Genomic DNA, 285,294 nt, shown 5'->3' on the forward strand with positions numbered 1-285,294 from the left:
CTCTGAATACACAACTTTGAATCATGCTATTCCAAGCCTCGGACGTTGGAGAAGAATAAACGGAGCTAAAACACTTCATCAACAATCCTTCTTGGAATACAACAGCTAGCTAACTTAGCAATGTATCGTTTTGTATCATCTATCTACAAACATTACCAGCCAGTTGAATCATTGTATGAGGCCTGCTAGCTGTTATATTGGCATAGTGGCTGTCATTTCCATAAACAAACCAAACGATGAATAACGAAATAACTATGAGAGTCGCTGCGCACCAACCCAGGCCGTGGCAGATGCTTAAACCTTGAAAGTTTAAATATAGACAGCGGGGAGGGGGCCGCGTCGAGACTCCTTGGAAAGGCATGGATTCGGCCAACGTGTCGTGTTATTACTGCATGAGACGTTTTTTCTTCGTTGACACCGAACAATTCCCTTGTGCACAGCGGCCCTGGGGCGATCCAAATTTAGGTAGCTAACGTGCTAGCTACCTGGTGGAGAGCCCGAAAAAACAATATACTCGAGCGACGGGCGAATGCTTGAACACTGTTAGCCAACTAGCTAGTCCGCTAGCTAGCAAGACAGGCGCACTCGCCCATTGCAAAAGGATCATGTTATGATCAACATCGCTAGATAACAAACAAGCAAAGACTGCAACAATGTGTAATTAATGGGAAGCTATGATAATCAGTAGATATCTATATACAAACAATAGAATATTACGTAACGTACACAGCTAGCCAGCTAGCTAACATCACGCCAAAACCAACTGGATTCTCTAACATGTGTGCTGATTGCTTTCATGGATTAATTCAGATCCACGAAAGCAATACCTAACCAGGCAATTGGGCAAAACAATTGATTTCAAAAGCAAAGTAGATGCTGTCTATTCCAAATTGAATAATAAATGGAAGTAGCCTACCTTGCTAGTTAAAATGGCCATAGCTAGCTCGCTAGCTAAAATAAACACGTCTGCAAGTAGTGCTTGCTAGCTAGCTCGTGAAGTTTCATGTTGTCCTGCTAGTTAGCTATCGATAGCTACCAGGCAAGGCACACACAGCTAGCTATGTATGCTAACATTATCTTGGCAGGTCATTTCAAAATAATACTAGCTAGCAAGCCACCATCCACAAATGCATCATCAGCTTACTCGCTGGCTCGAAAACACCACAACATTTCAATAAGCTAACGTTAGCTACTTACGTTTTCAGGGGTGAAACGAATGCACCGCCAAGCTCCACTCCAGACTGGCGGGTAGCTAATTTTCTCAATATAGACAGCTAATTTGGCGTTGTTTTGTGTTTGTTTTCACTGTGCTCGATAAAAGGCAGCCAGAATTGAATTTCACACGACCGATACCCTTTTTAGCAGTTCTCTGCTCTGGTTATGGGAATTTTTATACATGTTTGACACCCAAGCGGCTGGCCTCTCGCATCGAATGACTACTAACAGTAAGATGCTTGAGGATGAAGACAAAACAAAAAACAAACATAAACATAAAGTTGAATTTAGCTACCCAGCTAGCCAGCTAGTTGTTAAGAGCAGATGACGTTCTTTCCTCCATTGAAGGGCTACAGTTCTCCCTCAGCTCAATGTCCAGATCAAGAGGAGGGATCGCTCTTTCTATTCTTACCAGCCATTGGTCACACACTTCTAAACAGAAAATCGATGATTGGACGTTACAACTGACAGTTAAAACACTTTTCGGGGCATCCTCCGCGTAAAGGCAATTGGACAGAAATATTATGGCGCTCCTGTGATTGGTCGACGTAGTGTCAAATAACTGTCAGATGCTTGGAAGCGACGGTGTCGGTTTGGTCTCATGTGACGTATGCAGTACGGCTGTGTTCTGCCAAACCATTGGTGTAGATGTGCGAGAATATCCGAGAACGTTCTCATCACTTTCTGCCCCAAAAGCCGATCTTGGGTCAGGTTACCCTTCCCAAAAAATAAGATAAATCTATAAAACTATTAAACTGTCCCACAGTCGGCTTGCAGAACGTTTCTCCAACATGCAAAAATAACCGGTCTTTTTTAATCGGCAATGCTCTCCGTCAAAACTGTAGTCGACCTCACCAAATCAACCAAACTTCGTACGGTACTGATTGCAAGGAAGAGCAGTTTGTAAAGTGTGGCGGTTATGAAACAGGCGCCATTGTGGCTCATGTCAGTAAGAACAACCCTTAGAATTAGAGGACATCATGAGCTGACAGTCAAGATGTCGAACATCGGTATCTAATTTTATATCAAAAGTCTTTCCGGTTAGATGGATACAGATGAAGGGCGTTAGCTGGCGAGTGAAGAGTCATTCAAATTGCTGCACATAATGCAGGCGTCGTGACGGTGCTGACAACTCCACATTTCGCCTGGGAAGTGGTGTGAATCTCAGCAGCTGGCGATCCACAACGAGTTCCCCGGATGAAGATTTCTGTGAAATCACCGTCATCCAATCAAACGCGAGCCATTACATCATCGTCTGAAACAAAACAAGTTTATTCGGGACTGTCAGATTAAAATGTACTACCAGCTGCACAGAGAGAGAGAGGAACGCCGACACTGAAGGAAAACATTGTAGCTGACCCCCCTTCTCTAAAGAAATATTTGTTTTTGTATGTTCTTATGTCAAGAAATAAATCCCAGGGATAATCAGCTCCCTAAAATATTTATTTTCCATCAAAATCAGAGCAACAGTTAAATATAACAATAACATAATACAACAGTCCCATAATTTAATATATTTCGGTAAATTTCGAAATGATTTATTCTTTCATTCTTCAGCATTGCGAAACATAGCCTCAGCTCAGATGTATTAAAATGCATTGCTGATAGGGAAAATAAAATTTCACAAATCCAGTTCATATGGAATGGATGTGCATAGCAAAAGTGAAAAGGGTTGCACCAACTGCAGACAGTCAATAAGGTTCCTCTATCATGTGGCATGAAAACAGTTACCAAAGAACCTGCAAAACCGGGCACACTCTCAAGGATCTGTTTTTTGGCCACTCAGCGGTGGCCTGTCCTTGACTGAAATTGCACTTGTACTTCACCCCTCACCTGACCAGCCTGTCATTACTGTGTTACATTTTGCTCTGGATATGAACTCAGGGCTCTGTCTGTATGAGTCACGTGTGGTTTGGACTGGGTGGATCCAATAAAACAAAGTGAGTCTATTCTTCTGTACCATTGATCTGATTCTTTTGACATAGTGGGCAGAATGATAACTCCTTAAGTTGAATGGCAACCTGTGAATCCAGAATGAAATGATTAATTTACAGTTGATTAGATGATGTATTGCAGACATCTAGACAATGGCATGCAAAGTTCCATGAAGTGTAATCTGTATAGGAAGGACTCTTCTTTTAGCACTTTAGAATAAGCATACATTTTGAAAAAGCAAAATGGCACCATGTGTCTTGGAAAAATAATTGCACGGATCTTGCTTATTTTGAAGGATATTGCCCTTGTGTACTAGAACCACAGAGTCCTCAGACCTGAGGCAGGATTCTTCAGGAACTGAATGGGCTGGTTCCATCGGCCAGTGTTTAGTGACTGCTTCTGAACAGCCATCGCTATGGAGACCGCAGAGCAAGTGCCTTTCATTGCCATGGAAACCATAGAGTATGGTCTGGGCACCAGCATCTTTATATTTCACAAACCCTTAACTTTCCTCTGGCCTCATCTCAGCTTTATAACTCTGAGCTGGGTCTTCCTCCCTGGGGTACTTTCAGAATAGACAACCATGCATTTGATTATATTAAGAGGGGACACTGAAAGCTGTGACTTTCGATCACAGTGAACATTCACGAAATATTGCTAGCCTATAAAAAATTGGCAGTTTGTGATTGAGACCAATAAGAAAAATTCTGGTATTAAAAAAAGGATATAATATCATATATTGCGGACAATATATGATATTGTGGCCACCACTTGAAAGTTTTCGCTGCTTAAAATCTCCTTGCGGGGCATCGCAGATGTATCCCTGAGCTGAATACCTCAGCTCAGGCTCCCCATTAAGCCAAAAAGACGGTGGCACAGACCGCCGATCGTTGAGTGGCACACGCTAACGACACACGGACACACGCGTGGCACAGGGCTGTAAACACGACGGGCCTCAATGGTGACGACAGCCAGCCCGCGTCGCGCAGGGGAGTGAGGGGGAGAGATAGCAAATCCAATTAGCGATAAAGAGGACGGGACGGAAAGTATGTGCTGTCACCCGGGAGAGATAAAGCTAAACCCCTCCAGCCCAAGAGGCTCAAGATGGGCTCGGTGCGGCCGAGGAAGGGGGGGGGGCGTCGATCTGCACCCCTCCCCCGCGGCCCTGCCCACCCCGCCGTGCTTAATGACATACGTGTACCCGCTCAGGACAGGGGAATTGTCCGGCGGCAGCCTCACCGCTCCCCTTACGAAGGAGAGTCGGATATGGCAAGAGGGGAGACTGCATTGAGAGAGAGAGGGAGAGAGAGGGAGAGGGGCCCGTGAGTTCACCCTCATTGTCTCTGAAGTACCCCTTCACTCAGGCGCACTGCGCTACAAGCAGAAACTTGACATCTGACGCGCCCTGCCCTCCAACAAACAAGAGACGGCAGATTCCTGATTGCATCCAGGGCTGCTGGGGGTGGGATGTGGGGGGGGTGGGGTGGTGGGGGAGTGCTTTAGAGGAAGGAGGTGAAGGAGCGGGTCTGGTGGATGGTAACTGAAGCCGTGCCAGTTCAGTGGAGGGACTGTCAATCACTCCGCCTCAGCGTTTTCTCAGCATGCGCATGGACTGCGTTGCAGAAACCCCTCCCTCTATCTCTGCCCCGCCCCCTCCTCAGCCACTGACAAGCTCACATTCAGATCACCGATCATAGATTAACATTGCTGAGGTTGTTCCAAACAGAGGCAGTTACTGTGAAATGAGTGTAGAGGATGTAGAGGTAAGGTCAGGCCATTTTGATGAATGGGGGGACCGAGGAGGATGGGAGTGGGAGACCTCCCACTTTTCCAGTCCAGGCAATCAGTAGTCCCCCGGACAGTCAGAAGTCATGGGAGACTCTCAGAAGGGTACTCACGGAAGGATGATGGGGAGAAATCACTTTGCCTGGAAAAGTTGGTACAAACAAACACGTAATATCATAATATATGTGCTGTATCTACACCATATGCATACACTTGTGTGGACTGTACAGGTATGTGTGCGTGCTTTTGTGTATCTGTGCCTTGTACTCATACAGATGTACTCGATTTTTATGTTTTACCCAGACTGAAACAAGAGAAACAGAGTTTTGAACAGAAGATGGAGACCGGTATTTTGGAGAATCGTGTTAGTCGTCACATATTTCCCCAAAATATGGGAGAATGAAAAGTAAAAAAAAATCTCAGCTCCACACAGTAACAGACAGCTTCACAAGCAACCAGCATCACCACATTCTGGCTGAGCAACACTGAGTCACCACTGCACACATCAATGAAACCTCCAAATAATCAGATTTCAAGAGTTTGTTTTATTTATAACTGCTGTATGATTAAATGGTAAGGGGAATAAAGGAATCCAAGAACTGCTAATGAATGCTTTCTGTATTTGAGCAAATCCTTTTTGGAATATCAGCATGTTATAATTGGTATTGTTCTTAATGCATAATTCTTAAGCGGCTGGTAAACCACACTGCTTTGCCAGCTGGTTTTACAATTTAAAACATAACTCATTTTAATGAAACAATTTTAACTCCAGTTGGATAGAATTGAAGTTACAGAGTAATGATGACACTAATGATGACATATGGTGCCTACAAAAATCATTCCCCCCATTCTGCGGTGAGAGAAATCCCTCCAGCAGCGTGAGTGGACGGGCCAAGCGAGAGAAGGAAGCCACTGTTTTCACCCTGTCCTTCCGCTGTACCGCTGGATGGATCGCCGCTGTCCCCCTGACAAACCGCTCCTTTGACTGGGGGGGGGGGGGGGGGAGACAGGATGGGACAGAGGGATCTTCCTGCTGGCCATTTTCTCCCTGGTGCTGTTGCAGATGTGCGGTGTCACGCGGACTGCCAGCGTTTTGCCCCAATAAACACGAGGACAAGAATAGCCCTTCATTTTAACGGAAGACATTTGAAAGCGCATTATAGAGATAAGACCCACACCACAGCCTTGTCCGACACTTCAGAGCTAAGGTTAATATTCAAAATGGGAATAAGACGCATTGAATCTCTTTAGTGATCAAGCAAATTAGCTGCGTGGACCAAGGAGTGCTGATCAATCCCAGGAAAGGGTGAAATTCAAGGTCATAAGGAGCTATGAGCTAAAATAAAAAATACAGGCAACACTAACACAACAACAAAGGAAAATATTTGATAAAAAAAAATCCACTTGCAATTGGTGTGCAATTCATTTGCAGGCAAACTTCGCAATGTCAACAGACGTTGTTATAACAGCACTGGTGCAAAGGATTGTAGCATTTGGTTGACTAATGTTAGTGTTTGTAATACTGAAGTATGCGGTATGTTCCTGTCATGATTGTCAGATGCCAGGATGACTGCGTGACAGTGATGTGCATGATGAAACCTGGTCCAAAGCTCATTCCGACACAAGGTTACACTAAACCCCAGGGATTCACCAGCTGCAAGCCGATCACTTCCTTGTAATCCCTACTTCTGGACTGAAGCTGTTTTATGTTCAGAGAGACACATGAACGCTTACAGACCATTGACCGTGGTCTTACTGCAGACAGACAAAGAGCTCTGAGTGCTCTCTAATGGAAATGGGCATGGCATAATTTTTCAGCTTTCAGTGTGTGGCGGTCTGATGGCCATGTGTTCCTCCTCCCTTGGACAGTTAGAGCCCTGCCATAGACTACTGCCTTTTGAGAGAACATCCCCAAGGCCGTGTAACTTCATTAAAATCATTTGTAAACATATGATATAATGGATAATAGAATGCACTTTTTCCCTGCTGCTCAATTATTTGTTGTGAATGAATTTATTTGTATGTGTATATTGACATGTACTATACACTTTACATCAGTCTATGAAAATTGTATGGAGCGAGTACCCCGCCCCCCCCCCCCCAAGGCTCATAATGATGCTCCTGTCAGTCCAGATCACTCCCTGAACGAGACAAGCACAAAGTGCCCCATGCCTGTACCTTGCTGGCGCCCCCTGGTGGATGGAAGGTTAAGTGAGATCTCTGATTGTACGCAGGGGCTGGTGTTGGATTACCGGGAGAGAAGGACGGATGCCAGCATTTCCACCAGCTGCTCCTCCAGAAGATACTGGGGGGGGGGGGGGGGGGGCATCCCATTCAGTTTATATCCCTCATGTTTTTTTCCTGAATCAGCCATCATTTGATAGTGTGCATGATCTCTCCTTCATCCATATGAATTGAAGCGCTTTTATTTGTTGAACAAGGTATTTGTAGAGATTATGGAACTGTGCTTGTAACCACGGGGCTGCAAGTTAAGTTTGCAGATGGAACATTGCTTGCTCATAACCTTGATCAAGTTAGCTGACCCATAGATAATTTGTCTTGTATTTTCATAATGAGATTCTCCAAAGTATTATGCTCAATCGCCTTTCAGGGGTCTGAAGTTTCTGGAAAATGGCAGATCACAGTCTTAAAGAAATAGTTTGCACTGAGATTTAACTCAACAACTGAGTACTGAGATTTAGCTCAGTAGTTAGCTGTCACAGTGCTGATATATTACCTCACTTTTGTGGCAAACTCCATAGTATTAATATGATTTATCTCTTTGCTTGCTATTGGACCCTCTCTCCGACAGATTCCCTCTTCTGCTAATCCCCTAACTAGATTTACACCTAGCATTCAGCTGAGTGATGGTGATTTCAGCATATGGTTCTCTACCTCCTCAGTCTGTATCAAACACAATGAGCAAAAAGGCAGTGATAATGCATTGCATGATACAAAACATTGCCCCACGAACTGTACAAAGGATCAAATGCAAATGGTTTTTTTGGAGAGCGACCATATGCTCATTGGCAGCTGGACACTACCATCTAGTGGTCATCAGCAGTACTCCTTGTCCTGCCAAGTTCCTCTTTTCTGGTTCTTGCCACTTGGAGATGACGTGGTGCTGTTTCTTAGGTCAGCCATGAGCCAAACACATGAATTATAAAGATATCTCATGTTAAGAATAGTCTCTTATAGCTGCTGGCCTACAAATGTAGAGGATGGAATGAAAGCTATTTTCGTCGAAGCTTACGATTTGCTGTGTCCCCCACAGCCAGCACACTGACGCTCCTGTACCCTCTTGAAATTTCCTTACTGAGATGTTTCTATTCAGAGCCCAGGGCTTCCTCTTACCTGAGAGCCATGCCGCACTGCTGGAAACAAACTGGTCAATAGTTCTACACCATTCCCAGGAGAAGGACTGTGTTTTTCCCTTGTTCCCACAGTGGGATGAGAGACTTGTAGCATGACAAATGACTGTCAGCACAGGCGAGTGTACCCAATCAGTGCAAGCACCTTGCTCTGTGTTCCTTAGCTGTCGTGGTATGTTGAGTATAACATGGCCAACTAGCGATTCAGGATGAAAATAAGAGACCCCCCCGCCAACCTACCCCTGAAGAAAAAAAAAGCAATATTTAGTTTACCTTTTTTTTATCTAACTGATTAATCTGCAGGTATATTTAATTCCTGCATTCTAAGTATGTTTTCCTGAGATGAATGCTTCTCTTGATGATAATAAACACAGCGGCAATGGAGGGCTGAGTGGGGCACGATCCCTCTGTGACACAAGGCGCCCGGGTCATGGTGACACGGTTTCCGTGGAGAGGGGTGCAGGACGCGGGGGTGGGGCTTTAAGTTCGAGGCGGGTAATGTCAAGGTGACCCAGGAAACTCCCCCTCTTCTGGAGTTAGACCTCCTCTCCTCCGGGACTCTCCAGCAAGAGTTCAGCTGGAAGAAATCTTTTAACAAAGCAAGGCCCCCTTCTCCCTAAGCACAAGCGAGGCCACCTCTCTCTCCGACGTGACATTTGGTGCCTATTGATTTACGCCGGAGAACAAGGCAGATTTGTTTATCTGTACAGAGAGGCAGAGGAGCTCGGGGGGCCCTCCGGTCTCACTGGAGGAAAGAGAACAGAGGAACGATGAGCCGTACGGATCCGGGAGCAGTGGGGTGGCAAAGCGGCGTTGGGGTTGTTCCGGAACAGCTTCCCAGAGGAAGGACCTCTCTGTGTTTTTGGCCGTGCCCACCCCCCCTCCACTGAGTGGGAGTACCACAGTCTCTCCTGCCGGGGGGGGGGAGCTGGATCTCAAGGCTTTGCAGGTTGGATGGGCAAAGAGGAGACCTTGGGTCGTCTTATGGTGGAGGTTGCTGATTCGGTTATGAGAAAAACCGTCCTGTGAAAGGGTCTGATGTCATTCGATGTGATTTTTTTACTGAGCACTGTCAGTATTTGTGTCAGTTTATGAGTGGCAGGAGGCTTGAAAGAGAGGGATCTGTTTGGGGTCCGCAGAGACACCATGTGGACCAGACAGAGAACAAATCTCTTTGCAAATGAATTTGAGATTCAGATCTTTCATTACATTACATTACAGTCATTTAGCAGACGCTTTTATCCATAGCGACTTACACAGGTTACACTTATTACATGTTACCCACTTATACAGTTGGATGTATACTGAGGAAATTCTGGGTTAAGCCCAAGGGCACAGCAGCAGGAATAGATCCAACAACCTTTTGGTTAGGAGCCCTGTTCCTTTCCACTAAGTATTTGAGCATGAAGTGCATTTTGAGTGCCGAAACCTCACCAATTGTGAGACTTGTTTCTCAGAGCTCCTCCAGTCCAAGACTAAGGGCCTGCTACGGAGTGATGGATTCTGGGAAAGCCTCACTGGTGAGTGTGCTCGCAGAGAGGTGGCGAGGGGGGGGGAGAGCTCAGTAACAAGGCTGGTCTTTAATTAAAGATACAGACAGCAGCCACTCCAGCAGTCTGACCCACATAGAGCTGCAGTCTCCATATCAGGCCTCTTCCTTCTGCTGCCGGAGCTTCAGTGCAGGATCAGAGGCAGGAGCACACTCTCTGATCCCGCTCCACGCTGTCACTGATAGGCAGATCCATTATTGATGGCATCATTTAAATATGCAAAGGGACAAAACAGGCAGGGCCACCGAGGCGACACAGCGGTCACCGCTTTTCGGTGAGACAGACGCATGTCGCCCATCATTTTGCCTCCATCCCCGGAGCACCCTATCAGATTTTTTCTCACTGTATGAAGTACTGAAAGCCACTGAGATACACTCTGCTCAGACAGCTCAAGCAGCAACTGTCCCACAGCCTCCATCTCCCAACTCTCCTACAGTATTTCTTGCTTCTCTGTTATTCACCTCCCCGAGATTGACTTTTAATTATCAGCCATGTCCAAAGAGTGGAACTCTGGGCCTGGCTCTACCTCTTCTCTTTCTGTGATTCTCTCTCATGCACACACACTTACACTCACACACACACACACACACACACACACACACACACACACACCACACCTGTGAGCATACGTGCATACACACATGTATGTACGCACGCACGCACACACACACACACACACACAGGAGAAAGTCTTGGCTGTGTGTCCCTCTCAGGCAGTTAGAGATCATTATTCCTGTTGACACCATGCAGCTGTTTCTGGCACTTTTTTTCCTCTTTTCTTCCTGGGAGCGACTCCAGTTTAACATGTTTTTCAGCTCAGACTTGTGCATGTGTATGAGTGTGTAAGCATGAGTTTGAGTGTGTGTGTATGTGCATGTGTATGTGTGTGTATGGGTGTGTGTGTGTGGGTGTGTGTATTTGTCTGTGTGTGTGTGTGTTTGCCGGTGCATGGCTGCTGCACAGGGCCATGGCGATGTGATCTAACAGCAGCTGACAGGCACGTTTCAGGGCACTCTCTGGGGTCCTGGCCCTTGTGCAAGGCTGCAGCACTCTGTGCTGCATTACGGCAGAACTCTTCCCCATCCCGCTGAGCTGCCAATTAGCACACACACCACTAAATCAGGCCCGGCCACCGTAATCTGGACGGACTCTTTAATATTCATCCAGAGACATGTTCGCGAGCCGGGACTGCAGTCTGATCTGTTTGGCCTTTTACATATAACATGAGGCTTTACAAAGTGTCTGCTGCTTTTTTATTTATTCATCTCTAGGTCCTCCTCGCGCCGCTGCTAACCCGAAACGACAGCTGGGCGTCCGACGGGGCCGTCTCGTTCCCCTCAGACACATACCTCCCGCCCCCCCTGAAATGGGGGATCTGGATGTATAAACAGGTCAAGGGGGGAGACCGTGGTCTCCAGACTTGGCCGGCGGAGTCAGGGAGCCCGGAAGAGGGGGAGAGGTCGGGGGTTCGATGGGACGGGGGGGAGTCAGAGGGATCGTCGGAGGGTTCGTGGGGCACGGGTTGGTGACTCGTCCGTGACCCGTCGTCCCCAGACCTCCATCTCCCACGCATGGTAAGGAGGGAGGAGAGGGAGGAGGGACGTAAGTTATCTTCAGGCGAATGCACAGCCTTGCATTAGAAAGCCCAGTACGCTCAGGCAAACTGCAGACACGTGCCATTGTGGAATCAATACATGTAAATTATATGAATGATGAATTATTTCTGGTCTCCTGCGTGTGACTGAATGAGGGGGGGATTTTTCCTGTTGAGAAGGCTGGGGGAGATTTACCCCCCCCTAAAGCAGAGAGGAAGACTTGGAACACCGCTGTGTCTGTTTGGGTGGGGGTGCGGATGTATCTGTGTCAGTCTGGATGGGGGTGTGGATGTCCCTCTGCCTTTGGGATGGGGGGGATTGTTGGCCTGGAGCAGGTGGGGAAGGCGAGCTGATTCTGAGGGTGGTCTCAGTTTTGGGATTCTGCTGACACTCAGCATATGATCCTGAGAGAGCGTGACGGCTCCCCTCTCACCCCCGCCGAGCCCTGAGTGGCAGCTGTCCGTCGGAGTCCTCGCTCAACCCGCTGGCCACGGGGCATGCTGACAGAGAGACGGGCTCTGGGGGCGGAGGGGAGCAGACGGACCGAGGGACAGACGGGCAAACTCACTCGGGGTGGGAGAGCGGAGAGATACAGAACCGGACAGGGGGACGCCCAGGGGAAGACAGACAGACAGCTGTCAGTGATCACTGCCAGGCCCCTCTGCTGTGATAGGTCTGCCTTCGCGCTTGGAACCGAAACGCAAAAACCCCCCAAGAAAGAAAGCAGAACACATGAAATCTCCCAAGACAGATGATTGTGAGAGGACCTCCAGCAGACACGAGACACCCGGAGATCATGGCAGTGCAACTGTGACGTCCTATTAGCCCTGTATCACCGGAGGCCACTCATACTGACATACACAGAACCCAAGGAGTTTCAGCCATCGCCCAAACCGTGGGCAGCAGGAGGACACGGGCAGGATGGGAACACATTGTAAGCGAGGCAGGAGGACGTAAACAACCTGAATTAGTAAGCGACGTGTGGGCATAAATACGAAGAGACAGGAAGGAACGAAGAGGATGAAAGGAAAGGGAAGTGAGGGCGGGGAGAAGAGGAGACACAGGGTGAGAATTCCAGGAGGGGTACTGGTTGAACACTGAATTGCGAGACAAGCTGGGTTTTGTGTTTCGGACCCTTCGGACAAGGCTTTTTTCTTTTTTTCATTTTGGAAAAAAGAAGAAGTACCCCCGTCAACACATTCCCCTCGCTCTGTCACACGCCACCCCCCCCCCCCCCCCCCCCCCCCAGAGGGAGGGAGGGGCGCGTCCGAGGAGCTGTTTGGGAGTGCGCTGGAATGCAGCCGCAGCGCGCAACGGTAATCTCCCTTCCCTCTCCGCGGGAATCGCGGGACTCTAACTGATAAGTGCCGTGAGCCGGCGCAGGGGCCGGCTCTGTCAGGGGCGTCTCCACCGGAGCGCGACGGCGCGGCACATCTTCTCAGAGTGCCGCGCGGTAATGCGAGGCGACACGGCTGACATTACACACTGCCGCGCTCGCGGAGAGGGGCTCTCAGCCCCAGCACCACAAGCTCCGGCGGAGAGAGAGAGAGCTGGGCGAGGAAATTTTACAGCTCAGAGAGAACCCACAGAGGGAGGATCGATTGGCCTCTTATCCCAGGGGTCACAGCAGTTTGGGGGTGAGGGGTGGGGGGTGTGAGTGGGGAGGAGAGTGCCTGCAAGGGCTAGTAAAGGAAGCATTTTTGGCTTCTGCAAGAGCACATTCTTTTTTAATTTTCATTTTCGTTTTTTTAATACGAGGTTGCATATATCCTTCTTCATCGATACCCAGCACTGTGAGGTAGCTGTGGCGTGTCAGTGAGAATGAGTGAGTCTGCCGACTGCTTGTCAAATTATTGAAGGATCGGTCTGTAGGTCGGCCCGGCTGTAGGAGACATCCACCTTCAACCTACCTGTCCTCCTGGATTGTCTGTGACAGAGCAGCATGATCACTACCAAATCAGTTATATGATCTCATACGCCCTCTGCTTCTCACTGCTGTGATTGTGATGTCATCAGACAGGGTCAGGGCTGACTTGGATGATGTAGGGGTCAAGCAAGGGTCACTGGAACTGAAGGTGAACAGAGAGAAGGAAACTGAAATAAAAGAGGCTTCCACACCTTCATTATGCAATTAGTTCTTCATGCTGTGCCACACTGACAATGAAAAAGTTATTATACCATCACATCTTCTCCTAGACTCTGACCTCATGAAGCACAGGTGTTTGGCCACATCTATCAACCCCCTCTGGATCCTGCGGTGTGCAGAAAGTGCTGGCACAACAGGCAGGTGTCAGAAAGGCCTGAAGCACAAACAGGTCAGGTCAGCTTGCCGTTTAGTTAGCCTGACTTAGCATGCTTGGAATTCTGGGGGAGAAAATCCCGAAAGAGAGGGGGGGAACTGAAATAAAACACGAAGGGACAGTTTCCTAAATGTCACTTAGCCGAGGGCCCAGAGCGTTAGAGGTGCAAAGGGTGTCGGCCAATTGCCCAGGAGCTCCGGGCGACTGCTTCCGAACGTGTGCGGCGGGGAAGAGTGGTGACGGCGGCTCCACCTCCTGAAGGTCACCACATCTTCTCAAGACATGTGTCCCCTGAAAAACGCTTCAGACTTGTCATTGCAGCCAGCTCACATACAAACAATCTGTAGCAATGATAAATCCTTGTAAAGATGTGAAAACAGGACAGCTGGTGTGTTTTTGGGGTTTAGAGAGCGACCTCCCCTTTAAAATCACCCTCTCCCTTTGCCAACCTCATGTTTTAGATGGTACCTGGCATGGATGCTAAAATTTACATTACATTCACATTAATTCATTTGGCAGACGCTTTTATCCAAAGCAACTTACAAATCCAGAGGAAATTTTAAATGTGACATGCCAATATTTTACAAATCAGCCTTTGAAGGGCCATTGACTTGACTTCTCCTTGCCACATCTGCCTGAACAGCCCTTGTAGTGTTAATTTGCCGATATGTATGTACTTTTTACAAAAAGCAATTCAAGGTCCAAATCCCAGTTACATATAGACATGTCTACATCTGCTAGTCACTGATCATTGTTCAGAGAGCATCCCTTGGTACCTGTTGGGCTGGGGAAGGCTGGGGAAAAGACTCAACAGCTGGTTTAAAGGAAAAATGCACAGGTTTTAATCACCTAGCTCTCTTACCAAGCACATGGCCAGCAGACTTAAGACAGTGCTGTTCCTTTAAGGCAGAAGAGTTTTTATCTAGCAACGATACTACAGCACTTTTGTGGAACCCAGGGCAGCAACATAGCACTGCTATTGTAGCCTCCCTACCTCCAGCTCCCAAGCAAATGGCCTCAGTTTGTCTTTCAGCTGTCCAGGATGTGTCTGTAGTACAGAAACTGAAGCCAAACCGTTTGAAATGACTGCATCAGAAGCCACCCCCTGCGCATTGGCACCCCAGAACCGGAGTGAGTTGAGGTCTAAAAGCACAGGCATTTGGCAGCCTCGCACAAGGGCCTGTCGAGAAGTTTCTTTCTGTAAATCAAACTCAGTGACTCGGAAGCATGCGCGCACTTGGAAGAAAAAAATCAAATACGGGGTACGCAGTGAGATCTCGGACAGGCGCTCCCTGTAGAGGGCCTCGTCGTCATGGAGACAGCGGAGTTTTTCGGGGAAGTAGCCGGGCAGCGGCGGACAGGCACAGAGAGGCACAGAAGAGGGGTTTTTGTCAGGGAATTGTGAGTTACGGCGGGTGGGGGGTCGGTTCCAAGCCCACCTCAGCCACACTTTTTAGGAGGGGAGGACGACGTAAACGAGGCCTCAGCCAGACCAATAACAGCAGCGATGGGGGGGTGCAACACTAACCGGACTCATTGCCGTCTTCATCACGCTTTCTGGGCTCTCACGCTCTCTGATGGATGCCAACGCGGCGACGATGCTGCTACCAGAGATAAAATAAACCGTGCCTAGGAAACTATACCGTGTTTGACATCCCTGTAAATAATATTTCCTTCAGCGGAGGGTGTAGAAAAAAAAAACAGACAAGAATGGTGAGGTGTCATGTTGTGGGAGCCCTCAGCTTTGCTCGTGTAAATCGCAGTACTGAGGAAGGGGCCTGTGGCTTCGTATGACACGTCTCCAGAGAGGCGCTTCGAAGCTCCTGGGGATTTTCTCAAGAATAAAAGCCCACAGCGTGTGTGTGTTGGAATGCTCACACCCCCCGGACTTACACGTCTCCCGCCCTTTCCTCCTCTTCCTCCTAAACGCTTATTAGTAATCAACACCATTGACGCATTATGGTGATATGGGGCGGGAAAAGCCAGCGGTATGCATGTATGTGTGTGTGTGTGTGTGTGTGTATCAGAGTGCTCTATAGTCATGACAGTCTCATCCTGATCAGACTTACAGCATGCTTGGGACAGAGAGAGCGGACCGCTGCCCAAGGGGCACCAGTCCAGCCTTGTCCCTACCCCACCACCCCCACCCACCTACCCTCACAGCACTGTGCCTCTCTCCCCCGCTCCCTCTGCAAGCGGTTCAGTCCTAGACTCTGAGCAGGGGGGCTGATGGTTCATGCCAGCTGTTATGTGACACAAATTAAGCATGGCATACTACAGAGGGCAGGGGGCATGGCACATGGGAGGGTGGGGAGGGGGGTCTGGTGGGTGCATGTTGTATAGGAGCAGAGGGGTAACTGTCACCCAGGGGCACTCGGTCCGGGGGGACAAGGCAGAGGACATGGGGAGGGGGCAGGACAGGGGAATGAAGACCGTCAAGTATTGCACTACATTAGCCTGACTGAACCGAGAAACAGAATTAAATGCTGCTGCCGTTTAGAGGGTGTATTTAATCATGAGCGTCAGTTTGTTTTGAAAAGTGGTGGGGACAACGACGGGTTCGACATGTTCACACCTTTTTAAAGTGGTGGGGACGAAATGGGCCACGACAAATGTCCCCAGCGTCCCCAGCGTAAATGACGCCTATGTATTTAATACAATGATGGGTTACTTTCTCATGCCTGGCTTTTAATTATATCACAAGTCTGCAACTTTTCTTTTCCCCGTAGATTTCTGCTAATTCCGGCAGTAAACACCGTAATGATCTAATGGAAAGTCACCTCATAAATTTTGAAACATAGAGAAAGCTTCAAAAGCCTGGCTTTATTGCTGAGTGCCAGAATCAGCAGACTGCCTATGCAGAGTCCCAGACCAGCATGTATAATGCAGTGTTCCCACCTAGCACTGAGACTACACAGAGAAACACACACACACACAGAAACACATATGCAAACACATTCACTCAGAAACACACACACACAGAAACATACATACATACACATGCAGAGACACACATGCACATATATACACATGCACACACACAGGTACACTCTTCAATTAAAACAGCAAAGTCAGTTTTTACTGAAACTATACAATTCATTTTGCACAGATGCTAGTGCCCTCAAGCTCTGATTGTGGTACTTGGTATGTGAACATGTAGTGGATTTCAAGTTAAAATTTGATTCTTTTATGTGCTGTGTTCTCAGAAATGCCCTTTGCGTTTTAAAAATGGACATTAATGCTTGTAAATAAAACACATTTCAATCCAGCTGTGTTTTTCCACTGTTTCTTCTCCGCCGTTTTATTCCCAGCGATGGCTTTGCCGCTATGTGACACTCTTCTTTCTCTTCGCCCTCAGGCAGTCTAGTGGGGGGAAATCAACACGTTGTCACTGTCCATAAGGCTGACTCCGCCCCCCCCATCCCCACCCCACTCAGAAATTCTCTGGGGCAACAGCTCCTTCCTGTCGGCTTGCTCCCCATCACTGCACCCCTCCACGCACCTGCTGAGCTGGGAGCCATCGTGATGTTTCACACCTCCACACCAGCTCCCCAAAAACCGTCTGGACGTCTCCCTTAACTCCTCCGTCAGGGCCTTAGCGGGACCCAAGGGCTGTCACGACAGCTTTTCCATAACCTTTACCAACTGCTGTTGTAGTTGCGTGCGTATATGGAGGGTACATACATATGCATATGTACATGATAAGTGTGTAGCGGTGTTTGTTGGGTGTGTGTGTGTGTTTGCATGTGTCTGCAAACTTGTGTGTCTGACTGATGTATGTATGTCTCTGGCAAGCATATGTCTTGTGTGTGTAGGCTGTGTGTACTGTATGTGTAATTGTTGGTGTTTGTGGGGGTGTGTGGGATGGTGTGTGTGTATGTGTTTGTGTTTGTGTAAGGGAGCATGTATATGTCTTTGTCTCTGTGTGTGTCTGGGTGTGTGTGATGGAATGTGTCTGTGTGTGCGGGGCTGTGTGTATGTGTTTGTCTGTGTGTGTGTTGGGTGTGTGTGTCTGTATGTGTGAGGGCATGTATATATGTTTGTCTCTGTGTGTGGGGGTGTGTGTGTGTGTATGCGTCCAGCTTTGCCTTGCACTTTCACGCCATCACAGGAAGGCTCAGAACCATGGTGGGGCAGCATGAAAATGGGCGCGGGTCTTTCGTCATCAGAGGCTGAGAGCAGAGGTCAGAGGTCACATCGTCTTACCCAGGCCTCCCAGGTCACTGTTCCACCTCTGAGTGGTGCTGAGGTGGCCTGGATGGGTTAGCTTTTTCCCTTCCCCATCTCCCTCACCCTCCCTCCCACCCACTGAGCTGCGAGGGGGTGAACACGGAGCTGCGAGGACTGACACCAGCTCCTCTGAGGCGTGCTCGGTCCCAGTGACAACACGCCTGAGTGGAATCTGGTGTCAGGTTCCCTCTCAGAGCTCCGGACGACAACACCCCTCCAAGCCGCTCTTTAAAAGTGCCAGGATATTAACACGCTTGTCTCCACAGCCCCCTTCTCTCTCTCTCTCCTTCTCTCTCTCTCTCTCTCTCACACACTCACACTCCCCCTTCTCACTGTTTTCTCAATTCCTCGTGGTGTGAAGAAGCGCCTCTGAACACGATCAGCAGTGTGACACGCTGTAACCCGTCCGATGGGCCGGGATCAGAGAGTGTGCTGTTAATTTTCCGTGTGCCGCATACTGCATGGACAAACAGCAGGGGGGAAAGTACATCTGAGACACTAACGCATTTGGAGACTTCCAGTCTAATCTGGTTTATGAACACAACAAATTACACCCATGAACAGGCGTCATGTCTGCAATATTTACTCATTTCATAAATGCTCTCACTCAGAGCAACTTGTGAGACCATCATGGTAAGGCACACTTTACTAAGGATGAATGCGCCAGTACAAAATGCATTTGGGCATATCTGTTTCGAGAGGTAGTTAACAACCGTGTCGTTGAATTCTGTGCATTCAGTGGTTTACGTCTGATGGCGGAGTATACATGGCACACAATTGAAGGTTATGCCCCTAGTGGCCGAGGAGGGAACAGCAGCCTGGCTGGAACCCCAGGCAGAGGCAGCGTGGCTGAAAATCGCTGGAACGGGAACCCGCATGTGGGACAGGGGGACATGAGGCACCCAGGGGACACTGGGACACTGCCACGCGCAAGGAGAGTGGAGGTATCTCCCTCTTTCCTACATCCCAGACAGCAGTGTGGATAGTGTGTGTGGTAAATACACCTTCCAAAACTTTCATTCATTCATTAAATTCAATGCACACTGCAGTAGCAAAACAAAATTAGGTACAAAAAAGTACCAGGGACAAAGGGACTAAACATCATGCAGAAAAACTAAATGTAACATGTAGGCATGCGACAGTAAGCAACAATAAGGGTTCACACAGAGCGTAACAGCTATCCCACACCATACTAGCTTGCGGATGGAGCCTAGTGGAGCTCTGAAAGCACAGCAGCGTTGCATTGAACTACTGTAACTATCGTGCCTAGCAATGGTCTGTAAGAGCAGCATTATGTGGATAAGACTGTTCAGGGCTCCCACTGATCTACCTACATTTTCAGTGTGATAGCACCAAAAGCAATTTGACTTGCATGTAAACACCACCCCTGCAGAAAAAAATGCTAATATCGTCTCAGTAACTGCCCTGCACCAATAGGAGCGCTTTGCTGAGGAGGCTGCGATTGGTCTAAATGACTCGCATTGTTAATGATTTAAGTGGCTCAGAAAGATGTGGATGGGCTAATAGTCAGCCTGGCATTGTCCCATGCGCCCGCGATGACAAAAGATCAAACGACACACATCACAAAGTGCAGAGGCAGTGACCCTCGCGCTCGGCACGGCTTTCTCAGCGTCACCGCCTCATTGTCCCTTTAGCCTTGGCTGGCTAGATGACAGCCCGCCTCGCCACCACGCGCGTGGAGCGGAGGCGAACCGCAGGGAAAACGCAAGGAACCGAGTGACCCGTGTGCATTCACGGCGACACGTTCAGAGGTTCAGTTCGTATGGCGGTTTTATGTGACCGCGATAAAAAGCGGCTCGTTGCTTTGCCTCTAATGGCGCGACTGCAACCCTCCAATCTCACAAGGACAGCGCATTCACGGGGCTTATTGTCGGCACCCTCTACGGAGGAGGGCGTAATTGTGTTTTTGCGCTCTGTGGCCTCCCGCTGTAGGTGCGGTGAGCCTGAGACGAAGGGGAGATGCTGTGGCCTCCCGCTGTAGGTGCGGTGAGCTCGAGACGAAGGGGAGATGCTGTGGCCTCCCGCTGTACGTGCGGTGAGCTCGAGATGAAGGGGAGATGCTGTGGCCTCCCGCTGTACGTGCGGTGAGCCCGAGACGAAGGGGAGATGCTGGTAAGCCTTGTTCGGTTTCTTCTCTTGCTCTCCTGCGCTTGTGTGGGAGCCCCGAGATCTTCTCGATTGTGACATGGCGCCGGGCGCCGGCCGGAGCAAAGGGCGTCGGTCAGAGGTGCGGTAATGTGTCGGGGTGAGGGATGGGGATGGGGGTGGGGGTGTCTTCAGGGGCCTGTGTTTATGCTAGACTGACTCCCGCAGTGTGATTGCTGTGAGCGGAGCAAGGCGGCGGTGATCAGGCAGGCGAAACCTAATGCCCAGGTGATTATGGGGAGGCCAGGGGCGTCATTAGAGCACCCCCCAACCCTGCCCCCCTCAGGACCCACGCTCCCTCACACGGTCGTGGAGAGGCCTCGGGAGTCACGAGAGGAAAAAATCGCGGGCAGCATTCTCAGACGCGTAAATCCGCGTGATGGGGGCCAGGGCCGCTGCGGCAAGGAGCGGAAGTGTGTACAAATATATCTCCGCCACCGCCACGCTTGACCAGGCCGGCGGTCGCCACGTCTCCGCAGGATCCTGATGATGCGAGACAGGGCATCTCACCCTCAGAGCCGGGGTGCTGTGCGCACGGAGGCACTGAAGCATGGCCCGGCCCAATAATAATCACCACTGTATAATGATGGCGGTAATAATATATGTTTGTCTCCAGATGTCACAATGTTTCCAGATCAGTGCGGTGCGCTCATCTTCATCTCAGCTCAACAGGAAAGAGCTCTGAGATTCGCTCCAGATCATCCGAGAGCCAGAACCTCTGATAGGACGCTGAGCGGGAAAGAGAGAAAGAAAAAAAAAAACAAAAAGGAGGCAGAAATTAGAGACAGAGAGAGAGAGAGAGAGAGAGGGAAAGAGACAGATACAGAGAGACAGAGAGAAAATGAGGGGGAGAGAGAGACAGAGAGAGAAAGCGAGAGAAAGTGAGGGGGAGAGAGGATAAACTAGTTTGGCTGGGCTCCGCTCCAGCTCCAGAAGGAAATGGCTCTGAGCATGCCCACATGTGAGCCTGCTCCAGGGTTTGAGCAGGCGGGGGTGGGCGCACCGGCTTCGGGCGGGACGAGGGCCTGTGAGATATATCACGCCTTAGGCACGCCCTGAAGTCTCTTCGCACAGGCACAGCACAGAGTTCCGCGTGGCCTGCTCCGTGTTTCACTCCTTGTCTGGCTGTACGGTGGTGTTTGGCTGTGTGCTGGCTGTCAGTCCACGCACATGATGAAGCACATGTCACGCGCTGCGTGACAGCCAGAATGTCTTGTAGCTCACGGGAGGGGGTTTGAGGAATACAGTCCTGTTCGCGCTAAGCTGTTCTGCCTGATTGACACCTCCTGATGCAGAGAGATGCAACCGAGTCCCAGGGGAAACGCTCCCCCTCTCCCTGTCTCTCTGTCTCTCTCGACAGTCCCAGCCTCTCCTTCACTTCTCGCTTTCTCCCTCTCTCCTCACACATCAGCGACCCCTCTGCCCCGCTGCTGGCGAGGGGACACCCGAGGGTACCCCTTCGCCCCTTGGGAGGGAGGGGAGGAGACCAATTCAGTCACATGACTGGGCTGAAATCGTGAATCTGACCCAGGGGTCAATATGATGAACAGGGGGGAGCTTATTCTAGTGCCTGCCAGTTGCCACAAGCAGGTAGTCCTGCAGACGGGGTGGAAAGTAACAACCTTTGGAGACAACAAATAACTGCAGGACTTCCAAGGCCCTCACCTGGAGAGGAGTTCTGCCAAAGCATACTTTAGGTCACTTAGGGGCTAGCACGGCATATACCTGTGTTTTAGCAAACTTCACGCTGCTGTAGACAGCTCCAGCCTCCATTGTGGGGTTGCTTATATGAATCGACGAGGCAAGCAGGGCAAAATTTTCAATTAGGAAAGGGGGGGCGGAAAAAGAAATAACGGGAAAAAAAATCTTTAAGTAAAGAAGTGAAAATAATAACTAAATAATAAATAACAGCGATGAATTATAGATCACTTACACAAATGCATTCATGCAGTGGAAAAATAGAACAGGCTCCTCCAAGTTCATTCAGCAAAAAGAGAAATAAGAAAGTGAAGTGTTCTCTCAGTGGCATACCTTGCACTTTCTCTTTCATAATTCAGGAGCTGGGAGATATTTCTTCCCCCCCCCCCTCCCCACATCCCCCTTTTAGATCACAGGACCATTGAAAAAGCCTGAGTCCCTCCCATCGGTGTGCTGACTGCAGTCTACCAGCCGGCCTGGCGAATGGTGTCACCCCCCCTTCCGCCCCCCCCTCGCACACGCGCAGTCATGGAGCTCGGGGGTGGGAGGCGATGAATTCTTTAGTAGGCGGGTGCAACAATGGTAAACACGGGGCGGGTACCTCCTGCAGCAGGAGGTTCCAGGGAGCTACCGGATCCACAAGCACCCAGGCAAGCCGTTCACTGGGGTATAAGCCCTGACACCCAATTTTAGGTTACTCAACTGGTATCCTCCTAACTATCTCTGTTACCTCCTGCTGTTTGGGGGGTGTGTGTGTGTGGGGGGGGGGGTGCAGGCAAAAACACATCTTCTAGGAATTGGGCAAAAAAAAAAGATTCCAGACGAAAGATGTTCCCTGCAGTCAGAGAGCAGCTTCATTTTTAATGACCAATTAAGAGGAATATTTGCTTGACTAAATTATAAAACAGGGAGGGCGTATAAATTTTATGACGTTGTCTGAACACGTTTTGGCCTCGAACACTGATAGGACAGGACAAAGCATGCCCTACCGCTGAGCAAAATGTTCAGCGAGGGATTAGGGGGCGTTGGGAGCGAGCGCGGCGGACGCTGGGGGAAAGGAACGTGCCGGCCGGGGGGGGGGGGGTCGGGGGTGCCGTTTGGCCTCGGTGGCAGCTCAGGCTGCTGTTAGTGTTGCTATCCCGAAGCCTTTCGGGGGCAATAACAGGGGCACAAACACATTCAGGTGGCGCGCGCCTCCTGGCACAAGCGCTCCAGCCATTAGGGCTGGCGATACATTCATCATTCAGGAGAATACAGTACAAGCACTTTTCCCCCCCTCTCAAAATTTGTCCCGGCTTCACTCAGCTTGAGGTCAGGCATGCCGAGGAAATGTTTTGGCGTGTATTACTAAGCCCAGATGCAGTGTTTGCGTGTGTGTGTGTGTGTGTGGGGGAGGGGGTCAGACCCTGCCTGGCAGCCCCCTGCCCTGTGTGTTGGATGGCATTTGTGCCGCCTGCGTGAACTGTTGCCCGCCCTGCCCTGACTTGACATGCCCCCCCTTTCTCATGCCCCTCCATGGGGTGGTTTACTGACAAGAAGTGATTGGCGAGGGGGGGTGGGGCGCTGGGTGGGTGGGGGTTGATGTGCCTGGCAGGCAGGGTCTGCTCAGTGTCACCTGTCAGTTGGGTATCCCTACAAGGCGGAAGCGAGGCACGGCGCAGGAAGGGGTGCTGGGCAGCTGTCATCTAGGAGAGGGACGATGGCATGGTACGCGTCACCTCTGCTGGACCTCCGCGTCCCTGATGCTCCACACGACACCAAACAAGCCACCAGGCATCCGTCCGGACTGACAACATCCCACCTGGCCGACCTTTTCCAAACTTGACACCCGGCGGGAGCCAATCGGCTGCCCCCTGCACCCCACAGTAAACAAATCTGTTTCCCCTAAAAGTGTACTGAGCGAGACAGTGAGTGTCCACAGAATTAAAACCATGACCAATTTAAGTGATTACCGAAAATTAGTATAGTATTTACTCATTTCTTGCATGACTCTCAAATAAACTTGATTTCGGAAAAAAACTCACCCATGAATGCCAATACTACGACAGCCATAAATACACCATATTTATACCGAAATCTCGAATTATATTCAACATAAACGCTAACTAAACACTGTAATTCTGCGCCATTTTTTTTGCTAACATCGTACTGTCATATTATGTCGCATATTCGAGAGATAATCACAGATCTCAGGGTCAGCCGTAAAAATTTACTCGTTTCTCACGGCCTTTGACGTTTTCTGGAGTTATAGCACCACCCCCTGGATTTCTGTGGAAGTGCCGTGCTTCCCTCATTCTGGGATATCATTCTCCGCTGCGACAACACGTTAGCTAACGTCATACTGCATTTACGGTTTGTTTTGCTGCGTAAGTAAATACAAGTCTGGCTATCTACTTTCAATGTTTTGAAGACAATCCGAAATGTGTTGGCCTTTGAATTTTTCATTAAGATAAAGACGTTTATCTTTTGTGTTTCTTTCTGTTTTTTTTTTTTTAAAGAATGTTTAATAATTTCTTTCCTCCCTTTACTCGCCACCACAAGCGCACGCCGTGCAGTGGCTGTGACAGTGCAGTGAGCGACGGAAGCGACCAGGTTAAACTTGAAATTGAGGACTGAGCAACTTCAGACCGCAGCATTACCAAGGGGAGCTCCCAGAATTGAGCCTAATACCCAGAGAACGAAAGGCTAAATTGTATATTTTTATTAACCCCTAAAATATTTTTTTAAGTTAAATAATAAGTTATATAACGTAAAATTGATCAAAAGCCTGATATTCAGAAATATTCCAACACGTCCTAAATTGCACTACCCTACCGAAGTGTATGTTCTCTCCCAGAGTGCCCCGTCCTGTCACGTGGTAAGGATGTCCTTCTCGCCACACTGTTCAGGTTAAACATGGCTGCGCTCTTGAGATCGGCCCGGCTACTGAAGATTTCCCCCGCTTCTCTGCTCCAGATCACCGGAGCGAACATACATGGGTCGGCAGTTGCTCGTCTGTGCGGAGGAGCGATTGGTGGCAGAGTTGCCGGAATCCGTGCGACACAAGTAACACATTCCTTCGGCGTGAACAGGTAGCTAACTGGCCGGCGTGATAAGCAGTACCTAGCTACCATGCTGGATTGCACATCAATGGTTGTCATTGGGTAACAGTTTCAGGCTCTGGATTTGACCTTAGCTGTCATGCACAGCTTATTCGCACAAAGGAGCTAACTTGGCTAAATATTGTTCGATCCATATGTTTCAAACTAAAACGCAGCATATTTACGAAGCCAGCTTGCTAGCTAGCTATCCGAAAACATGGCCTTCTTGCATAAGCAACCATTTCAAGCTTGTGTAATCTCACGTATATCATCGTACAAAATGTACGGACGGAGTAGTTAGCAAGTTGTATCAATCTAACTGGCAAACTAAATTGAATTCATTGTTAGTATACCTTTAATCGAGGTATTAGCTCCACTATATAGCCCATAAATACAAGGTTTGCTAGCATGCTAGCTGGATAGTGTGCGGTATGCCCCTCCGCAGTTCAGACACTGAATATCAGTGTACATCATGGTTCCATCATTAGAAGATTGTTGCCGCATTTCTGAAACGCACTTGAAGTTTGGGTGGTAGAAATGGGGTTAGACACGTATGGGCTGCAAAGGTCATGGAAGGTCGCAGTCTTAGGCACCCAACCTACGGGGAATGTTTCACATCTTATCACTGATGCATTCATCTCCCTTAGCTTCATAGCCTTGCTCATGAAACATTTTGCCGTTGTAAGTGTGAAACGTTTTCTGTAACAATAGTTAATTTTTGACCTTGACAGAGCTAAGGTCCAAAAGTCCCTGTATGGGTTGTGCGTCCCATATCTGCCTCACATGTTACACGCTGTCTGTATGAAGAGGATTTCAGGTGGAAGTGGAGAATACATAACGCTGACATGAACGTGTCTTTGGTTTTATTCCTCACCTGTGTCACCCTCTCTTCCCTCCTCTTCCATCAGAGTTTCATGGCCCTACGCAGGGGTGCGTCACTTTGCGGTGGCCCCAAAGCAGCAGGGGGTGTCCAAGGATGAGGGCAGCTCGGCTGTGCGGGCCCGGCAGGCCCAGCAGTTTGACTGGGCACTCGGAAAGTTGGACAGCTCTGTTCGCCGGACGGGACGAATCACCAAGACCCTGCTGCTGCGTATCTTCCACGATATCTGTCGCTCAGGTACACACACACTGCAGTCATGTAGTCACAGATACTCTACTGTAACAGGTATAGATGCACTGCTGTCACACAGGTGCTCCCATGCTGCTTTCACTATAACACACAAACACACATTTTACTAACGCAGAGATAGACACGCTGCTATCACAGACACACACAGCTGTTGCACAGGTATACATACACTCTGCTGTCCCACTGACACAAACTGTAACACATACTGTACCTAACACATTCACACGCGTTGTGTGTGTTTCTTTTACAGACACCAGACTTCCTGCTATATTTGACACATGTAGACATGCACAAATTGCTCAGAGGCACCATACACAGTAAATTTTTCGTTTCATATTTCCAGATGTTTTCAGTCCTGTATGCCTGTGAACATGTGTACCCTTTGTCTCCCTGTATTTTACTCAGTAATATCGATAACGTTGTGTGTTTCTCTTTGTAGTGTACCTCAATGCTACCTGTGATCCTCTTTTTATTACACTTGCTCACAGCAGTACCCATGATCCTCTCCTCCTCTCTCTTCAGGGTACCCCAGTGGGAACCAGGCTCTGTTGCTTCTGCGTAGCTGTGGGTCCCTTCTCCCAGAGATGCCCCTATCAGAGCGCAACGAGCTGGCACACCGCATCTGGGACAAGCTGCAGGAGCTGGGTACGAGCCGGGGGCACAAAGAGAGAGGGGGGAAGCGGGGAAAGGGGCAAAATGACCAGTGATACAGAGAGGAGCTATTTCATTCGGAGTAACTGTTGGGGCGCAAGGAAGTGGGGTGGGGCCAGTGTGAGAGGTGTTTGGATAGGGGAGAGGGGTTCTTGGGATAAAGATGGCAGTTGAGAGCAGTGAGTGAGTGAGTAATATCAATAAGATGACTTAGTTATAGCTTTTCATCAGTGGTGGGATAGTGCTGGCAAATTAAAAACACAGTCCATATAATTTGTGTAAGTGGACAAAAACAGGTTATTAGAATGTAGTATTCGCTTAAAAATATATTCTATGAAGATGCTTTGACCTGGAGCTCTGTTGTGTACATTCTTCCCTTTCCTGTTCGGTTGTGTGCCTGGTGTGTTTGTTGCCAGTATGTGTGCAACTCATATCTGTGTGGTTCCATTCTGTTCTCAGGGGCGTCCTATGATGCAAGTCACTACAACGCCCTGCTCAAGGTTTACCTGCAGAACGAGTTTAAATTCTCCCCCACTGAATTCCTGGCCAAGATGGAGGCTGCCAACGTACAGCCTAACCGAGTGAGTGCAAATCACGCGCGCTCAATTAAAGATGCCATTGTAGCTTGTGCGAGTCAGGTGTTTCGACTAAGTGTGATGTTAATGGTGGGGTCTTACCATTTCTGTCACATCTAGAACTTTGATGATTCAGAATTGAGGGGATGTTGGGTTACCGTCTTAGAGCTTTTCCATTGGCTGCTTCTTGTGGAAGCTCCTATATTTTTGCGTGAGGGATGTGTGATGACCTTTGTCCTCTCTGACTAGGTGACCTATCAGAGACTGATTGCGGCCTACTGCCAGGAGGGGGACATCGAAGGGGCAAGGTGAGAATCTACAGGGCAGTGGGCTGGATAGCAGTGGATAGCATTCGACACTGGAACAGAGTATTTACAGTTTGAATTCAGCAATGGATAGAACACATGTAGATATTTATCTATATTGTACTTGCGATTGCAAAATATCTGTATGTCAGTACCAGGTCCGTATTATGTTTTCAGTGACCTAATATCCTGTCTCTCTGCAGCAAGATCCTGGGCTTCATGAAGAGCAAAGACCTGCCAATCACTGAGGCTGTCTTCAATTCCCTGGTCACAGGCCACGCCCGTGCAGGGTGAGTGATGACTTTGTGGGAGATGATTGAGAATGGCTGGGAATACGATTTGAAATACTAACGAGTACCCCTTGAGCGTCATTGCTTCATAGACATATTCTATTTAAGCTCTGATTATGCTGAAAGACAGCACTACAGGCAGGATTGCATCAGTCTTTATGGTTTTAAATTATCTTAACGTTCTGTTTTGACAAACACGGTTATGACCTTTGGTTGGTCTGTGTCAGAATTCATTGCCTAAATTGTAGCTGGTGCTTGTCGTTTGCATGATAAGCGTGTTTATTGTGTGAGTGGATGGATGTGCCATATGCATATATGCCAATTGGTTGTTCTGATGGTTGTCTGATGTGTTTTTAGCATGACTGTGCTGATGTGTGAACATGGGTGACCATGTTGATGTGTGACTCCACTTTTTGGTGACGATACTAGTGGGGGATGGTACTTGTTGATGACCGTACTGATGGGAGACAGTACTTGTTGATGACCATACTGATGGTAGACCGTACTCGGTGGTGACTGCGCTGATGGTAGACCATACTCGGTGGTGACTGCGCTGATGGTAGACCGTACTCGTTGGCGAACGCACTGATGGTAGACCGTACTCGTTGGTGACAGCGCTGATGGTAGAACCTACTCGTTGGCGGCCGCACTGATGGTAGACCGTACTCGTTGGCGACCGCACTGATGGTAGACCATACTCGTTGGCGACCGCACTGATGCGCCTCTGTGCTCAGGGACATGGAGAGTGCAGAGAACATCCTGCCGGTGATGAGAGGAGCTGGCATCGAGCCGGGGCCCGACACCTACCTGGCACTGCTCACCGCCTACGCCGAGAAAGGAGACATGGAAAAAATAAGACAGGTGAGCCCGCGGGGACAGCACACTGAACACGCTGCGAGGTGTTTACAGTGATGTGTTGACTCCAGCACACCCTTACCTCCGCCCTCCACCCCACAGATCCTGGAGGCACTGGACAAGGGTGACGCCACCCTGATGGACAGGGACTTCATGCAGTTGGTCTTCAGCCTGGCCAGGGCGGGGCACCACCAACACGTCCCCGAGGTTGTGGAGCGCCTGAGGCACGACCGCGGATTCATACCAGGTACGCTCAGAGAGACGGGAGCCTCCGGGGCCTGGGAGTATGCGTGTGGGGGGGGGGGAGGGGGGTTTCGGAGCCCAGCCAGGATGGTTGATGGGAAGGGAGCATGTGGGGTGTTGATTACCCTCGCTTCAACAAGAGTATTTACATGCTTCTGGTGTGTCAGGTTTTGTTGACATCTTCTTTACTGAGTAGTAGTCAGGTGGAGGAAACCACATTTCCTTTAAAATCAGCCTTTTTGATTTTAAGCTGGGCTCTCTTGTCCCGTTATCTCACTCTTCCCCCCCCCCCCCCCTTTTCTCACTTTCACCATCTGTCCCCTCTCTCCAACTCTCACTTCTCCTGTCCTCGTACTCTTTCATTCCTCCCCTCTGTCACTCGCCGTCTCTTCCTCCTCCTGCTCTTTCACCCGCCCTCTCCCCTCCGTCCTTTTCCCGCCCTTTCTCTCTCCCTCTCCTTACAGATGCCATGAACCTGTGCCTGAGTCTGATCACGCAGGGTCAGGAGGACACGGCCTTCGCCGTGCTCAAGACCTTCCCCACCCTCCAGGCGGAGGCCCAGAACGGAGACTCCCCCGAGCTGGGCAACTTCTTCCTGCGCCACTGCGTCAATATGGACAAGGTAGGGCTCAGAGGAGCCCCAGGCCTTAGGCATGCATAGAGATATAATAAGATGTAAAGAATAACTAACATATCAAAACAGACCGGGGCGGCAGTGTAGCATAGTGGTTAAGGAACAGGATTCATAACCAAAAGGTTGCCAGTTCGATTCCCTGCTGGGGCACTGCTGCTGTACCCTTGGGCACGGCACACTAAATGCCAGTAATGTAATATAATTGTAACGTAACGTAGTGTAATAAAATTTCATGCCTGGGTAGCACACCTCTGCTGTAACCTTTGATTGTACAGGTTTAAAAATAAAAGCTTGTTCAGATAACAACATTGCAGCCAAGTATGTATGTTTTTTTCCTCTGTTTTGTTTTCCAGTCAGTGGAGAAGTTGCAGACCTACTGCAAAGAGCTCCAAGACTCTGGCTTGCACTCGTCAGCCCTGCAGTTCACACTCTACTGCACCCTAGAGGCCAAGAAGACAGGTGCAGCCCCTGACATCCAGCGCAGTGCCTGAATGACTGGGGGTTATTGGGCAGTGTTGGCCCGAAAACAGGGCAGCCCTGATTATAAGACGACCCCCATCTCAAAAGAGAAAATTAAAAATGGCAGAATGTAATTTATCAAAGAAAAAAAATACAGCTTAAGCATTAAATTGCGGGGACATAAACATTTTTTTAAACACCATAAATCTTGTGTGCCACCAACCGTATTCACATGTGGTCAACACTAAACTACAATGGACCATGAATATTAATGTAAAGATCAAATCTTTTTCTAATTGCATAGGCTGGCCATGTGACACCAATCAGATGTTTGTTATACGTGAAGAGAAAAGCAATACTCAAATGATCAAATAATTATGCAGTTCAAGTGTTGCTAGAACATAATCCAGATGTAATGTGATGTAAGACTACATTTTCAGTCTCTCTGTTTGCTAAATGGAGGGGTGTGTTGTCTTAGTAAACTGTGAGCTCAAGTGCAGTTAATGTGTCATGTCGTTGGCATCGCCCCCCTGCAGGCATGGCGGTGCATCTGATGAAGGTGATGAAGGAGCAAGGCCTTCCCATAAGGCCACACTACTTCTGGCCCCTCCTCACCCAGCACCAACGGGACAAGAACACGCAAGGTGGGTCACGGTGTCACAGCCGTTTCCATGGATCCTAGAGTCGGGGTGTCCCAGCGGTCATGATGACCTACAGCAGGGGAGTCGATATGCTAAATGACCGAAACTGAGGATGTGGTCGTAAGGTTTTGCTGTCTACTAGGGATTGTTTTATTGAAGTGGCTTGGCGGAGTGGGCCTGGGTGCCCTGTAAAGCCAGGCTGGTTCCATCTTGGTTGGGTGCACCTCAGTGCTGGGCAGTGGGGTCAGATTTAGCTCAGCTCAGTGTGAATGCGTGGATGGGGCTCCTTCACTCCAGACTCGGACACGAGCCTCGCGTAAGGACACTCGCTGTCCTCCGGCTGTCCAGCCGCGTGAAGCAGCGATCCGCGGTCATCGCGGTCGCCGTCAGGCGGCTGTCTCGTCCTTCCCGTGACGTCTCCGAGGCGGCCGGCTCTCGGCCGGCCCGCGAGAGTGACGGGGATCAGAGGGGATCGGATGGACCTGTCATGTCACGTCCGATTGGTCTCCGCGGATGCAAATCTCGCGGCTGACTGGACGATTCAGTCAAGCGGAGAAGGGGGGGGGGGCTTAATTCCCCGCGGACGGGTTGGTGGTGATGGGATACGGTCTGGAGAAACCCCCTCCCCTGACAGAAAGCTATGTCCGCTGTATGTCTGAGGTCTCGGCTTGCACGTAACCCAGGACTCTGTGATGGAGCCCTGAGGGAGAGAGCGAGAAACAGAGAGGGGGTGGGGGGCGGTGGCTGCGTGCTGGAGGGGAGGTCTCGTCCGAGCAGGGCCGCGACCGGGCTCGGCCCCTCTCTCATGAAGCGGCTTTTAAGGGATCTGTCCTTGTGAAATATTGATGGAGGACGGAGGCCTACAGCGGGAGGTTTTTCACGCACAGGGCAGATTGGGGGGGGTTAAGAGTCATGATGAGAGGGTGTGTGAGCATGCAGAACCAGCGCTCTATCCCTCCCACGGGACCTCCGGATTGGATCTCATCACGAAACGGAGGCATGTTCCCAAAGTAACGGGCACTTTAGAAACATGAGACACTGCAGTGTGTGTTCCAGAGGAGCAAAAACAACCCCCCCACGCCGTTATTGTTACACGGTTCATAATGTTTCGAGTACTTTTTAGGCAGTTAGAGTTAGGACAGCCCAAACGTCTGTATATGTGTTTGGGTGCGGGGTGTGTGTGTCGGGGAGGGTGGTGTCAGAACGAGACTGTAGGTTCCTCCCTGGTTCCTCAGATAGTCCTCACGCAGACAGCTTCAGTCTTTGGAGTTCTCCCTCTGTACGTGTGCATGCACGTTGAAGGAGGTGGGCTGGGGTTGTTTCAGTTGCCACAGTCACCGGGGGGAGCTTGTGACCTGTGACCCGCCCCAAGGCAGGTGACTGGTGTCGACCCTGTAGGAAATGGGGGGCTGGCGCCCAAGGGGATGGGGGGGGTGCTGTGGGAGGTGGTGGGGGGTGGAGCCCTCAGGCGAAAAGGCGATCGGTCATCATGCTACACTGACCAGCCTGTCTTGCGTCTGCGTCTGCGTCTCCTGCCCGTGTCCCTGAAGACAGGAGCAGACTGAGACACTGCCAGAAAGCAGGGCTCAGTTCAGGGTTGGACACAGCATTGGAGGTGATCGGATTAGCATCCTAATGAGAGATGAGTTTTTTTCCTATATTTTGGTCTGAAAATTAAACAAGACAAAAACAAAGCAGACCAAATGCAAAAGAAAAGTATGTTTAGGTCGATGGTTATGTGCGATGGATATAGGCTTCAGAGTGAAAGCCCTTTGAATTCCATATTAGTGTAGGTTTTCTGGTATATTTCTGTCTGATTTGCTACTTTTCATTTTTTTAAATATAAATATTTTTATTTGTCAGGGAAATATTGATATTTAAAAATAGGAGTATGAGATATTTGATTTAAATCTGTAGTTTCAGAATAAATGGGCTAAAGTTAATGTATAACAGCTGAGCATCGTGAGGTGTGCTACTACCATCTTCGTTTTTCACACGTGTTAGTGTGCATGCGCTAGCCTGCGTTTTGGTGTCGGGAGGAAATGATCGTTTCAGCAAGTTAAGCGTGCCTCAGCGCCGGTCTCGTGTGGAGAGGACGCGTATCCATATAACCCTCGTCTTGTAAAACATTCATCACAAAACGCGGCACCTCCGCGGTGCGCTTCCAGGCTGGAGTTTGGGGGTGGGCGCAGGCGGGCGCTTTGCGGTCCGAGCGCCGAGCATTTTCACCGAGCGGGTAAAGCCGGGGCTGCTGGGTTAAATCCGTTAGCCCGGCTCGCCTCCCGCGCTGCCCCGACTCGCCGGTCACTTAACGGAAGCACAAAACTTCTCTCGCTCCTACATTTGTTCTCTCCCCCACCGCCCCCCGTCTTCGGATATAACCTCTCATGAAAAATGCACGCCGTTTCTTTCTGTAGGTCGGGGCCACGCCGGCTGCTGGAGGTTGCTCCGGTTGGGCTGGGCTAGTAATGGCATTGCGGGGCAGAGCGGTGAAGGTGATGTGACGAATGAGGAGTGACTTGATTTCATGTAAATGCGAGCGCTCTGAGGGAATTCACTTTAGATTACTCGCACCGTTGTACACTGCATGAAATATTAAGTGCCATGTCATTTTTCCACAGGTGGCACTGCTGGGCAGACAGGGGGGGGGGTTTTAAGGAAACTTTGCATCTTGATGAGGTGTGGATTTGGGGGGGGGGTGGGGGTGGGGGGAGGCGGTGGCCCAGACGAGTTGAGGAAGCATATGCTGCTTGCTCGCTGGAGCCGCGAGCGGCGAGGGTTGTCATCTCGGTGTGCGGCGCTTCTCCTTATCGGTTGTGACACGGAACGAGCGCGGTTCGTGGGGCCCTTCTCCGCGGAGAGGCTTTTACACCGGGGCGCGGAGGATTCGAGCGAGACCCCCACCAGGTTGGAAGGAAGACCTGTGTGCCCCCCCCACACACACACACACACGCACATACTTCCCCCTCTACCCGTCGTCCTCGTCACGGTGATTAAATAAATAAACCAGCGATTCTCCGCGGTGATTTATATCTGACATTACAGCCACCTGTACTGTTGAGCGAGAGAGGGATCGAGAAGAGACAGGAAATCACTCCAAGGACATCGGAGTACGCGTGCGTCTCTCTCTCTCCCTCTCCTCTCTCCTCTGTCCTCTCCTTTCTCACTGCCTCCCCTCTTTCCCTCTTCTCTCCCAGAGGACTGCCTCCAGGTGTCTGCGCCTGGTCAGTCAGGCGCGGAGGTGAGGAACGGGAGGGTCCAGCTTTCTTTCTCTAAACTCGGAGCTGCAAAGAACTCCGAGGCAGAGCCGTGACATGGGCGCAGAATTTTGACCAAACAGCCAAATCTTGTTCAGCATCAGTAACCGTTAACTGGAAACAACACCGTTAAAAGTCAGACTGCCGTTGTCTGTCTGTGGTTGAACTCCTCCAGGAGTAAAGTGTGTTTCAATAAGTGTTTGAATAATGTGAGAGATCTATAACAAGTATTTATCTTTTGTGTAGCATTTATTAAGTATTTTATGATCATTTTCTGTCGGAGTTGAAAAAATCTCAGAAGATCTTTCAAATTTTCAGCAATATCCAAAGCACAGGTCTGTAAATATCTATAGTTGTTTACTATTTGTGCAATCTGCTTTGTGTTTACGATAAATGGAAGTTTTATTTATCTACACTTATCCTTTCTTTATCTGTGTTATTTTGAAAAGGGCCTAAAATCTTAATGATACTATCAGGTGAAACGGCATTGGGATAAGACGGACAAACATTTATGAGAACCATAAATAAACAACCGTGAACACCAAAATGCTAAAAACGTACCTATTCACCCAGCCTTCCCCAGTAACGAGACCCCTGCGAACACGTGGGCCGTACAGGAGTGCTGACTCTGGAAGACCAGGCCTTACACGTGACTGCGTCTGTGTGCCGGCATATACATTTACCAGATCCATTCATACCTTCTATATCCGTCTCCATCCCCGTCTAGGTGGGCTGAGATGGATCATGGATTATTTAACAAGGAAAACAGGTGCGCTTCTTTCACAAAAAAAAAAAAACAGAAAGGGAACATGGGGCTCCATTGAGGAGAAAGCCCCTGATAGCCGGTTTACTTTTTCTTGAAAGCAGAGGTTTATTGAGGTGTAAGAGGGGATGAATGGATAAGGGCAGCCATTGAAAGAGAGAGGGAGAGTGTTGGGGGGGGGGGGGTGCGGGAGCTTCAGGTGCATCTAAGCACGCTTCACCTGCCTAATGCTCTCGCCCACCACCTGATGGCCCGCCATCCACCTCCCGCTCCTCGGAACACCGGTTTTAACAGCAGATAAAAGCAAAGTTATCTTTTATTTAGGGTTACAGGAATATTGAAGGAGGTGAGAGGGTGAGGGGGGGTCGCCAGGTGAGTCTTTCAGAGGGTCCCTGAAGTACAGCGATAGAGGCTGTTGTGTTGTCGGATCAGGCTCGCGGTATGGAGTTAATACTGCCTACACGCGTGCGGGGAGACGGCCCTCGCGCTGAAAACGTGCCCCGGGCCCTCTGGCACCCGGCGAGCAGTCCCTGTTCCATATGCATGCAGCCTCCTCCGTGCCCAGCCCGGGGCCTGGCTCCCAGGGCCCGGGAGGAGAGCAGGGTGCAGAGCTGGGCCGGAGGCGTGGGCAGCGGGGGGGGGGGATGCTAATGACTCGTCTCGCCGGAGCCCGTCACGCGTCACACTGCGTGAGCGAGCGCCTGGCACTGCCATGCAAACACCCCCCCTCGGGGTCCAGCGACATTCAGACTGTGTGAATATGTCTGATTATCATGTAGCCGTCTTCTCCCGTTCCGAATGCGAACATATGGCTGTGTGTTTTGAGTTTGAGGCCTTGCTTGTCTACAGAGAAAGGGAAGGGTTACAGGGCTTCCCTCATAATAAAGACTAGGATGCAAGAGTTTTAGGAGTGGGACTGAGAGAGGGTGATGCAGAAATAAAGAGATTGGAGGCAGAAATAAAAAGTAAATAAAGGGATGGAAGGTGAGGTAAGTCAGGGATAGAGAGAAGGGAGGTGAGGTAATGTAAAGTGTGGGACAGAGAGGAGTATGGAGGAGACTCAGGTGAGCGCACTGAAGGGGTCCCTGTGTGAGAGCCATTTTGGACTGACCGATCCCCCTCCCCCATGTTTCTCCGCAGCCACAGTGGAGGTCCTGAAAGGCATGCAGGATTTGGAAGTACTGCCCGACGTGGAGACATATTCCAGTTACGTCCTGCCCACCTTCGACAGCCTGGAGACCGCCCGCGCGGCCCTTAAGGTACTGTCAGACTTGTGGAAGGGTCTCTGTCTGCGTGTGCCTTGTGCGCATGCACGTGTGTACATTGTGTGTGTATGTAAATGTTGTCTCTCCCTCTCCACAGGAAGCGGGCTTCTCTGTGGACACGGAGGGCTTTTCTGCGTCCGAGGTCCGGGCGGAGGCTGTGAACCTGCCGAAGCTGCTCGTTCTCTGTGAGTCCTAACACGCGGGACAGAAAGCCATTCTCCATCCCCTTCCTTTTTAGCAGCACAGTACAGCTCGAGGACAGGCTTCTGTCAGGCCAGGTTTTCTGTTCTGGCCACAGTAGGTGATCGCCCGTCTGTGAGGGCTTGTTGGCTTCTTTCCCCGTCGTTGGGGTTGAAGGTCCTTGTGGTATATCATGTAGGTATATATAGAGGCACAATTAAGCTGAAAAATGAGGAGCCTCCGTCATAGCTCCAAAATCATTTGTGCGATTCACAGAGAAACAACAGCACCATCACCCACTGACAGTCAGAACATCAGCATTAGCATCATTAACAATCAGTTCTGCTCATGGTGGCGCACCAGAGAACACACAGACGCTCTCACCACACACGGAATATCGGGGAGAGCAACTTCACGGGGCCGCCCCCAGAGCGCAGATGCATGCTGGGAAGGGGCGCTCATCAGCAGCTGCTTAATGTTTCGCCCGTGGGCTAATTGCCCCCCATCAGTGCTGCGACGGTCTCGCGCGCTCCTCTCTCTCTCTCTCTCTCTCTCTCTCCCTGCGCCCCGTTCACCCGTCCGACCTTTTAAGTGATTAGCGCGTGTGAATACGTGAGGATGGAGCGAGCGTGGCGATTTAGCAGGAGGAGGTAAATGGGTAAAGGTGCTGCTAAATTATGGATGCCTCCATCCCCCTCCCCCCATCGTGTTCGAGCAGCGCTTGCCCAAGCTGCCGCTGAAACGTTCGGCTATCGCACGTGCCCACGTCAGGCCGCGCCAAACGCGGACAGTCTGGCGTGGTTGGAGAGCGGGGAGCAGAGGCGAAGTCACCGATAAATGGACGTGTGCTCATTGGCTCCCGGACACGAGCAGGGGTCTGGCACTGTGAGATGAGCTGGCTGTGGGGGCCCGCGAGCAAAACGCATCAAATATTCTCCAGCCTCAAACAAAAACACCCCACCCTTTCCAGAATCGGAACGGCTTTTGCGAGCCCGTAGCTCCCGCCACGTTCTGCACCCCGGTGTAACTGTAGGCCCGTGTGGCCTCAGCCGCTGACGCGGGGTCTTTGTGTTTCTCACCCCCAGTGTCGTCTCCGTCCTGCCCTGCCGTTGACTTGAGCTTGTTCCGAGGGAGCCTGACCCTGGGCTTCAAAAAGTAAGCTCCTCCTGAATTCTCACCCTTCTCATCTGTGTTCTCATAAGGACAGTGAATATAGAGTCTGCCCTGCCTGTATAGAGCTGTTTGTGTATCTGTGTTCTTGTTACGATGTTATTTTATCGGGCTGCAAAGGTCTTAAAGAGGTGGTTGTTGGTAAGTGTGCATTTTGATTAATTTGTTAACAAAATATTCCTAATATTTGAATAATTGAAACCTCTTTTGCAGGCACTGTACGAAACTCCAGTGATATGTAAATAATGACTCACTCCCACTTTCAGGCAGGGAAACTAATAATATTAATTAATTATCTGTTATTTTATGCCATGCTCTTAGGCTCTTCATGAATATTGATGAGAAAAAGTAAACCTGGATTTATCTTTTTTTTTTTTTTAATTGAGCAAGCACTGAAACTCAACTAATTAACCAGTTGAATGGAGCGACCCAATAAGCGCTCTCGGGGTTGAATATTTGATTATTAGTAAATTTAGCCGCCGCCTTGGTGCTGGTCAATTGAGGAGATGTTTGTATATGTATGCTTAGCTGGAGTTTGCATGGTGTAGGTCTGTCTGTCTACACACACAGTGTCATTGTCTGCATGTCTGTCTGCTTGTGTGTGTGGGGCTGCTTGTGTTGCTGGCTATGTGCTGGATGCAGGCTGCTGAGATGTGCAGGCCTGGCAGCGAGAGGGTGGACGTGCCGAGCGTGTCGTGGGTGCCGATGCTTTTCAGAGCTGTGCTCCGACTCATGCATATGCACGGTGCCGTCCCGGAGCGGTCGCCTCCGAGCGGAGCGCTACAAATGCAAATGTGGCAAGCCCCCACCCTGCCTGCTGGCCTGTGGCCTTCCCCCCGGGCTCCGGTGGGCGACGAACTCACTCTCCGACCCCGGCCGCGGGGAAGAGCCGGCTCCAGGCTCACACCCTGGCGCTGTGGCGTGTTGATAATTTTGCGTCAGTTGTCTGTCCCACAAGCCCCTGGGGCCGCGGCGGTGCACGAGCACACTCCAAAAAGCAGAGTGGGAGGTTTCAGTCTTTGGAGAAGGTTGCGTGTGTGTGTGGTAAGCCTGGACTAGCTGATTTTTTTTTTCATTATGTTTACTGCAGCACAGTTTGAGGCATAAAGCTGAGTTCTAGCCACTGTTTTGATTGTGTCGGTGTGGGTGCGGGCGGTAAGCGTACCAGCGGCCCCTGTTTACACCCCTGCCCCCCCCCCCCCCGCCCCCCGCCCTTCTCATGTGATGTAACCTGATCTGTGAGGAAGAGGAAGGCGATGACAGAGGACGACGATGATGATGGTGCGTGTAAGTGGTGTGATTTAAATTACAGTCCCCGATAGCTTTAATGAAGTGGCTCTTGACCCGGCGGGCCGGTCGATCCTCTCCTAATCAGAACCGGGCGCGGCCGGCCTTAAACATGCGCAGAGAGCTGTTGACTCGGGAGCCGCGGCTGTCAGGGCGGTAATTGGGGTTGTCACTCGGGCGGGCTGCGGTGTCAGCGTCATGTCGCCTCGCTCAATGACCCGTTCCTGTCAAGCACAAGGTCAGAAGATAATTTAATCATTAAATTGAGCCCCCCCCCCATTCCCACCCCCCTACCCTCCAACAAGCTGACAAGGGTAAAAAATAAAACGTCGTAATGATAATTTGGCAGTTGACAAGTTTGTGTGTGTGTGTGTGTGTGTGTGTATGTGTATATGTGTGTGTGTGTGAGTGTGTGTGTGTGTGAGACAGAGAGACGGAGTGTAAATGTATGTTTGAAGTCTTTTCTTTGTTCAGTTGTCCGTCTTTCTGTGTTTGTGTTATGTGTTACAAAGCTCAGGTGTAGCCGGGTATAGACCCCTTGTTATAATGTGTACCCGGAGTGTGGCTGCTCTTTCACGGATGTGGGTGGAAGTTAGGCAGCTGCTCAGTCCTCCATCTTTGCAGTTTGTCTGGGATACCGACAAATACGTTTGCATTGATGTTCAGTTATGCAAGTTAACTTCTTTAGTGAGCAGAACTATGTACTATTTAGCAATTATAAGTATGTTATGTGGTAGTTTGTCAAATAAATCAAAAAAGAGCATGAAGCTATTTTTTTTTTTTTATTTTACATTTTAAGGAAAAAGAGCACTGCAGTTCTATTGAGTGTGGGCTTAATAAGGAATCAGATTTCAAAATTTCATTACTGTGTTAGGTTTTTTCTGAAGACATTCAGTCTTTTTACTCTACAGTGGAAATTAGCATACTTGAATTCATTTGAGGTTGAATTCTCCTACTGAGTTTTCAGTGTTTGTTCGAAATGTATCAGTCTGTCTTGTCCTTGTGTGAAATTGTCTCAAGGTGGCTGCTGCTTACCCTGCCCCCCCCGCCCGCCCTATTTTGTACATGCACTGGTCGAGAGAGACCCGTGCTGTCTCTCTGACTGGGCTTAGCTCGACCAGCTGCTCATTTCTTATTCTCTGCTGCCCCCTGCAGGTCGAGTGACGTGGAATGCATGACCAAGGTAAGTGTGACTGGTAGCAGCTGGAATCTGGGAATTAGCGGTGTTGATGAGCCGGCTGTGGGACGGCGGGGGTTGAAGGTCTCACAACTTTGTCCTTTGTGTCACGTTAGCCTGTCCCCTCTAATCATGGATCCTCTGCGAATTTCCCAGTCATTTAGTTTAGCCTACACACACACACACACACACACACACACACACACACACACACACACCGACACACTGTAGTTGTAGTTTGTAGCGTTGATACAGGAGAGAGTGATGAGCTGCTTGCAGCCTTGTGTCCCTTGCTGTGGGGATCCGCTGTTGCAGGGGGGCTTGAAGCGGACGCTGCAGTGTGAAGGAGCCAGAGCCAGAGCCAGAGACCGAAGCATAGCGCTCAGACCGAAACGCCCGCAGGGGTTTAATCTCATGTTCAAGAGTAATCATTCACATACAGTACTGCCTTCTCCGTTTTCATCAGTAGAATAGAACACTTTTCCGCGGCAGTGTCAGAGGGCTTTAAAAAGGAGCACAGGCGTTTTTCTGTAGAATGAGTGGGGTGCGGGAGCTGTGTATGGGCTGTACTTTTTTGCGTGTGTGTGCGCGCTGTGGGCGTGTACGTGTGCGTGTGTGTGTGTGTGCGCTGTGCGCGTGTGCATGTGTGCGCGTGTGTGTGCGTGCATGTGCGTGCGTGTGTGTCTGTGTGTGTGTGTGTGTGTGTGTGTGGTAGTGTGTGTGTGTGTGTGTGTGTGGTAGTGTGTGTGTGTGGTAGTGTGTGTGTGTGTGTGTGATAGTGTGTGTGTGTGTGTGTGATAGTGTGTGTGTGTGTGTGTGGTAGTGTGTGTGTGTGGTAGTGTGTGTGTGTGGTAGTGTGTGTGTGTGTGTGTGTGTGCGTGTGCGTGTGTGTCTGTGTGTGGTAGTGTGTGTGTGTGTGGTAGTGTGTGTGCGTGTGTGTGTGCGTGCGTGCGTGCGTGTGTGTATGTGGTAGTGTGTGTGTGTGGTAGTGTGTGTGTGTGTGTGCGTGCACTGTGCACGCGTGCGTGTGTGTCTGTGTGTGGTAGTGTGTGTGTGGTAGTGTGTGTGTGGTAGTGTGTGTGTGTGTGTGGTAGTGTGTGTGTGTGTGTGTATGTGCGTGTGTATGTGTGTGGTAGTGTGTGTGTGTGTGTGTGTGTGTGTGCGTGCACTGTGCACGCGTGCGTGTGTGTCTGTGTGTGGTAGTGTGTGTGTGTGGTAGTGTGTGTGTGTGTGCGTGTGTATGTGTGTGCGTGTGCGTGTGCGTGTGCGTGTGTGGTAGTGTGTGTGTGTGGTAGTGTGTGTGTGTGTGTGTGTGTGTGCGTGTGCGTGTGTTCTGGCTCTCTCCCTGTTACAGTGTGTCCTTCTCATCGCAGATTACTGAACTGCTGTACCAGGACCCGCGGTTCAGCCAGACGTCGGGAGGCCCAGCCGGTACGTTGCGCTCGGCTCTGCATCAGCAGAGATCAGCGTTGCTGCAGGTTGCCTGTTGGTTCTGCTTTTGCAGGGACCACTACCGCACATTCACCTCGTGCCTCTCCCTTTCCTTAATCACCGCTCCCAAAATGTGACAGCATGTCACTGTGAGAGATGTTTGTGCTCATGTGTGTATGGGTTTGGGTTTTGGGTATTGTGCTCTTGTCTCTGCTGTATTTGCATCACAGCTGGTTATTTCATATCCACATCAAATATCAAATTTCATAGCAATCCAGTCAATTCAGGGAGTGGACAGAAATTCAGACCAATTTCGAAAAATCTTAATATGAGTGAGTTTCAGACGGAATAGAGGTGGAATTAACCCAAGCTGTTTGCAGGCTGCTACCTGTGTGTTCTCTTCTCCGGTCTCAGTGACTGGCACGGTCTCTGCTGACAGGGTCGCTTTGCGTTATTAGCCCGGCATCCCCGATCCCGCCTGACCGATGCCGTGTCCTGACTGGATGTCAGGGGCAGGCAGAGGGGACACCGCTGTCCCCCCTGCCGAGGGAAAGTGACACTCGTTGGCTCATCCGAGCGGGGCCTGCGTTTATGCTGAATAAACAGGGTGTCTCTCCCAGCGTCGGGGCGATGTCAGAGGGAAGGGCCCCGCGCCCCCCCTCTCCCCGCCACCCTGTCCCGCAGCCCGCGTGGAGCTGGTGTTGTGGCGGGTGGGAAGAGATGGAGACGGTCTCCGTGTCACATCCTGTTTCCCCCGCGTGGCGGGCGCGCCTGTGCCGGGCTGTCAGGGCGGCCCGGGACGGATTACTGTGCGCTTCACTCAGTGCGGAGCGAGCCGCGTCCCGTCAGCGTCACACACACACACACGCCCCGCTGCACCGGCCTGACATCCCAGCACACGATCCCACTTATCTGGCCTTAGCTTGATCTGACACTGAGACCCGTGTGTGTGTGTGTGTGTGTGTGTGTGTGTGTGTGTGTGTGTGTCTGTTTGATTGCACACATGCATTGGAGTGTAGTAGTATGCGGGTATATAAGCATACCTAAGTCTGTGGTGTTATTTTGTGTTGTGTGTGTGTGTGTCTGTAAGTGAATTGAGTTTGGGATGTATGGTGTATGGATTGTAATAGTACCTCTTAGCAAACAGTGTTGCTTGAATAACTTGTGATCATGTCTGCATCAGAGTGAATGGGTATGTTAATGTGTTGGACTGGTGTGTAAGTACATCTGTCAAATATACCAATAAGTAAGTAAATGTAAATGGTGTTGTTGACTATGGACCTCCTGTCCCCCCCCCCCCCCCACCTTCAGAGGCTGTGTCCTACTTCCTGTATAACTTGATTGACAGCATGACTGAGGAGGAGTTGCTGGCCCAGGAGGAGAAGCTCAGGCAATACTTCCACCAGCTTAAGAACACGGTACAGATGCACACACACGCGCACACACATACACACACACACACACACACACACAAATACAGACCAACTTGCACAGTGCATATCACGATGCAGATCAACTTCAGTATAGGTAAAAAAAAACAGTTTATAACATAATTGAAACTGTCTCGTTGTATAACCCAGAGCTACAATCAACATACTGTAATGCCCAAGTGGCACAGCGAAGAGGGTGGCATGAACTGAGCCAAATATAGGAGAGCTGTAATCACAATCACGCAGCACAGTGGTAATCAGGTACCCGGAGCCTCAGGGAGGTCGGTGCTGGCCAGGGTGAGCGTCTGGCTTCAAGGAGCCGAGAAGCTGTCTGAAGAGGAGGGCTGGCAGTCTGTGGGAATATAGCCAGTGCCTCTGCTGTTATGACTGACATTAGAGAGCTCATTTCACCACAGGGGGACAAGAAATGGTTCGTACTTCGACCCGGATGTGTGTCCACAGACACACGTACACGCACTCTCATACCCCCCCTGCTCATTAGCATGGTAAATACTAACATGTACCTTCTCAAACATTCCTCTGCTAGCTTCATGGCATCAGTATCAGGTGTTGGTCAAGCCCGATGACTGGCTGTCTGATGACTGACTGTCTGGCCTGTTTTCACTTGTCCAGTTTAAGGGTTATACGGGGAAATTCAGACTGGTTTTCATCTGGTGTTAAGTTTCCGGTTGCAACATAATGTTCATTTGCTCTGTATTTTCTTGTCAGAACGTCAGAATCCCGGTCAACATCTACAGAGGAATCCGGAACCTGCTGGAGTCCTGCCATGTGCCGGAGCTCATCAAGGTGAGGCCCACCTGGGCTGGGAGAGAGCACGGGGGCTGTGAGCCCTCAGAGGCTGGAGAGGGCCTGCGTCCCCTTCGTGTCCTGTCAGCTGCATGTCTGCTGTAGCAGTGTAGGTGGTGTGTGGGGGTTTGTGCCTTAGCAGTGCTAGGTACATGCTGTAGGGGTTTGGGGTACACGCCGTGGAGGTGTGGGGTACATGCTTTAGCAGTGTTCGGTTATGTACTGTAGCAGTGAGGGCTATGTGCAGCTGGGGTGTGGGGTACGTGCTTTAGAGGCGTGGGGTAGGTGTGGGTCACGTGCTGTAGCGGTTTGGGCTACACGCTGTAGAGGTGTGGGGTACGTGCTTAAGCAGTGTTTGGTTATGTACTGTAGCAGTGTGAGCTATGTGCAGCTGGGGTGTGGGGTACGTGCTTTAGAGGCGTGGGGTAGGTGTGGGTCACGTGCTGTAGCGGTTTGGGCTACACGCTGTAGAGGTGTGGGGTATATGCTGCGTGCATGTAGCGTTGCGGACACGTATGTGTTTGCGTCTGACGCTAGTTTCTTCCTCCCTACAGGATGTGGTCATCCTGGTTGACGGCAAAGAAGCGATCGACACCTTGGACATCCCAAGAGTGAGTGTGTCGGGCCTGGGCTTTTCCAGATGCATTGCAGAGATAGCTGTGTCTGTGTGTGTGTGTGTGTGTGTGTGTGTGTGTGTGTGTGTGTGTGTGTGTGTGTGTGTGTGTGTCTGTGTGTGTGTGTGTGTCTGTGTGTGTGTCTGTGTGTGTGTGTGTGTGTGTCTGTGTGTGTGTGTGTGTGTGTGTGTGTGTCTGTGTCTGTGTGTCTGTGTGTGTGTGTGTGTGTGTGTGTGTGTGTGTGTGTGTCTGTGTGTGTGTGTAACAGCTCTATTTCTCTCTCAGGGAAAAGAGGGGAGGGGTGTAGGCCTTGAGAAGAGGCTGGAGGAGCTGAAGGCAGAGAACAAGCCCCTGGGAGCCACCCTGAAGCAGCTGATCCTGTCTCTGTGCGCTGAGGAGGTGCGCCCCCCCCCCCCCGTTGTTTCTCTTCCAATCCTGAGCTCAGGTCTCCGGTGGCCACTTCCTGTCTGTGTCCGAGGCGTGCGCCGCTAACCGTGTTCCGGTTTCCCCTCAGAAACTGGACCGGGCCCTGGAGCTGAAGGCTCAGCACGAGGAGGACATGGCCGTCGGGGGCTACGCCGCGCTCATCAACCTCTGCTGTCGCCACGACAACGTGGAGGAGGCGCTGAACCTGAAGAGAGAAGTGTGAGTAGGACAGCTGTCGCGCACGCACACACACAAACACGGCACCGCCGCGCTGCGATCGCCGTTCCGGCAGCGCGTTAAAGTTTAATGGCGGCGGAGAGGATCGATGGGATGCAGGGAGACGTTAATGCAGAGGCCCGCCCCGCCCCGCCCGGCCTGGCCCCATCCGCGCTCCTGCCGTCATTACCGCCATCCTGCGCCGCGTGACGCGTCGCCCTCACCTTCAGGTCCGATCTCGGTCCCCTTCACTCACCCTGCGCAGAGAGGGGAGGGGGAGGGGTCCGGGAGAAGGGCGATCTCTGAGTTTAGGGACGAGCCGCTCTTTGTTCCCCGGGGCGGCTCGCTGGTTAGCACAGAGATCAGATCCATACAGGCCGCCCGCGATTTACTGCGGTCCACGTTAATTACATGTCGAAAAGTCCCAAGCGTTGCTGAGGATGCAGAATCGCTAGTCATAAGGACAGAGAAGTTCTGGCAACGAGAGAGAAGCTGGTGACTGAGAATGAGGGCAAGAAAAAGCTGGTGAAAAGCAGCAAAGTAAAGAAGAGGTTTTTTTTTTTTTTTTTAGTTGTTTTCATGCACCGGACCCTGTGAAGTGAAGCCAAAGATGATTGATTCATTTGATCCTTAGTGCGTGTGCTGCCTGGCCCGTAAATGAAATGCGCTCGTTTGTCGGTGCCACCTCATAGCAGGCACTGTATGAATAAACTGGCCTGGCTGTCCTCGGGGTGCACAGATGGTTGCGTTTCCACATCCACATCCTGTCCCCAAACAGTTACAAAGTGCCCATCACAATGCTGAGTGTATATACGAAACTTCACGTATCTGATACTATATTTGAGTGTATTTCTACACTATTAATATCATATAATAATTGATTTATTGCCGTGTTTATTTAAAAGAAATTCCATGTTCAGCCAGTGTTGTGGAATGAGTCCCTGGGAGAGTAGAATTCTGTAGATAAAGATCTGTGTGACAGCAAGGAATACATTGTGTTTGTCTGTGTTTTTCCATACTTAGTTCAGAGCCAAGCCAATAGGTTTAGTAAACTCCTCTATCCTTGCACACAAGGAACTCGGGAAGTTCAGAAGAACAGGCCCTGACCACACCTCTGTCTTCCCTTCCAGGCAACGGAAGGACTCTTCCGTGGCCCTGGACGCCGGCAAGTACCTGGCGCTGGTCAAGGTTCTCTCCAAACACGGAAAGGTGGACGGTGAGTGGGCGGGGCTTCCCATCCGGGGGCGGGGCTGACACCATGTGACACCGGCAGGTGGAGTGAGGCACGGTGGTGCCAGTCCTTCCTCAGACTGCACACCAGGCCACAGGTTTCCTGGGACTGTGGAAGCTGGAGGGAATGGGCTCTGCCTCTTGCATCACGGGAGACTGCCCTCGCTCCCGTCTGATAGCTGGCAGCTGTCGGAAGCTGTCAGCGTCTGCAGCATTGAGCCTGAAGTGGTCTGCAGGGCTGGGTCAAAGGTCAGGGGGCACAGAGCACGGGCTTGTTTTCTGGATCACAGCCACAGAACCACTGATGTTTTTATGATGTGGATTGGCTAACATACTGCCCTCAGTGAATCCAGGTGCACATTACAAATACACTTTCAAGAATTTGATATTTACGATGGATTAAATTATTGGATTCAAGTGTAATTTGCATAGCTTGTCCATTTCACACATCCATTTTTCAGCTATTTCCTGAAACTATACATGTGACATTCCTTATTCCGTGATGCTATTCCACACTTTGGATGTGATTCTGTAAGTTATGAGTCCAGTTCCATAAGCATGACACCATAGTTAACATTCAGTGGCACAGCGGACTACGGTGTACCAGAGCAGCTTCTGCTCTGAGACGTTTTGAAAACGAGGAGCGCTCCTAATTTGTTCTCAGAATGTGTGTATTATTACGGCCGCATTTCTGACAGTGCATCACTGCGTGTCAGTGGGACTTTGAATGGGATTTTCAGGGAGCCAGTGTAAAGTGGAGGTTATCTGAATTCCCCAGCGGGTTTCAGAAAGCACGCAAGCCGCAATTACAAAGGAGGGGAAAAAAAAAAACGTGTTTCTCCTGGCTTGTGCACACAGAGTGACAGTAAAAACACGCATTTGTCGTTCTCTCTCTCTCTTGTATTTTTCTTTCACTCTTTCTCTGTTTTCTCTTCCTCTCTCCTTCTCTCTCTTTCTTTCTCTCTCCCCCCTTGTGTCTCTCTCTCTCGCCCTCTGTCTTTCCCTCCGTTTTCTCTCTCTCTCTCTCTCTCTCTGTCGGACACGGATGTCTCCCTGGCGCGGCGGGCGTAAATTACAGGACTCTCGCCACTTTAACAGAATTACGGAAATCGGTCCTGATACTAATGGTATATCATGTCCGCCGAAAGTGCTTGAAACGTTCGGCGCACAAATTTGCATGTGAATTCAAGCAGAGGCGCTGGTTCCTGGCGCAGCGGCCATTAGCCTGACTGACTGGGCAGGCTTGTCATCCGCATTAGCACAGCTCGCTGCCCCGGCGTCGCCGAGCGGCAGGCCAGCCAGCCCGGCTTGAAGATCATGACTTGTGGCACGGCTGCTCACGGGCTCCAAGCTAATGGCTTTGTTGTTTCTTTCTCTCTGTCCCCCCCCCCCCCCCCCCCCACTTCTTCTACCACCACCACCCCCCCGCTTCCACCGGCTCCCTCCCCTCTTTCTTACTTATTTATCCTTTGAAGAAGTGCACGGGTCAGACTTTGAGAGCCTTCGAACGTGACCGGGTTTTGGCAGGAAGGTGACTGGTATTAGAAACGGTGGCAGTGGTCTGGTATACCTCCTTTTTTTTGGCCATGTTGGTTTGGGCTCGTGCCGCGCTGAGAGGGCTGCTATTCCCTCGCACGGGCCTTGGCGGCGAGGCGATCCGAGAGAAGCGGAAATGCACAGCCACTTGGATATCCATTTATTTGGACTCGGAGATGCCATTGGCAGTGTAGTAGAGGGTGATCTTTCCAAAAGGGAGTTGTTTGTTATTTAGAGTTACCGCTTTATGTGTGTTTTCCTGTGCTGCAGTGATGCGTAAACAGCGTGGTGTTTCGGATCAGGGGAAAGGAGCCCGGGGGGGGATGGCCGCTCACCTGCGTGGAGCCAGCAGTGAGCTCCGCCCATTTTCCACCTCCCAGCTCAGGGCCTGCAGCTGATTGGCCAGTTTGTTATGCCTTGTGGCGGAAGGTTGAAAGTAGGCGCAGAAGTGGCTTTGGCCCTCTTATCCCCCGCTGAGACAGGCTCAAAGCACCCTGCGAATCTCCCGCACCTGACAGTCTTCGCAGAGGGACCCCAGCACATGGGTGTGGCCGGAGCGTGGGTCACCGCTCCTGTGGCGCGTACCCGAGTCCTCTGCCCCCCTCGCAGGAGGGCCGCATCCGAAGGTCGCGACGATTCACGCCTCCGGAGGAGAGGAGAAGGAAACAAGAGTGCCGTTTAGATCCGTGACTCGCGACAATTATGACACCCTGTTGAGAGAGTTAAACTGCACGAAACGGCACAACACAGTACAAAAGCAAGCTCTTGAAAAACGCAGCGTGACCCAGATGGTGTACACCAACTACCCTCCCAACACAAACCCCCCCCATCCCCACACACACACACACACACACACACACGCACACACACCCCCATCCTTCTGTTTTTGGCCCATTAAATCTGACAGTCGAGCGTTTGTATCTCATTTGCATGACAACAGAGAGAGGGCGAGAGAGACCGGGAGCGGACAGGAACAGAGAGAGAGGGCGAGAGAGAGGGGGAATGCGCAGGAGAGGAGAGAGGTGCGTTGCGTGGATGGCGAGGCCTGCGTGGGGTGCGCCACCGTCGCCGCGCCGGGCCTCTCGACGGCGACGTGCTCGATCCTCTCTTCAGAGCCGAACGCCTCCCGAGTGGAGTGGAGCGAGGGGGAGACCCCCAAGCGCGGCTGAATGAGCACTTCTCCCTGACTGCAGCAAACAAGCAAACAGCCGAGCAGGGGTCCCCCCCCCAAACCCCCCCGCGCCCCCCCCGGGCTGCTTAACCCCTCCCCCGCCCTCCACAAAGGCAAACACACATATGCACTCCCTCAAATACCCATACACACGTACACACACTAATACACACACGCACCAACAACTTCACATATGTACAGACATCGCCAATCACAAAACACACCCTTCAAACACAGACAGAAACACACACACACACCACTCATCCCCCTGGGCCCTGCACACAGATAAACGCGCACACACACATGCCAACAACCTCACATTCACACGCACCAACAGCCACACAGATACACACACACACACACACACACACACACCCCCACCACCAACCACACAAACATGTGGGCACACACTCAAACACACTCTGGAATACTAGGCCAGCACGGTTAGGTTTTACGCGTGGGGGAGTGTGTGTACGCTGAGAGGGGGGGAGTAGATGTGGGTGGAGAGAGGCCGCTCTCTCTTCGACCGGGCTGAAATAATTAGTATCGGCGGTACAAACAGGCCCTATCAGTATCAGGCCATTAGTGTGCCTCTAAACACAGTGTAAACACATCTTAATTATCTGGCCCAGTGACAGAGCAGCTGCTCTGGGGGGTGGGGGGGGGGGGTGGGCGGGAGTGGTTGGGGGTGTGTGTGTGGGGGGGGGGGGGGGGGGGGGGTGGCGCTCGGTGCGTGGAGCAGCTGGGAGCCGGAGTCGCAGCCCTGGCTGATAAAAGCCTCCATTACGGTAGCCGTGGCTCCCCAAGACCAGGGGCCCGGGGCTAGCAGGCCTCGCCGGGCGCTCGCCGCACACCTATAATTTGCAGTCGCACTCGCAAAAGAAATGATAAAAACCGTGCTATTGTGGGAGCGCGGTAATTGTAGTCTCGTTTAGAAATGCAAGTAGTAATTAGCTGAAAATTGGCATTATACTGCGGAATTTGCATTCCTGCTGGGTGTAAAATGCTGTTTTAATAGCGGTTTGTTTTCCCCACATGAAATTATCTAAGGGCCCTCTCGTCACCTCCCCCTCGCTCGCGTTCTCTCTCTCTCTCTCTCTCTCTCTCATCCGGCTCCCTCCCTCTCTTTCTCTCTTTCTCTCGCTCTCGTCGGGGGAGATCTCTGGCTCGCCGCGCCGCACATGGGCGCTCCTCTCTCTCCTCTAGAGGGGCTCAGGTGCCCGGGTATCATCGGGATGCGGAGCGCTCCCTTCTCGTTTCGCTGTTCTCAGATCAGTACAGCGATAGCTCTAATCAGGGAGGTGTGAAGAGTTCGGGGCTCACTGTTCTGCCCCAATGAATGTGTCTGTCAGTCCCCGCAGAGGTGGTTAATATCTTGAGAAATGTGAGCACTGATCGATCAATAAAGCACACAGAGGGTAGCCTTACTTCTCTGAACGTGTCGCCTGTCTGTGTGGACAGACTGAACTAAAGCGGAGGATGTCCTGAAGTAGCAGTGGCTTCCTGTGAGCACTTACTAGAGATCAGTAAAGCATGCAGGGTAGTCTTACTCCCCTGAATGTGTGTGTGTGTGTGTGTGTGTGTGTGTGTGTGTGTGTGTGTGTGTGTGTGTGTGCGCGCTTGCAGAGGCGGTGGACATCCTGAAGGAGATGAAGCAGAAGGACGTGGCGGTGCGGGACGCCACCGTGGCGCTGATCTTCCACGTGCTGAACATGGCGGGTCTGCGGGGGGACGCCGCCACCGTCAGGCGGCTGCAGGAGACCATCTTCTCCCTGGGCCTGGCCAAGCCCACCGCCAACCTCTGCTCCCCTCTCATCACGGCGTACCTGGAGAGGTGAGTGCCACGCCCACCCCCCCAGCCCTCCCCAAAGCCTGCCTGTCCGCCCATCCCGGGCCGCTGGAAGGCATGAGCTCAGAGGATGACTCAGAACCTCTGCTCCTCTTCCCCTTTGTGGTTCTGTTATGTTTGAGGGTCTGTGTTTCATTTGAGTGAGCCTGTGAACTTCCTCTTACTCCAGAAATGGAGAGGAGAGGCGGACTGGCGGAGAGGAAGGAAATGGTTCTGGTCAGGAGTCTGACCGGCTGAGCAGACGGGCTGGGTTTATTTCAGGTTCCTGGGCCAGTCTGGGCGGGGCTTTGTGCTGCGGTGGGGTGGGATGTCAGACAGGTGTTGGGATCGCCTCACACGACCCCTGACACCCCGCCTCCCCAACGCAGCCCACCCCCCCCCCCCTTAATTACTGCCAGTCATTTTCCCCCCGCTAATTTAGAGATGGCTATCGTTGCCTGCTTGCGAAAGCACAGTATGCAAATCGGACAAAAAAAAACACCGCCTCTCAAAGCCGGACCCTCACCCCCCCCCCAGTTCCCCATTTCAGGTCTATTTGTGAGAGCGGCTTTTAAGTAGATCATCTCATTTGCATGTTAATTATGCGCGGAGCGCTAATTGCCGGATTCGCCTGCGTCCGCGCGGTGCGTTATTAGAGACAGGAGTGCCTGGCCCTATCCCCCAGCATGCACCACTCCGGGAGAGAGGCCCCGGCGCACACCTCCGCACGTGGCTGCCCCGCCGCGCGTGCGCTCACCCCGGCGGCCCCCCGGGGGCAGCTGCGCGGCTGTTTGTTTTCCGGCGGCCGCGTCTCGCAAACAGCGCCGCGGTTCACGCTTTAATTGCTGGCTTTTCAGAGATAAGGTTTGCAATTTTCCCCCAGGTCCGCCACGCCCCGTAAATAAAGCCCCCCCCCCCCCGGTCCCCCCTCCTCCCGCGACGGCTCGGGGAAGTAAACAGGTTTCCTCCCGCCGCTCCGCTCGCGTCTCGGGCAGAGGGCACCCTCGGCGCCGATAAGACACCCCGCTTTATCGAGAGAGACGCGAGGACGGCGAAGACGGTGCTCTCCGTGAGGCCGGTTTGCAGCACTTTGTTTTGTAACGGTGCTGTATTTGTGGGGCGCTTGGGTTTCATAAGGAGCAGGAGCGGGAGGGAGCAGCTAAGGGAAGCGTCTCTGTCAGGGGCCCGGAGTCTCGGTCCCAAATCAAGGTTGTTAATAATGGTGAAAGTACCCCTCTCTCTCCCCCGTGTATCTGTTTCTTTCTGTCTCCCACCAGTCTGTTTTTGTTTTTCCTCTTTCCCTCTCCCACTTCTTTGTCTCTCTCATTCTCTCTCTCTCTCTCTCGCTGTCTCACTTGTATATCTCTCACTCTCTCTTTCCACTTCTCTCTCTGTCTCTCAGACTCGTTCTCTGTTTCTCTGCGTGTTTCTTCCTCCGTTCACCTCCCCCTTCCCTTCACCACGTGTCCTGCCTGTCTATGTCTGTGCAAGTCTTTCAGTATCTCTTTCACTCTGCCTCTCTTTCTCTTTCTCCCTCCATCTCTGTCCGCCTTCCCTTCACCACCTGTCTCCCCTCCCTGTCTCTCTCTCTCTCTCTCTCTCCCTCCCTCTCTCTCTTCCTCTCCTTCCCTGTCTCTCCCTCTCTCTCTCTCCCCCTCTCCCTCTCGGCGGCACCATTCACGTCAATCCAGCGAATCTCGGGGAGGACAAAGCGAGTGTCACTCGGTCGGTAGCGTCTCATCAGAGTGTCAGGCGTAATGACTTAATGAACACTTCTTACCCAGATTTACCCTGACAGCCAGTCAGGCGCAGTGTTGTGAGAGCCGACGGGCGGATAAGCCAGGGACTGGATCCGTGTCCGCCATTATCCCTCCCCTGCTCTAATGAGCCTAACAAAAGGAGGGGGCAGGAACTTTTCTTTTGTGAGCGCCGGGCGGAGGGGGGGGGGGTTGAGTAGATGGCGTTCCGTGACACGTACGCAGATGCGGGCTTCGTTTGAAAAGGGAGAGGCGACTGTCAGACCGTTGGCATCTGGGACGGAGAGCGCGGTTCTGCCAATGCCTCTCAGAGAGACTGAAAGCGGCTCTTTCTGGAAGCGTTGTGGCGTTTCTGTTTGGGGAGTGAAGCGCTGTGTAAAAAGTTTGCATGCGGGGAGAACGAGAGAAGGCCCGGGGTCGAGACCGGGTGTGCTGTACAGCTGCTGTAGCTGCCACCCTGTGCATGAGGCAATATAATACCCTCCTTGACGCACACACACACATACAGACACACATACACACACACACACACACACCTAGAAACACTATGTTGTTGTGGAACACCGGAACACGGTACAGTACATGAACTAAGAGTGTGTGTGTGTGTGTGTGAGAAGTAGTGATGACAGGGGTTCTGCTCCTCTCCCCTACCCTCTACACACACACACACACACACACACACACACACTTTTCATCGTGCCGCAACCCTGTCAGGGGGGACAGCGGCGAGGATGATAACATCTGTGGAAATTTCTGCGAACAAAAGCGAAGGCTGGAGAGAGCTGAGAGTGAGGACAGGAAATGCGCTTTCTTGTCTAATCCTTCAGGTTCCTCCTCACAGCGCGCTCGGCACCCGTCTTTTTTTTTTTTTTTTACTTAATTGGCTGGAAAGTACTTGACATGCAAAGTTAGTGACATTAACAGGGAGCGTGTTTGAGTAAATGTGAATGTGCAAGTGACAGCTAAATTGTACCTAGGGAAATTATGAAGCCTTCAACATGGTTAATTCTTTTTTTTTTTTTTTTTTTTTTTGGAGGGGGGGGGGGTGGGGATCAGTTGTAATTGCAATGCTGGTTGCCTCATCTGGACTGATGGAAATTCTAAAGAAAGGGAGTGGGAGTGGGAGTTGGGGGGGGGGGGTGTAGGGGAGGGTGTAGCATGTTCCCCATCATGGTCTTTTGTGATGGTCCAAGGCGATTGGCTCAGTGTCCACGACTTTGTGGCCACTGCTTGTGTTCAGCACCTAGAAGGTATAAACTCTGTACTCCCTATTAACACCATGTCTGTCCAGTGGGTGGTCTAACGTTCCTACCACAGTTCTGGGGATCGAGGGAGTTCTGGTTACGTTCCCTGGGAACTTTTTTTTGTTTTCATGTTTAGAATAATATATATTTGGGTCTGTTGCCTTGCCCCCCCTTTTGCTGCTCTCTCTCCACCTCTCTGCCCCCCCCCCCCCCCCCCCCCCCCGCACTCAGTTCTCGGTCTTGAGAGAGCTGCTCAATCACGCAGCTCGCGGGTGAATTGCCTCTTGACTTCGGTTTGATGAATAATGTTGTTGCTCTTCATTTCAATTAAAACCGATTGCAGGAGAGCGGAGTTTACGTTACGAGCTCAATCACTCCTCTTTGTTTGGATCCTCCAGCCCCCCTCAAAGTCAGCACCAAGGTCCCGCTCCCCTCAGCCAGGTCTCCCCCCCCCCCCCGCCATATAATCTCCCACTCCGAAACCTCTGCGGAAATAATACCCTCGCTCGACTCGCCGCCACTTCTCCCTAACCCGCTCGCCCCCCGACCGCGACCTATCTGATCTGACCTCTGCGTGATTGGCATCGCAATTATCCAATCAGCGGATTGACGCTGCCCCAGTCACAATAGAGCGGAATCGGAGTGGTGCTTTTCTCCCCCAGTTTCTCTCTTTATTTCTCCATCAGCGTTCTGTCAGAAATATTGTGAGCTCTTTGTTGGGGTATAGCGCGAAAGGAGGGGTGAGTTTTTTTTTTTTTTTTTTGGGTTGAAATTTTGTTGCCATATTTAGCGAAATTGCACAGTTGGGGATCGGGGTTGGGGGGGTGGTGATGGGGGGTTTATACAACACTCAAAGGGATTGAAGATCTTGAGAGCAAGCCTGGCTGAGACAGGAGCACGTATCCTCATTCTGTTGTTGTTTCTGTCAAATAATTGAAACGTTCTCTTCTTCCATTTGTTACCTCACACTGAAAGTAAATCCATCCATGTCAAACAGCCTTTTCACGGGGAGAGTTTGGCTTCTCGTTAATAATACATGTCGGTAATCCTGTCTGAAACTTCGGCTTTTTACAGCTCTGGCAGTTTGCTCCTTCTTGAGAGGGCCTGAATGTCTCTCGCTCTGTCTGTGGGGTCTGTCCGCAGCGGTGACCTGACGGGGGCGCTGGACGCAGTGCTGGAGTGTCACAAGCAGTACAACCAGATGCCCCGCATTCACGACGTGCTGTGCGGCCTGGTGGAGAAGGGGGAGACCGAGCTGCTGCAGAAAGGTACGAGACTGACCCAAACCGAAACCGACCCGCGGCGGTCACGGCCCCGAATCTTACCCAGCGCACCACGCACCCCCGACTCGGTGTCCTCACAGAGAACACACCCATTAGTGAGGGTGCACCTGCCACTGAGAGCACACCTGTCACAGCACCAGAACACACCCGTTGGCACAGACACACACCAGTTGGGTAGAGGATTTTTGTGTGTGAGCGGTATTTTTGGACATCCGACTGGAATGAGTGAGCAGCGGTGTGAGGGGAGTCAGAGGAACCCCACGCTGTGGAGAATCTGCTCGGCTGCGTGTGTGCGGGTGGCGCTGAGAGACCCTGCTTTTAATTGAGACGGCAGAGGGGTTAAGTTCTTTTGTGCGGTGACTGAGTGCGTGTTGAGTGCCTTGGGAGGGGTGTCGGAGGGTTGGGGGGACGGGCTTCGGGAGGGGTTGGTGGATCCTACTTCCTGAGCACCACTCTGCCCCTCTGCCCACCTACGGCCCCTCTCGCCTGAAGAGAAGGCCCCCCGCCCCCTGTTTGGGTCGAGTCCCCTCTCAGACGTACACTCCCCAACAGCAGCCAAGTATAGCACATGCACTGTAGGTCTCACACAAGCAGGGGGGTCAGATAGACATATGCACACCAGTGTCTTTCCAGCTGCATACATTTGCGTTATGCTTGTCTCACTGGCCTGTTTGATTTGTAATAAGTACAGAACCAGATAGAAACAGAATAGAATGGAAATTGTTGTAACGACATACACACACACACACACACACACGGGAGGTGATGACACACCCTCGCTCGGCCTCTCTGTGTCTCATCCAGCCAGGTGTGAAACGCGCACTTTCTCTGAGCGGTCTCTCTCCCTGCGGGAGTTCCTCCTCTGGTGATATCGCCTTCATAATCACCATCATCATCTGTCGCGCGTAAAGACAAGGGCGGTGATCGTGTGATGTTGACTGTGCACGTAGGCAAGTGCACGCGCTGTCTCTCATACGCATGCGCGTGCACACATACGTGCATGTTCAAACTGGGTGTTCAATAAAAAAAAAAAAAAAAATGCAGCGGACTTTAGCCAACTTTAGAATGTGAGGAGAGATAGCGGTCGAGCCACTCGTGCATATCTGGGAGGGGGGCGGAGGCTCTGCGGCGTTTCGGTCGGCTGGAGCCTCCGCGCCGGGTCCAGCCAGGCCAACCCGCCGTCACCTCCTCACTGCCTGACGGTCAGAGATTGGATTCAGCCGCGGTGCGGAGCATTTCAATTAAGAACGGTTTTTAGAGAGAAAAAAAAAAGTTTCTGCCTGTCAGCTTAGCTATTGAAAAGGAAGAACACAAAAAGCGGGGGGGGGGGGACCTGTTTAAAAGAGCAGTGACAAAGTGTGTGCGCCTGTGTGTGTGTGTGTGTGTGCCTGTATGTGGCGTGTTTTGTTTTGCGGCTGACGTCTCTCTCCCTCTCTCCCTCTCTCTCTCCCTCTCTCTCCGGCAGCGATGGACTACGTGAGCCAGGAGCGGGGCGAGATGACAATGTTGTACGACCTCTTCTTCGCCTTCATGCAGACGGGGAAGCACAGGGAGGCCCGCAAAATCATCGAGGTGGGACCGGGCCCATTGTGTCTGAAGCACACAGCTATTTAAAACCCTTAATTAGATTGCTGTAATAATTTCCACTTTTAAATTAGATTTAGGCTAAATCTGAACTAATGCAATTCACGGCGCACAATGGGCGAAGCGGGAGGGAGCCGAGCTGGGAATGTGTATGTGTGTGTGCGGAGGGGCGGGGGGCATTGTTGGGGAGCGTTTGGGGGGGGGTAGCTTTGGACTTGGCCAGCAGTTTTGAAAAGGCCCGTCTTTATTCTGAACATTTATAATTAATAGTTGGAGCCTGGCTTCTCTCCTTATTGAATGGCTTTTCTTCGCAGAGCTCCGGGGTTAAGCTGCTGTTCGGAGGAAAGTATGTTTGTATTTGCATATTAACATGGCAGGTTGGGTTTCCTCAGGGAGGGAGGAGGTGGCAAGTTCCGGGGGGGGGGGGGGGGGGGGGGTTGTGCGCTAAAGAGAAAAGGCCTCTGCGTTCCTCTGCACGGAGCCGCTGTGAACACGGCCTTCAAAAGAGGAATGCCAGCGTGGGAGCGTTTCTGGCAGGTTTTTCGGCTCAGGTTGTTACTGGGTTTTTGACACCTGAATTTGGAGGGACCTTTAAGATCATAGCGTCTCAATCTCGTCTGTTGTTAAAACTGATTAACCAGTTGCTGTAGGTGACACATCACAGTAGCTCATCTGAATATGTTCATGCTGATTGGCTCTTACGAATTTCATTGATTGAGTCAGGTAGGCGATTGAGGTAGGCGGGGCCGAGGCTGTAGGGTGTAGTGCGCAGTGATTGGTTGAGGATACAGGCTGAGGTGGTGATGGGGGGTCAGATGGTTCAGGATTTCCCTTTTCTTTCACACTAGAGACCTTTCATGCACACACTCACAGGTTCCCTCCAAAGAATTTTCAGTTAGAAGTTGCCTTTTCAAAAAAGGGTGTGACTACAGTCATGTTTTCCTGGGGTAGAAGGCTAGTGTCACCATTACTGAGAAGGAGGGGAAATTTTCGGGAGACGACGCCCCTCCCACCAAAGGGCTTTTTCTGTCTCTGGGTCGGCAGTTGTGCCTCTTCTCTCTGATATACGGGGTGCTGAGGCCCTTTGGCTCCAGGATTCCCCGTTCAGCTAGAGTGGACCCATTTAACTGGGAGCAGACAGCCTACTGCACCCACACATTTCTTGGACTTTTCTGGGCTACCTCTCAGACACCTCCAGCACATGCATAGCAGCAAATACTTGAGGAGCTACCCTGCTGTTTCCTGCTGAAAGAAAAGGCCAAAGCATCCAGACATTTAATTATCCAGCAGTCTGAATTACTGAGCTCAGTTCACTGTTCTGGATACTCCATATTTGTATGTTTATGTGAGTTTGTGTTACTGTGTGTCTCTGTGTTCTGTGGTTTGCGGTACACGCGTGCTTTAGCGTGTGCGTGCGCAGAGGGTTTAGCCGTCCGCAGACACGCTGGATGTTTAGGATTACATCAGTTGCCATCTCCAGATTACTCTCCTCTTATTATCCTTATTAAAGTATGATTATTGTTGTTGTTATTGTTATTACCGGGGGCGCTGCGTAATCTCAGCCTCGTTATTAAAAAACTCATCAGATGACCGGCTCTTGCTCGGGAGGATAAGACGATGTTCGTGAGTCGGGATGTGGAACGGGAGCCAGCCGGCGGCCGGCGTGGGACAGGCGATTTTTGGCCCTTTTAATATGCCCGGGATGAGAATAATTCCGTCTGCGGGGGCTCAGAGGCGCCCGGTTACAAGATAAGCTATCATGGCCGTCTCAGGACACATCTAAAACGCAGCGAAATCTCTCATTTCGGCGGGTGGGATTTGGGACGGGACAATGAAACCCTCTTAAAAAAACATGATGTGTTTGTGTATTAATGTTGCGTATTAACAATCAGGTGCTCTATCCATCATAAATATATATTCATATACATGTATAACACCATATGTATCTTGCTTTGGATTAAGCTGTTGATCAAATTCTGTAGATATGTAGTAAGGTATGCAGCTGTGCTGAGTTTTGTCATTAGAGCTTTCCAGCGGAAGTGCTTATACCACCGGTTATACCACATACGCACATGCTGTGCCACACAGACTGTGTTCTGTGTGGATCAGATTCTCAGCCTCACCTCCTGTGAAGTCCTCTCATTGTTTGCCGTCTAAAGCCCGACAAACTGGGCGGTTTTACCGCATCGAGCGAGTGCCGTTTTAGAACTTTGAAATATTTTTAGCGGGCGTCTCGGTCAGGTGCTCTCACAGAACGTGGCGTGTCAAAACCAGCTCTCGTATCTGAGGGCCGCGCTGGCCTCTCGGTTTCAGCGCACTTCGCTCCATCCAGGGGCTAATTAAAACAGATGATATCTCTCGGGTTGCGCGGGCCAAAAAAATGTATTAAAGGAAACTTTCCTCTTCACAGTCATCGTTTTCTGTGGAGAGGTTAGCAATTGGCTCTAGTGTTTAATTGCGGGTTGGAAGACTTTTTTTTTTTTTGTGTGTGAAAGAGTATGCGTTTGTGTTTCTGTGTGTGTGAGATTCTGTCTGTCAATATGTATGCTTGTTGGTGCTACTAGTTTTGTGTGTCTGTGTATGTGTGTGCCTGTACATATATCTGTGTGTGTGTGTGTGTGTGTGTGTGTGTGTGTGTGTGTGTGTTGGTGTGCGTGTGTGTGTGTTGGTGTGTCCGTGTGTGTGTGTGTGTGTGTGTATGTGTGAGAGTGTGTGTGTGTGTGTGTGTGTGTGTACGCAGCATGCATGAGGGATGAGGTTGTTATGGTGCCCGTGTCCAGCCTCTTCATGCTGAAGATGTAAGCCCTGATCCAACAGGCCAGAGATTGTCTTAACAACCTGACCTAGATGTCCTTTTGAGGATTGGAATCTGCCGTAAGTGAAAATGAGAGCGCGGGGTGGGGAGGGGGGGAAAGGGGGGCGGCTTTGGGCCCCCGTCCTACCGCGGCACAATCAGGCGCCTCATCACCATGGATTTACGCCCGGGAAGATTTGTCCGAAGGGCTTACACGGGTGGGGGTGGGGGGGTGGTGCCATGGGAGATTGGGAAAGTGGTTAAAAAAAAACATGTACCACTTGCACTTGATCTTTTTTCAAAGCAGATTAGATACGATGGAGACCAGAACAAATTTTAATTTGTCCGTTATAGGGTTATATAAGACGATAATGCTGCGGCTGTCTTTTTATGATAGTCTTACGGGAATTGCACATCGCCGTGGTTCGGCAGAGGCTCAGGAATCAATCTGAAGGGTATGGATCATAAGAATCCTTGGCAATTGACAGATTAAAGCAGTGAGAATTTAAGAGCCATCTTACTGCGTGCTGATTGACTGAGACCTGGATGAAATCTTCAGATCAGGGCCTGATACCACCCCCCCACTTTAACTGGCATCTCGGCGCTGGAGAAAAGTGCAGTGAAATCCTGCTTATGTTAGCTCTGCATGTGTGTTGAAGCTCACTGGGTTGGCTGTCTGGTGCATTGACAGAAGGGGTGGTGTTTGACATTGATTTATAAATGTTGATGTGCAGTCTGTCAATGTTAACTCCCATCACCTTTCCCCATTACATTACGTTCGTTTAGCAGACACTCTTATCCAGAGCGACCTCCAGCACAAGAAAGCAGAAGTGTATCCGACCAACATAAGTGAGCAAGTGTCAGGAAAGGCTAACAACACTCCCAGGCGAGTGAGTGTAAGTGCAACACCATAGAAGCGCTACCACTACCGCTAGCGCTAAGTTAACTTGTGCTGTTGTGAAACTAGCCCTAGCCATCTCCCTCTTAACTCTCTGTTGTGGCGGCCTTGTGGGAAAAGGGTGTCTGTGCTGGGACCGGGAGGTTGTTTGGTTCATGGCCAAAGCCAGTAGGTCTGTGTACGCACATCTGACCCTCTGCTTAACCTGTAACCAGTGCCCGTTCAGAGCAGTTTCAGTGCTGGCTTTGCAGCGAAAAGCCTTGGCACAAAGTGTCTCTCACAGGAGTGAATGTACCTCCAAATGCAGGATGTCTGTGTTTTCTGATGGTTCAACACTTGCTGATTAATTACTGATTACTGACGGAGTCTTGCGCTCTTTTGTGGACAGACCCCTGGCCTGAGGGCCCGGCCCGGGCGCCTGCAGTGGTTTGCAGAGAAGTGCATCTCCAACAACCAGGCAAGCGCCTCATATGCGGGCATGCACAAACACATGCAACCACGCTGTCTCAGAGATATAAATACAAACGCAAACGCTGTCTCACACACAGTGTCACACACATACACACACGCATACCGTCGCACGCACACGCACACTGTCTTCAAGGTATACACACACTCACTGTCACGAAGGTGTACACACAAAGGTGTAAACACAAACACTGTCTCAGAAGTACACATACATCGTCTCAGCTGTACATGCAAGTACACAAGCCATACATAGTGAGCCTCACACTCATCTCATACACGCTCACACACATGCACACACATGTGCATGTAGGCAGTTGCCTTGATTCAGTCTACCCTCTGTGGCTTCAGATGGAGGCTCTGGAGGGCATGGTGGAGATGACGGCGAAGCTCTTTGAGTGTGACAGAGATGAGATGTACCACTACATACTCCGGCTCTGCAGTAAGTCCCTCCCAGCCCTCAGCTTAAACCTGCATTTCCAGCGTGGCCTTGACCTCCAGGCCTCACCCTGGCCCCTTCACCCCGCACCTAAACCCCAGCCTCGACCCTGCACACAGGCAAGGTCTCTCACCCCACGACCTTTCACCCCATCTGTGCTAATCAGACCAATCAGCACGGGGCACACTCCCACAGAGTCAGCACTAACATAACAAGGGCGTTGGTGGGGCCACAGTGTCAGAGAATAAGGTCAACAAGCAAAGGTTGGCCGTCTGATTAAGTCTCTGATTGGGATCTATTTTCAAGACATTTGCCTTTTTTTAATTTGGTTAAAACATCTTAAAAAAACAGCTGTTGCTGCTTCTCTGAAAGAGTTTAATTCAGGGAGGTCGCTAGCTGATCAGATGATTGCTCTCTCCCTGTGTGAGGCTGGAGTTAACCTCCCCCCCCCCACCCCACCCCCACCCTCTCTCCACACTCGCCCAGCTGTGTGAGGCATAGTCCCTGCTGTGCGGTAATACCGCGCTGGATCCTTCCCCTGCCTGATGGCAGGAGCTAAGCGGGGCGGGAGCTTGAGTAGAACATGGATGGAAGACCTCCTGGAACAGCCCAGGGTGTGTGTGCGCGCGCATCGGTAGCGGACAGCAGTTTTCGTCCCTCTTCCCCATGCAGTGATGGGGACACTGTTGTGCAGGAGGTGCCATCTCTCAGATGAGACTTTAAACTGAGATCCTGACTCCCAGCAGTTATGAAGGATCCCACACAGCTATTCACAAAGAGGAGGAGGTTTCCCCTCGTCCGGGCTGTGTCCCCAATCTGGCCGTCTCATTCTGGCCTTCCCATCATCCCTCAGTCTGATTAAAGGAATAAACCCCGCCCTTAGCTCTGCTGTGTTTTGGTGGTACGTGTGTAGTGTGTAGTTTCTTATTACATACAGTTCCAGTCAAAAGTTTGGGCACGCCTGATTAAGATAATGGGAAACATGCATTCAAAGACATTTAGATCTAAAGACTTATGCTTGAATGCTTGAAATTTGTTTTTTAGACGTGAAGTCGATGTAAATGTATCAATTATTTTCCCCAAAAAAAAATGTTTTTGTTTAGTTTGAAAAATCTAAAATGACGTTTTTGGTTACTGCATAAGTCCATTTGTGTTATTTCATAGTTTTTATGTCTTTGTTATTCTAAAATGTGTAAAATGGACAGGTTTTTCTTTATTTTTACTATGAGTAGGTGTGTCCAATGTTTGATTTGTACTGGATGTGTGTGTCGATGTATCCTTGGTGTCAGAGTGGTGACATTTTTATTGTCATTCTCAGAGGACACCAATGATTGGCGCAAGGCTGATGCTACCTGGACCAAGATGCAGGAGGAGAACGTGATCCCCCGAGAGAGGACCTTGCTCCTGCTGGCTGACATCTTCAAGAGCAACGGCCAGGAGGTGCCCTTCGAGGTGCCCGAGGTAAAACCCGCACAGGGCCCCCACACGGAGAGCACACGCTTTACCTCCGTCTGACAGTACCTTTAGTACTGTGTGTGTGTGTGTGTGTGTGTGTGTGTGTGTGTGTGTGTGTGTGAGTGTGAGTTTGTCTGAGATGCATTCCTGTGTTATGCAGCAAAAGCAAAAGGACCCCCAGCAAGCTGGCACCCACACACATCATAATTGTTACTATCGCTGCTGTTGCCATGGCAGCTTCCGTGTTCCCGCCACGGGTGTCGTTGGTGCCAGCAGGTTTGGTGCCAGCCAGTGCGACTGACTATCAGCTGGATCTGAGTCCGGGTCTGCAAATCCCTGTTTTTTTTACCGTGAAGCCGGAATATGGGATTTTGGGATAACTGCAGGAAAATCCAGATGTTTAGCTTGAATTACAGACAGTCCGAAAGCCTGACTAATTTAGAACTGCTAAATGCCACCATATGTGTGTAGTCTTTGCCTGTCAGCATTCGAATCAAGCCTTCTGGAGCACGTAGAGAAATGATAGCATGAAGTACCCACAATGCCCTGCGCTCCAGCTCTCTGATTTCCAGAATTGGAACGCTCTCCCTGGATTTGTTTGTCCATTTGTTTTGTTTGTAATGCCTATGTGAAGGCTAAAGCTAAAGTGAAGGCTTTTGCTCCAGGCAGTGACATTTGTGACCTTGAGTCACCCTAAGTCCCTGACAGGCGTCACAGCTTCACCCCCCTCTTCTTGTTACCATCCCGACGCCTTGCCGAATTTACCCCCAGCCAGCGCAGCTTAACCCCTCCCCCGGTGCCACCGCGGGTGACTGAACAATGGGCCTCTGCCTCACTGCGCAAGAGCGTGATCCAGCCCGGGGAGGCCGTGTGTGTGTGTGTGTGTGTGTGTGTGTGTGTGTGTGATTATTAAGCTGACCTGCGTGCTGTGCGTGTTACCTGCATGCAGGTGTGGTACGAGGGTTCCACCGAAGCGCCGCAGCAAGATTCGAAAAGCAAGAGCACGTTTAGCGCCCCCAGCCCTGCCCCCACCCCCCTGTCACCCAGCGACTACCAGCTGCGCCTTTTCACCCTGTGCAAGAGGGGCAAGGTACAAGGTGAGTAGCACCGACGCCCCCTGTTGGACAGCTCACCCCCATTCACTGAGCAGAATAGCACTGACACTTCCTGCCCAGATGCACTGAGGGATACCCAGCCCTGAGTCTGTGTTTATCAGTGCTGCATAGGTGTCACCCATCTCTATCTCCTGCTGCGATGTAGCCTGACCTTACAAACTCTACACCCAACTTCATTCAAGTCTAATGTGATTCAACTAGTCCCCTAAAGCTGGAGTAACAGATACTGTATACAATCCATTATTGGACCAAATCCCTCTACTTGAGAGTCCATCTCTGCTGTTACTGGACTGCTTTGCATTTAGTCGAGTGCAGTGTTATCTGGCTGGCTGAGGGTGATTTCAGCAGAATATGCCAATATTGATGCTATCATAACTCTTGAATGTGTTTTTTTTGTTGTTGTTGGCCAAAAGTGAATGAAACATTACTGTGTATCTCTCACGCCCACATTTCCTGGACACTGAAGTGGCAGTTCAGCCTAAAATTAATGTAGTTAAAAATGATAGTGATCCACTAGCGATAGTTAGCACTTGGTTTAGGAAAGGGTAGGCTCGTGTGGCTATGAGGAGACAGCTGATTGACTGAGTGATTGCACAGAAGGGAAAGCCACATGTCCACGGTGAGATTATGCAAAGGATGCCGTTGAGTGTAATACGTTTGCGACCGTATTTATTATTTTTAAACACATGGGGTCCCCTGTGGGATCTGAAGGCATACTAGTATGTGTGAGAGGATTAGCTGAATTCTGTCATTTCTGCTGCCCCCCTCCCCCTTTCCCCAGAGGCCTTGAAATTGTTGAAGGAGGTGGATCAAAAGGGCATGGTTTTGGGGCCTGCCCCCTACGACAGCCTGATCAGAAGCCTTCTCGCCAAGGGCAGCATCGAGGATGCCATGGCCGTCAGAGACATGTGAGTCTCCTGCTGTCTGTCCGTCTGACCGACCTGCTCTCTCGCTCTCCTCTCGCCCTTCCTCGATCTCTCTCGCTCTCTCCGTTTTCCTCTCTCTCCCTTTCTGTCGCTCTTGCTCTCTGGGTTTTTCTTGCCGTCTCCCCTCTATCTCTCTGCCTGCTGCTCTCTTTTCTCTCACTTTTTCATCACCTCTCATTCGGCCCTGTTTTTCTCCGGGCTCCACCCAGACTTTCCGCTCCAAGATTGAGCCATCTTCAAAGACAAACTCAACACTTCTTTTCCAAGCGAATTAAATTACGGCTAAAAAAAAAAAAAAAAAAATTGCGTTCCCTATAATCATCGTGACAAGGTAGACAATTCCGCTCGCGCAGAAGCGGGGTGTCAGGAGCCTGTCACGCGCGGATCCTTCTCGGAGACGCGTTTGGCTCGAGGGACAGCACGTCTCTGAAAAAGCCGAAGCTCGTTACGAGTGCGGAGGAAGGAGTCACCTCCCCATTGTAACACGGGTTCTCTCAGGCGCTCCGGGAACCTGTTGGTAGCAAGCGGCTTGTACAGCTTTGGAAACGTGAGTCAGGACGTTTAAGTCTGTTTTCTGAGAAGCGCTTGGCCGTACATGAAAATAATAATCTTCCGCTGATTAGTAATGTATAGTTTTTTTTTCTCGCTGCGCATTAGTGTCAGTGGAAAGCGGTGGCTCATCTGTAAACCACCGTAAAAGCAAGAGTGGATTTAGCGACCACCGGACTGCTGTAGCATATAATGCAGCCGTGATTATCTCTCCGCATGGAAGTCACCGCGGCCACCGTAATCACATGTACACCCCCCTTCCACTCCCCATCCTCTCTGAACTCTCAGCACCCGTACTCTCTTTGTTTCGAAAGGTGGTGCTGTTTGTTTCCCCCCTTCAGATATCACAGATTGCATCAATTGCACAGTTTATCCCAGCATCCTCTATGTGGGCTGTTTTGGAAACCTAAGGGATGAGATAGGGTCATGGTGGGGGGGGTGGGGGGTGAGTGAGGAGGGGTTGTTTTAATCAGGCAGGGGGATGACTAAGATGTGAGTGCAGTAATAATTCCCCTAGTGTGTGTATTACACAGTCTCATATCCAAACTGGTGACTTAGAGAGGCTTTTGGCAGATGGGCACTGGAAGCATCATAACTGAGCAATGGGGTGCTTACAGAGAGATTAAGCGGATTGGGGAGGGCAGGCGGGTGGAGGGGTTCGAAGTGGGGGGGGGGTTGGAGGAATTCAGTGGTCCCGCTAAAGCTTTTTGTCGGACTGCCGGACCCCGAGAGGCTGCCTTGGCAGGGGCGGGCGGCGGGATTTTCTTGGGATTGATAAGAATAATTCTGACCCCCCGGTTTCCGCGGCAATCTGTCGAGCGGCGGCTGGACGGTCGCCGCGGAGATAAGGATAAGGAGCGGCCGCCGATGCTCAATTGGGCAGCCGGATTAATCTGCTGGGAGACCGCATTAGAAGAGACGGAGACGGGGGGGGGGAGAAAAGTTTGATTGAGGTTTAGCGCCTTAGAAATTAAAAAAAAAAAAGAAGTCGTCTGTTGGGGTTTTTTTTTTTTCCCCTCTTGTTGAAAGGACAGGGAAGTGGGAGAGGAAAGTGTGGGTCTTGGGGGTCATTCTGCACTCCGATGTCTGCGCTGGCTCAATCCTCCATCTTCTGTGTGCACTCCAGCACCTGGAGTGGCTCAGAGTCTGCTTTCTCCCTCCAGCTTTCATTCAGCTCTGCTCCTTCCCCCGTCGCCTGGTTCAGCAAGGCTTTCTCTGTCGCTTTGTGTGTGTCCCAGCGTGGGTGTGCGTTATGCGTGTGGGTGTGTGTTGAGTGGGTGTATGTGGTAGTGCTCACCGTACCCCCGGCCAACACCCCCCCCCCCACTACCACCCCTACATCTCTGCTCTCAAAGAAATGATAAACTGCTGGATATTTGTATTTGTGGAAAAGATTGACCGTCCAGAGCCCGTTTGTTTCCACGGCACATACTGCCTCTGTAATATGGGAAGGAAAAGACTGTGACCTAAAAAAGATGGTGGCAGGTGATTTCCCTCCTCTTTCCCTCTACCCACTTCACAAACCATATCTCAATCCCCATAGCTGATCACCAGAGTGATTCATGAAGAATTCATTTTAAAAAAGAAGGCAATTAACAGTGTCCTGAGTGTTCTACACTAGCACAAGACTGCAGCTCCTTCTCTCTCTACCCCTCTCTCTGTCTCACTCCTTCTACATTCAGTTACCCCCATCCCCACAATGTTATGATCTGATTTTACCTGATGGTTTAACTCTTCATTTTGGGCACTGAACCCCCACTTTTCCTCTTCTCTCCTCTCCTCTCCTCTCCTCTCCTCTCTGCAGTGCAACAACCCGGATTGGCAGTTTCCAGCTGAGTGAAGTAGCCAACAGCCTCCTGGTCATCTCGCAGGTGAAGTGTGGAAAGGTGAAAGGTAGGTTAGCTCTGTACTGCTCCGCCCACTCCCTTCCACCTCGGGGGCTACACGTTCTGAGCAAAATGAAGTGGGTGGGGGGGGGGGGGGGAAAGTAGAGATTAATCTCTGAGACTGGCTGTTTGATTTCACTCTCACTGCTGCATATACACCATTGTACAAGCAGACAGTCTGTACGTTTTCAGCTCTCCTTGCCGTGAGCCCCACCCCTTTGCAAGACAGATCTAATGATCAGCCCTCAGTCTGCGTTTTCTTGTCTGTCCAAATGACGGATGGCTTGTTTTTTTCCCCCTGTTCCAATCTTTGAAAATTTGCTAAATGCCGGACAATTGGCAGTAAACAGAAACCCTGATAAAGGATGGCCTTTCACGAGCGGAGGAGCCGGTGGATGAAATGAACTCAAGTGCGTCTTGAAAGGCTGTAATTTTCCGTGCGGCTCTTTGGGGGGGAGGGGGAGAGACAAAGTTATCGGTGTTGAGCAGAGCTTCCGCCCGCGCTTGCTGAGAGCCTGCTCTATCTGTGTGTCCACCCTCTGTGTGATGTGTATGGAGAGCTCTTTCTCTCTGTGCGTGACCTTCCATGACGACGGGTAGTGTGTGGTTATAGAGAGCACTGAAGGTGGTGTAAGTAGCCTTTCTCTCTCTCTCTCTCTCTCTCTCTCTCTCTCTCTCTCTCTCTCTCACCCCCTCTCTCCCTGCAGAGGCCCAGGCCACCCTGACGTCCATGCTGCAGGCCGACCAGGTGCCCTCCCAGCTGGCGGTGACCCGGCTGGTGCAGGGCCTGGGCACCCGGGGTGAGGCACGGGCCGTGCAGGAGGTGGAGAGCACCATCAAGGCCATGGCGTCCTCCCTCAACCTGTCGCGCATGCTGTTCATCAACAACACGGCGCTGGCGCACATCAAGAGGTGAGCCAGGGGCAGCGTCCCCCCTCTGCCCTGACCATGGCTCCACACTGCTGCTGCACACTGCCACTCTGACCACTGCTCCTCACTGCCGCTCTGACCACTGCTCCTCACTGCCGCTGCACACTGCCACTCTGACCACTGCTCCTCACTGCCGCTGCACACTGCCGCTCTGACCACTGCTCCTCACTGCCGCTCTGACCACTGCTCCTCACTGCTGCTGCACACTGCCACTCTGACCACTGCTCCTCACTGCCGCTCTGACCACTGCTCCTCACTGCCGCTCTGACCACTGCTCCTCACTGCCGCTCTGACCACTGCTGCACACTGCTGCTCTGACCACTGCTCCTCACTGCTGCTCTGACTACTGCTCCTCACTGCTGCCTTGAGCACTGCTCCACGCTGCCGCTCTGAGCACTGCTCCACACTGCTGCCCTGATCACTGCTCCACACTGCTCCCCTAACTACTGCTCCACACTGCTGCCCTGACCACTGCTGCCCTGACTACTTCTCCACACTGCTCCCCTAACTACTGCTCCACACTGCTGCCCTGACCACTGCTGCTCCACACTGCTGCTCCACACTGCTGCCCTGACCACTGCTGCTTCACACTGCTGCTCTGACCTGTGCCCCATACTGAATCCCTCTGAAGGAGACAGCGGTGCGTTAGTGTCCTGAACACTGTGTTCCAGTGTGACTGCACAGGACAGGAAGGCGGGCGTCAGAATGGCTGTAAAACCAGAAGAGCGAGCTGACACCGCACACAGCTCCTGCTCCCACAAACGAGTCTCCATCCGGGCGACACGTCCCCCCCCACCCCCCCCAGCCCTGCATGAATATTTAAGGCAGCGATCCGCGGTGATTGCTGTGACTGCGGCGGTCTGAATTATTTAGCGGGGCGGCCTCTAATGCGCCAGCCCCCGCCCCGGCCCGCGCCGCCTGGCCTCTTTAGCAGTCAGCTCGGCTCAGGCGCGCCGCTCCGCCCGTGTCACCGCGGCTTAGACCCCCGTCCCCGGGTCCCCGCCTCGCGCTGCCAGGCCGCATGAGCGCGGCCGAGCGGCGAGGCTGCCGCCCGGGCCGCGAGACGCGCCTCCCGCGCTTCCGCTGTCCGCTCGGCTCGGCCGTCCCTTGGCAACCCCCGCCGCCGAACGACACCTCGCACATTAGCGCTGCTCGTAATATTAATGCACCCCATGAAACTTTCATGCGCCTTTTTTTTTGTTCTCGCCGCGTCTTTCCCTCCCCGAAAGGTCGCACGCTTTTATTTTTGCACGTCCACTCGGCTAAGCAAACTTGAAGCCCCTGCAGTTAAACTTCGCACACATTAGCCACCCGTTCACCCAGCTCCCGCTCACAGGAGCAGCTGAGGTTAAGTGACCTTGCCGAAGGGTGAAACAGCTGTGTCTCACCCCGGGCCTTAACCCCTGACCCCCTGGTTCCACTGCATAACGCTCTGACCAGCGCTCTCACCCCCCTCTCTCCCTGTGCTCCTCAGAGGGGACATTGAGGCTGCGGTGGAGGGGCTGGAGGCCTTCTACACCCCGGGCAGCGAGGCCCAGGGAGCCGACGCTCCGGTCGCCAGCATGTCCTACGTCTTCCGCAGGGTGATGGAGGAGAACAACGAGGACGCACTGGACAAACGTAAGAGAGAGAGCGCTCCGTCTGCCAGCACCCATCTACCACCAGATTGATAAAAGCACATCGTCGTACACAGGGACAGCTGAGAGGGACGCGCACACACGCACACACACACACACGGCTGGCCATGCATATCCTGAGGAGGGATCTTTACAAACAGCAGTTGTTATGGTACTGTGAAAGTCATTTTATAGTGCCTTCATGTCTGTGGAGGCTTTGCATCAGCGGATGTTGTGTGCCCTTGAAGGGGGAAGGAGGGGTGCATGGTGTCGTTTGCTGGGTTTGGGAAACGTTCGGAGGGGAGGGAGCCATTGACGTGGCAGACATGTCTGTTCCCGCAGTGAGTGGAATGGCTGAGAGGCTGGCCAATCACTTCGCCGTCTACAGACCCGCCTCTGACCTCTTCCTGCAGTACCTGGAATCTGGCCGGGCAGAGGACGCCAAATTCCTGCTGCAGGTAACACCCCCCCCCTCCAGAGCACAGGTGCAGGTAACCTCACCTGCACCTGTAAGCATCACCTGCACTTTTCACAAATCAACACATCCATTCTAATGCTGTCATCAATTCTGTATATTTTTGTTAAACCAAGCTTCACATATCCTGTATACTGTATACTACAAGATTGTATACTATATATATCACTCTCTTGTAGATCTCTGAAAGTTGATCCAGTATAATTCTTCAATAAGTAATCACAATCAATAAGTAAGAAATATGCATAATATTTATGTACTTCATGACATGCTTGCAGTAGTGGTGTAGTATCGGGGAGTTATCAACGGAAAGTGCTTCCGTTAAGCGTTAGCTGTGCAGCCTAGCGTAGCCTGTCCATAGTGGTTTCCTGTTCTGCAAGATGGATAACACACACCCCCGATTTGCCAACAAATCCCACAAGTTTTGAGAGTTCATTTTTTTGAGACCTTTTAAGCAAACGGCAGAACTTTTAATGTTATTATTTTGCGTGAAGAATTGAAGAGAGTGGGGAAAAAGCTTTGCGACGCTCTTATCGGAAGGGTTTGATTGAGTAATTGAGGGCTGAGTCGGAGCGGAGTGGCGAGGAGGGGCCTCCCCCAGGAGCCCATGCTCTGAGGGTCCGGGGGCTGTTACCGGGTTTTTCCAGAGCTTTTAAGCGGATGCGCGGGGACCGCCAGGCGCGGCCCGGCAGCCGCTCGGGATCGCAGGAGCGGCGGGGGGGGGGAGTGGGGATTCTGGGAAAACGGCGGCACGGAGAGGGTCCCGGGCGCGGCCGTGTTATTGTAATTGGCTGATTTGTACAAAAGCCATTCCACTAGCTGAGCGCCCATGTTCAGCGTAATTCGAGGTCCTGTTAAAAGCCCTCCGACATGTCCGCTTAGCTTGCGACGCTGTTGAAAGGGGGGGGAAGAGAAGAGCGGGCGGCGTTCACGAATGGGTTGTAAAGCGACCTCATTGCAGCGGAACCTGGAATGAGTCCGAGAACACTGGGGGCCGGTGTGTCTCTCTCTCTCTCTCTCTCTCTCTCTCTCTCCGTCTTTTTTTCCAGATTCCACTCTGAAATGCATTCACTTTGTCCAATTTTCAGTTTCTGAACAAAGACTTAAGCGTTCAGTGATTCACCTCGCCATTGTTGTCTGAAAACATAATTGGGTCTCGAAAACGATTCGAAGTCCTCACGTGTTTGAACACGCGGAACAAGGGGAAGTTTTTCTTCAGCCGTAGCCCAAAGCTTATACAGGTTGTGTATGCTAGCTTCTGGCCGAGATCTCGTCTCGCACAGGCCAACGTCCCACTCCTCTGCACCCTCGCCAGCACGCTTCTCCCAGCTGTCACGGGCTCCAGCCCGTCTCCATGGTGACAGTGAAGTTGGAGTCACGGTCCTGATGATAACGATGTCACTCTTTTTTTTTTTTTTTTCCCGGTGGAGTGGTGGTTTTCCTCCAGCGTCGATTCCACCTGACTTTCTCTTCACTTGCTGGGCCTACGTAACGCACACCAGATAGAGGGGGGAGAGCGGAGGCAAACTGAGGAGACTGTCTCCAGCTCAAAGAGCTTTCAGAAGGAGCTCCGAGATTGGAATCGCTCTTTTGTGTGACTAAGTGTAGATAATTGTGCTTCAAAGAGAACAGGCACTGTGCGTTTTAATTTTTATAAAGAAATGAGCAGTTATCCGGCTGACACCTTATTAGCTATGTAATTAACCTTCAGCTGCGGTGCACACTTTGGAGTGTGTGGAGGTGTGATGAAGGAACACGGCGGTTCACATACACATAGTTACAGAGTTACAGTGTGTACCTGCATGGTCTTACACACACACACGATTACAGTGCATACTTGCATGCTCTCGGACACGGACACACACACACACACACACACGCGGTTACAGTGCATACCTGCATTCTCTCTCTCTCTCTCTCTCTCACTCTCTCACACACACACACACACACACACAAACTACATTAAGTGCCATCCCTCAGAATCCGGATGGAATGATCTCTTTCAGCATGTATCCTCTTTATGTTGTTGTTGAAGCCAATTAGCTTCTATACACACCTGCACAGCGAGCCTGACCATCGCTTTCCTCCTTGTCCCTCCTCTCTTGCCGTAGCGCTGTGCTGCCATTTCAGAACAGAAGGATGTCCTGTTGTCTTATGTCACCAGGGCTGCACAGAAACCTGGACAGGTAAGGCTGCACCCATGGATCAGTATCCCGCCAGGATGGAACAGTAGAGTGTTGCAGTAGCTGTAGAGCTGAATGTATGACCAGAGGATGACGGGTTGGAGTCGTATTTGGTGCAGTGGTTTACTGGTGATTAAGGTGCCAAACATTGAACCGTATGAACCGAATGATAAGTTCTATAAATACGCTCTGTAAATCACTCTGGATAATGTCTGCCTAGCATGTCAGTAATACGATACTGTAGTGTTTCATGGCCCTTCAGATTCTTGGAAACGGTCTATTTTCGTGATGTTTTCCGCTCGCAGCCATGGAAACGTGACAGGGGCTTCCATGTGACCAAGGCGCGTGGGTTCTGATCTGGTTTTTGTCTCTCTTCGTTGAAGGTGCACAAGATCAAAACCATGATGGAGCTCATCCCCGACTTCACCGAAAAGGAGGTCATGTACCCCTACCTGATCAAGAGCTACAGTAAGTGTGGAACCCGAGCCTCCATCTCAAACCCTCGTGGGGCCGGTCGTGTGCCTCCACCAGCCTCACAGGAATCAGAGGACTCCTGTGAAATAGAGCGCAGTTAGGATTCACACGGGTGTATAATCATGCACACTGGTGGAGATCCAGCCTGATGTATTAGGCCTAGTGTATTGCATAGATTGAGTCCTGTTTGTTTGGTTATAGCTCCATAGCGATAGCAGCGTGCTGGTACATTAGCAGGTATACCCGCTGACTGGCGCATACCTACGTGCAGTAACTGGGTGCCTGTTTGTGTAGCGGAGGCTGCGCCTCTCGCTGGGTCACTCCCGGGCTGTTATTAAGAAGCGATTAAAAATGCAGCGCTGATGGGAGCACCCCGGAATGTTCCGGCAAAGCGGCACAGCGTGTCCGCTAATGAGCGCCCGCGCGGCCTGCCGTGTGAGCCTCGACACGTTAAAGTACTTAAAGTCCTTCTGTTCCGCTTCCCTCGCCGGGGCCATAATTATTTTATGGGCCGGCCCCTCCTCCCAGCTCCCCCCCCCCCTCCCCCCAGTGGTCAGAGCTTAATTCGGGGGCCCCGATGTAGAAAGCAGCATGATTTGACATCATGTTCTTTTCCTCTTCTCTTCCTGTCATGCTCCCTAATAGACCCCCCCTGCACACACACGCACACACACACACAAACACACACAGAAACACCCACACATACACCCACACACACATGCTGTCCCCCACGCTGTGGATAACCGAAGTGCCGTGACTTCCTGCCCCCCCCCAGGCCAGGATAACGACCTGCCCTCAGCGAAGGCCCTGTACCAGAAGATGCAGGAGGAGGGGGTCGCAGCGGACGAGCTGTGTCTGAAGAGGCTGGCCACGCTGTACAGGAACGGCGGAGAGGCCGTCCCGTTCGAGGAGCCCCCCGTGAGTATGCCCCCAACACCACCCCAAAACAGCATGCACCCCTCTCTGTCTGTCTGATGTCCCTTTTTTCTCACCATCAATAGCCCTTCCCTATGCCCATGCTCTCCCTTTTGCTGGTCCCCTTTTACACCCTTTTCTCTCACAATGATCCCCTGCATGATTGGTCTGCGCTGCTTGCCCCAGCCCCTTCCCTCTCTCACTGATCAGCTACACCTCTGTTATATAGTCACCTACTGTCTATAAACAGAATAATTGACCTCCCCCCCTTTTCAAAATCAGTTACATGCCCTCTCCTACAGATTCATCTACACCCTTATGCTGCGAGATATTGAATAACGCATCACATCTGCCTGATGTGGAAGGTTCATGTCCAGCGCCCCTCCCACCTCCGTCTCCTGCTGGAACACACTGTCCCCTCCTAAAAATCACAGCCTGCAGGCTCTGTTCGGTGCAGTCGGCGTCTGAATGCAGCAGGAGCACATTGAATGAGCCTCCTGTATGTACTAAATGATAGAAGTTAATAAGTTATGGTGAACTGCAGGGAGCCGTGAAGTCGTCGCTGGCTCGGAGCGCCAGTGTCTGTGGCGTGAAGCAGCTGGATGAACCAGCGCAGCCCCCTGACATTACGCCGGTGCCCTGCCCTCACTCGCCCCGTCTCGCCCCCGGCCCCTCTCTCTAATGAGTGCCACACAGAGACGCAGCGGGCACCGGTTTTGTAGTATTCGTTTTGACCCTGCTGGGGGATCGAACCTTTATCCTCCTTGGGTGCGGGCAGACACTCTGTGTCCCTGTAGGCCGCCCTGCTTCCTGGAATAGACCGGTCGCTCTACAAAGAGCCGTTCCCAGCGCTCCAGGGCACGGCTTAACATACTTAGACCACGGAGCCATCCGGAATTAAAAGGGAAGGCAAATGCCAAGCTGCGCTGCTTCTGACACTGGGAAGGAACCCAGTTTATTAAAGAGGAAATGAAGGCCCGGGGTTCCCCTCAGTGGCCACTACAGGAGAAACGAGTTTGCTCTCGTGCAGCGGAGAGAAGAGGGGAAGCAGCTTAAGTTTAATGAGGGTGTGGGGGAGCTGCATTTTGATGAGCAGAGGGCAAGGAGAGAGGGATGACAGGGTGTGTACGTGCGTGTGAGGTGAAAGGTCGGGTCATTGTAGATGAGCGGGCCCTGCCCACTTCTATGCTTCTTCACCTCTGGTTGGCTCACTCAACAGAGAGATTTCCTGCGGTAACTCGATGTGAATCAATGCTGAGGGCACATTGGAGTTGGCTTTAAGATGCGCGCCTCAACCTCCGCTACAGCGAGCGCACGGCACACACGTGGAGTCTCGCGCCGGCCCTAACACGCACTGGCATCCTTTATACCGCTCCCATAATCCCTGCCACACTGCGAGTGTCCGAGCGTGGGGCGCCGAGTAATGTGACCCAACAGTCTGCCTGCTCAGAGAACCACACGCCTGTGGAGCCGGCCTGGAAATGCACGCACGCGCACACACACACACACACACACACACACACACACACACACACACACGGTCTCAACCACACTTTTTCACACGCTCACAAACAAAAACATGTTTTCGCATACACAGATACACACGCATACTCGCGAAATTCCTTTCACTCTGTTCATCGGTTTGAGATGATACTCTGCCCGTGTCACCACTGTGTATACCCTCTCCGACGCACCCCCCCCCCCACCACCCCCATCCATTTCCTGTACGTGTCCCCTCAGAGCACGGCCCCTGTCCCACCACCAGCTCCCCTGAGGGGGTGAGGGGCAGAATGACTTGCCCCCCCCCCCCCAAACATTGGCTGAAAAAAGCCTCTGAGAGCCAGCCTGCATAATTCAGCACCTGCCGGAAAGGTAGCGGCGCGTTTCATAACCGGAGGGGGGAGGCGGGGCGGGGAGAGGTGAAGGAGGGGGGCGGCTGTGGTTGGGGCTGGCAGCGAAGAACCCTGAGGCCTGCTCTCCAAATCACCTCTAAAGTTTCCACAAAGCAATCTCAGGTAGCAGCCCCCACTGGGCGCGCGCTAATGCTGGAGCGGAGAGGCCCTCCTGAGTGGCCAGATAAGGCGAGATTGCGGCGGCGCCGGTGTCCGGCCCTCTCCCCAGCCTCCGCCGCCACTGTTTATCAACTTTAATTACACGCTTAATAGGGGAATATACGATGTTAAGGCGGCGCTAATCCTCCGAATGCACTCACCTTCAAAAGCGTGCTTTTGAGACAAAAGCCTGTTTAATTAGCCAGGCCTGACCGGCAAAAAAAAAAAAAAAACAAAACAAAAAACTAAAGCACGTTATTTGTGCATTAATGGGGTTTGGGAGATGAAATGGTGAGCTGTGATTGGCTGTTAAAACTGAAGAAAGGTGTGTGGGTTAGCCACTCACAAGGGAAGAGGGGTGCAAGTGTACTTAGTGTACTTGCTACCCTGACAATTACCCCCCCCCCCCCCCCCCCCCCCGCAAAAAAAAACAGCCTCTGTAGGACACTCAACCTCAGCAGCTGTTATTATGTTCTGCATTTGGCAAAGGTGACTAAGTCTGGAATACAACATAGTCCTTAATGTGACAGAAAGTGGCAACGCGCTGTATTGTTGTAAGTTCCGATTTTCATGCCCCAGTCCTGTAACTGTTGTTACCCCCCTGTGCTTCTTTTAGGAGTCCTTCAAGTTTTACGCAGACAAGCTGAGAGAGAAGACCAAAGCGCAAAGCTTGGTTGAAGACGATTAAAGAAAGGCTGTCTCCTGTGTTTTTTTTGTTTTCTCTTTTTTTATATGAGTTATATGATCAGAATCTGTCAAATACTGTGATGTCACCCAGTGTTGAACCCCATGAGCCCTGCATACTGATGTACAGAAAGTATTTATGCTTGTCAATAAAATCTGGGAAATAAAACGATGTGACTGTCTGTCCTTTTCCCTGGTCACAGACACAGTTGGTTGACCTAATTAAGCAGTGTGGTGTATCTTAAAAGTTGCCTCTTCGATTCCCCACAGCGTCACTGGTGTTGTAGGCTTAGGTAATGTATATAACCCAGAATTGCCTCAGTAGTACCTGTAGAAATGGATAACGTAAAAATTGTAACCTGTGTAAGCCGCTCTGGAAATGAGCCTCTTCATCTAACTAAATGTAAATGTATCTGTTTGATATGGGCTCATGCCCAATTGATCACGCTTTGATACATGCTCACACTTCATCTGTCTGGGTATGAGGGTGTGTCAAACACAATCTTAACATGTCTGAAATGCCTCCAGTCTGGCTGTTCTTGATATGCCCTCACAGCTAATCTGCTCATATTTGACTACATCACAGTCGAAGTGACTGTGGACTGCAGACACTATGCAGGGTGCTGCTCTGAGTGTCATGTTATCCATCCCGCTGTTTATAGAAGAAGGCCTTGTCCCCGGGGCTCCAGCGATATACACACACACAAACACACACACACACACACACGCGCATACAAAGATGTGGCTCTGCAGCATCAGTAACGCCCTATCTCAGCCTCTCTCCGGCATCCCCTGTCAGTCAAATGACAGCCATGGCAATGGCTCCTTCTGTTTGGTAAATGTTATAATCCTCTATCTGGGGAGTGATGTAATTACAGACAAAGGTGGCTGTGCACGCGTTTGATGAGTTGGAGGAGCTGTGCCGGGTTATATCTTTATTGCTTAGGTGGGGGGGGGGGGGGTCAATGAAACATTCCGGTAAACGTTGGGTTCGGACGAGTTTTTATTGCATTTTTTCCACCATTTAATCCTGCTCAGACATTGCAATACACTAGGTATACACAGGGTACAATGCAATTTTTTTTCTCTTAAACAAATTTTCTACAACAAATTTATCAAGCTTTTGCACCAGTGCAAAACTTGCGTAATACAATGACACAAGAAAACCGCCAGTTAGACTATAATTTATTAAACCTCCCAGAAGCTTTTTCGCCAGAGCTTCTATTGGCACATATATTGTTAAGCTTTATAATCTTACATATACAAAAAAAGATTAAGTAAAAAAAAAAAAAAAACGGATTGAACATGAAGCAAGCAAATGCCAACGATGGATATCTGCCAGACAAATGCTCAAATCATTGGCCAAACAAAAAAAAAAAAGGAAAACCTCATTTGAGAGAGTGGTGAGATAGAGTGTGGTGCTTTGCTGCCATCCAGCGGCAGGAAAAAGTAGTGCAATACAGCGGAGCGAAGGGGGGAAACGGCAAGGTGCCGAATGAAGTTTTTCACCAGTCCTGGCTGGACTTCTGCTTGATGAAACGCAGCGACAGGTAGTACAGCAGCATGAATGCCACGCAGACGGCGATCAATACCAGGTAGCAGGAGTAGAGCGGGTACTGATTCATGTCCATGGCCTCTACCACCTGTTCAGAACAGACAAAGCTTACGTATTTAAACAGCACAAGCAGGGGGGAAAAAATCGAATCGACGACAAGCGAACCGGAACATCTGTCCCATTTGTCCGTTGCTTTCTAAGGGCTGGCTTTTTTTTTGCTGAAGAGTGGATTGAATTGAAATGAATGGGGCTATGGGGGCATTGAGCGACTCACCGTAATCCCGTCGACATTGATGGTGATGTTTCCGATGGCGACCTGGTACTTGAGCCCCCGGAACTGCACCTGCAGCAAGCCGTCGAAGCCCCAGCGCATGAAGGACGCGTAGGAGAACCAGGAGGCCACTGGGAGAGAGCCACACCACACAGTACCCTCAACACGCATGGTTCAGGCAAGGAAAACTCCTCAACAGACTGTATATAGACCTCATAGACTACAGAGTAGCAAGTGGCAGAAGACAGAATATAAGGCTTTCAACTTGGGGGAAAGGAGCAGGACTTGTAACTGAAAGGTTGCTGGTCTGATTCCCCACAGGGGCACCGCTGCTGTACCCTCGGGCAAGGTACTTAACCCACAACTGCCTCAGCAACTATCCAGCTGTATAAATGGATAACATTGTAAAAACCTGTAATTGATGTAAGCCGCTCTGGATAAGAGCGTCTGCCAGTAATGTAATGTAACCACAGATGAATTAACAGCAGTTGAGAAGGTCTCTTCAAATTTTGGGTGCCGCAATGTCAAAATTGTGTGGTAGCGTTGGACAAGATTGTTGAAGATGGACAAAAAGGGCCTGGAACAGTGCCCACTTGGGGTCAGTTTCCCTGACAGGCAGGACGGGGGTGGGGACCAGGCTCACCCAGCCACATGTTGTCCAGGCTGATGACAAAGCCACCTGTGAGGTAGAAGACGGTGAAGAGGGCGTTGCCCATGAAGGCCGAGGTCTGCAGGGTGGGCAGGGCAGCAGCCACAAAGAGCGCCATGGAGCGGCTGCAGTACACCATCAGCCAGATCAGCAGGAAGTTGAGCAGGAAGCGGTCGGGCGCCCCGTTCAGACCCGCCAGCCAGTAGATGGGCAGGCCGTAGACCAGCGTGAAGGCACAGTGCTCGGGCAGCTCGCCCAGGATCTGGGCGAGGCGCACACGGGAGTCACATGACACTCATGCACACAGTGTGGTCTGACAGTTCAGTCAGTTCTGAAAATATTCTAACACTCAGTGCTCTGTGCTTTTTCACATTGCATCCCACCTCTGTACAAACATGGAGCTATACTGACCCCTGGTGGTCACAATGAAAACTGTTGACTTCTCTGAGGAAAAGCACAGCCGGACTATGGAAATGCAAAATTGCTTTGACAGTTTCTGTAATTTGGCAGTTACCTTGGCAAAGAAGTATGATGTGACTGAGTACATTCCATCCTCTAGTTCGTGATACAGCATGGCTCTTTCAGAGTGGCCTGTGGAAGTCAAATTCAACACACTTAGATCCAAAGCTTAGCAGAATCTTAAGATCTAAATGCTGCACCTACATCACCTAGACACCTGACCTGTGCACAGGTCTTATGTGATAATGACATAAGTAATGCTCATCACTAACGCTCTGATCACCACAGCAGTGTGTCACCTGTTGCAATGGCTGAGTCTTCATGGATCCCAGAACGGGAGGAGCTACAGTGAGCTGTGAAACCCTTTGATTGGTCTGAATACGGACGTCACTGATAACGCACAATAGCACCTCCAATGGTGGGGTGAAGCCTCATGAAGCCTCACTCTCAACTACAGAGCTGGCTCTCGCTCAATAGCTGAAAGTCTGACATTGTTGAAGCGCTGGCGGCAGTTGTGATTGGCGGCTCGGCCTGTCACTCACACTTGGCGATGACGTCCAGCACCACAGCAAAGGGTGTCAGCGCCCCGATCATGTAGAGCAGCGCCACGGTGTCCTGGATGGAGAGGCGCTCCTCGCCCGCCCCGTAGTAGAGGAAGCCGATCAGCAGCGACATCAGCAGAGCCTCGAACCCGTGCACCAGCAGCGTGACCAAGTCCCGGAAGTCATTGTACATCTGCCGCCTGGGACGAGATAGAGGAGCTAGGGCACAGGAGGGCAAGGTGTGTGTACTTGTGTTGGGTAGTTACATAGAGCAAGAGAGTATGGAGAAACTGTATGGGGAAGAGCTGGTGTTACATCAAGAAGGGAAGGCATTTTGCAGCACACTCTGGCAAGGGCTGGCCTACCTGAGCAGGATGGAAAACTGGTGCAGTCGGCCTGGAAGGCGGTCCTTGTGATTGGACACGTTGATCACCTCCTCCTGAGGGTTTGAGGGAGTGCTGTCCGGGAAACACAGAAAGGCAAGGAGCTTGAGTCAGCACCCAGGACAGCTGAGGTCATTCAGGGGTCATGCGCAAGCGCCCCAGTGTGGCTAGGCTGTGGATTGGTTAACATATTCTGGGATGGGCCAGACCCAGTGTGGGACTGGGTGTGATGGAGTGGGTACCTGAAACTCTCAGGGGTGATGCTGGACTCCTCTGGCTTCCACATGAAGTCCTCAGTGTCCTTCACGTTCTCCAGGAATTGTTCCGCCAGCACCTTCGCCCGCGCCAGGCACTCTGCCTCACACTCGGGAGAGCGGCGGTCGATACTGATCAGGTCCACTGTGGGGGAGGGGCACGGTCAGGGACATTCACAATTACATGACATTTCATTACAGTCATTTAGCAGAAGCTCTTATCCAGAGCGACTTCCAACACAATAGAACGTAAGTGTATCCATTCAAGTTAAATGAGCAACAGTGTCAGACCAGGCTAACAATACTCCCAGAGCAGTGAGTGTGAGCATAACACTATTCAAGCCCTACAACAAGTTGTGCAACCTGACTAGGACGATGGGCAATTCTAACAAGCACCAAAGGACCTGAAAAATTGAACTAGCCATAGGGATCCATCTCCACCCAGGGGCAGGAAGCCCCGCCCTCAACTCACCATAGAAGTCGGAGGGGTTGCAGTAGCGGGGGCAGGGGTGTCCCAGGGCGGTGAAGTAGGGCACCATGTCCCGAGCTGGGCCGCAGTACACCGCCGACCCGGAGGACAGCAGGACCACCAGGTCGAACAGTTGGAAGATGTCTGAGCGGGGTTGGTGGACCGACAGCAGAACCAGGCGGTTCCCCCGTGCCAGGCGAGACAGCGTTATCACCAGGTTATGCGCCGTGAAGCTGTCCAGACCTGAGGTGGGCTCGTCCAGGATCAGGATACCTGCACCCAGGTAACGGCACACAGGCAACGTGGAGCACAGGTAGGACAGCACATAGCACACAGGTAACATTCAAATCAGCACAGCTGTGCACAGAAGACATGGCACATAGGCGACGTATCACCCATGCAACATGACTCATAGGGAATTTATTAACTGTGGACCTTACACACAGGCAACACAGCACATTTAACATGGCAGTCAGGTGACAAAAATACTGTACATACGCTGATATTTATGCAACACAGCACACAGGTAAGATGTCATATCGGTTAGCACCTCTATGTACAGATAACGGATAAACACAGATAAGCATTTTACCCTAGATAACAGCTACACACAGGTAACCCAGTGCATTACTGTACACGCACCCTGGTAACCTAGGACCCATGTACTAGTTGTGTACAAAGTGCTCATTACGAGGACTCCACTGGGACTCACCAGGGTTCCAGAGCAGCTGCACAGCGATGCTGACCCTCCTCCTCTCACCCCCGGACACGCCCCGCACGTATTCGTTCCCCACTCGCGTGTGGGCACACTGCCGCAGCCGCAGTTCTGCGATAACGTCTTCCACCTGCGCAGACAGAGCAGGTGAAGTCACATGTCTGCGCAAATGGCACTCAGCACATCTGCATAACTGGACCTCTTCTTTGATGGCATTCTGTGCTCTGTGTTTGCCTATGATGACATAATAGCTGCTCAGGTCATATGACCTTGGCCTGCTGGCCTATTCCAGGGCAGCGGGCAAGGCCTACCCTCTGGTCTCGCTGGGCCTGGGAGAAGTGCGTGGGTAGCCGCAGTTTGGCCACGAAGGCCAGTGTCTCCTTCACGGTGAGGTGGGGCAGCAGGCGGTCATCCTGCCGCACGTGGGCAATGCTCTTCCGCACCAGCTGGGGCGTGCTGGGTCGCCCGTTTATGAGGACCTGACCCGACTTCACAGAGCCGCCCTCGTCCCGGCACGTGATGATGTCCAGCAGGGACGTCTTCCCACAGCCTTAGGAAACATGGACAGATGAACTCATCTTTAACAAACCCCTGCTCAGACACAATGTGAGATCCCTGTGAGATCCAGGCTGGCCTGCCCCCTGCTGGCGGGAAGGGGGGCTGGACTGCTCACCTGAGCTGCCTATAACAGCCAGCATCTGGCCACTGCGTACACGCAGGTTCAAGTTCTGGATGGCCATCTGCTTAACGCCATGCATCTCCCAGGGCAGCTTAAACTCCGACAGCTTCTCATACCAGGGGATCTGTGCTGCAGTGTCCACCTGTCCCATACGCACACACACAAATCTCAGTATCAGTAATGATGCAGATGCACATTCAAAATACCAATAATGAAGCACATAGCTGGTGGTACTCCTACGCTTAATTATTATATTTTTTATTGTGATATTAATGAGATATTAGCCTGGAAAAAGTGAGGTGATTAATTCAGCTTGTGTGAAGCTGAACACACCTGCAACCCGCTAATGTGAACCATAAGCCAGCCAGGACCACCTAATTGTGAAGCAAAGCCCAGCCAAACCCCCCTAATTTGAAGCAGAACCTAGCCCAAGCCCTCAAATATCCAGCAGAACCCAGACAGAACCCCTGAATGTGAAGTAGCACCCGGCTACAACCCTCACAGATGCTGCTTGAAAGGCTGTGGCCTTCCTGGGTCCTGACTAGAGCTGCTGGTGGTTATATGTAATACAAAGCAGGGTCAATGAGGCAATGAGGCAGGTTCTTTCACCTGGTAGTGCAGGTCTCTGATCAGCAGCTCATTGCGACCCCCGCTGTAGGTGAAGTACAGACTGCTGTCTTCGTCTGCTGTGGAAAACAGCTGATCCCTCCGTTTCTAGAGAGCAGAGGAATTAGAATTAGAATTGGAACGCGCTGCATCTGCCCGGCACAGTGTTACACATGCACAGGAGACAGTACTCACAGGGGATACGTCATACATACTACAGATTCCTGTGAATGGGAAATCCACAAACACCGTACTGTATAGTGACAATACTGAAGGACTGTACTGCAAGACAACGTACTGTGAACATCACATAGCGGTGTTGTGAAAGAGGCTTTAATCATGACTGCCTAGTAAAAAAAGATTGATATTTATGAATGAGTCAGCGCTGTATGACTGAAAGACAGATTTGTAAAAACGCAGTGCTTCCTATGTGTATATATGTAGCTATGCATGTTTGTATTTGAGGACGATAGTGTATCCTCAAAAACTTTACATACAGTCCATCACCTGTGACCTCCGGCCTGGTACCAGTGACAGCAAATTGTTTTATATCTCAATCAACGGCAATTATGTACCCATAAACATGTGGAGCAAGTACCAAGGGTGACGTCTTAATAATTGTACTCTTGGCCTTGCTGTGATGGCGCTGCCGAATCTGGGATGCCAGGAAAATCTTCTCTGCACCTTTCTCCAGGATCAGGGAAGAATTTCATGGAAGGGTTTCTGATTGTTCTGTTTCCTCTGGAGATGTACCCTGTCCACCGCCCTGTGACAATACCACTGTAAAAACCTACTACAAAAAATGCTATTTTTTTCTTGATTGATTGGATGATAGCTTGAGCTACACCTGAACAATTCCATGCTCGTAGATCTAAACTAAATGGCCAAGTTTGCTGGATGTCTGGAAAGAGGGGTATTTTGCTCCAGCCTTGATAACATCCATTCAGATTGTCCAAAGCTGCAAATTGCAGTGTAACAGTTTTTCATTACATAAGAGAAAAGTTGCTGGATAAGATGCTTCCACACAGAGGGCTATTATCGGTTAGAGCGGAAACAGTTAGCACTGCGCAGTACAGACCCACCACTACTGATCTTCTCGTGCCACTTAATAATAACACTGTGGACACTTTATGGACCTGGGCTTGGATCTCTCTAATAAAAAATGATCTCTTTTAGTCCAAATCAAAATCAATTTGTCCTTGAGAGAGAAGCCAAAAGATAAGGGCTGCCACCAATGCTGATCTCCAGTTAGTCCAGAGTTCAGATCACAGCATGGAAGTCTGCAATTATGTAATGTCAAAAAACGTTTAACTGTCTCAGCAAGATGCATAGAGCCCCTTGCTTGGTATTGTTCAGATTATAGATAGTAGACACTATGACGACTGGCCCAGGTTGAGTCAAAATAACGGACACGGCAGAATACTTGCTAACATACTAACTTGCCTTGCTAGCTACATTTAAAGGAATGAGAGAAGTGCAGGGAAGATGACCTTATCCCTGTATGCTTATTGCTTTTTTCCTGTGTTTGCTTTAGGTTGCTGTGCTACAGCGAGGATATCGAAGACTCACCACCTTGGGGGTGCCAGAGGGGTCGGGACCCCCTCCCGAATCGAGGCCTTTCTCTTCGGACATCACAGCGGCGGCGGAGTGCAGACGCTCCTGTGTGTGCTCCTCATGCTCCCCGCGGCTCCCAGACCGGACTCCTGCTCCTCTTTCTCCCGTCCCGGGGACGCAGAATAAAGGCCGGCCCCCTGCAAGGGGGGTTTGTCTTTATACAGCCCGAGAGCAAAGTCCCCTTCTGATAAGGGTCCGTAAACGGGCCGCTGTTTATGGTGCCAGCCCCCCTCTCTGTCGCAACGCGCCGCGGAGTGGCCAAGAAGTTGCTGCCGCCGCTGCACAGACCGGACGAGCGGACCCACGCCGTGGCCATGAGCGCATCGTACTCCCTGTCGGGTGGAGGGGGCGAGGCGGAGACCCGGGCGAAGGAGTCCTTCAAGTTCGTGCCAGAGAAGACGGCAGCACACGGCCCGGCTCACCCGGCCGACGCCCGGCCCTCCTGCTGTCTGAGTGTGAGCCAGGTGTCCTACACCGTCAGGTAAGAGCCAGCCGTCTACCAGCCGTCTAGGATTGCCTACCTACCTACCTGACTTCACCAAGAATCCTCTGTTTGCTTACTTACACACCATCCAAAAATGTTAAATTCAACTTAAATTCAAGTGACACTTAACAAGTACACAGCTACACAATTGAAGTCTCCCATCTATAGAAGTTTAAGTAAGAGTCACTCAGGTATCCTACATGTTACATAAGACTCCCTTGGTGTCTTTATTTACAGTACAGACTTTACAGGGTCTACTATATCATCCCTGTATGCCACTATATAAACAGATGATACCTGAACTGTTCTGCACATGTTCTGTAAAAGCTGAATTACTTGTGCCACAGAGCTAGGACAAAACTGAACAGTAATACGGATTGTTAAGAGTCTACTGGTAAGAAACTTGTATTAGGGATGGTTTTCTGTCAGGTAAAGATTTGTAGCTCTCTGTAATGTCTCTACACATATGCATTGTCAGTAAATGTTGCTCAATAAATGCATCATTTAGTAATTTAGTAAATGTAAATGATTCTTAGACAGGAATCAACTACTCTCTACTACTACACATTCAGGTAAAACATACAGTTTCAGCCCATATGCCATTAGGTATAGATCTATCTGGTCCCCATCTCTAAGGTAGTACACCTTGGCTCTGGCCACATATACATTTGATCTGTTTTGGAAATGATCTCTAGTAATAGATGACAGATGAAGATCATTAGGATTTAAGGAGGATTTTATGGGATTTGGTCAATGAGCCTGTAGAGCTGCCGTAATTATCATTATTGATGTAAATGCACAGTAACTCTGTGCACAGTAACTCTGTGCACTGATTCTGGTGTGTGTGTGTGTGTTACAGTGAACGTGTGGGACCATGGTGGGATCTCCCCTCCTACAGGAAGAGATGGACACGACAGATCCTCAGAGACGTGTCCTTCCACGTGGACAGTGGCCAGATCATGGGAATTCTGGGAAATTCAGGTGGGCACTACAGCTGAGACCCAGAGAAAGGAGAAATTCTACTTTCCTCTGTTCCAATACCCATTCCACCCAGCACAGTGGCAAGACTTAGTTTTGACTGTGTGTGTGTGTGTGTGTGTGTGTGTGTGTGTGTGTGTGTATGTGTGTGTGTGTGTGTGTGTGTGTGCGTGTGTGTGCGTGTGTGTGTGTGTGTGTGCGTGTGTGTGTGTGTGTGTGCGCGTCTATGTATTGCAGGATCGGGGAAGACCACGCTGCTGGATGCCATCTCTGGCCGCATTGGGAACACAGGCACCCTGCTGGGTGAGGTCTATGTAAACGGAAGGAAACTGAAGCGCGAGGAGTTCCAGGACTGTTTCTCCTATGTGCTTCAGGTACACACACACACACACACATAAATGGCTGTCACTATGTTCCTACTGTTTGCGGCGATGCCTGTGGGGTTTAACTTTACTCACTTTAACCTGTGTGAGACAGAAGAAAGTGAGAGTGGGTGAGAGGTCTAGGCTGCAGGGGTAACCGGCGGCCAAGCTTGCGAAGACGCACCCGGAACCTCAGCACGGAGAGACCGCTGTCGAAGGGGGCCGGATTAGCCAGAGTTACAAATAGGTTCCTCATAATCTTTCCATGGGCTATTCAAGTGTATCCAGCGCTAAATTAAATAATCGAGGATAAACTGCAGTCATTTGAAATAATCTTTTATTTTACTTCAGAAGGCAGATAAAATCCACAGCCCTCACCAGAGCAATAAACTAATCCAGCCATTTAATTTTCTTCATAAGCTTCGGATAAAGCGGTGATATCAAATCTCAGACTCATTAATAACGAGCCGAAGCGGTTCAAAGTGTCTCAGGATTGAGGTGCTGAAGTGGCAGTGTCGGCTGGAGTGAGTGCACAGTTGTGCAGGCATAACAGTTTTACTCACAGCACTCGAAGTGTTCTCTGTAAACACACTCATACACACATGTACGTACACAAACATGAACATGTGAACACACATACGTACATGCTCGCCGGACTAAAATGGCATGAGGGACAAGTCTGAAATTAATCATTAACAATGATGTCATCACACAGACTGTGTTAACCCACAACAAACACATGCGGTAGACGTTTAAAGCCACAATGCAGCCACCATTCATGGCCAAGACTGACTGGCAGACATGCAGAAGAAGGGAACTCAGGCCTCTCTAACCACAATGCACTTTAGCTTTCACTTTCAACACATTTCACATCAGTTTTTTTTTTTTTTTACCTCTCACACAGTATTCATCTCTAACTAGCACCTTGCATGGTTAAATGAAATGTTCACGACAAAGGGCATTGTGGTAACACTGAATAAAGGCCCTTGAGAAAAAGGACATTCTTTCCATTTTTTTGTGAGTTGTTCCAAAGTGCCTATTATAACCAAATTAATGGAACTGTAATCCCGGACTTCCGTCCACATTCTGTCCTCCTGTTGCTCTCTCCTAGAGTGACAACCTTCTGAGCTACCTAACAGTGGAGGAGACTCTAACCTTCACAGCACAGCTGGCCTTGAGACGACTCTCCGCTGAAGCAATCCGCAAGAAGGTACACTCTGCCTAATCGCAGATATTGCATGCACTACCACAGATATTCAGATCGCTACTATAGATGCCCTAAGCACTAACATGGATATTCAGACCACCACAATAGGTACTCTGAGCACTACCACAGATATTCAGACTACTCCCACAGACAATGTGAGCACTACCACAAATATTCAGACCTCTACCATAGATGCTCTACACAAGCATTTACATAGTCAACCCAAAGGCCGCTCTAGGTGTGAGTCTTGAACAATTAAGCAAGGTGAGGTATAGACAGACAAAAATGACTGAGAAGGAGATATAGCGAAAGAAGAAAAGATGACATAAAAAAGAACAATTATAGCTGGTGATTGACAGATGGAAGAGCAGTATTCTCGGGGAAGCAAATGAGAGACAGAGAGGAAGAAAGTGACTTGAAGAGATTGTTGTGGTTGCCCTGTGACATGTGACCTCTGACCTCCTGACCTGAAGGTGGGGGTGGCGATGGCAGAGCTCAGCCTGGGTCATGTGGCCCACAGTGTCATTGGGGGGCGCATCTTCCCAGGGATCTCTGGTGGAGAGAGGAGAAGGGTGTCCATTGCTGCTCAGCTGCTCCAGGACCCCAGTAAGTGAGAGGGTGTTCTTCCACCTGCCTGCGTAAAAACACACACACACCCACACTCACACGCACACACAAATACAGATGAGTTTACACACATATGAAGGTTTGCATCCTCACATGTGAAAAGAACATGTCTTCACCTGGCCACCCACCCAAACACAGTGCACAACACCCAAGATTACCATCAGCAGCCACATTAAAGTCTATTGCCAAACCCTATGACAAACTCAGGGTGCCACAGTAACTCTCCACTCTGCCCTTTGGAGAGGCACAGAGATGACGAGACAGAGGGGAAATGGAACAGTGACGTGGGACAGGGTTATCGTGAGCGCTGGATTAAGCTGGGTCCTGCAGGGGGTCCCTCGTGTGGTTTATCAGAGTGGGGGGAGCCCGGCGGGGTCTCAGGACTCCTCTGGATTAGATGACCAATTTCCTGCCACGTGGACGTCCGCAATTACGAGGCACTCCCATCGGCCAGCCTTTCCAATCAAGCAAGAAATTAATTCATTAGAGAAGCACAATTAATTCCTCTCTTAATTTCCCTCTCCTTAATAAAAAGCAATCTTTTAATTGTTCTAATAGGAGAAATTAAGGGAAGAGAAAACAGACTTATCTCCAGAAGGGCTGATATTGTCCTCGAGAGAGGACTGAGTCAATTGGTAGTTTTCTTCTGAGAAGTTCTTGAACTTCTTTCTACGCCATTTTGTCCTGCTTGGTATGTGTGACCTCATAACGTGATGTCATTTTAATTTCTGTTACTGACCTGTCTTCACAGAGGTCATCCTGCTGGATGAGCCAACCACAGGCCTGGACAGTATGACAGCCAATCAGATTGTGGTGTTGCTGGCCGAGCTGGCCAGGAGAGACCGCATCGTCATAGTGACCATCCACCAACCACGGTCTGAGCTCTTCACAGTGAGTGAACAGGGAAGGCGTGTGATTGGCCAGTTGGCTACCTCGCCTTCCTTCATCCCTGTCACTCATTCATAAGCATTTTGTTGTCTTTTTAAACACGTATTGTCTTTTTGACTCTTTCACTTTTTGGTACATTAACTACAAAAAATTTATTTAAAATTTTATTGTGTATTACTGTATGCAAGCATTACCTGTGGCTTTGGTGTTTGAACTCCACTTGCATTTGCCTCTGTGATATGTGTATGTAAGTCTGCTTCTGTTTCTCAGGAGTGCGAGATTCACCTCTACTTATATTTCTCAGGTGTTCAATAGGATAGCCATCATGAGCCGAGGGGAGCTGGTGTTCTGTGGTCAATCCGGGGAGATGGTGGACTTCTTCAGTGCCCAAGGCTACGAATGTCCAGACTACTGCAATCCCTTTGATATCTATGGTCAGTCTGCCTCTCTAAAATTGAAGTTCAGATAATGCTTTATTCGCCTGACCACAAAACTGCTACAAATATGAAATGTGAAATATACAAAAACTGTAATGATCTCTCTTTCTTCCTCTCCACTTCTTAAACCCAATTCTCCCTTCCCCTCTCTCAGTCTTCCCCTGCTACCCTCTGAATGGCATCTCAACTCACAATCTTGCATTGCCCTCTGGCTTGTGGCTTCAGAAGTCTATTTCCCTCTGGTTAAACAGTTCATAGACAGTGCAAGGAGCAAGGGAAAACGTGTGTGCTCTGTCAGCATGATCTCTCCAACTGACCTGCCCCTCTTGTCTGGCCCGTTTGACTGACAGTGGACCTGACTTCGGTGGACACGAGGTGCAGCGAGAGGGAGGCAGCCACCTACGAGCGGATGCACGACATCGCCTCGGCCTACCGCAACTCCGACATCTACCGCTGCATGATCGACAGGATCCAGCAGAGCTGCCAGCTGCCTGACAAGCCCTGCATCCCCTTCAAGAGCAAGGAGTCGCCCAGCGGCATGACCAAGCTGGGGGTCCTCCTCAGGTAGCGCCTCAGAGCGGTCTTTTCCTGATGCACGCTCCTCTCACCTCTCCCATCTTACGTGTTAATTTTAATGTTATGGCAGAGTCTGCAGTCACTTACAGTAACTTTTTCTTTTGACTGTTTCCATTGATTGTCAGTCACCCACACCTATAACTGCAATTTCACTGCCGGTTACCACAGTGATGCTCCACCCAAGACGAAAACACACAGCCCTCTGCTCATGATAATAAAGTCCTCACAAAGTGTAGTCTGGTTGATCAGCTGTGCACAGGCACTACATTTTCGACCAGCTGAATGAGGCAGGCCTAACTCGAGTGTTAGCTAGCTGGGGTATAGGTGTTAGATCATGATGTGTAGTCGGGGTACATCCAAACTGAACAGAGAGCAGCAGTTATGCCACTAAGTGGTAATATAATTGTTACTCTCCGTATGTGATATCACTGTATGCTTTATGCAGAACAGAAAGATTAGAACAGATTATCAGGCTGAATAATGATGGGATTCACTGGGAGTTCCTCATCAGCATGCATTTCCAAGGCAGGGTTTGAAAGTGACCTTAAATCTTATAATCTAATAATCTTAGCTGGCCCTCTTTAGATACTCACCTCGTTCCTCTGGGTCACTGCAGGAGGACTGTGAGGAACCTGTCCCGTGACCGTATGGGAGTGCTGATGCGCCTCTCCCAGAACCTGATCTACGCGCTCTTTGTGGCCTTCTTCGTGATGAAGCTGGACAACGACGTCACCAAGGGGGCGGTGCAGGACCGCATCGGCATCATCTACCAATCCATGGGGGCGTCGCCCTACACCGGCATGCTGAACGCCGTGGCCTTGTGTGAGTTCGGGGGGGTGGAACCAGAAAGCTGGAGGATCCCTTTGGAGGGGATCTTAAAGTGTGTACAGGTAGTAAGGATGGGGACACAAACTTCTTAGACAGCCTGCATCAGTCTCATGACCAATCTGTAGCTTCCTGTCACAGTCAGACTGAGCACAGGGTAAGAAAAGGAGATTTTTTGTCTTCAGTCCACATTGAGTGTCTAAGATGTATCAAAGGAGTATAAAGTAGCTGTAACAATTTTATTCAAGTTGCAAAAGCATCCATTCTAATGTGTCTATTAAAAGTCTTAATAGCACTAATTGTAGTTAGCCACAACTGCTTCAGATAAGGAGTGATGTTACTACTGTTGTAGGACTAAAACTGGTTGCATGCAACGAGCAGTGGTCAAATTGTGATTTTTCTTTGTTGTAAGTCACAAATAATTCTCCCCTTGTTTTTCTACAGTATGTACTACAGTGACCCTTTCTTTTAATGTGTCTCCAAAACCAAAGGTCACTCATGGCAATTCATTCATGTTGGTTATGACTGTTGCATTGTTTTGCAATACCTGAATCACACAGGGCATGCGATTTCAGGGTTGGTTTGTGGATTTCTTCTCTGCTAGGGTAGACATTTGCAAGGGACATGTCAGAAATTGCACCAAGGTGGATCCAGCAATTGGTGATTTGGTAGCCTCTCACCGGCTCCATCCTTATCTGTCCTTGGGCTTATCACTGATGTACAGATAGGCTGGTAAACCAGGGAAGGCCAGACTTCAGTTGCAAAAGTCATACAAGCTGAACACCCAAACAGGGCCAAGCCCAACCCTGAAGAGACAGTATGCTTATGAACCTTGGCCAGATGCATCATCGATGACTGTTATAAAGTCTGCCTTTGTCATCTCTCAGGAAACATGGCAGAGGTCGGGGTTACTATCAGTCACTGTATTGTAATGCTGCATCTGCAAACAAAAATGAAACCCCTCAGGTTCCCCTATATCCAGGGGTCAAGTTAGCAGGTGGCTTCCGCACAAAGATGGTGAACATTCAGGTGAGGGTGATGGGATTTGTGACCAGAAGGATATCCTGCTGCTGTACTCCGGAGCAGCATACTTAATTGACTCATTTCAGTAAATAGCTAGCTGTTTACATGGATAATAATGTAAAAAAAAAAAGTCAGCCTAGTTATCTTACATCAGTTGATCAATAAAAAATGTACTGTAATGAGTGCAAATCTTAACAAGTTCTTGTTGTACCTTCAGTTCCTGCTCTTAGAGCCATTAGTGACCAGGAGAGTAAGGATGGACTGTACCACAAGTGGCAGATGTTCCTGGCCTACATCCTCCACATCCTGCCCTTCAGCATCATCAGTGTGTTTATCTTCTCCTCCTTTCTCTACTGGTAGGTTTTCCCCTCTGCGAAAGGACGCTTTTTCAAGAAATGCATTTGCAAAGTGCACGAGTTGGTCTCAGTCAACAACCAGTCATCTACCACACAATTACGATGGACCTCAAGGAAAAGGTCAAATTGCGTCTATCAAGTAGAACAAGTGGCCCCTCTGCTTTCTCACAGAGTGACGTGCCCTTCGCATTCTTTGTGTGAGTAATGTGATTAAATGTACACGGTGGAGACTTTCACAAACATGAGTTGACTCTGTGTGTGTGTGTGTGTGTGTGTGTGTGTGTGTGTGTGTGTGTGTGCTTGTCAGGACCGTGGGGATGTACCCAGAGGTGTCACGCTTCCTTTGCTTCTCGGGGGTCATCCTGGTCCCCCATATTGTGGGAGAGCTCCTTACCCTGGTGCTGCTGGGTGTGGTCCAGGACCCCAACATGGTCAACACCGGGGTGGCCCTGCTGAACGTGGCTGGCATCCTGGTGGGCTCGGGCTTTCTCAGGTGGGCTCACCCGTGCCTGCTCAGTTCCCGGGAGTTCCGGGTTCAGCTTTTCCCTCATAGTTCTTCCATCAGTGTGCAAATGCCAGTTCTTGGTCCCTGTCTGTCACCAGTGCTGTGTTCTAGGTAATTGCGTAACACAGATGTTTTCAGTTCTGTGTTCTGACAGAGACCATTAAACAGTTAAACAATTTCCAGTTCTGCACTGGTGTGCTCACTACTGGAGCTCTGTGTTAGGTCATACAGCTTCAAGAATACTTAAGAGGCAGCATATGAGACCAGTTTTTGATTCAACTTTGATAAAGATAGCATTAACGTAAAGGCAAAGTTTGTCTCGAGACTATTGATTCCATTTTCTTCTCTCAGATTTCAATTCTGAGTTAAGAATTTTCCCTCGGCTCGGAATTTCTGAGCTGGTACACAGTGGAGAAAAGTTATTATTTTCTTGGCTGTCACATTTGGGAAGCTTAGACATGAAATGATTTGTACTGAGTTTTAAGTTCTGCTCCCCCTCTGACTCCAGGAGCACCCAGCAGATGCCGGTAGTATTCCAGCTGCTCAGCTACCTGACTTTCCAGAAGTACGGCTGTGAGCTCCTCATCGTCACCGAGTTCTACGGCCTGAACTTCACCTGTGGTGAGTTTTACTCCACTTCCCCTCAAAGTGAGGAGCCAGAGCAGTCGGAAATACCACAAAGATGACTAAAGATTTCCATTGCTGGTTGGATACAGGGGTAAAGCAGATATGTGTTCAAATTTGTATCATTAGAATATTAGGTCAGCATGGACCAGCACATTTTACCCTAAAAATTAACCAGAGGAGATGGAAACTGGGCCAGTAACAAAGCTGCCCTTCTGATGGTTGTGCCAAGGGCTCATATCTCTCATACGCCCCCCTCAGGTGGCTCTGGGAACATCCCAGGATCGTGCATAATAAGCGACGGGTCTGCCATCATCGATCAGGGGTACCCAGGCGCCCTGTCCCGCTACACTCAGGACTTCATAATGCTCTACGCCTTCCTGCCCTCGCTGGTGCTGCTTGGCATCGTCAGTTTCAAAATCCGGGACCACCTCATCCGCCGCTGACCGCTCCCCTCCGACACGGGGTGGGGTCAGGGTCTCACGAGACTCCGCCCAGCAGGATGACTGTCGCCCAGTAACTAGAAGCCTGTAGCGGTTCGTTTTTCAATGAAGTCTGACACTGAGGGGAAATTCAAGCACTAATACCAAGATAGGACTGTGACCACGCACCTTATTCACTGTGAGTCTTCATTCGCTGAAGAGTGACTGGTATTGTCCTCATACAGCAAGGAGAGGAATTTAATTTTCTTGAAACATATTTTTGAAATCAGTCCCATAGCCTTTATGGTTGAGAGGGCAATTAATACCACACTGCCCTTTATTAACATACTGTGCTCTTAGCGTTTATTTTTTCAAATGAAGAATTAAGACATACATCTTTTAATTCATTCAAGCTGTGAAAATTACTACAAGTACATCTTGTATCTTGTATAAAAAGTTCCAACTCTTTTGTAAGCACTTTCAGAGAATAATTTATTTTTAAGACTGGCTTTTCACCACTATAAAATATATGTTCAACACACAAAACATTCTATGTGGGTTATTCTGGAAGGAACAAGGAAATCTCATTATGATCACCATTTGATGAATAATGACTTCCAATAATAGAAAAAAAGAACTGTTACAAGATAAATAAATTGATTTCAGTGAAGTTCTTCAAAAAACACAAATATATAAAAAATTCAAATATACCATGTCTGTACAAGGAATACATGGTAATATTGTTCCCCTGTGAAGCCTGTGATGTCTTCACTGATTCTCCATCTCTTCATCATAGTAATGGGTCTTTGGGTGGAGTTCAAGTACATCCCTGCTTCTCTCAGTCCGGGGGGGGGGGGGGGGGAGGAGCATTAGTTCTTCTGGAACTCCAGGTCCATACCTTTCCAGGACTTTGCTGCATTTCTCTTATACTGTTCCAGTTCCTTGAAAGAGAAGGAAGCAATTTCAGCATTATCACATGTCTTCTTTAATGGCATTGGCTTTTACTGGTAGACTTGGAATGATAAACCTTGGCCTACATTTGACTCCGTCCCCTCTACAAACATGAAACCATATGAGATGGACTGAGAACCTGAACGGCTGCAGCCCCTGATGACTACAGGCACTGCCCTCTTTGTGTAATTTCATCTTTGGTCATCTGATATTCTTACAGGTGCATCTCCACTGCCTGTGACACACTGGCCATCTCAGACATTAGAATTTCTTACTGAAAGTTAAACTCAAAGTGCACTGGAGGCGGGCCATAGTAAAAGCTGCATCTGAAGGCAGCAAAATATGGTTTTATAACCGATCAGAACCTCTGCGTGCATCAAATGAGGGTTGGTACTGCTGACGCTGCTATGCATTAGGTGACTGGTGACACCTCTAACGAGACTGTGACGTCCATCAGACGTGAACTCATTCTGAGCAGAGGACAAGCAAGCAAAGGCAAAAGCAAAGAGCAGGTCCGCTGCAAATAGCTGGATGAGAATGCCATGACTGAAACAGCAGCAGGCCACAGAGACTCTGTGGGCGAAGGGGCCGACTCAAAACCCACTCACGCCACCCGGAGCGGCGTGCGCAGAACCCAGGAAGACCCGATGACCGCAGCAGAAACCCTCCACTTGCCCCAGTCTGTCCCCATTTTGCGAAAGCCCAATGACACGTGTCCGATGGGTGTCAGAGCTAAAGAGGGTCGGGCGGCGGAGGGCCACATCACCACAACAATGCCACGGACAGCGGTTACTACAGTTCACAATCTGCAGTTGTAGACAGACGGGGCCTTATCAGGTTCACAGGAGTGTAAATGCTTATTGCTGCTAATTAGCCACCTGTTACTATCGGACACCACGGGGGTTATTACCGTTCACCGGGGCTGCACAGGGAGGCCGATGATGTGTGGGGCCTGAGTTAGTAACTATAGTTAACAGCGGGCCTCACAAACTCAACCACATCAATTGCAGCTCAGTGTTCTCCCCACATTCATGCTCAGTCTGTTGCATCTGAACTGCATGTAGCTTTTCATTTGAATTTTGCCTTTGTCATAAGGCATACACTGCGGGCAGTTTCTGAAAACAGCCGGAGTAATCTCTTAAACTGAGGCATGTCCTGGATGAAGTCAAGAACCTACAGTTCTCTCTCTCTTAACCTACTTATGACACTGCAGAATAAAACCATCACCGTTGTTTTTCATTTCATAACTGGTCTACTGGAGAGGACAGGACTGAAAATGCGATAATCAGTCATTGATTGATTCAAATAGTCTTTCACATGGAAAACATAATTCAAAAATAAAATAATAACAGCGCAGACTGTTACTTTTTTCCTCCATAAGTAAGGACACGCCTTACTCAATAGTTAAAAATAGTAAGTCCATCGAGACACTGGAATTGACACTACTCCTGTTATATTTTCAAACACATTCTGGAATGCTAAAAAATTATGGAATAAGAACACAAGGGAGACTGTAATGAGCCGTCTGCCACACATGAAACAAAACACCGGAGCATCCATTTCAGTGGATATGGCTTAATCAGACAGAACAGCAGATACGTGCTTCTCACAGACTCTGAGAATAACATGGATAGCCAGCGGAGGGGATTCTCTGTAGTACCTGGTCTTTCTGCGCTCTCATGGAGTCAATCTGGGCCTCGCTGTACTGGGGGTCTTTCGCAGGGTCCTTCAGTTCTTTGGGGTCACTTGTGCTCTGGAGGGTAGTGAGATATCAGGGATCAGCCCCTGCCGAGCACTCACCAAACACTCACAATGCTCGCAACACAACCACGTGCAGGTTTGAGCAAGTAAGTATGTAGTTCTATTCAAATAACACACACCACAGAACTGCATATACGTGTGTATTGTGTGTGTGTGAAAGTATGTCTGTGTGCATGGCTATATTTGTGTATATGTGTGTGGGTTCTTGTATGAGTACATGTATATATTTAAGTTTGTGTGTATATGTCTGCGTGTGTGTATGTGTGTGTCTGTATGTCTGTGCATGTAAAAAGAGCTACCTCAGCAGGGAAGAATCTCTCAAACACTTTCTTCCATAGGTCAAGGGGGGTTCTGGCATGTAGAGTTGATATGTCTGTTGCCGGAGGGGTGCCTACAAGGGAGGGAGTGTTACGAATTTTAAATGTAATGTAACTTATTTCATTTCTGAGTGGAAAGTTTCGTTAAATCTTACAAAAAAGCCTCTCAGCAATTCTGCAAAAAACACAGAGCAACTCACCTATCTGACTGAGGGAGTCCATTCCAGCTGGAATAATCAGGGGCTTACTGTGGTCCGTGGCCATGATCCTCCTGACAAACGATAAGAGAATGAGGAGTGTTACATGCAGTGTTACTAGGGGTAGCTTGCGGTTATTGGCTTTGCTGAGTTTACAATACATTTGGTCTGTTTGCAGTTGTATAACTTTACTCTACACCTAGGAGTAACAGAGCAGTGATAGGAGGTATACAGAAGGCTGGGTTCATCACAACAAATCCAGAAAGCCTCAAGTGGAGGCAGAATAAAAGAGCTGCAGAGTCCTCTCACCCTTTCTCTGTCCCAAAGGCCAGGTGAGTAAGGAAGCCCCTCGTCTTTGACATCAGGGTCTCGGACTTACTGCTGGTGAACTGCAGGCACAGACAGACACAGACAAAACAACAGAAGAATAAAGTACAGTGTTGCTTCTTTTTCTATTGGAGTCATGCTTCAGCACAGCACCAGAATGGAGGATTCCCAGAACGCTCATACTACGCTGCACTGAGCTCTGCCATGGCTGGTGCAATGATACGTGAAGTGGGGATGTGGGGATGGATCTGCTTTTACTCTGTCAGCTTCCATTCTCTACTCTGACCTTAACAATTACAAAAAGACTGTAGGACACAACTCAGGTCAGTCTGGCTTTACCCATTTCAGTAACACTTCAGAAGTAAAACCAACAGACTGTTGAATTAAAATCTTTTGTGAACTACAGGATGAGAAACATTTTGTACAGATATACAGATTTGTACAGATACATTTGGCAATATCTTACAGACCTTTACATATAACCACAAAGAATGGTGATGCTTCTTTTGAAAGGTGGGGGTTGAGGGCCACAAGATCCACACGTAAAGTCCATTCCTTGAAATACAGTATTTTAAGATGCACCCTACACGTGTCTTTGTGAAAGCTGAAGTCCTCTGACATGGTAGGGTTATTTTAAATTTATTATAAATTCAAATACAATTGCAAATCACCTGTAGATCAGACAGAAGTTTAGTGCTGAAAACGGAAATTACGCTTTAGAGTTCTTCAGCTTACCACGAGACCCGCTCCGTGATAATGGGCAAGGAATCGCAGGGTCTTGCAGATCACCTTCCTTTTCTCCGAATCCAAGTCCTTCACAAAACAGAAGGGCCACATCACTAAGTGGACATATAATAACCACAGCACCGACAACAGCCTCGTTTTTCTGGTGGAAGTCTGGGAAAGTCAATGGCTTGGCTATAACCATTCTGTGAAAACCCATAATTTGATACGCAGTCTTCATAAGATGTAGTAAACATACACTAAATGTACTGTATGTGTAAAGTTACAGTAGAGTACAGTGCTTTACCTGAAAGATGTCATACTTGCTGCCAATGAGGAGCAGTGGAACGGGGAAGGGGTTAATCAGCTCTCGGTCCTGTCGGAGATATGGGACAGGGCACTCAACACTGAGAAAATCCACAGGGGAATGTGTGCAGTATCTTTAAATCTACAGCAAAATGGCTCCTCTCCTGTAACAGACGCTGACTCTTGGTCAGGGAGAGCTAACTCCGTTATGTGGACTGGGGGTGAGATGACCCCAGGCTCACCGGGTGGTCCTTGTGTAGGGTTCGCAGCTCTCTCTTTGGGGTGGCGTGTTTGCTGGGCCTAGACTCCCCCGATCCCTGTGGCTCGGAAAAGGCCCGCTCTACCTGGGCCCGCGCAGACTGCAACAGCCGCTCGGTGGTCACCCACAGCGCGTTGGGTTTGGACAGGTCCAACACCAGAACCAGCGACAGGGTCCTGTGGAGCCACACCAGAACCTCAGCACCGTCTCCAGTCAGAGAACGCCCCCAATCTCCAAAACAAGTGTGCAGCTCAGCATTTTGAAACGTACATTTGCTGTCGGTGTAACCAGGGATAAGGCAATTAGATAGGCAAAAGAACAACAAACAAGGTAATTGTGGACTGCTGTTACAGAGGAGCACAGGTCACACTGACCTCACATTCAGCGGGGTGATGGGAATCTGAATGAGATCGGACAGGGACGTCCCGCCTCCTAACTCCCAAAAGTGCGCAATGTCTTTGGGCTGCGGAGACAGGAGACATCAAAGTGCCACCAGGTGAACTTCTCCGTTCACTTCAACTACACCACCCCAATAACAGCAATACAAATACACATGATTGCATCGGGGACAGAGCTTTCTTACCGTGTTGTGTCCACGTGCTCTTCTTCCAAACGTGTACTCTAGTGCTAGAGTTGGTTTAGGTGGTTCATCCCTACCAAAAAAAAAACAAAAAAAAAAACACACCAGTAGTTCATTAATCTGCCCTTTTATTCTGTGATACATTTTAAGGTTTATTACCGTTGTTGCACGTTTTTACACTCACCTGTCTAGACATCTGAGCAAAATCGTCGTCTTCCCCTGAGAAAATAAACACAAACACAAATGTTTAGTTTCATGACCACGACAGGGTGCGTTGTAAATGCAACACACTGTTCTTACAACAGGTCATGAGAAACAGTTGTTCGTCAAAATAGCCAGCAGAGGACAGCAATGTAGTACCCATTTGTGTTCTCGTTCATTTTTCTCTGCCGAACTCTCACATAGCGATGTCAATATTATGCCAGGCTAACTTGTTATCATTCATACTTGAATGGTTCAATGTGTTATGCTTCCAGCATTACAAAACAAAGCATAGGGTTGTTTCTGGTCCTTCCGCGACCGGAAAGCCGTGGCTTTGAGTACATTATCTGATTATATCAAAATTCTACTCCCACGAATTCCACGGTCACGAGTCTCATCCGTGTAAATGAAAGATCGCTCAATAATCACTAACGTCACTAACTCATTCGACTGCCTTGACATGATGCTATCCGGGCGCTTACCCCCGCTTTGCTCCCTACGAAGAACACGGTTCTTTCGCCAACTGCCGGAGGATTGCCCGCTGCATCGCCTTCTTCTTCGTCAGCCCCATTCTCCCGATGGCGCACCTCCGACGCGGCCAGCTCCCACAGTGTGTCACTAAAACAAGCGGACAATTTTACACAAAGCAACGATCTAGTCGTTCTTGCACTGCAAACACACAAAACAGATAGCTAGCCTGGCAATGTTCCTTAAACACACAACCAAAGTCGTTTTTTTGCAGCTAACTAGCATGGTTAAACTCTCGCTATGCTACCGAGCAAGAAGCAAGTTACTGCAGCTGACCACCTATCTCAAAAGATAAATGTTTTGCTCATCTTGCTGAAGGAACTAACTCCGTAAATACTCTAAAATGTACTCTTCGCAATTAGAGGTAGCTAACAATGAGTAATGTTAACTTTGTCAAGGGTAAAAACAAGAACCTGGCAGTTAGCTAGACTAGGTAGCTGCTTACGATCAAATAAAACGTTTGGAAGTTCGCAAAACAAACTATCAGGAGCTAACCCCCAACTGCTAAATTGTTACCTTATTTTTGGCATTTCTTTTCATCACTTGTACAGTGTGTCTGATTCCTGCTTCCAAAATATCACCAAGAAGGGATATGAACCACTCTTAACGGAGGCCTCTCTAGTGTTGCTTCAAGATGAACACCACGGTGGCAGCTTCGCATAAGCGTTGCGATGGGCAACGTCGCCCAACGATGACGAAACCGTGGCTGCATGTTTAAAGGTTCTTGCGGGAAACGAGAGGTCTGAGAGCTTCACATGTATGAAATTGCAACCAAAACGTGGATGTAAAAATCACAGAAACTACAGTTCTTACAGTATCAGTGATATATTTTAGAGTTAATGCTAAGTTTTAATTATACATGATTCATAACGTTATTAAATATTCATGAAGTATTCAAGTAGTATTTATTCATTTATTGTACATTCAATACAAAGGGCTATTAGGGCTACTTCTAACTTATCTAAAATAGTAAATGTTTACTATTTTTACTATTATAAAAATTTTAACCGCCACTAATCTGTAGCACCCACCGGAGTGATGGACAGTCATCCATTTTACATTGGAACACTCACCACAAATCACCTGAGGTGGAGAGGGAGGGAAACTATTTAGTCAGTTACATTATGGAATTATTGTATGGCCAGGTTGAAAGACCCAGATTGAGAACTTAGTCAGGGCGGCTGGAACCCCCAGCTCTTTGCAAGAAGTACCATGGGATCTTTAACAACTACAGAGAGTCAGGACCTTGGTTTAAGGACTCACCTGAAAAATGGTGTTTCCAACATAACTGCAGTGGGGTGTTAGTCTCCTGTAGGGTCCAGAAGGAACCTACTGGCCCACTAACACCACTTCCAGCAGTAACTTGGTTTTTTGTCCAGGTACTAACCAAGTCCAACCCCTTTTTGCTTCAGTCATGAGGCAGATGAGAGTTTCAGGGTGGTGTGACTGCATACACAAATGTATACCAAGGGTACATGGTATTGGTGGTCCAGTCAGTTTAGTATACTGTAGCTGCCTGTGTCATTCACAGCAATGCATGCGTGATCTAATATTTGTAAAAAATCTGCTTTATGATAAAAAAAAAACCCAAAAAACTATTGGTTTACAAAAAAATTTGGTTGGATGCTGTCAATACAGTACACTGAAAGAAATATTGTTTAGACTATTTTGAGCAGCAATGCAAAAACAGATGTGTTTCTAAAATGAAGATCTGATTTAAACTTCAGCTTTTAGAGAGATTATTGAAATAAACTAATTGATTACCTGATGCCAAGACATTTGCATGTTAGGACAGAATCATTACGTTGACAAATGATTTGTGGTTGAATACAACTTTGCTTTTAAGAATTATTAGTATTAAATATCAGTAATTGTTTTTTTAAAGGACATGGTAACAGAGAATACATATTTAATAAAGGTCTTCTGTAGCAGATATGGGGACTTATATGCTCTCTGTACAGGTCATGGTAAACTTAATACATTTTAGGCAGGACACACATAGTAGACATGTGCTCAACCAAATTTTTTTTCAGTAAATATCAAGCTATATAAATGGATGATGTGTCACATGCAAGCTGTGCTGGATCAGGGTGTCACAGAAGAAAGTGATCAATGCTGATGAGGTCAGGTGAAGATGATTTTAATGTGAGAAATGTTGACAGCAATTATGTAAAAAGCTGGTTTTTTGCATGCCTCAAAAGGAATGTGTAAGAACAGGAGAGAAACTGCTTAAATATCTAAATCAGAGCATCTACAGGGCATCTCTTCTTCAAGCAGCTTAAGGTGTGCGTGTGTCACATGACCCAACATCTTTCACCTGGCTGTGTTTCAGACACCTCGCTACAAAAGGCTGTTACAGACTATGGCCATGCTTTTGCAGCCTGATCCAGTCATATCCTTTTTCGCCAGTGATCATTGCTCAAATTGTCACTGTATTTCAAGAATGGCATATCTGTTATGGCAACTGCAGGTCAGTTCAGGACAAGCCAACTGCTTGAGTGTTGTATATTGTTAGTGTATTACTGAATGCATCAACTGCACACAAAAGATGTACCTCTGATGTTGCACATGAGATCACACAAAAAACAGCACACACACACACACACTTTTATACATCTTGAATAAATAACAAACATTCTGTGCAGAGACAAAATGAATTCAAAAATGACTACATTCAAAATCTTTGAACAAACATCTGATTTAATCAAAGTTGTGTATTTAAATACTGCATCTTTGTGACAATCAGAGTGACAATTTCTAAATATATATTCTGGCTTATCAAAATAAATATTTAAGCAGGTAATTTTTAAAATATTAATAAAATATCTTCTGAACTGGCATTCATACAGTTTTAAAAATATCCTGACCAAACACAAAAGCAAGAAAGCTTGGACAAGGTTTATAGCACATTAACCTACAGTATAACAAAAGGTCATATTTATGATCAAGGGTTTGAGAACTTATAGACCACATTTGCAGGCTCATAGGAATATCACAGCATATGAAACAAACAGCAGTGAGTCTAAACGGTGAGATATATCCGTGTAAAAGTCACAAAAGTAAAAACCTTAGTATTAAAGATGAAATCGTGGATGGCAGGAAGTCTCAAAGGGAAGTCTCATCCCGTGAGAAGCTAAATATAAAGTTGGAAGGGTGAAAGGAGACAGCTTCCAGTTTGATTGGATTATTTCTCCTGTTTCCGCACAGGTAATAGGTGTGTATTTAGTCTGTTGTTTCCCTTCAAGCTATTCTGAGTACAGGTATAACATTTTTCCCTTCAGGCATTTAGATGTGTGTATCGCACTATGTCAGTCAGTGTCTCATTACTGTGGCCATGCAATGAATAACAACAGTACTTATGGATAAAAAGGTCAAAAGATGTCACTCCTGTCCTTCCCACTGCGAGGATGCATGCAGCTGGCAAAGAACCCCAGCATGTGTCACAGAGTGGGCTGATAAGAGGTGGAGCTAATCTAGCGTACTTCAAAATCTCAAGCTTTGGACTTCACCTCCCATCATGCTCTCTGTGAGATGTTTCGTGTCACTGTCTATCAAATGCTGCCAGGTACTGACTTGCTTGTTTACCATGATACCACTGGCACTCCCCTTCTTTTCAATATTTAAAATTAAAATATATTAAAATAAAATAAAATAAAAATTGGCTAGCAACCTTTGCGCTCCATCAGTTTCAAAAGCATGTGTTACAAGAAGGCCTCCGGCAAACTTTTGTCAAAACAACATTCCAATATTCCTCCTAAGGCATCTGGATCTAAGTACACTGAAGTTGAGGAGAACTACATTACTCTAAAATACTCTGGGCTGTCGAATGCAGTAGCATTGTACCCTGTGACATGCTTGAACCCATGAGGATGATTCAGTGCAATGTCACATGATCTGACCACAAGGGGCAGTACCTTGTCACATGACTGTACCACAGTGCCCTGTCATGTGATTGAGAGAGCTACACCCTCTTGTCTCCTATCTCTGGAGACCGGTGGACGGACTGAGGGAAACGGGGCCGCTGTTGGAGCAGCCACCAGTAGAGGGCGCTCACAGCAGGGTTGGTGCCTTGCTGGGTCTACTGGAGGTGGGCTGCAGTTTGCTCTCTGCCTCCGCGTTCTTGAGATCGACTGGCTGAGCTGACAGGAGGGCGGGCGCAGAGAGGTGGTGGGCGGCGGCCTTCTGCTGGTGGGCGCTGTTGATGTAGCTGGCAATGAGCAGGGTCATCTCCAAAATCTAACGGGAAACACGGAAACTGTCACGCCAAAACACACATACATATGATGCACATCTACTCAAAACACACTTTTCTTAAACATATCACTTTCAGTCATATCAAGCTCTCAATCAGACTACTACTCTCCTCTTTGCTAAACCTGATTTAAACTTTCTGGATTGGTGAATTGCACATCATCTGTATGATGTGCAATGTCACCACAAGATACAGGGAGTATATATATGCAACAATAATCCACTATCCATATTATGTCTCTGTACACAACCACTATCCCTGACACCTGGAGTATGTGGACTAATTGCAAGCATGTTTGGACACTTTTTGAGTATGCAAGTGAACCGCACAGCACACACGGCTATCTTCAGTATGTGACTTGAGATGATGTCAGCAAACACTGTGGTCAGCCAGTATCTGTGCAGAAAAACAGCCTGTAGAAGTGACCTCCCATAACCCCCGTTTCAGCTGAACCCCAGCACCCGCGTCTGCGGTTTGAACATGGTCACCTTGGGCTTGGCCATGGAGAACAGGTGCTTCTCCGTGGGCTTGTCTTTGGCCGCGCTGCTCCCAATGCTCTGCCCGACCACCAGCATGAAGTCGTCACGGCAACCACCGAAGGTCATCAGATTCTTGTGCGGGTGAGACACCAGCAGCCTCTGGATGGGGAAGCAGCAGGTTAACAGGGTGTGGCTCCGTCTGGTGCGATCCTGGTGATATTGTATTGTTAAGTCAGAAATCTCACCATTGAGTTGTACTCCAGCATGCTGATGCCGTTCTCGTGGACCGCCAGCCACACGGGGGCGCCCTGCTGCGGAGAGGGTGTGATCGGCTGCACACACACACACACACACACACACACACACACACACACACACACACACACGTATACACACACAAGGTCAACACAGACATGTCAAGAACCCACAGAGACATGAAGGACATGGTTGTGTGTGTGTGATGCTGTGAGCCCCCACGGTGACAGGACAGACCTACCTTGGCAGCAAACAGCTTGGCCCCAAAGAAAGGCCACTTGCGGGCGACGGTCAGGTAGATGCGGATGCAGTCGGAGGAGCTGCGGCCCCTGAGAGACCCCCAGCAGGCAGAAAGACGCTGTCGTAGCTGCCTGAAGAAGAGGGGACAGTGACAGGGACAGCAAAGGGGGGTGAATAAGGAGAAGGAGGTGAGCAGGCACAGTGATTTAAGGTGAAAGGTGAAAACAGGCCCCAAAAGAGCTGTCTATGAAGATTATGAGTTACATTAATTAAAAGTGTCAACATGTTTGTAAGGCAAAATCAGTTGAATTAGTACAATACAGTAGGTGTTCTGGTTTGTTTGTGTGTGTGTGTGTGTGTGTGCATCTGTAAAAGTGTGCATGTGTGTAGTATGTGTGTGTGTGGGCTGGTGTATGTGCATGGTGTATGTGTATGGTTTACACATGAGGCTTACCTGAGCTGCTCCTCAGTGCAGCCCTGCCGGTACCGCTTGGGGTAGAACCTCTCCAGAACCTGTTTGAGGGTTTGGTTAGACTTGGACTGAGCCGACCCCGGTCCAGCTGGGGTGGAGAATGGGCGTTCAAAGTCTCCAAATTCTACCTGGGGGGGGGGGGGGGGGGGGTGAAAGGATATTGGTTTTTGGAAAAGTCTGGAAGACAAGGCCAGAGGTCCAGAGTGCAGAATTTTGGGGAAGGACATGAAAGATGAAAACAGGATGTGTCTAAATATCTCCAAAACCACTCGTACCTGAGCCAGCAGAGCACACATCTCCAGGGCCAGCTCTTTGTTGATGGGGAAGTGTCCCTCAACGATGCCCTCGTTGGTCTGGTAAGCCAGGAGCAGCCTCTCTCGCTCTGTCTCCCCCCTCACCTGGAGAGAGAAGTACAGCCTGTGCAGGGGCGGGGACAGAAGCCAAGAGAGGGAAAGGGTGGAGTCAGAAGCAAAGGGGTGGGAATAGAAGCCAAAACAGGTAAGAGGTGGAGACAGAGGTCAAAAGAGGGTAATGTCATGAGGTAATTGTGCCATTACCAAGACAGCATTGTTTGAGGTGTGGCCATTTTTCATTTTTCATGTATACTGTCGGTTCTAAAGATGGAGTCTTAATGTGTCCTGTTCTTACAGTTTATAACCTCTTACTTGCTCTTACAGTCCTGTCTGACCCTGCCTGTTCTTATTGAAAAGTCTGAGAAGTATCCCTTTTCTAGCAGTGGTCTAAGGCATACAGGTGCCTGTTTTTATAGCAGTCTGAAGTTTACCTGTTCTTGTAGGTGAACCGGACCGTCCTGGTGCTCTCGGACTTGCCCGTGTGCAGCTCTTTGGAGGCCTGCTCCCATTTTGAGATGATGTCACAGATCTGAGGCATGTGAACAAACAATCACACATTGTCAGCCATTGTCAAGCAGAGCGCTTTTTCTATGAAAACTCAGTCAAAGTAATAATGCTTATGTCTGGAATCTAACAGTGTGTGTGTGTGTGTGTGTATGTTTGTGTGTAAGTGTGCTCCAGTCAGAGGAGGAGGGTTTATGTATCAGTCAGGCTGCAGTGTCTATAAGGACGTATTCACTATATTTGGCAGTGAGTATGCCACTCCACATAGGGCTGTCTGTTTCTGTGAGTTCTGTGTGTGTAGGTCTATGCATTTGTGAGCCTGCCAGGTCACCAGAAAGTTTTTTGTTTCCTAGATTCTGTATCGTCTGTCAGTGTGTCTTACCTTGATGCTCCCTTGCAGACTGTGCTCCAGGTCACGTCCAGAGGGGTCATCGGTGTAGAGACTGAACCCTGACTGGCCCGTCTTCCTCATCCCCGTGTCCTGGTTCAGACGGCCCAGAAACTCCTCCACCGTGGTTGAAGCATCAAAGCCCACCACCTGCGGTGCCCCAAAACACCTGTCACTCCACCTCGGCATGGCACCTAAAGCATCTCTATTACTGCATGGGTGGCAGTGTGGAGCAGGCTGGTGTTGCAGGATGTTTAGCAATGTGGGTGTGTGGAGCAGGCTGGTGTTTGGGGGGAATGGGTGTGTGGAGCCGGATGGTGTGTGGAGGTGTTTGGGGGAGTGGGAGTGTGGAGCAGGCTGGTGTTTTGGGATGTTTAGGTGTGTGGCTGTGTAGAGCTGGTTGATGTTTGGGGGTGTGGGAGTGTGGGGTCAGCTGGTGTTTGGGGGTGCATGGTACCTGGTAGGTGTTGTTGAGGAAGTGCACGGGCACGCTGAAAGGCAGGGAGTGGTGGTAGGGGTTGCGGAGCAGGATGGAGAGGATCTCCATTCGGGACGGACGAGCCTGCCGCTCCCCCCTCTGCTGAGTGCGCTCTACTGAACGCTGGCAGTAGATGGCGTACTTCCCGATCTCTGTCCTGAGAGAGAGAAACAGCGGGGTTATCCGAGATAGGCCAATCACTGTCATGCAGTATTTATACACATAGTATGTGTCTGTATATGTGTGTGTGTATATGTCTGTGTGTGTGTGTGTGATTGTGTGTGTGCATACCCTCACCTTGAGTCTGCATGCTTCTTCAGGTGTACCTGTAGCAGCCAGAGGAAGGGGTGCTGGGGCAGGAAGAGTCCCACACACAAGGCTAGGAACTGCCAGCCCTACAGATACAAACACATGTACAGCTAGTGCTGTATACACATAGCTACTGCATACATACACACAGTACCACATGATGTTCGCACTGCCCCTTGTGGTGACTAGGTGTACCTGCAGGGGTCCAGCTTGGCCCTGAGGCTGCCTCTTCCTTGTCTGTTTCACCAGTTGGCAATAGATCTCGTTCTGTAGCTCCGGGTGAGTCAGGCACACCTGCAAAGCACTCTGGGCCAGAGACACGTGGTAGTCAATCGCCGGAGCATCAATCGCCACATTGATGAAGAGCTGGCATGTCTGGAGGAGAAAGAGAGGGAGAGAGACAGAAAGAGAGAACCTTTAACTTGACTTTTAACCCCTTTTATACAGACAATAAAACAAAACAACTTAACAGACATTTCCATTCATGTATTAAAACAGGAAACAAAGCTAAAAAGAGAGCAACAAAAAAACAACAGAGAGTGGAAGGGAGAGAGAGAGAGGGAGAGAGAGAGAGAGGGGGGTGGGAGAGAGAGGGGGGGGTGGGAGAGAGAGAGAGAGAGGGAGAGAGAGAGAGAGGGGGACAGTCGGGCAGATGCATTACTGTCTGCGGGTTTGTGTTTTTCTGCCTGTGGGTGAGTTTGCCTCACTCCCTAAATGGGTTTGGATTGTGACACTCTGCCTGTCTGTGAGTCTGTGTCACTCCGCCTGTATTTTCACCTTGAAGAGCTTGATGGCCTCTGTCTGCAGGGCCTGGGAGGGCAGGGTGGTGAGGGGCGAGGAGAGGCCCTCTTTGCTGAAGCACAGCATGGGGTGTCTCCAGATCTGGGACCCTGAGAGAGAGAGGGAGAGATATGAGAGATTTTTATAGCCCTGTATCCAGGAAGAGTGTCTCAGATCCAGCTTTTACACCCGGGCTGGGAGACTCACCAGGGTCTCCCTCCACGTGGAGGAGCTTGCCCACCAGCTGCTCGAACTCTGTGCCCACCTGCCCCGCTGTGGTGCCCGCCGCGACTGACAGGTGGTAAAGCCACGCCTCCTGCCGGAGATGGGACAGAAAAGGTAAGGGAAGACACACAGACGTGCTTTGGCACACCTGAGCCCAGACCGCTCCTACCCTCGCTGGTTTCCGCTCTGTCCCCGCCTCCCCCCGGCCTCACCTTCTCGTGCTGAGAGCCAATAAGCAGGTAGGTGGGGCCCTGGTCGCGGGGCTGGACCGCGATGGTGTAGTGAGTGGACAGCAGGCTCCGCCCACTCGACTCGTAGTCCTCGTCCGAATCACATGACCTGTCCACCTCCTCTACGCGTGCTTCCCACAGCCTGATCTGCCCAAGAGGGAACTGGGAAGACACAGACAGACACACGGCCCACATAAATGCAAATAATGCCTATGACAAAAATCAGGAAGTGTATCTCATGGTGTGGTGTATGCTGTATGATAAAAGACTGGAGGTTAAAGAGTGAGGCAGGTGTGAATGTACTTGACAAGGTGGGGGGTGGGTCAGGTACCTTGTCCTCCTGACTGCGGAAGTAGTAGAGTGTTTTTCCAATTAGAGCACACCACACCCGCTTGGAGTAGCCATGTTTCACCTGAAGGAGTCACAGAGTCACAGTTAGTTACAGCCATGTTTTACCTCAGACAGAGGTAGTAACAGCACTGTTTCAATATGAGGGAATCTCAGAGTCCCACCCACGTGCCATCTGAGAGTCACAGAGTCAGAGTAGATCCCTGTTTCAATATCAGAATCAGACAAAACCATGTTTCACCTCAGAGAAGCAGTAACAGCCCTGTTTTCACTATGAGGGTGTCTCAGAATTAGAGCTATGTGTCACCTGAGAGGGTCACAGTCAGAGCCACGTGTGTCCTGAGAGATTCACAGTCAGGCCTATATGTGAACTGAGAGAGTCACAGTCAGAGACACGTGTGACCGGAGAGAGTCACAGTCAGAGCCATGTGTGAGCTGAGTCACAGCCGTGTTTTCTATCTCCTGAATCTACGTGATGACAGCAGAGAGTAGCCGATAAGCAGGTGTGCATAGCGACAGTGAGGCAGGGAGAGCGGACCGAGCGGAACCTTGGTCAGCAGCCCCTTCATGCAGGGCCGAATCTCGGGCTGAGCGAAGAGCGGGCTGGCCGCCTGGACCCGGAGGACGTTCTGCAGAACGCGGATCCACTCCTCCAGGAGGTTGGGGGAGTCCGCCGTCAGGTAGTACACACGCTTCTCTGTCACCAGCTGCAGAGGAAAGCACAGGAGTTACACACACATGCACACACTCCATCACTCACACACACACACACACACACAGAGCCACACCTGGAGTGTCTGCTTTCCGTCGCCACGGGTGATGCTGCTGGAGGCGCTGAGCTCGATCTGACCCTGGGGTCTTCGTATGACATCACTCTGAGGGAAACGGTGCAAAAACTCATCAGCCACACACAGCGAATACTGATTACAGTGTCACTCCCATCAACCGGTCCCTCAGACGTGAGCTACTACAACAAGCACGCTCACAGAAAGTCACTTCTCTCCACAGGACACAATGAAAACGTTGTCAGCCCACAGCTGGCCCAATTTCATCTGTGCCAAACTGATTTCACGGCTACAGAGGAGATGAAAAGCATGGCTAATTTCCCTGAGCAGAGCATGGTAAATCCAAGTTAACTGTGGTAGAGATGACTGTGTGTATGTCTATGTGAATGAGGAGATATTACAATGAACGGCAGTCTGAACACGCACACACACACACACATGCAAACCCAGACCAGCACGAAACTGCTCTGTTATTCAGGGCAGGGAAGGGTCCACATCTGCTCTATTAGTCAGGCCTGTACATGGTCCACATCTGCTCAATTAGTCAGGCCTGTCAGCCTGCTGCCCTGCTCCCTGGCCTCTCCCCTCCTTCATACATTCCTGAGAGACCCGACACTCGTGCAGTTATGCCAAGAGTCATAAAAGCAATAAGTCACAGTGAGTTACTGAGAGTGTACATCACCATGGCAGGCCCTTAACACAGAAACGCGTTCAGCAGACCTGAGCAATCAAACCAAGAGGTCACTTGTCAGCTGAAGCGAGAGAGACAACAGTGGTACACAATGGTAACAACAATGGTAAACGTACGTCAGCTCTGGGGAAGGGAAAGGGGTTGTGCGTGTGTGTCTCTGAGTTTACCATCTGCATCTCTGTTTGCATTTTGCATGGGTTACACACACAGCCATACACAGATTCACGCATACACAGACCCAAGAAACGTGATGTTACAGGACTGACCGGTGACTTGTAGTACAGCAGCTCCCCTGCCTTGAGGACGAACCAGCGTCTCTTCCAGGTCTTCACCCTGCCCCCCATCTTCAGCAGGTACCCCGACTTCTCCAGCGGCTCCTGAGACACATACATTTCCCACTGTGCTGAACACTAAACTGAACAGTCACACTGAATTCACTCTACTCAGAGGTACATCTGAGCAGGATGCCTCTGACTATGCTGTTGTGAGGTATGCTGTCATATACAGTTTTAAGAATGTTTCAGAAAGGGAATGTGAGAGTGTGCGTGTTATATGTGGTGATTCTAGGGTCTTGCTGCCTGTGAGGGTTTCGATTTATGTGCAGAGTTGGTTTGGGAGGTGGACGTGGGTGTAGGCTAGGTCAAGTGGATGGAATCACAGTCTTAGTGTCTCTCATGGAGATGGGCATGCAGGGGTGTGTGTGATGGGTGGTAAAGTGGCTCTGTGGGTGAGGGCGAAATGGATGAACTCATGTTGCTGTCGTTGTTGCTGGTGGAGGAGTAGGTGTGGGTATGTTTGGGTGTGGTAGGGTGGAGGGTGTGTGGGTGTCAGTGGATGGTGGGCGTTTGGGTGTGGTAGGGTGGAGGGTGTGTGGGTGTCAGTGGATGGTGGGCGTTTGGGTGTGGTAGGGTGGAGGGTGTGTGAGTGTAGGTGGATGGTGGGCGTTTGGGAGTGGTAGGGTTGAGGGTGTGTGGGTGTAGGTGGATGGTGGGCGTTTGGGAGTGGTGGGGTGGAGGGTGTGTGGGTGTCAGTGGATGGTGGGCGTCTGGGAGTGGTGGGGTGGAGGGTGTGTGGGTGTAGGTGGGGTGGAGGGGCTCACGTTCTTGCCGTTGTCGCTGGTGGAGGAGCAGGTCTTGGGCAGTTTCTGCTCTGGCTCAGAGCACTCATTGTCAGTGGAATAGGCATCAGGGGGGATGGCATAGTCACTCTCAGAAGTCATAGATGACATGGACACAGCTGGGGCACATCAAGATACATATAGACATACACAGAATCACAGTCAATTACAGTGGTAGTGAAGTGTTTGTCTGTTAAACCAAAAACAGCAGATGTGACAGTGAGTGTGTGTATTTGTGATGATGTGCTTGTATGTGAAGGAAAGTGTGTGTGTGTGTGTGTGTGTATGTGAGTGACAGTATATGTGTGTGTGTGTGTGTGTGTGATGGTGTGTGTGTATGTGAGCGATGGTGTGTGTGTACATGTATGTATGTGAGTGACTGTGTGTGTGTGTGTGTGTGTGGGTGAGTGAGGGTGTATGTGTGTGTGTGTGTGTGTGTGTGTGTGTGCGTGTGTGTGGGTGAGTGAGGGTGTATGTGTGTGTGTGTGTGTGTGTGTGTGTGGGAGTGAGGGTGTATGTGTGCACCTCTCTTGAGTGCACGGGGGCTGCCGGGGCTGCTCCCCTTGCGTGAGTCAGAGCCGGAGGTGCGGGAGCTGCAGAGGGAGCTCTCCTCCTCCTCTGAGCCAGACGACTCGTCTGAGAACGGGCTGCTGCTCAGCTGGGTGGCTTTCTGCAGGAGAACACAACACACTGATCCAGGAACAGGCACACAGTCACTGAATCACTCACACAGTCAGTCAATCATACACACACGCACAAACACACACACTGATCCAGGAACAGACACACAGTCACTGAATCACTCACACAGTCAGTCAATCATACACACACGCACAAACACACACACACTGATCCAGGAACAGGCACACAGTCACTGAATCACTCACACAGTCAGTCAATCATACACACACGCACAAACACACACACACTGATCCAGGAACAGACACACAGTCACTGAATCACTCACACAGTCAGTCAATCATACACACACGCACAAACACACACACTGATCCAGGAACAGGCACACAGTCACTGAATCACTCACACAGTCAGTCAATCATACACACACGCACAAACACACACACTGATCCAGGAACAGACACACAGTCAACGAATCACTCACACAGTCAGTCAATCATACACACACGCACAAACACACACACTGATCCAGGAACAGGCACACAGTCACTGAATCACTCACACAGTCAGTCAATCATACACACACGCACAAACACACACACTGATCCAGGAACAGACACACAGTCAACGAATCACTCACACAATCTTTCACACACACAGACCATCTCTCGTACCCCCTTCAGCGTGGTGTAGACGGGAGTGGTCATACTCCTGTAGATCAGGGAGGTGTAGAGGGCTGAGGCCGGGTATGAGGACTGGGGGGCGGAGTCTGGAACAGGAAGCAAAACACTGTCAGCCAATTGGAGATACCATAGCGCATTTTATGCCATTACGATGGGGTTCCCCATATAAAACAGTATAAAACAATGTGCATCCCATCAGCTTAGCTTCCATTTTCAGAATACCACAGTGTATCTCATTTGTTGTCTGCCTGGCGCTCGGTATCGTGGGGACTGAGGCGAAAGCTCTGCCGGGCTGGCTGTGGACTGCTGTGCTGGGATAGACTTGGCCGTGGTTTTGCTTCCGCGACACACTGGCGCCTTAAACTGGCACTCTCATTATACAGAATCTAAGAAAGGGTGGCAGTGTAGTGTGGTGGTTAAGCAGCAGGGCTTGTAATCGGAAGGTTGGCGGTTTAATTCCCCAGAGGGGTGCAACTGCTATACTCTTGTAATACTCTTGTTTCATGGGAACAACAATAAATATCTTGCCATCAAAGATGCTCTTATCCAGAGCGACTTACATATAGTAGGTTACAATTTTTATCCATCTGTACAGCTGGATATTACTGAGGCAATTGTTGGTTAAGCACCTTCCCCAAGGGTACAACAGCAGTGCCACAGTGGGGCAAACCAGCAACCGGCAACTTTTTGGTTATAAGCCCTGCTCTTTACCACTATGCCACACTGCTCCTCCACATGTAAATATGAGTATGTCAGGTTGTCACATTTTTTGGACTCTCTATTGACAGGTTACCTATGAAAGAATACTGGATGTGGTAATACTGTGATAAGACTCGGACAGAGTGACGGTCTCTGACTGGGGGGTGGGTCCTAAGCATAGGTTCAGAGCTGGCCCTACCTCCTCGCTCCCCCTGGCATACCCAGAGGCTGGGAGCAGATGCACTTACTTTTGCTGGTGAGGTCTGTGCATGAGGTCTCTGAAAGCCTGATGCCAGACTTCGCAACCGCATATATCCGGCTCTCCTGCAGCGACAGCCAAGAGAAGGAGGGAAATTAGACACAAATCAACGCAACACATACGCCCAAATCCTCACAGCCACCCTCACTCACACACACACATACACGCACAAATACTGAAGAATACAGAAAAACACTATAACCTGAATTCAATCAACATTCACCCTTGAGCCTGACTCAAAAATACTGCTGTTTTTAAATACAAACACAGGTTTTTTTTTAACCAAGAAGAAGAGGAAGAAGAAAGAAGAAGAAATATTTTAATTTATTTGAGAGTCTTGTGGTCCAGTCAAACTTTTCACTTTTCATTTCCTGGCTGCTGTTTCCTGTGCCAGATGAAGCCCCTGTGCCCTGCTTCTTTCTCTACACGCCCTAATGCCCTCCCGCCCCCCGCTGTGGTCAACACTCACCCAGGATGGGAACCTGTGCAGGGGGGGCGTGGGCGGCTTGCTGCCGGGGACCTTGCCGGGAGAGTCGGGCGACTCCGGCTCCTCCCCACGGGCAGGCGTGTCGCAGGCCTGGTCCCGGCCCGTCTCCATGTCCTGGTCCTGGTCCAGGTCAGTCTCCTGGGGCCGCAATGGGCGGAGCATGCTGATGGCATTGCGCGTGCGGCCGTGCGGGGACTCGGAGCTCAGCGGCGGCTGGCTCAGGTGCTTCTTGGCCAGCGCCACGCTGATGCTGAAGACGTTGGGCGTGCGCAGCTTGGGCGGGGGCTGCTTGGCTGCGGAGGGCTGGGCGGGGGCTCCGGAGTCCAGCGGGGGCATGGGGTGGGTGGGGGTGAGGGTGGGCGTAAGGACGGGGCTAGGGGTGGTGGCCTCACTGGACGAGGAGGAGGAGTCGAGCCGCTGGGACTGGAAGCGCTTGTTGAGCTCATCCGACGAGCTGTCGCGCTCGGCCCCGCCCTTGACCCGCCCCCCTCCCGCCAGCGGGACCGCCCCCTCAGAGCCCTGGAGGCGGAGCTGGGGCCGGTCGGCGTGCTGCATGTCGTCGTCGAAGAGCGAGCTGCTGTCGTCGGAGGCGGTGAGGTACGTCTCGCTCCCCGCGCGGCTGAACCGCAGTCCCCCCCCGCTGCCGCCCCCCTCTGACGCGGCCGACGACACGCGGCGCGACTCCGCCCCCTCCCTGGCCCTGCCCTCGCCCTCCTCCTCCGAGCTCCCGTCATTCTGCGGCTCTCGTCTTGAGGAGCCCGCCTCGCCCCCACGCCCCGAAACGCACCCCTTCTCTGATCCACCATCTCCAGGGCTGGGCTGTGCTGACCTCTGACCCCTAACTTCCAAGTCATTCCCCCCTGGAGATACTGAGTTCTGCTTGGTGCTCTTGTCTTCAAAACAGAGCAGAGAGAAAGAGATCTATCAGATTGACTCATTCACACCAGTGTGCTTAGTGTATACCTTGTGAGGTGACTGCTTCATCACTGCATACAGCTTTTAAGAGCTGCTGATTCAAAAGATTTTCAAAATAAAAATACACTGACCTTGATTTTAGTAGCTGAATTTGAGTTATTTTAGTAGCAGTTTTACGTCTGCATTATTGAGCCTTGTTTAAATGCACATTAAACAATACAGCAGATCAGCGTTTCCCAAACCTCTCCTGGAGGACCCCTTGTCCTGCATGTTTTAGATCTCTCCCTGCTCCAACACAGCTGATTCAAATGATCAACTTGTTATGAACTCCTGGAGCTGCTTAATAACAAACTGATCATTTGAATCAGCTGTGTTGTAGCAGGAAGAGATCTAAAACATGCAGGACAAGGGGTCCTCCAGGAGAGGTTTGGGAAACGCTGCAATAGATCAACCGAAAACAACCAAAAACGTAACAGGCTAAAATAAATACCCTGTATCGGGATAAAATATAACAGCGGAGCTGGTGGAGCTGGAGCTGATGACTGGCAGGCCCTATAGCCGCGTCTCACCTGCACCCTCTGCCGATTGTCTGCCGTCCTGCTGGCCGGTGATGGTCCTGCGGGCCGGTTCCGGGCCCGTCAGAACCTGGGGGCTCTTGGCGCGGACCTGGAAGCAGCCGAACGTGAGGCTGCTGAGGCGCTGCGCCTCTCCGGGTTTGGGCGGGGCGGCCGCGGCTCGTTTCTGCTCCACCGCTGGGACCCAGAACAGGCGGAGCGGGTTAGCACCACAGGGCTTCGGGCTCAGGCCGCAGCAGAGCGCAGCTCCGGTTATTCCACCCGGCAGCCCTACATTGGCCAGCCCTCCCCTGCCCTCCCCTGCCACCTCCTGGACAGCGCGGGTCATGCGAAGTTGCTCTCCGTGTCCCAGTGTAAGAGGCAGCTGTGTTCAGTGCGGGAGTGTGTGCCATGTCCTTACCCTGCATCTGCTTCTGTAGCTCCAGGATCTGAGTGCTCTGCTGCTGGTTCGTCTCCCTCAGGCTGCTGTTCTCAACCTCCAACTGGGGACACGACACACGCACTGCTGTTAGAATATGGCACACATCACACACACACATACACACACACACACACGCACACACACACGCACACACACACACACACGCACTGCTGTTAGAGTATGACACACACACACACACACACACACACACATACACACACACACACACACACACACACATACACACACACACGCACACACACACACACACACACACGCACACGCACACGCACACGCACACATACACACACACACACACACGCACACGCACACGCACGCGCACGCACACACACGCGCACACCACACACACGCACGTACACGCACACACACGCACACGCACGCACACGCACACGCACACACACACACACACGCACACACACACACACACACACACACACACACACACACACAGACACACATGCAGGCACGCACACACAGGACTATACCTCGTGAAGCTTCAGCATCACCCACTCCTTGATCTTGGCAGCCTTTTCCTCGACTGTCTTGGCCTCCTGAAGTCGTATCTGCTTCTGTGACATGAGATTCACGGCAGCCAATTTGCTCAGGTACAAGTTAATTTAATCGTACGCCTCCAAATCTCAGTCTCTCATCTCTCTAACATTCCTCACCTCCCTCATGCCCACTTCACCTCTGTCAAGCCCCCTCATCTCTCACGTTCTTCTTTTCCATTATCTGGGTAATAATCTAGGTAATATCACTGTAGGCTGTACTGTTAAGTATTAATAGTACAGCCTACGGTAATATTATTTCATACAACTTCAAAAAATCCTTTCATATTCTAATATGAAACATTAATTAGGAGGACAACATGGATGACTGGTGGGTCCCTGAGCCAAGTTAGCCTGGTAACTATTGTCCGATCTATGTTTCAGCCTACCTGGAGCAGAGACTTCTGTCTGCCGCTCCATGCTGCCCCCTGGTGGCAGAGCTGGGACTGCAGCCTACCCGCCCTACCTGCTCCTCCAGCTGCTGCTCCAGCAGAGCGATGATGTCGTCCTTCTCCTGCAGCAGGGTCTGCAGGTCCTGACAGCGGCGGAAGAGGCGTGTCTCAGACTCGCTCGTCTGCACGTCCGCAGCCTTCAGCTTCTCCTCCATCACCTGGACCTGAGAGACATGCACATGCACACGCACTGAACACCTGTACAGTCATTAACCAGGCACCAGCACACATACACACACGCACTGAACACCTGTACAGTCATTAACTAGGCACCAACACACATACACACTGAACACCTGTACAGTCATTAACTAGGCACCAGCACACATACACACTGAACACCTGTACAGTCATTAACTAGGCACCAGCACACATACACACACACACTGAACACCTGTATAGTCATTAACTAGGCACCAGCACACATACACACACACACTGAACACCTGTACAGACACAAATCGGGCCTCTGTATGGACACACACACATGCACACTTCAGCTCATACCTGCTGGTGAGCTTTCTGGGCACGTCGCTCTGCCTCCAGCACCTGTCTCTCCAGCTGCTGCATCTGCAGAAGAATGAGGAAGATGAAGATGGGACTGATGACGAAGGCACAGGCGTCATCACTGTGTCCAGAAACAGGAACGCAACAATAAAAGGAATGATCACTCAGATACTTTCACAAACAAGTCAACCATGATCAAATTCAGACACCAACGGAACATGGCCTCACGAGCTACGCTTCTGAAAATGTCCACTAGAAGGCACTGAATCCGCCAGAGCAAAGATGTAGTATCACACCCTAATTACCATCCTAAACCCTACAGCTTTCTTTGAGTGTTGCTGTGATGTTGTCTGTCCTACGGCCAAACGCAGATCATCGCTGTCCCAGACGGTGACAGCAGCACACTGCGGAGTGGCTTTCCACTGTCCCGCAGTCCCGGCCGAGCAGCTGTGTGTTCTGTGCACCGGGAGAGGGCTGGGAGAGCTGTCAGGCCCGGGCAAAACCACACGGACACAGAGCTTTATTAATCGGGGAGGGCAGGGTTCAAGTCTCTGCGCTGGGCATCTGATTCCGCTGCTCCTCGCACTGCAATTTGTCTTGCACGCGCACGCATGCGCACACACACAGGCGCGCACGCACGCTCACACACACAGGCGCGCACGCACGCTCACACACACTGAGCTCTCCGTGTGGGTGTGAGGAGAGGACTTTATGAGCCGCATTCCTCGCAAATTCCTCAGCTGAGCGCGGCGGAAGCGAGGAGGAAGTGTGGCAGAGCCGCACGCGTCTGACTCGTCTGGGGGGGGGGGGGGGGGGGGGGGGGCGTTTGGAAGCGCCGAGACCAGGAGAACGCAGGGAAGCAGGAGGGAGGGGGGGGGGGCGGCGGAGGGGGGCGTTAAGCCAGGCAGGGGGAGCGGTGTCGAGGAGGCTGGAGGGGACACACACCATGGGAGACTCAGCCACCCCCTGGCAGGTCACGATTCTTTTAACCCACAATTCCCCTCTCTTCATTCTATCCCGCGGATCTGAAACCCCACCATCCCTCACCCTTCGGTCCCCTCTGCCCCGCCGAACCCCAGCGCTTCACCTTCCCATCATCCCACAGCTCCGAATTCCCCCTTACTCACTTCCACACGCGTCCGGCCACTGCCAAAACCTCGCTCTCAATCCCGCCCACGGAGCAGCTGACACATCTGATTGCAACCCTCGTAAAAAATGATTACAAAAACACATCAAATAGGGAACAGCTGGAGCGCATTCTTGCGAAGGCGCAGGGCGGAGGAGGGCGTCTGATAAAGGGCACGCGGGGACGTCAGAGTCAGGAGGAACCAGCCCATCACCTATCTGTCGTCTCTCCTGCCGCCCTCAGCCAACCTTAATTACGCCTGGTGACCACCGGGCGCTTAGCTGAGGTAATTATGCATGGACGGCAGGGAGCAGCAATGCTTGTCATCTTCTCCCTTTTTTAATGAGACAGGGCTGCTGCGTGCTGACTGAGCGGGCACAACACCCGCTGCTTTTCATTGCTTGGTCTCTTTGCATACATTATCTCAGATTGGAACACGATTGTCAACAGACGTATTCGGGACCACAGGATCAAGAGAGACACAGCTGGAGTCAACAGGGAACGCCTTCTCCGCTACCCGTTCCTGATACCCAGTGCCACTGCCCCATAATCCTCAACTCTAACCAAAACCTCCTCCGGTCTCCCACTCCAGCCTCCCATCTACAGGGGCCTCTGTGCTCTACTTCTGTGACCCTCCTCTATCATCTCTGCCTTTCCCCATCAGCCTTACCGCCAGTCGTGTATCCTCGCCTCGTCCATCTGCCCCTTGTTAGCCAATCATGTGTCCCTGCTTTGCCCACCTATTCTAATGTTAACCAATCATGTGTCGCTGCTTCGCCCACCTATTCTTATTTTAACCAATTGTGTGTGTGTCCCCTCGTCCCTTCTCCAGTACTGCTCTAGGACTGTTTCCATTACCCCCCTCCTCCACTCTTTGGGTTGTGCTCCGGACCTCTTCTTCGGATCAGACTCCCCTCTCCATTACTCTCCAGCGTGTTTCCCTTCAGCTCCAGCTATTTCCTTCTCTTCAGAAGCGAAGCCAGGACTGGCCCCACCTGACCCAACCTGCCCCGGCCCACGCAGGTGAGGTCACACTACAGACGAGTGGAGCTATGCTTGATGGGAAACACCTTTTTCGCAAGCTTTGAGAGTAAAGTCTCAGCGACCAATGACAATGAGCTTCGCGACACAGAGGACTAACTTTGACCGATGCGACTGTGTGTTTGTGTCACAGCAGCTGGGTGAAGTGATTAACTAGCATGTGTGTGCATGCCTGAACTCGGGGAAACAAAACATTAGTCCAGCCTACTACAGTAGTCCCAAAGGACCATTACAGCATCAGAACACTCCAGGCTAGTCCCCCTCTCAGACCTCCTCTCGAACTGTGGATTGCGCGGTCACACACACGCATGAAGAGCGGGGATCCGAGGGCCCCCGCAGAAGCGAGGCATGCTGGGAGATTGCCGAACTCGGGCGTGGACGCCTCAACGGGCTGCCACCGCTGGTGAGAGGAACCCGGCTATAAATAGAGGGAGAGACCTCCTCCACCCTGACCGTGGCCGACAGCCTGCCAGCTGGACCGAGAACCTCAATTTTCCATAAAAAGCACACGTGCAAGCTGCCAGTACGTCACTGCTTACATTTACAGATAGGCTGAGACTACGGCCCTTGCTTTGATCTGGTCTTTATCACAGGTCATGCTGACGTTTTCCCAGTGAAAGGAGACTCCATCTCACTCCTCTAACTCCTGCTCAATCTGTGTGGTTAACTATGATCTCCCTTCTGTGATGATCTCCTCACAGTTCATAGAGTCGACGCTGACAGAGGTGACGCAGCTTGCCGACTCCGCCCACTGCTCTCTTGCACGTTGGCAACAGCCAGCGATGCTAGCAGGCTGAGCTGACATTGGTCAGCAGGATAAAAAAGATAAAGCACATTAATGGAAAACTACCACGGAGCCTGAACTAAGTGGGCTAGCCTGGTTCCAGCTCTACAGTGGGGAAGACGTCTCACTGACTGGAAGTTAGCGGAGAGCAGAAAGGCTAGTAAAGTAGTTAAACAGAGCCTGCTCTTTTTTTAAACAAAGCCACTGAGGTGAAGTAACTTTCTATAGGGTGTATACACACACACACAGCTGTGTCTGGTCAGCAGAGATTCCACAGTGTACCAGGGCTTCCGCAAATGAAAAGCCACGGCACTTTCGCAGCACGGATATAGCGACAGGCAGAGAATAGAGTGGTAATTAGAGAGCGCGACTGGTTGGCTGCATCTACACACAAGCGTTCCAGGAGAGACAGGGCCACAGCCTCCAGTCGGAGAGGATGCGGGTTTTGTGTGTGTGTTAGGGTTAGGTTAGGCTTGAAGTTATACATGTATATCAGCATGCGTATGTGTGTGTGTTCGTATCTGTGCACACATGTGCGCATGAGTGCATGTGTGTGTGTTTGTGTGTGTGCATGAGGGTGTGTAAGTATGTTTGCGTGCCCATCCTACAGCTGCATAGTGGGGCTTAATGCTCTTGCTCCTGTTACCACAGTAACCCCGTACAGACATAAGAGCTCAAACCTTGCGTAAGGAAAGGACCGCACTGTTTACACAGAGGTCCACTCTCGGCTGACAGTGAACTGTAATTTATGTAGAACAGAGACTCAGATAACAATTTCATTTTCGGGAGACAGGGGCACTGGTTCACCGTAATGACCACCCCCCCCTCACACCCAGGACAGTAGCTCTGCTGTCTGATGGAGCGCTGCAGCTTTAAAGAGTCTGCCTGTTTCTCTGTGTCAGAGGGAAGGAGTGAGCAGCGAGCGTAATCATGAACAACACGGTCTGAGCGTTCAGTGTCTTGGCCTACCTCTAAACAAGCCCTCCACAACCCCCCCCCCCCCCCAATCCCACCCCCCGCCAACCCTCCCGCAACCCTCCCGCAGCCCTCTCCCGGCGGCCTCTCCCAGCCCCGGCTCGTCCTGGCTCCAGCCAGCTCTCCATTCCAGGCATTCCTGCCCCGCCCTACCGCGCCCCCCCCCCCCCCGCGGCCGGCGCACAAAGCCTCTCTGTAGCCACCGGGGCCTGGGCGCCCTTCAAAGCCCGGCCACATCTCGCGAAAACACCCCAGCTTCCAATTCCCGTGTCTCGCTCGGCCTCCACCCCCCCCCCCCCCCCCCCACGCATTCCCGCAGCACGGACCGCGGCGCAACAGAACGGCCCGCTGTCCGGCACGCTGGTCTCCTACACCGCACTCTCTGCACTGCAGTTACACACACCGCAGGGCGCAGCACAGAACAGCACAGCAGAACAGCTCAGCACACTACACAGGGCACTGCCCTACAGAGCAGGCACTGTGCTTAACTATACACGCACACAGTACAGAGTACACAGTACAGTATGCAAAATCATACATCGTGTGATACAAATTCACATCAGGATAGGTGCTCTTGTTGAGAGGACCAGTGTGAGATGGAGCATTTGACCTGAGATTCTGTGAGCGTTCAGAATGTGGTCTCAAGATCCTCTGCAGCCCGCACCTCAGCTGGAAACGAACAGCTGTCAGCGCCCTGCAGATTTAGAGACAGAGCTGAGATTTACTGGTACGGAGCAGGGCTCGGAACTGAAAGGTTGCTGGTTCAGTCCCCTGCTGGGTCACTGCTGTTGTACCCTTGGGCAAGGTACTTAACCCACAATTACCTCAGTAAATATCCAGCAGTATAAATGCATAAAACTCTAACTGTAGGTCACTCTGAATAAGATCGTCTGCGAAATGACAAGAATGTAGTGAGTGTAATGTGTGTGTGTTATGTGTGCAACTAGGTATTCTTATGCTCATGCAAATCATTTCCCAATTGATGCCTGTCTTAAAACCTTCACACAATTCACAACTAAATCCTCACAGTAGAACCTGTAGACACCATTATGTGTCATTGTACTGCTACAGGTTCTCAGTCTGTGAGGCTCAAAATCACAATAAAAAAGAAAACAAAAAGAGTTCACATACAAGAACTGTAAGCACCTTCTCCAGGGACACTGTGCTCTCTCAAAATGTTGAAGAACACAGAACACTTCACAGAGGTGCTGATGGGGGGTGAAGTCCAGACACACTGATTGTGGAGTTCTTTTAGAATAGACCTGAACTACACCTCCCATCAGCATCTCTGCAGAGTGTTCTGGAGTGCTCTGCTCACGTACTCCTTCCATGTCACCGTCCTGTTGTGCTTCTTTCAGTATGCTAAGACAAGGCAATGCTATGTGTGAGGGAGACTGTGGTCTCTGCTGGCTCTCAGCGGTTTCCTTCAGTTCCTGGACAATAACAGAGCGAGACCAGCCAGGTGAAACCACAGCGGCACAAAAATGCAGTTGTATCCTGCAAAAGCTGGGGAGGTAAACTCCACACTCTATGACTTTATAACAAAATTTCCAATTCGCAGGCTCCCCATCTGCCGGGGAAGGGCAGGTGTAACCAAGCACAGAGAGAGAGTGGGAGATTTTCTCTCCCTCACATTTTCAAACAAACTCATCATTTCATACTCTAATATAATCTGACTTTATTGGCGTGAGTCATCCAGGGCTATAAAAGCTCCTCAAAAACAGGGCCGAGTAATCACCCAAATGCGCGAGGAGCAGGTCAGATGCAACACATAAATGAAAGAAGAAAACGCTGGTTGTACATTAAACCCTCAATATATCTGGTTTCAATTATAAGCAATGTGCCAGCTCCTGCCCTCCCTCCGCCCCTCCCTCCCTTGCTTTCATTCTCTCCTTGTCTGTCTATCCCTCTCTCTATATCTCTTAAATATAAGCGGGCATTAGCTGAGGCAATCTGTGACGATGAAGAAAGAATCCTTGTGTTGACATTATTATGTGAAAGCTTTTCGTGGTGTGGGTTTGCTGTGTCTTCCAGTCAAATTTTTAAAGAATTTTCGACAGAGGTGAAATGAAGAGCCTTGGATGCGTCTTGCGTTCGTCCCTCTCAGATGGGAGCGCCTGGCTCTCCCCCTGCCCTCCTCGCTCTCCTGCCCTGCGGCGGCAGCCCGCCGAAATGTGGAACCAATCAGACAGTGCCAGGCAGGAAGAACGGAGGAACGTTAAGTCAGAGCACATTTCTCCGCTTAGAGGCCGCTGCGCTCTCCGAACGCACAGCCGCGGGGGAGAGCAGGGCCACTGTGTCCTGTCTGCTCCCCCACCCCCCCCCCCCCAACCCCACACACACACACACACACACAGCTCCTCCTACAGGCCGCAGCCCTCCCGCCCTTCCCGTGAGTTTACTTTTAAGTTGCCCGTCGGGGCAGCTTTGCGAGCAAGCCCGCGACCCACGTTACAGATCCTAACAGCACAATACTCTCCCGCTGGGCTCTCCAGGCCGGCAGTGGGGCCAAGCTCAGCGAGATGGAAAGATGGAACAGCCTTGTACCAAGCTGTAAAAATAAATCACACATAAGACTCTTTGTTTTCAAGGAGTGGCTGAATAGATGCATCTGTACCGAGAGTGTATCACTGCCGTAGAGAACGGCATTGTGGGGACTGTGATTCCCTCTGGGGCAGAGACCACGCCCCCGCTGTCTGGGTGGGTTGGAGATGTCCACTGTCCCATGGCAATTGCAGCCCCCCCCCCCCCCCCACCCCAACCCAACCCCGGCCACAAGACAACCCCAAATGCCCTATCCTACTGCCCTGTGCTGGTTATGAGAAAAAGCAAAAGGAGAGAGTGAGAGAGCAAGAGAGAGAGAGAGGCAGGGAGAGAGGGAGAGAGAGAAGGAGAGGGAAAAAAGAATCCTGACCCACTTTCTCCCGCCGCTGCCAAACATGGAGAAAGAGCGGAGAAATGCAGGCCGCTCTCTGGCGGCTCCTCTGCTTGCTCACTTCCTGCGCGGAGCATTCACTGTTTACAAGCCCAAGAATTTACTCCCCTGGGCAGCGCCATGATTACGGGAGTGGGGGGTTATTTTCTCCTCTTTCCTTTCTTCTCCTCTCATACTCCCTCTCTCTCTGTCTTTTCTCCCTCTCTCTCCCTCGTCCCTTTCACCTTCCTTTCCTCCCTCTCTATCTCCCTCTTCCTTTATTTTTCTACCTCATTTAGGTTCAACTTGGTTCCTGGTGACTTCTTTTTGGGTGGTACCTCCTTGTTCACTGTGGACTTCCTAAGGGAAGGTTCCTAAGGGACCCCTTCACCCACTCCCAACCCTGTCTCTGAACTCCTCAGTGTGTGTTTGGACTTACACCCATTCTGAAGAAAAGGGCCTTCCTTCTCACCCATGACACACAGTGCTCACTCTGTTCTGAGCGAACCCAGTGGCACAGACCACTGTTGACAAAACAGTCCAGACTGAAGCAGGAACGCTCTCCGCCGAGTCACATGTAATTCCCTTTTAATATTACAAAAATACAATACTCCCATAACAGTCGGAGGATGGCTTACAGAGGCCCTGTTTTCTTTTTTAGTATACGTGCACCCCTGCACTTCTGCGCTTTCTAAAACAACAAGGCTGACGTACTCGCGAACCTAGGGAAGAAAAACAAAGCCTGTGAGATGGGATATTTGTTTGATGAACTCATATCAGTGGGAGGTCCCGTGCGTAAGGGGTCGGAGGTTGGCGTCCTGCAGTGAGGGGATTTTGGCTGAGGGGATTAACATTCCCTCGCGCGGGAGTGTTCGGAACTGATAGGCGCTAATGAAGTCGCAGCCACCTGGGGAGACTGCCAGAAATCCCTGACCTCTGCCCTCCTGACCTCTGGCCACAGGGTTACTGTGCTACGCTGAAAGAAGGCAACTGAGACAGGGGTCATTGACCCGGGAGAGAGCAGGCGGCGTGCGCCGGGTGGGGGGGGTGGGGCCATCTCACAAGAGGCTCCTTCTCCTCAGTGCCCGTGTCTCCCCTCCCCGCCTCTCTGACCGCCCTCCCTCCACCTCTCTCTTTCTATCATTCCCTCTTTCTTTCTCCCGGTCTGCCACTGAAACACCGTCACGCACCACCCTCTCTACCTTCTTGTGTTGTCGCTCTTCGACAACACATCATTCGGGTTCCATTCTCCCTCTCCAGATCTCTCCTTCCCTAAATCAGTTCCCAGCCCTGGAGAGTGAGTCTGAAGTCCTGTGTTCGCATATAGCCTGGACTCCCACCAGCTCTTCCTCATTCTTGTAACGGCACGTCACGATATAGCATTACACCCCCAGCTGCACAGGACACGAGGCCATAGATGGACTGTCGTCAGCGAATTAGCTCCATCCGATGTAAGCCAGTGCGAGGGAAATCGAGCAAATTCTCATTAACCCTGCTCTGTCTTTAATAGACACTTCAAAGGCCGTTTGACTGACATTAATGCAGATGCCAGTTAATTCAGGTTAAGCCTGAATTCCCTGCAGGGGAAAGAATGAAGATGTCAAAGAGAGGTTGAGGTGAGGTACTCCTGTAAACCATGTCCTTGATTTGATAATGAGAGGAATTAAACCAAGCTTTTCAGATGTCGTGGACAGATCGCTCATGGGCCATGTGATTAAATGACACTTGTGGCCTAAAATCTGTATGAACTAATGGATTTTATTCAGCGTCAGGTGTGTGTGTTAGTGCGGGAGGGGGTTTACCTTCTCAGCCAGCAGCTCCCGGATTTTACTGGCCTGAACCCGGAACTTGAGGAGCTGGGTCTCCAAGGAAATGCACCTCTCCTTCCAGTCCGCCTGTCCAACGCAGTCCTCCCCTTCCGCCATTGCCCCCTACCTGCCCCCTTTAGACAGAGGAAGACAGCGGGAAACACAGTGTGAAGATTCCATGCTGTACTGTAGCCCTGACACAACATTGTCTTGTCATTACAGTCACCGCACACCAGGTGGCGCTCTTCGGAACAGTTTGCCTGAAAGAATGGTGTGTCCCCAGGCTGCGCAATCCCTCTCAAAAGGGCATGAGAGGGCATGGTGTACTAGGATGGGGGTGGGGGGTAATGCCTGCAAAACATGCCAAAGGGGGGCAGAAGCTGTCAGCTTTGAAGCAGTGAGAGATTCTCCGGTAGGACAGTCCGTCTGACAGTTTTACATTCTCAGTGTGTTTTCAGTTTCAGTACGAGGGGAAGACAGGAGGCCCCACCCCCTGGGGCAGAGATGGAGGAGGAGAAACACAGACTCTTTCTTCACTGTCTCCTCAGATCTACGCCAGGGTGGGTGGGGGTGGGGACAAAGCAAGAATCATGGGAAAAAAAAACATGCTGTTGAAGCCCATCACCAATTTTCCGTAAGACTTCCCAGGTACAATGTCAGTCAATACAAATCAACAAAGGATAAAAGTGAGAGACAGAGAAAAAGAGCACAAGGGAGAGAAAGTGGAGAGGGAAAATCTTTTATTGTAAAAACCTCTCATTAAAGCCTTGGCCTCTATACAAAGAGAACACAAACATGTGTTGAGCGTAATGAAATATTTTCCAAAGGCTGCTTTTTACGAGTGTTGGTGTGTGTAAACAAGGATTTCTTAGTAAGAAAGTAACTAAGTAAGTAAATCCACTTATCTTAGTAAGTCTACGTCTAAGCAAATAGTAGTTAAATCTACATAACTGCCATTGTCAGTGAAAGCTGTTGAAGACAGAGTTGGACTGATGTGATGAGGATGACAATAAAAAACCAATGGAATGTTAAAGATTCTGGAAATGAAAGCACTTCAGCACATGCTGTAATCGTATTTGCAAGTGTGCTGTTCAGCATGGTATTGTATGGTATTGTAAGTTGCACACACCATAGCTGAGCAGATATGGTACAGTAGGTTTTGTAACATAAGTAAAAGATAAAAATGTATTCAAGGTATACTTGAAGATTACACTAGTACAAGGAGAAGACAAGGTATGGTAAAGGTTAAGGTTTATATGGGTTGAGTGTGTGCGTGTGTGTGTGTGTGTGTGTGTGTGTGTATGCGTGTGAATGTGAATGTAGTAGAACGTTATGCCACTTAACATTCCACAGTGCAATTTGCATTTTTATATACGCTGTGAATCAGCTTGTTTTGAGAGCTACACCCTTTGTGTAAGCTAGAATATACAGTGACACTTTTGCTTGTTTGGTTGAAAAGCAGTAAAATAAATTTGATCCAAAAAGAGAACAGGAAAGACCCCGGGACACAGCAGTTCTTTGTGTGATCCTAAAACCCAAAGTAACTTTTCTTATCATCATGAGAATCAGTATTAAAATGTCCTTTATGACATTACTTTTGCTAAGCAGACGCCCTTATCCAGAGTGAGTTACACAGCCTACATTTTTACTAGTTGTCCATTTATACAGCTGGACATTTACTGAGGCAATTGGGGTTAAGTGCCTTGCCCAAAGGTACAACAGCAGCGGCCCATCTGGGATTCAAACCAGTTATGGACCCTGTGACTCACTGTTATACCACACTGCTGCCCTATCCTCACCCCCAAAATCCCTAAAGGATCCCAAAAACACCCCTGACCCAACCCCTTCACTCACAAAAACTGTGCTGAGGTGACTGCGTCATTTGTCATCTATCAAAACCCCTGAAAAAAGCTGTAATTCCATCTCTTGCATGGGTGACTTCCACTGGTCCCCAGTCAGTCAGCTCACCTTTAAAAAACTTAGCCCCCTTTTGCACTGGCAAGGGAACCCGGGTCTGCATTGCTCAGACAGATACATTAGCTAATACGGCTCATTTAAATGTACAGACAATCTTTTAAGACATTGCTACTGACATGATGGTAGTTCTGCTCTGTGTATTTCATGGACTGCAGTACATTACTTTTGTAATACTGAAAAAAAAATTGTTTTTAGAAAAATGATCCCAGTCAATTACTTTCATAGGCTCATAATTAATGACCAAATCGGTGGAAGAGTTATATATTCAGTGTTTAGTTTTGAAATAACAAATATGACAAAGCTAGCTAAACCCCTTTAACTAGAGAACACTAACTAAGAAGGCAAAAATAATCAGAGGGCTTGCTTTTTCTTGTGTTTATCTTGTGAGGCACTTTAAAATGAGCCCTTTAGTCTGCACTCTATAAAATGATTGTTCTTATTATTTTGTATGATTGCAAATCAGGCAAACAGACACCTGAGTGCAGGTTGGGTTAAGGGGCCTGTGCTAGGCCCACACCAGACACACACGGTCTCATACAGTTCTGTGGCACACCGCGAGGGCTGCCTCTGACCTTGGTGACGCATGGCACACTTCCTGTTTTCTGCCTTACCTCATCTCCTAAAATCCCCAAGAGCTGACCCTCTTCTCCAAAAAACCTCTCCACTCACATGCCCTCCGTCCCATCCTCCTCTCCCTCCCTCCGGTCTGTCACTCGCTCATTCCACAGTCTGGGGAAGGTGATGCGCCGGGGCGGACATCAAAGGGCAGGCCGACACTCGGCCCCAGGGAGGGAGAGACGAGGGCTGCCTCTTTATCTCTATCTCTCTACTGTTTCCTGTGAGTATAACCAGAACCTCAGAGCTGAACACAAGGATGGGGAGGATGGTGAACTGTCTCACAGCAATGCATTGTAACTGTGTATTTTTTGTGTATGAGCATATGTATATATTCATGTATGTATGTATGTATGTATGTACGTGTGCACAGGTATGTGTGTATGTGTGTACATATAGTATACACACAAACACACACGTTTACGGCATTATAAAAACCACTCATTTAAACTGAGGAGTTGTCTTCACACCGTACTTAGGATAGCATCCTCCCCAATTTTGAGAGAATTATGGCAGCATACGACATGATTTCATCCGTTTCTAAATATATGGTCTTCTCAGTACTGAGTAGTGTTATCAGTCCAAGCCGTTCCAATCGAGCAGATGTTGCCAGCAAGTTGCCATTGGTGTAACTCCAAGAGCCAGGCCATTACTCAACATATCATACTCGGTTACAGAAGCCTTTCATCAGGACGGCGTATGTTCATCCACTTGGCCTGACCTCCTTATTTCCTTTCGTAGCAGGAATTTTGAGGCCTCATCACGTCAGAAACCCAACTTTCCATTAGACCCTCTCCCACACATCACTTTTTGAATCCGGCGAAGGGAAAATGAATCACACAATTCTTATTTAAATAACCGACGGACTAAAATGAAGAACGGAGGTCATATTTGACCAAGCAAGCAAATGTCACTACAACTGAAAGAGTTATGAAAGTAACTGTAACAATCAATTTGTAGAGGTTAGGTTGCACTATTTAATAACAGTTCATTTAACATCTGTTTCACAGAGTGTACTTGGTAATAACCTACGTTCGTGTCACCATAAACAGAGATCAGCGTCAAAGAAAATGGTAGCACTATAATAAAATAAATTACTTCGCCAGTTAATTCTGCAAACAAGGATAACTCCCCTTATTAGAATATTATTGAAACAACCGTTTATACATTTTAATCTGACTGCAAGATTCCATTTTTGCTTGAAATATACGATGATCAAAGACTGAAACCCTATTACCAAAACTATTCGTGTTTTACACTCTCCTCGCCCCTCATGAACAACTAAATCGTCATTTAAAAAGTTTCTAGACATTTAGCTATTCCGCCACTTTTTAAACGGATTAGTCAACAGTTTTTGTATCACGTTGACAAGTCTCATTTTGGTCGAGAAACAGTGTACAACGCAATTTAAGTGGAAAAAGTGTATCCCTCTCATTCTAATAAAATGTAGAACTGAAAGGATTGTACCAAATAGATGTAACGTAAATACAATTCTTACCCGGCGAATGGCAGAGAAAAGACTTAAATTAAATCGGATCCTATTCCATTTCAATGATTTCTTCCATGTTGCTTCGTTATTCCCATCCTATTAACCTCATTGTGGATTCTGTGGAATAAAATCGAGGAATTCCTCACTTTTCCCAAAGTTTCTTATTTCAGCAGTATGCCCCACTTTGGAAATGGGCGGGTAACCAGGGGCGTTTCGACTCAACATCTTGTCCTATCACACAATAGTAGGGCGGCATCATGTAAATTTTGGAAGGAAAATACGCAATTTGACCGACACTCCTTTAGACGTATAAAATGAAAGGCGAAGTTGCGCAGATTTTAATTGTCCAATCGTTGTCTTCTGAAGGAGGGCGTATATGGTCCCCGGAATTGACGTGCTACACGTGTCGCTATGTAGAGGAAAAGAGAAAGAGGCGAGATTGAATGTTGTCGGCTTGGGGCAGTTTTATACGGTTCTGTGTCTCAGACTGTCTGCTACATAATTGAAGTTATATTGCCAAATTAGTAATTGTGGTGAGTGTGCACATGCTTTCCCTCTTCATACAAGCAGTATTATTTATCTCGCTAGCTAGACGGCTAGTTAGCAGGTCCATCTACATGTTTTACGATGGCAGCAAGTTTGTCTAGCTAGCCAGCTAGCTGGTAACCAACAATTTATTTTGTGAGAATATTCATGCATTATAAGTGTTTTCGTGGTTGACGTTAAAGCACATGCCGTACGCCTATGCTAAATTAGGCGCTGATGATGCAGAACAGCGCTAAGAGTAAAGGGTGGTCTTAAGTGTTTGAACATCTGTAGCCGGCTGATTTTTCTAACTTTTTCATCCTGCTGTCATTCTTAACCTTGCCCACTCGCATCCCACGACCCCCAACCGGACAGGAAAACTGGTCATATTTAGTTGTTGCATATATGTGTAGTCATCCCTTACTCATATTGGTTGCGACGTGAACTTGGGTGGCTTTATCGCACAAACACTCGAAAGGTCGCCTGTAGCCATCAGGACCTACTTCGAAACAGTCATGTTTTCTAAACGTGAGTCATTCATTAAAAGCTCTGACGGCTGCAGAGAAATAGGCAGCATTGTGACCGCTGTTTTCCTTCTGCCAGCTGTTGTTACTTAGTTGGAGCCATGGTGGTGAAGAAGAAAGCGGCGAAAGCAGAGGCTGTTGCTCTGGACACCGCGACGCTGGAGAAGCTGATGTGTACGTTAAGACGGCCCTCTCTGACGCACTGGGACCGCGAGCCCCGTTCAGTCTACATGACTGTGCGTGATGCAAACACGATACCCCATTCGAGGGTCCCGTGAGGAAGTTCTTATTCATGGTCTTGCAGTGTGCCCCCACTCAATTGTCAGTATCTCTCTATCTGTATTTGCCCGTTGCAGTTCTGCAGAGTGATTAACTGAGTGTATTTCACCCTGTCTCAGCCTCTCTCTCCGAGGACGGAGACGATTGGTCCCAGCTGCTAGCCAAGAACCTACTAGACTGTCTCCGTCTGACTGACCCAGTCCAGCAGATCCAGAAGGTCAAGAAGGTAGAAGTCTCTTCGCTAACTTCTCAACCCAGGGCACTGTGCTCTCTCCCCACAACAGACAAGAAGGGGTTAGAGGAAGCAGGAGAGGTTAAACTGGCTTAGTGGATCTGTTCAAGAGTTCCACTTATATGTGTAGTGCAAAGGTGAGAGGACTCAGAGATGTTTTTTCTCGCTGTGCTCACCAGCTTGACCTTGTTTCCCTGGTCTGTCTATGAATTTATCAGCTCTGGGAGTGAGACAATTGGTCTAAGCCTGAATGGTCACCTTTTGTTGCGTGCAGTAATTAGCTTATGATGAGTCAGAGACAATAGCAGTCAGGTGTTGAGTATTCTGTGGTATAATTACATTTTGCAGTGTTTGGTGTGGCTGTACTTTGTGTTGATGTGTGGTTTGGCTGTTCAGTGACTGTTGCTGTACCCCTCTTCAGGTGGGGGCGCTGTTTGAGGAGCTCAGGGAGGAGACGTCCCTCCCAGACAATCTGCTCCTCTCTTGCCTTGACACCCTGGCAGTCATGTACACCTCCCTGCAGGCCAAAAACCCTCTACAGAGAGCCATTGGCAGGTGGGCATAATGCTTCTCTGCTCTCTCGTGCTCTCTCTCTCTCTCTCTCTCTCTCTCTCTCTCTCTCTCTCTCTCTCTCTCTCGCACACTTTGTCTCCAGTAGCAGGTGGGCAAAGTGCTCTTCCGCTAGCCGTATCTCTCCTCCAGCACTTAGAATGCACTCTAGCTCTCTTCCTCAGGGCTAGCTCAAGCTTGCCGTCATGGAGAGCAGCTGGCTGATTGGGAGAGGTGAAATGCCAAGGTATTCAGATATTGTTCCCATAGGTTGAAGTGCTTTGTTGAGCCAGGAGAAAGTTTAGGTGGGTCCAGCTCACGCGGACCGCCTCTTTAGAACCGGGCCTCTCTCTGATCTCCCTTGCTCTCCTTTTCCTGCAGTACTCCACCGCTCAGTCTCTCTGAAGTTCAGACGCTTTATTGCCACAACTGTTTCAATGATTACAATATTGCCAAAGCAATCATTCTTACAACCAGATTGTAATGTAATAACTCTCTCTTTCTTTGTCTCATGCAGTGCACTGAGCTCAGTACCAGACTGGCTGCGGGGACAGACTGTTGGCTGTCTTTCAGCACGCCTGTCAGGCTGTCTTTCCACCCTGGATGTGGACCGTTACCCTCACCTCACGGACACCGTCGCCTCCTGCTTGGATGGCTTCCCCTTGGGTATGGTGCTGCATCTGCGGGGGCCCTCCTCCTTATCATTGTGACACATACATATCACACTTAGTCACCTCCCTGTCCCTGAACCTGTACGCAGAATCTCTTAATGACCCAACCTCTGCACCACCTCTGCAGCCCTTTACGTCTTTGTTTCATATGTAAAAACAGCTGGATTAGAAAGGCTTACTGCATGTCTTTCAGGGTTATGATGCCCTCTAGTGGCAGACTTAATCATCTTCACTTGGTCAGAAACCCCAATGGGTAAAACTGTGCAATCATGTATATTTCTGAGTTTTGCTGATAACTGCTGATGTTATATACTAGTTTGCGTGCAGCACTAAATGATCTCTTGGTCTCTTCTCTGTAGGTGAGATGTGTGTACACAGTATACTGACAGAAGGTGAGTGTCCTGTTTGATATCCTGCTTTAGGGGGCTGTGGGTTATCTGCTACACAGGTACCATCAAGTTGCCTGTGCCTAGCATTTGTTTTCCAGCATTGGAGGTGCAAAGCTTTTGTTGAAGGATGTGTTAATCAAGTTTTTATTCTATCAATAACTTTGAACCATAATTTACAGAAAAGAAGGGTTTAATCACCGAAGCCTCCAGTCTTTAACCTTAGATATCGCTCCTAGAAATCTGGTTTCCAACTTGAAACTGTAGTTAAATGTCCTGCCGAAATGGATTCGGGCATTGATCTGATTTGTCTCTGTCTCGTCTCCAGTGCTTCGGTTTCTCTGGAAAGCTTTGTGTGAATACCTCCAACAAAACAGGTAAAATAAAGAACAGTAAGGCTTTTTCTTGTAGGATTGGAAGCAATTTCAGGCCACAGTTCGTCACAGTGTTATGTGCTTTACAGTCACGTGAAACTGTGACATGGTCAAGCGCAGTTGCATCTGTTGGGGCTGGAACATTATAAGCATGTCTGTTAAATTGACCTGTGCGGGGGCCGTGTGTGCATCGCAGCCTGTTTTAGTATCCTGCATATGTAACCGGTGCTGACCCATGTGTTCCCGCAGCGGTCTGGCTGGCCGTCACGTAGCCCAGGCCCAGGTCATGCAGTCCTGCCTGGCTGCGGTCAAAACCTCCATGCTGGTGGTGCAGAGGTCTCAGGAGCTCATCAGCACCACCCTGCTGGTAGAGGAGTCACACTGCCCCCTGCAGGACACGCTGACCGCACTCCTCGACTGCTACACTCGCATCCTCACAGACGGTAAAGCACACACCTGGTCGAGCTCACCCTTTCCCCTCAGTCTGTAGTGTCCGTGAGAGTCCTTAGCCAAACTTGTACCATTCAGAGGCTAACGAGTTTTGGCATTTTGGCAGTTGATTCAGGTGCTTTTCCAATATAACTTTGTTTCCGTTCTTTCACTATCTTTTACAGAGGAATTTGTGCAGACGGTCCAAAGCACAGCAGGAATGGCGGTGGTCCTTCTGACCCGAAGCATGCTGGGAGATGCGGACAGGGTGGCTGAAGTGGTGAGTGACCAGTGCTGTCTGTCCTGGGCTTTTATTACGGAGGGACTGACCCTCTCAGTGGGAGTATCTTGCCGCACTCGTCTCTTGAAACTTTAAAAACTTTTTTTTTTTTTTTTACTGTTTTTTACTGTTATGTTTCCTGGGTGTGTTAGTCTCTGTATTTAATTAGAGAAACAGTTTGGTGAGTAAAGGTAGGGATTGTCTGTGTTCATGTGTACTTTCACTGGTAGGTTGCAGGTCTCTTGCTCGGCTCAGAGGAGGGAGTCGATACTGCCCCCCAGTGGTTGAAGGAGAGGTGTGCAGGGCTGTACTGTAAGACCCGGCCATCAGCTGTCTCTCTCTTCCTGTGTCACGGTGCCCTGGCCATGCTCAACTGGCGAGGAGGGTCACTGGGGCTGGAGGGGGAGAGGCTACTGCTGCTGATTCCCACAACATTGCTCTCCCTGGACTCCAGGTCAGTAAACAGCACACTTATTACACACTTACCAACACCTCTCAGACTGACTACATAATGCCGGACACCCATAACACTGACAAACTGTACAACACCTTCCATACTGACTACACACTGCATGATGCCCCTTGTAGTTTGAATCTAGCACAAATAAATTAAATGCTTTACTCATAAACATAACCAGCAATCACAAATACTTACTGCTTCATAATGCAGAGAATGGAATAGAAATTCCCTTTGCAGAAACTTTACATTTAAAGGGCTTGCTGCTTGCTGATACATACGTTTTGGTGTGTGTGTGTGTGCGCGTGTGTGTGTGTTTATATGTGCATGGCCGCAGTGTGAAGGAGTCCAGCACGGCGATGGTGGTGGCTCGCGTGTTGGCACTGTGGAGCAGTGCTGCCCTGGACAGCCTGCAGGGGGAGTACCGCTCCCCCCGCCTGTGCGAGGCCCTGCTGGGCGGGGCCAAGCTCCCGGCCCGCCTGCTGGAGCACGTCCACGCCCACTGGGAGCACCCCCTGGACGGCGTGCGCCACCAGACCCGCGCCCTCTTCCGGAACCTGCTGCGGCTGCATCAGGCGTGCGCGGGCGCGCCCGACGCGGCCTCCGACCCCTTCGTGGCGGAGCTGACGCGCGCAGTGCTGGCGCTCGAGTGGCACTCCCGCGGGAAGTACGGCTCGCTCGCCTGCCTGGTGGAGCACCTGGGGGCCGACCGCCTGCTCGCCCTGGACGCCCGGCTGCCCGCCCGCCTGCTCGCCCTCATGGGCGACCAGACCCTGGCCCCTTACGCCGGCGACCTACTGGAGAGGCTGTTCGTCAGCCACAAGGCCCAGCTGAGCGAGCGGGAGGGGGAGGGGCCAGGGGCGGGAACGGGCTGGATGGACCAATGGCACCGCACCTGGGTCACGCCCTTGCTGGAGGTACTTTGCCAGGCGCGGCTGGACCAGACCACCTACATCCTGGACTACTTCCTACCCAAGCTGCTGCGCTGCTGCCCGTCCAGTGTGGGTCACATGGTACAGGCCCTGCAGAGCACCCCACTTCGCACCTCAGGTAAACTGACACACAAGCGTTTGTGTAGAGCGTCACTTTCAGTTACGGTTGGTGGTTCTGGGCTTCAGCTCATTCTGACATTTAATTCATTTATCAACTGGAAAATCTTCCATAATGGGCTGTCCTCAACCAACATTTGATGCGAGCTGTTTCCAGTATGTCTGCACTCCTCTATTTTTAGCATGTCTACAGACCACTGTTTAAAATGTATGTCCACACAACTGTTTGTACTGTATTTATACACATTTGTTTTCTGCTTGCATGAAAAACACTGTTTATGGTACGCTTGTAAACTACTGTTGACATTTCTTGTGTAGTGTTAGTCTGTGGAATGTTGACAGACTTGCTTAATGTGTAACATTTTAAGATGTTGGAAAATTGTGAAATACCTAGTTCCTAAAATTATAAAGTATCAAAAATACGAAGGGAGAGCTACCTTAAATTTACAGAAGACATTTATTATAGAAAAGGTTGTGTGGAACTTAGGGAGCGTGTAAGTAGCATGTAATCACTCAAAAGTACAACTACATGTGCAAGATTACAAGGCAGTTAGTTTTCAAAGATTGTACTCCCTGTGTGCAAATATTATGTGTGCTGTCTAAGCTTTCATAATAAAACTTAAAGCCAGCACATGTACCTCTCACCAACTGCCTAGCTGAGCAGATTTTTACCGGCCAGTTTTCAGTTTCCTGTGTTAGGCTGGGCTCTGTGTTGGCGGCACTGCCGCTGTGGCGTCCATTTTGGCTCTGTTGTCCTTCAGTTGCCGCGTTGCTCATATCGTGTGTATGCGGTCTCAGGTTCCCACGGCAGTAGGGGCGCACTGGGGGCCCTGATGACGTGTTTGCGGGCCGCGCGGGCCCATGGGGTGGTGTGCCCCAGAGAGGAGGGGCTCTGGGGAGGGCTGGTGCCCCTCTCTCTGCTCCAACAGGCACTGGTGCACAAACACGACCAGGTGAGAGGCGTTCACGCACGTGAGGCAATTGTATGGTCTATGCAGACTGTCGCCTGGGAGGCAGCAGTGCCTCTGTACTGCAGTGGAACTCTTCTGCTCAATATATGCTTAGTACATGGCCTTGACAAGTGTGTGTGTGTGTGTGTGTGTGTGTGTGTGTGTGTGTGTGTGTGTGTGTGTGTCAGGTGCGCATGGACGCTCTGGGGCTGGTGTGTGAGAGTCACCGCACCACAGAGACTCTCTCCGCAGAGGAAATGGATCTGATCCGTCACTTCCTGCCCTGCAGCCTGAACAGCCAGTCTCCTGGGGTCAGGCAGCAGACTGTCAGCCTGCTTAAGAAGGTCAGTGACACTCAGCGCCCCCTGCTGGAGAACATGAGCAACGTGCTGAAGGTGGAAATGGCTTGGGGAACATATCTCGTTATTCAGTCATAAAAGTGATTGTTCAATGTTCAGTATTCCATTTTGAACTATTCAGTCAATGCAGTAGTGGTCCTCTGATTGGATAACATCACAGTAGAACTCTTCTGATTGGATAATGATAGACATTTCTCTGGTTGGTCCCCGCTACTGTCTGTGTCTGCAGCTCCTGTGCCGGGTGAAAGATAGCACACAGCTCCTACAGAAGCGACTGGGGCAGGATAGAGCTGAGGAGAAAGGAGAGAAGGAAGGGGACCGCAGCACCCTGGAGGCCTATCAGGTATAATGTCACCCCTGGGGGAGAGGGTTTGGGGGGGGGGAGCAAACGGGGACAGCAGATTCAGGAGGAGGAAGAAAATGATTTATGGAAACCCATGCATATGAGTGGATGAAGCTGGGGTGAGAGTGGGATGGCTATGGGGGGGAGGAGTGAGGCCAGGTTGGTTTTGGGTGAGGATTATGTTCTAATAACTGCTATATGTGCGTGTTTGTGTGGAAGGACTTCTTGCGCTGGTTCTGTGAGACCCTCTTCCAGGCGCTTCTCCCAGGCGCCTCCTTCTCCACCTGCCTGACTGCCCTCCACCTGCTGGGGCTGGTGGCCGAGCTCTTCACCTTCTCCACAGGTATGGGTTTCCATGGGGATGCAGTCCACATGGCCACTCATAGATAATACATTAGTTCCAGAGGCCAAGATGCATTCTGAGGGATTGTTTACCAGGACTGCCCTCCCATTGGTCACCTGGGATCAGTGAGCAGCCAATTAGAGAAGACCAGTAGTTTCCCTCACGATTTTAGTTGCTACATGTGGTGCAGGTCTGCTGATCGTTCCCTCATTTCATCTTGCTCTTTCCCTCTCTTCCCCTCCCTATCCCCCTCTTCTCAGGGCCTGGTGGTTTTGCTCTGGGGGACTGTGTCAGGCAGATGCACGCTCAGGCTGTCATGCACTGTCTCGCCAGTAATTTCCTGGAGGTCAAGCAGCTGGCCTCTGCTTTACTAAGGAAGCTTCCGCCTTTGGCTGTGGGGCTGCAGGTCAGTCGCGCTCTCTCTCATCCTCACGTGTGCACGTGCGCGCACACACTAACACACACACACACACACACACAAACCAATGCAGACAGTCTTAATGCAGCTGATCATATAGCATTGCAGTGCAACTGTACGGCAGTGTATTTGGAGTGCAGACAGTTTGGGCTTATGTAGAAGTCCATACATAGGAGCCCAGGCTCCATTCAGCTGATAACTGAAGGTTTGTCCTGAGGGCTCCTGTTCTAGCATTAAAAGGGTCACGCAGTTTAGGGTAAGAGAATGTTAGGCCCCTTGATGTAAGATTGAGGGATCAGAGTTTGAATTGAGCCGTAGTTAGTTTGTGTTCTTCAGTTCATTCTTACTATTTACCTTTGGGTCTGCAGGAACCGGAGAGGATGAGGTCGCTGCTCCGGGTCGCTCTTGACCTCAGCACCAGCACCAAGCCCTTCGACAGCGTCACCGCCGCCCATCTCCTCTGCCTGCTCGCCCACCAGGAGGGCTTGCTGGAGGCCCTGGAACACTGTGCCCTGGATCAGGGCGTCTCCTTCCAGCCACTGCCGCCAGGAGAGCCCCAGGCTTCTGAGGCCTTCACCCTGGAGAGGAACACTCTTGCAGGTATGGTGCTGCCTCTTTGCATCCGTAAATTTCTTGCTGTGAAATTATTTATGTCAAATTCTGTGCTGAAGGTACTATAAATCTCCGATGTGTATATAAATGTGATTCTTTAAGAGACTTTTTCAATTCAGTGCTAACTTATTGACAACTTTCAGTGTATATGAGGACCCCTCAGTAGTGTATCAAAAAACAGCACAAAAATTACCCTATACTTGTCCAAAATGACAAGACCCAGAGGTATGGAGCTGTGTGTTGCATTACATACATTCTTAATTGCATCTCATTGTAATTGTGCAAATCATATACATGTTGAGGTCACTGAATCCATGCGTGCACACCAGAGCTCCGGTCTGGAAAAAGTAAGCACTGTTTATTTGGTGGACGTCATTAATCATAAGTAGCTTGTCCGCGAAAAATAATTTTGCATGTCGGCACAGGACCCCCGAAAGCACTCTGAGGCCCCGTAAGGGTCACCCCCCCCCTCCCCATTTCTGTGACCCCTCGGCTTTATATGGTTCAGATGTTGGGCCTGGGGAGCGATCCAGAACGCTTGGATATGCAGAGTAATAAGGAAACCATATGCGCATGATGTCACAGGCCCATTGTTCCAGAGGAGCCGAGCCGGGATGTTTATGGTTTGTGTAGGATGCCGTTAATGCGTACATGATCTCATCTCCTCGTGAGATGGGCACTCTACGCCGTTTACAGCTCTGCAGCGTGGGGGGGGGGGAGCGACAAGCCCCCATTTGTGAGCCTAATAGGGTTCCGTGTTTACACGCAGCGTAACCAGCTTGGAAACACTTGGATTCTTATTTACAAGCTGCAGCAGATATTTATGACATGAGGAGTGCATGCTTAACCTTTCGATGGTTGTTAAGGGTTTTTAAGGGTGATTTTTGGTGCCTTGAAAGAGACGAACAGCTGGTGCTGTTCCTGTTGATTCTGAGGTCTCTTTCTGCACAGCGACGCATCAGTGGGAAAAGAACCTATTTCAAAACCACAGTGGCAACTAACAGTTTGAGTTTGCTTCACCCAATTATGCCCATTCAGAGGGAAATTACGAAGACTTCAAAGAATAAAGTGTCTTTGTAATGCTGTATCACTGTCTGTGTTGTGTGGCTTTGCCGTATCTGGTCATTCATGGTGTTGTACGGCGATGAATGAGGCTTCATGAGTCTTTGAAGGTGTGGGGTAACAGTGTGCCGGCAGCTAGCCAGTCAGATGGACCAATCGGGCTCTCTGGAGCAGAACCTTCAGATTGGCGTGTGCCTGATGACATTTGGTAGCTCCACCCACCTGGGGGTTCGTGATGCTACGATCTCCCATCTGTAGTAATACTGAGTGCTGTTTGTGTGGGTTCTGTGTGTGAGTTGCGGTGTGTGTGTGATGTGTGTTGATTGTGCGTTTGTGTATCAGTGGTGCGGTTCCTGCTGCTGTGTCTGAAGGCTGAGGTGGTCCGGGCAGAGTGCTCCCTCCTGCAGGCCGCGGCCTCGCACCCGCTGTACGGCCGAGCCCACTGCATCACTGCGGCCCTGCAGCAGCTCCACACGGGGTGAGACCGCTCGAACACACACACACACACGCGCACACACGCGCACACACACACTCACACACAGACACACACAGACATACACACAGTCTAACATGCTTTTACACACTCACAAACACAGTCTAAAGCTCATGCTTCCTCTAACACACACACACACACACACACACACACACACACACACAGACATACACACACAGACACACACACACAGACACACACACACACACACAGATATACACAGACATACACACAGTCTAACATGCTTTTACACACTCACAAACACAGTCTAAAGCTCATGCTTCCTTTAACACACACACACACACACACACACACACGTACACACAGTCTAATATGCTTTTACACACACGCACACATACACGTATGCTCACTTTCACATTCACACATGCTCTAATGCACACGTGTGCACGCACTTTCACGATCACGCTCACAGACACACAAACACTTGCACACCAACATGCATGTACACCCGTGGACACAGACTTGAGCAAAATATCTTCCTTTAAAATAAATTTTTTAAATTTAATTTTACATTTGCATGTCTTCCTTTGTGTGACTGTGTGTCTGTGTGTGTGCGTGTGGTTGTGTGTAGGTCCCTGGCTTTGACAGAGCAATGGAGATCGTTGGTTACAGAGCTCATCGCCACATCCTATAGGATGTCTGATGTTGTGTCACCTGTTGTCCAAAGCTCCTCCCCCGAAGGTCTCATACCTATGGACACAGACTCTGGTGAGTGCTTCTGGCTGGCTCTCCAAAAAAAGTGGGTTGGGTGGGGATCTGGTTTTCTTTGAATGCCCTCTATGTTCTGGTGTAAATGTGTCTGTTTTTTGGGGTTCTGTTCTGTTCAGAGACATCAGCTGGGCTGCAGCGAATACTAATGGAGATCCAGCCTCGTGACACTAATGACTTCTTCTCCGATGCCCGAGAGCTCGAAACACAGGGCGGGGGTGAGCCCGGAAAGGGAGCTCCCACACACACACCTCGGTCTGAGAGCACAGGTTAGCAGACACTCTCAGACACAAACACACACAGCAAGTGATGTTCCTGTCTGAAAATCCTCATCTCATCTTTATTGTACACATTATGACCACCAGGGGGCAGTGTTCCCTTACATTTACCACCTGAGTCATTCAGTCTGAGTATGCAGTGCTCGATTGTGGATGTAGTGGGTGGTTTCAGATTGAGCAGTTTTAAAAAGCCTTGCTGTGCAGGATCTCTTGCGCCCTCTACCTCCCTGCAGAGGCATAACTTCTCTCTGCATCTCAGTACAACTGAACAGGGGACTATGAGCAAGTTGGCACAGTATAGAGCCAAGAGATGCTAAAGCTTCTGTTGTTGTTTCTCTATATGTGTGACTGGACACAGTGCGTGCTATGGCATCAGTAGTAAGCCAGGCTTTTGTGGTGCTGTTTTACATCATAATATATCTCTACAAAACAGACAACCATGGAGTTCAGAGAAATGGCTGGTGGATCACTTATGTCCTAGCCATGTCATGTGTGCCTTTGGCCCCTAGGTGGCAGCGGGGAGGGGTACCGCGTCACGGCTCAGATGGTGCTGGTGTGCTGCTGGCGGAGCATGAAGGAAGTGTCCATGCTGCTGGGACAGGTGTGTCAGGCCCTGCCTCTGCGGATCAGAGAGCCGCACGCAGATGGCATCATCACGGAGGAACAGGTGAGGCAGTGTGCGCTCGCGCACAGGTGCGCACACACACACACACACACACACACACACACACACACACACACACACACACACACAGACACACACACACACACACACAGACACACACTCTCACACACCCACACACACACACACACTCTCACACACGCTCACACACGCACACACACACACACACACACACACAGGCGCGCTCATGCAGGAGGAGAGAGAGACATCACCCAAACACACACACACGCACACAGACACACACACACAGACACACACACACACACACACAGACACACACTCTCACACACCCACACACACACACACACTCTCACACACGCTCACACACGCACACACACACACAGGCGCGCTCATGCAGGAGGAGAGAGAGACATCACCCAAACACACACACGCACACGCGCGCGCTCATGCAGGAGGAGAGAGACACATCACCCAAACACACACACAGACACAGACGCGCGCGCGCGCACACACACACACACACACACACACACACACACACACACACACACGTGCTCATACAGGAAGAGAGAGACATTACCCAAACACACACACAGACACATGCGCGCTCATGCAGGAAGAGAGAGACACATCACCCAAACACACACACATACACTGACACAGACACACACAAGCTCATAGAGGAAGAGACACATCACCCAAACACACACACACACAGACACAGACACACACAAGCTCATGGAGGAAGAGACACATCACCCAAACACACACACACACAGACACAGACACACACAAGCTCATGGAGGAAGAGAGAGACACAACACCCAAACACACACACAGACACCTCCCCCCACAGTTGCACTCGCACACATACACTCCCAGAGGAAGAGAAAGAGACAGACAGACACACACACACACACACACACACACACAGGAATAGAGAGAGATGCTGATATAGATACAACAGAGGGAGATGGGATTGTTCTACATCGTAGAGGAACAGTTGAGAGATGGTGCTCACTAGCCACATGTATCCATATGCTCACGCACAAACCCGCAGAAAACATCAGAGAGACACACTCATAGAGAAGGAGAATGAGAGACTAACAAGCACATACTCTCACAAAGAGAAACCTAAACGCACTCACACTCACAGACCGACACACACACAGTAAACATGTTGTAAACATCACACGTCACCTCGTCAATGTCTGACGAGCAGCCAGACTGTCGGAATGCTGGCAAAGTGTGTTTCAGTTTAGACGCAATGTGTTTGTGCGCGACGGAGGGGACTCGTGTGAATGTGCGTACGCGTGTGTGTGTGGGGGGCACGGAGGCCGGGGGGGTTGGGGGGGGGGGTCGTCCTGTGAGAACGCACGCACAGAAGCCTCTCCCCTACCCCATACTGCGGACGTCTCCAATTCACATCCGCCCCTGGTTAGCGGAACGCTTTCATTTCGGGCAGGCCTGGTGTTTAACTGTCCTGACTGCTCCCATTCACACACATTCTTTCCAAATTGTTTCCAACGTCCCTGTAAACAGCGAGCTCGTCATGCCACAACTCCCCCCCCCCCCCCCCCCCCCAACGACATATACACACACACACACACACACACCCCTGGTAAAGACAGAACCCCCATGCCTACCCCTCCTCCCCCACCCTCCCCATAAACGCAGAGCCAGCCCCGCTACCTGGCCGGCCTCCCTCCTCCCACACCCCCGTAAAAAGAGAAGATAATGATGTCTCTGTGCGCCTCCGAGCGCGCGGGGAACGCAGCCCGCAGAGAGGGAAGACGACTTGGATGGGAAGCAGGAAGTTCCTCCTGGTCGGACAGGGCGCTCGTCCCAGTCACGCCGTCTGTCTCCCTCTCTCATGCTGAGAAGCTGCTGACTCGGGGGCTGAAGTCTCAGGGGAAGGGGGGAAGGGGGGAAGGGGGGGGTTGGGGGCGTCGCAGACTCCTTGCCCGAGGAGCTGAGCTGCTTTGCCACGGTTGATGCCCGTCTGATACCCCGCTCGCCCTCCCTCTGTGCTACAGCAGGCGGGAGGTCAACGGGTGCAGGATGGGTACAGGACGGTCTCAGCCTCATCTGGAGTGGGCATAGAGAGAGCAGGTCTCTCCTTCCCCTTTGTGAAGAGTGCTTTCTCCATCTTTCTGCCTCTTTCTCTCCTCCTCCCTCTTCTCCCTCTCTCTACCTCTCTTTTTCCCGCTCCCTCAAACTTTTTCTACTTTCTGTGCTCTCTCCATCTTTTCTCCCTCTTCCTTTTCCTCTCACCATATCTCACCATATTCCCCCCTTTTCTCCATCTTTCATTTTGTCTCCTCTCTCTCTCCCCGCCGCTCCCCTCCACACTTCGTTTTCCTAATCTCTCCATTCCCATCTCTCTCCTCCTCCTCTCCCTCTCCCCCTCTGTCCGTGCATCAGCGAGGAGTAGGCGGTGTGTTTGTGCGCTTGGCCCTCTTTTCCCCGCAGCACAGGAACAGGTTTGGGCTGATTGGGACTTGGCCGGAGCTCCGCCGAGTCTGAAGTCGTACCACAGGGGATTAAATTCTTCTTGTTTTTCTTGAGCGCGGAGCAGATCAGAGTGGAAGTGATTTTGACAGAGAGCAGCCGTCTCTTACGCACACGCACACACGCACACACGCACACAGACACACAGACACACACACACACACACTCCCCCCGTCCTGCTGGCCTCCATATGCGGGCCTCCAGCTGGGAGCCGTGTTTCTGCTGCTGGCCCACACCCCTGTCACTTGATTAGAGGAAGGGGGCGGAAGGGGTGAACACGCTTGAGCCGTAGTTTCCATTCGAAACTGAAAAGTCATATTACATGAGCGGAACAGGGGGGTGGGGGGGGAAGCTCTGCCACTCGGTCTGAGATGGCGTTGCAAAGGCTTGGCCGTCTTCGCCGGCTCGGCTCGGCCCGGCCCCCCGGCGGATGGAGGACAGAGGACGCAGCGAAATGCCGCTGGCCGCCTCCTCGCGACGGGCCGCCCCGGCCGAGCAGGTGACGCCACCGGCCAGGGGCGGAAGGTGATGTCACACCTGCGGTCGTCGCCTCGCTCCAGGGCGTTGCGTAACCGGCGACCCGCTGATGGGAATTCAAGATTTGGGAACGTCGGCCTAATAGTGCGACACGCGCGATTTCTCCTGCTGTCCTTCCTCTCTGTCTCGCACCTTCCTCTCTCTGCTTCGTGCCTGCCTGGTCTCAGGCCCCAAACCTGTGGCTGACCCCATCCAGGCCCCCTCCTCTGCCCCCATCACTCAGGATTCCAACCGACTCCCAGCCCTCCTCTCCCTCTCCCCCCTCCTCCCCCCAGAACCCCCTTTCACCGTTACATTTTACATTACATTGCCTTCGTTTAGCAGACGCTCTTATCCAGAGCAGCTTCCAGCACAAAAGAACAGAAGTGTATCCATTCAAATGACATCCTCTCTCCTTCCATCTTGCGTCATTACAGGTCCCCAGGCCCCTCTTGGCCTCCCTCCTCCCCTCACAGTTCTTCTCTCCTTCTTGCCTGCTGTAGCTCAGCTCCTCGTCCTTAGGTTCCTAAAGTGTGGGTTTCAAAGGGTTCCAGGTGGGTCAGACTTTTGGATGCATTGGTTGTCACCTAAACACGCACAGTAATGGGCTGGGAGCTGGTGTGCATTGCTTCTCGCAACTGAACACCCTGAAGTGAGGAATTAGAATTAGAATTGACACCAGATGACCCTAATGAGGAGGACATAGGTTGGGGGGAGGGGGGTCCTGAAAGCCTCAGATGCAAGGAGCTGCTGCCGCCTGCCTACATGGACATGACGGAGGGGCAATGCCGGGCAGGGAAACTGCACAGAAAATTGCCATGATACCATTGCCAGGCAACACAGAGAACCGGCCAATTGAAGATATATCAACTGGCGTGCTTGCGTGGCTGCGAGAGCAGTTCCCTAAAACTGAAATGTTTGCTTTGCACAGCTGGATATAAGCGCTTGTGTTGCTAAAAGCGCTCAGTTGCCCGTGTTTGTGCAATGCATTAGGATGGCTGACATTCCCAGGGAGTTTTTATTCAGCGGAGAACTCGAAGAGCGTCAATGCTATTGAGCTCCTTGAGGACTGCAGTGCCTCACAGCAGAGGGTTCCGCAATGCACCAATGGAGCTGCTTCTGTGACCAGGAAGAGGAGACATCTGGCAGTGCGAGTGGTGCCGTGTACGATATTTTCGTCAACTCCTGGCAAGCAAAGGGGAGCGTCCGGAGCTGAATGAAGTACTGAGTGATGTCACGGAGATGACAGATGCCGGTGGGGCTGATGCTCTGATGTGATGGCTTATCTCTTTTTCGCTCCACTCAAGAAGGAAGTGGGCACAGGACATCAGTACCTGTTTTACTGTTTACATGTGATGCAGCCTCATGTATGAACCACAAACCGTGTGTTTGTTACATGAGGTTGGACGGCTTTCACAAGGGAAGGATTTTTAATGTTTTTTTTAATGTTTTGAGTTTCAGGAAATGAAAGAATTTTGGCAAAGAATGGATCTCCCAAATGGAACATCTCTTCAGCAGAACGTGGTGTGCTAAGGCAGCCATTTGAGGTGACATGTTGAGCTGTCTGAACAGTCTTAACAAAAGAATGCTTGCAGTCTTTGCCTAGAACCTCGCATTCCAAAAGACAAGTGTTGCTCTTTCAGAAGAGCTGGCAGTGAGTCGTTTCCGATGTTGGGCAGCTTGGGCGATGCTGTGGGTATAAGGACACAGACTGGATTCATCCTCCTCTCTCTCCACATTTCAAGAGAGAGGTTCCCTGCCGAGGTCAACTATGCGGGGCAGGTTTGGGTTCCCCCATCCATGGAGCAGCTGTTATCAGGGCTGGTGCGGTCTTTCCGACGGAGCTGTCTGCTGGCAGAGCTCTCCAGCTGGAGCTCCCAACAACACACGAAGGGCTCCGGGTAGATTCTGGGCGCGAGCCCTTTTGGAACATCCAGCTCCTGCCGCAAGTTAAAAATTCTCGTTCCCCCCCTTTCTCTCTCCGCAACATTTTTGTGTGAATCCGCATTCTCGACGCTGGCGGCTGCGAGAGGCGAAGCACCGCGCCAGGGCTGCAACCTTCCCACGACATGCGAGTTCGGCCTCTCCAGCGGTGCCCCCGGGGCCTGGTGTCGTCCCCGCGCGGGGATACGCGCGCCCAGACATTGCGCCGACAGTACGCTTCGCGTGTTTGTTTTGAGTTCCAAACACAGGCCTACACAAACGAGGAAAACCGATGTTTAATCCGGCGTAGTCACATCAGAGAAGTCAGAGAAGCTTGATAGTGCTCAAAAAAAAGTGTGGAAGGGGTTTTGGAGTTTAAGAATGCGCATGAACATTAGCCTAACCGCTTGAGGATAGCGAAGACGTTTATGGTGCAATAGCAGAGCCTGGTCCTGATCGTAAAGTATATTAAAAAGCCGTTGGAGTGTGTTTTTTTAAATTTTTTCATCCTGCCTTTTCTGTGACTGTGAATTTGCTTGGCGGGACATGCTCGGGGAGAATGAGGAGGAAGGGAGAAGATAAACTTACAGTCAGACTCTGAAAGAAAGACTCTTCGCTAAGTGGATGATGGATTGGAGAAAGTCTGGGAACTCTGTCCTTGGTTCCTCTCCTCTCTTCTCCTCTCCTCTTCTCTCTCCCTTCGGCCTACCATATCTCAATCCCTCCTTGTTGCCGATAGTTTAAAAGACGGCAGAGTTGGACTGGTCTCGGCCTGGAACCGCGCGAGGGCGTCTCTATCCAGCTCGGGAGCTGGCACGGCCGGGGCGGCCGAGGCTCGCTCTCCCTCCATGATGCTATATTTGGGGAATGTTGCGTGCGTGTTTATGACAGAGCGGACATCTTCCAAACGCGTGGCGTCAACCGCCCGGGTCTTAGCCCGCGCCTGTTTGCTGCCGCGTCGCCCCGGCAACCTGGCCGATGTTTACGCTCTCCGGGGCGCCATGGCAACCGAAACAGTTAGTCACTCGGGCGATTGTTTTTAATTCTTCATTTTCATCGCTCCTTTTCTCGCAGGAGATGGATAGCGGGACTGAGCAGGGAGTGTAAACAGGCCCCCTGAAAGCGGTCGTGATGTCATGAGGTGTCAGGTGAACTCGGAGAACAGAGAGGATGCTGGGAGGTCTCGGGGGTACTGAGACCGTCAAGAGAAAAACGTCTTTGTGCTACGAGGATTACTTGGCCATTAGGGGCCTTTGTGATGTCATTCATCACTTCTGTCATCTGTCTTCATTCATGCTCCCTGCCCACTCTTCCAAAGTGTTCCGACTAGCTTTCCAGCCCGTGCGCCCCGTTTCCTGAGGTAACGTTCCAGCGACTTTAAAAGCGTACTCGGCGGCCTTTTTTAGACGCTCGTACCCCAGGTTTGGATTGCCTCATTCTCACCCCTCTCAGGAAGCGAGCTTCGCAGTGTGCGTGTGCTTTGTTCAGGGCCCCAGTAACACGACCCTCCGCTCCGAGGACCTGTAGCGTGAAACGGGTCGGCCGCGTAATTAAAATAACAGAGGCCAGGTGTTGGACGAGTTCTCCATCTTCGGCTGACGTTGCAGATTATGATGTCACCGGGTCTGGAATCCATAGCTGTTCTGAGAGTTCAGCACCCCCCCGGCACCACACTCTCCGGTGTTTGTTTAGTATGGAAAGCTTTAATGCAGGGCTGCGGGGATCTGGTTGCACGTACTGATTAATTGCTTGTCTTGGGCTTACTTTAAGCTTGGGGGGGGGGGGCATGCTGCTCTTGCTCGGGGGGCCTGAAAGGCTGTGTGTGCGATGGGGGGTAGAGGGTCATGCCCAGGCTGCGCAGCCTGATTAGGCCTCCTGTGTTATTCTAAGGGCTTAGCTTCGTTTTTACTGCAAATACACAGAGGAGAGGGAGGGTGGGGGGGGTCACAGAGGGATCTCTGTTTCCTGGAAACCCTTGAACCCCAGGAACGGCGGGATCATGGCGTATTTGAGTTGCGCATTAACCCCTGCAACTCTAATCGTACCCCCCCCACACCCCCCCCCCCCCCCCCCCCCCCCCCCCCCACTACCACCTCCTGAAAATCGGCCCTGCTCTTGCAGCAGAGCGCCGGTGTTTCTCCCACCGCAGGCTTCGCTGGCTGCTTGCTTGCCGCTCTTCGGCCACGCCGGCCCCAGGTCTGCCGCCGGCCACGCGTTGCGTAATTCCCCCGCCCTCCGTCGAGGTCCCCCCGCTCGCTGAAATCAAAACGACAACAGCAGCAGCGACAACAACAACAACGAGGCGGGGCGGGGAGAGGTTTTAACTCCCGAGTCCCTCGGCGGAAGGCGGAGGGGAGAGCTGCTATTTGCGTCGCCAGCGCGCAGCGTGTAATTATCCGGCTGCGGGCTCGGGAACTTCTCGGCGCGTGGAGGTTCTGGGAAACGGGCTGCTGCAAACAGGAAGCGCGAGGCTAAATAAAGGCCGCTGGAATCCGAGGCTCTCGTAATTACGCAGATTGCACAGCAAATGGATGCAGCCAGAGGTCCGCCGGCCCGCCGTGCGAGCGAGCGGGCTTATCGCTGCCCCCCGGAGCCCGGCGCCGGGGGTGCGTGCCGTTTTTTCTTTGTTCGAGAGACGATTGGTTCCGCGCTGCGGGGCTTGCTGGGAAAGGAGGGAGGTCTGTGCACGTTGCTGTGATAATCTCTGCTCTGTGGGTTTCCGCTGCCCCCCCGGGCGGTACCCCCCCCCCCCCCCCCCCCCCCCCCCCGGCGGGCTCTTTCGAGGACCCCCAGCCGCGGTGGCTTCGGTGGCTTTGAGTGCGGAGGCGTGGGGACACATCACACAGCCTCAGCTGGCGCACTTTGGGTCAGAACGGTCACCGCCTGGATGGTCATGTGCTTTCAGAGAAAAGGGGGGGGGGGTTACTGGTGGCCTTGTAGATCTCGATATGAGCCCAGCTGGGTCCAGCCCATGGCCCGATGTTCAAAATATTCAACATGATGTAAAATGATGTCACCTGTATTAAGTCTTTTACCTGCCATGTCTCCCCTGGGCTGGGCTGTCACAGGCTGTGACCGTTTGGGTATGAGACGTCTCTGTGACCGCATGTATTTTCCATCTCATTGGCTCATCTGAGGCCTTCCTCTCTTTCTTCCCCTTCCATCCCCTCCCTCCCTCTCCCTCTCTGCTGCCTCCAGGTGGAAGGGGTGGGGCAGTACTTTCGGCAGCAGCTCCTGCAGTCTCGCCACAGGGGCGCGTTCGAGCTGGCCTACGTGGGCTTCGTGCGGCTCACGGACATGCTGTGCAGGTGAGCCGTGGTGGGAAGGAAGGGGTCAGAAACACGCTCAGGGCATAGGACCAAGAGGGACACTGAGAGGTAGAGAGGTGAGCTGAGAGAGAGGGGGGTTTGCTACCATTTAAGTTATATGGGGCAGGGTTTGTGACCCTGTGAGTGGGGATATGAGAAAGGGTTAAAAAAAAGTAGGAAGTGTATTGAGTGTAACATGTATATATATACTTTGTCTGTTGATTATGTGAGTTGATGATGCGAGACCCAAGCTAACAGGTACGATCTTAATAAAAATTTTAAAATGACTTTCCTCTTGGCCCACTGACATAGACTGTGCGTGTGTGTCTGTCTGTGTGTCTGTGTGTATGTGTGTGTGTATGTGTGTGTGTCTGTGTGTGTGTCTGTGTGTCTGTGTGTGTGCGTGTGTGCGTGTGTGTGCGTGTGTGCGTGTGTGCGTGTGTGCGTGTGTATGTGTGTGCGTGTGTATGTGTGTATGTGTGTATGTGTGTATGTGTGTACGTGTGTGCGTGTGTACGTGTGTGCGTGCGTGTATGTGTGTGTGTGTGTGTGTGTGTGTGTGTGTGTGTGTGCGTGCGTGCGTGCGTGCGTGCGTGTGTGTGTGCAGGCGTGTGCATAAATCACTGTGGTCACGCCGCATTCGCTGTGTGCCAGCCAGGTTCTCAGACGTGCGCTAGGGGGAGGCGACCGGAGCCCCGGCTGTGCAGATATGTACAGATCCCTTATTAAGGCCTGCTCTCGCTGAGCCGGTGCAGAGCGCGCTGCCGCTCTCAGAGCCGGGCTGCTGGACTCGCCGAGCCCCGGGGCCACAGGAATGCACCGCTGCGGGCTGCAGTGTTGTCCTTGGCAACGCGGCTTCATACCTGAGCGAGAGGAGGTACCGCCTCTCTCCACCCCCCCCCCCTCCTAAAAACAGTTCCGAGCGCACAGGGAAGGAATGAGCATGATCCTTCAGGAGCGGATTCCAGATTTATAACGATAGGAGCGCCGTTAGGAACAGTTGACGTCAGCGGCTGAAAACTGCGCCGCGTTAAAAGTTGACGGCACGGAATATTCTCCCGAGCTGCGCGCCACGTCTGGAGAGTGGAAGGAAGCGGTCACCTCCGACGGCGGCGGCGGCGGGGGCCGGGGCCGATGCCCTTTTCTGGGAGTAAGCAGCGGTGTTCGACCGCGGCAGTGACGCCCCCGCCCTGGCGTTGTCCATCGGACCCCTCGCGCTCAGGGAGGGCCCGTGTGTTCCCCACAGCGTTTCTGTACCTTCCGCCTCAGGGATACGGCCCGCTGGCGCTGCCGGCTGCCAGTTAGTCTGTTAGTCACAGGTCAGCGGAGATCATCCGAATTGCCGTCTGAAGTCCACGGTGTGAAAAGCTGAAGAGAGTCAAATGTGGCAGCCAGGAAACATACTTGCCAGCTCTTACACCTGCTCCACACAAGAACAAAATTCAGGGGCAACAGTGTCAGTACTCTTTAATTGGTCAGCGTTTGATATTTTGTACATTACGTTACATTATTGGCATTTAGCAGACGCTCTTATCAGGACCGACTTGGCAACTTACATAGGTTACAGTTTTTTTGCATGTTACCCATTTATACGGTTAGATATTTACTGAGGCAGTTCTGGGTTAAGCACCCTGCCTGAGTATAACAGCAGTGAACCAGTGGGGAAGCAAACTAGCAACCTTTCGGTTACAAGTCCTGCTCCTTACCACTATGAGGTCATGTGTCCCAGAGTTCTCTGGGGCGGGCAGCGTGGAAGTGGGTGTGCGGTGGGTGGAGGAGGTGTATTAGAGGGATTAGCCCCTCCCCTCTCCACATGGGAGCACTGTTTGGTCGAGCCTCCTTTACCACGGTCCGCCACACCGTGAAAAACAAAACCTCTTTTCATAACATTCCTCTCAGTCTTTGACCCACGAGTGCGTGAGTATACCCGGGAAAAATACAGTGTGTGAGCATGAGAGAGAATGACTGTGCACAAGAGGCTATTTCTTTGCCAGATTGCCTGTATGTGACTTTTTCCTGTGTCCTGTTCATGCAAAAATACGCTGACATAATGCGTGAAAAGTTCTCCTGTGTGTCAGTGAGAGAAAGGCAGCGTATATGAGTGTGTGTGTGCGTGAGAAATGTGTAGGTGTGCAGTGCATATATGTGGGCGTGTGTGTTTAGTACCACATGTCTTAGAGTTAGTGAATTCTGTGCAGGTGCCCTGCTGGTTTGAGAGCAGTCCCTCCACACAGCCCCCTCGACTTGCCCTTTGCCCCCTCCACAGCTCCGTGGAGGGCACTCAGTCTCTGTTAAATACTCTCTGTTGTGTCTGAAGAGTGGATTTTATTCTCACTGGAAAGGATTAAACCTTCGGGGAAATCACAGCAACAATGAGCTCAGTGTTCCCAGATTAACCTCTGAAGTTTCTGTGCGTGTATGTATGTGTATGTGTAAGTGTGTGTGTGTGTGTGTGTTTATATGTCTGTGTGTGTGTGTGTGTGTGTGTGTGTGTTCTTCCTCTTTGCTCTTAGGCACTGGTGATGTTGCAGGTGTGAGTGTGTTGGTTTTATATTAGGACAGGTGTACAGGCGTTGTTCAGAGACACAGCAGCGGTGTATATGTTTAAATGTGACGCTGTGTCTCCCCTGACCCCCCTCCCTCGCTGGAACAGGAGCGGGAGCCTCCCCCTGCAGCAGCTGCCGGCCCGCTGGCTGAAGGAGGTCCTGGAGGAGGTCAAGTCCAGTGACCCCTCGTCCAAACTGTGCGCCACCCGCCGCAGCGCGGGCATCCCCTTCTACATACAGGTACGGTACCTCCCCCCCTCCCCACCACTTCCTCCCATCAATCTACAGGGATCTCTCCTCCATAACCCCCCCCCCCCGCCCTCTGCCCCACTTTTACTGTCTGATCTCTGAGGCGCAGTGAGACAGCCAGCCGCTGGATCTCTCAGAAGCACTGACGCTGCAAGAACACCCTGTCCCTCGCCGTGACCTTCCCGCTCGCGCTTGCCAGCCCCCGTGCGCACGCTCCCACAATGCACCACACCCCTGGCCCTGCAATCACGAATTAAACCAAATCACAGGCTCCGTCCTCCCCACCCCCGTCGCCATGGAAACGAAGGGAACGATGGCAGGACACCCTGTCGTTGCGCAACGGTGTGAGAGAGAGAGAGAGAGAGAAAGAGAGCGTCCCGGCTCTCTGAGTCGGAGCTGGGCCGGTAAAGGCCCCGGCACCTTGGCACGGGCTCGCATTCCTCCGGAGAAATCCGGAAAGGCCGGACAGCGCGGTGAAGTCACTGGCGTGGCAGAACGCTTCCTGTTGGCCCTGGTTCAGCTGGGAAGAAGATCACAGGAGCCCCGGGGCCGGCGGCTTCAGACTCATCACCCAGCTGTCTCGGATCAGGGAGGCCCGACGAGGGGCCGAGTCACAGACCGAATCTGTCACAGAGTTCCTGTCTCACGCTGGCCCCGTCCCAAGTCACACACTTAGCGCACTGCGCCATGCGCTTAGCAAGTGGGCGTGACTGTCAAGTGCGTTTACATATGGTGGTAGGGGGTGGTGTAATATGCTTCAGTGTACCTGGATATCATGGCACGTCTGCTGGAAAAAAATAAAGATTGGTCGACTACACGCTGTCCAAGAATTCATTGAGAAATGAAAGGGAGGAGCTTTTTGGCTGAGATCACAATGGGAAAAATGATGGAAAATTTAAGAGTCTATTCAAATGTACACAGAGAAATTGCAAACCACCATTATTTATGAATGTCATGTTTGTTTTTCCATGGTTTGTAGGTATTAAGCCAACGCACTGTCATGCAAGTTACTGTGGCAACTGCAGTATTTATGAGAACAAAATACCTAAATACCAATATTTTACAGCTTTCTGGCTTGTCTAGCTAATGTGATTAGAGTCAAAGGTCGCTAAATTAGGACCATTAACACAGAAGTTCATGAACAATGATGACACATACTGTACTGAGAGATTTAGGGAATATGTACTATGTAGCACCTTAGTATGCAGCCTGCTTGTGTGGCACTTGAGGCACTTGAGATAGGTCTTACACTGATTCCTTCACAGACAGGTCTTCCCTCGCACTGATTCTGTCACAGAAGGACCTCGTCTGACAGTGCTTTTGTCACAGAAGGACCCTGTGTCACATTGATTCTGTCACAGAAGGACCCTTGTCTGACAGTGCTATTGTCACAGAAGGACCCTGTATCACATTGATTCTGTTAATACTATCACAGAGGGCTGATAAAATGGTGATGTTGTATCTGAACATACACCTGCTGACATCTTTTAATAAGCACAGAACTTAATACTCCTACCAAAGTTAGTACCAAACATAGGCAGGAGTTGAATGCGGTCAACAAACTTTTTTTGAACATTAATGAATGGATTAGGAGCTGCTGTAGTGGCTAAAGTGGTTGTGATCTTTGTGATGCTGTATTCACTGTGTCCCTGTGTCTCTCACGGTCTCTCCTCCCCCCTCTGTCTCCATTTCCAGGCCCTGTTGTCTTCTGAGCCGAAGTCCTCCAGCTGCAGCCTCCTGAAGATGACCATGAAGGAGCTGACCGCGCTGGCCATGCCTCCCCTCAAGGGTCCCACCGACCGCAGCACCGTCCCCCAGGTACAGGCACGCTCCCTCTGGGTCAGGGCTGTCCCTCCAGGTGGCCCAAAGTCCCAGCGTGACTGTGCCCACCGGCCAGCCTCGGTCCAGCCCCCTGCCCCAGGCTGGACCGCCCATCCCAGTGCGAACGTGAAGGCAGCCCCACAGCCCAGCCATGAGCTGGCTGCAGTTAGGGTGACCAGGAGTGAGGCTAATGGTGAAGCCGAGAGAAGCTGCTTGTGTGAAGCTCATAAGCCTGAGGCGATCGGAAAAGAGGGGCCCCCTGCATGTACAGTGCCTAGGGGGGTGGGGGGGGTGTCGTCGCCCCTTCGCCAGACCGCCCTCCGCTCCAGCTGCGCAGCCGCGCCAAAATGCCAGGACGCAGGGCTAAAATTAAACATTAAACTCACCGCCACCTGATGTTTCCCATTAACAAGTTACGTAAGAGCCAGGCACCTGCCCAAACTGTGGGACCCGTGGAATCGCGGGCTTCAACGCCCCCTCTTATAACCCCCCCCAACCCTGTCCGCCTACGCTTGGAGCCTTCCTCAGTCTCTCGGATGATGAGACCCCCCCCCCCCACCCGGTTAGTGGCAACACCCCCGTCTGGGGCACGTGTGCTTGTGTACTGTACTCATGGGCGATCCTGTGTGGGTGCATGTGTTTGCGTGTAGAAACTCCGGTGAGAAAGCTTTCTCACATAAAGTCAGAAAGCAGCTGAATCACTCTCCCCTCACCCAGAGCCACAGACGCGACAGTAAAGAGAAAGTAAAGAGGCATCGCGCTGAGAAACTTTCTCTTTCACTCTCTCTCCCTCTTTTTGGTGTTTGTCTCTCTCTCCCTTTATCTCTGACTTTCTGTCTGACTCGTGTGTCTGACTGTGGCTCCCTGTGTGTCTGACTCGTGGTTTCTGTTTCTACCTCTCTATGTGCTGCAGGTCCACGCTCTCAACATCCTCCGGGCTCTGTATCGGGACACTCGGCTGGGGGAGAACATCGTCCCGTTCGTGGCGGACGGCATGCAGGCGGCCGTTCTGGGGTTCACCTCCCCAGTCTGGGCTGTGAGTCCTCCCCCTCTTCGCCCCCCCCTCCTCTTCCTCCCTCACACTCGGGAGCACGGAGCCGTCACCCGTGTACTGTAAACACACACATCCCGCTCAAACACGATGTGTTTTCTTTTTCACATTTTATCCCCTCGTTCATGCTCTCTTTGACAGGTCCACATGCAGTCTGTCCAAAGCACATCGCAGTATATGTAGTGTATTGATGTATGGCAGGGTTCTTAGCTTCCCCTGTCTAGCCAGATTACACAACTTAACTTATGGTAGGGCTTGAATGGTGTTATGCTCACACTCACTGCTTTGGGGGTGTTGTTAGCCTGGTCTGACACCTTTTCTCATTCAACTTGAATGGATACACGTATGTTTTCTAGTGCTTGTAGTCATTGTGGGTAAGGGTGTCTGGTAAACGAATGTAACGCAATGTAATTTAATGCACAGGGGGTAGACAAAATAATGGAGGCACCAAACAAAATGGAAATGTGAATGTCTCCTGCAGCCCCTCTCCCTCCCATTGCCTCCGCCTCTGTCACTCTCTCTTCGCTCCACACGTACACTGTTCAGGTAAACAGTAATGTCCTTGCAGCCTGACCGCTGATGGAGCTTAAGGTGGAGTCGGAGGCGTTGAGACTGGGAGAACAGGCCCTCCGTCCTGATGGCTCAGCTGTCCCTGAACCTGGGGTGGGGGCGCGGGTCCAACCGTGCCACTTGGCTTTCTGCTGCCTGTCTGTGGCGATAGGGCGGGGTGGGGGGGTGTTTCGTGGCTTGTACTGGGGGTAAGGAATATGAGGATGGGGGGTTACATGCTAAGGGTGTCGTACGTGCCGAGGGACACACGGGCGCCTGTTCACACGAAAACACTACGGCCCTGGCAGCCTGCCCCGGGACACTGTGATCCGTTACCCAATAGGGGCGCGCCGCCCGCGCCGTGAGCCAAACCGGCGGGCGCATACCAGCCCCTGGTGCCTGGTGCCCCCGTTCCCTCCAGCTCTTCCCCCACCACCATCACGCTGTCAGCAGCAGCCTGAGACTGCGGCCGCGTGCGTTAGATTGCGCTTAGGGAACCGGACCCAGCATGAGAGGGATGCTGGTTCAAATCCAGGTCGGGACGCCGCTGCAGTGTAGCTCCGGCTGTTCAGTAAGTCCCTCTTGCAGCGGAATGTGACGCCCTTAAATCCCGCAGCACGCCTCGTGAGCTTGTAATATTCTGCAAAAGATTATTTTTTAAGATCCCCCCGGGGGGTCATCCATGCGTCCGCCGCCAGGTCGAGCGTGAAGTCACAGCCACTTACAGTGAGCATTAATGGTTACAGCTGGGTTAGAATTTGAACAATTTGTTGAGCAAGCAGTGAAACGTCGAAGTAAGGGCAAGGCTATTGTTAACCGTGCGAAAAGACATACTGTACCTGACTTAACCTGAACTGCTCCATTGGATATCCAGCTGTGCGGTGCATGAGTTAAATTTAGCAAATCGGTAAAACTCGCCGTCCAAAGAATGTGCGGTGCATATGACCACAGCTTCAAAGCACGTATCCTTGAAAACATTGCATTAGCAGTGTTAGCCATTAGCCAAAATGCTGTTTGGCTAATTGCTAAATGTGTTGGCCATTAGCCATTTCCTTTCTTTCTCAGTGGACAAGTAGCATCAGCTACCATGGTGCCCTCACAGTGTCCCTCTTGTTAGTCTTTTCACGTAAGTGAGTGTGCATGAGTACCAGATGAAAGCATGTGATTGGGAATGTGGACTGGCTGCTGGGATAGTGCACACAGTAGTACAGTTAGGCCAGACAGGAAGTGTATACTGAGAGAGAAAGGCGCTTCCCAACAGGACTTCCTGTCTGCTTTGATGGAGAAGCGCTCCCTAGCAGCCCTAAGACGGTTTCACTGTGGGCTGGTGTCAAACGAACGGCTGGATTATGATTCTGGTGCTGCCTCGCCCCTCTCACTTAGGCCCAGGAGCAGCAAACAAAACCTGCATCTTAACACTAAGCTGAGCGACGCTCGGCCTTCTGGAGGTCAAAACCCCTCGTCGGTGTAAACGCCGTCGTGTTTTGGCAAAAGCCTTCGTCAGGGTGATTCGGTATCGCCCTGTGAAACGCAACAGCTGTGTGTTCAACCGTTACAGAGCGCTCGGTGCCGATTCGGTCACACGGTTTCAGTGTGCTGTCCTGCGCCGAGACCCGATTGGACCAGGAACGGGGCCTTCGATTGGGCCAACTGGGTCAGGTTTCAGCCCAGAGCGGCGGGGGGCGGGGGGCGATCGAGCAGGAGGCTTTTCTTTATCGGAACCGAGATCTCTCCGTTTCCAAACATCTGCACAGGCGCTGCAAGGGATTGTTGGGGGAGGGGGGTTGGCGGGAGAAAAAAAAATTAACCTTTGCCAAAACTGCCATTAGAGATGGATTACAAGAGGTGGTACACAATGAACACATCCAAGATTCCTGAAGGAGAAGGTAAATAAATAGCAATGTGCCCGGTGTTTTGGGCTGGTACTGAAACAGGAAACGGTACTGAAAAGGGCTGAAAGCACCCCAGTAGGACCTGTAGAGAGGTGTGGAAGGATACCTCAGCTGAGGTGCGGGAATGTGGAAATGCTGATTCAGAGGTCAAACCGCCCCACTGCGGCCTGCCCCTGCTAGAGTCCAGCTGTGTCCAGCTGTGCTGTGAATACTGGAGTATAGCCATGGTATGGATAGAGGCGTAAGTGGTTCTGTCTGACTTTTCTCTCTCTCTTTCTGTCTTGCTCTCTTTCTCTTTCTCTTTCTCTTTCCCTTTCCCTTTCCCTTTCGCTCGCTCTCTCTCTCTTTCTCGCTCTCTCTCTCTCACACTTTCTCTCACTTTCTCTCAGGTGCGCAATTCCTCCACCCTCCTCTTCAGCACACTGATTACCAGGATCTTTGGAGTAAAGAAGGGAAAAGACGAGCATTCCAAGAAGAACCGGTTGGTAACTCCCCCCCCGTTCCCCAGCCACCAGACTTGTCCTTTTCCTTCTCCCAGGCTCACCCATGACCTCCCAACTGCTGGGGGTTACATTTGTGTCAAAAAAAATCTTCCCCAACTTTACTCTCCATTGTGATTCCAAAGAATTTTCCCCTTAGCACGTTTATATGGAACACTGTGCGACAGTGGTTTGGGATCTGTGATTATGGCTGCGCAATCCATTAGTTGAACTGTATGCATACTTCAAAAAGTGACTGGCTGGAGAGCGAGCCCTGCTCTGGCTCTGGCATTAGTGAACCTCGGCCACCAGGGGGCAGTGTAGTCCCACCACCGGTGCGGCCCCCTGGCGCAGCGCCCAGGCCTCGTCAGAGTAATCAATCACAGTTCCTCCGTTTATTTACAGCAGATGTAAATGATACATACAGTTTCCAACTTTAAATGTTGTTTATTTAAAGAACGCTGCCTTTTTACAAGATTGGCAAACACTCTTTTTTTTTTTTTTTTTCTTCTCGGCCCCCTCCATCCAGTTGATCCACATCTGTGAAGTTTTCTCCCCAGTCCCTAGCTGCCTCTTTCTCTCTCTCTCCCTTGTTCTCACAGCGGCTCTGGTGAGGTTTGTTTTGCCATATGTCAGGTCCACCTTGTTCAGCCGCCCTCACGGGTGCGCGCGCAGCCGCTAAGCGGTGCCAGCCTCGCCGGTCGCATCAATGGCCGTAATGTGTACGTTAGCGTTCGGCAGCTGTGTTTACTCCTGAGCTCCCTCGGCGGTCTGTGAGAAATGCAAATGCGTTCCCGGCGCAGGAGGTCAGTCTGCAGAGTTAGCAAACCTGGAGCGGCTCGGCCCGGCTCGGCCCGGCTCGGCATAGTGTGACCTGGCGCGGAGTGGCGCTCTGCCGTCCCTAAATAGCCTGTCCGGGGTGGCGGCGGCGGTGGAGAGCTGCACTTTTGGTGACCTCGGGGTTGGGTTTCAGACGGGACGAGGGTGCCGGCTGGAGATGGGACACGTGGTCGCTCCTGAACCCCCTCTTTCCATCAGCTGTTGAGCGGAACTTTCCAGAGCGTCTCGCGTTATCGCAGCTTACACACGGAGGGCGGCGGGGCGCCCCCTCGGCCCCGGCCTTTGACCCTCGGCGGGGGTGTTTACGACTCGGCAGGTTGATGACAGCACTGCTTGGGCGCAGCTCTCTCCGGGGGCAGCGATGTCTCTCCCCTCTGCACTATGTGAGCTCCCGGAGCCGAGGGTGATCTGTGTGTGCCCCAGAGCATGCTGGGATTGGTCCAGATGATTAGATATGGAGTGGTGGAGGGCTGTGAAAGTGTATTAGGGTGTGGTAGTGATGAAAGGAGGAGGAGGTTGGGAGGATGGATGAAGTGTGGAACATGGGCCTGTCTTTACAATATACCTACACTATGATTGTGTACAAGCGAGTGGTTGGAGGAGCAAACTGTGTGTGTGTGTGTGTGCGCGCGTGCACATGTCTGTGTGCCTGCATATTTGTGTATAGGCAGAGTTGTTGGAGCAAGGTGTTGTGTAGACAGCTTGAGTGGTGTGGCACATTGTTTGTGTGTGAGTGTCTTGCTATACTGAGTGCATTACATTTTTACATTAATTTCAGTGGGTTTAAAGCTCCCCAACATGGCAGCAGTAGGCAGCAGGTGGTGTAGAGCTCAGAGCACCACGCTGATGTCTGAGGTTCGAGCCCCAGGTGGGGCACGGCTGTGCACCCTTGAGCTGGGTACTTTACCTCATTTGCCCCAGTAAAAAGACATCCAGCTGCGGAAATTGGTTACAGAATGTCTCGGTTTGAAATGGCAAGTAGTCCGGGGTGTTTATTGAGCAAATAATTAATACATTCGGAATCCTGACCTCAGATGCGTGCCGACGGTGCTTTTAATGGTTAATGCAGGATGCTCTGTGTTTTTGGACAACAGAAGAGTTTGATTTTAACTGGCAAGCCGAGGGTCTCGGGCCTATTTTTCCAACGCGGGAATCTGTTTTCTTTTATTTTTATTTGCTTGTTTAGCATACGTTCCGGATCCTCTGTGAAGCATCCCGGGTTTTTCCAGCTGAAACCGGTCAAGCTTGCTGTTTTTTTCCCCTTTCCCTCTCCTTCAGCGCAGCATTTTTTCAGTCTGGCATATATTATTACTGCGGTGATTTGATTCTGCGCTTGGGGCGCAGTAAATTTGTTCTGACAGGCTGTCCGCTTCGATGTCTGGCCCGTGCCGTGCCGTATTTGGTCAGGGCCGCGGCCTCATGCTGCGCCCCGCCGCTGATCCGGTGGCTCTTGCTGAGCGGCGAGGTGCGCGGGACCCCGTTTGGGCCGCCGAGCTCGGGGGGCGTCACGCCCCAGACAGATGACGCCCTTCAACATCAGAGACAGGTCTGTAAACAGTCTGAGGGGGTCTGGGGTGTGTATCTGTGTGTCTGTGGGTGTGTTTGGCAATGGGCAAGAACCGGGGGGGGTAGGGGGGAGGCGGTTTGGGAGTTGGGGGGTGGGGGGGTGGAGGTGCTTGCTGTCTTTGCAGAACATGAAACAGGCATTGTATATGCTTTAAGCTGTTTATTCGTTTCATGCTCATGGCCTTCAGTAGAAAAAAACGACTCAAATATCATGGGAAATGGAGCCCCTGCCGTTAATTAAATAAAAACGGATATTTAGACAGTTTTCCTTTAACTGTTTTGTCTATTCTGGATCTTAAACTGTGCATGTAACTTCAAACAAGCCTTGATAGAATGGCTACAGCTTAAAGAAGAAAGGTTTGTTTTATGTTTTCGGCTTAACCTCGCCTGGTTCCACTGCTCACAAGCTGCCGGCACGCAGAAAGGGGGATGGTTGAGCACGGGGGCCCGCTTGTCTAACCCTTGAAATCTGTAGAGGAATGACCTTTGACCTTTGACCTTACCCTGTATTATGGTAAATGGCACTTTTTGCCGCTAGTCCTACTAGACTTTCATGTGGAATTGAACTCAAAGTCCTTGTTTTGATACAAGAACGTAAGACACACCTAAATATCAATGAACACTTACACCATCTTTATAAGCAGACATTAGGTGTACTATGGTATACGGTATACTGTACTAGCTGTGTCTGTCATAGGTGACATTACCATGACATTCTCATTCGGTACGTATTAGTAAAGCCGTATTTGGCTGGATCATGTCATAGGACACTGTATGACAGTCTGTTGATGAAGGCTTATGTTGAGCAATTGAGGCTGGTACGTACCGTTACTGTCTGTTTTTAGTTTTCAAATTTAAAAATATTTTGAGGTTCAATGTCAGTGCTGATTTTGCCTCAGGCCTGCACCTGGAGGCACTGGCAGAGAGGACAGTGTGTTCTTGTACATGTATGTTTGTGCTGGGGTTAAAATGGTGGAGTTGGATCAGTTTCATTGTGGTTTTCTGCTGAAGCTGTGCAGGCTGTTTCTCCCCCCTCGCCGCGTATAGCATGGGCACAAACCCACCCTCTCACCCGCTCTGTGTGCGATTGGTGCTGCCTGCGCGCTTGAGCCGCCCGGCCTCCTGGGCAGCCTCCCCGGAGTGTGTTTACTCGGCGAAGGGGGTAAACAGGCGCGGCTCAGACGCCGTCTGTGCGGCTCGCTGGACCCCGGCGCGGGGGCTCGGCGCGGGGCCGAGAGGGCCGGCGTGTTTACCCGTCCCGGTACAACGGCCCCACAGTATACGCCGGCCCGCTGGGGGGTCACGGCGTACCGACCGGGGGACGTAAACACACACGCACACAGCGATAAACAGAGTCCGGAGATTATCATATTGCACTAAATACGATACGCGAAATTGCACAACGTCGGATTGCGCAAAGTCTTCACATCCCCCCTTGTTCGCGTTCTGTGTAATTCGCTCTTCTCCCGTTGCTGCGGGGGTTTTTTGGATGTTTTTTTTTTTTTTACATGGGGGACCGTGCAAGGAGCCCGGGCTGTGCTTTTCCCGGCTTTGGCTCGTGACCGCCTTGTCCTGTTGTGGTCACGTTGTGGTCGAGAGCACACCCCAGCTGTATGTCTGGACCGTCGGCGGAGAACAGCAGATTGGGTGGTTTCCACCCAGGGCCCAATCTGTGTGGCTTCAGCCTGGACCGTTCAATTAGCAAACGCAGAAGCAAATTCATCTCGCTCGCACAGCTGGAGGCGAATTCCAGCTTCCTCCCCCTAGGTTAAATTAAACTCAGAAACATCTGCGATTGTGTGCCCTCGGCTGAACACTTCCTCTGAGATGAGGGGTCCGTTTGAATGTTACACAGGCGAATGGTGGAGACAGCGGGGGCCATTTCTAGGCCTGATATGGAGAATATGCAGTGACAAGTGTCCACTGCCCCCGCTCTTTGGACAGCCGTTGATAGACAGAACTGTGGTGCCAGTGACAGTACAGAGCCAGCATCACCAGTCCAGACTGACAGAGCTCAGATCAGTCAAGGTCCAGTCCCATAGGGGAGTGTTGTTTTCCCTGGCCCACCTCGCGTTTCAACCCATGGCTACAATTCCTGACTAACTCTGCTTTTTAGTGGCCCTGTCAGTGTGCAAGCTGCCTCCACCTGAGTCAGGGAAGTAGAGCCAGCCCTGGTTTGGTTGGGCTGGTTCTGGACTGATGCAGCTAAGCTCACCTGTGTGGGTCTGGACTTGTTCAGGTCAGCAGTGCTGGTTCTGGGCTCGTTGAGATCAGTTGAGCGGAGGCAGCTTTGGACACACAGAGACCAGTGCAGCCACGCCGTGTGTTTCCAATAACGGCGTGAGAGTGACAGGCCCCCAGCTCCCAAATGCAGTCCTGATGTGGCGTCCATGACAAGGCTGCGGTGGGGCAGCGGGGGCGGGGGGGTTGGGGGGTTGTCCTGAGGTGGGGTGTAGGGGGGGGTCCCTGTCAGTAACTACTGATGGACGCGGTTAGGGGGCAGGGGCAGCCACGACAGGGAGTGGTCAGGCAAATTAAAGCAGTTTTGCCCTAAATACGGTTCTAATCCCAAGTGAAAGAATATGGGCCTTTGTCCTCGGTAAGTGCTACCACATTTGGCCGTGTCAGTCCTAATCTTGTGCAGCCTGGTGCTTTCCTGGCGTCAGTTTACTGCACTTGCACCCCGGCCTACACCGGGCTTTAAGCGGGATGCCCACACCAGTGCCAGGCCTGTGTGTGGGGGGGGTGGGGGGGGGGTTGTGAGGGGTGTCTGCAATGCCCCAACATCTCCCCGCCCCATCTTGAAATTTCTTGCAGCCATGGAAGGCCAAATCAAACTCTCATCTGCCAGATAGCGCAGCGTCAATGTAAAATCCAGACTCAACACTGTGCTTGGCGGTGGCAGCGGTGTCCTCAAAGGGAGACGATTTGGGGCAGGAAACGTCTGGCCAATGGACCCTCAGGTACACATTTTGGTGCGCGTTCAGCAGAAAGCGTTTTAAAACGATCCCCGTTTTCCCTCAGAGAGCCCATCCGTCAGCTCACAGTTAGTGTCGGGGGAGCTGCGTTCTGTTTCGGCGGCAGCCTGCCTGTTGAATGGAGTCAGGCAGGGGTGATTAGAACTGATTGAGTGGGGCTGTTTTTCAGTGCGCTCCTCATGATACGGTACGCCTAATTATACCTCACTCTAAACCAGCCCGCATCCAGTTTCCACTGACTTGTGGTCAGCTTCCTTCTCTAAACATACTGAAGTGCTACGATTAACTTTATGATAGTGAAAAACCTTATCGTGATTGTGAAAAGTTGATTGACTGATTATCTGTCCCTTACTTTTAAAAGTGAAATTCAGTTTGTTAGAGTGCTAACCTCTATAGATTATGTACGCAGGGGTAACTGAAATGAATATGAAAAAAGACAACTGTGACTTTTAACTGACAAAAAATTAACATTTTTAGTCAGAGCTGTCATTCATCAGTCAGTTGTTGGCAGTGTGGAGGCGTCGCCATGGAGTTGGTATGGATCAAGACTCGGTTGTCCGCGTCCTGGCCCGGCAGCGCTCTCCCCGGCTTAGTTTCCGCTGTGGAGGACAGCGCCACGTTGCTGATTCAGAGGTGATTCAGACGGTTAGCATCTCCGAGTGATTTGGGCGGCACTCCCCTTCCAGCCCCAACGCCCACAGTGCCAGCATTTTGAGCAGAGACAGAGGGGCCAGCTTCAAGCAGGTGCTGCAGAGCACCACTCCACCGGTTGCTGGACAGTTGGTCCGCGGACGACGGCAGCAGCGGAGCGCCCGGGGCCGCGGGGAGCGACCGGGCCCGGCAAGTCAGACGCCACGCCGCGCGCTCGGCGCTCGCTTCCAGATGCGCTGCTTTCTAAGGAATAAACAAACATAAAAACGTGAACTTTGTTTCTCTCCTGGTTAACATCAAACTTATAAAAAAAGCAGCCCTTCTCCTAATGAGGCCTTTATAGGGCTGTAAAGCTTTGATATTTAAGGAAGTGGTTGGGAAGCCAGACCTTGGAGGTTAGGCTTTTTTCTGTCTCTCTCCCTCTCTCTCACCCCTCCTCCCTCTCTCTCGTTCTCTCCCTTTTTCTGTCTTTTTCGGTACAGAGTACACACTCCCCCGTTGTTTTTTTTTTTTCCCCAGCCCATTCTCTGGCTGTTTCTTATTTTTTCGCAGTATGTTAAGGTTAGGCCGTTTCGTGGGGAGCAGGCCAACCGCAGTGTGCCACTTTGTGATTCACCGGCTTGACTGCCAGGTAGTTTCGTGCAGCCCAACCTGTGAGCCAGGTGGAACACTAAACAAACCCCCAGGGGGCCTGGATCAGAAAAAGCACAAGTGGATTTATTCCCTTGGATCGATCCCAGAGCACGGCTAGACGTGCGATCACATGCATGTGCACACCCTAGTGTAAAGGGTAAATTTGCACATGTGGGTGCGCGGTCCCCCACAACAGCAGGCACGGCCTCTCCTGAACGGGTTAACCGCCGAGCGTTCCCGCAAGCCGAGAGTGGAGCCCCGCGTCCAGATGACAGCAGCAGCGTTTCCTCACAGACAGCCTTTCACATGTAATTAGCTAACAGTCAGCAGAGCTGGGCCGGGGTGCTTATGTAACAGCAGGGCCGGGTACGGGCTCGGGACAGTGTGGGGTTTCAGTCAGAGGTGATCCCTCCTGGAGCTCGCGTCGGCCGGGGGGAAATTACAGCTGCGCTGCCCCCCCCCCCCCTTCACCAGAGCGAGAGGGAGACCGAAGCCGAGCTCTTAAAGAGACCCTAACCCAACCCAGACACCCCACGCTCCCCCCTGCACCCCCCACCCTTCATCAGATGCAGAGATTTACAGGGATCTTATTGCAAGAAGCCTGCATTCGCAGATAAACCGCACCCAAAAACAAGCACCCTCGCAGTCTTACAAGGGCCAGTTGTGCCGTGCCCTTGTGATTGGTGTCGCAGACCCAGCATATCGGGGGTCAAAACTTGGGCTTAGGAGGACTGAACAGGTCATTAGTGAAATTCTGAACTGTTTCTGTTATATGACATGCACACTGTTTTTACTTTACTGTCAGGAATGTTCAGTACCATCCTGAATTCCATAGCCTGCACTCTTGGGCTGACTTCCATTTTTACCTTAGATTACACTTTGATTAGCAAAGACTCTCATCCAGAGCCAGTTACACTGGTTATGATCTTTACATGTTATCCGTTTATACAGCTGTACAATTACTGAGGCATTTTGGGTGAAAACCCTGCCAGAAAAGAGGTGCCCTACCTGAAGACTGTACTGCCAGCCTTTGGGTTATGGGGCCTGCTCCTTATCAGTAAACCACACTGCAGCCCCATATTCAGTTCACTTTCAGAAATAATCAGTTTGCCTTTAGTTCGCCTCCAGAAATACTCAGCTCACAGTCAGGAATACTCAGCTCTGAAATATACTCTGGGGTATTTGTCAGTAAAACAGTAATTGTGTAGCTGTGGTGTGTGGCCCTTGATGTAAATATACTTCATGCATTCCAGTGAAGTGTCGGCGGTGTTGGAATACTAACAGGTTTACTGTTCTCTCCATCCCCCCAGGATGACTGGCCGGGAGTTCTTCACTCGCTTCCCTGCCCTCTATCCTTTCCTTCTGGGACATCTGGAGGAGGCTGTGGAGTCTGTGGACAGGTAAGGGGAAGTGGGGAGATAGGGGAGGGGGTTATTTATTATACTCAGTGAGTTTTTTCTCTGTGTTGGTGACACGTCAGGGATATCCACAGGAGGGACCTCCCGGCAGCAGACCCCGGCCTTCCTGTTTTTCCCCTGCCTGCTTTCTCTCGGGTCCTTAATTAAACTCATTAAACCAGCTTCATTACACTTGGCCAGGCAAGCTTGAGTGGGCTTGATTGACAGTTTCCTGGAGGCGATCGCACTCGATAAGGCGGTGCGGGCCGCAGGACCGGCTCCCCCCGGGGAGAGGGTCTGGAGGTCCTCGGCACGGCCGGCCGGCGCGCTCCCGAATCACGGGGAGCGTCCTTCTGGCTGTCCGCTCCCTCCCCCCCGTCTGATTTTGCGTGTCTCATCGTTTCCCGACCTTTTCACTGAAAAAACCGGGCCCCGTCAGCGGGACTGCGTCGGCCCAATCTGAAAACGCGCCGAATTATTTTGATGGATTTCCAATCTGGCTCATGGGCTCTCCCCCCGCGCGCCTCCCCGAGTCGCCCGTTTCCCATGACTGATCCTCCGCCGCGGCTCTGCCAAGCGCCTCACAGGGAGAGCATAAAGTCATATTCGTATTTAATGTCCCCGCATAAATCATGTCATTAAACGAAGGATGGAAAATAGCAGAGCTGGATGGGGCTTAAAAAGACATTAGGGTTTGAGCGTTTCCACTTAGGGCGGAAAACAAGCGGGCCTCTCCCGAAAGGCGGAGAGGGCAGGCCTGGTGTTGACTCCCGACTGGGGAGAGGATCCGCGTACTTGTATCTCTGCCTCGTTAACGCCCCCCCCCCCCCCCCCTCGCTGGCGTTATCAGCAACCAGCGGGGGGTGGATGGTGCGGGGGGAGCTGTCTGTGGTGTGGGAACTATGTGGTGGACTCCTCAACCTCACTTGCTGTTTAATTTGACTTCTCAAGGTCAGCCAGGGTTTCTCTCAGGATAAAAACGAAAAGCAGAGTCCTGTAGGAGCCCTCTTATTTGTGTCATGGGTCCAGCCAAACATTGTACTGGTTTATTTTGTGAATGTTTTTCAGTTCATTTTCTAGCTCCACTTAAAAATTATGATCTGTTATGGAAAGAGCCAGCACTGGTAATATTTTCATAGATCATCCCTAGTTGCCCGCAAAACGTCATGTAACCAGGGGGGTGAATGAGAAGCAATTTTCACCATACAGTGACAGATTGGAAAAGAACAGTAGAGACAGAGGGGTTCTGGGAATTGTATAGTGCATGGACAGCAGGGCCCGATTACATGACCAGGTTGGAAAATCCAGGGAATGGAATATGACCAGCACACCAGAGGTGATACCCGTCTTTGATGAGACATTTTATGACCATTAAACATCAGGGCACCCCTGGTTGAAAATAGTTGCCGTAACTGTGGAAATGGCTGCAGATCAATCGGGAGTCATGTTATGGTCAGAATTAGTTAGTCGGTCTAGGGTTTGTGTGCTAGTCAAGGGTTTGTTCATGAATGGTGTATGGAATATTTTCCCAGTGTGGTTCTGAGATACTCAGAGGCCCCCTGGGGAGTTTAGGCCTGGTCATCAGCTGACCGGTGAGTCAGAGACCCTGCTACCCTGAGCTCACTGCTCACTGCTGAGTAGGGACTTACTCCAAAGTTACTCTGTGCATTTCTCTCTCTCCTCTCTCCTCTCTCCTCACCCCCCCCCCCCCCCCCCCCCCCCCCCCCCCCAAAGCTGAGGCTGAAAGGCAGTGCGGACCTTGATCATATGTTAGCAATTCCAGTGCTTTCCAGTGCTTTCCAGCGCTCCGATGACATCACGCCCGCGCCCTGGCCAGTGTTGCACCCTGCCGAAACAACAGCGAAATCAGACGCTAAACGCATTACACAGGCCATAATTAGCTGGCTATTACATTTCCCCTTTCTGGGGTCGTGTGGCCACCCCCGGGGACCCTCGAGATTGGACATTGGTATTGTTTAATTTAATAATTGCGGAATGAAAAGTGCGCCCGTGGAGGTATTGATTGACGTTTGGCCGAGCACCGGCGCCGCGGGTATCAAAAAGTCACAGCTTTGAGAATAGCCAGCTCTCGGCTCGAGGAATGCTCTGTTTTCCTACCTCGTTTTGGGGCTCTTCTGGTGTATGAGTGATGTGATTGTTTCGGATCGGTATTGCCAGTCTGGTTCTTGCCCTGAGCTGTAAAATGGCTGCTGGCAGGAAACCGCTCTTTCCAGTCTGCAGCTATGAGAAGCAGCACGGCCTTAACCGTCTATAAACTGGAGTCTTTCCACCGCTGCGAAGCTTCTCATACCCGGGAATCAGAGTCATCTCCTTCTCCTGCTCCACTTACCTCCTTCCCTCTCTTCTCTTTCCCCTCTCTTTCTTCACCTGAGTCACCCTTGTCTCTCCTCATCTCTCACTCTCTTTCTCGTTTCTTCCAGTCTCCCTTTTTTCAACGAATAGTTTCACTTTGACTCTTTTTTCTGAGTGTGGGTTACTGTTATGTTTTGTTGCATTTTTCCTTGGTTCACTCCAGGAATATTCTAATTATATTGTTTGCACCTGGTTACTGTGAGTATAACTTTTTTCTTTATGTGCTGTCACAGCTAGTCTCGTTGTTCAAGACTGGCGGTGCCAGCGCTGTCAGTTCTGGTTGTTCTTGTGTGTGGTGGGATATGGGCCAGACATGCTCAGAAGTGCCCTGTCATGCTAAACACTCCCTGGTCTCAGGTGCTCACTCTGGATGTGTTATAATTTGTGATTGTTCCTAACTGGCTGCCCCCCTGTCCCGTCCCCTTGCAGTGACTCAGGCAAGGTGAAGCTGCACCCCAGCCTCTTCCTGCTGCTGCTAGTTTTGGGACGTCTGTACCCCTCGCCCATGGACGGGTCCTCCTCTCCGCTGGGTCTGGCCCCCTTCATGCCTCTCATAATCAGGTGAGACCCCCTTCCTCCATCCTTCCCTGCCCCCACCCCAATTACAGTCCTAATGTCCCAGCTCTTGCCCTTGGGGGCCTAGCGATGGTTCCCTAACCCCGCTCAGAGCCCTCAGAGCCGCAGTGTTGGAGCTTTGGACAGGAGCCGAAGAGCTCTGTTCGTCCCTGTCACTGTTTCACTCTTAATATCAATGGGGCGAGGGCCAGATGAACCCGCCTTCCCTGGAGCTGACTGACAGATCCCAGGATAGCAGGGTCACTGTCCCAGACCTAAGTCCTTTTGTGTCGTCCACATATCATCTAATGTTATCCCAAAAAAAAGTCTATATTTTGACTGTAATTTAGGCAGGTTCTCTCGCGTGCCTCAGAGTAGCTGTGCGCAGTAAAACGACGGTTCCAGTTCAAACGTCGTGGGTATTGAAGCCGACAGATGATTCCAGTGCATGGGGTTTCACCAACAGCACAGTCATTTGAAATCCCTCTTGTTCCGTTCTCCCCAATGTAGCCCCAGTGTCCCAATAAGCAAAAGCTCCATTCATAGGATTCTCACATGCAGTCTCCAGTACTGGTAAAGCTACACTTGCTCTGTCCTGGTCTGCAAGCAAGTCAAGGTTGTGGAATCATGGATCAATGAAAGCTGCAATTCAGCTGAATGGACAGTGATGGCCGAAAAGGAACGTGGGTGTGCTATCGCAAGCGTAGAGACGGAGAATATCGATAAGCACATGTTTGTTATCAGTCGCAAAAGGTTATGGAGGGCTGTCAGTGATTTGATACGTTGTCCCGGCCTTGCACAGGTGCGAACACGAGCGCACAGGAGCGAGGGCCGCAGGGGTGAAGCCCTCTGGGTTTCTGGGAAAGGGGGTTAAATCGGGGGAGGAGGCAGCACATCACGTCCCGCTGTGTCTCCCTCGGTTTAGTAATCCCATCCTGGGGATTATCTGCACTCCTCCGGGTTCGCCGTGTCCAGGCCAAACGTATGGGAACCCAGGGCCGATGTTCCCGTCTGCACATTTTTCACATTTCTCAGCGGAGGAGACCGAAAATATTATTGGAATGGCCTCTGCACCATCTGGTGCTGCCAGCAAACAGGCCCCTCAATCCAGGGCCCGGGCCAATGAGAGCTGGAGCTCTCTGAAGCCTGCTGCCGGGTGGGAGCCAATCAGACGCGGGGAATTCATCCTCTGCATCATTATTTCGGTTGTCATTATTTTAGAACGTGTGCTGTCCTTTCTGCTGGAACATCCCGTGATGCAGTTTATGGAAAACAGAGTTGAAGAGGCTACGAGCAGAATAAGGATCTGTGAATGCGGTCTGGGTGGGGTGGAGTCCACACAGACACAGCTCATGGCAGAAGTGCACAGCCGGCGTTTAAGGAAAGGAAATTCGTGCATCTCACGCACATGCATGTGTAATAACAACACAGCCATCCAAAAAGCCAGGCAGAATTGCAAAGGTATTGTGTAGAAGCTGGTGTGTTGTATAGGTTTAACAATGGAGCTCACTGTCATTTGATGCAAGGAGTGGAATATACGTATAGTGAAATATTCAGATACTGGTACAGAGTAGTATTTCTGTGGTAGTGTAGAGAGACATGCTCTGGCATTTGGGTAATTTGGCCCTGACCAAGTCCTACTGCAAACTTCAAACACGGTACCCGTGTTGGCCAGTTGATCAGCGGTAGCCATTGTTTTCCCATCGGCCTGCTTGTATTGTGAACCTAGTCCCTCCATGCCACAGACAAAGGGACAGACGCTGACCCCTGTCCCCTGTAAGAGCTCGAGCCTGACCACAGAGCAGGTCTCCGTCACAGTCTGTCCCTCTCCTTTCTGTGGTGCTAGCAGTGACAGGCTGAGGACTGACTTATCCGCTCCGCTTCAGGTCATCTCGTTTGAGTAGGCCGGCGTTTGTTTTTAGATCCGCGTGGCTGTGCTAAGTAGCATCCTGCTCAATGCCTCCGTTTGTTTTAGGGCGAATGCCTCGCACACAAGGAGAGAGGTTTGTGTATTTTACGGTAAGTGAGGAAGTGGCGGTTGGCTACAGGCCAAGGTGTGTTTAGGCGGGCTTTGCAGGGTATGCGGTTGTGGGAGGGGGGCGCACATACAAGGGCTCTTCGAAATAATTGGAGTATGGAGGTGACTGTTCTCTGTGGGAGCTGGGATCAGTGGAGATGGGGTTCCAGCTTTGGGGATTATGGTGGAAATTCAGTGCACTCTGACTGCCATCCTCTAATTTTCTTATGGAAAAACATTACGATCCTCTTCTGTCTTGGATCTTCTTTGATCTCTTTCTTCCTTCTTTTTTTCTTTCTCAGAAACTACATAATCCCTCAAAATCCTCACACTGTGCTGATGTAGGAAACAAGATTCCAAGTCACATAGCCTCTGCCGATTTTAACGTTAAGCTACCTGTGACCAAGCTCACATTACAGTTTTTAACAAGTAAACATCGACTCGGCCTGCCAGCTCTCATTTCATCTGTCCCCGCATCTTTTGCATTTAGCGTTTTGCATGCGGTGCAGCATGGTTTCAGCAAATTCCATCTCTTGGCATAGGATGGAGGAAGGTAATCCAGGTGAGGTCACACCACACTTCTCAAAAAGCAGTAACAAGCAGATGAAATGTGTCTTTGTGTGTCGGGCGGTCTGCTGCGGGTTCAGTTGTTTGAAAGGCTAATGTTAGTTAAGAGTGGCATTTGGGTCTGGCTGCTGATTGGATATGTGAAGGTTTTTTTCGTTGAGGTGCTTGAACAGTAATGCAGGCCACTTATAGAGCAGTATATGGGCATGAAGAGAGGGATTGTGGGTTCTGTGGCCCTATGTGGCGGCTTTCAAGAACCCCCTGCACCGTGTAGGTAGAGTGTGGAGACTGGGTTGAAGCTGTGGTGTATTGTGGGTAATGAGAAGGCGTGTGAGGGGAATGTGGCTGGAGAGGGCAGGGGTTGTGTGTGTTTCGGGGGAGTTATAAGGTGAATGGGGGTGTGTATGGGGAGGGGGGTGTACAGGTATGCAGCTGTAGGATTGGGCACTGGATGGGGCCGTAACAATAGCGTGAAAGGTTGTATGTTCTTCTGTTTTCTCCTTTCTTTATTTGGAAGCTGGTAGAGTGGAGCACTGCCTCCACAGAGTTGACCTGGAATTTTCCACATGGCATGAGCCTGCAGCCTCTGCCCCTGCTCCCCCCTTTCCCCCCCCGCCAAGTGCTTTGCATAACTGAGACTTGGCACCGCAAGCACCCTGCCCAGATCGCTGCCTGCTGTCTACCTACGGCTGAGTGTGTGTGCCTGTGTGTGCGTGTACGTGCGTGTGTATGTGGTTGTGTCCGATTGAGCCTGCAACTCCCCGATGCCTGGCCTTATCGTTAGCTTTTGAAGTGCGGATTTCGCAGCTTGGCTTTCCACCCTCATCGCGGTCCACATAGCTGTACCTCCCTTTGCTCTTAGCTGGAACTTTTGCAGTTTGATCCCTCGGGGAGGGCCCAAGGTGGCTGATTATGTGTTTCAGTATTTGCAGTCAGATGCCTCTGGTCTTATCTGAGCTGGGATGGTGGTTAATGGGGGGGGGGGGGGGGGGGGTGGTGGGGATTGAAGGCCTTTCGGGTGTGTCAGGTGCCGCCCGCCCCGCTTTGTGCCTGGGACGGAGGGAAGGAGGCAGGGAGATGTTCGAACCACGGCCTTGTGTCAGGAATGCAGCGGGACTTCACAGATAACAAGGGTCAGAGTGGAGCTATTATTCATGGAGCACCCTGAGAGGGCGAGCAAGCGGGCGTCGGGAGAGAGAGCGAGCACTCCTAGAGGGGCCATTTAGCTCAACAACACACCATGCACCTGTCAGTCACCCCACACTCCGCACTCCCAAGAGGGCTGTCATCACGCCCACACAAAGCTCCAGCCACACTGGAGCCCTGGCTAATCAAAGTGTCCTCACTGTACAGTATGCAGCAGATACCCAGGCTGACTCGGTTCTTACTGTATTCAGCTGCATACAGTATACTTCTGCTGTAGTTGGTCAGATGACCTAACCGCCCCCCCCCCCCATCTGCTCGCCTGTGTCAAAGTGACATGTCAGTGTTTGAATAGGAAGTCCACTCGAGGGAACTGCGACACCCACTGCACTTCCTGGACAGGCTCACTTGGTCACTGGAGTTCAGTGCTCCAAAATGGAGTGTTCTAGCATAGCCTACACCACACCTGGTTATCTGTGGTTTGCTTTGGCTGGATGGTTTGGCAGACAAATAGGTTGATAAATGAAGAGACTGTGGGATTTTGGAATAGATGGATGGACTGATATCAAAGACTGACAAGCAGACAGAGAGGTGCATAGACAGATAGGGTTGTTTTGATGATAGTGAACAGATAGAAAGGCAGTGTCTGGACAAGCTGACAGATAAATACTTTTATAAACGGAAACGGTAACAAAGACAGACAGAGAGGTGGAGAGATGAATGTAGACACTCGGGAAAGGAAAGGTGGATGGATAGACGGCTGGTCACACAGTCCACCAGACAGGTGAGTGTGCAGACAGACAGACAGGGAGAGGAGATGGTGGTCCCGTGCAGTCAGGGTTAACCGCTGTGGGGGAACGTGCTGGTTGGCTGGTTCGTGTCTGCGGAGGTATGCGCGCACATCCACTCAAATGAAGCCCACATGCTGGAGATGTTAAATATAGCCCGGCCGGGCTGCGCTGGCTCCTCTTTCCCTTCCCTCTTTCCCCTCTCTCCCAGTTCCCCTCCCACCCCCCAAACCCCCCCCCCCCCGGCTCGCGTACGTGTCAGAGAGTCTGATGTGTATCAATCTCCGGAGCCCGGGCCTTCAGATGTTATTTTAAACCTGGCGCGGAGCCGCTCTGAGATTAATCACCCACCTCCCTGCTCTCTCTCTCTCCCTCTCTCTCTCTCCTCTTCAGTTCTTAGAATTCACCACTTTCTGTATGTTCTTTCCACTCTTACACATTCTACCTGCTGTCCCCCCCACTTGGTACCATCACCCCCTTCATCCTGAAACCGTATACTAATCCCATTTAACCATTTAACAAACAAGCACCCTGAGCCACCTTCTCAAGCCCATTATTTTCCTAGTTTTGTGAGGGTGTTTAAGATTCTTGTTAGCCTCTTTCCTCAGCATTGAGCTGCCTTTTCTCCTCCCTCTAAGGACAGCTGGACGGTAACAGTTCTGGAGCGTTCGCTCGGTTAAGTGTAATGATGAAGAAAATGACCATGATGTTATGTGCTCTAATCAGTAGAGCTGCTCTCTGTTAAACCCCCCCCCCCGCCTTTTCCTGAGTCTGACATGAACAGGCTGTTCCTCTGCGTTTTCGGTATCAGTAACAGCGCGCCCCGGATCGGGTCCTACCCCGCCGTCGCGCACCTCCCCTCTCGTTCCGGGCCGGGGCCCCTGTCGTGAAAAACAGCTCCAGCGGAGACGAGACCGGCTCTCTTTAAAGCCCATCCAGTGTATCCGGTATCCGCCCCGCGCTCACCCGGACCTTGACTGTCTTTATTGGGAGCGGGGGGAAGGAGAAACGGAGCTCGGGCAGATATGCGTAGGCCCCTCTGATGTCTGAGCCCGGGGGTCACGCTCGGCCGGATTAGCGATAACGCCCGAGTTTAATTAGAGAGACTTTGACTGCGGCCTGTGTCTCCTCTCCTCTCCTCTCTCCCTGTTTCTCCCACCGTTTTTCTTCCTCCCCCCGTTCCTTCACCGTGCTTTCAATTTCAGAGAGCCCCTCTTCGGTTACCTGTCTCCAGTACGCTCCGTCTCCAGAGTGTCAGTGACAGGGGGCATTGTGGGTAGGAGCTGGTGCTGGTGCACACCCCCAGGCCTTATTCAGAATCCGATATCCAACAGGAGTGCGTGTCTGTGTAAGAGCCATGCAGCTATATACCATACATTCTAATCCCTGATGTTCTGCTTGGGTCAGCATGTGACGCTGGCATGCTGCCAGACATAGTATAGCACTGCTATTGAACAAAAGCAAACTTATACAGTATATCAAATGGCTGTTTGCTCCAACTTGTGCGTACGGGATTCAGCAGGGTTAACTTGGCAGTCGTTGGCAGAGCAAGATCTAGGCAGAGAGAGAGAGGACCTGTGGGAGAACAGGTTGTCCATCACCGGCACGGCAGATAAAATACCCTTGTCACACATCAAAAGCTGTCTGAACTTGTAACGGAAGGCTTTGTTGTGAGGTGTTTTCAGGGGCCTGTTACTTGCTGTTTGGCAGTATGCAGAGAGGTCTCTCAGGAGCGTGTGTGTGTGTGTGTATTTCATCTTTTAAACAGAAAGTTGACTGGCACGTTCATGTCAGAATCAGCTGCACCCCCCCCCCCCCCATCTTTGTCACAGAGGAAAAGAGCCTAATAGCAGAGGGAGCCACACCTCCCATCAACACCCCCCACCCCCCATCCACGGTCCCAAGATTTGGTCCAAACCCCCTTGAGTGTCGGACAGCTCCGCTTCTAAAATTACACCCCTCCAAACTGTCATTTCCTCTCCAAAGAGTTTTAATGGGACAAATTAGCACTGATAGTTAACATATGGGCCAGAGCTGGGGGGGGGATAGTCTTTAGTGTATCATGTACTGTCTGCAGCCATGGTGAAACAGGAGATGTTGTCTGTAAGTGGGGCTGCGCTCTTCCCTTGGTCTGGCACTAAGACGTCGATGTGTCGTCTTCTGTTCTGAAATGTGTCAGCTTCGCCCCACCACACTGTGCCCTTCACAGGGGCCTGAGGTATGGTGGGAAAGCTCTGAGTCATTCAGACCCTACTGGTGCATCAGATTGCTCAGTGGCATTTCACCTTTTAAAACGCAACAGTAGAAACATATGAAGTGTGGATAAGGCATTCATGTAGGTATTTATTATCTGTAGTTTCTGCGTTTTGTAGGTAATCTGATTAACCGTTTTGTCCAATACCATGTTTGTATGGTTTTTTTTTTTCTTTTTTTACGTCTTGGCCATTTTATGCCTTGCATGATGGTAACTGAGTACTGACTTGTTCATGTCATTGCTTGTTTTTGGTTTTGGTAGCATTATTGTTTTTCAGTTTTGTTAAAACCGATTTCTTTAAAAGTCATTATCTGGGTGCCTGTGTGCAGGGAGATGAAGGATTTCGCTCGGTGCAGATCATGTGAGAATGCGGGTCCCGTTCATGCTCTCCATCATGCCAATGTCAACACTCAGGCCTCTTTAGGGGGATACTGTGTCACCGAAACCTTGAAACCCAAATCGCCCCCCCCCCCCCCCCCCCCCCCCCCCCCCCCCCCCTTCACTGTCGCAGGCCAGTGGACATCTGGAGAAGCATGCGCCCGGGGCTTGCTTATAAACACGTCCGCCCGCACGCCGAGAGACAGGCTTTGCGTCTTCATCTGGGCCGCTCGTGTCGGGGGTTTGATGGATGCCGTTCCGTTGCGTTCTGGAACCTCCGCCGAGTTTCCAGGACCAGGCCTCGTGTTTTGGTTTAGCAGTCGTAAACCACTCAGCCCTCGGATCGTCACGCGCTGTTGGGAGGATGCCCAAACGCCAACGCCAAACGCCCCATCCCCCCCTCCCCCCTTTCCCCAAGTTCCTCCGCTCCCCTCCGACTGGCTTGTGTAAAAGAAATGAAAGATTTTATCTGTGCCTCATTTTGACGGTATCATCTGGTTGTAAACAGTTCCATGTGGTGCATGCCGCTGGAGGGCCCTGTGTAATCAGGCCAACCAGACGAGAGAAGATGGGGGGGGATATCACCAGGGAGCTCAGGCTCCCTCCCCCCCAATTCCGGGAGCGTCTACGAGCCCTGCTCACAGCAGTCCCCCCCCTCCGTCCTTAATCACCAGTGTCCTGGGACAATCCTTGAGGGCTTCGCAATAGGAAAAGCTGTAAATAAAAATCCCCACAATTACTGAACTGCGCCGGTCGGTGGCCCTCAGGTGCTCGACATGCACAAGGCCTCACTTTTCTGCTCTCTCGCCCTACCTTGATGACTCTTGCTCCTGTTTCTCCCTGCTATACTCATTCCCCGGGGAAGGGGTTCATTCAGATTGGAGGTGGTTACAGTGAGAACACTGCAGTGTACCACTAGAGACGGGCCTTGTATTCTGTCAGCCTGCTGTTTTGTCTCCATTAACGGGGCATGGCATTGACTCCAATATTGGCCTAGTGGCCCGCAATACCAGAGAGGCCAGGACCGGCAGGCATTACTTTCGCGAAGGTGATTTGACATTGGGGTGGTTTTGGCTGAGGTACAGGCTGCGAGAGTCGCGCTTTTTAAATGGGTTGTATTTTGGGAAGTGTATTGGGTTGTATTTTGGGAAGTGTATTTTGGAGTTCGGCGGCATGGGGGGTGGTGGTAGCGTGCTTGGGGACGCAGCCAAACAACTGCATGTAATGGCAGCTGGAACTTTCTGGTCGTTACTTACCGTTGGGTGACTGCTCCGAGCACCCGGCGAAGACTGGGCCCTGGCTTCAGTCAGAGCGGCCTTCACAGTGGCTCCCAATGTGGCTGCTGAATATGTCTGATTGTTGGGGGTGGGAATGGCATTCTGGGTACTCAACCTGTGTGGAATATACTTGGGGGCTGGTGGGATGGAGGGGGCCCAACGTACACTGGTTGGATTTTGGAAGGGGTGTTGTTGTTGGTGTGTTGTGGTCAGGGGGAGGGGTCGCTATCACAAGTGGTGCAGCTCCACCAGAGGTGTGCAGAAAGGTCGGATGATGGATGTGGCATGCCAAAGGGTGTATGAAGGGTGGGTGACAATGGCCACGGCATGTCAGGTTGGCACGGAACCGGCGTGCCTTGGCATCCCCCCGGGGCCGGATTATCAGCGGCCCTCGCACGGCAGCCCCTGTGGGCATGTCCCGGTTGGCGCGGTCACCACGGCATGTGGCGGGGGCGGCTCTATCTCGTGACAGAGCATGATGACACATGAGAAGGGGCTCGTGGGAATGTTACCTTGTATGCACTCTGCGGTGACCCGCCCCCAGCCGTCCTCTTTGGTGGCTCTGTGACTTCGGCCTTGGCGGTAAACGGCCAAGTGACAGGTGGATTAACGCTTGAGCAAGTGGATATTATTGTAATGTGATATTGGGGTCTGAAATCTTCTCCAAAGCCTCCTGTAATCACTCGCAGAGTCCTAATATTTTGACCCGCAGTCGAGAAAAGTTTAACCCGTTTTGTTTTCTGAGCTCTCTAAGAATGCTCCGCATGTCAAGCACCTGCTACAGCCCGCCTCTGACTTCAGCACAGGCACTGAGACTCTATTCCCCCTGCTCTATCTCTCCGTGTCTGCTCTATCTCTCTCTGGCTTCTGACCAAGTCCCGCCCGTGCAGATCCAGTGTGCTGTCCTGCGCTTACCTAACCTGTGCTGTGTGTTGCAGGTGCGGTCGCTCTGCGGTCTATCGGACCCGGGAGATGGCGGCCCGAGCGCTGGTGCCCTTCGTTCTGGTGACGCAGGTGCCCGCCACCGTCCGGGCTCTGCTGGAGAGCCTGCCCCTCGGACCCGGACCCGGAACCCAGCAGAACCACATCCATGGCACCTTGTTGCAGGTGTGCCTCTGCTCACACTCACTGTCTCACTGCTGACAAGCCCAACGCCTGTCTTTCTCACTGCATGCTGCCCATCACATCTAACATGGCCTTACAAACCCAATACCACTGCTAGGTGTCCATGTGGTCACATAGAACTATTTTCACTGTGAAACTGGGGTACCTTGGTGGTGGAGTGGATGTCAGTGGGATAGCTTAGGGGCAAGGATGAGAAGAGGAATTGCATGAGGAGGTGTACGGTATTTCAGGTGGGAAATGCACTGTGTAGCAAGGGGAGGGCAGCTGCGTGGCATAGTGGTAAGGAGCAGGGCTCGTAACCGAAAGGTTGCAGGTTCGATTCCCCGCTTGGTCACTGTTGCTGTACCCTTGCGCAACGTACTTAAACTAGAATTGCCTCAGTAAAATACCCAGCCTTGCAAATGGATAACATGTAAAAGTTGTAGCCTGTGTAAGTCGCTCTGGATAAGAGCATCTGCTAAATGCCAATAATGCAGTGAGGTTTACTGCCTTGCAATGGGGACAATGGGGCGCTACATTGTGAGATTTACTCCACTGCAATGAAGATATTTACTGCACTACATTTATAAATGGAAAGATTTAGTGCGCTGCAGTGGGGAGATTTGCTGTACTGCAATAAGGAGATTTATTACACTACAGTGAGGATATGTACTGTACTGCGGTGGGGAGATTTACAGTGCTGCAGGTGGGAGATGTACTTCACTGTATGGGGGGTAGAGTGTCATGCTGCAGGGGTTAAGGTTTCTCGGAGCTTTCTCAGACGCATAGAGGGCTAGGATTTGTTTTCTTTCCTGTCATGGCTGTCCTGTGTTTTGTTTTCTGCCTTCTTTTTTTTTTCCTTTTTTTTTTTTCGTCGGGAGCTCATGAGAAAGCAGTTCTGCTCTGCGGTTAGGAGGAAGGAGGGAAGCCGAGAGAAGAGAGGATAAAACTCCCAGCTGCAGCTGGGGCAGAGAAAACAGAGAGGGAGGGAGGAGAGGATGGAAAGAGGAACAGAAGGGGGGGGGGGGGGGGGGGTTGCGCTGTATACATTTAGCTGAGACCTACCGTCTGCCTTAACTCTCTTCATTTCCGCATCTGCGCCAGGCAGGCCCGGGCCTTTGCGCGCAGCACTCCCTCAGGCTGAGCTCAGAGACTCCGCGCCCCGGACTGGAAACAGATGTGCATTATGGGCAGAGCGCGTCCGTCCTATAGGGCTCCCGATCGCGTTACAGGATCTCGAGTGACTCCGTTGCGAGTGATCAGCACGGCCGTTTCGCTTAGTTAGGGCCGTCTGCGTTTCACACTAGCGTCACGTTGTCGTTTCAGTTTCTCCTCGCTGACATTAGCGCAGAGATAGAGAGAAAGTGTGCCTGTGAGTAAACGTGTGAGAGAGAGAGAGAGAGAGAGAGAGAGTTTGTGAGTGTATGAGGGAGGGAGAGCACGGGATGTTTGTGCGAGATTGTTGTGCAGGGTTTGCTTGTCATCCTGCAGTCTGTTTGTAGATCAGCGGCGGATAACCGCGGTCAGGATATCTCCATGCCTGGCCCTCACGCTCTCTATGCAGATACATGCGTATGGAAATGAGGAGCATGTTGGTAGATTGAATAGAGAGATTGTACACAAATGGCGGAGCAGGGGCTACAGCAGTGGGTCAGATGTGAGCACAAAGAGGGGGTGGGGGGGGTGCCCCCATGGCCTCTGGGGTGGGGGAGACACTGTGTCTGTATGCAAGGACTGTGTGTGTATATGTGTGTGTGTGTGTGTGTGTGTGTGTGTGTGTGTGTGTGAGAGTGTGTGTGTGTGTGTGTGAGAGTGTGAGAGAAGCGCAGAGATGCTCTGTGTGCAGATACAATTAGGACAGTGTGTTTTAGTTCCAGTGGGACAGTATGGTAATGCGCTCTGTCCTCATGCTTATGTCAGTGTGCTCTCCTCGTGAGCACGGGAGTGCTCGGGTAACAGATAGCAGATGTGTGTGTGTGTGTGTGTGTGTGTGTGTGTGTGTGTGTGTGTGTGTGTGCATGTGTGTTCCTGCCCTGCATTCAGAAGCCTCCTGTTTACAGATGATATTAGAGATACGGACACACTGGGGCGAGTGTGTGCCTGCGTCTGCTCCCAGCGGCCCAGGCCCCCGTTGCCATGGTGACGTCAAGCAAACTCGTGACGGTCTCGGCCCTGCCAGCCCCGTCAGACATCAATTGTGTGATTGTCAGCGGTGGCCGTCTGACACCGAAAAAACAAATTTAACGGAGAAAAAAAAATCGCTCTCAGCTCTCACATGCAAAGCTGCTGATCAGAAAACCATTTAACCAGATCTGGTTTGTGTTCTGCGAAAGAGCAGAGCAATCCGACGACGTGCGTTACATAAGGAGACGGAGAGGGGCGGACAAGGCAGTGGCCGCAGTGAGATTAAAGATAAACCCCTCGTTAGGAGACGCTAAACACCCCCCCAGTTACCTGGAGCGTGCTTGTGGGAGCCCGAGGAGTGGGAGCCGTGTTTAGTAAACTTCTCCTGGCTTCGTTTGATTCTGGTTAACGAGCGGGCCAGGTCGGGTATTACTAACAGAAACCGACGTGCCCGTCCCCCATTCCAGACACGCGCCGGTGCTGCCAGACTCCCACAATGCATCTGGGCTCGCACGGCCTTAGCTCAGCGCTCACTGTGAGAAGATATCACCAAGAGCCCTGAGCGTTATATAATTTGCTGCTTTGAGCAACTTGTACTGGCACGATCCATGAAGATTAAGTTCATATCGTGAGATGGCAGCTCACTTACAGGTTTGCACAGTTGATCTCACCTCGAGCCACTCTGAGCGCTGCTGAATGGTTTGAATTTTTAATAATCGGGTGATCAGAGAAAGCAGGAGGCAACCAGGAAGTTAGTAAGCCTGAAAGACTTCAGGCTGTGTTAGTATGTGCATATTTTGCACGCACACATATTTAGCTATTTAGCTAGTAGTGATCAAGAATCGGGGTTGAGATTACTTATATTTTCAGGATGTCGACGAACAGTTTCACCCAAACGGCGAAACTGGGCAAACCACTCAGTGCACTGCCCCCTCTGAGCCGCACATTACATAAGGCTTATATTAAATTAAACTCTGCTGAGCGCTCTACGCAACAAGCTCGCTAGGAGGGCTCGGTGACTTAACACACCCCTTGGTCCTCCTGCGGTCATGTGTAATTAATGCGTTGTTTATTTTAGCAACAATCACCGGCAGTAGAAATAGTTATGGCACCTTTCACGCTATAGGGAGGCTTCAGGCCTTTCTGTAATTGTGAAAGACTTCTCAAAGCAACGGTGTGTGTGTGTGTGGGTCGTCCCATACCATTATTTTATAGACAGAGTAATGTATTCAGTTCTCCGTCTGAGGGAGTTTGGCCTAAACTGTGTGCTTTTCTCTGTCTCTGTCTGTGTATGTGTGCGCATGCGCGTGCGCGTGTGTGTGTGTGTGTGACAGAGCATGGTTGTGTGCGTGTTTGCTGTGTCATTATTGGTGTTGCCTCTCCGCTTCATGGTTTTTGGTGTTATTAGAGACCTCGCTGTTGCTGAAAATGCTCATTATACGTTTTAATTAGTAGCAGAGAAAATCGGTCGAGTTTTGATTGGCCGTGGGCTAAAGCCTGACACAGGTGGAAAATACTCCAATGAGACACTGACTAGGCCAGAGCAAACAGCGGCGCACCAGATCTCTGCTCTCCGCAAGAGTCTGCGCATTTATTTAAATAAAAATGTTTTCACGCGCGTGTACGTGACCGGTGATTTAGGTAACGACTTCCCGTCGCCCACGTTACCCCCTGCCCGCCGCTGACGGTTGACTTGGGCACGAACCAAACGTTCCGAGTCAGAAGTCGCCGAAAAAGCCGCAGGGTGCCGTGCGGCCGGGAGAGAATGTTGGGCTTCTCGCTCAGGGCTCTTAATGTGGCCCATTCACAAAACCCACCCAGCTGCAGCGGGTCCCTCTCTGTCCTCACCCTTTAAAGGTCACCTTGGGATGTTCTCTGAAAAATGCAGTTTTCCTTAAACCAGGTTTCCTGAAACGATTTTTTTTAACAGCGTTTTTTGGAAAAAGCAAGTATTCGCAACCACAACCTTAGGAAACAGTCTGTTTGGACGCTCAGAGAGTGTACTATGTCAGAGGCTCGAGCGGGATTTGAACTAGTTGGTGAGTCCAACCAAACACATTTCCTGGGTTTTTTCCTTCCTCTTGAACCAAGAAAAGTGCATTTAGAGAACATGACCAGCTGCCTCCTGACTGGTTTCAGCTGCTTGTTCCTTTTCAGTGCTGAAAATGGCAGCCGTTCTTAGTACCAAAGATGAATTGGTTGTCAGGTAGTGGAAAAAGGACAGTGAGTGGAGGTCAGTATGTGGGTTTTGGGGGAGGGGCGGGCACACTGGCCTCAGCCATAGCCTCTATGCCATAGCATAGGGTTTAATCTCACCTATTCAGCTGTTAGGATGAGCAGATGCAGGCATGTGGGTAATTTGGTCAGTCCAGAGGGCTGGACTTCAAAGAGGCTCCCCCAGAGCGGAGGTGTCCGAAGCGGCACGGGGCTGGTGAAAGTCACCCACCTGACAGGTAGAGGCTGTTAGCGATGTTATTACCCCCGCTATAGGGGAAACGGCTTTTCCTTTCATCTCCTCTGCTCTTTCCCTTTACACCTGTGTGTGTGTGTGTGTGTGTGTGTGTGTGTGTGTGTGTGAGAGAGAGAGAGAGTGTGAGACAGTGTGAGTGTGTGAGCAATTTTAGAAAAGGTGTGTTTCACACAATAAAGTCTCCTCATTACAGTCAGTATTGCGTATGATTGTCACTGTCATTATAGTCCATACCACCCCTGCTCTCACCTTGCCACCCTCTCCTTGCTACACATTAGCTGAGTGTTGTTTTGAATTCTGTTGCATGGGTTGGCAATTTCTTCCCTCCAAAACTCCAAAATTATCAGCATCCTCACAGACCAACCCCACGGGCCTGCCCTGAGAACCGCTTCCTTGAAGTGAGCCTGGCATGGAATGTATGCAAATGGCAGATATTGCAAACGCTGTATTGCAGACAGGCTTTAGTTCGGGAGCCTTGTGTGAGCAGTGCCATGAGAACACATCCTTGCAGCTCGTCCTCCCAGCGCTGACCGCTGCGCGGTCCCTCTTTTAATCTGTCCACTGCCGGATTTCCACAGCCGTTTGCCACCCTCCGCATCTGTGGGGCCGCGCTCCGAAGGGGAAATCCTAGATACCGTGGCGCAGTCAGAAATGACGACTTCCACGAATAGCGCTGTCCGACGGCGACCGCGCTCCGCGGTCTGTCTGTTAGGGAGTGGATGTGGGAGTGACCGTGGCGTGATAACAGGGAGTTAGCAGGCTCTGCGGGGCCTTAGCACCGCGCGCTATTTTTACGCTTTTAATTGCCCTCCGGCCGCAAGTGTGAGGTGACACGGTTTGCGCGGCCCGGTCGCTAAAAAAAAAAAATGCGCCGTGGGGTTTCGTAGGAAGTGCTTTTCGCTCGGCGTTTTCACCCTCGAATCCGCGCAGAAGCCCGTTCCAGCTCTGGCCTTCTCTGTACGGCGCGCAGAGATCTAGCATGACCCTGAAACTTGCCAAGAGAGGAGCCCGCTGTGCACAAGCACACAGAGCACTCTGACATGTCTGTAAATCAGGCACAGGAGTACATTTCAACAGATTGATATTTCTTAAGAGGCTAAAAATTCCTGAAAAGAGTTACCCGCCTGCAGCTGTGGGACGTTGTGCCCTGACTGCAGCCTCTTGCCGGCACAATGGCAGTAATTACCCTGGTCAGGGCACAGTCCCTGCTCTGACCCCTGTCTGATTTCTCTCTCTCTCTCTCTCTTTTTTTTCCTTCTTCCCAGGCCTCTCATTTCTCTTTCATGACTCTCTCTGGCCTCGCAGCCTGTGATTCATCCCCTCTCGCGCTGTATTTGTGCAAGTGATTCAGGCCGCTATAAATATTCCCGTTCCTCCCTCCCGCGGAGGCCGGGATAACGGCGCTCTCTGTTCGGATGGCCCGGTGCTGGGCACGGGGAGGGGGGGTGGGGGGGGGGACGCGGCCCTCGCATGGAGGCCGGGAGGTTAGCGTTCCCGCTGCAGAGGAAGTGTGCAAAGGTGGCTGGAGGCAGTGTGGGGTGGGGCCAGCGGTGGGTGTAGGGTGGAGGGGCACGGGGCTTGCGACGGTGTTGCGTGACGACAGCGTGGTGGTCGCAGCCACACCGGCGGGCATCGGCGGTGAGCTCTCAGGGACCGTGTGCGGCCAGGGGGGGACTGGTGGAGGGTTGGGGGGGGGGGGGGGGGTTGGGGGGCCTGTGCGGAGCGGCGGGCCAGCGTTGGCGCACCGCGGCCAGGCCTGGTTTTCCCCGGTGCCTCCCCTGCGTTGCCTAATGAGAGGCTTCCTCTGCACGGCTGTGGCCAGTAAAGAGTATATTTAAGCTCTGAATACGCGGCCTCCTCTCCAGCCTGCCGGTGCGGCCGGCTGTGCCAGGGGAGGACCCGGGGAGGCCAGCCCTGCCACTTGCGGTCGCTGCGGAGTCCTGCGCTTGTTCATTCATCCACCGGTTTGTTCATTCATTCATTCGTGCAGCGCCTCCCGCGGTCGCTCAGACAGTGACACGTGGATGTGATGTGCACTGCAGAGACGTGTGTGTGGTTTATTTTTTTCCTGTGTCTGTGACTTTGCGTGTGTGCGCTCCATATAGTACAAGCTTTTGTCTGCCCACAGGAAGTGGGACAGTGATGAGTAAGGGGTGCTGGGAGAGCGGGTTGCTGACTTCTGTCAGCTGACAGTCTGTATGTCTGTCTGTCTGTCTGCTCCTGTCCAGGTCCTGCACTTGATGAGGTCCTACCAGACGGACACTCAAAGGCCTCTCTCAAAGGGAATCGAGCAGGACTGTGACATCATCAACGCCCTCCAGCCTCGAATGTGGCTGGCGACCAGGTAGGCGTGCGTTGGAGAGGGCCTTTCAGAGTGAGAGTGAGCATGTTGTTGTGTGTTTGCTTGTTTGTACATGTATTTGTGTGCATATATAGTTTGTGTGTTTGTCAGGTCCCTCCATAACTGTGTTTGCGTATGTTTGTGATAGAGAACGCACTCCTAGGAGGTCTGTCTGGCGGGCAGCTCCCGGCCTCAAACTTCCACCCGCCCCCTATCCCGCTCCCTCCTGAGAAGAAAGGCTCCTTTTTCCCCCCCTCAGAGCGGCTGCGTGACCTCCGACCCCTGGTGGGGATCTCCATTTCAAAGGCGCTTCTGCTGGGTGACCCTCGGCAGCACAGATCTGGAGCGGCGACTCTCGCATGTTTAACTGGGCCGCTGTAATTAAACAGAGGCCGTGTCAGACGCCGGGGGGGAGTCGCGGCGGCCCTCACGGTGGGTGGGTTGAGCTGCAGGTAGAAGGCCGAGCGGGGCGCACTGACGGCCCCTTTGTTGGGACGGCCGGGTGGATTCCTGCTCAGCGGTGCACGCCGTATCTGTCGTTTGATCGCTCCTGCGTCGGGCCGGGCCTGAAACTGTGAGACTCTGTGAATGTGAGCAAGCCCCGCCTCTCCACAACTACTGCCCTAGAGATGACTTTCAAAGGCACAATGTGCGCAGGATATTGGAATGAAAACGATGACCCCAGCGACGACCATAGCAGAGAGAGCTCCTCTTGATATGTGCGACTCCTCGGAATATCCAACTGTTGCCTATTTTGATGGTGGCTCATTCGTTTCAGTAGCTTAATTTAGCTTACAGAAGCTAAGCTCCCTGTGTATGTGCATTGTGGTTCACACCCAGGTCAGTGCCTAATCATTGTCTCCAGGTTAGTGGTAGATGGAGGAAGTATTGGTTGCGGAATTCTTCTTTGAAAGGTTTGCATTAGGCCCTGAAATGGCCTGTTATGGCTAACCAGAAGATTTCAGTGTTTCCTCTTTCTCTTCAGGTCCTTAATTTTTTTCTTTACGTTTTTATGGAGTTGAGCTAAAAATGCAGGTCTTTAAGTGTTTGTGAGCATCTGTGTGTACAATTGCAGAGCTTGAGTGTATGTGTGTGTGTCTGTGTCTGTGTCTGTGTTCGTGTGCATGTGTGGTAGCGTATGGAAAGAGTGTGTGCATAAATATTGCTGCGTGTAAGTGCAAGAAGGCATTCTTCTTTTGTGCACAGGCGTGTCTCAATACCATGTGTAAGAGGAGAGAGAGGGAGAGAGAGACACAGGCCCCTTCATCCCCGACTCCTCTTCATCGCCTCGTCACGACGCCTCAGGCTCGGTTCTCACCACGCCTCGGCCTCAGCGCGGCCCTCTCTGACCGCCCCTCGTTCTATTCCAGAACCCGGCCAGAAACCGACCCAAACCCCACCTCTCCAGGGACCGGAGTGTCACACCCTGCACTTCAGAGCAGGAAGTGGCTGTTTAAATAGAGCAGCGGGCGCAGCCGTGTGTAAACAGGCCCAACAAACCTCAAAGAGCGCTCTGTGAGAGAGGAGGCCCCGAGGCCCGGGCTGCAGGGCCGGAGCCGGCCGAGCGGGGGCGGGGTGTGGGCTGGAGGCGGGGCATGGGCCGGGGAGGCGGGGCCTGGGCACGCTCGGGCCACTGGGTCCAGGTGTTTGGGCCCGGCCTGCGTGTTGGTCCTGGGGCTTAGGCTGGGTGTCAGGCCTAAGCGTGGAGATTTACGGGGAGTTGGGTTACTGGGCGGAAGGGTTTTGGGTTCCAAGCCGAGGCGAGAATGCTGGTGTGAGAGGCAGAGAGTCATTGCGTAAACTCCGGGAACTGGGCCGGGGGGGGGGGGGGGAGGAGCAGGGCGGAGTTGGCGGGAGCGTGAGCAGGGTGTGGTTGGCGTGCTGCCTGTCATGTCCCAGAGGGCCGCTGCTGGGAGGGGGTTGTAGTGGGGGGGAACGAGCGTGGCCCGCTTTAATTAAGGCCCCGACGGTGTCAGCAGGGCTCGCCGCGCGTTTATTAATATCGCCGTGGCGACGAGGCGTGACGTTGGGCCACACACTGCGGCCCCTTGTTCTCGCGCGCCTCCCGGACACCCGAAGCACCGTGGCGGGCACTCCGCGAGAGAGAGAGAGACACAAGATCCGTCCTCCTCTGAGCGTCGGACGATTATAGCTCCGCCGGTGACCCTGACCCTGACCCCCCCCCCCCCCCCCCCCCCCCCCCCCCCCCGTCCTAGAATAGCTCTCCGTCAACGCTGCCACGCTGAGGGATTCTGCGAATGCGGGTCCCCGCAGCCGGCGGGCGGTCGCCCTGTGATCAGCCCTCTCCGTCCGTTTACACAGCCCTCCTTTCTACTCCGCGAGGCAGTTGTTTTGAAGCTGTCTCTTACGTGTGTGTCACGCCTTTTCACAGGCAGAAAATAGAACATACCACACAGCCACCATTAATCAGGCCCACATAACAGCGCTCCTCTGCCTTGCTCCTGGTTGACCTCCTGTATCGGCTACTCCAGGCGAGCTCGTAATGACTCAGGCTTGACTGAGCTGTTTTATTAAGGCTGCTTTGGGTTTTACACCTCTTTGATTTGTCGTTCCCTAGCGTCTGCTACACGCATACTTTCCCTTGGTCCTCTTTTGCAACCTGCAGAGGGACCAGGAGTCTGAGGGCTGAAATGGCTATGTCCACGCTAGCTTTCTGTAGCCCCTCAACAATAACAGTCTAACAGTATAATAATCTGAGGCATCTGTTTTTGTCACTCACTCACTTTCTGTACATCTCTGTATTTTTCAGACAGAACCCGTGCCCGGTGACCCGAGCTGCCTTTTGGGACCTCCTCGGGGACCTGTGTGGCTCGTCCTTGGGCCCAGCAGAAGGTAGGTGCTTCTGGTGTATAAGGGTGGGGTGGGGGTTTCCACATACCTTGCACCTCATTACCTGGATCCAGTGCTTCAGTGCATAGTGCAAGTCACGGACACGGTGGGGTTTTGAATTAAAAGCATTACTTTAAAAAAATATGATGAATTCATAAACTTAAAGACCGTGTTTTATTATTAACATCTGTTTCCTGTGTACAGATGTGCGTTGTCGGTAAGTTCGGTGCGAGAGAGTCCGCAGTGCTGTTCTTCGACATTCTCCTCTCGGAAACAACTCAAGAAATCTCGGTCAAACATTGTTCGCAGAAATGTTAGCTTTTTCCTTGTCTTGGAAAAAAAAAAAACATTGAAACACTGATAATGACCTCGATAATGGAAGAATGCGTAACTGAAGCCAAGTGTCCGACGGCCCGTATGATTCCGCCTCTGACCCAGTTTAGAGACGGGGTGGGGCGTGGCGCGGGCCCATGTGCCGGACACATGTGAAAGCGATGGAAACGTTTCGAAACAGGCCTGCATTCACGGCTCCCGCTCCGGCTTACATAACAAACACAGCGGCCCCGTTAAATTTCCCCCTACTACAGTCCGGTCTCTTTTTTTTTAACCCCCCCCCTCCTTTTTTCATTTTTTTTTTTCCTCCCCCGTTCGAGCGGGCTGAGGAGGAGAGCGGAGGCGGGGCGAGCGGGTTTGCGGCGGACTCGGACGACTGGCTCCGCCAGAAAAGGCCGAAATCGTAAAAAAAAAAAAAAAATTTAGAAAAAAAGGCCGTAAAGATGCGAAATGGAGAGGGGCGGGTTCCCGAGCCAGCGAAACAATCATCTTTTTCACTTTAACTGGCGCGATCCATTAAGTAGGAGCTTGGGTTTTACTGGGCAGTTCCTGCAGACATTCCCATCTCTGTGTGCCGGTCTCTGAGGGAGAGAGGGGGGGGTGTGTGGTGGGGGGGGGGGGGGGGGGGGCGTGCTCCAGATACATCTCTCCGCGCTGTGCCGTTTGATCCGTCCGTGCTCGTAAATCCTCCCCCCCCTTCCCTGCACCGCTCCAGCCCGGGCCAGTAAAAACAGCAGCCCGGCTTGAACCCCTCCTGGATTCAGTGTCGGCTGTCCCCAGACCCGCTCTCCACATGCGGAACCCGTGCGAGTGCCGGCTCTGGCTTTCAAAGGCGTTATGCGTGCGTCGGTCGCGCTCTTAAAGTGGGCGCAGTGTTACTCTGAAGTGTGCTGGTGCGTCCTGAAAGGCCATGGGCTGCTGTTCTTGGAAGAAGCATCTGGAACGCGACATCATGACCGTGAACGTCTGACTTGCTCGAAATGTATTTTATGGTTGCTGATTGACAAGTCTTAAAGGTTTCGAAAATGTACTCATGCGACCCCCTGTATGTAAACACACACACACACACACACACACGGCTTGCAGGATTCTGCCGGAGACTATGTGTCTTGTAAAAGTAGCTAGCGCCCGCGGATCTGGGTGGTATTCCTGGCCGTGAATCCCAGGTTTAGAGAAATCTTTGTTTCTGGGAAGAGATGCGTTAAACTGCCGGATCTTTGCAGAAACACACACGCTCCCCGGCTCATGCATGGCCACATATTAGCACAGTGAGAGAGAGAAAGTGCCTGGGAGGTGTTGGGGGGGGGGGGGGGGGCGGGGGAGTTTTATTTCAGTATTTCGGCAGCGGAGAAGCAGAGCTCATCTGGAACACACACTCCACTGCTGTCTGGGTTTTGTTTTTCACAGTCTCGGTAATGATGGTGGAGCGTGATTTAAAATCCAGCACTCTCGGCCTCAGCTGCGTGTGTGTGTGTGTGTGTGTCTGTGTCTGTCGTTAGCAAGAATCTGTGTGTTTCTGTGTTTCGTTTTGTTTGTGTGTATGTGTTTGTGTGCCCGCATGTGATCGTGTGTTTCTGTCTTGAGTGAGTGTGCACCAGTAATTGTCTTTCTGTGTATGTGTGTGTTTACCTGCATGTGATTGTGTATTTTTGTTTTGAGTGTGTGTGTGTGTGTGTGTGTGTGTGTGTGTGTGAGTGAGTCAGCACGTGTGTGTGTGTGTGTGTGTGTGTGTGTGTGTGTGTGTGTGAGTGAGTTAGCACACATGTGTGTGTGTGTGTGAGTGACTTAGCATGTGTGTGTGTGTGTGTGTGTGTGTGTGTGTGTGTGTGTGTGTGTGTGTGTGTGAGCGTGTGTGAGCGTGTTAGCACACGTTTGTTTGTGTGTGTGTGTGCCTGTATGTGATTGTGTATTTTTGTTTTGAGCACGTGTGTGTGTGTGTGTGTGTGTGCGCCTGCATGTAATTGTGTATTTTTGTTTTGAGTGTGTGTGAGCAAGTTAGCACGTGTGTGTGTGTGCGCGTGTGTGTGCCTGCATGTGATTGTGTATTTTTGTTTTGAGTGTGTGTGTGAGTGAGTTAGCACGCGTGATTGTGTGTCTGTCTCAGCGTGTGTGTGTGTTTTGTGCGTGTCCATGTGTGTTTTGTTAGTACGTGCGCAGTTGCAGTGGCTGGGTCCTGTGCCATTTTACAGCTCCAGCCCTGTAGCGCTTTTCCATTCCCCTACTGCAGGAAGCGGCGGTGCTGCTGTAGCGCTGCTTTGAATCAGGCGGGGGAAAGAGCCACGGTCCCTCTCTGGGTCTGCCTGTACGTCCTCCACCACGGCCGTATGAAATAACGCGGCAGGATCCTGCCGAGATGCCACAAATCAACCCACTTTGCCTGTACTCCCAAAACTCCCATCACCACAACCGACCGGGCCACAGAGCGGACTGCTCCACTGCGCACGAATAGGGGGATGCCCGCTTTATTGCGCTAACACAGGCAGCTCTGACGGTGATGGCACGTATCAGGGTGTCTCAGAAAGCGCCGGTCGTCACACGCGCGGTCCGTCTGGGACGGTGCGGAGGGGTCCCTGCACGCGTCTTCATTTCCTCATACATGTTAGGCATCCTCACACACGCGGCCCCCACACGGCTTCCTCAACCCCGATCCTGCGCCAGCAAGACACTTAATCTATTATGCTTTATTTAAATAGCCCCTTTCTGTTTATAAAAGAAGAAAAAAGAAATTCAGAACAAGGCCAGCGTGTCCATTAATTACAGCGGGCTGGATATGCGAACGACGCCCAGCGAACAGCTGCGATTTCTCTCTAAAGACACATTCGAAAAAACTGCCTATTCAAGGCCGAGAGAAGGAAACTGGGTGCGAATTTTAATGAACTATTAATGAATGACACGTTTCATTTTTGGGCATTTTAATTGTCGCACAAACAATTCCAACTTTCCCTTTCAGTTCCAGTATTTTCGGGTTTATGGGCTCACTTGGTACCGGCTGCAGCAGTTTGGTGAGGTTTTATATGGAAGCTGTATGAATTTTAGTTATTATGTTTTCCTTTATGAGTTGTTTTGGCCTCAGGTACAGGGACGTGTCTGGCGAGTTACCATGACACGGATTTGGCCTCCTGCCCCCCCCGCCAAGCTGTGTGTGAATGTTAGGCATTGCACTCCCCTCTACACAGAAACACACACATAAACACACACACACACACACACACACAGTCATAAGCATGTCCATGCTGACTTTCCAAGCATTTATTTGAATCAGAACTGTGAAATGAAAAATCTGTGTGCGCTGCATTTTGGAGGCAGAGGGTTACGTGTGGGCGTGAGGCGCAGGGAATTATGGGTATCCCGAGCGGACACGCACAGAGACACGATCAGCAGGGCCGGACAAATTGATTCATACAGCTGTCCGGTTGTCCGAACGAGAGCAGGACCCCAAGGACAGAGCTCGGGAGTGAGGAGGGGCGTTAGCCGAGCCGAAGCAACCGCGCTCTCCTCTGGGTCAGGCTCCACTTATTAAAGACACCGACGCTCGTTCCCAGAGCGGCTGCCTACCCCCACCCAACCCCACCCCCTGGCACAGCCAGCCCTTCAGAGGAACGGCTTTCATTTCCTAAATGAATCATTGCTGTGGCCTCTGGTCTTTCTGGAGGCTCAGCTATTTTAATAAAGACCATTATGAAAACAGCATAACGCTCTCCTAATTATGTTTTTCTCTCTCTGAGAACTGCAGTAATGAAAGCTTGGATGGAGTTGAAAGGGAGAGAGTGTTTGGGGTTTCTAGCTGTTTGACTTGATTCGGCTCCCAGCAGTCTTTGGTTGAATTTGTTCGGCTGTTCTTGGTGGACTATGGTGTGAGTGTGAATGTGAGTATGAATGTGTGTGTGTGTGTGTGTGTCTGTGTGTGTGTGTGTGTGTGTGTGTGTGTGTGTGTGTGTGAGAGTGAGTGCGAGTGCGTATGCATGTACATCTCAGTACACACGCAGTGGGTGTGTCAGGAAGCATGTGCAACATCGTAGGGCAGGTTTTGGATGCCGACAACCCCACCCAATGGGCGCGGTGTCACCCCCCCCCCCCCCTCACCACACCCTCGAGGCCCCGCCCTCCCTCTGATAGCGTCCTGGAGAAGAGCTCTGCTGTTATTCAGCCGTAATCACCCCATCACGGTCATTACCGCCATTATCGTCATTACCGTCATTATTGGCCTAACATGAAGGCGAGGGGACGGGGGACCGGGACGAGGCTCCGGCTTTGAGGATCGGGTTCCTGTGTAACCTGGCCCTTCTCTCTGGAGGAATGCGCCCGTCTCTCCCCCCTCCTTTGTTGGGCTTTTTTGTTGAGTGGCGCTCGGGGCGAGATTGGATTGCGAGGTTTCGGAGGTGCGTGTTAAACTAATTGAGTTGGCCGTGAAAGAGGGCCCTGTGAGAAAGTGAAGGGCGGGTGTCCTGTTACCGATAACTGGCCCGGCGGCCGGGGGTGAGCGTTTCGGAGACTTAATCCCAGCGGCCACTGAGGCGAGCGCGAGTGGGAAAGACGACCGTCAGCGAATTTCGGGGTGGGGAAGAGGCCAAGAGTTTGAGGCGAGGTTGAAGGGTAGAGGTTTCTGGGACGGGGATTGGGGGGGTGGTGCTCTGTGTGAAGCGCTGTTTGAAGGAAGGGGGCAGTGTGGAATACCAGTTGTGTGCCTGGGTGTGGTATTAGTACAGGAACCAGACAGAGGGTCAGAGTCAGAGTGTGACCATCGTGAAGTCGACCTTTTTGGGCACCAGAGGTGGGGAGACTGAGCTCTCACCCACGGAGTAGGAAAAGGGCCTGGCTATCTGTGCGAGAGCTACTCAGCTCAGCCCAGAAGCTCTACATCATCTGTCAGCCACAGATAAGGCTTCTCACTCTTGGCGGAGGCAGCAAACCTTGCAGACATTGTGTCTGTGCTTTGCAGAGTATGTTTGTGTTCTCCGAATTCTTGGCCCATTTAGGTTGAGTTTGGCTCCCGCAGACTCCTTGTAAAAGACTCAGATGAAAGCTTGATGTGTTCTGGATGGGTGTCGTTGGGTGTTTGCGCGGGCGCGTGGGAGAGGGGATGTTTTGTGCGTGAGCACCGCCGCGTTTCTGGGCGATGTGCAAAGCGGCCTGTTTTTCGTCTCTGTCCTCCCCAGACCCGGCGCTGACGAGCCTCCGGCGGGAAACGCTGCGGATCGCGATGGATTCGGAACTCCTGTCCCCCGACGGCCCCTGCGCCGCCGCCGGCCCCGGGGCCACGCAGTACTTCCTGAGCCTGGCCCGGGTGGCGGCGAGCGCCAGCGTGGATGACCCGGGGCTGTGGGGAACGGGGCCGCGAGGACCCCTCATCCTGGGGCATCTGCTGCGGTGCCCGCAGTACGAAGTGAGGCAGCTGGCTCTGGAGGCGGTTCTAAGGGGACTCGAGAAGGGGGCCTGCCTGTCCAGCTACCTCGACGCCGCCTGCTACCCTCTGACCAGCATGGCTCTGCACGAGACACACCCCCAGTGTCTGACAAAGGCAAGAATCCCCGTGCGATGTTTATCCCAAAGAAGCATCAGCCACTTGAGTCAGATGGCAGCCTATTCCGGTTTACCCTAATATTTAATTTCCTCACAAACATATGGCAGACTGTTTATGGGTTTTAACTGCTTTGCATTGTAATAAGCTAACAGAACGCTGGATAGCTGGAACTCTTTTTTTTATTTGTATTTACTGAAAACAGGATTATGACACAGCAGCTGATATTTACACAGCAGCTTGTTGTGCTCCTTTCTTTATGAGCATGGGGGAGTGAGTAGGCCCCGTCACCATGGTAGGCTGTTTGCCTTAGCAAAGCATTTTGGGAAATATCCAGCCAAGCTGTATACTGTTGTCAAATATCCCCAGCGTTGCTTGTGCGTCAGAATGCGTAGAACATACAGAGCATTGCAGAGTCCCTCACCCCGGAATATCTCTGTTACCAACGCCGGACCCAGCAAGAGACCCCGATTGCGGAATGTTCTGGAATGCCCCGGAGTTCTGGAGCGCCTCAGATGTGGTGAATGGGATGCTTTCTGTGTGAGCTGGTGTGTTTTTGTAGTCGTGAGACGTCGCAGTCGGTGCACTGTGTGTATGTGTGTGTGTGTGTGTGAGTCACCGCGCTTTGAGTCAGGAGCTCATTAAAAGGCCCGTAAAAGTAGGCCCGGCTTTTGCAGGGAGAGAGTGGGAGCTGCAGCAGGGCCAGCTGTGGGGTACGGCTTTAATATCTGTTTGAAACATAATCACATGCAAGGGGCCACAGAAGCTATTAAACCTGCTCTGGCCCTCTCCGCTCCACATAAAGGGGCTTATTTAAAGCTTTAATAACAGGTTCACGCGTTTTTCTCTTTTTTTTTGGAAAAATAATAATAATCATTGAAATATGCAGCAAGAATGTAAACACCTATTTGAGCTGTCTTTACTGTGTGTTAAAAAGCCTGGGGTGTTTTTGGGGGGAAAAAAACAGCCCTTTCATTTGCAGGCTCCGTCTTTGGATCCTCGTTAAAGGTGTGACAGCCTCTGCCGGTAGACGCCACCTTCGCGCTGTGGGACTGTAACTAGGTGAACCGATCCTTTCCGGGCCTTGTGGGGCTGCCCCTCTTTCGGCATTTTTCACCCCCCGCTCGGAAAGGGTCAGGCAGCTTATTTTTGGGCAGCGTTGAGAAAAGGGCAGAGTAGTTGCGGATGGGGGACGGAGCTGTTTTGGACGACACTGGGAAAGGGACAGTGTTATTTTTGGACAGCATTGGTAAAGGGACTTGCTGATTTTTCTGAGGGACACTGTAGTTCTGAAGCCGGGCTAGTCGTGGGCACGCTGGTTTTGGCTTGTGGCTCTCAAAGATTTGCTTTGCAAACAGCTGTGGCTGTGGCCAGCAGGGAGGATCTTCTTCCCTTTAAAGATTAAAGGAAATAACCACGGGGCAAAGCCCAGAGGACTCAAAATGGACCCATGGTTGCTGGTGGCGCACCCTCTTATGTAGATCAGGGTTTGGGGGGGTTTTCATCTTTTTCTCTCATTGCCTGCAACACAGGTGTGTCTCTCTTCACCAGGTGCTGCAGGTGCTGTCCGGCCTCCCCTTGACCTCTGTCCTGCCCTGGAGGGATGGGGAAAAGACACTGACCAATGAGGAGGCGCTGAACTGGGTCCTGACCTTGGCGGAGGACTCCGCCCACAGGTGAGCCCTGTTTCCAGCCCTGATAAGACTGTATCTGCACTGCACTGCAACCCCCTCAGTCCACAGCGAGCTGTCCTCCTTGCCTAGGCCTCCTCCAGCTGTGTTTCCACTGCTGGGCTAGACTACATCACACCAAGGAATGTTTATGCCAGGGCCAGAATTACATTTACATTTAGTTACCTGGAGCGACTTACAGAGGTTACAATTTTATACATGTTGTTGCATGTTATGCATTTATATAGCTGGATATTTACTGAGGTAATACCGGGTTAGGTACCTTGCCCAGGGGTAGAACAGCAGTTCTAGCTATGTTCCCTAAAACTACCCCACGCTGCCCGCCAACAGTCCTATGCACAGCACTGGGGTCAAAAGTTGCCTTGGGCTCCTACTGTCAATCTGCAGCGAAAGCTCTTTAGCCCTCAGTCACACCCAGGTCTATTATCCTGCCCAAGAGGAATGCACGTTTGGATGGAAGCTCACTGGGGAAACTCCAAGCATGGAGTTGCAGCTAGCTAACTTTAAAAATGCTACTGCTGCTGGTACAGAGGGATTATTGTAGAAAGGTAGAATGGTAGCCCTCCCTTCCAGATGAGTAATGTAGATGTAGATGACTTTAAAGAATAAATTTTAAAGTTAGCATGGCGGAAGGGCGAAATTGAGGCAGTGAAGAATTGCCATGCCTGGTCTGGCTTAGCTGTGGAAGTTCAGCAGTAGGTATGAGCCGCTACCAGAGGCGTCATTCAGACTGCCTTTGAGCCAAAAGTTCCCCTCTCAGCTCCACATGAACACGACTCGAGCCGTCACAAACGTGGAATGAGCAGTTGAAGGATTTTACGTGACAATGGCTCAAACGAGTCTTTGAGTCTTATCACGTATGCAGCCGAGACTGACAATGCATTGTAATCATGCACTCATGCGCGGTAATGATACCTGCACGTGCACCTGTTGGCAAGTGTGTGGCCTGTATTTTCCAGGGATCACTGCGGGGGCCCCTGTTTTTCTATTAAAGACGACTCTCTGTTTCTGTATGGAATGAAAAGAAGCTCTTGGATTGAATAACAAAGTACCCACACCCCTTCCTGAAGACAAGGCTCTCTCTCTCTCCCCCCCCCCTTTCCCTCTTGCACTCTCTCTCTCTATCCTTCTCTCTCTCTTTTTTTGCCTCAGGCTGTGAGTCTCCCAGCCTGTAGTTTTTAGGGTGTTGGGTTCCCTCTATTTGACCCCTCCCGGGCAACGGTGAGGTTTGAAGACGTTCGCTCAAGGAGGGTTTTGAAGCAGGGGCCCCTAACTGCTGACTGGAAATCCTGAAATTAATAACGACCGTCCCTGACTTTGAAATCGCACCCCCCCCTCTCTCTCCCTGCCCCCCACCCTACCACACCCTGTAAGGGAAATGGCAGGAGAATAGATGACTCAGACACTCGGTGCGGGGAGCGGAAGATGGGATGGTGATTTACTGCCTTTAACTTGCCCTCTGTGGCGGGGCGGAGGGCTCTGCATAGGTTGTGTTACAGTGTGGAGAGGCTCCGATGTGCACTGATGGTTACATTATGCGCAGGGCCGCCATTGACGTTGCGTAACGCTGTTCTTTTTCCTTTCTTTTTTTTTGCGATGTGTGTTTGTGCGACAGTGTTGAGCTCCACTGCGCTGCGCTGACGCTGGTCTCCCGACTGATGGTGCACCTGGCGGAGGCCGCCCCCCAGGTAAGGCCGCTCCACCCCCCCACCCCCCACTCCGTGGCCAGCGTTTGACCCCGCCGGCTAAAGCCCTCCCCGGCTCCTCCTCCTCCTCCTCCGGGCTTTTTTTACTGCATCCCCCAGCGCCGAGCAGGAAGACAAATGGAGTATTCGCTTACCGTTAAGGCCGCTCTCGGATAGGGGGAAATTTATCTGTTTATTTCGAGGCGAGCGGATCCGCAGAGCCGAGCCCCGCACTGAGCGGGAGCCAGCATTGTGCGGGAGCCAACGGGACGGGGGTGCGCGTGAGTCAGAGGATGTTGGAGAGAGACTCCTTCTCTCCGCACTGGGCCCGCGGGGTGGAGAAAACGCAGCACGTATCTGACCAATATAAACCCGCTTTCAGGCCTCCTCTTAAAGACAAAGCGCATCTTTTTTTATAACAATTATCTTTCTGTTCATCTTATTTCCATCCACAAGCCATCATCTAGTATGCACTGTGCATTTGAGTCTTTCTCCGTGGACTGCGTAAGCCATGGTAATTTTTATGCAAAGATACATACACATACCAGCATAGATCGTTACAGTGCAAAACTCCTTTTCAATCAATTGGGCGTAGTTTTGTTTTTCCTCAAGGCTAAGGAACACAGGCAGACAGGGAAGATGTCAAGAGTGATATTTCAGGAGGAGCATAAACAAGATGTGTTGACAGAGTTTGAATGGGTTTGGTAGCAGACAGGAGTGTTTGAGAAGACAGCCGACACACACACACACTCACATGCACACACTTAATAAAAGAAGATAAATATTTCCGTTGTCCCCAGCACGCAGCCCGTTCGGAGATGAGTTAAGCAGATGTGCTCGCTCTTCCTCGCTGTGAGGCTGTTTTCATGTGGCCCTCAGCATCCTGCAAGCTCACAGATGTGTGCGTGAGTTTTGTGAGCTCGCTGAAGCCGTTCAGTCATGTACGCCTGATAGAGGTGGCCCCAGTCAATCAGGAATGCATGCCACTGACAGGGCTTTTGAGCCAGTGTTGTGTAACTGTGTTGCGTGTCAGTGTGTTTGACTCAGTGTGCTGTGCCTCTGTTAAAGGGCATGGGCGTGGCTGCAGTGTCGATGTTGAGTCGCTGGGGGGCGCTGGTGAGCCGGTGCTGCGGCGAGGAGCAGCCGGGGGAGGTGAAGCTGGCTGCCGCGGAGGTGCTGGTGAAGGCCACGCCCAGCCTGCTGGCCAGCCCCGCCCTGCCGCTGGGTGAGTCGCCCCTGTCCTCCATCGGCGTGTGCGTCGCACGTGTGCGCCCGTGCGTGAAGTGAGCGTGATCTCACGTCCCCCCCCAGGTGTGAGCGACACGGTGGCGCTGTGGCGGAGCCTCTTCACGCTCCTGCAGGATGAGGACGGAGACGTGAGGGACAGGGCGTCCGACTTCAGCACCGCCGTCCCGGGACACCTGCTCCCGTCTGAATGCACAGGTACATCGCCTCACACCGCCACATGTAGAGGGCACTCTCTGTGTCCCTCACGCGGGCAAGCAGACACTCGCACACACACACACACACGTGCACATACCCACACACACACACACACACACACACACACACACACACACACGTGCATGCACATACCTACACACATGCACAAACGGTCGTATACACATACCTATACGCACATTCACATACACACACCCACATGTGCACAGACGTGTACACACATTCTCACACACACACACACACACACACACACGCACACACAAAACACAAACACACAGCCACACACCATCACTCAGTGCACACCCTGCGCTGGGGTGATCTCACCGAGCAGAGGGAGCAGCTGTCAGCATATAACGGGAAGCTCTCTGATGTTTGGTGTCGCACAGCCATGCTGGGTGTCACTGATGTGGTACGGGGGAGGGGAAGGACGTCACTGGCGCCCGCTCCCAGGAACACCGGGCCCAGTTACGGGAATCGGGCTCTCTTAATTCCTTGCAGGGCGATGTTGTGTATTCAGGGGCTTCTGAGTCGCTCCGCGGTGGGCAGACTTTCATGCTCGGCTAAGGAGTCCCCGCCGCTGCCAGCGGCGCGCAGATGGAGACATTGACAAGCAGAAACGCACACAAACAATAACGCACTCCAGAGGGAGACCACAGTGAACAGAAGCATGCGGAGAGGCGCACGAGAAGATGCACCGGGGGAAGAGCGCACGAACGGACACAAACAAGCAGAGGGCCGGGGCGAGGGGTCACGGTAACGGAGAGCCGTTCGCGGGCGGACGCGCAGCAGTGCCTCGCAGCGGTTCCTGCCTCTGGGCGTCCTCCGTAGAGCTGCCTGTCACCCGCGTGCCGGTTAGAGGTAGAGCATCAGCCCTTCCTCTGAACTCCACACCTCCTGTGTTTCCCGCGCCGGGAGGTGTCACAGTGCAGCGCCCGCACTTTTCCCCGAGTCTCCGAGAGAGTGCAGTCCTCAACAGGAAATGAGCTGCTTTTTTGAATGGAAATAGATCCAGTCCATGGTTAGTCCCTGTCCCGTCCCATCCGATAACCACATACCCCCTGTCCTGTCCCATCCCTTAGCCAGTTACCCTGGTGTCTGCCCACTGCCATATACCCCTATTCTTTCCACCCTAAGTGCTGACCCCCCCTGCCTCTAGCTGTACCCCTCCACTCACCCTTCTGCCCTCATTAGCATCAGTGCCAGGTACGGAGACTCCTTCCTCTTTGCTCCAGGTGTTTTCTGCCTCAGTCAGCCTCTGAACTTCACACTGTAGACCCCAAGAGGGGTCACATCAAAGACAGTGGGGGGGAGGGGCGGAGGGTGGGGGGGGGTTAAATGACAGTGCTCAAGAACTGCAGGGCCTGGGGGATATTTTTAGAGTAACTGAGCGACAGGCAAACAAGGCCGTTTGTCTTCACAGAGACAGACCCTGGTAATGACCACCGTCAGGAGTGACCCTGTGAAAAAGGCCCTCCAGCCACTGCGTCTGCGCGGGGGGGGGGGGGTGAACGGGAGGGGGGCGGCTGTGGGGGTGGGCTGCCTTGCGCAGCAGACCGGGGAAGGGGGGGAGGTGTCGATTTCAACTGGCGTAAAAAGTCATTCCTTTGAAATGCGGAGTGAGTCCGCGAGGTGTAGCCGGTAAAAGTGCAAACGACCCAGTTCAGCAATAATGGCTGTCAGTGGACTGTGTGATCCCACCTCCCACCATCAAAGCCTCTGTGTGTGTGTGTGTGTGTGTGTGCATGTGCGTGTGTATAGCTGTTGGTGGGCTCACCCCAGCAAATCGGTTATGAGAGCGAAGCTAGCCCATGTTCGTCACGAACGCCCGCAAAGCGAATTCCGCACACAAAACGGCTGGCTGGCTCTCCCCGTCTCTTTCCCCTAATGATCGCCAGAAAGTCATGGGTGATTATCTCCCGTTTCGTTTTATTTACCTGGACCAGTAAAAATGTAGGCAACCAGAGGGACTGGAGCAGGTATGCGGTATTGTTGAAGGCCTGGCGCAAGTCCCCCCTCCTTGCCTCGCCAAACCCTTCGCTGGACTGGCTGAAGGGTTGCGGTCAGGCAGCGCCGGGGCCAGAGCCCCCAGGTTTATCAGCGAGAGCGGAGGGGGGAGGAGTTTTCCATCGCCTGTTTTCTGTTAGATCAAATTAAGAGCTTTCCTCTCTGCCTCCGCTCGGCTTGGCTCACACTAGAGGCATTGTCAGGGAAGGGGAGGGAATAATCAGATTTAACACGTCTCAGGAATAATGCGATGCAAACCATGTTTGAAATCTGAACCGGTCGACCACTCCGGTACGAGAGCGATTCCTGTAATGCAATTTCGAAATGGCCCATTCCGAGGGTAATGGGCCGCCGTTACTAACGCAATTACGAACGCTCTGGGAATTTTTTCGCTCTCTTTATTCCTCCACCGAGGTTCGCGTCTCACTTTCTGATTTCCCCAAATTCCATTGAGTGGACTTAATGGAAAGAGAGAGAGAGAGCGAGAGAGAGAGAGAGAACTGGAGACAAAAGGAGAGAGCGAGAGAGAGAGTGAATGAGCAGAGCAGCACAGCAAGTTTATCAGAAAACATCAGCAACACATTCATCCAATTACACATGTGTAGTCTATAAATTACACCGCATGTCATCAGAACGCAGTTACAGCTCTTGCTGGAAAACTGTGGCCCTGTGTGTGTGAGGCTGCCCGGCTGAGCTTCCCCCCCCCTCCAGCCCGCAGCGAGCGTGGCGAAGCTTGTGTCAGGGCCTGACTGACGCGGTGCCAAGCCTCCCTTCCTGCGATGCATCACTTTTACGCGGTGCGGTCGTGAGGGGAGATGGCGGAGATGCTGCAGCGCCGCACGTGCGGAGCTCGCGACGCGGTGCTGGGTTTCCCCTCTCTGGGGCGCGCGTCCCGTTCCTGGACATCGCCGTTTGTTCGGGGGCACAGGTTTAAAAGGATGTGGTGCGACACCAGCGCGGAGGCTCGTGGGTGGGTTCCGATACAAATTCGTCCGCGGGAAGCTTGTCGCCTGCTGTCCGTGTCTTCCCAGTTCTGTCGGAGTTCACAAAGTTGCCGTGGCTCTGTTGTAGTTGTCATTGGTCGGCCTAACACGGAGTCCCTACCAGTCTTCGTGTGTACACGTCGCTCCTCTTAGCTATTGTAAACTGAGCTCTCTTTACAAATTAACACTGTGTTAAGTGTCATTGGGCGACTGAACACTGGAAGAATAAACTCCTCTATTTCTTTTCCATTACGGAAGTGGGGCAAGGCTAGCATCAGCTGGACCCAGCACAGCACACATGCTTTTCCTTCGCCTTGCTCATAACGAGAGGTGGGACACGTGATGCTGCCCCGAGTGCTGATCTGTGTCCAGTTCGCTTGGACCGACTCGGGACCCCTGCGGCTCGAGGAGAAAACTGGCCTCCCCGGTCCTCCCCTCTACCTCTTGCCGTGATCAGCAGTGACAAGGCCCTTCTCTCTCCCTTCCAAGATGTCTCCTCGGTGCTGAGGACTGGCGTCATTGGAAGCAACACAGTTACACTGCTTACCCCGTTCAACCCACAGCTCTCCTGTCGGTAGGCCAGCGCCAGTAACTCTTGAAGGCTGAGCTGACAGGGGTCAGCAGCAACAGAAGAAGATCATGGAAAACCACCCAGAGCTGGAGCTGAGCGGGCCAGCCGGCTTCCAACCGTAGAGGGGAAAAAGTGTGTAAATGATCACACTCTCGCTGGCGATTTGGTGCGTTTTCACGATTTAGTAGAGCGAGTAACTCCTCTCTCTTACCGCATTTGTCCTGGTTCCCCTCGCTCTGTTGTAATGATGCTGTTTTTGGTTTTGCGAATGGCCTTGTTTTCCAGGGCGTCCCAGCACAACCGCGGTGGAATCATACGCTCCCTAATGGATATTGATGTGCTCTGTCAAACATCTGTGTCAGCCAATTTCTTCATGAGTCACCGCATTAACATGTAAACCATTCTTGCGGTCCATTCATTCATTGCACAGAGGGGAGAGAAAGGGAGGGGGGGGTCCTGATTTAGCAAGGGAACACTCACTCATTAAACCAGGGCGTCCTGATTTAGCAGGGGAGGGCTCATTCATTACACCAGCACTGTCCTAATTCAACCCTAAAGCAATGATTACCGCAATCGGAGGAAAGTCTAATCGGGCGGACAGAGCACGACCCGTTCCGTAAACGGGACACAAGTGTCTTATTAGACAATATGGTTTTCTCATGAGCACCCAAAATAGAACGGGGTGTTTTTTTTTTTTTTTTTTGTAACTGTTGGAGAATTACATCACGCTGGCATGCTGTTGCTCGCTTCGCCTCGGTTGAGGTATCCTGCAAGTCCATTGTGAAGGTCTGCTAAATGAAGTCATGTAAAAGGTGCTAGCACTCCGAGCCTCTGGGGCATTGTCCTGAGATGAATAGAGGCTGCAGGTTTCCAGTTCAAGCCCGCTTTTCACATCAATGGTGCAGCCATGAAAGGGACAAGGACTCCAGTAACAGCCTGACCCGAGGCCCTAACCCGTCTGCGTGGTGCCCCCCCCCCTCCCCCCCCCCCGCCACGATGACTCACACCTCCGCTCAGATCAGAGATATGTGACAGGCCCATGACGTCATCCGGGACGGTTTCAGTTTCAGGGTGTGAGCAGAGGAGGGGGGGGGGGGGGGGGGGGGCTCTGATGTAGGACAGCGGGGTGAGGGTGCGGAGACCGCTGGAGTCTTCAGGCTGCAGCGGCGGCCCGGTTCACGTGGGGCTGAGGAGGGAGGAAACAGGAGGTCGTAAACCCCGTCTCCTTCTCACCCCGACGCCTCTCTCTCTCCCTCTCCCCCGCCGTGCTTCCTCCTGCTCGCGTGCGGGTGACAGAGAGCCGCTCGCTCTGCCACGCCGGGCTCTTCCACGCTGAAAACGCGGAGTCACAGCGGCGGCGGGGGCCCCAGACGCTGAGCAGCCTTTTCCCAGAATGTCTAGCATTACATTGCAAAACTCTCAAGCGAAAGGCTGTTTTACAATTCTAGCACCTTATGACACATTCGAGTGGTCTAACCACACAAGTCAGAGATTAAATACATGGCTCTGTAGTCAACCTAAGAGCAGGTATTTTTCCAAAAAACACTATACGGCGGTCTTGTTTTTACCGGCAGCCTGTCTGCCATGCTCCCCACCCTGCGTAATGGGTTGTTCCAAATGGCACCAGTTAACGAGAAACCTCATGGCACTACATTTACATTTACATTTACATTTATTCATTTGGCAGACGTTTTTCAAGCGCTGCATGACCAAGTTTCAATAGTTGGCCAGACAAGGTACAAGCTAGCTAGAAGAGATACAAGTTGTATGAAACCATAAATTTCAGATTTTTTTTAAAAAGAAGACAAAGAGTAAGACATAAGAAAGTGCTTTACGCAGTAGTGCCTCAGGTGTTCAGGGGAGCACGGAAGAGATTTGTCTTCAGATATGAGAAACCTCATATTTGCCTATGCTGTAATGGCTTGTTACGTATTTCACAGGGCCCAGCAGTAACATTTTTAATTTGCTAAATTTGAATGTTGTTATGAACTATATAGTAATGTAGCTTATAACGGCCATGCTTGCAGTCACATTCACTTCAGGGGCCACGTGACACTCTGGGGCCACAAGAGGCCCCGGAGCTGCAGGTCAGCTGCCCTAAAAATGAGCTTTACTGCATAGCAGCACCAGGCTGGCCGTGTGTAAGAAAGGCCTACAGCTGAAGGAGCACTCTGTCAGTGCTTCTCCGTGTATCTCTCGTCCTATCAGACGGCATCTCGCCACACGCGGCACGCACATCTCGCACCGGGGCGAGGTGGAGACCGCAGCGCGATAGATTTGATTGGGGGGGGGGGGGGGGGGGTGGCGTGCAGCTGAGCAGGATGTCAAGATCTGCGGCAGCTGTGTCGATTGCGCAACCTTTCGCAGTTTGCCGAGTTCACAGACCCCCGTCCCCCTCCGCCCCTCCGCCTTGAAGGACACAGGGGTTATTAGAGATGCCGTTGCCGGGTGGTGGCCCGTGGTGGCAGGTGACAGAGGAAGACGGGCGAGGTGTGGCAGTATTCTGTCCAGGTGAGCGTGAGAGAGAGGGACCCCTTTCCCTCTGATGTGGGTTCCTGAATGGAGGAGTGGGGGGGTGTAACCGGGGTCACTTACCGCAGTGTTAATGCAGGGGCCCCCCAAGCGCACATCAGCGCCCGGTGCAGAAATTACACCTTGCAGAGTGGCTCGATAAGAATGGAAAGGGCCTTCTGTACAGGGAAAGGGGAAGGTGGGGGGGAGAGGGGGAGGGGGCAAGTGCAGATCTCTCCGATTTCACGGGCCCGGCCGTCTCCGAAACCCGCTCGGCGCTCCGGACACCCGACACCTCCCAGCTGCAGGGCTGAAATCCCGGATTTGTTGAACACCAAAGCTCCTTTTCGTTATTTAATAGTTTTTAATTAGTTCCAGACCAAGGGCTCCCACAGATCGATTACGAGAATTAACTGTCCTCCTCCCGCGGAATTCAGCTCCGTGATACAAGCAAATATCCCCACATGCCAGAGTTTGCTGACTGTGTAAGAGCTGTGCGCTCGGCGACGTACAAAAACACATAGGCTGAACTATGAGTATAGCCAAAGAGGGGATCTTCAACAACATTATCCCAGCTGCTGGCATTTTTTCAAGCATGGTGTTTTCTGAGTGTGTGTGTGTGTGTGTGTGTGTGTGTGTGTGTGTGTGTGTGTGTGTGTGTGTGTGTGTGTTTGTGTGTGTTTGTGCGCGTGTGTGTGTGGAAGTGCTGCGTGCAGACCTGGGGGAGTGCAAGGCCTCACCCTTTCCCCATCCCGTCCCATGCTTCAGCCGCCGACAAGTCCCACTCTGCGCCCCCAATTAAACCACCGCTTCCCGTAAACTCATTCACTGGCGGGAAAGGGGTGTCTCATCATCCCTGGAATAAAAGCAATGGATTAGTCAAAGCAACACACAAAACGCGCACACACACACACATCAAACACACTGGGATTTTTAAAAGCGCTTAACGTCAGCGTGTAAGCTGAGGAGAGCTGGGGAAATCGCGTTACCAAAGTGAGAAACCTCAGAACTTTCTGGAATTGAAAGCAGCTTGAGTTTCTTATTATGTTTTTTAATGTTTGGGTTTGTTGTGTTTCAGACCCCTTGGAGCAGGGCCAGCCCGAGAGCCGCTCCGGTTTTTCCCTCGTGCGGTGAATGGCCGGACTGACATCGGAGCTTCGCTCCGGGGGCGTCGCGGCTGCGCCGGCAGAGAAAGGACACGTAATTTGGTTTGCGGCTATAAATCTCCGCTAATGCAGTGCAATCAACAGGTCTTACTGTGTGTGTGGTTTCCTGAGTCTCGGCCATGGTTGTGCGCTTCTTGCGGGTGTAAGACAATCCTCCCGCGCTAGGCCTTTCGCTCCTGTGCGTTCACAGCGCTGTTCTGTGGAGGTGGCGTTGGCTGGGGGGAGGGTGGTGGAATTGGCGGGGGGGAGGTGGGGGGTGGCAAAGGTGTTTATTTACTCGCCCGCACCCCACAGGCGATGTTTTGACCGGCAGGTGTTGTTTTAGAAGAGCGCTCCCGATTGGCTGGGTTTTCGGTGGTGTTGTTGTAACTCAAGCCTTTGTGCTGGTATCAGATTAGTGAGGAATGGCTAGGACATGATGTCACGCACACACAGGGACACTTTGAAGTACGAACAACTGGAGCCATAAACCCCCCCCCCCCCCCCCCCCTGTTGGCGGGAGACGGGTGTCCGCACGGGAACGGCGTCGCCTTTCGCCGTGCCACTTCCTGTGCCTCCCGCCTCACTTCCCCCGTTGCCTGCGTGCTCTCGTCACCTCTCCCTCAGCACGGGACTGTGGTGGCATTTCCCAAACTCTCCTCATCTAATGGAAGGCATTGTGAAATGTGTGTTTGTGAGTGCATATATGTGTGTGTGTGTGTGTGTGTGTTTGTGTGCGTGCGGTTATGTGAGTTATAGTTTTGTTTCCCTCGAATGAGTTCCAGACCCATCATAAAGGGAACACACACTAAGTCTGGAATATATAAAAAAAAAAGGGGGGGGGGAGAGCAAGTGAGATGCATCAATCTTGCGCTGGTTCTGTACGTTTATCCTGTTTCAGAGGCCGCAGATTGCGAGCAGATTTTTCTCTGTTTGTGCCTGGTGAGACCGTTCCCCTGCCCCCGCTGAACTGCTCCACTCTTCCTTCAGCACTGTTTATGCCACCTCGCCCTCTCCTGACGCTTCCGCCCTGTCCGTTTTTCCCTCCAGACGCGGCCCCCGCCGCCGTGTGCCCCCCGGTGGCCCTGGAGCTGGGGGTGGGGCTTCTGTGCCGGCTGCTCCAGGTGTGGGGGCAGGTGCCCGCGGGCGTCCTGATTCTGACGGAGTGGCTGTTGGGTGAGGCCGAACCGGAGACGGGCTCCGAGGAGACACCCAGCCTGGTAATGCGCTACACAGTCTGCGTGGGATGGGGGGTGGAGGTGGTGACCAGCTGGAGGGACCAAGAGCCGTGTTCATAGTAGCAATGATGTGTGCTGTGTATGTGCTGAATATGGACGCTTAATACATGTAGTGTATATTTGCTTAATACGCATGCTTAATGCACGGTGGTATATATGTGCTTAATACAGACACCATTGGTGTCAAAGCCAGGTCTGTGACGTGTGTGAGAAGAACAGTATCATATCAGTGCTCCAGAGTCCAGGAGGCGCCCACGGTAACCCCACCCCTTGTTCTGTCCCTTGCGTCCAGGATGAAGAGGAGTTCCTGTTTGAGAAGGGGCAGCTGAACCTGTGGGCGGAGCCTCTGCGCTGGGTGCGGCTGCTGCACCGGCACCTGTCCATCCTCCTGCGTGCGCCGGGCGTGGCCGGGGTGGGCCGGGCGGAGCTGGACAGACTGAGGGCGCTGGCGGAGGGTCGCGAGCGCGCCTCCCAGCACATGCTCAGCGCCCTGCCGCCCCTGCCCCAGTTCTCCTGCACCGCCGACCACGCCCGCCTGGCGGTGCTGAGAGAGAGGGCAACGCTCGCCCTAGAGGTGCTGGGCTCTCCGCGGCTGACGTCTCCGTCCTGCTGAAGAACCGGACCCGCTTCTCACTCGAGCATCATCATAGCTCGAGCTTCTTGAAGACTGAAAGAGTGAGAGTGAGAGCGAGTGAATACAAATGGGACGACAGTGATTTGGTGTGCAGGGGAAGCCTAGTTGGGGAACAAATGGGTTGTATGAACACAGTGATTACCACTGTGAAACAACCCCTTGCAGGAAGTTGTAAAGTCATTCTGTTGTTTTTGTAATTGATTGTACTCTAGTAATTTAAGCTTGTGGATCTTTGTGCTGTCAGAGTTGGTGGCAGTGAGGGCTGGAAGCTACTCGGAGTTTGTACATTTGCATTTTTTAAACCTCAGGTTAGATTGGAAGGAATATTTCAGTGCCTGTCATGCATTTTAACCAACAAACATGGCTTTTTTATCTTTCATTCCCTGTTTGGGGGAAGATTGTAAGTCTTGTAGTTCTGTACAGCATGAATTTTAAAAGTGTTCTTATTTCATACGATCTACACTGAATTGTAGTCATTTTAAAATCACATCGAGTCTGAGGGGCTCAGAATGGAGCATTGTGTTAAAAATACATACGCATACAAGTTTTAAACCAGCCACAGTGATTTTTTTGTTATTCACAAAATAAAAATAAGACGATTGTATCAATATTTCACTTGACTGTAGGCTCTCTTGAATATAGAGAGCGAGGGAGGGAGGTTCAGAGTGGAATCTCACTGTTTGTGTGTTTGGAGGCTCGGCCGGCGGGAGTTGGTCTGTGTTGAGTGTCCTCAGGAATCTGGTTCATGGTCTTCCTGCAGCCTCCCTCAGCCAGCAGGGATGTGTCCCGTGCCATGCCCACACTGAGCATTAACAGAAACATATGACTTTATTCGTGCATGGTATGTTTTCGGAATAAAACTATGTAAGCGGCAGGGTTCTTTTGATGCTCTGCATGTATTTTCCCTTGCACACTTTAGGAACCTAAACTGAGCTCTGGCCATTATCGGTCCACACACATTTAATTATACATTATTGTCATTTAACAATTCCCCTAATCCAGAGCAACTTACATAGGATAGTTTTATGCATTTATGCAGCTGGATATTCACTGACCCAATTCTGAATTATGTACCTGGCCCAAGGGTATAACAGCAGTGACCCAGTGGGGAATCGAACCAGAAACCTTTAGGTTATGAGCTTACCACTATGGTGTACCGTCAACCCTAAAAAAAAGTCATAACTTCCACAGCCCCGACTGGAGTGAAGTAATGCTCAGATCAGTGAACTTTGATACACAGATTCCTTGTTACCCAGCAGCCAACCAGTAAACAGCATGTAATTAATGGAGTGTGTACTCCTTGATTTGCATCAAAACTCCCAACTGCAATGACAGGACTACTGGAGGTTTGTCTGCTAGTACCTTTATATGACCTTGTTTTTGTGGACCCTTTGATGGGGTTCACACTACGTGATTCTCACCGAGTGAAGGTAACCACAAGATTGAAAAGACGGGACTGTATTGGGAGACATTTGACATTTGGGAGACAATTGTAATTTTTCTGTCATATCAGCCAGTAATGAAATATTATGCATGTTCAACTTTCCTGACTGTGAAATTCCACAGAAAACTAAAACACACTACCCAATGCAAAAGAAAAATCGTCTTGCAGTCTTTAGCATGAGGAGTTGTGTCAATTTTTTTAAGCACGGGTGGAAGCCATGGTTTTGAGGTTGTCTGACGCTCTGGAGAGGGGAAGTGAAGCCTCACATCAGCCTATTAAAGATAAGGCCTTACACAAAGTGTGGTTAATATTCGTCGCAAGGTCAACCGGCCCACTCTCTTTGTCACTATACTCCTAATACAGTGAGGGCTTTTGTGTACGTACATAAAACAGCTGCCAGACTCCACACTCGCCTGAGAGATGAGAACACGTTATGTCTTTGTGAGCTCCGACCCGAGGGGACTCCCGTTCTTACCAAATGCTCATGCAGGACGAACCGGGTTCAGACCGTCCACAGCGTGCGTTTCAAACCGACCCCACACAGCACCACCAGATTCGTCCAGAATTTACGGATGTGAAATCCTTGCCTCAGAAACAAATGTGGTTTTAATCTCCCTGCTTAAAGGGGAGGAGATATTCGAGTTAACATTTTATATGGCGTACAGAAAAGGAGGATTGGGGGGGGGGACAAGTTTCCTCCTTCATGGGCCATACGCTCCCTGTAGTCACCTTGGTTACACAAATTAGACATTACAAAGGCCCAGTGTCCAATGCGTGCTACCCTGAGCAGACAGCTGGACAGCCTCCAGAGTTCTAGTAGCAATGTTCCTTTACTGTAAAGTGATGTAATGTTTTGGAGCGCTCGAATGTCCTCAGTAAAAACACAGCCAGTGTAATGGGCGAGTGGTTTTTGTGGATGGAGGTTTGTTCAAGGGTTTTAGGAGTTCTGTGGATGTTGCAATCTCTGGATCAAGCCTGCTCTCAACATTAAGACATTCTGTAAACGCTTTCACAGTGTAGTCGAAGCTCTAAATTGAGGGTTTGTAGTAAATTCCAGCGTGTTATGTCATTGGTTTTTTTTTTTTTTTTTTTTGCAGTGGTTGCCGCTTTTTTTCCTGTTTGTTTGTTTCCCCCTCCCTGAACAGCTAATCTTCCATTGAAAGACTTACCAAATATCTTAAGTAATGCATATATGAGATTTTTTTTGTATTGTCACAGCCCTAATGGTCCCAAAAAAAAGATGCCTTTGTGGTGACTGGAGTAACAGAAACTGGCAATTTATGGTGATAGAAATTTCACAAAATTGTTACATGCAACTAACAGAAATAGGCACATTGTGGCTTCCACAAATAGCATTGCCCTGTTGCGAATCTGCAACACTCCCTGACTGACACAGGCCGGCTCAGAGCGGCTAGGGAGTGGAAGGCCATGCCCTGACCCAGTGATGGCCGTTGAATTACAGATAGGGAAAGCTGAGAACGTACTCTTATTTGATCATTACTTTTCATCGTTTTGCACGATTGACAAGCATCACCCATCAGTAGTTGTTCTCTTTTACCTTATTGCATCAAGTGTGACAGGTCTTCGTTGTGCGTGTCACATTCAATCATAACAGGGAAAATTTGTTTAGATTAAAAATAAAAAGAAAAAAACGATATCCTGTCTTTTCTGGATAAAAATGCATTCCGATCTCTGTTGCTGTTAAAAAAAAACACGAGGAAGTGCAAAAAGATGATGCAGCCGGTGCTTATTATAAATGGCAATATTTTATGTAGGTTTCAACACCGTCAACAGTTTCCAACTTCCACCCTCTCTGCATCTTATCCGCTGGCACTGTCGAGAGCGCACTCTTGACAGGTACACATGCAAAGCATTTGACACCATTTACCTGCTTGATTACCTTTTAATAAATGTAGACTACATACATTAAATGCATATATTTTCCTTGCCGTACAGCTCAACGTTGCGAATATGTGCAAGGTTGTACGCCTTGCCTGTTGCCATTTGATATTCACATTACTTTTACACCTTTTCTTGGCATGAATGAATTCGGCATTCACTCGGTCACGTGGGAAAAATATCTATATATATGTATATATGCAACTATATAACGGTTTTAACTGTGAGTATGAAGGTCATTATTAACGTAATGAGTTGTGTGTTCAAAACGCAACGCGAAGGCAAATACTTTTCTGTATTTTTTACTCAACAAATAGTTTTTTGTATTAGTGAGAACCTTCAAACACGAGGGGGCAGTGTTGGATCACTTGAATGGAAAGATGTAACGCATTCCTGAAGTTCCCTCGAGTGGAGCGTGTCTGCTGCCTGGCTGAGTAGTTTTTCCTCTTTCCGGAGTGCAGATTTACCTCCAGAAATTTAAAAGCAATCCGTGCAGTGCGTTTGATAAAAGTTTCTCGAATAAATGAGAAGGTGTTGTTTCAGCAAACGTCCTGCTGTTTGGGGTTCTGTATTTCTTGAGGGAAAAAAGGAGAATATATCATTGTTTTCCTGCATTTTAAGTGGCGACTGCACATATTTACTTCAAATTCAGAATGGCGTTGTAATTCTGTCTGCTGAACTAGGTATACGCTGAAGAAAACTAAATATCTTGTCTATTACACGATAGTGGCAGCTAGCTATGTACGTGCATAATTCGGCGCGTTTTAACTTGCATAACAATCCTGACTGTGGGTTACTGGTGCACATCGCAGACCACGACCGTAAGGCTACGTGTTTCGCTCTTTACAGATATACCTTAGGGTGAATTGTTCGAGGAATATGACTGTTATGCAAGTACAGCAACCTGTGGAACTTGTCTCCACGCACTGGTGGTTCGAGAACTGCACGCTCCTGTTCCCTCCATTCTTACCCCCGGTGCGCGCTCACGTACACAGCCTGAGCGATTGTGTCAGTGGGCGAGCAGAGGTGGAGCCTTCAATCTCCTATTTGGCAGTCGCAGACTATTAACAGTTTAGGAACCACATCAAAACCCCGAGCTCGGCACCGAAACGCAAGTGATTATTAGCTTTTAGGTTTTTAATAAATAAAAGAACTGACACTGTTGTAACCCGAAACTTTTCAAGGAAACCAGTTCATAGTTAAAGTAATTGCAGACACTTCTCAACACATTTATAGAATTGTTTAATGAATAAAATGTGACTTGAGATGGCTAACGTCAACAAAAATCGCTATAACATATAGCTCTTACATGTCATAAGCCTCTCAAAACAGCACAGATTTTTTAAAATATATAATTATCTCTGTGCCTCTCGCTCCCAAAGAACGGATATGGTCTTCATCCCGAAGGCGGTGACTCAACTTCCATGAACTATTTCATGTTTCGTTTATATGATTCCAGAAGTTTGAAAAGTTAATTTGAAGGCTAGCCATGAGTCCACATATTCGTGGGGTTTCATAGGAGTGGACAATAAAAACTCTTAAAGATTGGTTTAGTTTGGGGGAAATTAGCATGTATGTGTGCAATGTTGTTTTATGAATTAGTTTTAAGATTTAGTAATATCGAAACTCTTTGCGGTTTTATACTGCCAGCTTATGCTCGCTTTCACATATCTAGCGACAAGACTTACAACACAGCAGCGGTTCTGTTTGCCAAGGTGAAATCCCTGAATATACAAAGTAATATAGAAAAGTGGACTTCAAAAACGTTTGTTAGTTCAGAAAATACAGTGGTTAACTATAACGATTTTCAGTAAACTGGCGTCATGAATTAGTTAATCAAGTGACCCCAGTAAACAATGCTTCAGCTCGGTAGTTTCCAATAAACATCCCATAAAAGGCACAGCAAAACAGGTAGCTAGCTAACTGGGTAAGTTAAATTAAAATCGTCAAGTTAATGGAAGTGTGAACCACCTTCTTGATGCGAACATAATCTCCTAAAACTTCACGGTATACCGGATAATCAAAGAAAAGCCAGCTTTTAGGCACAATCGTAACCTTTTTTGAACCAAACCATACTGGGATAAGGAACTTGTCCGTGACATTTTAGTTCACTGTCCCGTCCTCTCCGCAGTTCTGTGATTTAGTACAAATCCAAACGCCGACCAAGTGACGGTGAAAGACTTAGGGTAATTTAGAGGGGGGTGGCCAACCAGCGAGCCGGCGACGTTCGAAATGGGGGGCGTCGCCAGATCAACTCCGCAAGAACTTGAGAAGCTCCTCCCTCCTGCGCAGCTGCGAAGCATTTATATACATGTGCAGTCGAGACTCACAATTGCAGCACTCTGGCGCGGCGGTTCTCGAGAAGAAACCCCACCACAAAAACAAAACAAGAAACTTTCCGCTTTTATAGGTAGCATTGGACCGATTCTGGAATTGCACGCTTCTCTCCTCTCGATTGCGCTTTTCACATCACCAGTCGTGGCTAAATAAAAAGTTGAGCCGTGCATTCAAGGATCCTGGTTGGTCCTCCATGAGAGAGCAACTGCGGCAGAAATCCTCAGAAAAAGAAATGTCTGCAACAATTTTGTCCGCTTTTTACGACATCGAAATGCTGTACAAGGTAATTTTGCTTTTGGTCTTTAAAATGAACGTGCAGTTGTTTATGCAGCTACGTCTTAACTTGTAAGTCAGCTACTTGTACTTATCTGTGCTGGTTAGCTCGGCTGCTAAATTGCCACGCTGTCTGTACACAGATTTGTCTGAAAAGCGTAGATCTTAATTAGATATTAAAGTTGCACTCGTTTGAAATGTGTTCTTGTTGGGTTGCCTGCCGTACTAACTTCCAACTGTTCTGTTTTTATCTCTCAACAGCAAGAGAAAAGCCTTAACATAAATGCAATCCACCTTAACAGTATGCTGGACAAGAAAGCGGTCGGGGCTCCAGTAACTACTTCGAGCACCTCCAATAACTGCTCTTACACGCAGAGCTTTTTCCGAAGGAACTCGACGAGCAATGCAGACTCTCTGACCAACAGCAACAAGTACCCAGTAAGTTCGTACAGCAACCTTAAGGAGAACGCGAGCAGCAGCTCCAGCACTGCCATCATGAACAAGGAAAACAAGTTCCGTGACCGCGCGTACAGCGAGAACGGAGAGCGCAGCCAGCAGCTGCAGGTTCTGCAGCAGAAGCCGGGCTCTCAGATCAACTCGACCCGCTACAAAACCGAGCTGTGCAGGCCTTTCGAGGAAAACGGATCGTGTAAATACGGAGAGAAGTGCCAGTTCGCCCATGGGTACCACGAATTGAGGAGTTTGTCACGCCACCCCAAGTACAAAACCGAGCCCTGCCGCACCTTCCACACCATTGGTTTCTGCCCATACGGTCCCCGTTGCCATTTTATCCACAACGCCGACGAACGCAGACCAGCGCCCAGCAACGCCAACATGCAGGGGGAACCGAAATCAGCCAGGGAGCTGTGCGGCTTTAGTCAAAGGGAGACAGCGCAGCAGCACGCCGCATATAATCAAAGGGACAGACCAAAGCTGCATCACAGCCTCAGTTTCTCTGGCTTCTCCAGTCATCACGGGCTTGAATCGCCCCTGCTCGAAAGCCCCACATCGCGCACCCCTCCACCCCCTTCCTCCAACTCCTGCTCATCCAACTTCTACGATGACGTCCTGTCACCCAACTCGATGTCATGTGTGAACAGCGCCTTCTCTTTCCCCGGGCAGGACCTGAAAAGCCTCCTCACTCCTCTGGCCATCCATACCCAGAATGGTTATGTCGGTCAGTCGAATGGTGCCTACTATGGAAACCTTCAGACCAACGTCTGCCCCCCTTCCCCCCCGTACAACATGAGCCACTTGCAGTCCCTGCGTCGCTTGTCTGAGTCGCCGGTGTTCGACTCTCCCCCGAGTCCGCCCGACTCCCTCTCAGACCGGGAGAGCTATGTGAGCGGGTCCCTAAGCTCTTCCGGAAGTCTCAGCGGCTCTGAATCGCCGAGTTTGGATGCTGGAAGACGTTTGCCAATTTTCAGCAGGCTGTCGATTTCAGATGACTAATTATGCTACGTTATATAATTACTTTATTCGCAATAGAGGTTGGGAAGGACTTGAGATTCCAATAGTCAAACGCTATCATTTCTCACTGACGACGTATTTAACGAGCAACAGCTAAAGCAACAAGATCTGCTTTAAGAAACTGCTGAGAGACAGATCCCATTCTTGACACGGCATTAGTTTTTTTTTTTTCTTTACGTAACCTTAGCTATATAAAGTAGACATCACCAAAAGGCATTCCATCGGTGACTTAACTTTTGAGCTGCGATTAACGGCAATCTACACCTTCAGGAGAGATTGTGGACAACTTTTTTTGAACGAAGAGACTGTACGCGGTTTTAAAATTCCTCCATCCTGCCAAGAATATGCCTTGACATAAGTTCAGTTTCAAAGTTTGTGTGCGTTTCTGAAAGCTTAAAAACTTCCATTCCAAAACTAATCTGTTTCACAGCGCCACACAGTGGTTTGTTTGGTTAGTGTAGTTTGATGCTTCGTTAAAAGCACTCGGAGTTCGGTTTGTTTGGGAAATCACTGCTGATGGTTGAATATATTTTTTTAGCTGTTTGAGTGATTACATAGCGGTGCGTTACTTGCTATGAACTATTTAACTTATTTATTATCTTGTGAAAAGTATAGGCTACATTGGTAATTTTTTTGTGTCCATACTGTATTTATCGAGTATGATGAAGCAATAGATCTATATTCTTTTATTATGTTTAAATTATGATCGCCATTATTAATCTGCATAAAGTGGAGTGTATGTTCTTTTCACAGTAATATATATTTTGTTTTTGTTTTTTTGTAACTTCACTTGGTTATTTTATTGTAAATGAGTAAAAAAAATCTTAATTTAAGAGATTGTATGTGATATTTATTTCATTAATTTTGTTTCCTTGTTTACGTTTATTAAAAAAAGGTTTTTGCGTGATTGCTGTTTGGAGGTCGCGTGTCAATGCTGTGGAAGGCGTTTTTGAGAATCCCTCTGTAGGTATTTCTGTAGAATGTATTACTGACGTGGTGTACAGGCCGTCCAAACATTACTAGCCTTAAGCTTTTTTTTTTTTTTTTTTTAAGATCAGACTTCAGTGACAAAGAACCCCACGTAAATAAATTAACCAAAAAAGTATTTTGCACGCGGTCACACTGTGATTCCAGCCACGTGCTAGAGAATGTAGCAATCCCTTGTGCCCCAGTGTTATTGTCTTTAGTGCCTATGGGGGTCCACAATCTTACATGCCTTAAGATTTATCCAAATAAAGTATTTTCCTAAATGTATATTTTTACACCAGTTGAATTGAATGTAGTGTTGGCTTTGAATTATCTTTTTTTCAACCAGGTTGTTACCACTTTTGACTTAACCTGGAGCAGCAGCTCTCTCGTAGCTGTGCATTCTTGTTATTCCCCATTCCTAGATGTTTTTTTTTCAAGTTTTCATTATCTTTGAGATTAAAATGGTCTGAATCTTCCAAACTTGCTGGACGGGGGAGTGGTTGAACAAGTTTTGTTTGTACATAGCAAGTACACGGGCTGCGCACTATGTACTTTTTGACTACTTTATCAGAAGTAAAGCTTTTTGAATGTAACTAAAAACGGACAAAAGACAACAGGAGTTGTAATATAAATATTTTTGGGGAGTCAGATCACTACAAATTGAGTGTGAGACTGTTAACTTTGTACTGTACATTTTTGTAGTTCTCCCAATAAAATCATTTTTGAAAAAAAAAAAAGTGAGGTGTGGTTTTTTTTTTTGGGGGGGGGGGGGGGGGGTGTTAGGTTGTCTTAATTCCTGTGGGGATTAAAACGGGCTGTGAATGATTGACTCTAATGTTCTCTAGGTGCTTTCTCTGGTGAGAGTGGTGGGAAGTGATGGCATAAATTCAGAGTGTTTTCTCCACAGGCTGGGCGGGAGGGCCTGCTTTATGGTTGTAGTTCTTCGAAACGAGGTACTTGGCTCATGTTTTGAGTGAGGCAGTCGAAGGTTTACCAGACCTGTCGCACAACAGATTTGACTGATCTTCTCATCCTGCTCAGAGTGCACACCTTTAGAACTGTCAGTTAGGCAGTACGCGCAACCTATTTTACCTCACCTGGCTCCTTCACTTAAACAGTGCCCCCACCCACGCCAGACACACACACACAAATACAACCTCTTGATGACCACATGCACAAAAAAAAATATTCCACAATCGCATGCTTTTCAGAAGGTTTTGCCTCAGGATGCAAGGAATTTAAAACTTCCTGTGGGCTTTGTCATGCATCTGGGCCCCTCTTTTTAGGTGCAAAATGGGCCACTTCACAGGATGAATGGCTGCTGTTCCTGCCTCTTTGCCTTTCCAGCATGGCATTCCTGAGGCATGGGAGTACCTGATTTAAATAATGAGAGCGAGTAGTGTCCCACAGCCGGGGGGAAGGAGGCAGCGTAGTCCTGTGCGGCGATACCTTTTTTTTTTCCAGGCTATATCCATGGTGTTTGTAGATAGAGCGGAGACCACGGGGCAAAGTACAAAATTTAGTTAGCCATATGCGACTACGTGCAAGAACAGCAGATGGGAGCAGTGAATGTACCAAACAGTAGTGTACAGCTCATTGAACATTCTAAGTTGATTGAGTGGTGCAGATAAAAAGGATTCAGGTCCAGCGAGAGTCAGAGAGACCCAGATTAGGGAAGAGGTTGTCACCACATTCATCAAACTGACCAGCATATGTCCAACCCTGAAAAAGCCACTCTGGCACCCGCTATAACCATTTTAGCGCTTAAAACGTTGCATGTTATTGTTGCTGTGGCGTGTGAGTGTGTCTTTCCTCACACTGCTAATCGATTACTTTTGCCTGGTCTGCGTCACTCCTTCAGGTTAGGAACCCTTCGTTTTCATTCACTCCGCTCTTGTCAAACGAACGGGTCTGATTTCTCTGTGGACGGCACAGAATGAGGCGCCATTGATTCTCTGTGCAAGATTGATTTGGCCAGAGGCCTTGGGCAGCGAGGAGGCGTTCCCAGGTCCTGCCGCTCACAGAGAACAGTGCCGCCGCCGGCGTTGGCACCTTAACGCGGAATCAATCTTCACGCGGAGAGGGCGTGGAGCGTTACGGCTTTCAGGTTAGAATGGCAGAAAGCCTATTTTCTCTGCCTCGTTTTATTCATATTCATTTATTGCTTTTAATTTCACCCTGTTTGTTGTTCCTGCATAGCCCTTGATAGCACTGCCTGATTTTGCTCGTTTCACAAACCAATTGGTCAGTCTGCAGACATGTATAAAAAAACTTGCCCCAAATCCAAGGCCGCTGCTAATATGGCAGCCAAATGCATTTGCATGCCCATCTCATATTCGGTACATTCATTAGGCATGTACATGCGCAAACTGCTAGTGATGGTATTAGGTCCGTTGTCACACCCAGCCTTGGACAGTAACGTCAAAAAGAATTATTAAATGCAATTATGCATGGGATTTCCTGGTGTGATTCAGAGCACCAATTGCTCATAGATGTGAGTGGATGAGTATAAAGCAGGTCTCTCTTTTCAATGCTCTGGCTCCGTACCTCTACCTGGAATGGCTGCCAAATGTATATTTCACACACCTGCTCAACTTCTCACAGCCTTCACTCACTCCTCTGATTTGGTGCACCTACCAGGGATTGCCTAAGAATCTGTTGATTTCACGGCTGACCACTGTGTGACCACTGCTAAATCATTCCTGTCATTTTTTTCATTCATCTCATGTTTGCCACATTTCTCAACGCTGTACCTAGAAGCACTTTTGGCTGTAGCACAAATTCACCTGCCATTCTTCTTGAAGGCCCTTGTAATTGCCTGTAACCTCTCATGCCAAATGAATCAATGATGACTATATCACTTGACTTGACTACATATAAAGAACCTGACTTCCGAAAATTTAGTACAGAGGATATAGGAACAGGCCAGCGCTGTAGATATCAAATATATCGCATGGCAGTTTGTTTTTCAAGTGCCTTTCAGAAACAATCCCTTCTTTCAATGGTCTATTCTATTAGGTTATCAGAGCCAGTAAAGTCATTAAGAAAATAAAGCTCAAAAGGTAATTTAGCATGGCCAGTTCACATCAAGATAAGACAGGTGATAACATTCTGCAAATATTGACAATTTCTTCAGGATTTCAAAATGAAGCATTTATCAGGGAGACCTGTTGGCCTCTGAGAGTGTTCCCCTGCTGAAAGTAGGACTTGTGTACCTGTGCATGTGGGTGTGTGCGTGCGTGGGTGCGCGTATGCGCGCATGAGGTGCCTATTGGTTAATGGGTCTGGGCTCTTACAATGACAGGAAATACTCTAAGCTCTGATTACGGACTGGCAGGAAAAGCAAGGTTCCCCACCACCACCCATTTCCACCTCTTCTCTCTTGCTGCTGTTCTGTTTTTCTTTTTTTTTTTTTTTTTTTTTACTGGTTTGGAGCTTCTAGAAGGATCTCTTGAGTGGTAGTGAGGGTGGTCAAACTTCTTGAAGCTAATCACACTTGGCAGAGCGTTGTTTTCCATTTTCAACCTGTGATACGTCACAAAGCTCCTATCTCTCTGTTGTGATTGGTTTGTTCCTGTGGAAGGACTGTTCTGTCCCCAACCCTCACCGTGCGGCCTAGGTAACCCCCCAGTCCTTAGGGTGTGTATTGGACTGGGGGGCCTGGGCTCCAGGGACATCTGCAGCTGTGACTAGCGCTCTGGGTCGTTCGCCTCGCCGTCTGCCCTGTCATAAATATTTATACTGCATGCATGAGGTCAGTGTTTACTCACACGGCTGACGGTCATTCAGAATGTGGATGAAGCCAAGCTCAGAGTTAATAAGTCACCTTCTGGGCTGAAACTGCCAGGAGATCTAGTTCCTGCTCCCGCTTTCCGCTTCGCTAGTTTGTGACTTCACCAATGGCTTCACACTCCATGAACTAAAATAAAATTGAAGTAAACAAACCAGAGAGGGACTGTGTAAGAGGAGGCTAGGTGCCAGGTTTTGGTTCCTCAGGTGGCTTTTCACTTCGGTTACTGCGCCGTTTCTGAGGCCTGTCGGGCCCACAGAAACAAACCCCGTCAAACGCCGTGATTTGTGTGCTTGTTTACCTCTCCTCCACTGTGTTTACAGCCTCAGTCCTCTTCCCGCTGTCACTGTGCTGCCGGAAAGACATATTTGTAAAATGTTTTTTTTTTTTTTTTTCTACGTGACCCATTAGCATAAATACAGTCAAGAGCATGCCTCTGCTCTCTCTGAAATGAGCTTCAGGAGATGTGTTCCTCTGATAAACAACGTCCTTCTCTTTTGATAGCCTCATGGTAAACAACAGCAAAACCTCACACACGGATTTGGTTGCACGACAGTCCCTGCTGCAGATGGAAATACCAATGGCCTTGCTCTGAGCCGGAATGGACGTGCGCTTCGTTCCGTGTCTGTCAGCTGGGCGTGTCCTCGCCAACAGGGCCGGGCCCTTTGCTGATCAAGTGACGCCGTGGAGGGCCTGGCTTTGAGTCCTGCTGAAAACTAGAGCCTGAAATCCATGCTGCAGTTTTATATGTCATGGCATTTTTTCTTTTCTCATAGCGTAGTAATTTCTTCAAGTGTCTGTTGGCTGTCCCAGTTTGTGTGCGTGCTGCTAGCCCACACTCTCTGAGCGTATGATTCAGGAGTCATACCACAGAAAAGGCCCCTCTAACCTCTACTTCCCATTTCTCATCAACCACTGCTTCTATTGCAGTGCCAAGTGAAGAAGTCTGATGCTTGGTGCCTGCAAGTCTCTCTCTGCTCCAGTGCTGATGATGTCTCTGTCAGTGGCACATATGGAGGTTGGTGTCACAGTCATGGTAGGCCCAGTGACATAAGACCAGCCAGAGTTCCATTAATGCATTGTTTCCCAAACCTCTCCTGGAGGACCCCTTGTCCTGCATGTTTTAGATCTCTCCCTGCTCCAACACAGCTGATTCAAATGATCAGTTTGTTATTAAGCAGCTCCAGGAGTTCATAACGAGTTGATCATTTGAATCAGCTGTGTTGGAGCAGGGAGAGATCTAAAACATGCAGGACGAGCGGTACTCCAGGAGAGGTTTGAGAAACGCTGCATTAGAGTACAGATGACACCATACAAGGGACGTTTCTGCCGGGAAGTCAAAAGCTAGAGAGGTCAGGCCACCAAACAGACAACATTCTTGCATTTTTTCTTCTTGCAAACATGACTTCCACATTATGAAAAAAAACCTGTGAGCGGCCTATCCCATTGTCAAAGCATTGTGTCTGCGTGCGCCGCTGGTGCATTCACGCCCTTTCTGCTGGAGAGGAAGCTGCCGTGGTGACGGGGGACGGGGTGTAGAGCAGTGACAGGCCCTGTCACTCAGTCTCAGGACCCGGCACGGCGCTCGGAGACGTGACCGTGACCCGGTGAGCTGGTGTGATGCAAGCTCGCCAGAGCTCACAGGTTGAGCTGGGGTCGAAGTCCGCCGCCTCCATTTGTCGAGCGGGAGCTGTAAAGCCGCATGCTGACGCACAGTAAAAATCCCACCCAGCGCTGCTTTGATTCAGCCGGGAGTGGCCCCGTCGAGTGGGCCCTGGTTGTTTGTCAGCTGATGGCGCGGCGATAAGAAGCTGCTCTTTATTGTGTCGAGGAGGAGTGGATCAAAGCTGTCTATTAACGCTGTGGGAGATTATTGATGTGTGCTGTTGCAACTGTGATCTCCAGGCGTAATGATAAACACCTCTTTAGTCAACACAGATGGATGTGGCCTGATGGTGAAGCCTTTTCACCTTGAATTAAACTTGTTCACGGTTAGACAGGAAAAGCCCAATGATACGTGTGAACATGCATGCATGCAAGCAGGCACAAACACACGGGTGCACACACACACGCATACACTGTGTGTATATGGTATTTTCTCTTCTTACAAAGAGGTAATAATATAACCACAAATATGCTGACAGAGAGATGGCAGAAGGACTCTGATCTTATAGTAAAGCCTGCACTTTAAAACCTGACTACAGTGCACCCTCGCAGTGACCACACAGTGCCGTCCATGTGGGAATAGAATAGGACCGTGACGGCTAAATCAAATGGAGCTCCCAACTGCCCTCATGTTCCTGATACGGGACGCATGGCCTTTATTCACATTCGTGCGGTGTCCAGGACACTCAAGAGGTTCACGACGGTTGTCTCTCTCCCACCCGTCCTGGGACATTTTTGCGATTCCAAATCGACACCACCGTATTGCAGCAGTGTCATGGCAGAGCGGAAGGACCAGTTCGTCCTCTTCCCTGAGGGCTTCGAAACTGTGACGTGTGACATTGGCTCTTGAGTGTTTTCATGTGGTGGCGTGGCTGTTAACCTCTAGGAATTTGGTTCTTGAAGCTGAGAAACAAACACACACACTCACACACGCAAACACACATACACAAGCACAGACATACATGTGTTTATTGTTCTAAAATCAGGGACTAGCCTGTGGCTATGGGAGACTTATTAGAAAATATTTTGTTGAGGATTTCTTGGAAATAATAAAGTTTGTTACCCCCTGCTCACGCCATTATTGAGCAAACGCTGTTGCTTTGAAAGTGAAACACTAAGTATAGTGTATGTATATGTGCTTGTGAGCAATTACATGCTATCATCCGAATGTTTACTCTGAACAAACATTGTCATGGTACATAGAGCATCCTGACAGCTTGCACCAGTATGATAATTACTGCGGTGGTTACATGTTGAAATATTATTCAGCAACACAGATCAATGGAGAGTGAAATATAAATACTGTGTGCACCTGGGAGAAAGATGGGGGGGGGGGGGGGGGGGGGGGGTCAAAGGTGAACTCTTGACCGATATGCCAGGAATGGGGCGGGGGAAGGCTAGGGGGGAGGATGGTAATGGTGGTGTGCTTACCCACGTCAGTATTTCATATTTCTAGTTTTCAAACAAAGGCGAATGTTGATACAATCTCCTGGGGCGGAGAGGAAATGAGTGTTTGTGCACCTTAATGCCTCTCTCTCTCTCTCTCTCTCTCTCTCTCTCTCTCTCGCTCTCACGCCGTAGTCATGTTTAGCGGTGAGGACAGGATATTATTGAGTGAGGTTAGACTCGAGCGCTACACGAGCTCTCCCTGCTGAAACTGCAAAAGGAGACCGCAGACAGGAGCAGTCAGGTGCCCTGCAGAGGGGTGGCCGCCCTTGAAATGTGCTGCTCGCTCTGATGCTTTCCCCTCCAGAAGTGTTTCGCTAAACACAAGGGGGCCAACAGAAGAGGTTCCTTTAAATAAACTGCTATCTCAGACCTGTGCCGGCCCCACTCTTGAGAGTGCGTGTGTATGTGCTTGTGTGTGTCTGTGTGTGCGTGTGTGTGCGTGTGTGTGCCTGTGTATGCTGCAGGGCTGACTTCATTTAGGTGCAGCCTGTTGCATTTATGCACACACACACACACACACACACACACACACGTATCCACTCAAAACAATGGATCTTGAGGTTTTCCCAGTGAGGTCTCTTAGTGCTTGTGTGTGGTTATACCCCACATATGCACCCCTTGTTCTTGACGCTCATGGCCTCTGTGGTCAGGCCTGTAGTTTTTGGCCTCCATTTCCTTGTATTCAGTGGTAACGCCACCCTTTCATAAACACCGGTGTCCAAAAATGGTAGAGGGAGACGGCTGAGGAGTTTTGTTTCTCTGTGGACTCTGATCTGAAATTCCCCTGACTCCCTCCTGACCCCGTCGGGTTTCCTTTTTTCAGCTTCCTCCTCTGACTCTGATCTGCGGAGAGGCCTGAGCGGCCACCGAGTCGCTGAGGGGTGTCACGGAGCCTGTGTCATAGCCCGCAGGACTGAAGAGACACGGCAACCATAGGCTTGGGGGCAGGGGCAGAGGCAGGTCCAGGGCTTGTGGTCAGCTCTGCCTCTCCGCAAGCCGGCAGGTTTTCCCTCTCCGCCGCTGGCCGGAGCGGGGCTCGATCCTGCCACACAGCCATCAATGAGCCCCTTTAATCCCGTCACATGACCACGGGGATGACCTCGCCGGCCGGCCAGGGAGCAGGAGCGGGGCTCACAGACGCCCTTTATCCCCGCGCTGAGGCGGCTTATTCATGGGACGGGCCTGCAGCTCCCCCTGAGCCGTCTGCACAGAGAGCTGCGCTCTCCGACTCTGAGCGGCCTCTGTGTCCCGCCGCGTCTCTGGGAAGCGCAAATAAGACCCATTCTGTAGTCCTCAGTGCTGCCCAGTGGCCCACCTTCAGACACATACACACACGCACACACACAGAGGCACACATGCGCACACACACACACACACACACACACACAAACATAAACACAATTGTGCAAATGCACCCCTATGCAGCACATATGCAAAAATGTACACATACAAACACACACTCCCACATGCACACTCTGACAGACAGACACACACACACACACACACACACACACACACACACACACACACACACACACACACACACACACACACACTCACACACACACAACACACAGACAGGTACACAGGCACGTTCTCGGCCTGTCATTAGTGGCTTCTAATTGCCGCTGACTGTATGAGGAACTGTACACCTAAAACGCAGGAAAAACCACTTGGCTGGGACACTGGCATCTACGTACGCTCTCACACTTGCTGACCACAAGTGTACAGGAAGTCACGGACTAAAATTCTGCAGTTCACAAGGAATCCAGTTTTTCTCTTTCAGAAATCTTTCCCCGAAGGCCACCCTTGTTCATTTTGGGAAATGACACCACAGAAGTTTCACAAGTGCTTGTTTTCGTCTTGTTCTCAGGGGTATGACTTTTGGGTTGACTGATGACCTTAAAGGAGAGTCTTTACCCATTGCAATACCTGTGAAGTTCTGCTTAAGCATCCATATCTATAAATGTTCCTGTGAACACCTACGTACGTGTCATTAACTTTAATTTTTTTTGTAAACCCTTACCTGTGACTCTGGCCAAGGCTATAATGATGGATTTTACTTGTGAACAGTGAACTTGACAGAGTACCATAGACCATTTTGTGTTAAGTCATCAGTATTTTTACTTTACAATTGATGATCATGCATCCATACTTACGCTGAGCAGACAAGGTATGGTATGTATTCATTTTAAGGAACAGAAAAAGACCAGAGAAAGCTGCACTTTTTCCATCTGGGCTCTAAGTACCACCAACATCTCCATGAGGCAAACCCAGCTTGCTAAATGGGTCAAAACCCACACAAAAGCCCAATGAGTCATGCAGATGATGTCCGCATGTAATACATGCGAGCACCTGACCTCACCCCAGCCGTGCGGAAGAACAGCAGTACAGTTTAATTGCTAAAGCGGGCTGAATATTAGGTGTTGTTCTGCTTTCAATGATTAACTTCTTATTGGAGTGGAAAAGAGAAAACAGCATTTACCTCAGGAAATAAGGCAGAACAATCAGCAATGCTAACTACTCTAGTCACAGGACCACAGTGGGAGTGAACGAATGGGTGACTGTTGCTCATTTACATACTGGAAGCCCACGTCCAGGGACACTTCCAACCATGGCTAATTTGCACGTCACAAAGTCTGTAACACACCCACACAACTAGCTTTCTGTTCATGGGGGTTACGAGGGCTGAGGGCCTTGCTAGAGAGCACCAAAGCAGTCGTTCGCTCAGAATTCGAACCCACAGCCCTCAAGTCCAGAGTCCGGTTTCCCTTCCCGCTGCTTCCTCAGCAGTTTCCTTTCCATAAATAAGGAAGTGTTTGCTTTAATGTGGAAGGGCCCAATCACACTACTGCGCCCGACTGAATAAACACTTCCTCTGGCTCTTCTGTCGCAGTTGTTCAACCGGTCTAACTCTGAAATAGTCGGGTAGCCGAGACAGCGCCGGTACAGGCCTGGCAGACAGGCTGATCTCTGTGCTCTAACCCTCCTCTGTACACGCACGCTTTGAGTGCGTGATGGGAACACAATTCAGTTTTGCTGAGAGGGTAGGGGAATGTTGTGAGGGGCGGGGACTGTTGCCCTCTGCTGTGCCTACTTTGGCCCTTGAGACGGGCTGAAAGTTCGCTGTTATTGCGGCTCGGTTTCTGCTCAGGGCCGCCAGGAACAATAAACGGCCGTGCACGGGAGTAATGAAGGGAGACCGGCGCTGCAGATGTCTCCAAAACAAAAAGGGCCTGGAGCAACCCAATGCTAACGCACTCAGTCCAGGCCGCAGTGGCTCTCTGGGGGTATCAGAGATAAGCTGAAACCTTCGACACTGCTCCCCCCCCCCCCCCCCCCCCCCCCCCCCCCCCGGAACATTCTCCCACTGATCCAGCCCTCAGAAAGCCCCAGAGCTCGGGCGGAAATGAAACAGGGAGATTTCTTCTCCCGATAGCTCCATGGTCAGCCTTTGAGTAAATGTTTTCATAACTGTACATTACATGGCCGCCCAGCTTAAGCAATGTGTCCGAACCGCTTCCATTTTAAGCCTCTCTAGCAGTTTTTTAACGTTTATGAGCGGAGCGCTGGATAAACTGTTTATAAACTGCTCAAAGTTTTACTCCTGGAAAAATATATGAACTAATTCATTACCGTCTGAGTGTTTGGCTGGTTTAGGTCAACATCAATTCTTGTCAAATATTTCAGATATAGAGTCATATTCATGGAGTGGCTTCCATCGCATTAAGTTTACGGTATTTTTTTTTCTTCTGGAAGAGGGAAAAATAAACTGGCTCCTTTGGAAAAGGCAGAGGGCTCTGCAGAGACTGTGAGAATCTCAGTGTTTTGAGCACTGTGAGCATGCCTTATGAGCATGATGCATCTTGGGTTCTCTGCCAGTTCCATCTCACTCCCCGTAAAGCTTTAGCCTTCCCCTTTTCCAATCTCAAACTGTGGTAACTTTTTACCAGCATTTCAACTGCACAGTGACTTCAACATATAATCTTGCAACAGTGCAACTCCTCATTATTTAACATAGGATTGGAATACATTTATTTAAAGGCACAGAAAAATGTTGAGCCTTGTCCTTGACACATTAAGGATTCAGTCTCTGATTGGTAGACAGGGGGTGTCTGGAAGTGTTTGTTCATCTCACTGTTATGGAGGTGTGTGTCAACTCTCCATCTCTTTGCCATTTTAAAAGGGCCATCTCCCTTTATGCACTAGAGTAGGTTCCATGGCTGCTCTAGTGGCCAGATAATAAAGGTTACCTGATTACCTGGTTGGATATGTTCAGCGAATGTTCCAAATGTCAGCGGCACTGGTCCAGGGCCTGAGATTTTCCCTGGAGGGAAAGCTGGAGTGCTGTGACACTGACCTACTTTCCCCCCTTCAGATAGGTGAGATGGGGGGCAGGTGCGGCTGTGTGACTTCGGCTCACGTTGGCAGAGCCAGTGGAGAGCGAGGACATACATCACACAGCCATCGCTCCCACAGGCTGCTCACTGTTACACCAGCACTGCAACGCAGGGCCCCGCTGACAAACACAGTACTGCCCTATCCACAGTACTGTCGTAGACTACCATCCTACCCCCAGCACATACACACAGTACTGCCCTATCCACAGTACTGTCGTAGACTACCATCCTACCCCCAGCACAGACACACAGTCCTGCCCTATTCACAGTACTGTCGTATACTACCATCCTACCCCCAGCACATACACACAGTCCTGCCCTATCCACAGTACTGTCGTAGACTACCATCCTACCCCCAGCACAGACACACAGTACTGCCCTATCCACAGTACTGTCGTAGACTACCATCCTACCCCCAGCACAGACACACAGTACTGCCCTATCCACAGTACTGTCGTAGACTACCATCCTACCCCCAGCACAGACACACAATACTGCCCTATCCACAGTACTGTCGTATACTACCATCCTACCCCCAGCACAGACACACAGTCCTGCCCTATCCACAGTACTGTAATAAACTACCATCCTACCCCCAACACAGACACACAGTCCTGCCCTATCCACAGTACTTACATAGACTACAACCCTATTCCCGGCACAGACACACATTACCATTCTATTCACAGTACTTACATAGACTACCACCCTATCCCCAGTACAGACAAACAGTACCAACGTTAAACCACAACTTCAAATAAATGGCCTTGTGATTAGAGAGTCTGCCCTGACTTGGTCCTCATTCACACTAAAGCCATTTAAGAACGGCCCCGCTGCATGGAAGAGAGATGGATTTGTGATACCGGCCCTACAATAGATCGGTGCACTCTGTCCACAGGATATACTTGTACATCAGCTGCTTCACACCACAGAGACTTGGATAAAGTCTGATCCTATGAGCCAGCTGAATTTGGCATGTGCCCTCACTGTTGCCAAGTATTGATAAATATGATATGGCCACACCCTAATAATGACAAAAAGCCAAAGTAACTGTATGATTGTACCCCCAGCACAGACAAACACAGCCCTACTGCACCCTCCCCCCATGCAGACAAGCATTGAACCGCTATGCCTCAAACTCTAACAAACACAGAACCGCACTGCCCCCAGTACGGACAAACACCATTCCACTAAAACCCCAGAAGTGCCAAACAGGGTACCACTGTGCCCTCAGTATTAACAAACACAGCACCAATGTAGCCCCGAGCACCAACAAACAAACAGCTCCTCCACATCTGCGGAGCTCCCAGACACAGTCCCTCTTCACCCCAGAAATGGGAGACATGTGAGCGAATTGTATTTTATTTGAGTTCCCTCCATCTTCCTCAGAGAGACTGCCTCCCTTTTTTCAGTGTATACATTTAAACATCCCCACCAGCTCATAAATCAGAATGTGTTTGTGAGTCCTTCCAAACCACTAAGCCTGCTTTTACATTCCCCCCGATACTGTACACGCCAGCTCCACATGCAAAACACACAGCCCCCGAACGGCTGTAAATGCTCCGTGTCATTTTACCAAATAAGCAGGTACAATGGAGGCGTTTGAGCGCGGCCCGTCGAAAGTACGGGATCGGCTTCGCTCGAAAACCGCACTTAATCTGAACGAATCTTCATAATTCATCATGGTTTCCCCCCTGTCTGTCACATGATCTCGTACCCAGGACTCTCACCTCCATTAACCCGACACCCCCGCCCCCTTCAGTTTGACTCCCGTCCAGCGGGGGAACTGGGACGCCAGTGTGTGCATGTGTGTGTACGTTAAGGTTCTGCGGGGGTGGAGGTTGGGGGGGGGGGGGGGGGGTAGACTTCTGCGCGACGTGCACGCAGCGTCAGAGATAAATTACAGTCTGAACTGTCTCCAGATTATTACCCCTCAGCCTTGGCTTACCTGCAGGCAAGGTAAAAACAGCTGGGTCTCCACGGGAACATCTGAAACTGCAGTTGGACGCGCCCTCTGCCGTCACGCCCCCCCCTATCCCCTGTCTCCTTGCCTGTCCTCTCATTCTGACAACCCCCCCCCCCCCACACACACACACACACACACTTCCAAACAGTTTTCTTAATCATGACAAATGGTAGTCCTCTGCACAGACAGCACAAGAAGAGCCCATTTTTTTAACAATCTAGATCTGTGCCTGTCCTTGCATGTAGCGACTGGCTGTCGCGCTGCTTGAGCCGAATGAAACATTTCCTACAGCGCTCTGCGTCCCGGAGCCAGCGATTGTTCTGAATTTTATTTTGGTTGCTGTGGCTTGAGGAGAGGAAGTTTGCAGTAGAAAGCCAAGAGAGATAGGCCTTTTGTTTGCGCTCGGAGAGCTCGGCCCCTGCCAGGGCGACCTATCCTGTTTACTCACAGCGAGGTGCAGGATCCTCGGGGCCAAACCCCGGCGCTCTGGTTCCGCGGCTCTGAGGTGACTGTCCGAGGGGCGCATCGATTGTTCTCCTCTCCGTTAAAATAAACACGGCCGAGCGCAGGAGACACACGCGTCCCCGCTGCGCCTCGGGCCTTGTTTATTGGAAACAGAGCCGGGATCTGACAAAACCCCATCCGAAGCCGCGTCCTCGACCGGTCCCATCCGTTTGTGTCTCAGCCCTCCTTTGTTTTGCTTAGAACCGCAGAAGCGCATGGGCTCTTTTTAAATCCAATCAGTTCAACTGTTATTTCAGATTTTCTTCTGTTTAGGTTTTGCATTTTCCTTGATTGTCTTTTTTTTTAGATCAGGCACTGGGAAGAGCTGGATTTGTTATGGCCCTGTCTCAGCTTTAAGAAAGCAGATTTCAGAAAAGGAGGGGGAACCCAGGTTTTTGGGGCAACCTATAAACATCAGGTGTAAACACCAGCTCCCCCTTGTCATCCTGGACAGGGCAGGAGTTCCCTCATATCCCATGAGCACCTGAAAAAGGGGCACACTAAACTGCACAGAAAGAGTCCTTACTAGGCTTACTAGACTCACAGGACCCACTCCCCTCTAAGGTCTGCTTGCAACACATCAACTATTTTGCACCCTCAGACTGGCATGGACAAAACGACACGCTTGATTACCATACATATTATGTTATAACAATGGCTAATAAGAGCAGGAAGCTAATGACACATTGTTTCAGATCATAATGAGTATCCAATAGCAATAAAAGTGATTAGCTGTGAGCGATTGGCTACAAATGGGGCAGGCTGAGAACTTGACTTTTATTTGCTCTTTAAGGATACAATTACCCTGAGCCTGTTTTTGATGATTAACACCAGTTTCAGTTTAAAAAAAAAGCTCACCCACTTTCAGAAAATTCCTTTATACTGGATTTTATCCCATACGACAATGCTACCTTTGTGCACATTTCAGTTAAAAAAAACACCTGGCTTTCAGTTAAAACCAGTCTGCAGACTCGTTCACGTAGGGACCACAAACAGGAGGATGTCCGCCCAAAATGGCGGAACGCTGTTTTCGCCAGATCTCGCTGTGAAGTCACTGGATTCGAGCAGGGGCCTGCCTCAAGAGTTTCCTCTTGCTTGTCGGGCCGCAAAGGCTTATCAGAGTGAATCATTAGCCAGCGCTGGAGACTGATAGGGCTGTCTGTGAACTGCGATAAACTCCCCGCACGCCGTTTTATGCACATAGCTCTACTGTACACCACCCCCAGCCTTCACAACAGAGCCACTGTTCACAGCCAAAAATCAGAGCGATTGATCAATTGAGAAATATCGAGGTAGAGACTTTATGGCTTGGCGTTTTATGTCACCAGTTTCACTGGCCTTGTGGTTGAGAGCGTCTGCCCTGCAATTTGAGTCATGTCATATGTTTACAACCTTATTTATTTGCATAGCAAGCGTCCTTATCCAGGACAGCTGTGATACTGTAGTGTACATTGTACATTGCTATACAGCTGAATCATTACTGAAGCAATTTAGATTAAGCATACTTTACTCAAGGGTGCAACAACAGTGCCATACCTAAGATTCAAACCATTGAGCTTCTGGTTCTGGCTCACAAACCACCCTGCCGCAGTGCTGCACCAACGGCCCTTCTTTATGCCACAGTGGCCTTGATGGTTATAATAGGGCCTGTTTGTCATCTTACCCCTTCTGAAGCCCTAAAACCTGTCACCTCAGGCACACAGGATAATACAAAAGAGTTCTTCCAAATGGGTGTAATCTGTTTACATTACACCATAGAGCTTTCTGAGCTTTAGGACACAGAGCTATACATTTGTGCCTGCTGTGGCCAGTACCCAGTGCCTGTCGGACCATGTTCTTGAGGAAACTCTGTGAAAATGCTCGAGTCACCCGAACAGAGGATATCAAGGGCCTTGTGGACAGCATCCACAGAGAAATAAAGTGACACCAACCCACACTTCTGCATAAAGGAGCTGTTTCCGCTTCTGAATGCCTTACAGCAAGAGGAGCACGCTTTGAACTTTGACCCTGTGTGTCCTCCATCTTTCTCCCGGGCTTCCTGGCCACACCTGGACGGCGTGCCTCGGCTGTCTGCCGAAACGGGGCCGTGCAGACGAGGTGAGCGGGTTCATGGCGGAGAGGACAACCTAGCAGAGCTGCGGAGGAATTCCTCCGAGCCCCAGTGGCAGCAGCTGATGTCTGAATGCAGTAATTTTCACATCGAGACATGGTTTTTTTTTCTCTTTTTTTCTTCTTCTTCCCTCGTCATGTAGGAAATGTGGACAGGCATCTGGGAACAGCTTGTGAAAACAGCGCGGACCTCAGAGAAAGCAAACAACAAGGAGCAAAACAGAGCTGTGGAGGGAAAAAAAGATAGAAATCTACCAGTGCGGTTGAGTGCATGGAGCAGACGGCCAAGAGAGATTGAATAAGACAGAAACAGAGAGACAGAGACAGAGACAGAGAGTGAGCGAAAGAGAGAGAGAGAGAGAGAGAGAGAGAGAGAGAGGGAGAGAGAGAAAGAGAGAGAGAGAGAGAGACAGGGGAGCCTTGCGCAATCAGAGGTAGTGCCTCCTGTAAGGTTTGATGGAGAGGTTGTGAGTCATATGACCGGCCTGTTCCTCCATAAACAGGAGCATATGACCCGCCACGCCGCTGAGTTAACATTTGCACAGCCGCGTCTGAAGTGCTCTCGTCTCTCCTGGGCCGGCACTGACTCAGCAGGCACGCGGCGGTGACCCGTGCCGCTCCGCGTCTGGACCCCGTGATCCCGGCCGGCCGCGCCCTTCCGTCGCCGTGGAAACCAGAGACCGCGTAGCGAAGGTTTGTCTGGTTTCGCGGCGCTTGTCGGTCGGTGTTCTCTTTCTCCTCGTCTCTCGTTTCATCCCTTTTTTGCGTCACCTCAGCTACGGCCCCTCACTGTGGGAAAGCAAGAATCGGACCCGTCAAGGCTGGAGAGCAGCATTGAAGAGCACCAAAAAGATTCTCTCATACATCATACCATGACTCACGTCAAGTTTATTGAGCTGTATGTTCTGAAGGGAGGAGACTAGCTTCAGGCTGGAGGTATGGATACAAACCAGCTTATGCTCCCTGTAATGTCCCAGGCGTCTCTCTCAACCTCCCTGCTGTCACGTACACAGTCTCCCCCAGAGGTATCCTGGGAGGGACATTGCGGAGGATGATAAATAGGACAATGTACGCAAGTGCCGCCCATGCTGAAGGCTGCCCAGACCTCCCTGCACCAGCCCGATCTAACCTCAATATGGCTGTGGGACCCACACATAAACACGTACATATAAGTATCAAAGACCTCTGTGAGTCCGTCTGACTTTTGTTGTTGTTGTTGTTGTTGTTCTGGTTTAATCAGGAAAATTTAACTCAGCATAAAATGCACTGACCTTGACATTTCCACAAACTTCGGTCTGGGGCATTTCTTGGAACCGGGAAATCGAACCCATTTGTTCCACGTGGGTCAGCTGAGAGGTTTCAGGAGGGCCCTGGAGTGGAGGTACTTACACAGCACCACACTGCTCTACTGGCCACACACTCTGGAGCCCTGATGTGAGCACAGCTCTCCCAGCATTCAGACAGAAGCACACTTCTCACAACACTCAGACGCACATTACTGACAATACTCACACAGAAGCACATTACTCACAACACTCAAACAGTAGCATATTACTCACGATGCTATGGTACCACCAGCACTCACACAAAAGCATGCTACTCCCAGTACTCACAAAAAAGCATCATGCTACTCACAGGACCAAGATGGAAGCCTATGTATTTCTCACAGCAGTGTGTGCGGTAATGACAGTGCTAGAGCTAGTGCTAGTGCTACCGCTAGTGCGAGCATGTACATTACCCTCAGCACTTACATTAGATGCCAGCGAGGCATGTACCTCCCGGCCCCTGGGCTCCCTCAGCTCGCTCTACCTCCACGTCCCGTACCCGCTGGCTACCAGCCCGACGTGCCGCTACAGCTCAGCGACGGAGGGCAGGTGTATGCCATGCCTCGCGTTCACTGCTCTCACCTGCCTCCCCTGCCTCAACACCTGTAAATCACCCATAAATCACTGCCAAAGCGCTGAAAAGAGCATCACCACCTCAGGGAAGCTTCACCAGGGCTTGAAATACCTGGGGCTTGATCTCGCAAAGCATGCCCTGACCTCTGACCCCGTGCCATGGGCTGGCGTGTGGTGGGGGGATGGGGTTAGCCACATAGCGGTGGGGTGGGGGGGGTGGGGGTCTTGGGTAGACAAATTGCCTAATTGCATGAGGAAGCATGTGACCTGGCAGGAAGTTCTATCTATGAGGAAAAAAGGGCTGTACTGTACACTTTCCAGGCCAGTGTGACATCAGCTGGCCACTCTTTTCATATCTATAATTGGTTTACAGTAAGATGCGGGTTGGGCACAAAGGCACAGAGCTGTCATTGACCGCCCTGCTCAAACCTCTCTCTGTCCCACCAGCGTGGTCCCTTTCACCAGTGCAAAAATGGCTGGCCACATTTCTTCAAATCCCTATTTAATTGATGAAAGGGTTCCCTCATTCCGTAAGAGGAGGGGAAGAGGTGAATCAGCTGATCTCAGGTCACTTTGGGTGTCAGCCGCTGCAAACACTGCAGTGGTGTGCCGTGCCAGGTGTCCGCGGCTTTTCCAGAGGAAAGGGCCAAGGGAATCCGCTTGAATGTCGCTGATGCTGACCCTGGGGGGTCCGTCCAAGGAGGTTTGTGTATGTGTGTGCATGTGTGTGCGCGTGTGTGTGTGTGTGTGCGTGTCTGTGTAAGAAATACCTTACTCTTCCCCTCTTGTGTAGCTCCTAGGAGCCTTGGCTTGGTTGGAGACGAGCCCCTTGCCCAAGACAGCCTTTAATTGTTCTAACTCCAGCATCGTGACCTACAAAACCCGGCAGGACCTCACTGCAGGACACCCACAGGATCTCACTACAGGAAATTAGCCGTTAAAGACTCAGGCTGCAGGGCCTCGTTACTTCAAAGGGAAAAAAGTCCTCTTCTCAAATAGCTGAATTCAAATCTCAGTGCTAACCCTGTATCATTTCCAACCTAACCCCCCGTCCCTCACCCCACCCCCCCCACACCCGAGTGGACTTGCTGAGTCAGACTGACAGAGCGTGGGCAGAAGAAGGGACAAAATCACATGACTAGAGAAGTAATGAATAATGAAATTCTAAAAAAATCAAAGGCTGGTACAGTCTTTTAACAACATTTTGCATTTTTAGCTCCGCATAGTTTGATGTATAGTTGTTTAAAAATATTGCTTCTGGCATCCTCGCCTTTGCAAACAGTGTTCTGATTTGACAGGGCGCGCCCAAAACATGAATATGCAGTCCTTGCATCCTGTTTACGCCTCATTCAAAACAAAAAAGGCCCACAAAACCAAAAGCATTAAACAGCACAATTTCAGAGACGTGGCTGAGGATGCCTCGCAGTTGTTTGCCCATTGGAGGCGGCTGACGTCAGAGCGAGGGCTGAGCGTGCATGTGTATGTGTGTGTGTGTGTGTGTGTTTGTGTGTGTGTGTGTGTGTGTGTGTGTGTGTGTGTGTGTGTGTGTGTGTGAGCGTGCGCATGTGAGTGTACTCGGGAGGTGTGCTGCGCGATGACGAGCAGTGAAACTGGGGGTGCTTTTAACCCTCTCAGTGCTGACTCATCTCTGACTCCGCCGGGGGAAAAAAAAGACGGCCTCGTGAGCGCCTCACAGAAACCCCTCGCACGGCCGCAGACAAACACGGCGTTTTGTCGCGCTGCTTCCCAGAAGTGCTGTTTTGTGCGCTATCGAAACGGCACGCTCGAAAGGCCCTGCTTTTTTTTTTTCAGCCAAACCCCACAGAGCACGCACCTCCTCAAACACGGCCCATGGAAACAGCTACCTCCAGCAGAGGGAAAAAAAACCCTACAGATCCTCTTTCCACAACAGGACCTGTTTTCCCCTCAGAACAGGGTTTCTGCGCTTATGATTGAGGCAGAAAATGATCAAACTTATTATTCTGCAGTTCAGTGCAAAATCCATTTTCCCGACATATTCACGCTGTGGAACAACAGCCGTGAATGAAAAAGAAAATGTATATGCATTTCTTCTTCTTCTTTTTTTTTTTTTTTTTTTTGTTTTTGTACCCGCAAGAATTTCCGTGAGTTATTTTGGTTCGGTTGTTGGAAATGACTTAGAGAAACAGAGTGTTACCACATTCGTAGCTGTGTCTGGACGCGCGCCCCCAGAGTGAGTCCAGATTCCTTGTGTTCACAGGGTGTGTGCAGAGCCGCGCTGTGTGTGAGGCCGTGGACAGACGCGGATAGATGTTTAACACTGGGTCAATATTTGAACTGTCTGTCAGGAGGTATGTTCCAGGCGGGGGAGAGGCGGATGGGACAGCTGGACACCTGCTACAGGGAGTAGAGGAATCTCGGCTTAATTCATCAAAGCACCCTTGTGGGGGGTGGGTATAAGGGTGGGAACTGAGGTGGGGTCATGGATCACTGTCTTTGAAAACGAGATGGAGAGGAACATCGGCCGGTCAGAGAGCTGACGCTGGGAGTCTGCGGCGCGTTCGCTGAAGCCGCGGGGCGAGCAAACGAGCAAGAGAATTGGGCCGCAGCTGAAGGCCTCTCTCGTCCAGTGAGACCAGTGTCCTGCCCGGCGGGCCGGAGTCCAGTCCGGAATCCTCACAAAGTCCGACTTTCAGAACCAGACCCATCCTCACAACCTCGCCGCACTGTCCTCTGTGTCCCTCGGCCAGGATTTTAAACGCTGAGCTGTACCAGGACAGTTCCGCGGCAGCGCACCCTGACAGATACGTGTATTCAGGCCGCGATGACTAAACAGAGCAGCAGATAGCGGTTAGCTGGCGCACTCAGTGGGACCTGAGACGGAGGCATGGGCTCAACATTCAGAGCAGCCCATACCTACTCATACTGGAAAGTCCTCAAACAAACCCAGCCAGATACGTGCTCAAGAAATGGAAAAGAAGATGTACATTCATGTCACATACTTTTTTTCATAGACCACTGTGACACATACTGGATCATACTGCATGCACCTGAGCGTACATTTGTGCATGTCTTTGAATGACCTTTAGCATAATTTTCTCCTGACTCAGTTATTACAACAGCAGCTGTTTAATAACGCTTCCGTGTCTGACTTAGCAAACCAGCGCTTTGTATGGGGTGTGATCAGCGCTTGTGGACCATGTGGTACTGGTTGGTTGAGAGACTCTGAGAGGCCAGATCCATTAGAGACGCTAAAAAACACAAATCCTAAGGAACATCTTTTGCTTTAGAGGTTAGGTTTATGAGCTCTTCAGCGCAATATCTTTCAGGAGGTGCAGATATTTAATGGACGATTAACTGGAACACACCTGAAAACACGATCCTCCAAAAACACACCAACAGTACAGTCGACAGTACCGACAGCAGTTTTCATCCAAAGGCTTTCTTTTTGGGAGCCATCGTTTTTGAGCCTGTCATAAAATTGTGTGATTTGACATTCTGGTCTGACTCATGCCTTGTGAGACATGTTGTGAAACACCATGCACGCTGTAAACATGCCTCATCGTGGTTTCCCCCAAATTTTTTTAAAAAATCATAAAGTTTGTTCATCGATCGTTTGTTTTTTTTTTTCTCAGCACTGTGGGTGTTCTATTTTTATAGTTATCGGATATCCTTCATGACGTCAGCTGTGTAGTTACTGTACCACCAAAAGTTGGGTGAGCCATTGGTTTCATATGAACTTCATCTGCTTTTTTTTTTTTTAAACCATTTTTTTCCTAGCAACAAACAAGAGATGAAGCAGTGTGGTGTAGTGGGAAGGAGCAGGGCTTGTAACCCAAAGGCTACCATTTTGATACCCAGGTGGGTTACTGATGTTGTATCCTTGGGCAAAGTCTTTTTCCTCAGGAAATATCCAGCTGTATAAATGGGTAGAATGTAAAATGGGTTACAGAATAAGGAGCTCTGGATAACATGGTATATGCTTTTTCACCGTGTAAGGTGCCCAAGTAATCCACGTTACTGGCAGAATTGTGGGGTGGCTGGCCCTACAAACTAAAGTGGGGAAAAGAGGAGGAATGAAGGAAGCCAAAGATGAACCCACTGGAGCTGTTTAAGAGGAGTGGGTAATGCAGGGGTGGGTGGCGCATGGGAGAAAATGAAGGAAACACTCACATGAGTAGCTGAAGAAAGATGTAGCCAGAACAAAGGGCTGGAATGCTCTGAAAGACAGGGAGTAGCTGAGTTACAGAAGACAGAAGGCTAGGGTCAAAACAGACTAAAAAGATGAAGCTGGGAGAGCAGCTGGAGCGGATAAAAATGGAAAAGGCCTGCAGATCATCAAAAACAGAGAGGATGAAGGGGTCAGGGGGGGGTAGTGGGAGAGGAGTTGTGTACTTTGGGGAGCCGGTGTTGAGTGTGGGAGGAACACAGCATCCCTGGAGGACTGGAGAGAGAGGCTTGTTCATGTGGTCACACAGAAAAGGAAAGATGAGTGGCAGTAGAAAGCAGAAAGGAATATCTGTGAAGGAACGCATGAAGACGGCCCTGGTGGGAGCAGATGAGGAACCCACAGCTCAGGGAGACCTGAAAGCAGTGCATGCTGGGAAAAGGAAAAGTGGATGACATCTTCACTCTCAAGCATCTTCACACTCTTAAGCTGACCAGTCAGTCAGCCAGCAAGCCACACAAGCAGACAGACATACTGACAGATAGAATGACCGACACACACACACACACACACACACACGCACACATGCACATCCACACACAAGCAATCAATACATACACACACACAGCAGAACAGACACAATCCGGTTGGCTTCGCACTTGCGCAGAAGCACACAAGCGTGCAAACACAGACAAAAACACACACCCCAGACGCTTGTATCAGCGTGTTTACTGTGCTGTCCCACTGCCTTACTTCCTTATGCAGTCCCCTATCTCCATGGCCCACGCTGCGCTGATAACAGGGCCGCGCTCTCTCCAGCCACACCCAACGGCTCAGCTGACTTCAAGTTTCCAGGACAGCTGATAAGCATGTCTGGCACACGTTGTGTGAGAACCCTGAGCGAAGAGACAGCGAGAAGGAAAGAAAAAAAGGAAACACGAAAGGTTCTCATTTGGAACAATTTAGAGAATTCTAACAGACATCAATGCGAACCATAGCCGCTCCACGTTTTGTCCCCTCAAAGGGCTGTTATGGCATATTTGAAGAAGAAAGACCAATTTTGGTTTTGTACTCAAAAAAAACAACTACCACCAACTTCTGAATTGTGAGCTGGTAGAGATTAAACAGTTTAAAGTAAGGTTTGGTTATCCACACAACTTAAAAAGAAACAGGCTTTGGCAAAAGAGACGTGGTCGAACCTCATAAGTTCATGTACCAGACGACGGACAGGCAGTCCAGCAAATTGCTCGTTCTTGGAAGCCCAACTTGAATGTGATCCTGCCAGCTCTGTCAGTGGTGTTATGTCGAGCCTACTTGTGTGTTCAGTGAAATGGGAAAGGCTGTTGAGACCTGTCTGACTACAGTGTAAGTCCTGGCAGTGCTATGTGAGCTCTCACCCTATAGACATCACAGAGAGATTTACTTTGGAGGGAACCAAAAAAAAAAATTTGTGCTCAAAGTGAGATGTTAGCGTGGTGTCATTCCTGCTAGGTTGTGTCAGAGCTGCCTTAGCTGTACCTCTGTTAGGCATTCACGGAAACATAAGCGCTATACATTAACAAGTATTTCAGCATGTACTCTGTGTACCTTGGTTTATGTTCAGATAGACACTTTGACTCAAAACTTGGTTTGGTGTGATGCTTTGGCCTTTTCATGCGAACGGTGGGGCTGTAGATTAAAAAGGTTTAAGTGAGCAATTCTCGATGTGAAGTTGACCACATGACAGAACAGTATTTATGGGAATTGGCATGAGGTACAGTAGAGGAAATAATGAAGGTCAGAAAAAAAACACTAGGAAGACAGCGCAGGAAGTGGCTGGGGGCTGGGTGGGAGTGAGCGAGTAGAGGAAATGATGTCACAGGAGAGCATTTCCCCAGCTGGTTCCTGCGCGGCATGGCATGACAGATTCATGACTTATTACTGTCAGTCATGTTCTGTTGGAACAAGTTTGATTCAGACTTACAGGCATGAACGGGTAAAAAAAAAAATCACAGATTACAAATTGGAGACTCTCTGATTCATTTTACTTCGAGAGAAGTGGCAGCAGTTTGCTGTTACTGTTGTGCTCCTTCGGGCCCATGGAATTCTGGGAAATGACAGCCGTTCCCGTTTCTGTAAAATATTGAAGATTACAAAATCAGAGCAAACAAGCCTCCTCGAAAGAGCGACCAGCACCCTCACCGATGTGCTGAAAACTGAAACTGAGAACGTGCACATGGAAAATATCAGCATGTTTGTGTCAAAGGAAACCCTTTGAAAATGACTTCAGTGGGCTTATACGGGCCCGACAGCTCTCTGTATGCCACGACCGCAGAAGAGCTGTCTGCAGAGGCTGATGACCCGCTCTCTGGGACATTTCCATTGTCTGCCATTTCCTGTTTTTCAGACCTGGTGGAGCGACACAATGGTTCAGAGACCTCTCAGTGTTTCCAAACTCATATGCATAGACTGAGGGTGAGGAAGCGGAGGGGGGCCGGAGTAACCTCTGCGTTCACATCTTCTGATTGTACTGTACATTACCCACAAACCTCTGGGGGGGGGGGCTGAAGTCGATACCACAGCTTTCTACAATCAGATCTGAGAGAGAGAGAGAGATAGTGCGGGGGGTGGGGGTATGAGTCAATGACCTCATTTTGCTGCAATCAGGACTGAGAAAGAAGGAAAGCAGGGAGAGAGAATGAAAAAGGAGGACAGAGAGAGGATAAAAGAGAGGGAAGCTAGCAAGGCAGAAGAGAGAAGCAGAGACTGACAGAGAAGGAGAGAAAAAGGAATGATATGGTGACAGACTACGGGGCTCTTCACTCCAGTAAAGCCTTAGTTGCATTCACAGAGAGCCCTGAAAGCAACTGAGCAAGGACGCAGAGAGGGTGCACTTCCCCCATTATGTCATCAAGCAGTTGTGGTCTGCACAAATGTACAGAACTTGAACTACAGACACCTGAAACCCCAAATGTGCCTGAAAGCCAGCAGGTTCCCTTAATGCCTCAGTCAGCTTTCAGTACTCTCGGGGGCCTGTTTCAAGTGGAGAAGGTCGTGAGTCCGATCCACTATCTCCCCTGGCCTTCTGCATCTTGGCTCTCACGATAAGAGGCAGAGACTAATTTTAGTAGTAGGTGACCGAGGACAAGTTTTTTTTTTCTTTCTGAACGCACGTAGGGACCCAGCATGGCTCTGAGGACGTCCTATCAAAGACTCTCAGCAGTTCGTTTAAAGCGCTCAAGATACCCATCGGTCTCATCACTCTCAGTGCTGACAAAGGGAATCGAGATAAGGTCCAAAAAAAGAGCCTGATTCAGAGCGCCCCTGCATGGAGGAGGAGAGAAGTCTCAAGGCTCCTCTGCTGTAAACTCACGTCATGTTTATTCCTTGATAGGAACATTGCAGGGGGCTGATTGCTCCTGGATTTAATTGTGCCACCCCAAGTGGGAGAAGGAAACGGTTTAAAGATTGACCGACCCCTTTGCTGAGCTCACCCATCCCTGTGAATGATTTACCTGAGGTATTGTAAAAAAAAAAAAAACGCCTGTGGGTCGGCAGCACTGTCCCGACAGGCAGAGGATGGCCGAGCTGCCTGCATTCTCGCAGACAGCCCTGGTGATAAAGGTCGACCCCGGCAACCTTCACCGGGGCGGTTAGCTGATTTTAAACACCTTGTAGTTTTATTAGGAGGAGTGAGGCAATGATTGCCAGCTACTTCAAGGATAGAGCAAATAGTTACTCAATGATTAAAACCAGTCTAGTTGACTGTTTGCAAAACATCACGTACTGTACACTGCTGATGTTTCGATCAGGTGTGTGTGTGCGCGTGTGTGTGTGTCTGTGGGTCTCTGTGTTTGTTTACCTTCCCCCTTGTAACTTTTGATAAGTGGCTACGCTGGCGCAATGCGCCCACTCAGGGCAGTTGCTGTTCATTTTTGGATCCCAAAATGAGCACATGGAGCCAACAGAAACACTTGTCATGGGTATCTCACTGCCCCAGAGAGCTAATTTTCAGCTGTGTCTACGGAACACACTGGGCAGAGGTGGGGAGAGAGAATGCAAGGATGTTGAGTGCAGAAGATACATTGTAGAGGGGAGAAAGAAAGAGATAAAGGAGAGAGAGAGGGAGAGGGAGAGAGAGAGAGAGAGAGACGGAGAGAAGTGGAGGGAAGGCGCACCGATTCCCGCAGAGACAGCGAGACCGTGGGGCAGAAATTCTGGGAATGCAAACACGCGCCATAACTTTGCACTGCTCAGCAGGCTCAGCATTGAGAGGGCAGACCGTGTCAACAGCAGGTCAGGGGTCAGAATAGCACGGGGGACAGGGCAAGAGTAATGACCTCGTCGGTGCGTGCCGTGGAGGAACTCCGAGGGCAGGGCTGCAGCAGAGGTGCCCAGGGGACAGGGGAGTGGCATGGAGGCCTGGAGGAGAGCATAAACTCATCTGCGCGCAGCAAAACGGTGAGGGGAGGAGCGGCTGCGTGTCGGTTGTAGTGGGCTGTGGATGTTTAGAGATGGTGGTACAGCTTGTTTTGAACCTTGAGGCGCGTCGGATCGTCCTCGAAAATAGAAACCGGCCACATGTTGGGCCCACACACGGAACGGTGGAGCAGACTGCTCCAGCCCATTCTTCTCGGTACTGTCACTGTTTTCATTTCATGATTTCGTCAGCAGATCTGGGGACTTTTGGAGCTGCAGAGTGATTTTCACAGCCATGTTGTCAAATTTTATCCATTTGAAAAAATGGAAAAAACAAAAAGAAGAACATGCATTGTATATGTTTCATGCGTCTCATACCAGACGTGAAGTAAATATGGTGAAGACTAACCCTCTGGGTAACCTCTTGCCTCACCTCTTTCGGCAAAAGTATCTTTTTGTGGGGGAAACTGGTGACTGTTTGCTCTGTAGAGCTAGCAGCTCTGTTCCCCATGTTGTCACCATGTGTCCAGCAAGGTGGGGTGCTTTGGGTCTCAGCGCCAGTGACACGGTCGGGTCAGCCCCTTCAGAAGGGATGGTTCTGCGGAGATCCATGTTCCTCTGGAGATAGAGCGGTCACGCCGAGTGAGCTGAGGGAACAGCTGTGTTTACGGCCTAGCTGTAGGGTCCGGTCCCCACGGAGGACGCCGGCCTGGTTCAAAGACCCCCAGCTTGTCAGGAGAGGGGAGATGGATGGGGGAACAAGACTTCGGTGATGGGGTCCATATGGAATTGATCAGTGCACTGTCTGCCTTAGCTCACACACCCCCACACGCACACTCTGACACACACACACACACACCGCTCAACACACAGTCACACACACAAACACACCGCTCAACACACAGTCACACACACACACACACACACACACTGCTCCACACACAGTCACACACACACACACACACACACACACACCGCTCAACACACAGTCACACACACACACACACACCACTCAACACACAGTCACACATACACACACACACACACCGCTCAACACACAGTCACACACACACACACACACACACACACTGCTCCACACACAGTCACATATGTACGTACATGCATTCATACAAACATCCCACACACACTTGCATGCACACACCCCATCTCAAGGGGGTGGGATGGACAGCTGATGAGTCCCTGCATGCACACAAAATTCCATCTGCCCATGCTGAGATCCACACATCTGATTTCATTTATCACTTTCATTTGATCTGATATTTCAGAAAGCTCTTTTAGAGGTGGAAAAGGATATGACTCACAGGAGATGCCACAGTAGCACCTACAGTGACGGTAAAAGTGAGTGACTTCAGGCCACGGTGAACCCGTAGAACTCTTACAACCAGGTCACCCTGCGGTCCCGCGACAGTAAACAGCTGGCTAAGCCACAATCAGATGAGAAACAACAACGCAAGGTAGGTCGGCGGGACTGGTGCATTGTGGGTAAGGAGGGACGGGCAGCAGTGGGGCCTCTGAGGATTCTGAGCGAGGAGTACGCGGTCCCCGGAGGGGAACATGATGGAGAGGCTGAGAGTGGGGGCAGGCTGCGGTTTACAGCTCGCTTGTCATTTCTGCATACACGCTGGCATCCCAACCATCACTTTTCTACAATGGTGTTCGCATGGAAAATAATCCTCCCAACGTTGTCATTTCTGTGGCCTATCTTTTTTTAAAGGCATTTTTTTTTGGTATGTGATCATGTTTCAGCTTTAAGGACAGCCCAAAGTGTAGCCTCTTTTTATCAACGCTAGAGGGTTTTTTTTTTTGTTTTGTTTTTTGGGGAGCTTTTTCTCTGCTGTCCCAGCCTGCTCTTCCTCCTCCCGGCCAAGGTTTGCCTCCATAAGTACAACTTCTCTGTCACAATGGATGAATCACCAGAGAAGATTCCACCGAAGGAAAATTCCACCTTCATTCTTTGAGAGGCACATTTCTTCAGCTTCGGTGGAACACGAGGATGCGAGGGAGAAACAAACGTGACCTCATCTGCATTTCAAAAAGCTCTCCTCGTTACAGTCAGCTGTCAACAATGTGAAAGTTATGCAATGCTCTCGCCAGCCGCCCTGCAAAAGCTTGCCCTTCAAAGCTTGACATGACATTGATGTCATTGAAGCACAGAAAATGACAGTGGGAAAAGATCAATGTTTGTTTGCATCTGCGCTCAAGATCTGAGTCGGGACTCTTGATTTGCCACCTCACTTTGCACTTTGGTGAGGAACAAATAAGAAAGGTGTAAACCACAGGTTTGGTGCTACCGGATGTTTTTTTCGGAAAATATTTGCGCCGTGTAACCCCGGGCTGATGTGGTGCCGATCACATGCCAGCATCTGATTATTAATAAGCACCGTGCTCTCGGTGGATTCCATCACATGCACTCAATAACATTCCGGAACCTTCTCAGCTGAGGAAACGCACGGCCCAGCGTGCAGGCCTTGAAACATGGGAAGAATGAGAGAAATGACAGCGTGTCGGTCACCGAGTGACTGTTCCCCCGTTTCCCCGGGCGACGGCAACAGCAATGACTGCGGCTCCTCCCCTCCGCCCCTCAGTTTCTTTGTACAGTAAAACCGCATTATGAGCCATGGGCCACAAGTAGTGGTCTCTGGTGCAAAGGCCATTCACTTCAAACAAACACGCTGCCAAAAATGGTATTTTTTTAATCCCTGAGAGTACATTGGGAGGGCTGGGAGGAGTGCATCGAAGCTTGATTTTCATCCTTTGTTCTGAGCAGAAGCCTACGTTACAAGAGACGCCTCAGCCCTAAGGTCTTTCAATATCCATATTCATATCTATTGAGCTAAAGGGATTACAGAGTTCTCATAGCATGACCACACTCCAATCAAGCTCTGTGGTGCAGTTACAATGACAGTGTTCCTTTCAGGGAGAGACCACACCCCTAGAGAACAATACTATCACAAAACATTGAGTCAGATACAAACAACAGCCTGTAGCCGGTCATAAAGAAGACCTTTTGCTCTGTCGGCTGGTAAAACTCTAACTCCTGTGAAGCCTTTCAGCTAATCCGCACCCCTCTCAACCTGTGGCTCGATCTCGGGGATGTTCTGCTCCACCACCTGACTGCCCAGGGAGAGTCTGACACTGTCTTTTGCAAACAGCAAAGGGCTGCCAGAGAGCACAGACTAGCGTTACCAGTTTCTCCAGAGGCGCGCTCAAGAGCGACTTGCCGACAGGCTGCCCGGAAGGTGTCACCTGAGCTCTCACTCCCATGCTCGCAGGGGTTGGGTGTGCCGGAGCTGTGTGGCACCAAAGATTGGGTGTGGCAGATAGCCCAGGAGCGTGGTGATTGGACAGCGGCAAAGAGCCTCGCATAGTGTGGTCGAGGTCACAATACCGCTGATAGGGAGTCTGAGCCGTGACCTGATTCCCACAGGCAGGACACTTCTGGTTGACATTCCCGAGGTTTAAAACTGAGCAAGAACATGATGACCTGTATATTAAAAAAATAAAAGACAGGTGTATATAAGGAGAAATATCAATATATCTACACAACACCGTACTTATACATACTGGCTACACACATATGACTATCGTCACTGAAGTCAAGAGCAGGAACACGTATATAAAAAACCAAACTTTTGGTTTATCTCCTGAGAAAAATCAAACTCCTGAAGACAGGAACACACCATCTATAGAAGTGCTCATCTCATCTCCCCCAGTTCCCCCAGCAGAACTAACCAGGGATGAAACAGGGGCAGTTTCCACGTGTCACTGTTGATTGAAGGTTTGTTTGTTCTTGTGGCAGATAAAGAGCCCGGTTGTTTTTGTGTGACAGAGCAGAGCGACTGCGCAACTGTACAGAATTCCGCACCAAACCTGCTAGTTACAGGATTAACAAGCGTTCCGACATATGACAAATGTCCCGTGAGGGTTTCCAGAACACTGTGACAATGTGGGACAGCCCCATATTTCGAGTGTCATGTTTCTCATATATGGAGAGGAGTGAACATAACACACACACACACACACACACACACACACACACACACACACACACACACACACACACACACACCCTGCACATTATTCATGTTCAATGTTCCATGAGAGGAGAAACAATAGAGAATTCTGGGAACTTGTGAGCACGTCTGCTGTGTATGACATAACCAGGCGCAATAGTAGGGTATCAGATTACTCATGTAATCATTAACCAATTGCTGCTAAGAGACTACAGTTCTAATGTGCGGCTCCTCTGTGATTCTCTGAGCTCTGAGGCGGAGGTGTGATTATCAGGATTTGGAACTGCTGGAGAGAGAGAGAGAGAGAGAGAGAGAGAGAGGGACAGGGAAGACCCCTTGAGAGTAGAAAACTGAGAAAGTAAAAGAGGTAGTGTAGCCTAGTGGTAAGATGTAAGAACTGACGTTCTGCCATCAACATGACATTAAAGACAGCACAGGACTTTCAGACAATGAATAGCTGTTACTGTGTTTGCACATATTTCCAGGAGGAGGGTGGGCCTGAAAACAGGCTTCTTACAGCAGTCTGTGAACAGTAGGCATGAGCATGTAGGTCCTCTTATATTCATCTTCTAGGAATGTAATTAATAAAAACTATTAGGATTTAATGAAAACAAATTCACAGCTAAATATTGAAAATGTGTTTCTTAATAGCAGGAAATGTTTTAAAATATTTAAAAATTGGTACCGTGGGACTGAGTCATGACCTGCCAAGAAACTCTCCTTTAATTAAATAAAACAACGCGTTCTTGGTAAGTGTACATTGCTTTCTTTATTTTTATTATTTGACTTTTGGCTGGCACCTGTTCAAAAGTTACGCAACAGGAATCCCGAGTTGTTGATCATTAAGCAAACAGACATGCATCATCTAGATTAAAGAGTGACAGCCTCAGCCCAGAATCTGTCTGGGTCCATGCTACACTCAGCGCCCTCCCATACTGCCCAGCCTTTTTCGGTTATCCATATTCGTTGCAAGAGTTTGTTTTAAACAATCATGTTGTGTTTATTGCTAAGGGGAGGGCGAAAGGAGAGGTGTCGAAAGAGGTTTAGCTATCAAGCACTTCACCGCGAGATACAACACCAAAGCAAACAGTACAACCTTGCAGCAAAAATGACCGGCTGCAGATAAATTGATCAGCTTTTGAGTTTTTCCTCTGTTCTCTTTCATGTTTCATAATAGAACTGTAGATTCAATAGCTTAGTAACAGGAATAATGCCATTATCTAAGGGGGAATTGAGGGACACACTAAAAACAGCTCGTACTGATTACACTGAAAGACAAGAGAGACATGTACTATCATGCAACTGATTAAATGAAATGATCTCACACTCGTTCACTTTAAAAAGGTCTACTTTAAGTGATGATTGCATGCTTTGCAAGCAGCAGTGGGTGTAAAAAGCAGATAATGGAAACTCGCAATCAACTCCCTCTGATATCAATGGGTGTTTTTCGAAACCAGTGGAAGTCACGTGAGCAAAAAGAAACCATTTTAACTTTTTGTGTGAGGCGCCAGTTTCCCTATTTTGATTCATTTTTCCATTTTCATATTTATTTATGGCTAAACTTTTTTCCTTTTTTGATCTGTCACCTTTCAGTTTTGTAGACCGCAGCAAGCATTCTGGAAAAAGGGCTGATCAATACTGTTATGATAATCCACTTTACATAATACAGTCTTACAATGTTACAACCACAAGGCTGTAATCACATCAAAACTGTGACAATAATCATCCTCTCAGAAAGGGCACATTTCTTTACATCTAACAAGCTCCATAAAAGTTATTTGAGCGTAACCTCTCTATATATTTTACATTTAATACCTTGTTCATTAACCTTATTAGAGTAGGTGTCCATGTTGAAAAGCCCTTCTGTTATATTAATAACCTTCAGAATATATGGTAATTTGACATCCTTTGATAGTGTGTAATCTAATTCAGGCCAATCATCATACAAAGCCCTCATACAAAGCCCATAATGCAACACCACATCTATCTGTGGATTTCAGCAAATTACACTCGTAATTGATTTGTCGTTACTCATTCTTTAAACCACTTAAAAGCATACATACAGACTTCAAATGCTTAACTGAGATGTGGATATAATGTACTGTTTAAATGCTAAGCTTTGAATGCTGAGGTTTGGGTTGTATTCTCTGGAATTTGAATGCATGTCCTTTCCAGCAGAGTGCTAGTCTTAATGTTTGAGGACTGCTCCATGTACATGCTTTTTGAAGGGTCATATCAAGTCTTGGAAGCCAAAAATGAAAACAGACTTGTTGTATAGAGTTATGAATCGAGTGCCCATTCATAGTTTGTACAATAGAGAGGGAGGGATATCAGTTGGAAAGCTGGCATCAGAGTGTCAAAAACAGAGGAAGGAAAAAGAGATATCTCCACTCCACTATTTCCTACTTGCTATCCAAACTGCAAAATAAGGAGAGATATATTACATATTAGATATTTGGTAAGGTTACCTTGAAAATGTGCTCTGAATGGCATAGTGACTTGTCTTATTAGTTGTTCATCAAAACACCTTCCTTATAGCAAAGAATGAGCAGTATTTTTTACTTTGATCGTGATCAGGCATATTTCTCATGATGAATTCCAGTAATAATCCGATGCTTATGTGATACACCCGTAGGAGGTGACATTACCGTGTTGGTGATTAGGTGAAAGGGAGCTGAGTATGGCTCCTGTGTCAGAGAGATCTTCTGTTTGTGGTACAATGTCTACAAAAAATCATATTGATAGCAAAGAGAGCCCCTTATGACTGGCCAGGCTCATGTTAGTTCTGGGTGGCGGAGATCAGGATGCCCTTCAAACAGGAATCCCAGCAGTCCCAGGGGTGGGGGGAGGGGGTACTGTAAACCAGCGTTTCTCAAACCTCTCCTGGAGGACCCCTTGTCCTGCATGTTTTAGATCTCTCCCTGCTCCAACACAGCTGATTCAAATGATCAACTAGGTATGAGCTCCTGAAGCTGCTTAAAAACAAATTGATCATTTAAATCAGCTGTGTTGGAGCAGGGAGAGATCTAAAACATGCAGGACAAGTGGCCCTCCAGGAGAGGTTTGGGAAATGCTGCTGTAGACATTCCTTGTAGTTTTTGGCCATTCTCATCCTGGTTCAGCCGCAAGTCTTGGTAGAAAGCATTGGCGTACAGAGCCTCCTTGATGAAGCCTTCTCATTTCTCACTGAAGAAGGCTCAGTAGAGTCAGTCACCTTTCCTGCCTTTGGTGACAGCGGGTGGAACAGGAAACCAACAGATCAAACACAAGACACCCTCAACTCACAGAGATCTTATTGTTACACCCAGACTGTCAACCTTCTCAGTATTCGACAATGCAAATGTCTCATCAGATCTAATCGCTGAGACTGAGAATGTTGACGACGGTTTGCTGTAGAGTTAAAACAAAAGAAATAATTGGCCAGATTATAATCTTTGTGTGTACGGTGTATTCATTACTGGATTGCAATAAATATACTCCAGAAAAGTGACATTTTCATAGGGAATATCCACCATGGCTTTGTCTCGTTTGCCACAAAAGTCACAACTCTCTACTGTAGAAATTTGATTGCACCAGTTCTGAGATGTGCTTTTGGACAAATGGACAATCTCACCAGATGGTTGAGAGAAGCTTCATAACCTCCTGAATGAGAGGAAATATCATACCCTATCAATGACTCACTGTTCTGATTCTACCAGTATTTTGCTATGGGGAGCAAGTCTTTTGGTTCAATTCAGCCAGTGATTGCCATGGATGCTTCACACATTATGGTTTTCACAAAGCCTTACCCTCCTGTCACAAACAACAGCCCTTCTATCCACAAACCATCAAATGCTGATAAAAGATGGCAAACTGGACAATCTAGAGTGAAATAGTATATAAACCCATCAACCAGCAGGTATTCACCTCACCTCTTGGGGAGTCAGGTTGGACCAACCCTGAGGGTAGCTTAACACCGTTATCACATGCCACGTCTCACAGAACCTGCGCCTCCCGCCCACGGCGAAACCGCAGAGATGGTGCGGTGCATGAGCTGTGCCCGCAGTGACATCAATTGCATTCACACCTCACCGCTGATTAGCTGGATGCCTGCACGACCTGACCTGGATTGAGATGCAAGCGTGCAGGAGCGATGCATTCCCCCATGAGCATGCATTCGCGACCTACCTGATCACAGAATACCTCTTCAGCCCAGAAGATGTTATCTGGTCCAGCTGGAGAGAATGTTGCCCCCAAATGTCTGGGCATAGCTGTGTAAGTGGAGCGGCCCAGACTTCCTGAAGCTACATCCCCAGCCCTGCTCCCTAGGCCTGAGAGCACAGTTGAGGGCAATGTTTACTCATTCAAGAACAAAACGTACAAGACAATAGACTGTCTGAACTGTTGCAGTGTGGCCAGTATGAGTTTGCAGTCTATCCCTGGAATTACTCATCACTAGCCTGTCTTTCAGGTGCAGCATATGCTTCTTTTGTAAAGCCATGCGTCACCGACCCTGACTCATTCCTTAGTCTCCCCTCTGTCCCATGGAAAGCAGACACAGAGCCAGCTTTTGAAAGACATCTCATCATGTATGTGATTCATGGGTCTGTTATTGTGGTTCGTTTTTGTTTTACGGCTTTTATTTCATCATCTCAGCATTGGTGGTTAATATGTGAGCAAACTGTGGTTTCAAAGTTGGTCCAGTGTGTTGGAAAACTGAAGCAAGTGTTTTCCTACCTACCTACTATTTTTTCTTCTGCTTTTCTTTTTTTAAAATATCCTGTTGAGTAAACTTAACAACAATAAGAGGAACTGGCAGTCAGAAGTGACCCAAACAAAGGTCCCCCTCTTCACTCCACTCCTGCTCCTCACAGCTGGAGGGAAATGAAAGCCAAAGGCTGACGGGCAGCAGGAAATGTCACTTCCTGTTTGGACCCTGCGGCCTTCTTCCAGGGGTGATCCCAGGAGCAATGCAGAGATTTGTGATTGACTGGCTGCTCGTTCCTCCTGAAAATTCTCTCCCTGGAGTTGTGCAGTGGTCATGGTGATGGTTGGAAAAGTCTGCTGAGCCATTGAGTAGTGCAGGTAATGATGGGTAATAGGCCAGGATGTCAGGCAGGGGGGATTTGGGGGGGGTTGGGGGGGTTGGCACTGGCAGAGAGGTCAAAGGTCAAGAGTAGCCTTGAGCCAGAGGAGTTTTCAGATGCAGAGCTTTGAGCTGGAAAAGACAGGCAGAGGAAGCACACTACTCTGGCCTCCCCCATACTCCCCCAATCTCAGCTGATTACCAGAAGCACACATACACAAGTGTGGACCATATCACAGAGTCTTGAGTAAGTAGAACTGGGTGTGGTGGCCTGGCAGTCTGAGCAAAGTTTCTGTCAAGGAAAGGCCTGCTGAGTGGAGTGTAGGAATAAGAAAGAGTAAGAAGTAAGAAATAATGAACACACGGTCAGTTATAAATGCTGAACTCAGTAGGTGGACAGAAGGTTCAGAAATGTACAATCAGATACATATTGTTCATCAGATCAGAGAGAGAATCTTTAAGTCAATGTAAATGAACTTCCCCAAGCATCGACCGTGAGTTTTGTTGGTTGTGGTTGGTGTGCAGGAGTCTTATTAACATGGCACCGATTGAGGCCAGTAGGCATAAAGGATAAGATAAGATTTTGACAAGAAAAACCTAATACTTCAGCGTCTTAACAAGGCACACTTGAGGAGGGCAACCCCATCCTGGCTTTGGAATGGTTGGAGCCAGAGCTGTACTCTTTCAGGCGAGTCTGAATCGTCAATGACTGACGGATGGTTTTACAGGCCCCGATTAACGCTAATCTCTGGACCACCTTACCTGACACAACGTGGAGTCGTCCCAGATTAGCGCTAATGGGGAACAGGAGGTCACTGGAGAGACTTTGCCCAGGGAACAGGCCTTGCTGCTCGGCGCTGACGCTCTGCTTTCCTAGGCTGAAGATCACAAGTTTAAAGTCTAAAGTCTGCAGGTGCTCCGTACCCAAAGTGCTGCCTGATGGCCTGTAATGGAGACACTGGACACTCTCCAGAGCTGTCCATGGACCGGAAACTCCTTAGATTAACTGTGCGCTGAATAACAGGTTTAGACTTCAGTATTCACTCTGTGGGAGACTTTGTTGGTTTCTCAAGTGAGATTTGTTTTCTACAGTAAACAAATATTCACACACCCACAACCCCCCCCCGCCCACACACACACACACACACACACACACACAGGAAGGGTAGCTGTTTTGAGCCCTGAGATGATGGTTTTGGTTTTCCTTTTCAGTTCCTGTCTGCGTAACGGCACACACACACACACACACACACACACATGCCAGCAATCTACCAGAAGATGGTTAGTGAACAAATGAACTGGCCCACCTCCTGTTATTGTTACTGTTGGTTGTTGCTGGCAGTGGGGACATTGTATTTTAGACTCAAATATGATCAAAGTGGGAACTGAAGTTCCCTGTTGTCTGCTATAGCCGTTCAACTGCTTTTGGCCATGTCATGAAGAATCAAAGCACACCTGGGCAGCCTTCGAGGACGACTGTGCTGGAGGTACACTCACAGCAATACGCTGAACGGTGTTGCACCTCCCAGCAGACCGGGAAGAATGGACAATGCGAGGAGCGGCCTTTCACTGGTAGGGCCCCTTCTTTGGGTCACTCGCAACTGTGGGCTGAAGGGAATCGCATTCACAGGCTGGTAATAGAGACATCTGCAATCTGTCCCTTCCAGCAGCCACCCTTCATCCCTTCATGGCGAACCCGCCACAAACGAGGACAAATTGACCCCGAATTCTTCAAGCCTTGGCAGCCGCAGAGCTCGCTCAGCTTTCCTCTTTGTCTTTTGTGCGGAGCCCTGAAGAGTTTTTTTTCTTCCCTTTTTTTTGCCCCTAAAGCCTCTCTCTCTCTCCCTCCTTCTGTCCTTTCTGCCTTTCACTTCCCCGCTCTCTTCCCGCAAGTGGAGAAAAATGCCGGAGCGGTAACGAACTGCATTCCAAAGAGCCCATTTACATTTCCAGTGAATGGGATTCTGTTTTCCTGCCTGCCACAAATGAAAATTATTCTTAATCCCCCCCTCCCCTGCTGAAGCCCTCATATTGTACAGAACTGGGTGAGATTTGCTGGTGGTGGGGGTATTCTTCATTTCTATAGCTCTGTGGTCAGGCCAGGTTTGGGACGTGTGAGTGAAAGGGGCAGAGTGGCGGGAGGGGGAAAGCGGTGGAGCAGGGGAGAGGGGTGTAGGGGCTATTGATACCGTTTTAGCACAGAGGAGATGGGTGACTCACTGCTCTGTATAAACGCCCTCAGAACATCAGTACATATTGAGGCAGCAACATACCGTAAGATGTTAACACAGACAGTTGACTAATGTAGAAACTGCGAGGACAGACCAGCTTGGCGAGAGAATGCCTCCCTTTATTGTTGAGTCTCCTTTACATTCCACCACTGGACCCTGGCCTAAAGTGAACTCCTGGTAGCCAATCAGTAGCTCTCCACCTTTGTGACTGTGTGAGGTGATTTGTAGACCAGCGTTCTCCAAGCTCATGGTCAGAGGGCACTCTAAACCAGCACCTTCCTTCTACTCAACATCACGCCCCAACTCAACCCCAAAAACGGGGTATCGTGTGGAGGTCAGACACATCATTAGTTTCATGGGCTTATCATTATCTAAATCTGGTCTTTTTCTTTTGGGAAGTTAAAGGATATGAAAGAAAGATATGTATCAAGGTTAAAGAAAGGAGAGATCTGTATGTTCTGAGCTAAGCTTTCCATGACAGTCAGAGTCAGCCAAAACAGAACCAGATGGTAGCTCCTACTAGTAAATGGTTCCTATTCCCAATAAGTAGTTAATAATCAATAGTTCCTACACCTAGTCCTAATCCAATGGTCAATAGTTACTACATATAACTAGTGGTCAATAGTTAATGGGTCCTACATGTAGTCAGTAGTGAACTGTCAACAGTTCTTATGCTTAGTCTTTAGCCAAAAGTTCCCATATTAGTTTGTCCCGTAAAGTCCTTGTCTCTCTTGTATTCCTAAAGCTGTTTGAATCACACAGGATAAGTAGTGCCCTGTATACCCCACACACATACCCCACACACCCTGCCCATAGTTATTTCAAGGGCACTAAGCACCCCCCACCGCCCCCCCAAATCCAGCCTCTCTCCCTGAATCTGGGCGATCGCTCATGCAGGGACGGAGGCTCTTGTCTTCACATCTGCTGCAGTGGGCAGGTCGGGCCAGCCGAGGGGCCGGCGCTGGGGCAGGGGGAACTTGGCTTTGGAGCGGGGGGCAGATGCCTTGGAATACCGCACCGGCTACCATGGTGATAGCATTACAGTGTTTACAGCCTGACAGTCCGGCTGCCTTTCTCTATACCCCCCCTCCCCCCACCACCCCCCAACTGTCCCCTTCCTCTTCTAATGTAAATGCAGAGTCCGTGGCGGAGGGAGCGGGGATGGGGGGGGCAACGTTTTTGTGTTTTTTGTTTGCCTTGCTTCTTCTCCCTCTGTGCTCTTGTTGAGGCTGTCTGTGTCGTGATTCTCATGCTGTGGTTTATGGTGGTGGGGCGGTTTGAGTTGTTGTGTTTTTTTTTTTTATTATGGGCCCTGTCTGCCCAGGCCTGCTGCCCACTGAGGCACCAGGGACATTGCAACCAGGCCACTGTGGGTGTAGCCTGGTCAAGCTGGCCCTCACACAGCGGCTCATAAAAGTAATTATGCATTGTATAATATGACGGCACATTTCAGATGAATAGACAAATATATATACATATTATGCATGAATATTTATTTTGCATGCATACACATTAACATTGTAATACGTAGCTTATGTGGTATGTTTAAAGGGTATTTCATGTGAAGAAAAGATCTTGCGTGACTTATTTGCAGTGATCTGAAGATACGCAGAATTATTTTTGAATTAAGCACCTACACTTCCTGTCATTTCCTTGAAACAATATAAAAATTTTTACCTTTAAAGCAAACAGCAAAAGATATATTTAGAATAACCTGAGACTTTCAGGTGACTTTATCTTTTGTGGTCCATTCTAAACGAACCACATTGTAACCAACTCATATTCTCAATATTCCGAACTTACTCAGAATATTACTTGCCAGATGGTCTTGATAATTTTATTTCCAGAGTTTAGTAACACAGACTGTGGGCATGGAGGGATGTTATAAGTTAGTTAAGGTCATCAGCATTGACCTGGTAGCTCACAAGCAATATTTTATCCAGTGTGATTAATTAGCTGACTCTATCAACCAGCCCAAGTTGCTAGTTCACTGAAAAAGTATAGCTAACACTACTTGTATTACAGTTATGGTCACATCAGGGTCCTAGAGCCAAATTAAATTATATTAAAATTATTAAATTAAAATCAAACACACTTTTTATTTAGCTGGCTGACACTGTTACATGGCTGAACTGCCTATTGTAAATGTTTGCTTTCTAGCTAGATTAAAAATTAATAAAAGAGCTAAGGCTTTCCAGATGCAAAGGAACAATGAAACACTACCATAAAAGTAAAGCTATATTATGCCTATTCATTTTTCATTCACTGTTTTTATTTAAATTAAAATTTCATTCTTTCTTTCTCTCACTCACAAGTGACATATTCATGTGTCATGTGTGATCCTCTGTTTCGTTATTACAGAATATGGTGCCATATATATAAATGATCAAGTAATATACGAGGAACACACAAACATCCCACGCATGTGCTCATAAACTCCACTGATAAATTTAACCATTTGATGACTAACAACAGTGTGCGCTGCTGATGTCAACTGACTTGACAGGGGTACGTGATTGATAACTAGCAGTGAGGTCAGAGCCTACACAGGAACATGGTTTCAGTATCTGCATCCCTGTTGGCAGAGGGAAACATTAGCGTTCCGCTGCTGCCGTTAGAAGGGCCAGGGCCGGGCCTGAACGGGGGCCCATCGTCCCCATCTGTTCTGTTGTGTGGCTCTTCATCAGCACTTCCGAAAATGTCAGCGCTACGGCCTTCACCCCTGCGCCAACCCCCCATCCCCCAAAAAAAAACGCCCCCCCCCCCCCCTTGCACCTGACAGCGAAATTGGGAGCTCTCAAATTCAGCCCACTGGCACATCAAAGGCACGCGGATTCGGGGACAGGGAGGTGAATAGCCCGGGTCCCATTCTGCTGCTGGGACACGGGGCTTAACAGAAAAGGCTGTTCCTTTTTTCTCCCCTGTTCTTCTCTTTCCCCCCTCACGGTGCCCACCTATCCCTTTCACTCAGAGCTTGTAAAAGAAGATTGCCGACGGTATAAAGCACCGCGCCGGCCAGCCTTTGTCTGCCCGTTATGAGCGGGCTGTAAAAAATCAATATCTGTGTAAAAACAGAACAATGCGGCTTTTCCGGGGTGGCGGCTGAGGGTGTGAGAGAGTGCGGTCGCTGCCAAGTGGAGCACAGAGACAGGCTCAGGTCACCGCATGCAGGGGAAAGATTTAAGTTTCTCATCCACGTTACAGAAGATCATGTCACTGAGAAGAACAAGGAGTATTATCCGCTAGAGTTTACCTGCTCATGTGATAGAGAGGAACTGAAGATGGTTCTATAAGAAAACATACAACCCAGGGAAAGTGCTTGGGTGAATGTACCAAGCCTTTGTAAACAGGTCTGATAAAGACCACGTCATTTGGTGTGTGCTTGGCAACTCTTTCTCAGGGGTGTCTTTTTAAATAGACTTTTTTTCAGAAAAAAACTTGATTACCTTTAATGTATATGTTTAATAATAATGATAAAGCAAACTGCTTGTTGTCACTTATTGGAAAATTTCTAAAATTAGAGGAAAAAAACTGCTTAGAGTTACATCAACACGCAGACCATTGTTTTTGTGGAAATAACATTTCCAGTGTGTAGTGTCTGCCAAATGTTGTTCTGAACATCAAAACCACAAAGCGAAATGCAAACAGTGATCTAGGTGTTCCAGGGTTTCGTGAGGCTTGCAACAGCGTTTTCACCACCGCTCTGTAGCGCTGGGGTGACGTCATGACTCAGCCAGGATGGCGTGTCCCTGTCGCCACGGGCTGGGTTAGCGAGGGGTGAGGTTGATGCGATCACTGCTGCTGCAAACCTCTTCAAAGGCTCAGACTGTTGTCAGCGCGGCGGCTTTCGGCAGAGGGACTGCGCTCGGCCCCCAGAAGTCCTGCGCAGCCGGGCGACCGACCTCGTGCAGAGGTCGCGAGAGATCGCGTCCTGATACCCATCGGAACATCGAGTCCCCCGCTGTGAGAGCGAGCGCTCCTTCCGGTAAACACAGCTGATCTGAAAGTGAAGACGCGCTTACTGGAAACGGGGCGGGAGTGGCTGCCGGCTGTCTCACAGGAGGTGGGCGACCTCAGTCGATGGTGCAACCCCAGTGTGGAGGAGCTGGGTGATCCTCCAGCCCAGGGGTGGGTGGGAGGACACAGCGCACGTGGATCTCTGAACAAGCGCTCTGCACAATGATGGTGGACCACAAGACCAACACCCAGTGTGAACACCAATGCGCCAGCGCTGTTAACAACACTGGATAGTGTCATGATCTACAGACCCTTTTTCTCAATTATAGAACCACCTCTAACAGTAAAGCAAACTCCCCTTGAGACAGACTGGAGCCATAACCCAATGTGGTGGTTCTAAACAAACAGTGAAGCTTGCCGTGCGGACGAACTCTTGTTAATTTCCACATGATACGAACCGCTGTTTCTCGGAGGCAGCATCCACCCTGATTCTCGCTCCTGGGGAATTCGGAGCATCTTTGGACAGATGAGACTGATAGCCAGAGTGTGGCTGTGCCTTGAGCCGTGACAATTGGTCTGGTGTCTTTCCACCGTGAACCACATCAAACATGTGCTCTGAGGCCTTCCCCTGAGAGCCCTGAGCAGCACTCTTCACACACTGATGACAAGAGGCGCTGTCTGATAAAACTGGGCCCTCATGAAAAAAAGAGACAGTCTGAGGCTAAATGAAAGACTGCAGTGGGCACGTTTTTTCCGCGAAACGGAACATTTCTCAATTCAGCAGCGATCGCTGATTTAACCATTTGAGCACATACAGACACTCATACCGAAACTGAGTCAGCCCACGACAAGGACACCTGGTCCATTTCTCTGAATAAATCGTGGCCATTATCATTTACCATCTACATCTAACAGAAGCCTTTAAACTTGTTATTTTTTTCCTGGAAAAAAGCTGTTTGTTTGGATATAAGCCTGGTAAAGTGAACATCCTTAATGAAGACAGGGCACATCAACCTCACCAGGCTGATCTAGAAATACTTGTTTTGGCCAACCAAACACTGTCTGTGTGCTTTTCTCCCTCATAGAAACATTCATTCTTTTACATGATTATTTGCAGATGTTCCTATTTGTATGACTCCCGATGTTTTTGTGTCCAACAGACATTCATACTGACTGATATTTATCGAAGCAGGTTAGGTTAAACAACTTGCTCAAGGATGCCTGAACAGTGCCCCAACTAAGGCCTTAAACCTGCATCCTTCTGGTTACGTGTCCAGTTCCCTCAGCTGCCACCCACGGTGCCTTTTTTATTACAAGGAGCGTTACGACGCTGACAGATTTGCACTTCACACATCCTGCTGTATATTTCCCCAGCTGGACATTCACTGGAGCATTTAACAGCAAGTGCCTTCCTCACCAGCACAGTAGCTGTGGCCCTGCTGGGACACAAACCCACAGCCCGCAGGTTGGGAGGCTTGTGCCCTGACCACAGTGCGCTGGAGCCGGAAAGCAAACTAGACTCACTGTCTGAAGGCTGCCGGTTCAAATCCTGGGTGCAAATGCTTAGCCCTGCCCCCTGAATTGCATTAAGAGGCGTTCAGCTGCATTAAACAGATAATAGGTTACCATGTCAGTGTGTGTGTGTGTGGACATCTGCTTCGTAAATACAGAGCCTAAAGGAATGACAAACATCTGACCCACCCAGGACAAGGGCAGTAGAACCTGTGGAGCAAACACCAGAGCCAGCCCCCAGACAGAGACCCACTGTGATGCCATTCCCAGAGGAAAGAGGATTGATCGTGCTGTATTATTACTAATTATTCTTAATCCTTAATTCAGGATTTGAAGAACGGGGACATCGGGGGTTGGGCAAGCTGCTCCGCGGATCCATCCCATTGAGGTAAATGGAGAAAAACAAAGCAAAAATCACAGAGCACATACAGCAAGATAATTAGATAAACAAATGATACAAACCTGGCACTGTGAGGTAGACAAAACAACACCATATGACAGTGCTAATACGTAAACCACCAGGAACTCTGAAACCTGTAACATCTCATTACGTGGACTGGAGAGAAACTCTACAGGAAAGATGGAGGACGCTGAAGAGGAACCATTCTTCTTAATACAGAAGAAAAGTTCTTACAGCTGGCCTAAGCTGTGATCGTCCATAAAAAATGTCAAGAAGAAATGTATTTATATAAATACATGCAAGAGCACAACCTTGTATGTTCTGACACAGGGGAAACTGAAAAACCGCACATGTACTCTTCTGCATGGGGAGAGCGGAGGGTGGTTAATGAGAGCGATCGAGCGCGTAGCCAACGAGGCCTTTGGTACAGGACGGTACCGCTCGGTCCCAACTGGTACGATAATCTGTGCTTTCATCTCCCACGCATCAGCAGAGTCAGACTCTACCTGCTCCTGTTTACGTAGGTTGCGGTTTCTGAGCGATGTTTACGGATGGGGGGGGGGAGATAAGGCCCTGGTTAATCTCGCCACCGCGGTTTCCTCTCCTGAACGCAGCATCGCTGTCAGAGCTGCAGCCAGGAGCTGCAAGGCCAGCATTGCTCTTAACCTCTTCCCTGCCAGCCGAGCCTGTTCATGCCTCTCAACACACAAATACACGTGTTCCCTCATGCGACAGGCACACACGCTGGCAAGCCCACAGGAACGCACTTGCGTACACGCACACACACACGCACACACACACACACACACACTTCTGAATGCAGAAACTCTTCCCAATTTACCAAGAAAATTTAGACCATAGCAAAGGCTAACAATTAAAGCAGAATGTAAATCAGTATCCAAAGCTCTCTTTCATTTTTCACCGTTTAGAGCATGATTAGAATTAGAATGTGACGAGGCTTCTCTTTCAAAGGCTAAAGAAGGCAAGCGTCAATCTGTTCTTCTTTTCTTCATCTTGAAGCGAAGCAGGTGTGCTGCAACCACGCTAAACTGGGTCATTTCAGTGTGAAAATGAGCGGAACTGATAACCAGCTGATAGGCAACTTGACAAGCTCCCAGAATGCACTCCTCTCCTGCCGAAGGAGAAGAGGTGACAGACAGGCCTTGTCTCAGGCACCAAGGCAGTGAGGTGCTCAATGGAGGGGGTTTGTATTTAGGAAAGGGGGGGGGGTGATGGCTGGACAGGACAGGGGGCATTGGTGTGACAGTGCACCTGTCCCATAGGGGAACTGCACTAGTGCTTAACCGGAGTTGGCAGCACCTCAGCTTGACCCTGTCTCTGCTGGCGACTGTGGGTCTCTCATCCCATTAGGGCCAGATCGTGCTGGACTGGCGGGGGTTTGCTGTGTCCAGGGGCCCCCCGCTGTGCCTGTCCGGCCCTCTGCGGGGCCCCTGACACACATCAGCATGGTGAACAAACGCTCCTGTAATCCACTGTGACAGGGACCGGTGGCTGGTCACACCCCCCCCCCCCCCCTCTGTGGTGTGCAGTGGGGGTACGGGTGGGGTTTAGGTAGTGAGTCTTGGAGGGGGGTGCTTTCCATTAACTGAAATGATTTCTACGGGCTTTGACATTTCAAAGATGCTAAAAAAAACAGAAATATTCACAGGAAACAAAAAAAGAAGGAGGTGGGCCTTTTATTGGGGGGGATGGGGGTGATGGAGGGGGGGCATGCGAGGGCTACGCTTAGTGAAGGTAAAACTGTATATATTTGCACCCATTAACTTATTGATGCTGCAAATTAAAGCCTGCCATGCTGATGCAAGACTATTGTGACTCCACTGTCTGTAATGGATAAGCAAGTGTAACTGCAGACGACTTAGGAATCTTTAGGATCGCTAGGCGAGGCCTACTTCCTGTAACCGTAACTGTAGCAGTGGATGAACAGTATACTGTTAGCTTTAAATATGGAGACCAGGAAGGCAGTGTTCAAACACGCAGCTGAGCCTCTCTGCCTGTTGCCACAGTGATGGGGCCTGTAACTCCATCCCCTCACTGACCCGGACTGGAATGCGAAGAGCGTCCTGCCAGGAGGGGGGGTGTCGAGGTGGGCCAACCTCGGGATGAGCCTTACGGCAGCAGTCGTCATGGAAACCTGAGCCTGGTCTGAAAGCACACCAGTCACCCAATCCAGTTCTGTCTCCACTGCCAGACAGGCTTCGACCTGCATCCCCCCCCCCCCTCCCCACCAGAAAACCTTGCATCCACCCCCGCACTGACACTAACATACAGGCAGGAGTGTGCGGGCCTCCAAGCTCCAGCACCCCCCCCCACCCCACCCTTATAGAGTGAGAACGGCTCGTTTTGCAGCAGTATCTCCACCTTTCCCCTTTCCTGACAGTTGCTGTAGATGAGACGTGCCAAATGCTCTGTGTCAGACAGACAAGCACCAAGATCCACTTTTTGCCTATGGACCTTTCAGCGGGAAACAAGACGAATGCACGGTCATCTTTACTCACTGGATGACACTGACTCGTGTCATCTGAAGCCCCCTTGTAAGATGGAGCTTTGGAACCACCAATTCTGCCCATATCAGTACTTCACCGATGGCTGCTAATATTTCAGCTTTATAATGGTTTCACACACTGTGATACAAAGTTGGGCTTCATGCATCAAGTTTTTGGCGATGAAGGCTCCTTTCAAACTCAGAGATGTTGTTGGGGTCGGGCAAGTCACATGATGTCACGTGATTCGAGCTCAGCCTCGGAGTAACAAACCTCTGAGATTTCTCCCTTTCTCAGGATCTGCATTGACATGCCCTTTAAAGGAAAAGTAACAGACTACTGTCAGGTGGCAGTCATTAGGTTTGTTCTCCAGCAAAGGGCTCTGAACATGGTGTTGTGCTGGTGTCTGTTTTCAGAGCAATGCCCTCACCTTTATCATGAAGATGCTAAGCTGTCAGAACAAATTCAATCCGGAATCTCATGCTTTGATTTGCTGATGAGCAACTGGGAGATCAGCATTTTCCCAACAATCAAGGTGATTCACTTCCACAACAGCTTGCTTCTGTGAATAGCGTGCTGACTAAACCCGCCGGCCTTCCTTTCAGGTTCCAAAATCTTTTTTTGCACCCCAGATGCATCACAGCATCGACTTAAAAATATTACATCGACGATGAACGTCTCACACATTGAAACGAGCTGTGTCACCGTAAAAGTGAAAGTAGATTGAAGGATGCGTTTAAAAAGAACTTAACATTGGTTAATCACATATTTACATTAGAGAGATTGAGAGCGCACTGGAGTGGCCGATATTCTGATGACTCTGCAGTTAAGCTCTATGGAATGTGAATGCACTGAAAAAGCAAACCAACCGACCAATCAGCGAGCCACAAATAGATGCTGTTCCCTGGAGGAGAGTTGATCCAGGCCATCCAGAAGAAACTCCACAGCTGACTGCTGCTCTGCGGACAAGCCAGGGCCTGCTCGTCTCCCCACAATCTGACCCCTCTGACGGACCGTACCACTTCCTCCCTTCTCAGAAGGATGAGCAGGGACGTTCCACTGTATATGTGGGCGGGTGTGTGTTGGGAAGGTTTGGGCGGGGGGGGTGAGGGCATAGTTTTGGTGGGCTTAGGCTCAGCAACAGATGAAGTGAATGGGGAGCTCAGTTCTATCCCTGGAGAGCCCTGTTGTTTGTGTCTGACCCCGGGGTGGTCCGGCCGGGGCGGGAAGCGGTGCGCCAGTACATCTGCGGTTTCAGCACCTGTCCCTCTGCCTCGGCGGCTATAAACAGCCCTGGGCCGGGGTCTGCCGCGGCGGCCCGGGTCTGGTGCCCCAGCATGTTCCAGCCTGGTTCTGCAGGGTTGGGTGAACGTCAGTCACTCTCGGAATCCGCCCGGCAAGCTGATTACGCAAGGTCAAGGACGCGGCAACACGACACCGGGACCCGCCATTCCTGCAGCCTGCACACGCTCATAAACACAGCGCATGGTCACAAACACAGAGCGTGTCCGTAAACACAGCGCGCACTCACAGGCACAGCTTCCACATACAGACACAGCACATTTAAATATAGTACATACGCATGACCAGAGCACACACCAACAAACACAGCTCCCATGAGCGAACGCAACACATGCTCAAAACCATAGCTTATGCGTACAAACACAGCACTCATGTGCAAATGCAGCATGCACTCAAACTTGCAATGTGCTCTTATAAACACTCATAAACAACACAGTGAACACCCAACACAGCGCAGAGAAAAACCAAGAATTACATTTGCATTACATTTTACAAGCAACTTACAAAGAATGAGCCCAATCTGCATCTCATAAAATGGCATGACAGATGGCACAGGACACCACTAACCACAAATGAAAATACACCAGTCCCTTACACAGTGCTGTGATAACTAGTATATACATGGTTTGATGCATAACTGCAGCACAATATATAGTACAGTAAAGCTACAACGTACCTTACAATGAAACTACACAAATAAGGGAAAGCGAGTTATGTTTTTTAAGGCACTAAAGGTATAGTCTGAAGAGGTGGGTCTTCAGTCTGTGATGGAAGATTTTCAGTGACTCTGAATCGCTGTGGCGCTTACTATGGGAAGCTTGTTCCACCACAACAGGGCCAGAACAGGGTAGCTGTTCCCTTCACCACCCACTCAGCTAATGCCAGCCTTTTGAAATTGATGCAGGCCATTATCAGTAGCCTGTGGAGGGAGACCAGGAGGGGTAAGACATGGGAGGATTTGTGGAGACTGTAGACTAGCCAAGCCGTTGCATTCTGGAAGAGATGCACACACAGAGAGACCAGTGAAGAAGGAGTTGCACTATTCCAAGCAAAGTAGGGCCTGGACCAAGAGTGGGGCTGCGTAGGTGGTGAGGAAGTGGTAAGTTCTTCTGATATTGTATGACAAGAATCTGCAGGCCCTACTGACCACTGCTATATAGTCCACAAAGGTCAGTCCATTGTTGAGTGCCACCCTAAGGCTCTAGGCAGTCAGGAAGTCTGACATCATGTTGTTTTCCATGGTGGTGGTGAGGTCCTTGAAGGGAGAGTACTTCAATATGAGATGTCACTTCTAGTCACACATCTTAGGCAAGCTCAGAAGTGTGACGAGACCTAAGTGTCAGATTGTCAGATAACAAACAGTCAGACACACATGCAAACACACAAACAGTACAAATCCAGCTCAACCGTCACACTCACAGGGGACCTGAGCCCATAAGAGGAATTGAAATCGATCATAGGAAATCGTGGACTATAGTGATACACTGTCGATTCATAAGAGGAAGTAAAGCATGTTTATGTGGAAGCGAAGCGTGTACCTATTATCCAATTGCCATTTATGCTGGATGAGTAATGAGTTCACATGTAAGTAAAACTGCCCGACCCAGACAAACTAACACCACCTCTTTTCCTCTGAGTTCTTTTGAGAGGGGACTCCAGCATGATACTGCATGCACTAACCAGGCTTGTCAGCTGCTCATCCTGTGACAAATTCGTCTGCCAAATCTGCTCGCTGCTGCTTGCATTTTCCCCCCTCTGCCTGTTTCTGAATCTCAGGGCAGGAGAACGGGAAGCACTTGCCACAGTGCCCTCTAGTGAGAAAACCTGTGGCAGTCACCATGGCAACCTCCCATTGGTGTGGAGTCTCCTTGGCTGCAGTGGCAGGGGAGCTTAAGTCTGAGCTGGCATTGAAACTTTTTTTTTTGGTTGCGGGGGTAGCTGGAGTTCTGCCCGGTGCTGATTAAGCCCCCGCTCCACAGGGGCTCTCGGGAGCTCTCGCTTTCTCCCGCTCCCTCTCTTTTTCTCCCTCTTTCATCTTTCAGGGCCGTACCTGCGTGGAAACACTTGCCCTTTACCTCGGCTGACAGGAGTTTCACGTCGCAGCATGTCTCCATCCTGTCCTGTCTGACCACCCCCTCCCCCGTCTGGGGGAAGCCGGCAGTGAGCGTGAATCCCAGTGACAGGTCCCTGGACCGGGTTCATTGTCCAGCGCACCGGGCCCGGGCTGGGGCGGCAGCCAGCGGAGGCCATTAGTGCTGGGTGGGCAGTCCGTTTGAAGGGGCTCCCTCCGGGTTTCTGTTAGGCTGACCGGCGGACGGTCCGTTTGATGGGACTGACCACCGAGCGCTAGGGGTGTGCAGCGCCAGCCTTGTCTCCGTGTCCATGTGGAGCCGCAACCACCTCCCCCCCCCCCCCCCCCCCCCCCCACACACACTGGGCCGCGTCTCTCAGAACTGCCATTTGTTGAGCGCTGATACCAGACGGCTTACCCAGGGTATGAACCCCATCCCCCCGAGGGTATCTGTCTAGATCGCAACCCTAGATATAGGAGGTACAGAGCATAATGCAACATGATGTCACTGATGGTGGCTTTCAAAAGGCACCTGTGGACTGGACACCCCCTACTCTCATTGCAGAGAACAAAGTGCATGCTCATTCTCCCCACAACCAAAATGGCTCCAACAACTACACAAATCTCTTCCCAAGCTGGCCACAGTGTCTCCCCGCAATGTCCCCGTGACATTCCCTCACTCCCTGCGCTAAGGGAGCGACCGCCTGCTGCAGAGATGATGGGGGGGAGTCCGGCCACCCTGCTCAGTGGCCGTAAAAACTACCGTTTGATGAGTTTCGCAGAACGCACGTGACTTCACGTTCTGCCTTTCTTTACGGTGCCCTGTTTTTTGTTTGTTTTTTAAACCCACTTTGTCGGGGGAGAGAAAGAGAGAGAGTGAGGGGGTGGCCGATCCCTGCCCGGGGCCCGGCCGGAGCGTCTCTCTCACCCCTGCTGAGCCGAAGTTTCCCCCTCGGCCCAGCTGGCAGAAGTTATTACATGCAACAATATTACCAGAGGAAGGGGCCAGGGACTGAAAGGGCCCCATTGTGCCTGCCTCTATCAGGGTACATTAATTATGGGCGGCAGAGCACAGCTCTCCGAGTCAGAGCTTTCCCTCTGATTACAGCACAAACACGGGCACCAGGCCTGAAAGACCCCCTGTGTGTGCCCCCCCCACCCTCCCCCTCCACATACTCCTTTAATGAAGCCAGCAGAGAGAGGGGAGGAGGGGGTTTGGCTGAAGAAAACTGTCATTAAAGAGCTTTATGTATTTACAAGTAGCCGTTCAGCCTGGCATACAGAGGACCGAGAGAGAGAGAGGGAGAGAGAAAAAACACAAAAGGATTCTTCAAGACTTTTTCACAAGAACTTGCAATTGGTGGCTCTGGGATAAGTCTGCATGCCCCTTGAAGCCCCCTCGACCCCCCCCTCCCCATCACCACCACCCGTCAGACCCTCTGAAGGGCTTGTACAGTGAATACAGTACCTGATTACGGCCTGGCCTCCACATTAGTGTGGCTCTTAAAGACCAGCACTGGAGAAAAGGTGCTGTCTGGGAATAATGAAAAGGAGGAATGTGCCCCCCCACCACCCCCACCCCCACCTTTATTCCTCATTTAAACCAAAGGTTCCCACAGCTCCTTTTGAAGTTCATTATAATTGGAAAAATTGGAACTGTGTTAACTCTTTCGCACATCTTTCGGAGCGCGCTCCTGCGTGGGACGCCCGGGCTTGTCGGATTACCATGCTGCCCCGTGCAAAACACACGAGGGTCGGCTGTTAACCCAAAAGTCCCCTAAAAATTTTTTTTTAGCGGGAGAGAAGTAAAAAAACAGAAACTCTCGTTTCTTTGAATGGCTGCGGAGTCGCATGAAATGAAATGAGCTTTCTGGTTCCGAGAGTAACAGTAAAACCGAGACGGTGAATGGGAAGGGGATAGTCCCCCCTCTCGGAGCTCCGTCTCTGCTTGTTTTCATCTACCTCCAGATTTTCTGATGTGGGTGACGATATTTGCAGATGGACTTTTTTTGATCTGGCACACCAACGTAAGTGCCAGTTAAGTATCTGTATCCACAGACGGCTTTGCCAAACATGCAAAAAGCACACAAAGAAAAAGGATCAGATAGGTATCTCATGTTGAAATAGTTAGAGCCGGTCCTCAGTTAGCCATACGATCTTATCAAAGTTTCATATATCAAAATGGAGGCGTGCTCATGCACAAGGCAACCATTTTGAAATCGTCCATGCTGCCTGCTCATGTTTCAAAGTGTTACCAAAAGCAATGCATCAAAATGATATATATGTGTAAGCAATTGCTATTGAATTTGCTAAAGCACTGCTAAAATGGCCTGTTATTGTGGGAGGCATTCTACTGTCTTATTATCTGAACGCAGTTTATATATATATTATATATAATTATCATATATACATATGTATATATAAACTGTGTTCAGAAAATACAGTGGAATGCTTCCCACAACAACAGGCCAGTATTTTAGCATGGCTTTTTAAAATTCAATAGCAATTTCTTTGCAGACACTTTTAATGTTGCCTTCCAATCTGCCCTGCTAGAACAGCACAAATTTTCTCATTCCGCATTGCCCAGCTCGCTGATCTCTACACGGCCAGGGCGGGACTCCATCTGCAGCCTTGCAGACTGACCCAGGATCCTGCCCTGAAAAGGCATGATCTGCGCGAGTCTGGCGTGGAAGCACAGAGATCAGGGCTGTCATAAACAAACCATCACAGGCGAACACTGTTATTGGAGTCACGTTAGGTGACTTGGAAATGTAGCTTTTTTTTTATCTCATGGTGTCTGAGGGATTGCCTCTGGTCTGTCTAATGAATACAAACGTTTGAAACAACAACCTGTTGCACTTTCAGATCTGGCCAGGCATGCTCGGTGATGTATGCTTCCCTGTCATCCACAGGCCCCCGCAACACTGCTTCTATACATGGGATGTTTACAAGTGCGGTATTTCCATACTTAATGCACATCCTGCCTATAATTCTTACAGTGCTCCCACGACTTTGGGCACTTTTTCACTGCATTCCGTTACACTCAGTGGTGTTTCCCACAGCGCCCCCTGCTGTCTCTATGCGACTCTCTCCCCCGGTATGCCACTGCTTATCTTGGTTCGGTATCTTTTCGCATCGCCTGCCGATCTTTATCCCAGCAAGGCACAAATCAAATCCAGTAGCACTCCAGGACCAACCCACAGGTCCACTTCAAAATCGCTTGTGTTGCAAGATTCTAGTATGGGCGTATGTGAAAATACCAGCTAGCGTGAATGAAGTGTTGCGGGAAAGCTTTGGTTTGGGATCTGTTTTCCTTAATATTCTCTAATAGTCTTTTTTTCCCTCTGATGTCTGTGTGTGTGCTGCAGACATGGCCCCCCCCCCCCCCCCCCCCCCCCGCACGGTGCTTCCACACTCTGTAGTTCCTCCCTCCTAGTTTAGCTGGAACCAGAGCACCCTGGACAGGCTCGTCTGCCAAATAAATAAGCAATAAATAAGAAGAAGAGAAGCTCAGGCTGCTGCAGACCGACAAAAAGAACAGCAGGACCAGTGTTGAGAGACAGAGAGGGAGAGAGAGGGAGAAAGGGAGGGAGAGAGAGGGGAGATGAGAGAGAGGTAGTGAGACGGAGAAAAAGAGAGGGAGAGGCAGGGACACAGTGCAAAAAAAGAGAGCAGGAGAGGGAGAAAAGAAGAGGACCCTTGGCATACACCCTGCCTTTAGAAAAAAAAAGACTTAGAAAAAAATGTCTTGGCAGTTCACAGCAAAGTTTCTCTGCACCCCCCCCCCCCCCCCCCCGTGTACCCCACCCCCACCTCCCCGGGCCTCTCTTCTCCCCAGAGAGGCTGTTACATAACTTATTTCCACCCCCCCCATTCCCTACTGCCCTCCACCTCTCCTCTGTCACCCCCCTCCCCTTCATGTCAGCTGTGAAATATTTTCACTAGGTTCTGTGTTGGAGATTGAACAGACTCAGTCACACGTCTAGAAACTTCTCTTGCCCTGATTCTTCTCGCTCTGTTTCTCTCTCTCTCTCTCTCTCTCTCTCTCTCTTTCTGGCTTTGGCCTTTCGCCTCTCTGACAAACACTCAGTAGCATTAATCAGGCTGCTCTGTCAGTGTGAGCGTCTATGACAATGGTCTGGTTTTTATCATTAATGTGACCTCCTCCCCCCCATCCAACCTCATACCCCACAATTCACCTCACATTCCCACAATGCACCTCAGCGAGAGCTAAGTCTGTCACAAAGCAGGAGAAGGCATGGATTACTGGTTTGGATCAGTGTGCATGCAACTTTGGATGATAATGATACTTTGAAGATTCAACAAAAGGTAGAAAGTTAAATAGCAATAAATTGCTTTAAACACTTTAAAAGTGCAAATATGACGCAACTGAGCTGTAGAAAAAGGAACATTTTTCTTAAAACAGACATTATATAATATTATACAGCATTATATATCACATATCATGGTAACCCTCCACCAAAGTAAAATGAATATGAACATGCTTGTTCACGAAGCAGTTCTGTGTTAAGGGGGCAGATGTCTGTCAGACACAGGTCTTGAGTTTCCAGTAAAGGTGCAGTACCTTCTTTGACTGCGTGTTCGGTGTGTTAAGTGTGTGTTCAGAATGCAATTGGGAGGCTCGGTGTGCGCCAAGAGGTGAGTTTTGTCAGTTGCGTGTGAAATACTTAGCAACACCCAGAAGGTTTTAATAGGTGGCTGAATTCTCGCATGACACTTTTAATAGCATTGACAGGATTTATGGGCTGAACATGCACGTCATTGACAGGTTATTAAATTTAATTTTGAACTACTGTTTATGTAACACGGTGTGTTAATATTCTCAGTGATTGAGGGAAAGGGGGTACTGAGTTTTGACTGGCAGTAAGAAGTGTGTCCTTGGATGGGAGCCCAGGAGTATGTATGCATGTGTGTGTGTGTGTGTGTGTGTGTGTGTGTGTTAATGCGCATGTGGATACATGTGTGTGCCTGTGTGTGCATGTGTGGATGTATGTGCTTATCCCAGGTCATGTCCTCTCCATGGGCCATGATTTTCTCCAAGAAAATAACACTCTCACAACGTTATGGTGATATCGGAATACTGTCACAACACTGCGGCAAGGTTACGGGGACCTTGCGAAAAAAGACCCCAACCGTCACGTCCAGCCGTGCCGGGCCCGCTGCACTGGCTTAATGTTCATGCGAACAGCCGTGGGGACACAACTGGCACCACTCTGGCACAACCTGGGCACTAAGTTGGCACGGCTTTGACACTGCGTTGGCTCAGGATCAGCGGGGCTTTTGAGAGAGAGAGTGAGGGTTCTTTTTATAGTTGAATGCAGGCCTGGGATTTTGGGAGGGGGGGGGGGGGGTTTGAATAGTATCATATTTTGCATTTCTAAAACGGTTGACAAAGAGAGAGGCGTCCATTCTCCGTCCGTCCCAATAACGCGCCGCGGGACCCGTCAGTGAGCAAAATGCTAATGAGCGCATGCGATTAATACGTGTGACCGAGATGAACAAACAGCTCGTCCAACGGGACGACTGTTAATGAGTTATGAAAGAAAGTTTCCCATACTCAGCACAGATTTTTTTTTGGGTGGGGGGGGGGGGTTGGGTAAGGGGTGGGGGGGGGGTTCAGTTGGGGCTGCAAAACAGATTAATGAAGGCCACATACCACAGGGCAGGAAAAAGACCTTGGTGCAGAGACAAAAGTAAGTTGTGGAAAATGTGAATTCCCCGGTGGGACCACAGTGCTGATAGAGAGGGAGAGCAGGCATATGAAAACTATTGTGGAGTGGGGAAGGGGGTCAGTGTTTGTGTGTGAATTGGGGAGGAGGGGGGTGTTAGAGTTGCAAAATCACAGGAAAAGAGAGAGGCTTCCCTGTTGCACTTAACGAGATGAGAGAATATGGTGCAGGACCGTTGCAATTTGCAGCAAGTTGTACTTACCTGGATGCATGTGCACCGTGGAAGAAAAGTAAAGTTATGCTGAAATGAAGTGGTATCAGAGAGCTGTGTGTAAGTGTTGCGCCCCTGTAAAAGTTCTCGCTGTTGTGAGCAGAGCTCTTAGTGTGCACGGCTAAATTAAAGGCACACCGGCTGCACCCTGTGGTGATTTTGCCAAAAAAAGAAAGAGATATATTACTGATCCCGATGAAATGGCAGGTTCTAAATTCTTTGCAGCTTCGACTGGGTCTCAGGTGTTTGCACGTGGTTTTGATTGAACCATTCCCCCCCCCCCCCCCCCCCCCCCCTCGCCCCGGAATTGAGCAATTGCGCGGGTTTGGCGGGGGTGAGAATGTACCCTCAGCTCCTCGCATGGCAGGAATGGGGTGGGGAGAGGCTCAGGACCGAACAGGGCTGGGGTGATTAATGGCCCGCTGCATTATGGCCGTGCTGCAGAGAACAAAGGCTAATCTATTGCACATGCAGTCTGGCCCAGTGAAGGAACTGCCCGGGGAGTCTGGGGGGTGGGGGTGTGGGTGTGTGTGTGTGTGTGTGTGTGTGTGTGGGGGGGGGGGGGGGGGGGGGGGGGTACCCACCATGAGACCTTTCCTGTAGGAGTGCTGAAGGGAAGTAGGTATGTGTGCACGTGAGCTTGTGTTTGTGAGTGTGTATGAGGTCATATATTTATATGTATGAGAGATTGGAGAATTGTTAAGGGGGTCATATATTTGCACTGGGAAACTGTGAAGAGGAATGTGGGGATGGGGGGGGGGGGTGGTGTTGGGGGGGTATGGGGGAGTCCAATCCACTGGACAGAGAAAGCACAAAGGTTAGAGACATGAGCTGTGAGGGGCAGAAGATAATAAAGCCCCTGCAACAAATTCAAAACCAACACTCAAATCCTAAAATGCACTTTATATGCAAATGCATATAGAACACACTTTAAAGTGAATATCTTGTCTTTATTTCATTTTAAATCAACTTAAATGCAAAAATTTTGACAGTATAACTTCGTCGTGGACAATTTTTGTCAGTGAATGTTAGTAAAATAAAATACAGAGCAATGAAAATTCACTACAGAGCGTGCCCTCTACTGTTTTTCTGAGCCTTTGGGTATGAGGAGCTACACAGAGGGCAGAGCTGGTACGAGGAGTTACACAGAGGGCAGAGATGTCAGCTATCAGGAGTTACACAGAGGGTAGAAAAGATTAGGGAAATTTATGTGTTGCACAGTCTAGCTCAGGAATTTTCACCTTAATATTTCATTTTGCGTGGCGTGAGCTCATGTTTGAGCATAGACCGTGCAGGGCTAACCACAGGGTGTGGGAATTCGATCATTAAGGGTGCGTTCATGTGTGTGCTTATAATTTGAGGGAGGGGCAGACGTCTTCTGACTTTGTCGAATAAGTGAACAGAATACTGCGGCTCAAGGTGGCGAGAAATGGAGGAAGGTGCCAAGGGCTGGAGTCGCCCCCTCCTCTCCTCCAATCAGAAGTGGCGATGCTCGGGCTCGCGGTGCATGAGGAGACGGCATTGCGCGTCACACTAAGTCACATTCGTGCTCGTGAACAGAACAATATGCGGGGCAGTTTCACAGTGCCGGGAAACATGGGCAGGCAGCAAACCCCCCCCTGAACGGGAGTCACGGCACCGCGGTGCTTTTGGAATAGCGCGCGGGTCGCAGGCTCCAGCACCCGGCTCTGTGAACGCTTGGCTGACGGCAGTGTCTGGGTTGTTTATCTGTTTGACTCTCGGCAGAGTCATGCGGTGGGGGTGGGGGGTGGGGGGTGGGGGTGATGGGTCCTGGAACACTATAGCCCCCAATGCCACGCTTAATCCAGGAGGCTAAAGATTCCATCACCCCCCACCCCATTGAACCCTTGACTGCGGCGACAGGTGTGAGAGAGAAAGAGCGAGGCTGTGCAATTGTTCATCTCACACATCAGTCACAGACTAGGGCTAATTGATTGTGCTGCGTTTTTATGGTCTGAGATTTACTGGGCAGTCAAAGACCCCCTGGCTGCCTGTGTAAGTGTGTGTGTGTGTGTTTATGTGCTATGTGTGTCTGAATGTATGTGTTTGTGTGTCTATGTGCTATGTGCGTGTGTGTGTGTGTGTGTGTGTGTGTGTTTATGTGCTATGTGTGTATGTGTGTGTTTATGTGCTATGTATGTGTATGAATGTGTATGCAAGTGTGTTTACGTGCTATGTGTTAGTGTGTATGTGGTATGTGTGTGTGTTACTGTGAGGGGGCCAGGGTTCTTGTGTTTCTTTCACTTAGGACAGTGTCTTTTAACTCGTTGCATAGAGTTGGGGGGGGGGGGGTGACAAGCTTTTTTCAAATCTTGGGTGCGCTCTTGTGTGTCTGTGTATGTGTGCATATCCGTACTTGTGTGCGAGCGTGTGCTCTTGCATGTATGTACTCACGGGTCTATTTCAGAAGGGTGGGTATGGGAAGGGAGTGTAAGGGAGACATCGGCAGAGTACTCCTTCGGGCTCTAGTTTCTAGCGACATAAATCTGAGTGAGCTCCGTGCTCTGAGGCCTGGTGACCCCGCCTGTGCTTTCTGCTGCTCTGCCACGCACAACAGGAGTCTGAGTCAAGCCGACAGAAAGCCCTGCTTTTAATCAGCGCAAAAGGTCATGTGTACCGAGCACAGCCACGCTGCATTTGGTAGCAATCAAACGTTGTGGTCGGCAGAGCACTTTGAGGAAAACCTGGACCTCAGCACTAAATAGTTGCTGTGTTTCGGTTCTTAGAAGAAAAAGCCGGCGTGAATGTCTCTCTGTCCCACAAGCGCGTTTGTTCGTTTTGACTTCTCCTTTTGCTGCTTTTGAAGTCATTTTCATTTTCGGAGCAGTTGCGCTTTCAGACGGTTTTCTCAGACCGACAGGCCCTGTTCAAATCTGAGTCAAATTTGAACTGATGTATAACGAGACGTCCCTCCCGTGTAACAGAAGTTGGATGTCACGGGCCTGCATGTCAGATCTTGAGAGCGTGATGTTACATGCTTGCTGATCGGGTGGCTTTGAGGCCGGGGAGCTGGAAATACGAAGCTGGGGTGGCCGGCCAAGCGGACATAACCCTGTCTCTGGCCGTCTGGCAGTCACCTTGGGCGGATTGCGTCGGGCTCCTCCTTCTGGGAATCGCACAGTTACTGTTAACTCCGGGACGTTAACCCTCTTCACAAAACCAGCTGCTCTGACTGTTTAGGAACACCCCCTCTCCCACAACCGCCGCCCACCCCCTCACATTTGGCACAATATGAAAGCTGTCTTGTCTTCCGCTGTCTCCCAGAGTTTCTCCACAGGTGTCCATCTCTCTGATTTAATGTCTTGAAACCTGCTCAAGACCACCTCTTCAGATGTGGCTGGCCAATGAGATGGTGTGGGGGGGGGATCCTCAGCAACTGTCGAGCCACTTCTCTCAGGATGCACTGTATGTAGTTCATCCGCTCTCTGAAGCGTGCCGGGTCAGACGCTAGCCGCTTCGGATGTCTGAAAGAGGCCATTATTCTGCTTCCCGAGGATGTCGGGAATCTCTTACATGAACCGGTGTTCACAGCTTGAAACTTGTGCGCCCTGGGAAACAATGAGAGGGCTGCTACATCTCTGCAGAGGTTTCAGCACTGTCACTTACGGTTGAAATGTAGATTATTAAATCCTCGCCAAATCTGTGGGATTCCAGGACAGCCGAGTGGCTGCAGGTGTTCTCCGGGTGTCCAGGTGACTGCGTTGCCTGCCAGGTGAGGGCACAGTGGAATATCCTAAACCAGCTGGTGCCCTTTTGAAACATCCAATGAGACCTGTGGCTCTCTGATGGCTCAAAATCAGTTCCTGTTTGTTCCTAATGGAGCTGATGTGTCACTTTGAGGTTAAAGCATTTGGCAGAGATACCGGGGTAGGGACCCATTTTTACCAAAGGAGCAAAATGTAACAGGCACCAAAGTGCATTCTTTCATGTGGTCTGAAATATGGGTTAGGAATGCGGTCGCATATCAATTTCAGCATCCTTTGTCTCTCTTTATCTGTGGTTGAAATCTTGTAGTAATGCAACAATCAGATCTGTTCTGAAATATTACAGTCAGCCCAGGTTATTAAAACTGCTGTTATCGCGGGTGGCCGGGGTTTGGAGGGACCTGACTGTCACTCTAATGACAGGGTTGGTCAGATATGACGTGGGGGGGGGGGGGGGGGGGGGGGGGGGGTTGGGGGTGGGGCTGTTCTTTGGGAGATTTATTCCTCTGTGGGGAACACAGCCCAATAAAAAAACCCAGAGTGACCCGTCCAGCCCAAACCCTCGCTGTCCCGCGGGCCGCTGACCGCCACCCCGCTGCCAGACCAGAGCATCTCATTCGCAGATGTTCACCATGCGGGGCGCGTGTGGTTGCTCTGCCTCCTCATCTGAAAGTTTCATTACTATCCCAGAGTCCTTCAGAGGGCCAAAATCCAGTGTCTCGGTTTACACCATAAGACCAAAGCTTGCGGAAAGATTAATCCAATAAACAGCAAGCACAATGAGAAATATGAGTACTACCAATGGCCCGGAAACAAGAAATGGAGGTGGCAGAGGACTTATGCTGTCCTGAAAACATTTTTTATGGTTTTCCTTCATAAACAGGCTTGCCAGTTTAAATAAGATTCACTAATCAGCAGAGGATTCCTTTTTACTCAGTTATATTTCATTTGCTGAGCAATGCTGTTGCATTAGAGTGCCTTTGTGCACTTAACAATAAATGCTTTTGTTTGTAACAAAGAGATCGGGTTACATTAAATCATTGTGGCTCTAACAGATTGGAGGTTGGCTTTAACCTAAAAACTTTTTTTTTTTTTCATTTTAAACCAAGTGATATCACGCGAGGTAATGTAGCCGCATCTGATGTAATCAGTTCAAAATGGAATCAGCTGACAATGGGTGATCCCATATTTTAATTGCCGTGCTTGTGAGTCATGCAAAATGAAAATCAAAAACATGTCTGGGATGAAAACCAAGTGAAGGTATGCTCCCGGTCCATCCTGTTTGCGGCTCTCAGGCCGGCAGAGACGAGTAAAATAACAAAACCCCTCCCTTAAGAAGACCCCCCCCTGCTCTCCCCCACCCTGGCTGCCCCCCCCCCCCCCAACCCCAAATCAGCCATTAATCACCCACACATGCGTATAATGAGGTGCGGGGAGTGAGCCCAGGGGTTCTGGGCCCTGCAGCTCCTGTGTGCCCAGGTTTCCCACAATGCAGAGCTGTGTGAGTGCTGTTTATTTGGCCCCGTAATGACCGCTGTCACGGGCCAGAGCAAGAGAGTCACTGATTTACTTCAGGTGGCTGTTTGTCCATTGTCCTGCCCGCTGCCCCGACCTCTGACCCCCCAACCCTCACGGCTCTGTGCTCTAATGAGTGAAGGGGTCACAGTTTGACCTGGGAATCGGGGGACCGTGCGTCTGTGTGTTTGTGCGTTGTAATGGATACCCCCACTGCCCTCTCACTCACTCGCTCTCTCTCTCTCTCTCTTTCTCACTCTCCCACACCCCCAAATTCCCTTAAAGGACTTACATTACATCAAATTATAAGTCTATGGTTACCGCTAATGATAATAAACACAGCAGTAAGCCGCCCTCCTCTCCCTTATTGAAAGAGCGGGACGGGAGCACACCGCTTCGCCGGCTGCTGCGTTCTATTTTAACAGCCGAGCATTCCTCCACTGAAGCAGGGGGACTGCGCCTGGGCCCTTCTGTTGAGAGAAGGACTCTGGTGTCTTTTATAACCTGGGCTGGAATGAAAAGGGTGATATTGTTTGCAGTCGTTGTTGCTGTCTAGACATGGCCAACACAATTTGCCATGCTATGTGCCCCCGCCTCTGTAAATACACACGTGTGTGTAAATATAGAAAGACGCGCGCCCCATCAACGGAGCGATTAGCCATCTGTACCCCCCCCACACACCCCCCCCCCCTCCTCCGTTGACACGAGGTCCTGGGGCGGCAGTGTCCCTATGCCTGAGCGGCTATATTTACTCAACCTTGCGCCTGCTAATACATCTGAGCCCGGTGGCAGGCAGAGGGGGAAGATATCGAGCCGCTGACCCCTACTGGTCGATCACAGGGCGGCGACTCTGTCCTTAATGCTCTGATCCAGGACCCTTTGCCAGACTGCCTCCTGCATGCATGCACGCACGCACACATTCACACGCACACACGCACATACACATACACACACATGCATGCACTCTCTCTCTCACACACACATACACACACATACACACACACACACATGCATGCATGCACGCACGCACACATTCACACGCACACTCACACATACACACACACACACATGCATGCACTCTCTCTCTCACACACACATACACACACACACACACACACACACATGCATGCATGCACGCACGCACACATTCACACGTACACATGCACACTCACACATACACATACACATACACACATGCATGCATGCACTCTCTCTCTCACACACACACACACACACACACACACACACACACACACATACATACACACACGCATGCATGAATGCATGCATGCATTCTCTCTCTCTCACACACACACACACACACACGCATGCATGAATGCATGCATGCACTCTCTCACACACACACACAGATTACCTGCACGACATGGGCAATGTGCCCAGGTGTGCTTACCTGAGTCCAGCGGGCCCAGTGGGTCTTGGTTGTCCCGCAGGTCTCCTATCTCCTGCTGTGCCATCGTTCACCCGCTGTGCCCCCCGGTCATATTAACCAGCTGGGATCCAGTGTCATGGAGCCCTATGCTCTGAAGGCCTTTCTCCCAAGCCTTGTTAAAGCGCTGTGGAAAAAAAAAGTGCCCAGTGCTTTACAATCCCCTGATCCCCTTTTATGAAGAGCTCGCCCGGGGTAGCGTGTGCCAGACAGATCCGTGAACTAAGCCCTTCATAGCGCCATTCCACTTAGTGCAAATATAAACTCCAAAGTCATATCAGAGTTATTGAACAGGGCTGTGCACCAACCCCAAACCCCTCCCCCCCACCCCCGAATACAGCACTGCAACCCTGTGGATGGTCCCGGGTCAGGGGTTCACTGATCCCCACTCAGGCCCTCCACCCCCTCTTTAAAGGCCTGTGGGGGATCTGCAGAATACATTGGGGAGAGCTGCACTCTGCCAGCCAGCAACTCTGGGTTACAGAGTCACTCATAACAGTATGTTCAAGACCTTGTTAATAAACAATTAGGGTAAACGAGCCAGCCGAGTACACGGCTGTGGGACTGTGGGACCCGAGGAAGCTCTGAGCTCATCGAAGCAGTAATCACAGCCCCCGAGAACCAAAAAAACAACATAACGCAAACAGAAAAATATCCTCCTCAAGTTTTTTTTTCCGTTTGCACGCAGAACGCCGCCAGCGTGGAGCTGCGTATGGATGGTGTAACCGAACACGCATGTTTATGGACTCGCAACCGCAGCGGCGCGGCGTGCAATTGCAAAACATACTCGCACATTCTATGCTATGATAACAAATGTGGAAGTGCAAATAACTTTTATAAGGATGGAAATCTGTGACATGGAGCTCTGAGAGGTAGGAGGGAGAGGGGGTTAGGGTGAGAAAGGGGTGTTGGGGGATGGAGATGATGGGGTATGCGGGGTTGTATAGAGTGTTGAGGTGCTTCCAATTGTCCCTAAGCAACTGGCAACCTCTGACCTGGCCTGTGGCCCCCACCCCCCGATTCTCGGCCCTTGCTGCAGGGGCATAGTTTGTCTTCGCCCTCAATGCACGTCAGATACAGTGCATATTGTGTGCAAGACAGGGACACAATGTGAGATTTATCATGGGCTGGATGTGCTCCTCTCTTCAATCCCTCTCTCTCTCTCACTCTCTCGACTGCCCTCTGGTCAGATCCCTTCCTTTTATTTTCTGTTGACAAATAATCCCATTTTCCCCCTCTCTATGGCTGCCTTCATCAAGCCGGGCTCTTCCTCATTCACTCATCTGTCCGTCCATTCATCCATTCAGGCCAAACAGAGCGGCCGGTTCATCTCGCGGCGATTACCGAACGCTGTCGGCACGCAGCGGGGCAATCAGAGGGGCTGCTGTACATTGGCGATTTGTTCTTTTAAACGGTAGTATTATGGGCTTGGAGAGAGCGAATTCCGTTACGCAATGCCTGACCGAAGAGAGGGGGGCATTGTATTTTTCAGCGCCTGTTCCAGACTGAACTGCTGCCTGCTCGGAGTGTGTGTGTGTGTGTGTGTGTGTGTGTGTGTGTGCCATACTCAGCCCTACATAACGGTGTGTGTATATGCATTTACTGAGCATTGCATCAGAAAGCAGAATGACTCCTCCTCACCATGTATGTACCCTGCTTTGAAGTGACCTTGGTCTGATTCGACTGTTGCCAACCCTGAAGCGCCCATTCTGCTAAATCTACAGCCCCTCCCCATTTTCAAACAGAACGAACAGAGAAACAACGGTTACAATCCAAACTGCTCTGTCGCCACCTGCTCCCCGCTGTGATTAGCGCTCACTGAGCGAGCGTTCGTGAGACTGCACACTTGCGCTTTCTGGCCGATCAGAGCGGGTTCTGCGTGATTCGGAGGGAAACCGAGATGTCCGTGCAGGCCACCCCCGCCTCTCAGAAGCAAGGGACCCCATTGGGGAGTTTCTGTACCAGAAAATAATTACCTCCTGCCTTCCCCCCTCTCGCTGCTTTGGGTAATTAATGAATAGTTTACGCATTACACTGAGGAGGTTTGGGACAAACAGAGATGACCTCATAACGTGCTGAAGTCAGAGAGAAGGCAGTGAGTGAGTGAGCGTGGGCTCGGCGTCCGGCGGTCACTGGACTGGGGGGGGGGGGGGGGGGGGGGGCGACGGTTGGGGGGGTCCCCCATAGGCTACAGTGTACAGGGAGGTTTATGACGAGCACTGCGATAATGTTTAAAACCTACGGACATCTGCGGAGTCGTGATTGACAGACTTCAATGGGGTCGAGGGTTTTATTTAAACACTGACCCTCCCAACCACCCGACCCCCTGGGAGCTGGGCTCTGGCTTGCACTGGAGCCAAAATATAAAGCAGAAAATATTGAGATTAATGAGAATCATGTGTCCGACGGAGAGGCCAAGCGAAGGCCAAGCCGCTGTGAGGGACGCTGCTTAGAGGGGCCTCGCTGGAGCGACCCAGGTAAGAGCCCGAAAAGAGGCAGGGGAGGCCCTGCGGGAGGCTGAGGGAGGCCGAAGGAGGCCAGGCTGTGATGAGGCTGGCTGAGACTGAAGAACACCAAGCCCAGCAGAGCCTAAGGGGGTAGAACAGAGCCGAAGGGGTCCAGACCAGAGTGACGCAGGACCGGGATATGCCGCGCGCCCCCTCCGGCCTTTTATAAATAAACTCTGCGCCGTTCCAGAGTGGCCATGTTTTGGCAGCTGGACTCCCCCCCTGGCCTGCGCAGGTTCAAATGGGGTGCACTTCCTCCTCTCCACCTCCCGCTTTCACTCACGGAAGAAGGGATGGGTGGACAGACGGAGAGAAGCTCCGCAGACCAGTAATGTGTTCCATCTTCGCAGCTCCTCCGCTGCTCTCGAAACCCTCCAAAAACCTCAAGTCCCTGGCGTGTGTTGTGTAAGACCCATCAGCGATGTAATTACAATACGAACACATGTGCACTTAGTTAGTGCGCCTTTCGACACTTCATCCCAATGCAATAAATAGACTGTCAAGAGAGGCGAAAATTTCTCATTTTCACATGGTCAGCGCAAGAGTGCGCCTCCAAATGATGTGGAAGGTGCGTTCGTGTCAAGTGATGTCATGCTCCCGCCCCTCCGGGGGCCCCCGTTCCGGCACACAAAAGGAGGATCATGACAGCCGTGGTTACGACACTTCGGGCAAAAGTGTCTCATCGTTCTCAGAGGAACACGCTAGTTCTTAACATCACCCTTCTTGACAAAATCCAGTGATCTGAATGACAGTTTGGTCACCCCCACGCTTATCCAACCCCGCCTCACGATCATATTTGTTCTACTCGTATGTGTTGAGCATCTGAACGGCAAGTTCTTATGTGAGGATCTCTCTTGTGCTGTACCTAAAGAACACAGGAAACAGTGAAGTCCCCAGAGAACAGTGTCATCCTAAACCTAAATTTACCCCCCCCCGTATCTTGAAACCCAGGCTGAGCCAGGACGAATTTAGCAGCCTCCCCTTTCAGTCCTTGGGCGAAGGATGGCTAAATAATCTCTTTTGTCCCCGTGCTCTCAGATCACACCAGTGCCATGCCACCAACCTGCTGCTCTCTCTGTGCTAATCTGGCTAGTTAAAATCTGCAAGCACGCAGGGCAACGGACAGAAGACCCCCCCCCATCCCACCAGCCCCCGCCCCCCTTTCCCTTCCCCTTATGACCCCCCCTTCCCCCCTCACCCCTCGCCCACGACTTTCTCACACACGGCACATAATGGAGCTCAGAGATGGGGGAGAGAGGTTCACACAGGACGCTCAGAACAGAGAAGGGATTCATCCCCAGGCCCTTATCAGCTCTGGGCCCGTGAATGGCCTGCTTCAGAGAGCCCTGGGCCCGCGTTACCCGATACGCGGGCATTATCTGCGGCTGGGGCCTCCGAGCTGCCTGCCGGGGCTCGGACGGGGCGTGGGGTCGGGCGGGCGGCTCGTCCGGCACACCCCCCCCCCCCCCCCCCAACAGCAACCCTTTCCCCCCTCAACCCCGGTTTGCTTAATATCAGTGCTCAGAGCTGCAGTGGGGGATCAAATATTTTCAAAGCCCAGCTCGTGTTCACCTCATTTCGGCATGCTCCTCATGAATGCGTCGCTCAGGCCTCCTCTGCACCAATCATCTCCCCAGAAAAACAAAAAAACACACATTCATCTGGGTTGTGAGGGAGCAAGGGATGACCTCATTAGCTGTGAAGATTTAATCCGGACTATATCATCTTTTTGGTTCGCTCAAGAGCGGCTACACCCAGAGCACTGCTATTTATTAAATTCTTGGTCACGCTTTCAGCAAGATGACACAAATCTATGCGAGCAGTTATGCAGTGAAATATTGCAACGTCCCGTGCACATAAAGAAGAATATTAGGTATCCTGTGTTATTTGCGGTGCGGGTAAAATCCCCTATTTCAGCAAAGACGGAGGGTATATATTGTCGGATATTAACTGTAATGACAGGTCTGTGATCGCCGGGCCATGGGAAAGTGGTTTCTGCGTCTCGCTGCGGCCTTGGGTCCCCGAGGCAGAGCAAGGTCACTCCGCCACAGAGGCTCGTTAGGGTAGGGGGGGGTAGGGGGTCCGTATCCCCTGGAAACCACTTCACACGCCTCTCCCCCAAACCCAACCCCCCCCCGGCCTGTTCTGTGCAAACACCACTAAGTGCTGTGGGGCCTGTTTCCATCCCGACAGAGCATCCAGACCGACCGACTGATGAGGCACAAAAACCATAGCGCCATGACAACGGTGGGGCTGGGGGGGTAAGGTGGGGGGGGGGGGCTGTCCAGACCGTACAACTCATCCGGTGTCCCAAACCGCTACTAGAGAGGGTGCATTTATGCTCAGGCCAGCCATGGGCAACCAAAACCGCTGGGAGAGATCCAACCCAAACAGCGCTGAAAGACAGGAGAGACCCAAACAGCCCCTGAAAGACAAGACCGACCCAAACAGCTTTGAGAAACAGGCCTGACCAAAGCCACTCTGAGAGACAGGACAGACCAAAACCGCTGTGACAGACAGGACCATCCCAAAGCACTCCGTACACCGCTGATAAACACGTAGATTAAACACAGGGAGACACAATGCAAAGTTATGGAAGTCCGCTGCAGTAAACTAACAAACCAATACATGCGCTCCGTTCTCATATGTATCCGGAGGCGGAAAGAAACGGTAAATGAAAACACAAATGTGTTTTCTTAGCATGTTGGCTGTGGAG

General features: G+C 50.4%; 8 protein-coding genes across 11 annotated transcripts in view; 4 read left to right on the plus strand and 4 right to left on the minus strand.

The window, feature by feature from the left end:
- ppm1ba (protein phosphatase, Mg2+/Mn2+ dependent, 1Ba) overlaps positions 1-1,587 on the minus strand; it is a 46,874-nt gene extending 45,287 nt beyond the window's left edge. For 3 of the 4 annotated variants that reach the window (XM_036546515.1, XM_036546516.1, XM_036546513.1), the window contains exon 1: positions 1,198-1,587. The gene's annotated coding sequence lies outside the window, so the exon portion shown is untranslated. The remainder of the gene's footprint in view (positions 1-1,197) is intronic. The other variant, XM_036546514.1, reaches the window with a different exon arrangement.
- Positions 1,588-24,733: 23,146 nt separating this feature from the next.
- lrpprc (leucine-rich pentatricopeptide repeat containing) lies at positions 24,734-76,373 on the plus strand. Its single transcript, XM_036546618.1, has 38 exons — positions 24,734-24,916; positions 25,834-26,042; positions 26,577-26,699; positions 27,165-27,286; positions 27,530-27,588; positions 27,789-27,875; positions 28,610-28,736; positions 28,833-28,977; positions 29,438-29,595; positions 29,961-30,066; positions 30,603-30,710; positions 35,868-35,986; positions 36,090-36,177; positions 37,258-37,327; positions 39,785-39,812; positions 41,180-41,237; positions 42,549-42,655; positions 43,397-43,474; positions 44,029-44,085; positions 44,374-44,487; positions 44,603-44,733; positions 45,861-45,946; positions 50,294-50,501; positions 54,640-54,764; positions 56,245-56,351; positions 60,444-60,512; positions 60,872-60,962; positions 62,278-62,420; positions 63,364-63,511; positions 64,311-64,437; positions 66,809-66,897; positions 67,598-67,802; positions 69,295-69,440; positions 69,779-69,894; positions 72,023-72,097; positions 72,478-72,562; positions 73,344-73,486; positions 76,151-76,373. Exons 1-38 carry the CDS (start codon positions 24,741-24,743, stop codon positions 76,220-76,222), a joined length of 4,305 nt encoding a protein of 1,434 aa, XP_036402511.1. The 5' UTR covers positions 24,734-24,740; the 3' UTR covers positions 76,223-76,373.
- Positions 76,374-77,583: 1,210 nt separating this feature from the next.
- Positions 77,584-84,551, minus strand: abcg8 (ATP-binding cassette, sub-family G (WHITE), member 8). Its single transcript, XM_036546760.1, has 13 exons — positions 84,370-84,551; positions 82,804-82,908; positions 82,189-82,336; positions 81,827-82,065; positions 81,513-81,645; positions 80,804-81,073; positions 80,320-80,476; positions 80,060-80,152; positions 79,695-79,894; positions 79,208-79,284; positions 78,688-78,955; positions 78,048-78,175; positions 77,584-77,861 (listed from the first exon to the last, which is right to left on the minus strand). The coding sequence occupies exons 1-13, from the start codon at positions 84,430-84,432 to the stop codon at positions 77,724-77,726; spliced, it is 2,019 nt and encodes a 672-aa protein (XP_036402653.1). The 5' UTR covers positions 84,433-84,551; the 3' UTR covers positions 77,584-77,723.
- Positions 84,552-84,558: 7 nt separating this feature from the next.
- abcg5 (ATP-binding cassette, sub-family G (WHITE), member 5) lies at positions 84,559-94,058 on the plus strand. The gene is made up of 13 exons (XM_036546758.1): positions 84,559-84,895; positions 85,758-85,879; positions 86,114-86,250; positions 87,350-87,448; positions 87,919-88,051; positions 88,824-88,963; positions 89,265-89,394; positions 89,748-89,961; positions 90,590-90,795; positions 92,039-92,177; positions 92,485-92,670; positions 93,191-93,303; positions 93,568-94,058. The coding sequence occupies exons 1-13, from the start codon at positions 84,630-84,632 to the stop codon at positions 93,750-93,752; spliced, it is 2,070 nt and encodes a 689-aa protein (XP_036402651.1). The 5' UTR covers positions 84,559-84,629; the 3' UTR covers positions 93,753-94,058.
- Positions 94,059-94,589: 531 nt separating this feature from the next.
- Positions 94,590-100,508, minus strand: dync2li1 (dynein, cytoplasmic 2, light intermediate chain 1). Its single transcript, XM_036547315.1, has 13 exons — positions 100,395-100,508; positions 99,833-99,968; positions 99,334-99,368; positions 99,153-99,222; positions 98,944-99,032; positions 98,553-98,745; positions 98,312-98,380; positions 98,017-98,094; positions 97,264-97,343; positions 96,958-97,028; positions 96,740-96,831; positions 96,340-96,432; positions 94,590-94,669 (listed from the first exon to the last, which is right to left on the minus strand). The coding sequence occupies exons 1-13, from the start codon at positions 100,406-100,408 to the stop codon at positions 94,598-94,600; spliced, it is 1,092 nt and encodes a 363-aa protein (XP_036403208.1). The 5' UTR covers positions 100,409-100,508; the 3' UTR covers positions 94,590-94,597.
- Positions 100,509-102,778: 2,270 nt separating this feature from the next.
- On the minus strand, positions 102,779-130,854 carry plekhh2 (pleckstrin homology domain containing, family H (with MyTH4 domain) member 2). Its single transcript, XM_036546624.1, has 30 exons — positions 130,729-130,854; positions 126,633-126,772; positions 117,991-118,053; positions 117,498-117,647; positions 116,969-117,052; positions 116,442-116,523; positions 116,036-116,218; positions 114,534-115,444; positions 114,054-114,129; positions 113,098-113,192; positions 112,310-112,454; positions 111,767-111,903; positions 110,934-111,044; positions 109,980-110,066; positions 109,740-109,898; positions 109,175-109,255; positions 108,826-109,005; positions 108,596-108,704; positions 108,386-108,498; positions 107,804-107,983; positions 107,597-107,694; positions 107,279-107,456; positions 106,816-106,971; positions 106,361-106,458; positions 105,852-105,993; positions 105,559-105,704; positions 105,106-105,235; positions 104,855-104,941; positions 104,619-104,768; positions 102,779-104,114 (listed from the first exon to the last, which is right to left on the minus strand). Exons 2-30 carry the CDS (start codon positions 126,753-126,755, stop codon positions 103,929-103,931), a joined length of 4,440 nt encoding a protein of 1,479 aa, XP_036402517.1. The 5' UTR covers positions 126,756-126,772; positions 130,729-130,854; the 3' UTR covers positions 102,779-103,928.
- A 298-nt stretch (positions 130,855-131,152) lies between these two features.
- thada (THADA armadillo repeat containing) lies at positions 131,153-209,697 on the plus strand. The gene is made up of 38 exons (XM_036547386.1): positions 131,153-131,252; positions 131,848-131,942; positions 132,167-132,273; positions 132,701-132,834; positions 133,346-133,494; positions 133,859-133,891; positions 134,214-134,262; positions 134,509-134,702; positions 134,874-134,968; positions 135,199-135,422; positions 135,763-136,475; positions 137,273-137,427; positions 137,613-137,768; positions 138,013-138,126; positions 138,346-138,469; positions 138,730-138,875; positions 139,256-139,487; positions 140,904-141,039; positions 141,647-141,783; positions 141,903-142,052; positions 142,571-142,728; positions 150,853-150,962; positions 153,616-153,748; positions 155,453-155,575; positions 156,492-156,614; positions 159,460-159,551; positions 167,528-167,617; positions 170,417-170,548; positions 179,905-180,073; positions 186,893-187,008; positions 189,776-189,858; positions 195,345-195,706; positions 197,258-197,382; positions 199,013-199,085; positions 200,151-200,307; positions 200,394-200,525; positions 208,808-208,977; positions 209,288-209,697. The coding sequence occupies exons 2-38, from the start codon at positions 131,870-131,872 to the stop codon at positions 209,606-209,608; spliced, it is 5,790 nt and encodes a 1,929-aa protein (XP_036403279.1). The 5' UTR covers positions 131,153-131,252; positions 131,848-131,869; the 3' UTR covers positions 209,609-209,697.
- A 5,599-nt stretch (positions 209,698-215,296) lies between these two features.
- zfp36l2 (zinc finger protein 36, C3H type-like 2) lies at positions 215,297-217,773 on the plus strand. Its single transcript, XM_036546611.1, has 2 exons — positions 215,297-215,592; positions 215,844-217,773. Exons 1-2 carry the CDS (start codon positions 215,503-215,505, stop codon positions 217,032-217,034), a joined length of 1,281 nt encoding a protein of 426 aa, XP_036402504.1. The 5' UTR covers positions 215,297-215,502; the 3' UTR covers positions 217,035-217,773.
- Positions 217,774-285,294: the final 67,521 nt, after the last annotated feature.

Source organism: Megalops cyprinoides, chromosome 15 (assembly GCF_013368585.1).
Source record: "Megalops cyprinoides isolate fMegCyp1 chromosome 15, fMegCyp1.pri, whole genome shotgun sequence".
In the NCBI taxonomy this organism is placed as follows: Eukaryota; Metazoa; Chordata; class Actinopteri; order Elopiformes; family Megalopidae; genus Megalops; species Megalops cyprinoides.

Coding starts and splice junctions, on each gene's coding strand:
- lrpprc (XM_036546618.1), top strand. CDS start 24,741: ATGGCTGCGCTCTTGAGATCGGCCCGGCTACTGAAGATTTCCCCCGCT. Junction 27,876..28,609: donor ACAGGCCACGCCCGTGCAGG/GTGAGTGATGAC, acceptor CTCTGTGCTCAG/GGACATGGAGAGTGCAGAGA. Junction 72,563..73,343: donor CTACCTGATCAAGAGCTACA/GTAAGTGTGGAA, acceptor GCCCCCCCCCAG/GCCAGGATAACGACCTGCCC.
- abcg8 (XM_036546760.1), bottom strand. CDS start 84,432: ATGTCCGAAGAGAAAGGCCTCGATTCGGGAGGGGGTCCCGACCCCTCT. Junction 80,153..80,319: donor ATCACCCCTGAGAGTTTCAG/GTACCCACTCCA, acceptor TTTCCCGGACAG/CACTCCCTCAAACCCTCAGG. Junction 79,895..80,059: donor CAGTTTTCCATCCTGCTCAG/GTAGGCCAGCCC, acceptor ATCTCGTCCCAG/GCGGCAGATGTACAATGACT.
- abcg5 (XM_036546758.1), top strand. CDS start 84,630: ATGGTGCCAGCCCCCCTCTCTGTCGCAACGCGCCGCGGAGTGGCCAAG. Junction 86,251..87,349: donor GTTTCTCCTATGTGCTTCAG/GTACACACACAC, acceptor GCTCTCTCCTAG/AGTGACAACCTTCTGAGCTA. Junction 87,449..87,918: donor CTGAAGCAATCCGCAAGAAG/GTACACTCTGCC, acceptor CCTGACCTGAAG/GTGGGGGTGGCGATGGCAGA.
- dync2li1 (XM_036547315.1), bottom strand. Junction 99,223..99,333: donor TTGCTCAGATGTCTAGACAG/GTGAGTGTAAAA, acceptor TTTTTTTGGTAG/GGATGAACCACCTAAACCAA. Junction 96,433..96,739: donor AGAGATTCTTCCCTGCTGAG/GTAGCTCTTTTT, acceptor ACTACCCTCCAG/AGCACAAGTGACCCCAAAGA.
- plekhh2 (XM_036546624.1), bottom strand. CDS start 126,755: ATGGCGGAAGGGGAGGACTGCGTTGGACAGGCGGACTGGAAGGAGAGG. Junction 116,524..116,968: donor TGATGCTGAAGCTTCACGAG/GTATAGTCCTGT, acceptor TCGTGTCCCCAG/TTGGAGGTTGAGAACAGCAG. Junction 105,994..106,360: donor CGGTTCACCTACAAGAACAG/GTAAACTTCAGA, acceptor GCCCCTGCACAG/GCTGTACTTCTCTCTCCAGG.
- thada (XM_036547386.1), top strand. CDS start 131,870: ATGGTGGTGAAGAAGAAAGCGGCGAAAGCAGAGGCTGTTGCTCTGGAC. Junction 195,707..197,257: donor ACCCCCAGTGTCTGACAAAG/GCAAGAATCCCC, acceptor TCTCTTCACCAG/GTGCTGCAGGTGCTGTCCGG. Junction 208,978..209,287: donor CCGAGGAGACACCCAGCCTG/GTAATGCGCTAC, acceptor CCTTGCGTCCAG/GATGAAGAGGAGTTCCTGTT.
- zfp36l2 (XM_036546611.1), top strand. CDS start 215,503: ATGAGAGAGCAACTGCGGCAGAAATCCTCAGAAAAAGAAATGTCTGCA. Junction 215,593..215,843: donor ACATCGAAATGCTGTACAAG/GTAATTTTGCTT, acceptor ATCTCTCAACAG/CAAGAGAAAAGCCTTAACAT.